Below are 288,358 nucleotides of genomic sequence, written 5' to 3' on the forward strand. Positions count from 1 at the left end.
CGTCCTTGGTGACTTGTCAATCAAAGCACTGCATTGCAAATACAAACTACGTTGAGTGCATTACAATGGTATTATCCACGGAAGTGCTTAAAAGGTCACTTAAGCTCCGCCCCCAAAATATGTTTTGGAGGTCAAGCCTTTCACACGCAAAATTCGTACCGTAATTTGGGTGAAACGTAACTGGAATTCACCTCCGGAGTAGATTGAATTCGTGATTGTGACTAGCGGTCGTGAATCTAATCATGTTCTCGTTTGGTTTCACACGTGCTAAAAATTAGTCATTAGCCTAACTTTTCACTGGAATCATTCAAATTACGATTTTTTTTTACCGTGTGAAAGGGCGATTAGTTTATTTTTCTAATGGCGAATGGATCACCTACAATTTACCCCAATAAAGATAAAACGAATAATTCCATGATCTAGCATCACTCTTAAGCGCCAATTGCATCTGTGTTGTATATTGTTCTGATATATCAAGGAGATATCACTTATCTCCTTGGATATATCCAGGCATTACTTCTTATGTTCTACCGTGTTCATGGTGTTGGTAAAAAAAAAATGACACCTCACAAATCTATGTCATATGTCATGATACCATATTCATGTGGTATGTCTCCACGCTTAGATAATCAGTAGGTATTTTTGCAGTGATGTAAAATTTGATTTGCGCCTAAGTCAGACATGACTGTAACCAATGAATCCAGATGTCAATTGTGTCATATTCCCACAAGGATTGCATTAAAATCCAATACAAAATACCTTTTCAATAATTAACATTAGATAGGATTGACATTAGAATTGTTTAACAAACACGATTTGGAAAAATGATTACAAACTTATGTAGGATCATTGGCATCTGGATTCATTCGTTGCAGCCATGCCTTACTTTGGCGCAAATGGAACTTTACATCACAGTAAAGAAAAAAATCTCCTGATTATCCAAGTGTGAAGACATACCACATAAATATGGTTTCAAATTATTTGGGAGAAGATACTCCTATAATTATGTGTTCGTGGTGTTTTTTTTAAATTGGGGATTTGTGAGGTGTCAAGTTGTTATTTTTGTACTCACTCGGTATAATGACAATTCTTCTATTTCATTGAGAGGTCTTAAATATATTCATACAAACACTTTTTTTAGACTTGAAGTTTGTTTTTCCTAATGTATGGTGACATCCTATTTTAGATTACACATCAAAAGAGTCAATGTACATGTAGTTTTTAAAGTTGTTCTTCTAGCACACATTTTCAAAATATATTTTCTTTTCACGATATTGTCAATAATATTATAATACTTTCCCACACTCTAAAAACAAATCATTCAAAATTACTAGTTAATATGGTTAGCTGAATGCCACTTTTATTCTTATCATATTTGACTATTTTCTAGTCGTATTTTACTAGAACAGAGTTATTTCTGACTAGAATATATGTCAGAATTGTGACTATCAGTGATTGCCATTTCTGTTGCATCCAGCTGACTACTGGTCTATTCAATTCGACTGATTTTGTTTTAAGAGTGTAGTGATAAAGATGCCAAGATTTTGAAACAAAAACAACAGGAATAACTTTCTTTTGAACGTTTTTTTTTATTACTGGCCATCATAAAAGAACATGAACGAATATAGCTATGATTTTATATAATAACAGGTCTATAGATTTGTTTATGCTTAGTCCAACCTCCGCACCATACATACCATAAGAGTTTTCTCGCTTGAAAAACACGTGCAAACTATTTAGGTACTTTGACCATGTCATCTGGTTTGTACCGTTTCTTTATTGTCCGTTTTCTTCGACATGCATCTTGGTTTTCAAACATCACATATCTTTCTGGCGCGAAAAACCTCTGATAAAGTGGAACCGCTGTACACACCAAAGCGCAGAGGGCGTATATCCCGATACTGGAAAAGATGGCAGAGTTGTATGAACCAGTACGGTCTATGCTCTGACCTAGAGGAAAAAAATAGGTAATAAATATATGGATTGAAATGAGTGAATGAATTATTAAATCAGGATGAAAACTGAAAAGTAAAGATGATGCAATTCCAGAAAGTTTTAAATTATTATGTTTTATTAACCGTCGGATTAAATCGCCTCTATTCATTCTTCAAGAATAGGGAACGCCAGGTTATTTTGAACTGGGACGGGTCTCCGGCAGGTAAGTTTAATCGTGTTACGTGAAACTGTCTAGTATTTTCAAAATGTTGGTATGAAAATGGAATAAGAGTCTTAAATCTTGAATCTTATATGGCTTGCTCCTCCGAGATTCTTGTAATTTATGTTCTCGGTTTTGCTTTCTTTCGTTCATTTTTTTCTTTCATTTTCTTATTCTCCACCTAATCTCACAAACCAATCCGATTACATACCAAACAAGGAACCCAGCATGTATCCAAATCCTTGTGTAACCATGACAACAGTCCATGTTTGAACCAAATCTTCTGGTTTGAAAATCTGGTTACAGATTGAGTAAGCTAGCGCATCGGCCACCATCATCACTACCATTCCGATCGCTAAAAGAGTTTCAAAATAAATATTCAGTTAATTTCATAGATAGGCCTACATTTTATTTTATATTTTGTCATACAGAATGATTGGGGCTAAAATATCTAAATCTTAAAGAAATATCTCAATGAGCGTTATATCAATTTCTATTTAATGCGCCTAACGCGCGGCTGTTGTTCAAAATGGCAGCTCGGTCTATATAAAGCCAGATTATTAATGCTATTTGTATTATCTGGCAAAAACTAAACTCCTCAAAAAAAGTTTGTAAATCTGACTTTGATCTGTTATCCCTCATCGGTTTTAGTGAATATTAATGTTGATTGATACCAATGAATAGATCATTTAATTCTCTTTAAAATGATACACTATATGATATGATTATGGTTCACATGGAGGTACAGTGCCTTGAAATGTGGGGCAAGGTCAAAATTCAAAAGTTGCACAATGACACTATTGAAAGTCACTGTTTTTTTTCCGTGGTAATGAGTGATCAGCGGTTTCTTTTGTTTTCACATGCACCTTAACATCAACATTAACATGGAATCAAACACACCTCTGCACAAGCAAACACATAAACAAACAAACAAACAAACATGCATGGGTATTTCAAAACACGAGTCAAACCATGTTAAAACCATCACTGCATAAACCAAAACAAAACATCAAAAATGAAACAGGAGCTTGATTTGAATGGAGTTTCATCTTTATTGACACAGACAAAATAATCATGTTCTTTATTGACCCTTCATGACCATTTCTGCTCGTTTTGAAGCTTTTCTCCAATAATATCCAAGTCCTTTGGAAGCGCATAGAGACATTATTCATAATGTGATATGCGCTATACAAGAACTGTATATTATTATTATTATTATTTTCAACTTAGACCTCATCCAACACTTTTGAATCCTGCTCTTTTCGTGATGGCATGATCATAAAAAGCATGGTATCTTTTAAAGAGAATTAAATGATCTTATGAATGATATTAAATATGCGTTGTGTAAAATTGGGACTACGGAGAAATTTATGGCCAAACTCAGATTTCAAAACTTTTTTTGAGGGGTTTACATAAAGTCAGCTGATTTTTATTTTTCTATTAAATTAAGATTAGAGTCTAGTAATTATATCACTATCATATCTTTGTTCAATGGTAATTGAAATGCAAGATGGGCCTAAAAAACGGGATTCTGAGGATTCAAGCCCACCTCCAGACTTGTGCAAGTAAACGGTGCACTGTAAAAACTGTGGTGTTAAAACTGACACCAGTTGGTGCTAATAGAGGAACACACCCTGAGTAAGGTGTTAAAATTATACACCCTAGAGATTGAATATAACACCAAAGAGTGTCAATGTAACACCAAGTGGCGTAACTACGGGGGGCACGTGCCCCCCCCCCCCATCGGCTGGCAAAAAAACGAGGGGAAAGGAGAAAAGAGAGAGAAAGAAAAACGCAGTGGGAGAAGAATAAATTATTGTATATTTACTATGATATATTATATCACAATATACACATTATATTTCCTCGCAATTCGAGTTTTTATTATTCTATGTAGTGAAATATGCTTTTTTTCACGAGTAGGCCTACTTAAAGTGATTGCCCCTTTTAAGGTCTGAATATAAAACATTTCCAGTCCGTACTTACGTTCGCATTAGTGGATTGGTGATATAAATTTGCTCTTTATGAACTCTAAAAACAGTCTTTATAATGCCATTTTTTGTCTGAATATCAAGTTTTCAGCTCGCGCTTCGCGCTCGCATTATTTGTGTAGTGATATACATATGGTCTTTATGAATTCCTACAAAACAAGCCTTAGAATGCCCCTATTCTGGTCTGAAATTCAACAATTTTCAGCTCGCACTTCGCGCTCATAATATTTGATTAGTGAGATAGCCTACGGATTATGTTCATGATTACAATGAATGCAAAAAGTGCTTCATGTGTAAGGTGTAATTCTAAAAAAAATCAGCAAGTGCTTGGCGCTCACATTAGATGACCATTGTGAGATATGTATGCTCTTCATGAATTCCTAAAAAAACTGTCTTTAAAATGTTTTTGTTTAAGGTCAATACATACAAAAATTTCAGCTCGTGCTCACATTGTTTGTTTAGTGAGATAGGTAGGCTCCTACGTATTATGATTACAAAATTTTGTTTATAATGCCCCTTTTTTTTAGATCTGAATATCAAAAATTTTCAGCTCGCGCTTCGCGCTCAAGTTATTTCAATTCCGCTTAATGCAATTTCCCCTTAATACATATCTGCTTAATGCCACAGTCCTTAGAATGTCTCTATGAGGTCAGTATATTTGGAATTGAGCGCGCAAAGCGCGCTCAAAAATTATCACTCAAAAATCTTGCTGGTGCCCCCCCCCCCCAATGCCGGAACCCACTGTACGCCACTGGTAACACCGGTGTGAAATAACTGGTGTGGTCCTCTATGTTCTATTAAAGCCCATTTTTCCTCTATCGAAATCTAAAGAAGATATTAAACAAGTAAACCCTAGATTTAAGCTATTCAAAAAGGATGTTGGTGTTGTATAGGAGCTGTATTCTATATTTTATTAGCTCTAAGTATACGCGGGTTCTTCCAACACAGAACAAGAACAGATGAAGAGGTAGTTGTTGCTGGTTTGCTTGGCAGGGCAAAATTTATTCTTCATTTCCTCTCTAGGCTTTCTTTGCACAAGGTACTAGATTTCAATACATATTCAAATTAACTTGGAGGATGACAATAACAGAAGTGACGCATCATCATGAATAAGAACCAATCACACATAAGGAGTCTTACAACATAGATATTCATGATTCAGTCAACCAAGAGAGAGGAGGGGAGTCATTAACATAGCTGAGAGGACCAAGAGATAAAGAAATTTGATAACAAAAGGAATGATCAAGTGTGGGGTGCAAGGGATGAAGGATGGATGAGGATAACAAAGGAGATGGGGATTAGTTTTTAGTGATTAAATGTATGTTTATTATGTGATTATTATATTAGGTATTTTTATTTGTATTCTAAAATTATTTTTTAAGTATAAAGATATGGTTTCAGTGAAGAGCTTTAAATTCACCGGTTAACACCACAGTTTTTGCTGTGTGGACAAAAAACGTTAAAGAATGACCTTTTAACTGTAACATTTGTATGTTCAGCCTATCCCCCACGCAAACACAGGCCTAGCTAAACTTTTTTATGTTCCACGCCCCTGGGCAATAATGATAATAAGGACCCCAAAAATAGAGAGTTTTAATTGGTATGGATGTTATTGTTATTCACCGTAATCTTCATCATCACTGATCATCATGACCACGTACCGTGGCACGATCATTTCTTGCCACAAAATATCCCCTTATGTTGACTAGAGCGCAAATTAAGAATAAAGCCGAAATTATATTCGATAATAATATTCAACCTACCAACTGCGAGGCAGATTAACAAGGCGACTGATCTGACTACCAGCAGACAGCCCATGACAACCATGCCGACCGCACAGGCGAAGTTATAGATGAAGATCTTGGGGAAGGGCAGACGATCAGCTACAACAGCCAACACAATTTTACCAGCCAATTCGGAGATCCCAAACGTTGTGACCACCCATGGGACCACGTTACGTTCGAAACCTCTCGATATAAGGAAATCTCCCTTGAAAGAAAAAAAAGGAAATGAGAATTATATATATATATACATACGTTGAACTAAATTTGTAATTGGAATTTAGTAATTAATGAACTACAATTCAATCGGCCGTTTGATGCAGGTTCACCACAACACTGGTATCTCCGGGGGTATCTCTAACCGTGCCATGTCCATCATGAACACCTTCGTCAATGATGTCTTTGAGCGTATTGCCGGTGATGCTGAACGAACATCTTGCCCAGAACAAAAAGTCCACCATCGGCAGCCATGAGGTCTTGACCACTATATCCGTCTCCTAGCTCCTCCCTGGTGAAATGGCCAAGTACGCCGTCTCTATTGATGGCATCAAGGCCGTTGCCGAATACACCACAAAATACCTATCCAAGCCAGCATTTTGGGGCACAATCAATTTCGATATTTCTGCTCAAATGAATAATGCATCCAAAACATTTTCATATACCATTGCAAAATGATTCGATCATCAGTATACTATGATGCAGTTTACAGGGGGCACATGGATGGTTGCATGAAAGATGAATACGTTGCAAACACGAGCAAATTAAAACAAGAGTGTCGCTAAGGCGAGCACAAAATACGCCCGTCTGTAACGCGGAAAATAGAGTTATTGGTCGAGCAAGAAAAGTGGAAGGTGGCGACTTCACCTTTGACCTTATGGCCTCAAAGTCAACAGAAATGCTAGGATCTATGCTATAGTATCATACCCACCAAAGTATATGAGCCAGATTAAGTTAAACCGAAGTTATCGCGTTTACAAGGACTGCAGAAGGGTAAAATTAAAATATGTCACTGTGGCCTTGACCTTTGACCTTTTGACCTCAAAATCATTAGGCTTCTTGGGATTTATGCTAGTATCCTACACATCAAATTATATGAGCCTAGGTTAAGTCAAACTGAAGTTATCGCGTTTACAAGGGAAAGTTAACGGACGGTCAGACGAACAGACACCGAGCGTGATACCATAATACGTCCCGTCCTAGGACGGGCGTATAAAAACAACTCTAATTTGTTCCCTCCTACCCCCTCCCCTCATGAAAATGTTGTGTGTCGTGGGTGAACGACGACTTAACTAGGTGAATGTTCAAAGAATTTCGGGCTATGTATTTTAGGCGAAGTTTGCTGCTTGTGCGGTAATATATAGCGGGGAAAAATCAATTTCCTATCAAACTTTGAAGAAAACAAGGCAAACGCCAAGCGTTGTCTCGCCTGCATATTGCAGTCACGAAGAGACTGCATGTCAAAACTACATGTATGCTATATGACTTAGATGGACCTCTGTTACGAGTTTGGCGATCCAACCTCGATGCTATAGAAAGTTATTGTGTGTACAACACAGCAGTGCCAGTCATGGAAAGTTCATTGACCTTTGACCTTAATCAAATTCAACTCACATTCGAACTTGACCTGCACCTTCAGGAGATGGACCTCTTGTTTGAATTTGGCAATCCTACCTCGAAGATATAAAAAGTTATTGTGTGTACAACACAGCACAGTGCCAGTCAAGGAAAGTTCATTGACCTTTGACCTTAATCAAATTCAACTCACATTTGAACTTGACCTGCACCTTCAAAAGATGGACCTCTTGTATGAATTTGGCAATCCTAACTCGAAGATATAGAAAGTTATTGTGTGTACAGCACAACACAGTGCCAGTCATGGAAAGTTCATTGACCTTTGACCTTTGACCTTATTCAAATTCGACTCATATTCAAACTTGACCTGTGCCTTCAGGAGATGGACCTCTGGTATGAATTTGGTGATCCCACCTCGAAGATATAGAAAGTGATTATGTGTACAACACAGCACATTGCCAGTCATGGAAAGTTCATTGACCTTTGACCTTATTCAAATTCGACTCATATTCGAACTTGACCTGTGCCTTCAGGAGATGGACCTCTGGTATGACTTTGGTGATCCCACCTCGAAGCTATAGAAAGTTATTGGGTGTACAACACAATTGTTGACGACGACGACGACGACGCCGACACCGGAAATAGTGATACCTATGTCTCGCTCCGCTACGCAGGCGAGACAAAAATCAAATAAAAAGTCAAATCAGCCAGCAAATTCCCGTTTCCTGGTTAGGTGGCATATTGAACCATATCCCCTAAGAATAATCCGTCATGTAACCCGTGAATACAATCGTGAAAATGTAGAATATTTCTCACCATATTGATATAATAGAATGTGTTCATCATTGGAAGACCTGTGATGCAGATGCAGATGAGCCAGAGATCAGGATAGAATAGTGCTCTGTATCTTTGGAAAAACCCTTGTTCTTTTTCCACTTCCAAATTCTTCGGCTGCACCACACGCGAAGGTGCGTATTCTTTTCCTTGTTTGACACACTGGATGTCAGAGACAGAAATGGTGTGACGCTGAATGTTCGTTGAAATGCTGATGGTTGTAAATGACGTGACATCATCTTCGGCTATAGTATCAATTGACAACACTACCGGTTGGACGACTGTTACATTCTTAAGATCTTTTACTTGTGGTGTTAATTGTTGATTAGGTTGTCCTCTCTCTATGTTCGTCACTAAATCAGGAGCGACTGGGGAAAGTGGTCCCAGTTGTTTCAGACCAACTTTGTCATCTTCTGAAAGGTCAGTACGAAGTCCTTGCTCTTTTCTTAACACTTGACCCTTATCCTTATTGTCCATCAGTTCTTCCGCCAGAACCACATCAGCTGAGTCTTTCTCCATGTTGTTCTGGATATCTGACTGATGTCCATTGCCACTGATTTGTCCACGCCCATTTATCTCTTCCATGGAAAACCCTACATTGTCATAGGCTGTCACACATGCGATAGATCTACCTTGCTCAAGAATTCTTTCCTTGTTGTTCAACTGTTCCTGAACATCTCCTGGGTTCCCAGTGACCATGCCCGGACTTAAGTTGTTGGACTTGTCAAAGGTTATTCCCTTCTCCTCGGTTCCACATTCTAAGATCTTTTTATCTTGATTAACATCCCGTTTGTCTGCTGTGCATTTATTTTTATGTGGTTTGGGACGTGAAAACGTCATCGTAGCTGGAAGTGCAATGAGTAGCATCAAAGCTCCAAGGAAACGGAACATGTTCCGCCAACCCCAGTTCTCGATCAACGTGTATGTCAGAGGGCCGAGAGCAAGCATACCTGTATAGTATTAAAACAGACACAGAGAGAAAATCATTTCTTGATTGAATGATCAGGGAGTTATCGGCACTTAAATATGCTAATAATTTAGGTGAGAATAAATTAGTGATGAGATTGATATGACTCTGATTGTCAAACGGAGACCATTCTGTGGTGAATGATAAGATTTTAGACATTTTTGTTTTCTCTTTTTTTTTCGTTTTCCCAACACCATCTTCCTTTGATTCTATCAAGAATCGTGGAAGCATGAAGCGATTAATAAGAAATTCTCTCTAACAGCTCTTGTCAGCTGCTGAAATCATGGCGACATAATCAGCCGAGTAAAAAAAATGTGAGTAAAGATAATTGACAAAACATTTCAGTTAAGTGATATACACACCCTTGTGGATATCACTATTCTAATTGACAACAAATTAGCTTGGGTGAATCAAATCAATGATGTATCTAAGAGAGGAAACGAAAGAATGTATTTTCACCAGAAGCTACTATTAAAGCTTTACAGTTGATAGAAAGATGAGGGCGCCCTGATAAATGGAAGCGTAGGACGTATAGTGTAAGGAGCTGCAATAAATATTGTTTTAAATTGGTCTAAATTACCATTTTTGGACTTTGAATTCTACTACCACTGTTGGATTACACCATGTTTGGATTTAAGCGGCTGAGATCGGCTAATTCGGAGGATAACACTGAAATAGACATATCTCTCGACGAAGCCCCTCCCAACATACAAGGAAAAGCTGAGACTCGTTCAGAGGTACGTTCAGATAACATTGAATCGATGCTACATGATATTCTAAACAAAGTCTCTGTGCTTGAAAATGTGAGCAAGAAAGTCGATATGATAAATGACAAAATCACTAATATTGAAGGGTTTCTGATTTAGAGAACGGTACCGGATTTCTAGAGTCGGAAGTTGAAGAAATTAAGATAGAAATTGATAGAATCAACACAATTAAAGCAGATTACGGCTATGTAAATGAGATGAGAAAAAGCGTTGTTGATTTGGTGAATAGAAGTAAACAAAACAATGTAATCCTTCATGGCATACCAGAGGGTGAGGAGAATTCCACGTCACAGGACTGTGCAAAATACGCCCGTCATTTTTTTGCATCTCATTTGCATATGGAAAATGTCGAAGTAGAACGCGCCCACCGTACACCACGCATATCCCGTCCTCAGTCAAGCGACCAGCGCAATCCTCGACCAAGGCCCATTCATGTTAAACTACTACGCTTCACTGATCGCGAGGCAATCTTGAAGAAGAGCCCAGCGCTTAAAGATGTTCGTATTCATGGCGCAAGAATCGGAATAAGCGACGATGTTCATCCAGACACGAGGAAGGATCACCAACGACTGATGGCAAAGGTCAAAGAACTACGGAATGGAAATAAGTTCGCGTTCATCCCCAACTCGGTCCCGAGAGTAATAAAATACAAAGAAGGACCTAAAGATGCACCCGGACCACTCAAAACAATCCGACTCTCAGATCTCAAGAACGCCAAAGATGATGAAGTATTCTAACTGGCTAAATTAACAAAATATTGAGACCTTGGAGACAAATCTGACAGCATTAAGTTTACTTCATAAATGTTATTATAAATTTTAAGCAAAAATGATATGATCCGGCGGACGTAAACTAATTTTTTTCTTTTTGTTTACAAATAATCTTTATTTGAAGTTAAACAAAAATAATAATGCAAAAAGTGAATCCTCTTTTTTCACTGTTTACATTCTCATGGTAAGCGTGGTAATATTAGGCCTATACTATGCGTTACAAAGAATGCTCCTTTTACACTCCGTTTTGATGATGGACAGATCAATCAGGAAGGATTTGACGAATCCTCTTTTCAAAATTTTTTTCTTAATATTTTTGAGTAATGTACATATGTTAATATCTTATTTTAGCTTTTATTTCTTTTTATACCTATACATGCTTAATATACTGCTTCATCAAGTTCTAAAATATACAATGTGTACAATTGAAGATACAATGAGACTTATATATTATGATGATGGAAGAGACAAGTCTTGATATAAAGCTATATTCTTTGAATGTTAGAGGTCTCAGAGACAAAGTAAAAAGAAGATGTATGTTTGATTGGTTAAGAAATACACAATATGATATCTTTATTTTACAAGAAACTCATAGTACCGCCGAAGTTGAAAGATATTGGTCAAGTGAGTGGGGATCCAAATGTTATTTTTCACATGGAAAATCGTCCAGTGCAGGTGTCTGTGCTCTATTTAAACCAAATGCTGATTTTAAAGTTTGTTCAATACAAAAAGATGACGCAGGACGGATCCTTCTTTTGAATATTACATATGGTAAAACTACTTTTTCAGTTGTGAATATATACGGTCCAAATAATGATAATAACAATATTTTTATTACTTTACATGAAATGGTAAGAGATTATGCATTTGAACCTTTGATTATTGGAGGTGATTGGAATCTAGTTCAAAACCCACATTTAGATAGAAATCCAACCTCAAAACAATATCACCCTAAATCATTTGATTGCATCGAAACTTTAAAACGTGATTACGATCTAATTGATATATGGCGAGACATGAATCCGTGTAAGATTCAGTACACATGGCAGTCTAATTTTTCTCAAAGCAGAATAGATTTTTTTCTAATATCCAGCTCATTGAGAGACTTTATTGATGAATGTGATATGAAATATGGTTATCGGAGCGATCATTCGGCAATCAGTATCAAAATAAATAGATTGGTTCCAAGGAGAGGGCCTGGATTTTGGAAATTAAATAACTCACTGCTTATGAATGAAAGTATAAAAGACGACATAAGAACAACAATAACAACATTTTTAGAGGAAAATGACATATCTGATGTTACAAAAACATGGGAATTTTTTAAATATCATATTAAACAAAAAGTAATCACAATTTCCAAATATGACAAAAATGAAAGAAAACAGAAAATAGAAAAAAAGACAAAAAACATTGATTTTTTTAGACGATTATTACAGCAAGATCCAAATAATGAAGAACTAAAAGAACGTATGAAATGTGAGGAAGCTGATTTGATAAATCTTCATGAAAGTTACATTAAAGGAGTAATGGTCCGCACCAGAGCATTATGGGTTGCGGAAGGTGAAAAGAATACTAAATATTTTTTTAACTTAGAAAAAAGAAACTTTAACAAAAAACTTATAACAAAACTTTTTGTTGATGGAAACCTGATAACGGAGCAAAAAGATATCCTTGAGGAAGAAAAAACATTCTATGAAAATTTATACAAGTCAAATGACACTGCTTTAAGTAACAATGAATTTTGGGACAAAGAACTGAACTTGCCTATTTTAGAAGAAGACTTAGCTATGGTTTGTGAAGGCGCTATTACAGAAATTGAATGCTTTGAAGCTCTGATGTCAACGCCAAACGATAAGACCCCTGGGTCAGATGGACTTTCTGCTAACTTTTACAAATGCTATTGGAATGAGCTTAAGGGTATTTTATGTAAACTGTTTAACAAATGCTATAGCGATGGTGAACTTTGCTCTTCTATGAGACGAGGCATTATAACTTTGATCCCTAAGTCTGGGAAGGACACAACACAATTAAAAAATTGGCGACCCCTTTCTCTTTTAAATACTGACTACAAAATTTTAGCAAAAATAATAGCAAACAGACTAAAAAAAGTATTACCCTCGATAATTTCAGCAGACCAAACAGGATTTATGAAAGGGAGATATATAGGAGAAAATATTCGTTTATTATTAGATATGTTGGAATATTGTAAGGAAAATAAACGACCTGGATTAGCTTTTTCAATTGATTTTGAAAAAGCCTTTGACTCCATCGAATGGAACTTTTTATTTAAATGCCTCGAAAAATTTGGGTTTAAACAAGACTGTGTAAGATGGATTCGAACCTTATATAATAATATTGAAAGCTGTGTTCTTAATAATGGATATTCTTCCCCGGTTTTTTATATCGAGAGAGGGGTAAGGCAGGGGTGCCCACTCTCCCCATATCTTTTTCTAATAGGGGCCGAAATTTTAGGGGCATTGATAAGACAATCTAAAGAGATACAAGGGATTCAGGTTGGACATAAAGAAATACGATGAAGCCAATACGCAGATGATACAATCATATACTTATCAGCTACGGAGAAGAATCTTGAAAATTGTTGTTCTATCCTAACTCATTTTGGAAATATATCAGGTTTAAACATAAACATAGAAAAGAGTAACGTAATACGGCTAGATAGTGCTAAAAATAATAATTTCAAAGAAAGTAAAGTTAAATGGGTAAAAGACGCATTCTCTTACTTAGGAATAAAAATACCTGTTTCTGATGAATTGGACATATACCATTTAAATTTTGATGATAAAATACAACAGGCTGACAATCTACTGAAAGTATGGAATATGAGAACGTTATCATTAGCTGGGAAGATAACTGTCATCAAATCTCTAATAATTCCAAAATTTGTATATTTATTTAGCATTATTCGAAATCCACCAAAACATTTTTTTGATTCTCTCCAAAGTAAACTTTTTCGATTTATTTGGAGTAATAAGAAAGATCGTATAAAAAGAAAAATATTGTATAACGATATAGGTGATGGTGGTTTGAAAATGATTCATACAGAAACTTTTTGTCAGGCACTGAAAATAGCTTGGGTCAAAAGAATTTTAGACAAAGAAAACGAAGGTAACTGGAAGATGTTATTTTATATAAATATGAATAAGATAGGCGGTGATTATATTTTACAATGTAACTTTACAGGTAAAGATTTGGATAAACGCTTGAATAATTTTTGGAAAGATGTTTTAACTTCATGGTCTCATTACAGATACTTCAACCCGGTTAAATATAAAGATATTTTTAATCAATCATTGTGGAATAATTCTTATATTAAAATAGACGGTAAAACTATATTTTTTGAACAATGGTTTGAAGCAGGTATTTTATATGTAAAAGATATTATAAAGAACAATGGACTATTTAAAACTTTTCATGAACTTCAAGACGACCTCAATATGCCTAAAAGATGTTATTTGGAATATTTTTCATTGATTTCTTGTTTTAGAAAAGAATGGAAAAATACTTTAAGATCAAGTGTTACAAATGATGAATCCGACGATGTAAATAGTTTAAAGAGATTTATAAGTTATAAGAAGGTAACTAAATCCTGCTATTTAACGCTTATAAAAAAACATTGTTTAGATATATCAGATACCAACCAGTGTGAAAAATGGTCGAATGATTTAAATGTAGATCTAAGTCTTCTGATCCAATGGCAAAATAGATTTTTGACTACTAACTGGGTTACTTTGGATTCAAAAATCAGAATGTTCCAGTATAAGTTTATTCACCGTCGTATATCAACTAATGAGTATTTATTTAAGATAGGTGTGAAGAATTCACCATTGTGTAATTTTTGTAAAACTGAACCACAAACGTTGATACACTTATTCTGTTTATGCCCTATTGTTTCTAAGTTTTGGACGGAGGTAAATACTTGGTTGAATTTCCACAATATAAGTTATCACAAATTTTCAAATATTGACATATGTTTTGGTGTTCCAAGTAAGTTTCAACATCTCTCAAACACAATAATTTTATTTGCAAAATACTTCATTTTCAGAACAAAATGTCAAGAAGGACAACTTTCGTTAGCTATATTCATAAATGAGTTGAAATTTGTTGAAAATGTTGAAAAGTTTATTGCTTTCAAAAAGGGCAAGGAGATGCTACATTATAAAAAATGGAGACCTTTTACTAATTTTGAACCAAGTTGAGACTTGCTTGTATTTGTTATGTATTTTACACTTTATCTTCATTACGATGAATATTGATGTATCTTGATGTATCTTGTTGTACACGATGAATATTGTACATATATTTTGTTTTATTGAAGCAATAAAGATTCAAAAAAGAAAAAAAGTTGATAGAAAGATCATGAATATGTTCTATAAATCAGTAATTGAAAGCGTGATGATTTTGGGGGTGCTCTGTGTGGTATAAAAGTACTAGACTCCAAGATAAGAGGAAGCTAACAAGAATAGTGAAACAAGCAGATAAAATCCTGAAGTTAGAATTTGACCTGGACCTGATCTGTGAAGAAATAACACTAAATAAGGGAATTGAAATATCTAAATATAAATTACATCCTCTAAATATTCATTATGCTATGTTAAGAAGTGGAAAACAATAGCGGTCTGTTAAGGCAAATACCACCCGATATCTTAATTCGTTTTTGCTCACTTCTGTCCGTCCCTTGTACTCAATGGCTTGAGTAGATTTTTTTCAGTCTCTACCTCTTTCTTTCTTTCTTCTCTCTCTTCCTTTCCATTTTTAATCTATCTCTCCCTCTCTTACCCTCTTTCCTATTTGATTATGATCCATGTAAGAAAGTATATATGAATGCATTAACCATCCATAAGAAGTACTCACCTGAAATGTAAAAAAAAACCAACATAAACAAGTTTGATAACCTTGTTGAAATAGGAGAAATTAGTCAACGAATTTGCAAATCAAATTTAATCATAATCTAAACCATATGTGGCAGGAACTCATTGAAACGTTTTTAATTTGTTGTCTTTATTATATTTTTGCACGGCATGTTAACAAGACGAATTTCCATTTATGGACAATAAAAAGTATACTTATACATGTTACGTTGGCCTGTACATAATATAACGAGCACACTTCAATCAATAAAATAATTGTGTCAATGATATATGTCTCTGCCTGAATGCTTTTTTTTCTAGTAGTTTTAGTTTATATTTAGCAAAATCAATTACAAATCTTGAATTCGTTTCGGTAAGTATAGGGTATATTGCTTCTGGATACGAATATAAGAGATTGTCAAGTGCACAATAATCTTACCTGTACTTGACCCAACCAATGAGATAAGAGTAGCCCGTGAACAGTGCTTCCTTGGGAAATATTGAAGCAAGAGGTCCATCGAAGACAGAGAACAAAATCCAGCACCCAAGCCGAAGACTGCGCTGTATGTGAAGTAAATGAGCCTGAAGTCCGTGATGAATGACGTAACGAAACTGGATGTACAAGTTAGAAGGACCCCCACAATAGCCACCGGTCGATTCTCGAATCGCTTGATGAGTGGAGTGACGATCACCCCTGCACTGGTACCCAAGCCGATCGGAATAGAGCCTGCCCATGCTGTGGAAGAATTCGTCGAAAGATTTCGATTGAGGGAGGACAAATATCTATTTATGATACGTTACTGTTATGGTGTTCAGATAAACCGTATTCGAGCTTATTCCGCCGGATTCCGCCGGATTCGAGATGATTTTCGAAAATTCATTCTGGACAGATTAATAATAGATAAATAAAACAAAATTTATTAGATTCATAAGGTTACAAAAGATTCAGTTCTGGACGCAGGATCTTCTGATCCGATTATGTCTAGCTCCTGGTGATTAACAGTGACGTCTAAAGAATCGACGCGGTCCGGGGGAGGAACCTTATAGACAAATTTAAATTCTGCATTACGCCACCAAAAATCAATCCTAGCTCTTTTTTAAATTGTAATTACATCCTCAGACCCTATACAAGCTTAGGAAGACTCTTCCATTAGTTGCAGATTCTCAATGTAAAAAAGTTCGTACGTGTATTCTTATAAGCTCTGATCTTAAAAAGCTTGTGTGCATGACCTCTTGTACTGGCGAGAGAATTAAGTTGCAAACATGGGATAACATCAGGGACATATTTGCGAAAGGTCTCTATCATGTCACTCCTATAGGCAAATTAAGCTTCTTCAGTCTCAGGATATGAGAGCCCTTTCAAAGATGGAATATAGCAAGTAGTTCGTCTCTGCACATTCTCAAATGCATCAATATGCTTTACCTTGTATGGATTCCACCCAGCATGCCCATACTCTAGATGAGGCCGAAGGAAAGCCTTAAAAAGTCTCTTAAACATATCTTCATCCAAAAACACAAATTTGCTACCCTTGCTACCCTTTTTGCTTTTTGCTACCCTTTTTGCTATTGACTCAATATTTTGTATGTGGGTATCAAAAGAAAGTCCTCCATCTAGATCTATGCCCAGGTCCTTCCTCGTATTAATATGATCTAGATTATATATAACATCCCCTTCTTTAAATGATATGACCTGGGAGGGCAATTTGACACCTTGTTAACAGGACCAAAAGTCAAAACTTTACCCTTCTCAGGATGTAAGTTCAAATGCCACTTATCAGACCAACACTGTATTACATGAAGATTGTCTTGTAACTGAGAAGAATCACGATCACAAGTAATCTCACTAAGAATCTTAGAGTCATCTGCAAAAAAGTACACATCACTCGTAACACAGTCAGGTAAATCGTTCACATACATGACAAAGAGAATGGGACCCAAAAAACTCCCTTGAGGGATCCCACTGGTTACTGATGCCCAGGATGAAGCACAACCATACCTGCTGTGAACGTCCTGCCAAAAAACTTTGGACCCAGCTAAGGGCACAATCACCGATGCCATGACTCTTAAAGATAAATTCCAGTTCTGGTAACGATCTCAAAATGACTTTTTACAGAATCTAATATAATGACCACCCAAGTGTCTGTTTGTATAAATAAAAAATATGTGCCAAAGGATTCTGGAAGAAATTGTGTAATTGCTGAGAAATAAGCAAAATAAGCGCGGATTCGGTCACTTCCGTCGATCTCTTTATTCCAGCAATATATACACTGTCCCACGTGTGCCTATCTGTGTTGGCGATTTTCAGTGTGATCGTATTTCAGCTTAGATTTTATGATTTCACAAAGTTCAGTTTATGTAACTGTACCAGATCTAGATCCACGATGATATAGTCTTACTTAACCTTGGTTTTACAGACTTTCTCACGAAATTAGTGTTTTACTGCATGCAACTACTATCATTTAGCTTTAACCTTGTTTATCAACCGCATGTGCGGAACCTGGTCAAAAGCTTTCATAAAGTCCATATAAATTACATCTACCTGACAATTTGAGTCAGACACCTCAGTAATGATCGTGTCCAACATAGTAAAGAGAAGTGGACCTCCCAGGAATGAAGCCATATTGTTTAGGACTAAACAAATCATTGCACTTCAAGTGGTCAATAATTTCATCTTGGAGTAAACACTCAAGTACTTTACAAAGAATACAAGTTAGATTAATATGCCGGTAGTTATTAGGCAAAGTTTTGTCACCTCGTCAAGTTCACACAAGAAAAATGTTGATTTGAATAAATAGAGAAAAAATCAAACTAGCAGAATGCTGAAAATTTCATAAAAATTGTATGTAAAATAAGATAATTATGACATTTAAAAGTTTTGTTCAGTTCAAAACAGTGATATGCACAATTCATTGACGTGCAATTGAGACAGTCTACGATGTCACTCACTTTTTTGTTTTTTATTGTTTGAATTATACAATATTTCATTTTTTACAGATTTGACATTAAGGACCAACTTGACTGAACCATGTAGTATTCAACAATGCCAATTCCACATGTTCAGGGAGGAATTAATCGTCGTTTCACTTGATAATTAATGAGAAGAAAATTAGAATATTTCATATTTCATGTAAGGAAATACAAAAGAAATAGTGAGTGGATGACGTCATCAGTCTCCTCATTTGCATACCGACCAGCAAGTGCGTATAAATATTTTGCGAAATTTTGAAATGTCATAACTTTCTTATTTTACATCCGATTTTGATGAAATTTTCAGTGTTGTACTTGCTGGGTTTTTCTCTTTTGATTCAAATCAACTTTTTGTTTGGGTAGACTTTTCCTTTAAAGACAGCTGAAATATGGGCATTCTTCCATACTGGGAGAAGAACACCCGTTCTAATTGATGTGTTATAAATAATGCTCAAATGCTTAGCTAATGAAGAAGCTACAGATTTAAGAGCACAATTAGCCATAGAAATCATCTGGGTACGGAGACTTCGAAATATCTAACCGAAGCAAATTTTATAGAACCATATCCTCATTAATCTCCATGGTATCAAGCATCGAAGTGACCACACGGTCAGACGTAGTAGGAGCATCTACCACCCGCCCGTTCATTCGTAAAAACACTTGAGAAATACTTTAAAGGACAAGTCCACCCAAACAAAAAGTTGATTTGAATAAAAAGAGAAAATTCCAACAAGCATAACACGAAAAATTTCATCAAAATCGGATCTAAAATAAGAAAGTTATGACATTTTGAAATTTCGCTTAATGGAAAGAAACCCAGTTATATGCACATCCTTGTCGGTATGCATATGAGGTGGCTGATGACATCATCCACTCACTATTTCTTTTTTATTTTATTAGATGAAATGTGAAATATTCTAATTTTCTCCTCACTGTAATGTGAAAAGAGTTTTATTCCTCCCTTGATATGTGGAATTACCATTGTTTTACTTGTGGCTCAGTCAAGTTGGTCCTCATTGTCAAAATTTGTAAAAATAGAAATATTGTATAATTCAAACGAAAAAAAAAATAGTGAGTGACGGACATCATCGACTATCTGATTTGCATGTCACTGAGTGGTGCATATAACTATTTTGTGAAAAATAAGCGAAATTTCAAATTATCATAACTTTCCTATTTTACATCTGATTTTGATGAAATTTTCAGCGTTATGCTTGTCGGGTTTTTCTCTATTCATCGTTCATTCAAGTCAACATTTCCCCCTAGATCTACCACCGCAGTTGGTGCAGAATAGCTACCATAAGGCATTGAGAAGATGGATCGTGGTCACGGTTAGTCTTGGCAGACCTCATATTAGTGTTGAATAAAACAAAATATTCACAGGATCATTTCTAAATAATTGAAAGAAGATTGAATAACTCACAGAATTTGATCTCTGAGCTAGGTAAAATAAAAACATAAAAGGATTGCAAAGGTTAATGTGGATTGAGAAATAACAAGCAAAATGGTACGTGCACCTCCCCCTATATATGCAATAAAAAGTATGTGTGGGAGACAACACATGGTGTATGGGGTAGATTCTATTTTTCGAAATCGTTCCCCCTTTTTTATTTTATTTTCTTGGTGGTACACCCCACGGTCGCGAAATTATTTCTCGAACCGCAGTACCGGCCCCAATATGTACACATTTAATTGTGGTCGTTTTTCAACTTACCGTTTACGTTGCCACGGATGAATCAGCACCCTAAGAATTACCGGTACCCTAACATAGGTTAGAATTTTCAGCCTAAGGCTTAGCCTATGTCTAAATGCCATTTATGACAAGACAAAATGCTAGGCTATGTTAGGGCTAGCCTAAGCTAATGCATTAACTCTTTCTCAAATCTAGACCTGTAATGACGATTAATGCCATGGTTAAATGGCTTAGAACTGATTAATTGCCAACTTTACGTTAAATTACGTTATACCATAATTAGCTTGGTAGACTTGGTTTAAAGTCCGTATACATGGTATATAGAACTTATAGTCCTTGTTGCTTGAATAAAATGAAATCTGCTACTGGTCAAATTAAATGGAAAGAGCGAAATGTAGGTTCTAACTTTGCACAACGCAGCTCAATTAGAGCTATGTAACCGTAAACATGTCGGTAGCATAAAGTTCTAAAAATAAATAAATGAAGTGAAACATAATGTTTGTCTGTCCCTTGCTTATGATAAATAGAACTTTGAGATAAAAAAAATGAGCAAAGTGATTTGTTAGAGGGGGGTAGTTTTGATAGTAATAACAAAACGATCATAACAGTAGGCTTCTATAAACGCACCGTCTAAGTATAAGTATGCAAATATATGCTATTCAAAAATAGCTATTTAATAATAATAATGTAGTCATCAATTCTGTTAAAGTGATTGGTTAACATTGGTTTGACTTCAACAAAATCTGAGCTAGGTCACACTTGTCACGGTGTCTGCGATTTGTTACAAAAATGAAGCCCAGGAAAAATTGCGTTCGAAAATAATTATTTAGTGCTTCAAAAATTGAAATATAAAGTGACCGAAAACACCATCTTAATTTCATCCCATACACTTATGTGTACTATTTAGGCGTCTATAAGACACCTATTTACAAAATCGGGGTTTGCCTTGTAGTTTTAGCTTTTCATTCTCAATAATGGTCGTTTTCAGGGTTTATTAGTTCTAATACATGCACTTGTACACATGTTTCATCTTGGTTTGAGAATTTTTTAAATCGGCTGCTCACAAAGTTAAACAATACCTTTAAGTCATAAATTTTATGAAATTGTAACACTCGAAATATTATATAGATGAAGTGTGGTAGCGGGGTTATTGTTCAGTGTTACAAGATATGATGAGACAAATCAATACTCTGTCACACAATGATACAGTTCATCAGTAGCTTTATTCCAAAGATGAACATTGATCAAAGACGAAGATATAAAATATATATATATACAGTTGTACAAAATATAGCTTGTTATAAGACGGCTGTTATAATATCCGGTACTCCCCAACAAAGGCCATATGGTAGCCCCTAAAAAGGGATGGCGAGGGAGACCAAGCACACGATGTCCTCTCGTCAAGAGACGGAGAAGAGAAGTCCTTTCTTAATTATTTTGGGGGTACAACTCTTAGCTTTGCACCATTAGGGGGAGGAGTTAAACAATGTATCGACTAATCGAAAAGGAAGGGTGGAGCATAACAAAAATGAAAGTTTATTTGCACCTGAAGTCATGGAGCTATTATCTGGGAAGGAGGTTGGATGGAGGATAAACGATACCTCGTTATCGCCTTTTAGGAGGAACAGTAACCACAATGCAGGGATAAGGCTACCACATCAATCTGTGCAAACAGGTGATGGGTGTGTGGTCAAGGAGTTGTGTCAATGGACAAAAGAGCATTGAGCTTACTTTCGACCGATTTACTATCTGGAGTTTGTGAGTTTACACAAACATCCAAGCATGTTTAAAAGTATTATCAGTTTTACAAAAATATGAAATGCAGAGTGTTATATTCGACCCATCTTTCTAAAAGAAACGTCCTCGTTTCTAAACAAATTGATAATTATATATGGAGGACAGTATTATAGGTAGGATCAAAATGAATATGACGGAAAATACAAAAGGGACAAAAATGGGGGCTGGTATACTATCAAAATGTCAAAAGGAATACACCACTTCAGCATAATAAGTGCAATCATTTAAACATAAACAGGAATATAATTAAAGTCAATGTATAGTTTTGATATGATGAAAGAGAAACAAAATCTTGTATCATTGTCTGTGCACTAGTGAATAGGGAAATGCATCTTTAAAAAAATTGACCATGGTTTGCAATTTAGCAACACATATGTCATCATAACACTTATGTTGGTAGGTCTGACCAGGGAATTCTCACTAAACGAGTCCTTGGCTTGACAGTGGTTAAGCACTGGAATTCAAAGCATTTAGTGCAGTATATTTTGGAAAGTGGGATAAAAAAATAAATACCAAGAATCTATCATTATCAACCAAAACTATATTTTGACTGTACAGAATTTCATTTATCAGGCAGAAACTACTTATGAGTGGTCTAAAAAAATACAACCCAATGTGGATTGAACTGCAAATTGACTGTGCATGTTAGAAATAACAATGATCAGATATCATGTAATGTGAAATAAAGAAATGCAATGAAAGTATATTGTATATCAACGAATATCTATCCATAAACCTACATGTAAACAATGAAAAAAATAAACTGACAACTTACAGAAAATAGCTAATGGCATAAATGCTAACCTAAAAAAAAAATCAGAAGACACAAAACATATTTACATTATGTACATTCTCGGTGAAATTGATGATGGCATGAAATGTGATCAGCCATGAACATGAAAGAGGTATCATCATTGTTCTGTGCAAATATACCAAATGAATCCAGTATTCGGAAACCATGTAAATACACAATAAATTGTGTGAGCTATGTTCGAAATCTGAATGTGAATCGTGGTATGCTACATTAACAGTATGAAACGATAAACACACAAAACTAAATCATATGCTTATGTGATAACGATATTTATGATAGTATAAGTAATTATAAGGGTAAATAAAACAGGCAAATGCATCACTTAATCGATATAACTAAATAATCATTACTGAACAGGAACACAAATCTATAATACAATGAAATAACCAAACATCAACTTTAATATGAAAATGAAGCTGCACTAGTTACGAAAATGTCTGTGAAATTCGAGGATTGTATCATTGTATGATTGAAAAGAAAATGTGCCCAAATTTATAATGTAGTATCCTATAATCCAAATACAGGTCATACACAAGGTTTGTGAACAGAGTGAAATTTGCATTGATCAGGAGGGACCTAGTGGCATTTCACCAAAACAAATGAAAATTCAGGAAGATTGATTTCATTGAATATATACCATATGAAATGGAAGAATATAATTCGCAGTTTAAGACAGTATGACGAAACAACAAATTGAACAGCAAAACGTGATGAAATCTTGCTGTGAATTATGAAATAAAAGAATAATTATCAAGGCATTAAGATGGTGGCCAGTCATCCAAATTACCATGACCATAATCATCGCTCTAATGTTGTTAAAACTGCATAGATTTAAACGAATTTGTTTTCAAAAATAGGTAATACAGGGGTACACGTAAATGCAACATAAAACTAAACTAACTAGGAAAAATAAATCGTGCAGAATAATTCGTGGTCCAAATCAATTCATTTCCATTATCCAGAAGTACCAATCATTTTGCAATCAACAACATGGGATAAGAGGGGGGCCAGGACCATGGGGGAGTATGACGGGAGGAAACCCATGGTGGAGAGCAGAGGAGGGGAGTAGGTCAGGGGAATTGACAGAAGCGAGATAACAAAGAGCATGAAAGATAGAACTTGCTCGTGGCAAGGAGCTGGGAGTACCATGTAGGGATTTAGATTCATGGAGATTAGTCAAGGTGTTCCTAACAAATTTATCCAATGATTGTATGGGTAGATTGGATGGACAATTAATCTTGGGAGAGACAGTAACCGGATCAAGGTCTTGACACAAGCCTTGGTCAAGTTCAGTCTGAGATGGAGCCAAAGGTGAAGATCGAATACCAGGATCGGGTGGTGGAAGAGGTGGAGGCAGGGGAGGAGGTGGAGGTTGAGGAGAAAGAGGTGAAAGTGCAGATGGAGGGGGTGTAATGGGTGCACACTGAGTGTTAGGGAGGACCTCATCGAAATGACATGGATCAGGGGGTTGAGAGAGAAGGGATGTTTGAGAGGAGTCAGTATCAGAACGGTACAAGAATGAGGTGTCTTCAGGGGTTGGAGATGGATCAGGGGGAGACTCCACACAAGAAGGAGACGGGACGGGGTAAGAAGGATAACATTCGGATCGAGTCGACACAGGAGCGGGAGGAGGAGAGTCAGAGAGAAGGTGAGATGGAGAAAGAGGAGCAGGGGATGATAATGAGGGGGGAGGTGGGTTCAATATTCTGAGGGCAAGAGACATTGCGATGGCCATAATAAGCTTCATGATACACATCATATGGATATGAAGCAGACATAAATGAAGGATAGGGTGAAACGGTTGGTGTACTGGGGCTAGTTCTGGAAACCGGGGGTCCGCAATCTCTGAAATAGAAAGTTGGTATGTCCTCAATAGGATCATAACGATCTACTTCAGCGCGGGACAAAAAGGGAATCCTAACAGAGTCAATGAAAAGGCATTGGGAAATGTTATCTGTGACAACATCATACTCATCTTCCAATCGAGAAATAAAATCTGCGCCTATGATGATGTTGGGCTTAAGATCATCTACAGCATGTAATGTACAGGATATATAATCCAGGTTCAAGCCTAAACTAAGGGGGGTAGTTACAGTCCATTCTGCGTAAGTAGGCTGAGGATTGGAGCGACAAGGGGGACATGGGTAGTACGAGGGCTCACCTTCCTCCAAATCTTCGAGACATGGTAATGCATCTAAAAGACCAGTGCTAATAAGGGAGCATGGGGAGGACGGGTCTAATGAAGCTGGGACAGGAGCTTGGTTTTTATCAATGAAATATATGCGGACATGTGGGACAGAGGGAAAAGATGAAGGGTAATAATCAAAATCAAATTTTAACTTCCGATCCATTCATAACAAACCAACTCTAAATTGAAGGTAGAATATTAAAGAACATCAAACAAAATGAATATGCGCCCAACATAGATATCTAAGAAAGAATTATCAAAAACCGACAAAGAAAATATATTTAAGGAGGAAAATGAATAAATGCATTCAAAATACAAGGGTGATGGCCTAAAAAAGTGTGGAAAATAAATACATATTTAGTATAGATACTATGAATGAGCTCCAGTCCATTTGTTTTGTATATTGCAAATATTAATCGGCCAGTATAACCATGAAGACTTTGAGGTGGCTTCTATAACGGGAATTAAAGTTCAGTCCGGCAGATAGCAAGAACAAGGGGAAAGTAAAGCCTAAAATGTGAAGAATAAAGGAGGTTTAAACTTAGCGCTCCGAAACTGCAGCAACCCGGCGATGAAGAATGCAATCGGATTGGTAAGCTCTGATGGAATTACGATGACGATGATGACGAAAACAATAGTGATGATGACGACGATGATGGCAATGATGACATCGATGACAGAATTGTTGAGGCCAGAGGCATGCAAAGAAGACGACAGCGAAGTTGAAATTGTTGACGACGGCGATGATAATGAGGAAAACAATGATGAAAACGATGATGGAGAGTCAACGAAGATTGTAAGGGCGTTCAGTCCAGCACTTGAGTGGTGATGGAATCCGGGGGTTGAATGGTAGAGGAGGCTAACGGCTCAAGATGAGAAGAATTAAAGAATATGTTGGTATAGAGCGAGGAGATGATACACCCGTAGAACGCGTCTCCAAGAAGTCTCACCCCAATGAAAGAAGACTTATAGTTAATGCCAATGGTAAAACTAATAGTAAAAACAGCAAAGCGTTCAAATCAGCAACAAAAGCAAACAGCAGGAGCAATATACCTCCAATCACGAAGCAACACAGTTACTGGAGAACCACAGCAAGACAGAAATATAATGAATCGAAGCTCCAAGTATAAGTTTAATTCCAGAAGATGATAAACAGTCGCAGATCGATATATCCGAAGCGGTCAAAGATGGCTTCCAGTTTAACCGCTGCCACCAAATGTAACACTCAAAATATTATATAGATGAAGTGTGGTAGCGGGGTTATTGTTCAGTGTTACAAGATATGATGAGACAAATCAATACTCTGTCACACAATGATACAGTTCATCAGTAGCTTTATTCCAAAGATGAACATTGATCAAAGACGAAGATATAAAATATATATATATACAGTTGTACAAAATATAGCTTGTTATAAGACGGCTGTTATAATATCCGGTACTCCCCAACAAAGGCCATATGGTAGCCCCTAAAAAGGGATGGCGAGGGAGACCAAGCACACGATGTCCTCTCGTCAAGAGACGGAGAAGAGAAGTCCTTTCTTAATTATTTTGGGGGTACAACTCTTAGCTTTGCACCATTAGGGTGAGGAGTTAAACAATGTATCGACTAATCGAAAAGGAAGGGTGGAGCATAACAAAAATGAAAGTTTATTTGCACCTGAAGTCATGGAGCTATTATCTGGGAAGGAGGTTGAATGGAGGATAAACGATACCTCGTTATCGCCTTTTAGGAGGAACAGTAACCACAATGCAGGGATAAGGCTACCACATCAATCTGTGCAAACAGGTGATGGGTGTGTGGTCATTTGCTCTAAACAAAAGGAGTTGTGTCAATGGACAAAAGAGCATTGAGCTTACTTTCGACCGATTTACTATCTGGAGTTTGTGAGTTTACACAAACATCCAAGCATGTTTAAAAGTATTATCAGTTTTACAAAAATATGAAATGCAGAGTGTTATAAAATGCTCAGGAAAACCCTTATACTCACAGGTAGCTGTTGAACTGGTAGAAAATTCTTCTTGGAGAGTAACGAAAGTAATGCTGAAGCAATACATGATTCCAAAGACAAAGAAATGCATGACAAACGCAGCGCCAGTCACAACCCACCCCCAGCTACGAGGAAGTTTCGACTTCATCGATTTCAAGCCCGCCATCCTGCGATGTCAAGAGAAAAAATAAAGAGTAGACGAAGAAGTCGAGAAAGGAGTCAGCAATGACACGAAGGTAGGCAGATCGTCTATGCTAGGTCATTAAATTGACAACTGTAAAGCGATACATGTGTAGTTTTATCCGATCAAAACGCGGAAATTTACTTTCCCACCTTAGACCTCAAGTTGCGTGAAGAAGGACCAAACTGCCTTCTGCGCCATAACACATGCATACCTCCGGTCGTAATACATGTATAGGTTTGACCAATCAGATTACGAGAAACTATACGCAATATACCGCTATGCATCCGACCAGTACATGTACATGTGTAGTTTTGACCAATCAGATTATAAGAACCTATGCATGTTTGCCTTTATTCCAACCAACATCCCCTTTTAAACGACCCCTATAATGATATGTTGATATCGCACGATCAAGTATAACTGTCTACATTCCATGCAGATCCTCCTGAGTGACAACGGCTTAACATAGTTATCCTGATGGTTTTTTTAGCAGCGAGCTTTAACAGCACCGAGTAGGGTCGGTCATGAGGGGCGAAGGGGGGGGGGGCGGGTTTGGTGATAGACCGCCTCTTATATTTTTTCAAGTGACAAACAATTAGAAACGTAAAGAGGGGAAAGGGGGGGGGGGGGTGTTAGGAAAATGCGAAACAAAACTATAGATTGAAACAAGAGTAAGAAAAAACATTTATGAAATACTTTTGTGACTCATCGTAGTCCCCACCCCCCCCCCCCCCTATGACCACGAATTAATTTTAATACAAGAGGTATATAGCAGTAGTATAGCAGTGAAGGGTGGCTCTAACGTCGACTTCTATAGGTGGGCGTAATTTCATGCGAGGGGCTTCGCATCTTAGCGAGAAAATTACTTGTGACGGGTTCACGGGACGGGTTTCATGTCGACCTCCACTAAGTTGGGCGTTGGTTATTTTCCTTCGAGGGGGCGTACTAGCCGCGCGTGCAAGACTATATTCGCCAGCCACCTATGGTTGGAGTTGTAGTCGGTCCATGGTACTGGCGTAAATCCCGGGAGGGATGGGGGGATATATCCCCTCACTTTTCGAGGAGGGGGGATGGCCTGTACAAACATCCCCCCCCCCCCCCACTTTTTACGAGAGAAATGAAAAAAAAATCACAAAAGATAATTGTTTTATTGGTGAAAATTCTTCCTAAAATACCGCTTAACAAATAAAATAATATTATTAAATCATAAATGCAAATAAAGAGCCAGTTCACCATTTCCAAACGAAATACTTATGTCCTTATTATAACATTGAAGAGAAACCCTAGTTTCTTCCAATTCATCAATGTTGGGGTCTTTGGGAAGGGATTAAGATGGAATGTCAAAAAAATTTGAATGTAATCTCCAATAAACCATCATGGGGTAAAAAAGATAATATTGAGGGGTATTTGCCGTATGGACATACAGTGGCGTAACTACGGGGGGGGGGGGCATGGGGGGCACGTGCCCCCCCCCCATCGGCTGACCCCCCCAAAAAAAAACAGGGAAAAGGAGAAAAGGAAGAGAAACGTAGTGGGAAAGAAGAAAATATTATTCATTATAATGTTATATTATATTATAATTATGTTATGTTACATTACATAAGAAACATTTTTATCATAACTTTATGAAACATTATTTGCCCAGGGCCTACGTCTTCATTGTTCCTGGTGCTCGCATTGTCTGTTTAACGAGATATATAATCCTGTTGTACTAAAACAATCCGTTTTCAAGTCAATATAAACCAAATATATTTCCTAGCACTTGAGTTATCATTGTTTTATGTCGTGACATATGCTTCTTTTTCATGACTCAAAAAGTGATTGCCCCATGTCAAGGTCTTCGTATATATGAAACATTTCCTGTCTGTGATTACGTTCGCATTAGTGGATTGGTGAGATATGTCTGCTCTTCATGAATTCTTAAAATCTGTCATTAAAATGTCCCTTCTTCTGATCTGAATATCAAAAATTTCGCGCTCGCATGAATGAAATACGTATGGTCCTAGTTAATTCTTACAAAGAAACCTTAGAATGCCCCACTTCAGGTCTGAATTATCTAAATTTTCAGCTCGCGCTTCGCGCTCGCAATATTTGATTAGTGAGATGCGTATGATAATCATGATTGCAATGACTACAAAAAGTGTTTCACGTGTTCAGATGTAATTCTAATAAAATCAGCAAGCGCTTGACACTCGCATTAGATGACTATGGTGAGATATGCATACTTTTAATGGATTCCTAAAATATATTCCTTAAAATCTCGCTGTTTGGGGTCAAAATATACGAACTTAAAATTTCAGCTCGCGCTTCGCGCTCGCATTGTTTAGCGAGACAGGTATATATCATGATTACACAAATTTGATTGTAATGTCCCTTTTTATGTGTAAATATATAAAAAAATTCAGCTCGCGCTTCGCGCTCGCATTATTTGATCAGTGAGATACATATCCGTTTAATGACATTGTCCTTAAAATATAACTATATAACTGGCAACTGAGCGCGCTTACTCAGTGATTCAAAAATATGTACTGGTGCCCCCCCCCCCCAATGCTGTGACCCACGATACGCCACTGTGGACATATCAATGACAATTCCTTGTATATCTAAAAACATGATTGCAAAAAAAATGCCAAAATATTTCAGTCATCCCCCCCACCCATCACGGATTTACGCCAGTGGTCCATGGTATATAGCACTGGATAGATTCTTCGCTATAACCTTCAAAATGAAGATTTATATTATATGCGGAGGAACGTAGCGACCAAGCAAGGTTATTTGTAAATTTAAAATGAAAATCTCATTATTGTGGCGCACTAAACACACTTTGAATGGATTTTGGAGCTCGCAGACAAGCCCAGACAAGACGTAGCATTTTTATTGTATGTAGAACTTTTGCTACGTGCGGTTCTACGAACGGGGTATGGATTTACCCCTAGTATGGGTGACGCGCGTGCTCTCTACTGCCAAATTACATCGCACTTGCACGCACTTACAGCTTGCGAGTGAGCAAGGACAACGCACATGAGCAGTACGTGTGTATATCCTCCAGAAGAATGGCACGGAGATCGTACGTTGTGAGCACGTACACCTCACTCACGTGCGTTGACCCGGGGAGGGGGGGGGGGGGGGTACTCATGAAATAAGGCATACGGGGATGTGCCGCTGGAATGGGTCGCTTTTTTGGAAGAAATCCCTAAACATGGGGTATGGTTTTTATGCTGGAAAATCCCTATAAACATTTTTAGATACTGGCCTTAAAACATGGGTCCATATTCTCCTCCAATTTTGGGTGATAACCATTTTTTTTTGCTTGTCATATTTCAATAAATCCCCTATAATGGGTAACTTTTAGCAAAAATGTCCCATAAATATGGGTATGGGTTTTGAACCTTCAGCTGCACCCCCGTCTAATCTAAGTACCCCCCTCCCCCCCCCCCGGGGGGGAGGGGCGTTGACGTACTTCCTCCCTACTCTTGCCATTCTCTCCTCACCATTGGGGGAAGTAGAGGTTCGAGGTTCGAGCCCCGGCCACGTCTTTCGGAAAGTAACGTTAAAGATCGGTCCCAGTCGTATATCATATCGTCTAGCTGTAAAAAATCACACATATTACTACTACTACTACTACTACTACTACTACTACTACTAGAACTAATAATAATAACAATAATAATAATAATACACATGACGGTTGCAATACGATACAACCTAGAAATTTATCTTTCGTTTTCTTGGTTTCACGTATACGTGTTTCAAATTCGGTTTAAGTGCAAAAATTTACCTCCAGCCTAATTTTCAAACCAGAGCATTTTTGACGTATAACTAATTTTGGTGTTAGGCTTACACCGTATAGATGTTTAAACACAGTTGTGCTCAAAAGTTAGTGAACCACACCACAATTAAGATGCACTGTTCCATGCTGAGTGTTGAATTTAGACAACAACACTACAATGTTCAGAGCCTGGAGAAACAATCTATTGAATGTAGTATATTATCACCTGACTTTACTATTAAAATCTAAAAACATGACTCCACTTTAACTATGTTCATTTTCTTGTGATGTTCACTTTTTTTAACACCACTGTAACACCAGTCTAGTCAGCGTTTAAAATATATGTTTAATTCTAAAATGTTGTTAGAGCTGGGGGCTGGTGTTAGCCGGAATCAGTGATGCTAAAGCTTTATTATCATGGTCATAACCCGGTCATAACCTATCTCGGAATATTATAAGAAATAATGAAATACATTTAGATAGACCTTCCCCTTACCCGAGGGTCTTGCTATTTGATAGATTATGCTTTGCTGCATAAACAAATATCACTGACGAAAATTGATCTGCGTCCAGCGTTCTATCATCAACCATGCTATACAAAACAAGAAGCGGAAGAGTAATGAAAAGGTGGGGGAAGGCCGGGAAGGGGGGAAATATGAAAAATGGGCCGTCAAAAATAGAGGTGATGCAACTTTATGTATTCAAGAAGAAAAAATGTCAGCTTTATATCGTGTTGCCCCCATCAAAGAGACACCGCCCCTGTCTATAAACGTGAATATAGTAGCCTAAAAGCCATTGCGACACTGAGGCAGGGGAAAGAGTCTGGGTGGAATTCTTGAGGGTAGGGTGTCCACCTTTTTCAGATGTTTTAATTGATTTCATCAACAGAAAATTAACAAAACACAAATTACGTTTTCCAACAATAATCATCTCTAAGAAAAACGTGTACCAGTTATATGATACAAATATTCATCAATAAAATCCATTATAAAATGAAAAACTCCCAACCCAATTTCCGAGAATAGAGTATTTATGAGGGGAATTTTTCTTCGCACTTATTGAGTATAACCCTCCCTTACAACTATAAAACAATTAACAACATAATTATATAGAAAAATAAAATACAAATTAGGCAAGTGAAAGTTTGTCATATCGTGTATGATAAGCACACACGCAACCCCCCCCCCCCACACACACACATACCCCGCACACCCGCACAAACTCGTGCATTTCTGGCATCAAAAAATTCATATCACTTTCTTTATTTGTCATGTTCTTTTTTTTTTACTTTCATTTTAAATATATCTGTCTCGTACAGACTATATATCTGTCATTTCAACTATCACTATTTTTATAGTCGCTAGTTTGTACCTCAGTCCACCCGCAGACTCACTCCCTTCTTTACCCAATATATGCCGTCGGTGTTTATTTGCCAGAGGTCAGTAAAATCTATACAAACCTGGACTGGCCTATATAAATTTTGGCAATCAATATCCGGACGTAATGTCTTAATTATGCGTAAAGGGAAAGATTAAACCACCATCGGTCCCTACCTCAACATCTTAAGGTCATCCTGTTTATAATAATAATAGTTATTATTGCTCTCATTTGCAGCACTTGAAGCATTTTTTAGACGTCTCCTTGGCTCCACAATAATGCAATAACACAAATGACCCTTGATTTAGGAGGGTAAAGGTATTAGTAAAAACCTTTTCCAAGGTTGGACTAGGTGAACATTTTTCAAAATACCTGCATGCTCCAACACAATGGTTTAGGTATACCTTTCTTTTCATGAGAGGGGAAAGCTGCTTCAATAATCTATCACATTTAGAAGAGCTATTCATATATTTACGACCTCGCACTCTGGTATACTGAGTCCCTTTTGTGATGCATTAAAACAATAAATTACATCATCGATGCGTGCGTTTTTCTCTTTCTCTCAAACCTACCTCAGTATTATCAATGATAATAATATTCTTTAATAATAATGATGATGATAACGATGATAATAATAATAATAGCAATAATGATTATAATAACGATAATAATAACAATTAATGGTAATAGTTATAATTGTAATGAAAAGAAGAAGGAGAAGAAATCGTGTTTTTTCACAAAGCGATAAGGCACCGAATTGAAAATGGTGTTGAACCTACAACACGGTACATGTAAGACATGTAGTAAAGGCACAATTGTATACCTATGCGTGTAAGAGAATGTAGCGACCAAGCAACAAAATTTGCTGTTATCTTTTATCATTTTGAACCATCACACGGCACTGGAGTGAAAGGCCTATTTAACCAGTGAAAAAAAGTAGCATTTGAACCCACGACTCATCTTAAACATATTAAAGGCACAATATGGCAGGACAATTATGACACTCCTAGTGAAATGCCCTTTTTTATATTTCCATCAGTATTGCTTTCCGAACCCCGAAAGCAGTAAAAAAAAAAAAAAAAAAACATTTTTTACTTTCTTAACATAAATCACTTCCGATGTGTAATAAAATGCAAATTATAACGTTCAACTTGTTGAGATATTGACCTACTAACGAAGGGTTCACTTCCAAAAAAGAGCTCGCCTCTGAAATAATAGCTTCATCATTTCCATCTTTACAAATAATTAACTTCCGATAAGGAATATAAAGTAAGTAATCACTCTTTTTTTTATCTTGGGATTTAGATGATATGATGTCTTATCAATTCATCGGCAATATCATCACCATATGTGTATAAACGTTTGCACTGGTTGTAGCAGGTCCCCCCAAAAAATTGCATGTAGTGTTATTTTATCAGAAATTTCGAGAAATATATTTTACGCAAGAAATATAACCATGATCACAACACAATTTTACTAGGCATACCCACACACACACACACCCTCTCTCTTTCTGTTTTCTCACCCTCTCACTCTCCTTCACTAACTCTCTAATACACGTATATACCATCTCTTGGTATTTGACCTCACAGCTCAAACACGCACACACACAATCTCTGTATTTTCACTCACTCACACACCCACACACTATTTCTGTATTGTCACTCTCACACACTCACTTTCTCTTTGTCATTCACTCGTTCGCACACTATACACTTTCTGTATTCTCACTCACACACTCATTTTCTCTTTATTGTCATTCACTTGCTCGCACACTCACACACTTTCTCTCTGCACTTTCACTCACACGCACTCTCTGTATTCTCATTACACACTCGCACACACACCATCGCTGTATTTTCGCTTTATACTCGACACACTTTCTCTGTATTTTCACTCACTTTCTCTTCGTCATAAACTCGCTTGCACACTCACACACTTTCTCTCTGCATTCTCACTCACACGCACTCTCTCTCTCTGTATGTTCAATCACTCACACACTTTATGTATTCTCATTCACGCACAATCCCTGTATTTTCACTCACACACACACCCCACACACACTTTATCTCTGTATCGTCACTCATACACACTCAAGTTTTCTTCATTGTCATTCACTTGCTTGCACACTCACACTTTCTCTCTGCATTCTCACTCACCCACACTCTCTCTGTATTTTTATTCACAATATCTGTATTTTCACTCACACACACTGTATCTCTGTATTGTCATTCAGACACAATCACTTTCTCTTCATTGTCATTCACTCGCTCGCACACACACCCACACACTTTCTCTCTGCATTTTCACTCACACGCACTCTCTGTATTCTCATTCACACAGACACACACACAATCGCTGTATTTTCGCTTTATACTCAACACTTTCTCTGTATTTTCACTTACTTTCTCTTTGTCATTAACTCGCTTGCACAGTCACACACTTTCTCTCTGCATTCTCACTCACACGCACTCTCTCTCTCTCTGTATGTTCAATCACTCACACACTTTATGTATTCTCATTCACGCACTCACACACGCACAATCCCTGTATTTTCACTCACACACACACACTTTATCTCTGTATCGTCACTCACACACACTCAAGTTTTCTTCATTGTCATTCACTTGCTTGCACACTAACACTTTCTCTCTGCATTCTCACTCACCCACACTCTCTTTGTATTTTTATTCACAATCTCTGTATTTTCACTCACATACACTGTATCTCTGTATTGTCATTCAGACACAATCACTTTCTCTTCATTGTCATTCACTCGCTCGCACACACACCCACACACTTTCTCTCTGCATTTTCACTGACACGCACTCTCTGCATTCTCATTCACACACACACACACACACAATCGCTATATTTTTGCTTTATACTCAACACTTTCTCTGTATTCTCACTTACTTTCTTTTTGTCATTAACTCGCTTGCACACTCACACACTTTCTCTCTGCATTCTCACTCACACGCACTCTCTCTCTGTATTCTCATTCACACACACACACAATTGCGGTATTTTCGCTTTATACTCAGCACACTTTCTCTGTATTCTCACTCACTTTCTCTGTCATTCACTTGCTCACACACTCACACACTTTCTCTCTGCATTCTCACTCACACGCACTCTCTCTCTGTATTCTCATTCACGCACTCATAATCCCTGTATTTTCACTCAACACACACCCCACACACACTTTATCTCTGTATCGTCACTCACACACACTCAATTTTTCTTCATTGTGATTCACTTGCTTGCACACTCACACTTTCTCTCTGCATTCTCACTCACCCGCACTCTCTCTGTATTTTCATTCACACACTCACAATCTCTGTATTTTCACTCACACACACTTTATCTCTGTATTGTCATTCAGACACAATCACTTTCTTTTCATTGTCATTCACTCGCTCGCACACACACCCCACACACTTTCTCTCTGCATTTTCACTCACACGCACTCTCTGTATTCTCATTCACACACACACGCACACATCCTATCGCTGTATTTTTGCTTTATACTCGACACACTTTCTCTGTATTCTCACTCTCTTTCTCTTTGTCATTCACTTGCTCACACACTCACACACTTTCTGCATTCTCACTCACACGCACTCTCTCTCTTTGTATTCTCATTCACGCACTCACAATCTCTGTATTTTCACTCACTCACCCACACACTTTTTGTATTCTCATTCACGCACTCACAATCCCTTTATTTTCACTCACACACACCCCACACACACTTTATCTCTGTATCGTCACTCACACACACTCAATTTTTCTTCATTGTCATTCACACTCACACTTTCTCTCTGCATTCTCACTCACCCACACTCTCTCTGTATTTTCATTCACAATCTCTGTATTTTCACTCACACACACTTTATCTCTGTATTGTCATTCAGACACAATCTTTTTCTCTTCATCGTCATTCACTCGCTCGCACACACACTTTCTCTGTATTCTATCACTTTCTCTTTGTCATTCACTTGGTCGCACACTCACACACACTCAAACACGCACAGACACAATCTATGTATTATCACTCACACACATACCCGGCCTCGGTATTGTAACTCTCACACACGCACATTCTCTTTTCTGTCTGCATTCTCACTCACACTGTCTGTATTCTCTCACACATCTTCTGTGTATTTCCTTCTCTTTCTCCTTCAGTTTCACTCTTCCTCTCTCTCTTTCTTTCTGCCAACAAACACAAAACGTATACAGAACATATGACAAGGAAAATCATAATTTTTTTTATCTCATTTACTGGGAACGTGCAGACAGAGTAACCTTTCTCCTTAGAATAAACGCACATGATTTTTTTTTCAAACAGCTGTTTCACACGATTTCCTGTTTACCATATTTTTTTCCCTTTCATTATACCTCAAGAATGAAATACTCTATACAGTCACGTCAGGAAACAAAAAAAGAGAGAAAACAACGTACGAAATACCTCCCTCTTTGTAGGAAGAACTCAAAATATCACAACCATTTTTTTTTCTTGTTGAAGTGGAATTTACATAATTTTCACAAAATGCAGACTCGTACAAGTGTACTAAATAGCTTTTATAAATACACTTCTTTTCATGTTGTGCAGTTGAAATGCAGTTTCATTTCTTTTCATATACTACCTAAATCCTAAAGAGCTGTCTACTAGTTATTTTCATCTAATCCACGCATGTCTTTAAATGGACATTTTCACAGCTACCTGTCTATTTTTGTCTGAAGTGCATTTTCTAGTCTATTGATTATCATCTGCACTGCAATACATTTGATCTATATATATATTTACCATTATCACAGAAATAAGAGGATAAATTACCCAGTCTTCGAAGAAACAATCATATAGCATATCATAAAATTTTGCTCCTAACTAGTAAAGTAAATCAGTATTGTATTTCATTCCTATGCCATTACATTATTACATGACTACAGTAAACACTCTTTAATAAACATCTATATATTGTGATTACTATTCAATATTTCATTGAAGCTGGATAAATTCAAAATTTATACTCAATAAATTGTTTTTAGCTAAAGGAAAATCAAAATACGTCTTTCAGAATCCTTATCCAAATTTTGCACTTTCAATAATATTATATCACATGGTAAAATGTAATGGCATTATACACTGGGGCAAACCATACAAGTACTGCACAAAATATGACAAGACTCTATATGGTATTACATAATGGCTTTAATAGTATGGGCATGCACAGCATTATAACATCTGCCAAGTAAATAAGAATGTAAGTTTTCAATTCCTTTTTTTTTACCAACTAACAAATATTCATATTTCATTATCATCATAAAGCCATATACAGCATTTCTTCTCTAGAAACAGATTGATTGAAATTTCACACAAAAATCACAGATTTATCTATGCACATTACACTGAACCTCGGGCAAGAGTCTACTGAATATCAAGTTTACCTCCAGATATCTTCTTCATGAGTGAATATTGAAATCACAGATACTAAAGCAAACAGCAATTAACATACACCCAGAAATAGTTGGATTTCATTCGGAGATGTCAGAGTATCAATTAATTAGTCAAAACTAACACCCAAGGCAAGCCAATTGCTACAACTTGTACAAAACGGGAAACATGATTGCCTCACAGTTGGCACGAAAGAATACCGACGAAAAGAAAAATCTAAAGAAAGTCATAAATCTATATTCAAATAAAACAAGCTAGATTTCTTTTTACGATCAATTTTTATACAGACAAAACAAGAAATATTCTCTGAAATACCATTATCCGACATGAAGCAATAGACCATTCCCTTACTCCCAGAAACACTTCAAGTTTCAAAATTAAATATTTTTTATTCCGAACCCCCACACCTCCAACAAAATACCAATCTCCCTCCATAATTTTGTTTGTATCCATGTAAAAAACTGTAAACAGCAGTCAACTTTTGTGAAATTCTGCCGTTTATTCTTGCTTGCATTTTATGTCAAGCTACAAACACACAAGACTACTTTATGACATGGCCACACACACAATCACTTTGTCTATTATTAAACATGTACAATAATTACAAGATAATCATAGTCAAGTCAGAGGTCAAAGTTCACATAAGTTCATTGACCTCATCTTTGCACTAGCCCTACATCACAAGTACCTACATATGAGCATAGCATTTGCTTCTTAACCATGGTAACTACCTTCTCAAAGTTACATAACAGGAGTAATGATTCACCATTCAGAATTAATTAAAGTTTATCAAATACAGAAGATAGGTAATGTTTAGATATACAATAACTATCTTAAAATTTTATACAAGACAATATCAAGGAAAGTTTTGTTTAATTTCATGATAATTTCTAAATTCACACTCGGAGCAATGAGAATTTCATAAAAATTCAATTTGCCACAATCATACATGTCGTATAATTGAACTTCAGTCTGACAATAATGTGTCATATTAATTATGTAAAACCATGCTATGATCTTTTGCATTTATCCAACATGTGAGCCCATCAAGCTCCAGGAGCATATGAAATGACTTCACAAAACCACCACATATACACAAAAAGAAAAGTTCTAAATTTCAGATTCCTCGCCTTCATGTGTTTCTTCTGAAACAACAACTGTCATGGTACTTTCGCCCTCTATTGATTGATCCTTGAGGAGTCCGTCTACGATCTGCTGGAGGTCTTCTCGTAGTTCACTGTTCTCTTTGACAACGCCATCCTCTTCAATGTTGGTTTCAACCTCTTCTTGCTGGTCAACCTCCTCTCCATCTCTCATGAATGTCTTGCGTGTCACTTTCTTGTGTACAGTTATTCTGGAGATTGGAAAAGAGGAGAGTAATTTTAAATATCAATGGTGACAGTAAAGAACCTTGATGCACACCCACCTCCACCTCAAACTCCTCAGACAACTAAGATCCTACGCTAACTCAATAAAATGGTATTACTGCTCTGACCATTGCCTCTGGTATACCTTCTCCAAATCTAAGAAACATTGACTCAACAATGGGGAGTCTCACTATTCCAGTCTACTGATCAAGTATGTCAACATAGTCTAGTGACCCTGTCGACTACAGATAAAAACCTTTTAGCTCATACTTGATGCTAACGTCCACAGGAAGTCGGGCTAGCAAAAAGTTGACTCAGTTTAACATTGTCCTCAATTTGAGCTGCGAAAATCACTAATTCTTGCAACACTTGAATTTTGAAATAAAAGCTTATGATATCCTGAAAATTTCTACCAACTGCTTCATAAATTTATGAAAATACCCCAAGAAATGCTATGAAAATCATGAGAAGAACCTTACCTCCTGACATCATCATCATCCCCAAAGGCTCCCTCAGGATAATCTGATGGGTCGATCTCTACAGGAATCATCTGAACAGTTCGCTTCTTGATCCGTCTCTTGATCACCTTACGGATCGTACCATCATCAAGGGTCTCTTCGTATTCCTCGATCTCCTCCTCAACGTCCTCATCGCCATCGACTGAAAGGAATGTTATTCAAAATTAAACTTTGAAAAAGGAGGATGTTGTTGTGGGTGCCTATAATAGAAGTAGAACCCTGTTTCTGGAATGCATGTGAGGCACATCATTAAACTCACTTCTTTCAAAATCATGTGGCTTAGAACCCTTCCCTACTTGGGTTATAAGATTGACCTACTCCTACCTCTTAGGACACACATCATCAAGCTCTCCTACCATCAAATGTTGGTTACTGAGTCTTTTAAAAACAGTTTATGTTTTTCCTATAATGAATAGCCCAGCCTTGGAAGAGTATGATTTCAAGATCTAGAGACCAAATGCCCATTTTCCTCTCCTTAGCATTTTTTTTTAAAGGACGGTATGGCTCATCCCAAAACTTTCTTAGATACTGACTAACAAGACAAGGTTGACCAAAACTTACCAGGTATTTCCATTTCTGGTGGGAACTCAATATTTGGTTCAGTCTCTACCACTCCCAAGGGTTCTGCAAATAACAAAATTATAACTAATGATATATTGATTGATATACCAGTATATACTATATCCCCAGCTACAAGGCAATAGCCATATTATAAACCCTGGATTACTAGATTCTCTTATCCCATTCTTAGTACATGGATCACCGGAGAAAGGAAACTTTTAAGCTCGGAAGTTAGAAGTACCGATAATTGTATAGGTAGATTTTGTTCAATCTGCATAATCAGAAAAGAAATGAAAAAGCAAGTATGCTGCAAAATAGACTTATTTAGTCAAAAACATTATTTGACTCAATTGTTTACGATTCGATTAACTAAATCTAATTATCGTTCAACATTCATGCCTTGATCTTTATGACAGCTATTGTATGTATTTAAACTGAATTATGTTTATTTGTAACACCTTATCATGACTCCTTGCTATGTTGTCATTTAGAATTAAATTTGTTCAAACTAAAATCAAGTCTTTGACTAATTTTTTGTGTACCGATACTCTTTTAAAAGAAATAGTTCCTTTCGTCTAAATATTAAATGTAAACATTCTTCAAAGAATTCAGTACTTCTGATGACTCGTATAATTATTCATGAGTCTGATAAGCAGTAAAATAGGGCTTATTTTATGTAAGGTATCGCCTTATATCATTTGCTCTCAAAGTCTTATCTAATCCATTCTCAATAGTCCTAAATGGTTTTGTCTTTATCAAATCCTATGAGAGCTGATAAGCTACAACTAAAATCACCCTCATGCTTTGCACATATTAAATAAACTGCCAGCTACATCACCACCATCATGGTTTATGAATTAATGCAAAATGTTTATATATTCATTCATGAAATATCCCAGAAAGATTTATTAAAAAAAACATGAATAAAATAATGGCATGAATCATAAAACGTGCAGGTAGTTTTCGCAGTCTTCCCATACATATACAGACAACACCCTCAACAGAGATATATGTATTATTTCACATAATGAAAGATGAAATAAATATTTTTTAAAGAAATAAAATTGATTTGAACAAAACAAAAATTGCTGCAAATGAATAGAGTTACATAAAGATGGAAAGAAAAAAAAAATAGCAATGGTTAATGATAAACTGTAGGCTGCTTGTGCATATCTGTGGATTCAAAATGCAATATTAATATTGTGGGGTAGAAATATGCAGACAACATATCACAGATGATGCAATATTAATACAATAGAATGGAACAAAGGGTTTTTGTGTAATTAAAACTAAAAATGAATAGGATTGCCAAGCTTAAAACCAAAAATATGTTAGCCATAATAAAGAATAATTCTATTGCACTCCCAATTGAAGAGAGAGCCTAATCTTCAAACTGATATAAACATCAAGCTGCCTTAATTCATTCATTAATATACTTAATTATTCACACTCTGTGCAAATTTCTATTCAGCCCCACAAAAATTAATTGCTTTTATCTTTGTACTTGGTTAAATTTGACCAATTATATTCTGACTCGTAAAAAAATTGTGAATTTTCAGGGGAATTAGCATGATTACTGTAATTTGGCTTTATAATAGAGAACTGCATCTTGTGACACTATGCAGGTCTAGAGCTCGACAGTCACACTCAGACTAGGAAACTTTCTGGTTAATAAACAGAAAAACAAAATTCTGGCAGAAATATTCACAACTGCATTTTATTGATCATGGCAGCACACACGTTATACAAAAAATTGATGTAGGTAAAAAAGAAAAATACTATTCATTTACTTCTGCAAGAGTAATAGTAGCGATGATGATATATATATTTTTTTCATTTGATTACATTTGATACAGAACGGCATTAGGCAGTGTAAAAAGTATTTCAATGATGTGTGCTTAAATGGAGAATGCATTGTATTTTTCACAAGATACATGAAATGTGATGCTTTACAATTATTAACATAAATGGAGCTCACCTATATGGTCTTTTTAAGTAAAGCCGTGAATGCGAAATAATGGCACTATCCTGCATTATTTGCCTTAAATTAGCTCTTCAAAAAACTAAATTCTGTCTGATTTATTATGATATGACTGGCACGATTCAATTAAATCTTTTTGTCCTTTGCTTTAGCTCAACTATGAACTAAACTTCACTGCTACAAATTTATGAAGGGCTCCCTCTGTTAATCCATTCACATCCACATCTACATACATCCAATACATGCAATGCACCGCAAAAATGGGGAACACACTCTCAGACCACACACATTACAGTAACTACAGCCAAATGCCTGATTAACATTCCAAAATGTTCTTTTCTAAATTACATATTTACATTTTTTTTCGAAATCTGGAACACAAAAAAAAACTTTACCTTAATCTCTAACTTACTCTTGTCCTAGAAATTGCAGAGGTAAATTGGGGGTTCTGTTTGGTCAAAGTTACCTATAAATCTAAATATATTTCAGGGATGCTAAAAATCTACAAAAACATTCTTCATTATTAAGCTAAGGGGAAACTGTCCCCTACTCCATTTTTTATGCTAATGTGAACCCTAGACTCAGTGGTAGAGCGCCCGCCTCATGAACGGGAGGTCGTGGGTTCGATCCTTGGCCGAGTCATACCAAAGACTTATAAAAATGGGACCTTCTGCCTTCTTGCTAGGCGCTAAGCATTTAAATTGGAGAAGGGTAATAATAACATTATGTTATACAGGGCCTGCTGGTAGAGCAGTTTCCTAACTGAAGTGGCTACCCTGGGTAAATAAAACATTATTATTATTATTATTATATAATCTTTTTATATTGTTACTGATTACCCCATTGGTGTATAATGTCAAACCCCAAATGTAGTCTGGGTATACTTAAACAAAATTCAGTGTATATAACATCTTTATATCATACATGAACCGATGATTTATTTTAGCAGCAATGTGATCAGCAGTTAGTATTTACACATTTTTTAATGTAATTTATATCCCATTTTTATCAAGGAAACCTGTATACCAGCATCTCACATAAATTTTCCCACCACCTTTAATGAATGATTTTTGGGGTGGTTTTTTTTAAAGGATATTTGTGTTTATAATACATCATCATGAACATAATAAAACCTTCCTTCCATTGCAATTTGGACTTCTATTTCTTGTGTATATGTGTAGGTAAATACATTTTATGAAATATTTTGATTTATTAAAATGATATGTTTTGTTGTTGACCCAACTCTCATTCTTTACCTGCTTATTGACAAGACTATTACACCCGAATTAACAAAGGTAATATGGAAAACCATCGGTTAAACCCATGGTTTATGCAGATTTCCTGTGTAAATTATGCTTAATTTACCACACATATTATACTGATGCACACTTTTCTTGCAGTGCGCCATGGTTAAATACACTATTTCATTCATGAGCCCACTGTTTTGAAGAGTTGACTCATTAATTGTGAATTAATGAGTAATTAAGCGTAATTTATACAGGAAATCTGTATAAACCATGGATTAACACAATGGTTTTCAAAACCACCTTTGTGAATTCTGGCCTATTTGACCATGGAGAAACAATCATATTTCCACACAGGTGCACAAACAGGCATAATGAGGGTGCTACTGTTCAAAATGAGTGCAGAAGTGGGATGAATAAGCAGAGGAAAGGATGTCAAAAAGTCAATTTTTTAAACCCTCAAGATCAGTCTACAGGCAGCATGGCACACCAATAACCTTTGCTTTCTTTCTCTCTCTCTTTCTTTGTCTATCTTTTTAAATTATGGAAAATGGAATTCTGAAATCATGTTTCAAGGTGCAAGAATGTTCCCAAACACACACAAAAAAATGGTAATCTAATTTTTCCATGAATATCTAGTTTGCAGAGGAGCAAATGATTATTTGAAACTGGTAGGAATGTACACATTAAATAAAATTCAGAACTCCAAACCACCTACAGAATCCAAAGCCCCAGATCCAAGCACAAGCATTATCATCAAATAGAAGGGGCTCCTACGAAGCTTGCCAGGACATTAAACCCTACCTGATTTGACAATGTGCACCTGTAATGGTTGCCAGGGCATTAACACAAACTTTATGATAGTACGACACTACCCTCCCTTCCCCCTGCTCTGGATTTCGTACAATCTTGCCAAACAAATAAAATTGCAGCCTTGTCAATTCCCATTGCTTATTTCTACCCACCATCTGGAAGGAAAGAAAACTGTCCCTCCAGGAAATCTGTGATTTCTGGCGTTTTGGGCTCGCGCTCCTCATCTAAAAGAAGGGAAAGAGAGAAGAATGTGATAAACTCCTGAAAAACAGACTCTACTTTCAAACTAAAACAGAGATAGAGGTTGAACAGAAGAATAAAAAAAGTTAGGTATTGAGAGAGTAAGAGCAGAGACCGGTCAAACCGGATATAGCCGGATTGTACACAATACTTTGGAAGGACCCACAATTGTGCATGTATACAAACATTATGGACCATGACAAGGTACTATGTCTAACCAAACTGGATCTGATTTTTTTTCTACACTAGGTTCCGTGATATAATGTAATGATTAAATTGATTTTCTTCTTTTGTATGGATCATCTTCGGTTAATTAAACCAATCACCAGCAAACATTCATCAATCACTAACTATAATCAGCCAGTCAACCACTCAATCTACCTCTCACGTAGATAAGATACATATAAATGTATCAATAAACTAATTTAAAATCAACTCCTATTAAATGAAGTTAATTCAACAATTCCTACAAGAATATATTATCATTTATTATATATTTATTGAAAGAAAAAAACCTTGTTCAATTTCATCATCAAAAGATTCTTTTAAATACCGAACTGCTCAAAGATCTCTAAGAAATGATGATAGTAAACCTAAGCAGCATTCTACTCTGATGAAAGGCTTTTTTTTTGCAGAGGCAAGAAACTTTGATTTTGTCATACATAGCGGCAGAATCTGCATAACACGAATCATGATACAAATAATTATTAATGTTGTGCATTCATTTACGCAACTTTGGAATATTTATTTTTTCGAGACTGACGCGTGCAATGCCATTTTTTAAGCATAAAAAGTGTGATTTTTTCACCTCCAGCTTCTGCCACACTAGCTCCGCCCACTTCTGGCTCCTCCTCCTCCTCCATTTCCTTCTGGAGCTGATTGGCTGCAGCCAGGAGATCAGTGTCGTCCGGCATAAGGTCAACATGAGGAGTGGTCGGACTGGCTGGAGTAGATGCTACATTTCCCAAGGGTCAATTATAAAAATTATAGCATTACTAAACTTGGTTTAAAAAAAAAGGTTTCATCTCAAAGTGTATCCAGGAAACACGTAACACAGAAATTTCTATACACAAGTCACGGGGTTGCCAGTTACATTTGATGAGAACTTCTGATGCCATGATAATCATCTATCATAAACTATTTGCTCATTTCCAACAGCCTTCAAGGTATCTGAAGAAAAGGTTCTAAATCTTCACTAGCAGTTGATTCAAACAGAGAGACTGATATCACTTATAGATGGATCTGAAAGTTAAAAAGTATGGAACTGACAGAAAAGATGAATGTAGTTCTGATGACATCTGTGACTGATCTCAAACACACATCCTCTTGCTTACCAGAAAAGGAGCCCGTTTTAGAGTGATTCACATTTAAATGCAACTAAAAAAATCAAGCACAAGTCCCTAAAATGCGTGTGCGCTGTAATCTTAGTAATTACGGCTGCCAAACTACAGCTGGGGTAATAATATCCAAGTCCTTTGGATGCGCATAGCGACATTATTCATATTTGTGATATGCGCTATACAAGAACTGTGTATTATTATTATTAATATGCATGTTTCATTGGTTGAAAATCATGTTGTGTTTGATTGCAACTCTTTCTGCAACAGACCCCAGGAGAGCATTCATCAACATTTGTCGACAAGTTGTCAGATGAGACAACTTTCCTTGATGTTGATTGGTTGAGAAGCACAGATATATCTGACTACTACTATGGTAATAAGGTAAAACAAGCTTTCTTGGATATAACATCTGACAAGTCCTTTCACGTTACTATCCCCTGGAAGGGAGAAAGACAAAGTATATGAGCATTTGAAGAATCTTGGAGTCAAGGGTTTAAACTTACGAGATACTTCCTCGGGCTCAGATGATCTTGGTGCTTGGCCCTCTTCCGTTGGTTGTTGATAGGCCTTGGTGAAGTCCATGTTCAGAAGATCTTCCATCTCCTTTTCTTCTTCCGGTGTCATTTCATCAAGAGTTTTAAGGTTGGTTTCCACGGCGGGTGGGGCCGATTCCGTGGCGCTCATGTCTTCCTGGACGACGGCTTGGTCCGAGGGAGCGGCTGGTGACTCCTGGTCATCTTCCGGTAAGTCTGACCAAATTGAAAAAAATTAAAAGACACAGGTTCAGGTCATTAACTATATTTGTTGGTTAATTAGATAGTTGCATTATCAAACAAGACAGATTGCTATAATGAAAGATTTTAACACAGGCTTCACAGTTCACTATGTATCTAAATTTAGATTGGGCACCTGTTTGGGCCTGAAAAGGACCATCAAAACTTATTATTTTGGCAAGTTTTCACTTGCCATTTTCAGGAGAAGACGTCACCCCTTTCCAGGAGATGTATATCTAGAAACTTAAAGCTTTGTTGGTCCCTTTCAGGACCAAATATATGCCCAAGAAAGATACATGGTCAAATGATAAGCCTCATTAATATGTTCTTTCCCATTGAAACCTTAAGAAGTTATTATGAAAAGTGTAACCGGGAAAGCAGAGTGGAACCATTGTCAAGTATATGCAAATAAGAATTTCAATCATATCCTTAATATTCTTCGTGACAAAAACCATGCTTGAAGTGTTGACCCATAAATACATGTGTGCAAGTACGTTTGAAGGTGCACATGGCTTTCCATCCCATCCAGGGGACAGGGGGAAAAGTCCTTGAAAGCAATGAATTTCAAAGGGAAATTCAACATACCATTGATGGCAAAGTCATTTAAAGCTTGAGCAAAGTCTTCTAGTTCCTCTGGTGTGAATGCAGGCTTCTCCTCCTTTTCCCCTAAAACCATAGGTGCATCCAGTTGCTCATCGACCAATGGCTGTGGAGAAAAGATATGAAATAGCCAATCATGAAGCTTGTTTCATTCTAGATCAACATTCATGAAGTTCATTTTATCATCAATGTGATTTGATAACAATTTCATCGAAATCATAGTATTAAATTAACTTTTACATAAATGATAAACAAACTTATAATTTTAACGAAAAAACAACTCTCTTTTCCAATAGACATATTAAATTATAAGTTTGCAATACAATATTTAAGGCCTATTCTTCAGCCAAGAAGTAAACGTAGGCTCATTTATGTGACAGATCAAAATAGAATATATGCAAACCAATTTTATTATATAGAAGGGGAGGATTGATATATGTTCATATATAAATATTATATACTTCATGGATATTTTTATATGATTATATGGGCCTTTAAACATAAAATTTTGTGCATAATTGGTTTGCTTCAGTATATCAAGATATTTATTTTTAAATATGTCATATATGTGCCCAAATAATTGATTCTTTCAAACAAAAGGAAATAAAATTCAAACTTATCTGAATTCATTAAAGAAAATGGGCTAAACAACACAAATATCATTTATCAAAAGAAAAAAAAACAGCAAAACAGATCCACACTCGTGCACAAACAGCTGCAGGGGAGTAGAACATGACGGGGATATAACATATATGGTGTCTTACAATACCGGTGAATCAAACTGAAAATAAAAATAAATTCATCACCTAAATAATCAACATTCAACACTTTATTATGAGGATAACACCCTTTATAGCACATCATGTAACACACTCCTAATGAAACAACCAATCAACATTTATTTAAACATTTAACAACCGCAACATCTCCATTAACTTATTGAATGAACTCATTTAATCATCATTCAAAAGTCTTTCAACTCCATTAATTCAACACACGCCTCCATCTCATGACTAAACACAGAAACACTCCGATAACACCTCACAAAGCACACTCAGGATCTATCAAATTCATTAATTTACTGTATATATGTTTTTTCATTGAGCTTTGAAAAAAAAATCTTTGGGGATACACCATTTTGCAAAGGTTTGTGGGATTGGGACTTTTGAAATATGAGATGGAAGTGAATAGAAAAAAGGGAGAGTTCAACAGAAACACTTTAAAGTTCAGAACGAGAAACACTTTAAAGTTAAAAATGATAGTTGAGTAGAAGTAGAAATATAGAAAATTTACACAGATGTGAGTGAGAAAGACAGAATGAAGGAAATTTGAAAAAAAAAACAGACTCTAGGGGGTGCCAGAACATGCTGGTAGGAGCACAAGATGGAGAGGTTTGGAAATGAAACGGACGGTGCAGCAGCCCAGTCAAACGCAACAAGTTGGAAGGAAGAACCGAGTCTACGTACACGCTGAGAAAAAAAATCACAGAAAGAAAGAATGAGAATAATGAATACTAGTGGATGAAATATGAGATGGATTCTTGATTTGATTGAAGAATGCATGATGAATCAGCAGCAAACCTAAAATGATGATTAATGACCAGAATGGAAGGTGAAATGAGAAGCATACAATAAAATCATTTATGAAGGGAATACTTTTTTTCAAAACAAAAAATGGTAAATTTGATGAGGACGACAACTAGGGAACCTGCAAAGGTAATCACATTCTTTACTGCATTAAAAAAGGACATGAGGATGATGATAATTGAATCTAATAAAATAAGATGTCTGGGGGTGTTTCACAAAGCTGTCCGAGAGTTATACAAGACCAGTTGGTGACCAGTCTACTTATGAACAGTTTTATGAAATGACCCCCATCACTAAACCTTAGCAAACAGCTTTAATTATGGTACTTGAAGCTTTTTATAACACATTTTCTCTCTCTTTCTTACAAACACTTTATTTCTCACTCTTGCTATCTCTTTCTCTCTTACTCTCTCTCACTCCCCAACTCCACTCCTTCATTTTCATTCACGAACTATAGCCAATTTATAATCTCTAGTTTCAAAGTTATTTTTCTTGTTATGAGTTCAAATCTGTAATACAAATGGATAGCGAATGTCCAATTGAACTCATAACAAAAATATAATGTAGAGGGTTTTGAGAGAGAGGGAAGGAAGGAAAAAGAAGAATTGGATGAAAGAGGAAGTGAATGAAAGAGAAATAGATGGTTACAGTGAGGGTTTTCTACTTCAGACTCAAAACAAAGCAATGAAAATAAAAGACATGGGTTGGCAACGGAGAGACAGACAAGGAGAGAAAGTGAGATGGGGCAGAGATAGGAAGAAAAAAGAAAAGGGGGAAAGAGACAGACAGAAATGATGAGGAAAAAGTATATATTTCAAACTTTTTAATGACATAGAAATGATGGAGGTGGGGTGATAAAGATAGCTAGGAAGGAAAAAATTAAAATGTAAGGACATTTCCATCTCAAAAACTGATGGGATATACAATAACGATAAAAATGAATCAACTGATGAATATTTGATATACATTATGAAATCACAACTCTTTTTATAAATATTGGCTGCTACATTACACTAGCATGCCACTGAACATTATATATATATATATATTTTCTATAATTGATTACATGCAGCAGAAAATAGAATATATTATTTAAGAGATAAAATAACAAAAAAGAAAAGAAAAGAATATAAGAGGAATAGCTATGCAGTCATCTGATCCAAACGCTACCTCTGTAATCTGGGGAGTGGACTCTTCCATTTCCTAAATGGGGGTGAGACAATGGGTGGAAACATAATAAAATTTATTTTAAAATGTGTACTAACACATGAACAGAGGGGGGGGGGGGTGAATCAAATCAAACATTGAAACAAGCACTATGGAAAGTTTTTTTTTTTTTGGTTTGATTAACACTACCATACTAAGTGCATGATGCCTTTTGAAACATCATGGCTTCAGAGCACATGCATATTGGTTTGTTTGTTTTTTCTTTCCGAATATGTCGGTTACTGAATTGTCATTTTTTTAAGAACCACACCACCAGTATTGGGAGTGAATACAGGTTGTAGTGTCACAACTCTTCAGTAGTAGTACGGTGATGGTAAATAAAGACCCTCATTAGCATTTAATGTCTACATTGATTATTTATGTGGTTCTTTGGCAAACATTTTAAGAATTACTGCTTCATAGATAAGCCATGAGGAATTAGGAGAAATTTGCAGAAGTTCATTTCTAGGGAGGTACATGTATAGGCACGGTTTATTAATATGGAAAAAATCACAATTTTTTGTCTCTGATGGTATACTAGTAGTCATATGAGGAGTCTATTGCATTATTCAGTATCATAAAAAAAATGAAATAGAATTCATAGTCAATACAGAGGCATTGGCGAAATCTAGCATGAAAACTACTCCTTCACTCATTGCTCAAAAGGAGATATTTGAAATGTTTACTGTACAAGACAACTGTTTACAAGAAGACTAAATGCGCTCTCAAACCATGATGTTGTGCCAGGTGACTGGAACAAACCATTTTATGTAGGAATGATAAGCAATTTGAACATCAATAAACAAATCATTCTAGCAGCAAAGGAATTTCAGGAATATTGAAGACTTTGCCCAAGGATTTTTTTAAAACGAAATATGTGGGGGAGGGGTTTTAATAGGAAAAGCAGTATAAATTCAATTTTTCTCTCTCAATTCTATTGTCTTTCATTTATAAATTTTATGGTTTAGTTGTTGTATTTTTTACTAAAATGAGTAGAAAATGATATCTAAATATCAGAATACTTACAGTCATTTCATAAATCAAATATAAATGAAGATTGTAAATTTCTCGCATTAAAAAGTGCACAAGAGTCATTGGTACATCAATACATATGCTCTATGAAAGAATTTTTCTTATGACATAATTTCAGATAAATATCTGGATTATTTCAGTTCAGATATAGGCAAGAGGTGAAAAATGTCGTGAATCAATATCTACATACAATCGGTTATCATCAACCAAAAATGGTTTGGGGTTTTCTTTTACATGCGAGGGATGTGAAAGCACACATTTATGGGAACGGCATGCGATCAATCAACATACAAATCATGAATATGGGGGGGAATTATGCATGCTGAAACTATTGTATTCATTCAATTTGCAAAATTTTCAAAATCAACAACATTTATCAAGAAATATGAGTCGACAATTTGTGTGAAATCATGAATTTGAGGGAGTGTTTTTTAAAAGAATGGCAGGAAAAGTTTTGGAACACAAAACAGACTGATTTTGAAATACATGCCGTTTTGCATTTTCAAGAGTGACTTTTCAAATTCAAAGGTATTACACAGCTTATGCATTCTGTTTGTATGCATATGATATAGCAAATATGAAATGATCACCAATTTGTGAAGGAAAGATTTTGAAAATTTTCCATGAAAAAGCACAATCTCTGGATCCTTAAAAATAAATTTCAAAGACATATATTGAATGGAAATAATGTGATTAATCATGGACAGATACTTTTGAAGTGAATTTGAACAAAAGAAAAGTTAATAACCTCAAAACGGGACAATTACAATAACAATTGTTAGTCACAAAACAAAAGAAATAACATATAAAACAGAAATAAGTTGCTTTGAATTAATTTATTATCTATAATCAGATTACACAATGAAATCATATCTCATTAACATGCATTGAAATAATAATGGCTTTATGCTTGGAATAAAGGAAACATAAATAGCAAATGTCAAATTAAAATTTAACAAAGCAAATAAAAATAAAAATAAACTCTAAGAAAATAGAATCACATTGTCTGGATGTTTACTTACAATTAATATAATTATGGATTCTATCTTAATAAATCAAATAATAATTATTAAATGTTAACTTTATTTTTCTGTTACTTCTGACAGAAATTTCAGCTACGATTATTATACCAATCAAGATTTTATCCTGGAAAAAAAATTAATTGAATTCAAATAAATTGCAAGTTTCAGATTTATTTTCAACTCCCTATCTTTTCAAGTGTACACAGAAAATGAAACAAATACTGAATTTGAATAAATCTAAACTTTTTTTTCTGACAGGATAGAAGTCTTCTTATGATTGTTCATATTCTACAAATGATATGAAAACTATCTGCAATATTGTATTGATTTTAAGGGATGTTAATGCAAGATATATTTAGATATACAGTGCGTATCAAAAAAAAGTTTACACTTAGAAAAAATCCTGTAAAATTATATATTTGTAATATCCTGAAGATTTTTCCACATTTTAACATTGGTACAGATCCATTTAAGCAAATGACGATGTAACTGTCGAAAATATTTCCGCTTGAGTGAACACTACTTACTTTTGAAAAGTTAGTGAAAAATGATTTGCGCAGAACTTTGAAATAGTTATGCGAATAAAAGTAGACCTTAATCATGAAGAACACGTTGAATTTAGCTAGCAAAATTGATTTGAAGATATCTTTTACCTTTTAACTTGTTTCTTGCCCAAAACACTTCAAAGAGTGCATTGCGCCCCACCCCACTCCCCCACACACCGAGGCCATCGCGACGATATTTGCTTTACACTGAGCTGTGATTTACATGAAATGGCTAAGGCTTGATTTTCATTTTTTTTATCATTGTCAAAGCTTGGAAAAAGTGTGGAGAAACAAGTATTAAATGAAATGTAAACCCACTTTAAATGATAAAAACTTATTGAAAAAATGCTGGAGAGGTCTGATATAAAATTTTGTTCAGATGTCCTCAGATCCAGCTGGCACAAAAAGGGTAAAGATTGTGCTTACTAAGTGTTGAACTTTCAATTTGGGTGGCATAATTGTTACAAAATGCTTGAATGTATCCATTTATTACAATTGACAAAAAGTGCAATGGGAAAGGAAGTGAGATATGTTTCGCAGGGTAGTTTGATTTCGCCCTTTCCCCTTGACACGGCATGAAAACGAGCGTTTCTGCGCAAACAGATTTCTGCAAGCTTTACAAAAATGGACAGTGCTCACTCAAGTGTAACATTCTGTCATAACTTTTACTTTCATTGGATAGATGAGACCCAAACCCAAGATTATATGTGCAAAAATTACCCACATGTTGTATATTTTTTTAATTCCCAGGGCTTTTTCAAAGTGTTAACTTTTTTTTGATACGCACTGTATATCAATATGTGCATAAGTATTACAAGTAGCATGGATTTTACCACTAAACATGTTTCCAAGGGAAAAATATAAACCTTTTAAGTTGGTTATAACCCCCAAAGATAATAAATATGAAACTCTGATATAATATCACTTCAATCGTCTTTTAAAAAAATCAAAAAGAAAAATAAATTGATTGAAAAGAAATGAAAATTTGACTCAAAATATAATAAAGCAATAAGAGCTACAATACCTAATATCTGCAATATAAAGATAAACTTGATAATTTTCTTTTGAAAATATATGTTCCAAAATTTACTCCATCATTATATGGCAGACATTTAACTCCCATTATTTCCAACTTAGAATTACCTATAACACTGAATTTTATGTGAAAATATATAGATTTGAATTTCGATTAATATCTTAATTTTCTTCATTTGACTTATCAAGGCACATTTCAGTAAATAGTAAGAAAATAATGGAATTATTTAATAGCCATTCCTATTAAGACAAACCCCATTCATAATTGCATCTTTAATAAGAAGAATTTCTTAATAATGAATAAAATGTAGAAATATCTGAATTTTTCAAAAATGTTATCATGGTTTATTACTATTCTTTTTAAATATTTATGCTTAAAATATTCATTGGAAAACAACAAGTATTCCGTAATACCATTTAATATCCAACTCTTTAATCCTTAATTTTCATTTAAAAAATAAATATCTTTCATAACACTCTTATTGCACTTTATTTATCATCAGCTGCAACATAAATAAAATGCTTTGTTATATTTTTTTTAATTATTTTATTTTTCTGTATAATTCAGTCAATTCAGTTGACTTACTTCCAGGTTATATATTATTTGCCTTTACCATGTATATATGTGTTCTTTATGAAAGAAATAATTGAAATTGAAGTTGGAAAAAAATATATATTTAACAGCTTCCTCACAAATATGAATAAGAATTTGTTTAGTTTTTAATTGCATTTCATAATTTTTTCTGAAAGACTTATGATTTGAAAGACAAAATTAGTAAATAGTAAATAACACATATAGCAACATAGATATTAAATTAATTTTAGCAATCAAATTGCAATTTTAACCTTCGAAAGGTGAAAGTATATTTTCATATGTAACTTACTTCTTTTATATGCTTTGCTTTATGCACAAACAAATAAGCGATTATAAAATTAAAGATAATGCATGGCATAGGATGAAATCATATTGTCTTTGCTGTATAAATTATGTAAAAAGCATGCAGTCAACAAGATTAACAGGTTAGACAGTAAGTGCTCAGGATGCAATCCTCAAAGAAAAATAAGTAAGGCAACAATCAACAAACCAAGACAGACGACAAAGGCCTTTAAATCAAAATTTGACAACCAAATGATTAGGTTTGAACCAAGACTATTGTCATGCAAGGTGTGAGAAGGAATGCGGTGGGAAGTGTTCAGAGAGTCTGGACTTAATACCTCTCTTGATCTCAGGTGAGTCTGGTCTGGACCGGCATGGAACTCAGAAACAGATCTGGTCTGTAGGATAGCCTGTCCACTTTGAACGGCCGCTCCAGGAAAGCTGACCTCTCTGCGGAATGTGGTGCGGGTGACATGGACGGATTTCTTGACCACGCCACCGTCTTCTTGTTTGGTCTCATATTCCTCATGAGTGACAACATGGTCGGACTGATCATCAACAGATCCTTGAGGAGATTTTGGAGGTTCTTCCGAACCTTCTGATTTGGGAGATGTTGGAATGGGTATTTGACCCTTGTATGGCTTTGTAGGACTGTCTACTTCATCCCCAACAGCACCCTCATCAAGTTTTTCAGTCTCTGGTTCTGGAGCTGGTGAGCTCTCTAGGACACTCACATCTATGGGAGGCAGCTGTGCCTCAACCTCTGAAACAGGCTCAGGAGGTCTTGGGCTCACAATAGAATCTGCCCGATCTTCTTCAGCTACATCAAAAGTTTCATTGTCAGGGACAGACTGCTCTTCGGAGTGTACTAAAAACTCCACATGGGATTCTTGGACCACTGTTTCGCTATGTGGCACATCTCCAAGAGATTGATCTTGATGTGAAAGACTTGCACTGACCTCCTGTTGTAGAGTGAAATCTGAATATTGCTGAGAGGAAATGTCCTCTCCTTCCGGCAGTTCTACATCTTGTGGAGAGTCAATAATTTCTGGTTCAGGCTCTTCCAACTCATAATCATACTCTTGTTGCTGAGGAACACCTATCAAGCTTGGATCATAGTAATCAGATTCAGTTGGGCCATCTAAAAGTGGTGCTTCTTGTTGCTCCTCCTCCTGCTGAACTTGATGGTCCAAAACATCATCTACAACAAACTGAGAAGATTCAGATGTTGACTGTGTAACATCCATGGTTTCAAAGCAGAAACCTTGATTGTCAGTGGGTTCAGTAGAGCCCTCATGTGTGGATGATTCTGGAGTGTCAGGAAGTTCCTGGATTTCAGGGGTGAGTAGAGAATCTGGAGAAGGGGGCTGTGGTTGGATGATCAACTCCTCAGGATACTCTGCAGGATGTATCATACCTTCCAGCAAAGGACCACCACTTGTAATAACTCTGGTTTCTGTCACAACATGCCTTGTGTATACTGTCTGTCCATCTTCTGTTTCATCAGTGTAGGTTTCTTCCTTGTGGGTCTCTCTGGTTCTCACAGTAGCATCCCCAACTTGCGTTTCTACCCACTGCTCATGTGTACTGGTCTCTGATACTGGAGTGTCAACAAGATATTGCTGTTCAGTGGCTACAAGAGCTGCACCTTCTTTAGAATCTCCTGTACTTACATCCATCTCTTCAGTGTATCTGGGAGTCTCTCCCTCTCCCGCTTCCTGAGTCACATCAAGTGGAGCCATCGGTTCATCAACTTGATAGGACTGCTGACTCATCTCAACATGTGCATAGCTGGTTGCATATTCACCAGTGATGTCAAGAATGTCTGGAGTACTTCTTCCATCTTCACGTAATGTGTCCAGCTCTTGTTCAACAGGAGCCATTTCTCCACCATCTGGTTTCTGTTCTTCTTTCGGTTCAGATTCAAGGTACACTTCACCTTGAATGATCATTGACTCTTCAATTGTCTTGTAAGAGGTTGTAATGTCAGCTTCTTCTTCTTTGTATTCTGGCCTTCGTTCAGATTTATCCTCTACATGGGGAATATCTGATGGTTGAATATCATAATCCACTGGAACACTCTCGGCCAATTGCTGGTCTTCTTTGCTGAAAGTTGTCTCATCCACCTGTTCTTCCATGTAACTGATACTGTCTGTCTTTGTATCTAGATCTTCATCATCTACACCAAGTTGCTCTTCAAAGATTTCATCTTCTCCAAGGATGATCTCACTTTCTTCTGTTGGTGGATCGGGTTCAATTAGATAACCATGGTCTCTTGCTCGCCTCTCTGCCAGAACATCATCATCCTGAACAATCTCATCAGACTGCAAATCTAACTTGATCTCTGGAATCATATCTGAGTCATCTGATTGGTCTTCATCAATTGAGATATCATGTTCAGTCATGTCAGGTTCTTCACCCAAGTGTGTCTCATCTTCTGGTTCACTTGCATCAACCTTGATATCTTCTACAAACCTTACTTCCCTTGTAGTTACAATACTTCTTGTTTCCTCAGTTGTTGTTTCATGAGAAAAACTTCCATTTTCACGAATTTGGCCTTGCTGGTCTTCCTGCAGTTCTTCAATATCTTCTGATGTCATACCCTCATCACGTGGTGACAAATCTTCCCTTTCTGCATTAGTTGGTTGAGTTTGCTCTTCTTCTGGAGTATGTTGTTCTTCTCCAGACATCTCTTCCAAATATTTCTCAGTGACTGGTAGAGTACTCACTATCTCAGTGTGAGTTGATGTCACAGTGGTTTGATGTACAGTTTCACATACAGTACCTTTGACCTCTTCTTTAGGTGGTTCTGACTCATCTGTAACAGCAGGACTCTCTTCAACAATGTTGTGTATTTCTTGGTGTAAAACAGTTTCCTTGAAGGTGGAAGTCACAACCTTCTCCCCTATTCGCTCTTCAGTAATTGATATTTCACTAACCTGGTCTTGTGGGGTTGCTTCAGTGAAAGGTTCAGAGTCTCTTGCTTCCACACTTACTTCAGGTTCATCTCTAAGGGGTTCTTGTACTATTATTTCCCTATCATCTGGAACTTTGACAAGTTTTTCTTCGTCAACTTTGGTTTGGTCCATAATGGGTTTAGTGTGAAAGTTTATCTCTGAGTGGACTGCAGTTACACCAATTTCCTCAATGTTTTCATGAATTATGTCTCTCTTTTCTTCATTCTGAGGCTTTGCATCATGTTCTAAATGCACAGGTGCATCTCCTGGAAGAAGGTGTATTTCCTCCTGCAAGACTGTGTGACTGAACTCTGTAGTGCTTGATTTTTCTCCAATACGCTCTTCTGAGATTATCTCTTCATGAGACTCTGTAGTGACAGCACTCGATTCTACTTGTTCATTTGAAATGAGAACTTGTTGCGTCCTTTCTTCATAGATGTATGTTGTCTGTGAAGGAGCAATATCTGTTCTCTCCATTTCATCACCTTCTGGTTCTTCCTGGATATCTTCAAGGAAATCATCATCTCCATCAACATTTTCTCGCTCAGAAGGCATCACCTCCATAGATGTTGAAATATCTTCTTCATCATATTCAGGAGCACCAAGGAATTCTAAATTCTGTGTTGTAAATTCGTCCTCTCTGTGTAATGTCATATCTTGACCCGACTCTGAATCCTCTACAGTTGGCTCTTCGACTGGCACTTTGGGTACATCCTCTTGAACATTGTAAGTAGCATCTTGGATGTGCTCAGAGGTGACAGTTTGTGCTTGCTCCTCTTTGGTTTCATCCTCAAAAGTTACTTCCTCTTTCTCTATAACCTGAGTTGTCTCTTTGACTACAACCTCTTCTGTCCTTTTCTCAATGAATGTTGCACAGATTGATTGGTCATATTCTTTAGGAACATCTTTAGGAGCATTCTCAGGAGTATCATGGATGTGTTCTGAGGTGACAGTTGGTGTCTGGTCTGCCTGAGATTCATCTTCAAAGGCCACTTGCTCTTTCTCAATTACTTGAACTGTCTCCTTGACTACAACCTCTTCTGTCTTTTGCTCAATGAATGTTGTCCTGATTGATTGCTCCTCTTCTTTAGGAATATCCTCAGAAGTATCACTGATGTGTTCTGAGGTGACAGTTGGTGTCTGGTCTTCCCGAGGTTCATCTTCAAAGATGACTTGCTCTTTCTCAATTACTTGAACTGTCTCCTTGACTACAACATTTTCTGTCTTCTGCTCAGTGATTGGTTGGTCGTTTTCTTTAGGAACATCCTCAGGAGTATCTTGAAAGGTTTCTGATATGGGTGTTGGTGATTGTTCTTCTTCAGGTTCATCTTTAAAGACCACTTGTTCTTTCTTGATTACTTGAACTGTCTCTTTGATTACAACCTCTTCTGTTTTTTGTTCAATGTGTGGTTGGTCATCTCCTTTAGGAACATCCTCAGGAGGAGCTTGGATGGGCTCTGAAGTGAGTGTTGGTGCTTGCTCTTTTTGGGGTTCATCTTCAAAGACCACTTGTTCTTTCTCTATAACTTGAACTGTATCTTTGACTACAACCTCTTCTGTCTTTTGCTTAATGAGTGGTTGGTCGTCTTCTTTAGGAGCATCCTCAGAAGCAGCTTGGATGGTCTCTGAGGTGAATGTTGCTGGTTGCTCTTTTTGGGGTTCATCTTCAAAGACCACTTTCTCTTTCTCTATAACCTGAGTTGTCTCTTTGACTACAACCTCTTCTGTCCTTTTCTCAATGAATGTTGCACAGATTGATTGGTCATATTCTTTAGGAACATCTTTAGGAGCATTCTCAGGAGTATCATGGATGTGTTCTGAGGTGACAGTTGGTGTCTGGTCTGCCTGAGATTCATCTTCAAAGGCCACTTGCTCTTTCTCAATTACTTGAACTGTCTCCTTGACTACAACCTCTTCTGTCTTTTGCTCAATGAATGTTGTCCTGATTGATTGCTCCTCGTCTTCATGAACATCTTCAGGGGTATCATGGATGTGTTCTGAGGAGACAGTTGGTGTCTGGTCTGCTTGAGGTTCATCTTCAAAGATCACTTGCTCTTTCTCAATTACTTGAACTGTCTCTTTGACTACAACCTCTTCTGTCTTCTGTTCAATGAATGTTGTCCCAATTGGTTGCTCCTCTTCTTCAGGAACATCTTCAGGGGTATCATGGATGTTTTCTGATGTGACAGTTGGTGTTTGGTCTGCTTGAGGTTCATCTTCAAAGACCACTTGCTCTTTCTCAATTACTTGAACTGTCTCTTTTACTACAACCTCTTCTGTCTTTTGCTCAATGAATGTTGTCCTGATTGATTGCTCCTCTTCTTTAGGAATATCCTCAAGAGTATCACGGATGTGTTCTGAGATGACAGTTGGTGTCTGGTCTCCCTGAGGTTCATCTTCAAAGATGACTTGCTCTTTCTCAATTACTTGAACTGTCTCCTTAACTACAACATCTTCTGTCTTCTGCTCAGAGATTGGTTGGTCGTTTTCTTTAGGAACATCCTCAGGAGTATCTTGAAAGGGTTTTGATGTGGGTGTTGGTGATTGTTCTTCTTCAGGTTCATCTCCAAAGACCACTTGTTCTTTCTTGATTACTTGAACTGTCTCTTTGATTACAACCTCTTCTGTTTTTTGTTCAATGTGTGGTTGGTCATCTCCTTTAGGAACATCCTCAGGAGCTTGGATGGGCTCTGAGGCAAGTGTTGGTGCTTGCTCTTTTTGGGGTTCATCTTCAAAGACCACTTGTTCTTTCTCTATAACTTGAACTGTCTCTTTGACTACAACCTCTTCCGTCTTTTGCTCAATGTGTGGTTGGTCATCTCCTTTAGGAACATCCTCAGGAGGAGCTTGGATGGGCTCTGAGGCAAGTGTTGGTGCTTGCTCTTCTTGAGGTTCATCTTCAAAGACCACTTGCTCTTTCTCGATTACTTGAACTGTCTCTTTGACTACAACTTCTGTCTTTTGGTCAAGGAGTGGTTCGTCATTCTCTTTAGGAACATCCTCAGGAGTATCTTTGATGGGCTCTGATGCGAGTATTGGCGCTTGCTCTTCTTGAGGCTCATCAAAGACTACTTGCTCTTTCTCTTTAACTTGAATTGTCTCTTTGACAACTTCATTAGGCTCTTTTTCTAAGACTGTTGTACTCTCTTGCGAGTCCTCAAATGGTGAAACTTCTTTCAAGTTATCTGAATCAACACTCGGTTTTTTGTTTTCTTCATCTACCAGTTCTGTTCGAGACTGTTCTTGGATAATAGCAGAATCAACAACATTTGAAACATATTCTCTTACTTGTTCTCCAGGAATTTCTCCTGATTCCTCTTTATCTTCCAAGGCAGTTGGTCTACTGAAGATACCACCATCTACTTCCTGTTCTTCACGTCCTCGAATTTCTGTGGTAGTAACTACAGTAGTGACTGTCTCCTGATAATGAGTAACAGTCTCATTTTCTCTTTTTGGTGAATGAGAAGCTTCTTCTACTTCTTCTTTAACTTCCTCAACTTTATCCATCTCAATCACAGGTTCATCAGAAAGTTCTTTTGTTGCCATTGCCTTACTTTCTTCTTTAACAGTCTCATCATCTTCCTTTTCAGCTGCCAGTATTTCAGTTGGTTTATCAAAGCCTTGGAGATTCTTGGTTTGCATAGGATATTCTGGCTGTTCAGCAACAGACTCTGATACTTCTGGTTCCAGTGCGATATGCCTCTCTTCCTTAATTTCTACAACATTGACTGTCTTCTCTTCAACCTTAGTTGTCTCTCTTACATCTGTCACTTCCTTCTGTTGCTCATATTCATAAACCTCCTTTTGCTCAGCATCTGGACTAGGAACTGGCTCAGGAGACTGAACTAAACGTTCAAGAGGACCAGCTTGGTATTCTCCTTGGATGTTAACATCTTGGGAAACTCTAGAATCATGAACCATTACAATATCATTAACCTCCTGGTCTTCCATAGCCGGTTCTTCACATGGCTGTCCTGTTTCAGTTGGTTTTTCAGATTCTTTGACTTCACTTTTTACATCATATTCAACAACTACTTCTCTGTTCTCTACCCTTTCCTTCTCAACCTCTTTCACAGGAATGTCCTGAACAACCTGAGCCTCAGTCTGTTCAACTGCTCCAGACTCTTGTAATCTTTCTACATCTTTGACCTTTGATTCAAATGTCTCAACTGGTTCTAGTTCTTTTGATTTGGGTGGCATTTCATGATCAAGCACTTCTTCTTTATATTCCTTTGATTCCTTTGGCGGCTTTTCCGGAAAGTCTTCCTTGATTTCCATCTTGGTAATTTCCCCGGTGATGATCTTCTGCTCTATGGTTCTCACTGTTGTTACCGTCTACAGAGAGAATGAGGTGAGGTTTACATGCAAACTGTGCATCATTACCTACTTTGGGATTTGACCAATATAGAATTTGTACTCAAAAGCATATATATGTCAATATGTGCCAACATTTCTTCTATCGTTAGTACTACCCATTCTGCAATATCATAGCTTTCCCATCGGGCACAAGCATTTTTGTTGTAAAATGAACAATGACTACAGGTACATTTGATAACTTACAAGAGAGGTCATAGTTGCAATCCACTTACTCTTCTTACATGAACAAGCATGTTTTCATTTCACAAAAAATGGTCACTGATATTGGAAAAGATACATGTTTATGAAGTTCAAGCATAAATCATAATATAATAGACATTCACCACATCATTACAAATCTATGTTAATATTTGGAAATACCTTTGTACCCCAAGCAACATTTTTTTTTTTGAGAAACCTATTGCCAATAATCAAAAACTCTAATGCCACATCATGATCAACCATATTTCAAGATCTTTGGTCCCAAGCTTAACATTTCACATTTTTACTAAATCATATACACATAATCCTCTTCCTTACCTCTGATCGAGTAGTCTCCACCCTGGTTTTTTCTTGATGCTCTGTTGGTTTCCCAGGCTCCTGTGGTGTTAATCACATTAAGTCACTTCACTATCAACTGACAAACAGCCTGGGTAGCAAGTCTAAGCCCTCCAGCCAGATATGAACAAGCCACAGACAGAGTGGACAGCCCTGGCTCAAGGCGGCAGGCAAGGCCAGCATGCACAGTGCGAGCTCATGTGCAGATGCATGTTAAGCATGTGCAAAGAATGAAAGTAGCGGCTACACATGATGCATTAGAGGCGTGCATATTCTGTAGTTATTACATAAAGAGCTTCTATGCAAAGGTAGGACATCTACGATGGGGGTTTTAAGATTTCAAGGATTGTTCTAGTGGACCTATTCTACAGGAGAGCCTTCCTGTCTGCTACACTTTGAAAGCCATTCAGCTAGAATGCATGCAACAGCCAATGGGGGTTTATTCAATGAAAGAACATAAACAGTCACAGAGAAAACATAAAATGTAGACTAGAAGACAAAAAATATGAAGGACACTGAGACATCCTGATGGATGAGAAATGCTTTCACATAATTATGATCTCTTTTTCATTCATTGCATCTCTCTTTTTTGAACAACCCAGCACGATCACCAAGAAATGAAACTACTTGGGACTTCACCACGAAATGGTTGCCCACTCACAACATACATTTGCACACAATTGGCATAGTCAGACAACACATCCATACGACAAAGAGACAGAACAAACACAAAAAATGATGGTATTAGATGGAGAAAAATGCTGGATTACGGGCTGCACGTTAGTATGGAATTTTCAAAAATAATAAAATGGCGGCATTTGCAAGAACTGCACATCTTCCGGAGTGGCCAGAGAGACATAGAAGGATGGAACAACCGCTAGATGGTACATGGAAATCAAACTGATTAAAATGACATTGCATGGTAAAGCTTGTTATGTTATTAAGTACTGTGCATAGAATCGTTTTGCTTCCTTCATAGGAGGGTTTCAAGGGAGATGAATAGAGAGGATGCCTGGCTAAACTGAACGAGCATGACTGTTAACGTCTTTTGCATGAAGTGGATATATATCTCATTCTAGTACTGGAAGGAGGGGAAAGAGGGGGGCCTTGGTCGTTTTGGACCATTCAGGATGTTGCAGGAGAGCAAAGCATTGTGGGTAAATAGATGATAATTTGGTAACTAGTGCATGCTCGGATTACAGGCAGAGTTCCTTTCAGAATGACATAATGGTATGGGCATTCACATTGTTGGGTTTTTTTTTTTCAGAATAGTTTGCATAGTTTGATACCAGGCTGGAGCACAGCAACATATATTTTCTAGTCACTTTTTTTCAAGAAATCTTTGGTGGGTGATGTGGTGAAACTTGGAGCATATTTTGTTTCCTTTCCTTTTTCTTTGCTGTGATCCTGATTTTATGTTAAATGGCTGCAGAGGCTTAGACTTGATGTTAATACAACACATGGTTTGCAATAATACACTAGTCAAAACATGAAATTAGTCACATTTTCATTTCAAATCTGTTAGTGCTTGCATTTCTTTCCCAAAACGTTATCAAGTAATTTTCACATTAAAACAATTAGGATATTATCATTGAGTTTGATGATAATTTCATAAAGATCTTCAAGCTTATTTAGTCAAATGCTACAAAATGATATGAAAGATCCCCATACTTTTTTTCTTTTTTGTTGAGAACAGGAAAACACTTTGGGAGGAAATGACTTGCATGCACTGAACAAGATGCAGCGACTAACTCTATGCCAACAAAGCTTATCATTATCAATTAAATGTTTATCATATTCACATAAATAGAATACAATTAGGCAGGGCGGAGAGTTCCTCCAACCTTGTTTATGTAATCACAATATTTACACACTGTAGTACTATGGCAATCCCTTATTTGCCAACAGCTTCCAACAAGATTGAGCAGTCGAACGTCATTAGTGATTGCAAAGACATAATACATTTTTTCCTTTTACAAGCCACATAAAATTCAGTGGTATACAAGTTCAATTACACTTAACACTGTTACTACTACTAGTTCTGTTACCACTATCACTACAACTAGTACTGCCACTTGGATACATTTTTATGACAAGGTGTGCAAGTATAGAAATGGGACTTTCTGAGGAAGGGTACGAGGGGAGGGGAAATTTTGCTGATTTTATTTTCATAAATCCTTTTAAAAGATAAGCAGAGTTGCAAAGTAGCATGAGAGATTTCTCCAGACAGAAGAATGCCCACTTCTCTACCTAATGAATTACAGCAACATTATATCCAAAATAATGTAGAACAGTATAATACTGTCTGTTTCCTGCACATGATCAGTAATCTAAATTCACTAAAAAAAAAAAATTCTCACAGTAAAATGCTTCCAACAGAGTCCATCTAAAAGTGCTTATTTCAGGGGACTTGGGACCAAGTAACACAAAGATTAGCAACTGATAATGCGGTTGATTTGTAGAATTGATTGCACCTAAAGATTAAGTGAATCGATCTTAACATTCAGCTCAACAATCATTCGCAAAGTATTGTGTTACAGGGCAAGTCAACAAGAACATGTGCATGGGAGTGGGTCCCTGTCCCCAAAGCAATTTTGGTGTAATTCCTAAACATCTAGCACATCATTCAGCCTCTAACAGCGTATTGAAGTATTAAACCTACATATGTTCACAGTCAAAAGAACTCCAGTAAGGGAGTTAACAACATTTTAGACATAAACAGAAGATATTAAGCTGACATCGATGGGTTATAAGGGTGGTCATAGGGGAAGGGTGGGCCCGAGGAGGAATCTAACAATATGTCCGACTTACCCCAAGGTCAGTTGGTCGAGCTGAATCACGGACATCCTATAGGAGAGACAAATACAATACAAACAACAAAAGAGAGGGATAGAGAGGGGAAGAGAGAGAGAGATAGGTATATCAGGTATGGAATGCAATCACCTTCATTTACAAGGCAGAATTACGGAAATCTCCATGATAGAACATCTAGACCAGGCCAAAGAGATAAGTTGAGACAGTATTTCTGACATCCGGAGCCAATCACAGCAATTAGTTGCATTTAACACAACTCCAAAAGTCGAGCGCAATTTGACATATGATCAGTCAAAGGAATGCAATGGGGAATTATTTTCCCTTCTTTCTATTTTTATTAATCAGAGATTTTCATCGCAACTTTTTACAGTAATTGGCCGTGGAACACAAATAACAAACCCCTTTTGCAGAAAATGGGCAGTTTGATTCTAACATTTAAGACTTGTAAACAAATATTCATATAGGAAATATGCAGTACAAATTATGCATTGCTGCTGCAAAATGCAATCTATATTCACTATTTTGAAATAAATCTCATGCCCCTTCTATCATTCTAAAGAATTTGAGGGGTTTTTTAATATTGTTTTTAAATATTTTTAGTAATCCAAAAAATGTATTTGTGTGCCTGTGTTTTGTCACACTTTAAAGTGGCTATATATTGTTAGAAATCCCAAGAGTTAAGAAACCTTATCGATATCAAGTTAGCTCAAGCTTCTGGAAGCATTTTCCTCCAAGCTTTTAAATCTTAAATCAGTCTTAAAAGCCTATACAGGTAAACAAATGTACAGTCATATCAATGTCATTATCATGCAGGAATAATAGTTTATAGAGCCATCAAACATTCTAGAATATATAAAAGAGATAATCATTCTCATGCATTAACTATGCAGGACACTTCAAAGAGTTGGGGGTAACGCTAATCATGCTAAGTCAAGCAAGGGAGTGTGAGTGTGTGCTCTCTAAATATTATCATAATAAATAATTTATAATATTCAAACCTTATATTAATCATAAAAAGTATAATAGATATACCTTAAATCATATTTTTTTAAATGCTATATAATAGTAAAATCAAACTTTAAATCTAGGTATATACAGCTATTGGCCAAATAATAAGTTAGAAAGAAATTCAAGATTATCCAATGCTTGTATAAATATTATCTGCAGGCTGCATAATCAGAATGTAATAAACTGCTATTGTATATCATTACCATTTACCAATAAAGAAAAGCAACAGAATATGTTTTTCGCACAAAGTTAGGATTATACTGCAACTGTATATCATTACCATTAAAAAAACAATGAAATATGTTTTTTTTGCATAAAGTTAGGATTAACTGATTCAAAATGTAGGTTGATGTTAATACTGTAGTTATATAAAGCATACGTTAAAAATGGTTAGTACTGTTTGCTATATGTATTAGTTTAAACTCATATAAACTTTATTGAAAAAAATAAAACTGATAATAAAAATATTGATAAATAAACAAAAAATAATATTTTTGAGGATTACAATTCCTATAAAGCTTTCCAAAAGAAAAAAAAAACAGTTAAAAATCACGCTAAGAGAAACCACACAACGTAACAGTGCATACGGGATAGCAGTGTGTGTGTGGGTATGAAGAGTAAAATTAGCAAATAAATTCACCGGTTCATCTTACATTTAGAATGGACAAAGCAAGTTTCTGCAGTTGATGAGGGAAAATGATAAAAGGTAGATGAGGCAATGACTAAAGGTAAATGCCATATATGAAATGAAAGAAAGAATACCAACATGCTTCATTTTTACTTTGTCAAAGGTGTTGCTACATAGGAAGATGGATCCCATTGATATTTGCCCAACAAACCAATTTTATCTTCCCCAACTATTAAAAAACTTTTATCCTGAAACCCTGAATGTATAAAAATTGATATTCTTTCACAGAATAGTTGCTCAGAAAGTCATTGAAAGGAAAATGAGACAGCTTTAAGTCCTATGTAATAAAGGTAACATTGTTTCTACTTGATTAATTGTTATCAAAATAAGTCAAAGGTGGGGCCCCGTTTAAAAAAAAACTTGTTATAACAAATTTGCTGTTACAGTTTTAAGCCACTGAAATTGTGTAATTTGATTGGCTGATAGTAAACTTTGTTATAGAAATTGCGCACGTGTTATTATAACAAGTCTTTATGAAACAGGACATTGATTCAAGAGCAGACACATAACATGATAAATACAGGGGTAACAGGGGTACAGGTGGGACAAACAGAGTCACAAACTAACTACTTTTTGGTCGTCCAACAAAGATGATTACATGGATTCATTTGGATTTTGTTATTGATTGGTTGAAAAATCTGGGTCATTGGGAGCATGGGAGCATGGGAGCATGGACCTAGTATGTCCATGTTGGGAGCAACCATTTTCCATGGGGAGGGGAGTCATAAAACATTAAGAAATAAATCCAGAAAAAGAGATAAAAGAGAATATGTAGAGGTGTAATGAGATTGTTGACAATCATTTAAGGGTGAACAGAAGATTTTGGACAGCTCAAAATCAACAAATCAAGTCACTGTGGAAGGTGAAAGTACAAAATATTCAGAATCCTATATTTCCCACTCCCAACTACCATAGTACTACACAAGTCATCGGGAACAAGTTAAAGCACACACAACACTGAAACGCATAATGAAAAAGAACTATCAGATTTGAGCGTACCTGAGCAAACTGCTCTGTTGCCAAGGGAACCTCGTCCTCTAGGAGACGCGGGGACCCAGACTCGGAAACGGTCACTTCCGAAGTGGACACGCTATAACCTGTAACACCTGGTTCTGACCTTTGGGTTTCGGTCTTGGACATGATAATTTTGTGTTCCATTGTGATTTGCTGCACCGTGGATTCTCCAGGATGTCCCATCTTGAACTCCTCAAGAGGGCTTTGATGGAAGGTCTGTTGTCCGGGTGAGGTATCTCCTTCCCATGCCTGAGCTCCCATCGAGGTATGTCTGAGGTCAGTCAGGTCTGGGCCTGGGATGTTGGCTGTGCCATCAAGAGGCTCTGGGTCTCCCAACAGATCGGGGTTGATCCCATGAACATCACTTGTAGAAACGGCAGCGAAGGATGGTTCTTCAATCGGCTCTGACCCTGTCAAGGGTTCTGGCTCCATGTCAGCATACGGATTAATACCCTCCACCTGCTGTTCTGACTGGGATTGGATCTGGGGTTCCTCGATGACAACATCACCGATTGGATCTGGCTCCATGTCCCTGTATGGGTTAATGCTTTCTTGCTGCTGCTCACCACTTGCTTCAATCTCTGGCTCTTGGACAATGTTCTTAGCATGGGCAATGTAAAGATTCTCATCGGAGCTCATGCGATCAGGCGTCGGTGCCTCATCAACTTCGATCCTAACTTGCGACATCTTGGATTCCAAACGAACCCCTTCTAGTTCATCTGTCTCTACAGCCCCTTCAGAGGAAATAGAATCAACCTGGACCCTAATCTGTTCTGCAGCTCCTTCAAGAGTCTTATCAGCACTACCTACAAAGACCGCGGTTTCTGCTGAGGATTCAGAACCTGATTCAACAGGGTGGTTGGAACTTTTGGAAGTGACCGTTACGCGAGTCTGCGTGACCGTTACACTTTTTGAGGAGGACGGACCCGCAGAAGCCATGTCCACGTTTGACTTCTAAGGGGAGGAAAAGGGGACAAGAAATATGATTTCTCTGTAATATCACTGATCAAAATAATCCTGGAGTTGATTAGTTCTTCCTCAATTTGTTTAGCAGTTTGTCTTTGGATTGAGATACATGTATCTCACAAACATTAATCAAATTTATTACAGACTTTTCTGTACTATTATAACCTATCACGTTCTTCTGGCGAAAACTAATTCCAAGGTCCTGATGTTCTGATTATTAAAGAATCCCTTTTTTTACATTCCAAATTACATCACTGACTAATATTCACTTATACAGCAAGAGGTACATAAACTGGTGTTTTCCAGAGAATTTTAAGAATGGGAAAGAAAAGGGCTCATCTGGCATGTTTAGAAGGGGAAATAAACACTTCAGAATGGCAATTCAAAACAAGGGGAGATAAGACAGACTTAGAACACGAGTCTTAACGTTCAGAAGTGAAATATACGGGCAAATATTTGGTGCAGGGGAATTAAAAACCTTTGGAGTCATTCAAAAAAGTTGATCAAGGAATGGCATGCCTTCTGTACTATCATACCCATACCATGCAGTCTTTCATATCAGTTGATACACATGAGGCATTCGTTGCCATGGCAAGACTATGATAAAATTTATATTATTTCATGATGCCATCATGTAGAAATACATCAAAACTACCAATAAATTATATGCTGATTATAACATAATTCAAACATTGGTACAAGATTACATATCGTCGTAAACAAGAGAACTTATTACTTTATCTATGTAAAGTTAAAATCTAAAGAGGCATGTCGCACTTTTGTTGCTTTTAAATACGTATGAGAGCAATTGGATTACATTCAAATTAATTTATAAGAAGAAAGTGATAGGAGTATTAGAGATAGTAAATACATGCTGCAAGCTTCCATTTGAATTAAAAGTTCTTGTTACAAGGTTGGTTACGTTATGAAGGAAGTGATGTTGTTATACGCATTAAAATGATGGATAAATATTACCAAGATAAATATAAACTTGATTTAAAAATCTAAACCGTTCAGATTATTGTTGTTCTAATTCCAAATAAATAAACTTTGCAGAACATTTTAAGCTTAAATATAACAGTTTAAGTCATACTTTGAATTCGGATCAAGATATGAAGTAATCAGATTCGCAAAATGCATCTTATCTTTCTTTACAAACTAAAGAGATCTTTCCCTGTTTCACATTTTAATATTAAAATGTATCATACCACAATGCTGGGTAAAAAAAATCTATGCAAGTCACAAAACTGCATCTATTCTTATTAATTAAAATCATGTTGCTTGTAACCTTTCTATATTCTTTATCTTTTGATTTTGTTGGGGACAAGAAGAATTGGTTTGTGATCAAACTCAAGAGAATCTTTATGGTTAGTTCGGTGGTAAAAGGTTAGTGTGCCTCAAAAAATACCTCAAAATCAAATTTTAAAGAAAAAAATTAAATGTGAGCCAAAAAATAAGTGACTATAAAGCTCTGCAAATACAATACCTGTGGTCCAGTTGGAGAGGGAGAATCCTCCTAAGGAAAAAAAGGAAAAGGGGAAAGAAAGAATAAATTATCCATCACAAGTAGACAATTGAACATTGTACACATAGATGGACGACCCAAGGTTGCTTTGTTCACTTTGGTAGGAGTAGTTATTTGTACAGTTTCTCTTGTCTAAGTGGGCAATAGATATAAAGGCATACATCACTCCTGACCAATCAAGTTGAAGCATTTTAGTAGCTTATAACATCGGCATGGAACTTAAAATCGATAATGAGTTTATGGAATGGTACCCGGCTCTGCAGGGGGAAGAGAGTTGGTTTCTGAATTTCAGAAATTATCATGGCAAGAGTTCATGGCCATTAATACAAAATGACTGTAATCAAATAATTCTACATGTCATGTAGCACATGGGTGGTCCATTAGAAGATTTGACCTCACAGTATATCAAAGACGTTGAAAAAATAAATATGACCCCCCCCCCCCGACTTCCCACAATCCTCTACATACAAGGATAAAGCAAAAAATCACTTTATACATGGGTCAACAATAGATTAAGATAAATTTGATAATTACATATTACCTTCTTTTTTTTACGAGTGATTACATGATATTCAGTTTTGCAAAATAGAAAAAAAGGGTCAACCGCATGAAGTCAGAAGAATACTTCCAGAATCAATTAACCACATGTTCATGTATTTTATAAGAAAAGGACAGCTGGAAAACTCACACAAACTTTAAACGAGCTCTCATGCTGAGGCTATGAATGAAACAAGGCCAGGGGTCCGTTGCAGAAAGAGTTGCGTTTAAAAGCAAGCCAAAATATCAATCACACGTCCCAAATGAGCGCTGTTGATTGGTTGAAAATCAAGTTGCGTGTGACATTTAGAGTTGCGATTGATTGCAACTCTTTCTGCAATGCCTGGGCCCCAGGCCAATTTACACAAAGCTAACTATTGATCGATCATACAGTTGCTTTCTAAAATTGATTGCATATAATAATTGATGCAATCAATCATAGAAATTAGGAATACAATCAATTTCAAGCTTTGTATTACAGGGGAAGATTAATATATGATGCGATATGATAGTGGAGTAAAAGACATGCAGGTATCCATGCAAGAAATAGCCTGCAAAGAGCCACACTGCAATCCTTAACAAACATGTCTATGGTTCCATTAGGAACAGGCCATAGATAGGCTACTTTATACCTAAAACATATAGGCCTACTTTTTTACATAAAGTCATACAGTTAGAATGTTTGATTGATGTCAAATACTGAAAGAACATAGTGGATACTGTTTTGACGGGCAAACACAGAAGTAGATGGACATCAGATTAAATGTAAAAGATCTAAGCTGTTACCAGTGTTTCCTTCGGGCAATTTTTATGTATCTATTCACATTTCAGTAGGATTATCATAATGTACTACTTTTTTTTAACTCATAAAAAAATTACTGTTTTGTATTGTATGAATATGAAATGTGCTTCACAAAAATTTGGAACATTAAACACCCTGGCACTTTGTACTGTATTTGTCGCTCTGCCAGAGAATTCAAAGGGTTATGCATCTGGGTCGAGAATGGCAAAAACAGATACATGCTTTGTAAATGCATGGCCAGAGGATATTCATTATAAGTGGAACCCTGAACTCTACGATGAAGATTCGTATGAATGAAATGCAATACTAGACATCATTTCACAGAAGAAACGTTGACCATTTACCTATGCCTAAACATGGTGATGGGATAGAGATGTAGTATCTAATGGAATCTAATGATGATGGCAAACCTAACATGCAGGAAGAATGTATGTTTGGTATGTGAAAAGGGAGAGGTGAAAGACCTTCAAAATACTAAGTAATACTTCCAGGGAGCACTTACAGAGGAGCACCTCACAAAAGACATCTGACATTTTTCAATATCTGTCTTAATCTTGATAAGCTCAGCCCAGGTTAAATCAAATTTTCATTTTTCCTCAAAGATCGTTGGCATGTCCCTTCAAAATATCCAGCTAAATGGGAGTTCCAAAGCTAGTGTTTTTCTTAAATACTCCTAATTTTTCTGATCTATTGATGACCTAGCATTGAATAGCACAATGATAAAAATGAAGTATAACGAAGGAATATTTCATAACCATATGGATATTTAAGGGGTAATATGATTTTTATTTAATACTTCTTTTTCAACTGACGCCATCATATTAAAAGCGTAAGGGTCGATGAGGACAACCTGAGGAAGTGGCGCTCAATGATTACCTCTTTCGTTTCTTCCAGCGTTCCAAACGAGGGTTCAAAGTGCAGCTCTCTTCTCTCTTCTTCATGTTTCTCAAGTATCTCTTCTTTGATCTCCTAACGATGAGGGAGGGAGGAGGAGGAGGAGGAGAAACACAATAAAATAAATCTTCTCATGCATGTAAACAGAGCCAAGGCATGGCAGAATCAACATGACAAAAAAAAAGGTATGTGCAAGTTATTACAGCTTAATGCCAAACAACAGTGTCAGGAAAGTTCACACAGGGGAAAAAAACCAACCCGAGGTCAGATTGGTGTATTTTACAGAGAGGGAAAAGGAATGAATAAATGTAGGTCACATCATCAATTTAATATCACATGATAAATACATCACATGATCACAGAAAGAATTATGAAATATTAAAATGATTATCTCTATGCATAGTGCGAAGAAACATCACAAGAAAGAAAAATGATAATAAAATTGAATTCTACTTCAAATGAAAGGATGAATCAGGGCAAATGAAGTTTTAAATCATAGAGGATATGATGACACAGATATTATGTTTGAATTATTTAGAACTTGTCATTATTTTACTCTTTCCCAAATAAAATCATGGACTGGCATATTTTAACAGGTTTTTTGTGTGTCTCATCTGTGCTTTTTGGAAGCCAATTTGATATTGACACTACATATTCTCCGACGGTTTCAATGCACAGTTTTTGGTTTCAAAGGCAAATGGCAAAATGTCTCTGAGCAATTATCTGAGTAGGCCTCAAAGACTAATCATGTAATATTTTATAACTAAATCAAGTCCTGAAGAAATAAAATGGAAAATCAATGTGGTAGAAAGATATGATTTAAAGTTTAATATGTAAGGATTAATTCCCCCCCCCCCTAAAAAAAATTGACATTCGTTCTTGACTTGATGAAAATCCCCCTCCCCACCTGCCTTTATAAAAAATATTTTTAGATGGCATCTTGAGTATAGGTTCCACGACATGTGTTATCATACTTATATAAATGCAATTGTATAATTGTATTATAAGAATAAACAAATAAAAAAGATTAAATCAGTATGATGTAAACTGTTAAAGAATTCAAACATTGAAAGGCCTTCCTTAGACTATGATTAATGAAGAAATCAAGTTTCAAAACAGGAAAAAAAATAAATAAAAGTAATTGATGACACTGCAAACTTGAAAAAGGAAAATTGAAAAAGAAAAGTAACTGACCAGGCATAAAATGATGCATAAGAAAGAATAGAAATGATAGGGGTTATATAATTATATATTTTTTATTGAAAGAAAGTGCAGAAATAAACCTTTACCTCATAGAATTCGGCTACAGCTGCTGATTCTTGCACATCCTGTTAGCAAAAAAATGAATAAATCTTGAAATGCTGCTTTCAACATGCAGTTTATTCAAATGATGGATATAGATTCCTTACTATGAAAGAGAGGTTCTTTTAATTATCTGTAATTTGACATGCTATAAAGAATTTTTTTTTGTTCAGATAGTTTATTATCAGACTTTTTGTAAAAACATCTTTTATCAGCCCACTAAGTGCTAGGTCCAAGATCATTTAAGCTAGTGCCCCTTGAAAATGTGAAATATACTGACACCAACTCGTGTGGTATTGTTTAAATATGAAGATATTTTTCTTTTTTGATTTATTAACAAACAGCGGTCTGCTATGACATCAACTTTTTGAAGTCAGTTTCAAAAGGTTTCATCTCTAGTTATACATGTATACTCTTATCAACATCAGAAAAATACAAATGACGGATGTTTTGTTCGAAACATAATATCTATATGAAATTAAGAAGAGCACTATTATTACACAAATTAAAGAGATCTATTGAGAGGAACAATTGGGGAACATATTACACTAATACACAAATTAATCATGCAAGAAGGTATAAACAACCATGCACACACAAAATGAATATTCTTTAAAAAAAAACATAATTAGGCTGCATCGATGTTGAGCATGATTTTGGCAAAATTTGATATTATTTTGAAATACATTGAAAAACGGATGTGCAATATTGCAAAGAGGAAACTTCAATAGTAAGGTATACTGCAGGTGAATAATTATAATTGTCATTATCTTGGAAGATTAAAAAAATTTAATACGTGATAAAACAATTGGCTAGTATTCAGCATGCATTTGTTTACTACAGTAATATTGTACAAGAAGGAATAAAAACAAAACATTTAGCCTGCAGTTTGATCAAACAACGTAGGATCGTGTAGCCAGAAACTAGGAAAATTTGTTTTCACTAAAATTTTAAAGTTTTCATGCCAAAATGGAAATGGAAATTTATGAATAATCAATCAGCCAACTAGGCCTAAAATGGCTAAGCAATAATAAAAAGATTTTTTTCAGAAGAAAGACATTTGTTTTATTTTGGCAATGAAATCGGATGAATTAGCTCTTAATATCTTCCTGTAATATCCAATAGATGCCATTACAAAGACCTTTGAAAAATCCCTTATTAGATCATGATGACGCAACCATTACCAAGGCACAGTAGCTGCTAACCAAGATTGCAAATATATTTGCGCTAATATTCTTTAAGGTTAGAAATACTTATGTTCCCAACAATATTTCCTGTATACTATTGACGATTTGTATTTTAAGACAAGGACACAAACTCAAGAGACAACGTGACTATTTTCAGAAAATTGGGAAATTGGCCAATCTGCAAATGGGTTGGAAAGTATCCATAAGTTGATTTTCAAAAGTCTTTGTAATTCTGACATCAACTAATTAGAACTAACATGATCGTAGAGTTGATTTTCTTTTTAATCATAAATACTACTAAAGAGGACACAAAATAGTACACTCACCACTTTCTAATAACTGGGACGACAGCTAGGCACATTTAAGGTTTGATATTTCTGGAACACGAACTTTGAACTATGAACTTTTTTCTTTCCTTAGCTGAGCAGTGCAGGCAGGTCACACACACCATGCATAAATAACAATAAGACCAGTTCAATCCAGCCTGGACTGATATGAACTGGTGTGGACTGGTTTAAACTGGGTTCAACTGGAGCATACAGCTTCACACTTGAACAGACAATATCAACATGCCCAGGTTGTGCTGGCGAAAGTTAAATTGATCATAACAAAATTTTGACAACTTTTTATTTGAACTGGGTCAGAGCCATTCCAATAGTAAAACATTGAGGAATATTAATTCATTGAATTATGAATATGATGAGGGGTAATCATAATTTTTCAGTCTAAAGGTTGTCTAGATATTATATGACACAAATTAATGAATTACATATAAACATGTTGTTATATCTTTTTAAAATGGTTAGTATTTTTTGATGGATTAGTTTTACTACATGATTTCAAATGTGAATAATATTGTTTCCCTTCCTGGGTAATAAATGTTGGAAATTGCTGGCCAAAAAAAGAAAAAAGGAAAAATTTAAATTTCAGCAAAACAAGAAGAAGACGCAGAAGAAGATACTGCACAATTTGCTGTAGATTAAAGAGAGATCTTGAAACACAGAAACAAAGGCATTGGAATAATAATGCATTTGCATAATTCAAAATTGAAATGCGTAACATCAACTGTATGTGCAAGAGAGAAAGAAATTTACAAAAGCAACTTGGATATTTGAATGAAGGAACAGATTGAAGTAAGATGGAAGTGGGGACAAGGATTCCAAACAGAGTCAACACATTGCTCACAAAGAACTTAATTTCAATCAATCGACTGCAACATGCATTCTCCTATTAACAATCAACCAACCAATGACAAAAGCTCATGAAAAATATTGATCAGCAAAAAAATGGGTGTGGCCACATATGTTAATTGGGATTTGGGATCATGAATATGCATGTACCTCGGAGGAACTGGCCTCGATAGCTTCTTCTTTCAACTCCTGAGCGGAGGGAGTTTTTGGAAAGAAGGAAAGAAATAAAAGGAAGAGAAAAGAAAATTCTAATACAATGGAATAAACAAAACTGCGACTTGTAACGTGTCATAATAAATTTTTCCCATGATGGAAAATTAAAAAACTGTCTTCTTTATAAAAAAAAGAAAGAATGTAATTTCCTAAACATTTTCTAAACCCCCTAAATAAATTCAGGATCCGATGAGTTGGTTTATCACAAAATCGTCTGGAATAATAAATAAGAATAAAAATAAAATTGATTCAGAGAAATTTTCAAGATTTAAAGTTAGCCCAGGCAAATTCTTTTAATCATTATTTTACTTAACAAAACACAAAGTCTAGCTACAAGAAGTTTGGACAAGGATTTTATCCTTTAGAAAAGGTTTTGTCCATGATTTTAAAAAAAAATCTTTGTTTCAAATGGAATGGAGAAGTACCTTGATTAATCTATCTGTAACTTCTTGACGAGCTTGCTCCTATGTGAGTCAGATGAGAGAGCATTGGAAAGGAGGCAAAGAAATTGTATCAGTCTTTTGTTGGGGAAATGAGGGAATTACATATTAAATTGAAATACATCAGAGGTGTTTTTTTTATTGAAAAATATGAATATCAATACACTCTGAGGAATATAACTTTTGAACACTTAAAGATCAAGATATTTTGTTCAGGAAATCACCTGTATGTATTTCTTCATTATTTTTTTTTTTGTGTGTGTGTGTTACATGTACTCCTAACTTTGCTAGACAGCCAATTTGAGGAATAATGAAATAATCAAAATGTAAAAATTAAAACGGATAAAATGAAATAATTGTTGAAATTATCACAAGAATGAACACATATTTCTCAGTGCACATCCCTACATAAATACCGCCTACTTATTTGATTTCTATCATTTAGATATTGGTTTGAAAACTTCATCAAAGAGGCCTATATTTTTATTACAGTCTTTTGAGGAAATACTTCTAAAATTGGGGAATCAGTGAATTTTATAAAATTGTTTTGGGGTAATTTATTACTTTGCATAAAGTTACATAGTCAATAATGTAAATCTTATGGACTTGTTGAATACCTCTAATGTACTTTGAAGAATATCAGGTGTTTGTTGCCCCTGTGTTACCATGGAAATGAAGCATTAAGGTTTGTAGAAAGGAGAATAAACAAAAAAGAAGAGGAAGAGAGAAGAGAAAATAATAATGTGTTAAGGATGCCGCTGTAATTGACATTGAAATTCAGTTTCTTTAACTTTACACATACACCCACTGTACACAAAAAAAAATATGTGGAGCTAATGTACAAAATATATAATACAATCCAAAAAATATGACACATAGTTTAATTTTTGACCTTGATGCGCAGGAATTACACATTCTACAGGTGCAACACAGACTGTTGGAGTTAATATGCCATAGTTTCACCTGATTTTTGTATTCAATTCTAATTCAACACGCAAAAGTATATTATAAATTTTCCCAACGCCTGGAAAATAACAGTACACATTTCCAATCTCGATCATTCTGTGCCATAAATGGTAAAGTCTCATTTCTCAAAAATCCACAATCCTAACACAAATCAAACTCTCACGTTAAGCATTAATAAAAACAGGCAGGCCTTTTCTTTTACTTTTTTTTTCCTTTGGAGAGGGAGTGGGGGTGTCTTCTTTTTCATGCAAGCATAACTGTGAAAAAATCTCAGTGCATGTTTTGTAATCAATATTTAGTCAATCAATGACACAAAGAATTGACATCTCTTGGATAGTCAAATTAGTTGGAAATCGCATCACTCTTCAATTCAAATAATTTCACTTTAATTCATATGTGTGACATAACCTGGTGTGTACCTTAATATGATATATTCCTAAAACGTGAAGAGAATGAAAACTACTGCTCTGCTAAAGCCTGGGTAATCAGTGCTGCGTTTATCAGTTTCTTCATTCAAAATTTCCTATTAAAAATTTACTTTGAATCACATAAATAACAATGATTTAGTTTCAATTTCAAACTTTTTATAATTTTTTTCACAGAATAAAATGTGAGAAAACAATATCCTTTAAATCATCATATTCAGCAGTTTATGTTCATATGAACAAAAAGAAAATTAATGATAAAATTAGACATATGAATACATATGTCATAAGACAAAACTATTCAAAGTTTTAGTGATATATATTTCTATTCCATTTGTACTCCTTCCCAATTCTGGAAAAAAGGGGGCCTAGAAAGCATCTATTCTTCTTCAAAATACAATAATCTTCTTTATATGTCTGGGATCTTGAAATGACCTAACAATCCTGAAAGTCAGAGACTGATATTTATAATTAATTTATATTTAATTTAATTAATGAAATTAATATTCAATGGTATTACCATTATCTCCTTGGTGATCTATATATTAAATCTATTGTTAATTCACTGTGAGTTAAACAGTTAAATTTGCAGATAAGTTTAAGCAGAGGGGGAGAGAAAGAGAGACGAAGGGAAAGAAAAATAGGAGTAAAGAAACAATGAATCAAAGAAAGAACGATAAATTGGAAGAAAAAAAAGAAAAAAGAAAGCTAGATATATTTAAAGAAGGAGACACAGAGAAAGAGTGAGATGAAGAAAAAAGGGTGAAATAAATAAAAGAAACTATACTAAAGGTATGAGGCACACCTTCACTTCCAAATGAAGTATACAACAATGATTTTTAAAAATGGAAAAGGAGATGAAATTGGGCGATACTATCTTTTTTTTCTTCTTCTGATAAAGCATATTCAAACACACTGTGGCCACTACAAACATCGATCCGGAAACATATCCATCTGCCCACCATTACATTGCCAACAAACGTATATAAAAGACTCCGCCAACCACACCGAGCAAGCAGAACTTCCACGGAGGTCAAAGGTCAGAGGGGTCATAGCTCAGGTGTTAATAGTGTAGGAAGGATATTACACTGATCATCTGATAAACATGCATACCTTGAATGCATGACTGTAGGCAGTGTTTAATTCCCCTTGATCCTTTAACACAGTGCAGCATGTAGGAATGAACCAACGAACGGTGCGAAGCGCAGTTTGGGATTCCATTTTTTTTTTTTAATGTAAAAACGGAGCATCGTTCAGAATCACATCAAATTTCAATTAGTGGGGTTAGTTAAAAAATGAATAAATGAAAACATAAATAATGAAATGAATGAATAAAAGTCTTTAAAACTTAAATAAATTTGTAATAAAGATTATAAAAGCAAGCTAATATTCTAAATAAGCATAGGGCTTGTTTGAAAGATGCAGGGATTGGAGATTTCGCTAAAATGAAACAGATGGAAAGGGTTATGGAAAATATAGTGAAATAAAGATTCATGCAAAGTCTAATTATGGATGGAACAAAAAGCGAAGAAGGCAAATAATCAAACAGTGAGAAATCATAAGCCAAGGGAATATGAGCTGACATGAATTTTCTTCATCAATGTGTAAACTTTAGCAGGTGATGCGAGGCCGTGTGCTCCAAATACTGCAAAAAATGGTTGGATTATTCAGAGCTAAAGAGCTTTGTACACCTATCTGCATTCTAGGGTGCTTCATTTAAAAAAAAAACATGCATAACTCTCAAAAGGCAAAGGTGAAATAAATAACACAATGCGTCACTTGAAACAGTTTAGACAAAAATATGGATGAGGAAAAAAAAAAGGGGGGGGGGAAGCAGTATCCGTTTTAAACAACAAGTGGAATGCCTCTGGCCATCTCACCTGCATCACGCGATTCAATATAGCAGCAGTGCTGATTTTGAAAACTACTATAACTCGCACAAGATGTTCAGTGATACTTGGTTACTCTTATTTCCACGTTTTATGAACTAGACCAATACACTTATAGAGATATGATGGCAATTCAACAAATACCCCCAACGTGGCCAAAGTTCTTTGACCTTACATGACCTTTGACCTTGATCATGTGACCTGAAACTCGCACAGGATGTTCAGTGATACTTGATTACTATTATGTCCAAGTTTTATGAACTAGACCAACACACTTTCAAATTTATGGCTGTAATTCAACAAATACCCCAATTTGGCCAAAGTTCATTGACCCTAAATGACCTTTGACCTTGATCATGTGACCTGAAACTTGCACAGGATGTTCAGTAATACTTGATTACTATTATGTCCAAGTTTCATGAATCAGATCCATAAACTTTCAAAGTTATGATGGTAATTCAACAGATACCCCCAATTCGGCCAAAGTTCATTGACCCTAAATGACCTTTGACCTTGGTCATGTGATGTGAAACTCATGCAGGATGTTCAGTGATACTTGATTAACCTTATGTATAAGTTTCATGAACTAGGTCCATATATTTTCTAAGTTATGATGACATTTCAAAAACTTAACCTTAGGTTAAGATTTTGATGTTGATTCCCCCAACATGGTCTAAGTTCATTGACCCTAAATGACCTTTGACCTTGGTCATGTGACATGAAACTCAGGCAGGATGTTCAGTAATACTTGATTAACCTTATGGCCAAGTTTCATGAACTAGGTCCATATACTTTCTAAGTTATGCTGTCATTTCAAAAACTTAACCTCAGGTTAAGATTTGGTGTTGACGCCGCCGCCGCCGTCGCCGCCGCCGTCGGAAAAGCGGCGCCTATAGTCTCACTCTGCTATGCAGGTGAGACAAAAATGCATGCTACAGTGTCTTAGATGGTGAAACACAAAGCAAAATTGTCAATTGAACTATTCAAGCGTGGTTGTGGTGCCATGCTTCTTCAGGGCCTGTAGAGATCTTCTGGCTGAAAGTGAGAGATTCATAATCCCCTTTACATCGCTGTGGAGTAAGTTTTCAGTTAGAAAATATTGGGTGATAGCAGGACACAGATAGCTATGGGTGGGACTGAAGGAGCAAACTTAAAATTAAAAAATAAATAATAATCAAGAATAAATAAACAATACTTAAGGACAAAATAATGTACACCTTGGAAGCTCAGGTGTACTAACTTCAGAAGAAAAAACAGTGGCATATGGATAAAAATAATATGATGAAGCCATGATTTTCTTCTACGTTTTCAGATGAATACAAATAAACAAACTTGAGTTTGAGAATGAGAGATTGACGGAATGAATGGTACAAAGAAGGAGCAGTGAAGTAGGTGGAGCAGGATCTTTTGAGGGAATATTTCATTTCTTTTTCAAAGGAACAATACTTATTTCAAGTTTTTATTCATGTTCAGCATTCTCATTTATTCCCATATATTACTCTCATAACTCAGAAATTATACACACTGGATCACACCTCTCCTTGTTGTTTCACACACATCAACACCATTAAAATAAATTCATATCCCTCAAAAAAAAAATGTCTCGACATAGAAGACTGAACAGCTAAGTACACTCTCACCCTGATCAAAATAATTGAATAAAAAATTAATGTGTGATAGCAGAAGGCCGAAGAGAATTACATTTGCCTAAGAAGTGTAAACTCATCTTCTTCCATGGTGCAGCATTAATATGGGAGCTTTCTTTTCTTTGTTTTTTCGGGATGGCATTACAAAAACAGCCGACTGACAAACACATTCACAATCCTAATGCAACTCTTAAACATCTCAGATCAAACTCTTTTACTCTCTCTCTTGCTTTCCTCGTTTTCTTTCCTCTTTTAGAAATCAATTGAAATAATCAAAAACAGCAAAATACCAACAAATAAGCACTCAAAAGAAAACATCAGCAATGAAACAAACAAAAAGACAACAGGATACAAACAGACAAAACATGACGGGTCAATACAAAGAAAACACACACACTCAACAACTCATCGGACTCCACATGAATATTCATCACAGATATGCAAATTTTATGGAAATTACCCCAGAGAACTCTAGCGTGATGTCTGCTTGACCTTGAGGTGAGAAGGCATCAAGGTCGTTTCCTAGGCGATCTGGAAAACAAAGAAGCAGGACCAAAAAAATTTACTAACTGCATTCAGAGGATGTCAAATTGAAATTTGGACAATGGAAAATGATAATTGCTATCATTTTCTATAAATTCACAAGAGTATAATTTGGAACGAATATGAACAGGGGTATAGGAGAAATAAAAGAAAATAGCTTGTAAAAAATATCTTCAGCAGCACGTGAAACATTACTTATCTTTTCAAGAGAAGGGATGGCTCCTCTGCATGACCGGTTTTAAGTCAATAAATGATAATAGTGCTATTCTCAGTGGCAATCAGACACGATTAGATTTCAACCAATCAGAAAGGCGTATTTAAGATTAACCATCAATTGTTGAAGCTGCATTCAAATGGAAGTCTTTCGGCCAAAGGAGAGATTTCAAAGGCACTCACCTGATTGGTCGAGAGCCATCTGAATGTCTCTCATCATATCTGAATCGTCATCTGGTTGGGCTGAAACATCTAGACTAACATATTTGCCTAGGCAACGGTCGATGATGTCTCCCCTACCGATACTCCTGAGTGCTTCTTCTAGTTTCTCACCTGAGAGAAACAATTGAAATTAATCGAAATTTTATTATGGAAATAAGGGCTTGTGTATATTCGGGACAATATCAATCGATATAAAAGACATTTAAATCATTGATTTTTTGCTTGCAGACATAAGGGCAAACAAATATACATTAGTCTTCATACAGGTCACTACGCTCATCTACTTTCCTCAGAGTAGTACTGATAAAGGTCATTGTTGTCTAGGTTCAAATGGGTACCGGGAATTCTTGAAATGCTTGTGTGCCACAGGATGGCCCGTCAGGCTAAAGCCAGGGTCATATTGACAACAGCCCCTTGAGCATTCTGCAAAGTGGGTTCATGCTCTATATAAGTTGGTTTGTTCCCTTGTGGGGAATTTAGGTATAGTGGTTACGACTCTCATCTTTCAATCAGAGGGAACAGCTTCATTTATTATTGTAACATATGCTACCCCCTACCAGTTATGTGTTATGTACTCGACCCAGGTGAGGTGAATGGGTACCCGGCAGAATTATTTCCTTGAATGCACTAAGCGCTGGAAACGGCTGTCTTGAGCTGAAGCCAGGGAAATAATAATAGTGGGCCTGGGAATAGATTATTTCTAGCTGTCTTCGGGAAATTTCAGATGGTCATTATCGAAATAAAGAATAGTAAGAAAATTTGGAGGCTTCATCCAAACGTACTTGTTGCATCTTTGCCTTCTTGCTCCGCCCAATTGTGGAGCATAACAAAGGCCTGTTCTGGTCTGTCGTCATTCTCCCTCTCAATGGCCTTGAGTTCTCTCTCGTTAAGACCTAACTCACGGCCAAGGTCCTGCCATTGATCTCCTACCTGGTTGGCTACGTCCCACAACCTGATTTCGGCTCTCTGGTGGGCGCTCTTCGGACCTGCAGGTACAAACATAACACGACAGCAAGTGAGTTCGGTACTTCCTAAACATTTCAAAATTAGAGTTCAGTGGACGGCCAGGGTGTATTAAAGTTTCAACCATTGTTTCCTTGCCATTCTGCAAACAACCATGGGTGCTGGGCCCTGTTACCATGGTAACTGGCATAATGACATAGTTACAATAGTTATAACTCTTTATGAAATAGATCCTTGTACTTTTTTGCTGGCGCAAGTTTTGAAACTGGAGTGATTCAAACTGCTTAACCCACTGCGTGGCCCAGTCTTACAAAGAGTTACGATTAATCCAATTAATCGTAACTCTATGGATATCCATCAGTGTCATTTTTTCTACAGGAAATCTGCAAATGTCCTTTGTAAACAAAGGCGAACACACCAAATTGTCAAGAAAACTATGAATTTATGAATATACATCATACCTAGAAAACATATTGAACTAAAATGCATTTTAGATGTAGGCGTTGCTGGCTTTCCATAGTTGAGGTTGATCAGATCAATCACAACTCTTTGTAACACGTGGCCCAAGTGTTACCTTCACAACTCCTATTGGAATTGAATAATTTGGTAGTCAAAACAGATTAAACCATTGCCTACTGGAACTGGATGTACACTTACAAAGCCTATAGAAATGGAATAATTGGGTAGTCAAGGGGTTAACTCACTCATTGAGGGGTCTTGGAGGAATGTGTACTTCTTGCGTAGTTTGATTGATGCGAAGTTGATATTGCTTGGAACTCCATCTTGTTCCTAGATAAAACAAAGAAAATCAAGGAATAAAAGAATTAATACTGACAATACACTGCCTTTAAATGTGCAAACAGAAAAAAAAATCAACCCCTTAACCGGTTGCGTACTGAAACTGGGTAGTCCCTGTCCAAAGCCTATGGGAATTACAGAATTCAGTAGGCAATGGTGTTAAATATGTGTGGTCTGCAATTTGCTCTCAGGGAAATTGCTCCCTTATTTATGGTGCAGTCACATTTCCCCTACGGCGGCGGTACGGCAAGATGAAAACAGCCTTTTTAACATTTTTTGTACTGGTCAGCTACATATAGGTGGTTTTAATATTCATGAATAAAATGGCTGTTTTCGACTCGCCCTAGGGGGGCATGTGACTGCGTCATTACTCTGAAGGCGAAGGGTAAAAGAGATTGGGGTATGGGCTTTTTCTTTCTGATCGGGCGATTTTAAGTTTGGTGCTGACCTTCTGGTGTTGGTGCTAAATCAATGTTTACATTAGCACAGCACCAAACTTGAAATCAAGCTGTTCCAGATGGGTGCTTCATATCATAAAGCTGTTCGTAAGTTAAGAGTGACTTTAAGAATGACTGGTGATCCTTTCTTGTGGTAAATGATATTCACCATTTGATGTTCATGGTGATTATTAAGCGCGAAAAAAAGGATCACCAGTCGTCTTAAAGTCACTCTTAACTTACGAACAGCTTTATGAAATGGCCCCCTGGGATGAATCTCACTCAATGATGTGATCTGGATCATTTTCATAAAATAAGGTGTTGGAAGTGTGGGAAGACGATCACATTGTGCTTCCAACACCAACATTACACCACATCCCCAAATCAACAAATGTGATAGCCATGAGGGATTGTGTTGGGTTTGAGGTAAAGGTGAATTATATTTTGGCTGCCTTAATGTGCAGATTTTAAAATTAGAGCCATTTTCATTGGAGCAATTATCATGGAATTGTCTTTGAATAAAAAGTGAATGTACATGTCAGTACTGCACCCCGAGCCTAGATGTATTTTACTATTGCATTCATTTTCTCATTGTTTTACATCATCGTGTTTAGAAGAAAAAAAAATCTCCAATTCCCTATTTAAAACACATTGATACTACTTTATATCTTGCATACAATACAACATAATCAAACAAAAAAATAAATATCAACTCTAAATAAATGACTACTATAATAGAAAGGACAAAACACCATTGTTCTAACAAAGACAACGAAAGTTAAAACAGATGCAATTAAAAACAAATTGTACAGGGTTGACTTAAAAAAAAATATCCAGTCACAATTGAGTTGGCGATATTCAAGTCATTACAATAATACAAATATTTATATTTTGTTTCCATCTTTAAAAAAAAGTGGAAAAGTTCACTTTAAAGTTTTAAATCATTACTATGGTTTCTCTCTTAACTATATAAAGATATTCTTTACAGGTTGGTGTAAAAATTATATATTGCTATCATTGAGCATTGAGCATGAAATGAAGAACATTTTTTATCTACAAACGGGAAATGGACACAACATGCAAAGTTGACACACATGCCATTGCCACCATTCCAAATAATTTAGGATAAAATCATTCAACTACCCCAGGATAATAAAAAAAAAAGAAAATATAATCCAATAAACCGTAAATCAATGTAGAAACCAAATTAACACATGCAAGAACATGTTACAAATTAATACTATTGTTACATCTACATCAAACAAATATATACAAAGTAAACATTTTCTTCAAATTCATCGACATAAGAGCATATCTACAATTAGAACCATCTATTTGTAGACTTCTAGAAATAATGAGCATTTCATTCAGACAGAAGCAACAATAGGAATATATACCACTTACTAATTTCTTTACATATACATTTATAAATAAGAATATATACATGTATTTAACAGGTTTACACTTAAATACCTGTTATTGTAAATGTTACGAAGAAATTTCCATCATGGTAATGAATGAAGTAAAATCAGAAAAAGGAAAAATAAGTAAATTAGATTCATGAATACTACATGAATATTCACATTATATCCATAAAGCATCATAGAATATAATCAATCAAGGAATATATTTATCACAACTATACATTTGAATCTCTGACTCTTATCTTTTAAAATATAATTATCAACAATTCCAGATGAACATAAAAAATGGAAAAATCACTCTAAATGGTTTATTCAGCGTATACATATCAACTGACCAACACAATTGCCTAATTTTTCAGGGTTACTATCTGTGTTATAACAATGAAATTAGCTGTAATCAACACATTCATATAATTCAATACGAAGAACGATTAAATTAGTCTCTGTGATTTAAAGTACATGTAGTGTACAGGGGGCTCTTTAAATACCCAGACCGGAACCAAAACTGAAACTGACAAATCAGGAATTTATAAACTACTTAACACAGAAATTCAAGCTTTATGCATTTTCGCCGCTTAGCAGCAGAGTATTTTGCATAAGAACAGCTCTAATTATTGGGCTTCTAAAATAGGATCTTTTGTACGTGATTTCACCCGCCTCAAAACCGTGACGTCATGTTGTGTTAGAAGCGTGGTGATTCCCTAGAGTTGTACACTGAAAAACTGTGTGATTTTCCGCTTTTGAGATTTCGCATTTTATTTTTTTCACTTCTATCACGTAGAGATATCATAAATATCGTTTCCAGCAAGCTTGAATTGATGAAATTTACAGCTTTTAACTACTTTTATCATATTTTATTTCCCGCTTATATGGCACAGCTTTCCAATTCTACCTGCATTCAGATTATGTGTAACAGCTTTTCCTGACATAGCAATTTAGGCCCAATAAGAGCCAAACAAAGAAATCATCAAAAAAATATAATGAAGAGATGTAGGTTTCCATCCATTTGAGCACTGAATAATTGTCATTGTCAGTTTTTCTGCAAATTGAAAAAAAAAAATGAATTCAAAATCTGAAAAGCAGAAAAATTACCCTTTTTTGTGTACAAACCTATGGAATCACAATGCTTCGAACAAAGCATGATGTCACAGTCTTTACGCCAGTGAAAAGCATTGGGAAGCCTTTGGTCCAAATCCCCCGCAAAATTTTATTTTTCTTAAGCAAAATACTCAGCTGTCAAGCTTTGAATATGCATAAAACTTACACTGTTACACTATGTAGCTTATATATTTCCCACTTGTCAAAGTCACTTTTTGCTTTGGTCTTGGTTTTTAACGAGAACTGTTTTCAGAGAAAAATATCACAATCATCAAAAAAAGCTTTGAGTTTCTAATACTACTAAAACTAATTAATCTTCAACTTCACAAAATCATTTTTTTTTTCAAGCATACTTCCCCAGTTGGGTAAAACTTTGATACAACTCTATTGATTTCTTCATACTTCATAACATGTCATTCTTCAAAGTTTATAGGTATAAAAAATAAGATCAATTAACCCTTCATTATAAGAGAAATCTGATATAAAAAAGAATGATAATAATTAACACTAAGAGGTATTATTTTCTATACATGTACCTTGCTTCCATCCTGGTATTCTTCGATACTCGTGAGTGAATACAACTCTTTCTGTTAGAGGAAAGCAAGTTGCAGATTTGGCAATGAAAACAAAAAATGTTGCATTTAAAATAGTAAAATAAGAGCAAATAAACCTTCAACTGAAAGCTTTCCAGTAAGCTTGCACCTATCAAATTTGAAATTAATATACCTGTAGTTGTAATCTAAAATATGCTTTCCAAGTTTACAATACTAAGCAATTTAAAAACTACTTGATTTTTTCATAAAATAGGCTGCATATAAATTACTCCTCTCCCTTTCTCCCAAAAGACATTCATATCTACCGCTGATAACTCTCCTTCCAAATCTGAAACATATTCCTTGCTTTGATACTAACAGTTGATTTGAGCCTAATCAAACAATTTGGGGCCATTTTTGATGACCTATGGAAGATCTTATTTACATATCACTTTAAATTACTTCATAAAGTATGCAAAACCAGAAATTAGTAGTCTTTCAATCCCAAATTAACCGTGCAAACATGCCCATACTCATTTAACTCCAAACACTGTTGTTATTGTTGCATTAATAAAACATCCAAATCATTTTAACAAATCATTTCAAATAATCTCAATATGGCAAGTAAAATCAACTGAAAGCATGCCAAAAGGTCAAAGGTCGTCGTCAAGATACCTTTGTGAACATCTTTTGCTCTTTCTGCTGAGCCGAGCCGGACAAATAAAAGGAAAGATATGAGGAAACAAAAAATAAGGAATAAAAATATGGAGTGACATTCATTGTTCATAAAACTCCAAATAACAATGTCTCATGATGAACTAATTATCTGAACTAAATTGATACAGGCATGCATATTAGGACAAGATCAAGACTTTAAACACAAACTTATTTACTGATATCACATTTTTGTCAAATGCCCGGGTGATCAATAATGAAAACATAATGTAAAACTACGCATCATAACAACCTTTGGCATTGCAATTACGCTGCAATTTAGCTTGCAGGTCCTTAATATTTTCCTAGAATTTTTACACCCGGGTGGGGAGTAGTAATTCAGGATAAATGCCTGGCCAAGGTTCAAACACCCAACCATGCCATTGAAAGTTGCAAGAATGTACACCATTGTACTTTCTCAGTAAGAATGTGACAGAGTTCTCATAATTCTCTTCAAGACAAGCAAGGAAAGCAGGGCCCCGTCTTACAAAGAGTTACGATTGATCCAATCAATCTCAACTGTATGGAAATCCATCCATACCATAATTTTCTGCAGAAAATTTGCACGATTTCCTTAGTAAATAAAGAGAATCACACTGAAGCTTCAAAAGAAAGATGAATGTATGAATATACATCATACCTAAAAAATGACTTTTTTGCTTTATGTTTGTTTATAATCAGTCATATGTTATCTTTATATGTTGGGGACAAGCCCTTGATAGGCCCCGGGCCTTTGTTTGTCCCTCCACTTTTTAATATTCTGTTAATGTTCCATACTTTGTTTATCCGATTGTTTTTGTACCAAGTAAGTCTATGTATTGTATTATTCATTGTTCTTTGAATCACTTTGTACAATTTTGATGTAATTTTTATTGAATTGTGGAAATAAAATGAATTGAATTGAAATTGAAAATATTTGAACAAATTTGCATTTTAGATATTGACATTGCTGGCCATACATAGTTGTAAATGATTGGATCATTTGCAACTCTTTGTAAGACAGGGTCCAATTTTTTATATGAAATTTCAGAGAGTTTATGACAATTGTTGTGATCTAATTGTCCTAATACCAATATCACAAAACATCAATTTGAAGGTTTTGGTCTAAAGACGTTGCCTGAAAACAATGATCAAATCTTCATTTGTTCTTCAAGTTTACTTCTTACACATGGGGAATCCATATGGGCCACTGGATAATTGCAGTTTTCATTACTTTGAATCACCCTGGCACTTTTTGCGAGTAAACAACTAAAATTAATCACACTGCAAAAATTCAACATATAACTGGTGGGGGTAGCACATTTTACAACTAAATGAAGCATCACGAATGTGCTGAGGGTGTAAATGAACATTTAATCCCCTTAGGAACTTTGTCCTGATAATTTTTATTTAATACTTATTAATTAATCAAGAAGGACTGTACATTTACAAATACCGGTACTTAAATATGCAAAAATCACAAAGTTTTAGTGATTTTTTTCAAAAAAAAATTCTTTTACACAAATTTGTTCTACGAGTTTTTTTTTTTTGGCAAGTCAATTATGCTACTTTCATTATATTGGTTGGAATAACATTTTGTACAGGTTTGATGCAAATCTTTTGTTGTACAAGTACAATGGTATTCATTGTGAAATTTAGACTGAGATTATTTCAAATGGCAGCCAAATACTTTTTTCCTTCCATAAGGCAGTAAATACATATAAGACAGGTGTTGCTACAAGACAAAAAAAAAACAATAAATGAACAATGAAATTTCAACTTCACTCATGAAATCTACAAAAAAAAATAAAAAAATAAAGGGAAATAAATCAAACAATACAAATGGAACTATATATCTACTAATGGCCAAACAATGGTCCTTTGCCTCTTGGATAATGTTGCTAAATAAAATGGCCAAAGATTGTAAGATGGTAGGGTTTAAAACGGGGAGGGTGCTATTGGATAGGGTGCCTCCAGTTTTCAATTTTGTTTTACCTGGGTGGTGTATTGTTCTCGCTGTGAAATGGAATTACAAGATATAATATAGAAAGCATGATGGAAACTTTACAAAACTGCACAATTTTATCAATACATGGGACTACATTTAATCAAGGATATATGTAATATCACTTTTGAAGATGGCCTATCCTACACATGTAAAGCTTTAGGAAACATTATTACAAGAGTACATGTATGTGCAAGAACAACTGAAAACCCAGAGCAGTTTATTTCATTTCTGTAATGATCATTTGTACTCTATTCTCTTGAATATTTCAAAATATTTTCTACTCCTCAAATTGCATATGACCATGAAATTACAAAATCATAACCCCAGAATCCGAGTCCTGCTTAGGTTAAGTGCTTTATTTTGTTATTCTATCGCAGCATATCTAATAAAAACAAAGTATCTGAACTGATATGGAAGGGTGCAATAAATAATCATACTTGTAAATTGGTATTATTAAACTGGTATTATCTGTCAGTTTTCTTTCCAAAGTTCTGAGCTAGCCCCATGAGTATCTTTGGATGGTGACAATGATGTTCCATCTTTGGATGTTGTGAACTCTATAAATCCACACCATCATTATTACCATTATAACTGAATGAACATAGATCTAAATTCTGTTAAGAGTTGAAAATGAAACTCTTGCTAATTTGAGGAAGTAAATCAGATTCATTTCGATTATAAAATCTCTAAACTGCTATGAGTCTACAACAAAATAAAGTGAAAAATAGAATTAATACAGATGTATTTAGTGAGTAATACAAACTAAAACATGTAAGACTCATACCAAATACACAATGGTGTGTCAGATGTCATAAATTGTTAAACAAATATATATCTTTAAATTACATGTACGATTCATCATATACATGTATTAGAACCAAACATGGCTTAAAGGGGAAGATTACCCTGAAATCAAGTTGGTTTAAAAAAAAAGCATATTGATGAAGATTTGTCAAAATTCCAGCATAGAATAAAAGACTTATGGATTTTGTGTAGTCACATGTTTGCAGTTACCAATATGATATGTACATTCTTAGCTCTTAGTGCGCCTTGAGCACTCTACAGAGTTAATTTGGCACTTTATTAGTTACATTATTATTTTTACTAAATAGGTTCATTATTGCGGAATGAAATAATCGCTAAAGGGTATTCATTTGTCTCGCAATCTACTATGGTCAACAAGGAAATTCGTGATCTTTCTCGCAAAAAGTGTTCACTAGCTTTCTAGGAAATTCGTGATCACTCTCGCAAAAAGTGTTCAATAGCTTACAAGTTTAGATAGACTATCGTATCAGAAAATTTTTGTCACTTGATAAAGAGTTGCAGCGGCACTCGAAAGCTCGTGAACTTGTAAGCTAGTGAACACTTTTTGCGAGAGTGATCACAAATTTCCTTGTTGACCATAGTAGATTGCGAGATAAATGAATACCCTCTAGCGATTATTATTATTATTAGTTACATTATTATTATTATCAAATATTATTATTATTATTATCATTACTAATATTATTATATGCAATATCCATATATTAATGGTTCATAATGACTTATAAACCATTTTCACATCTAGACATGAAAAACATTGACATATATGTAACTTGTCAATTGAGATATAAACTACAAGGGTGAAGTCATTCCAATTTTTAGAGAGAATGATATGTTATGTGTTTCATAGCACATAGCATATGAGATAGCTGCTCTTATTTGATATCACAAGTTATATTATAACTTCAATCATCCATAACTCAGTTCTTTCATGGATATTTGCCAAACCTTCGCCGATGTGTTTTCCTTTGATTACAACCAACACGATGTTTGGGTAAATTTACAATTCGATTGACAACATTTTATTCAACTTTATACATCACTATCTCATAATAAATCTGTATACAATTAAAAGGAGAATGAAAAAAAAAACATAACTCTTTACAATCAATCTACATAGCGAATTGGGGATTTGTTTTATTCTATACTTGAAATTTCAGTAATTCAATACCTCAATCCTACATGTACATTATTATTTATACCAATGAAGTTTTTTTTTTTAATCTTTAATATACTCGCATTTTGAATTCAAACTACTGAAAATCTTCCCAAAAAAATCTGATGTTCATGTCATTGATTAATTTTTCATATATTTTTTTTTATTATTTTTTTTCTCGGGGGGGGGGGGGGGGGGGGTTGAAATTTTCTTAAAGAGTGCTTTAATAAAAAATTCCATGACTTCCAGCAAAGATACATCATGCAGTTTTATTTTTTAATCATATTTGTTTTTAATATTTTTTTAAGTTCCCCCTTGTTCATGAGGATACCGTAATCACGGTAATGCAATCAAAAGTCCGAGTCAATTCAGGGTGTTTTTGCTTTTCTCGAGTCTATGGACACTATCAATTTGCTAGTTAACAATTTCAAATTGTACTTGTTCAAAATGAATATCACAACATGCATTCAAACATTCATTCATACCTCTCCCTTTTCCATCTTGTACTCCTGATGGTGAAAAATAAGTTGATAAAAAATATAAAAATATGTATGAAATTATTAAGATACAAGCCATAGTACTTTGTATAATAGAGAAGGCATGCTGTCATTTAAATAATATGAAATGTGCACAAAGATATAAAGCTTTTCTTTATCATGATTCCATACATTGCTATTTCTATAGTTCTACTAGTTATTATACATGTAGTTCCATACATTGCTATTTCTCATTGCATAAAAAACATTGGTTTACAATAATTCCAGTATAGTTTGACGTAAATCCTATCCAATTACTACTGATTAAATAGCTTAAAAGATCATACCACCAGAACTGCAGGTTAAAAAAAAATCATTGCATGCATTAATACTTTAACTTCATTTAAGTTCAACACTGATACCAAAGCACAAAATATTCAACAGGGCTCCATTTCATAAAGATCGTTATCAACAAATTGATATTCAACGACAATTAAAGTGATTTGATTGGCTAAGAAGTTAAGTCAACATTCATTGTCTGAAATCATGCTTGTGATCTGTTATGGAATAGGGCCCTGATTTTAAATCTGTGCTTAATTATCCCAAATTAGTTTTTAAACATTATCACATTTGTTGATGAAAAAGGCCATTAAAACAGAGGTATATCAAATGAATTGGCAAACGAAATTACCGATTAAAAAAATATGCAAAAACAAATAGGATATAGCACACATGTTCATCAAGCAACAGCTACATTTGGTGCAAACATATATTTGACTAGCTATCATCTCGATCTACGCCCGTGAAGTAAAAAATAAACCATGCTCCTCAAGATGACCCCTGCATTCCCATGGCGATGACCTTGCATGCGATGTCCACAGCTATCCCATATGTCGCTTCATAACAAACACCCCTATTTCTAATTAAAAAATTGCCAATTATAGCACAGCGGATTTGCAGATATCATGCTCAACACCGATGGACCCTCCAAGATGATAAAAGTTAACTTTTAATGTAAGTTAGTGATATCTAAATATCTTTCCAAACCAGATAAACATTTCGAGAATATTTCACTTTAATTAACCAATTGGAGACTGAGCCGGCATATAAATATATAAATATATATGGGCTGGAATCTATGGAAAACATTCAGTCTCTAGTGGGTTAAAAAGTTATCTGCATGCATAGAGCCTACAACCACTCTTCAGGATCAATAAAATGTGAAACCCTTGAATGGTGTCCCATTTTCAAACCACTACACCAATACAAAAACTGAAATAATCATGCAAAGAATAGTACTCAACCAGTCTGCATGGTATAAATATATTGAACTCATACAAATATGTTCATGATAACTTTATTTGTGAGATACCTCGAGTTTGTGAGGAAATAATCAAGACCCAAAATCACTAGGACAGGACACTAATATTTTTTCTCAAAAAATTTCAGAGTGGAGTTATAGCAGGGCAATTACTTGTAGATGTTTTTTTATTTCTCGACAAAAGTCAGTTTATTTCTGAGGTCTGAAGAACTTGAGTACCATGCAAACTGGAAACACGCGAGCAAACAAAGCTACGATAAAACTCAAAATACTACCAAAATAAAAGAAAGAAATAATAATAGTAATAATCAACCATCAAACTAAATGATACCACAACCAAATCATTGCAAATATCTAACATCCACAATACCTCATCTTCGCTTGATGATTCACTCTCGGATTCGCTTTCGCTAGCTTTTTTCACCTTTTAGAGGTAACATTGGCATCAGAGGAAAAAACAAATAGTATGAAACAGTTGAAACTAAGTTGAAAATGTATTTAAACTGGTTAAAACAAAGTTGCTGAAAGGTCCTAAAAGAGTTTAGGAACTCAGTTCCTACCAGGTATGAATGTGATGTATGTGGATGGAGAGTGGCAAATAAATAAATACCATGTTTTTATTCAATACAATATGGAAAAACAACTTTAAGTCAATACCATCTTAGAGATGTCGAGATAAACAGCAATGAAAAATGAATGTTATGAAATATGTGGTGGAAAAAATGTGGGGTTCACAAAATTTTAAACATATTTGAACCATTACCAATCTTTTGAAAACTATTAAGAAGAACTGTCTGAAAAGAAAAACATTTCAAACATGGTATAGATATTATAATCAATTATATTTTATGTCTTTGGGCAATTAGAAGAGACCATTAAAGGGAACAAAGGAAAAACAAATCTAACATGAAAGTTGCTACTGGAATTTGTTCAACTGATTTTCCTTGTTTCTTTTTAATATTTTCTTGCATTTAAATCTTGCAAATCAAGTTTTATAAAGGAATTAAAGAATGAACAAAAACTGCAGAATACAAAGAAAAGGTTAAGGATCAATCCTGAAACGTTTCACTAAGCTATCTCATGAAGTGACATCACTTGTCTTACAAGAAGAGAAAGAAGTCAAACTTTAGCTATGATTTGGGGCATCTCCTTACCTTGACATACGATGGCATCGTGACGTTGAGGTTGCAAGCGGCCTTCTGGGGCGGAAGGCCTCTTGGCACCTTGGGCTCACGCATGAAAGACAGTCGACCACATCGTTCGGACGACTGGTCGCGTACCCTGACGAAGAACGGTAGCCTGTTCTCATGGAAGGCGGTGAAGGCGAGGTTAAGTTGGTCACCAGACTTCTGTACAGGAACGAGGTTTCCTGCCATCTCGATGTAGACTGGTCTACTTTCTAGTACCTAGAGGACGAGAGATGCAATTTGTGGAGCCATTGATGAGGGAATGATCACCATAAAGGCAAATGACATCCAGAGATTTTCATGGGGTTTCTTATCTTCATCATTAAGGCTTGGTCCCACTGCACTTACAGATGCAGAGAGGATGTAAAACGGAAAAGAAACTTTTCATCCGTTGTGAAACGTTACGTATCCGTTGTGTACTCTTTGCATACGTGTTTCATACGCTCTATATCCATCGAGCATCCACTGTGATTTCGTTGTTCGCCCATTTTGTTCATTGTCTGGAGCGGATGATAACGGATGGAGCCACCACAAAATTTGCTTGTCCGCTGTATCCATTATGAATACGTTTTGTGTCCGTCGGCCAGTGGGACCAAGCCTTAAGGAAATTCATTACAAAACTAATTCTTTCATATCATTGTCAATCATACAACCCAATTCAAAATATACAGAGTGGGCTACCATTCATCATCATTCAACAGTATGACACTTCTCTCCTAAGTACTACATGTATACACAAGTACAACGCTAAAAATCAGTCAGTCAGTCGCTCTGTCGTACAAAGTTTTAAACCCATTTTTGTTCCCATAAAACAAGGGTTGGCGGATTCACCTCAAATTAGCGGCAATCGCCCTTACTCCCTCCCTCCACTTTGCAGGATTCCGTGCATCCTCCATCCTCAACCCATCCCTGCTATTCTCCTCCTCGGCTTGCTTTTTCCACATCTTCATTGGTATACCCTTCTCGAACTCACCACCTCTAACTCCAAAGCCCTTTTAATAACATGCCCATACCATCGCATACTACGAACATTCTCTCAGACTCCTCACCTCGACAAATTTACTCCTTGCTACTTCCTTGAAGTTCTCTTGTTGCTCAAGGGATTTTTCGCTCTTGTCGTCCGTCACGCAGAAGACGCGCACCCTCCCTTCAATGGGGTCGTGCGTCTTGGCGTAGACGACAAACTTGGCCATGAAGGGAACTGCCTTGAGCTCTTGGTAGAGTTCTCTTGCAAAGTTACTCGCCTGGTCGATCTCTTTACAGTCCATTAGCCAAAATCTGCAGAGGGAATGGAATATATTATCGAGAGCCTTGATGATGTGGTATAAGGTTTTGTCTAAAAACAGGGTCTTGTGTATCAGTGTACAAATAAATACAAAGACCAAACAACACCAATACAAGTTTAAGTTTATACTCTTTTCCCATTACAAAAATGAGAAAAATTACAGGAATAGAATCAAACAAGAACATGACAATAGTGTATTTCAATAAATGGCTTGAGGCTGCTTTCTCTAAAAAGGTGTAGTTTAATTATTATGATTTTACATGTAATATCTATTCACATAACTGGATCAAAGCACAAACAAAATTAAAAGAAGATGAATATGATCAGTTGTGAATCAATATGATCATAATATATTCCAACTAAGAGCCAAATACATATACCCTGGCTTTAGCACGGCTAGCACGGCTTCAAAGATCAGAGTTGGTCAAGCATTCAAGGAATTCCTTCCTACCAGTACCCATTTATAACACCCGGTTGAAGAGTGGCAAATTTAGATAAATGCCTTGCCAAATGACACGAGTTCTGCGGTGGGATTTGATCCCCAGACCCTGAGGTGTAAGGCCTGAGGCCATCTTACAAAGAGTTGCGATTGATCCGATCAATCGCAACTATGGAAAGCCGGCCACGTCAACATCTTAAATACATGTTTGTTCAAAATATTTTATATGAATGACCATAATTCACATATTCATTGTTTTCTTGACAATATAGTATGCTTCTCTTCGTCTTCAAAGGACAATGAGCAGATTTCCTAGAGAAAAAATTATGGCATTAACGGATTTCCATAAATTTGAGATTGATCGGATCAGTCGTAACTCTTTGTAAGACGGGGCCCAGGGGCCCGTTGCAGAAAGAGTTGCAATCAATCGCAACTCTAAAAATCTTGCGCAACTTGATTTTCAACCAATCAACAGCGCGCATTTGGGACTTGCGATTGATTTTTTGGCTTGCGTTTAAACACAACTCTTTCTGCAACGGGCTCCAGGTCATTTTATAAAGAACTGGATCACTCTTACCTTGCTGAGACTGTGGTTGTGAAGGAGACGCAGTCGTTAACGAAGGTCAGAGGAGTTGTACCGGTGATGTCTTCCCATTGCGCTGGTGCAGTGCCACCTAAAGGAGACACGGTTAATCATAATTGATGAGTGTATATACATTCATCTGAACACTATCTTTGCTTTGAAACACATAGGAATGTGAAAAGTTGATCCATAACTTTTGAAATATAGATCATGCTCAATAATAATAATAATATGCAACATTAATATGTGCTTAATACAAATGGTTCTAAGCGCTGCATACTATTACCCTAGCTTAGCACGACTACCCTGATCGGGCGCATCGAGCATTCAAGGAATTCCTTCCTACCGGGTACCCATTTACTACACCTGGGTGAAGAGTGGCAAATGTAGATAAACGCCTTGCCAATACATGGAGGTAATTTTCTAACTACTAAATAAATTATTTAAAAAAACATATCTATTTCTTCAAACATGCATTATTTATTTGGCACTTATCTTAATCACAACTAGCCAAACTCTGATCATTCATCTAAACAATACAATGCTTCAGTATGCAAATAATTAAGCTACAAAAACACATGTGTTCGGACATACCTGTAATACTACAGAGAAGCCTAAGAGTAGGGAAATCCCCTCCATACCCATTGATAACCCCTTGGTTGTATGCCGTGGGTACGGGGATGGTTACCGTGATGGGCTTGTGGAATTTCCGGCGTCGTGGCTCGATGGTGACGATGGGGCTGACCATGACACGGTTTCCTAAGACCTTCTTGACGACATCGTTTCCAACTGGTTGAGCCTGGAGGGGGGAAAGTATGAAACATTAGACAAATGGATAGATCAAAAGCTTGTATAGTGTAAAAGTATTTTTCTTTGCCTTCATCTGTGTAAATCAAAAGATTTAAAATACTATCGTTGTTCAAATAACACATGAGATAAGTATGACACAAAATTAAAAATATACTTAGCAATCATACAACAAATACTGTAACTATAAACATGAAACTCCATTGACAAAGTTCTGACATAATTTCACCTATCTAAGATTTGTTAGTTATGCTAAAACATACACATGCTGATCATCATCATCACCATCATCATCATCATCACCATCATCATCATCATCACCATCATCATCATCATCATCATCATCATCATCTCCACCATCATCATCATCATCACCATTTTTCATACACCCCAAGGGGTCATCATCATCATTTTTTATACAACCCCCTCCCCCCACACACACCCAAGCACACTCACAGACTGAATATATGTAATATACATGTGAACTCATTCTCCAATGGGTTACAAATGGCTGTACAAAGAATACTCCACCAAAAGAAAATTATTGGCCACTCTGGAAATCTATCCACTGGGTGATTTCAAGTCTGGTGTTGGCATTGGTGTTAGTGTGGGAATTTGGATTGCTTCCCCTAGCTCCAAAACCTATTCTGAGTTTGTAAAACTGATCCAGATCACATTATTGACACCTCAACAACTAGTGAGTGACTTTTCAGGACCATCTTCATTGTATGTTTGGTGTTATACTTGTGTGAAAAATGACCTAATACCAACACCAAAAGCTCAACACTGAAGTTGAAATCACCCAGTGACGGCACTAGCTTGTGACGTTAAATTACAGTTTAATAAGCCTATCTTGCTCATTTTAAACACGATATGTTAGAAATCTCAATTTTTTATTCTCTCACCTGCAGTCCCACTTTAATCTTTTTGGTGAGGGTTCCTTCTGGGAACACTGCCTGGACCTGTGGAACGACCGTTGAGTTCAACATGCCTCCTGATGGACCAATCGTATTGGTCTCCTGGCGTACCCTTGAGATGATTGCAAAGTATTGTGGGAAATCCTTGGTCAAGATACGGCACATGCGGCGGTCCGTCTGGCCCTTGGACTGATCATTGTCTAGGGAGAGAAGTTAATATAACCTTTATATAGGCATAATCACTCTCAGATATGTACTCAGATAACTATGAAACTGATTTCTACCTCATTTTCAAAAGTTTTTTAATTAGTAGAAGACGAAAGAAATAACGGGTTGAATTTAGGATAAAGCATTAATGGAAAGGATGGCCAAATAACACTATTTTACATGCATCTTGTTTTTTTTTCTCCAAATGTTTCAAATATCATAAATCATTATCATTACTATGCCATAAAACAAAAATCTAATGTCTCAACATATTGTTCAAAATATATTAATGACATTTAGTATTTGGATAAATAAGTATATCCCACATTGAAATAGATAAAATTGATATTCTTTTTTATTAAAACTATCAGTGATAACATATATACTATACATGTAGACTGAAAATCACTTAAATGTGAAAACACAAAAAAACTCATGAAGAGGTAAAAGGTTAAAGGTCATTACCCTCCACATCATATCCCTCCATTGATTTTTGGATTTCCTCGTCCGAAGCATCCAAGGAATGCTCCTTCCACGTCTCCCCAGTCTCACTGCGAAGGATCACGATCTCACGCTCATTGCCGCGAAGTGAGGCAAAGTGCGGCACCTCGATCAAAACTGGCCTGTTATCATGGAGAAAAGCAGCATATAATGTTAATATAATTACACAGGGATGATTATATTGGATATAGCCTATGTTTGTAATGTTATTGTATCGGTGTGTACATTTTTTTCCTTTTTTCTTAGTTACCTTATGCTTATTCCTTTTCTATAAACATGCAACCCATTAATAGATTATCCTTTCCTTTTTTTTTCTTACTGTTTTCATGTAGAATAATGGCAAAATTATCATGGGGATGTGATGCAAACTCCCAAGTTGAAGACATATTTAACACAATTTGTCATGATAATAATAGATTATCTTATCTTAACCCACTTTCATCACTGCTTTAATAATGCAAAAATTCTGCCGTTGATTGGTGAATAATCTATTTAAATTATTGATGACATTAGTAGACTCCAACCAAATAAAAGTATAAGTAGTAATCTTCACAAACTAAGAATTACATCTAGGTTTAAACCCATTAAGAGCTCTTAATTTGAAACCATTGTATGCACTGATCCATAGAACTCTTCTAACAGTTTTTTCTATCTCAGTCATCTACTTATAAATGTGATTTATCTCCGACTAGTGGAAAGCAGTGCAAATGTTTCTTCTGTTTGTGAAGTTAAGTGATATCAGGAAGTGCAGCTAATGCATTTTTGTTTTTAGAGATATAAAATGTGTCAGGATTTGAAATGGTATTTACATGATAACATTGATCCTATACTAACACATGGGTCACACTTCCACTGATTTTTCCAGTCTAAAAAAAAAAATGTGAGGTTACTCTAGAAATTTAACCTTCGGTATTAACTCTTTACCATTAATTACTTCTAACGCTTTGTATCAAACCATTACACACTACTATCATGTTCTGTAAATATGACAGTTTATATCTTGACAACTCCTTGGGAAAGATTTTTACAATCTTTGCAATCGTTCGATGATGAAGGATAAAATCAAAGAGCACTTCAAGACCATGCCTTAATGAGTATGATATAAAAACAAACAAACTGAAGTATGAGAGTATGGTTTTAGAACTCAAAAGAAAGAATTATTCAATGCTGTATCACTTGCACACCATGCTTCTGGAAGAAATCTTTGTGATTAAATACAATTATTTTGACTAAACTAGGGATAGGACTGGAAATCAAGTCAATCAAATCCCCACTTTGGGTTATTTTCCTGGCAATTTGTTGTTACCATTCCGATAACCTGAAAAATTTGGAGCAATAGATACTGGAAACATTAACTGGCAAACATTCATAACATAATTTGGATTTCCAAGTATTAGTTATAGAGTATAATATAATTATATACATGTAAATATGAAGGGGTATTAATTAGGGTACATATAAGAAAGAGTAATATAGACAGAGGGAAAACACGCAAAAGTAAATATGAGATAAACAATATCTTGTGTTTGTTTTCTTTTGAAATTTACTTTTTAAGCTTAGGTAAAAGACAGGTGACTATGATTACGACAAGTGTTGAAGTAACACAAAGCAACATGAACTCTGAAAAGTCATCATTCAAATATGTTAGATCTATGGGAAGTTCTTGATAAATAAAGTTGACAAAGGAAGATGGAAATGAGTGATTCGATGTTCTTCATATCAATGAGAGGTTGGCAGGCGCATATATTACAACTATTTAGATTACTTCAAAAAGTTAATCAATGAACAACATGGCTTTGTCAATAATAACAGCATTTCATTTATCTTATCTTTAAAATGTTTAATAGTTAAGATGCATTCTAACATACAGGTACTTGGAGTTATGCATTGCTTATCATAATATTGATATTAATGAATCATAATGATTAAATCTCTAATTAATTACAACAAAAGGGAAAGTTTCACCTTTCCAGAAAAATATTTATTATATAAAAAGCTGTACCTATGTCCTATCTGATAAGATGTATGAAAACTCTGTCTGGGAGGGGGGTTCGATCCACATGCAATTTCTTTGGAAAATTATCCAAACTATATGCAAGCAACTTTTAACTCTCTCCATAAAAAATGACAACTTTAATACAAAAACCATGTATCTGTTTATCTTTTTGAAGATGAAAAGAATACCTGACATAGCCAATTTAAACTAGACCATTTTAATGAAATACCAAGAACCATTTAATAATCATTAATTATTCTACAATATCAGAAAGAATTGAGACGGAATTCAAACCCAATAAGCACTGTTGGATATTATCAAATATAACCAATAACATGGTGACCCACAGGGATGTGTTGTGGGACCTATACTATGTGAATCTTAGAATAGTAGTGAAGGGTTCCCTTTCTGGGGGAAACTTGTGGACTATTCTTGTGCACTTAGACATGTGATCATATACATGTAAAAAACCATGCTGCACGGCAAAACCATGCACAATCGTTTGAAGAAAAATGAAAATAAAAACAGCCTCATGAATATTCACGATTTGTGTCTCTTTTTCTTTTGTCAATGATCAGGATCATGCTGACCATTACTTGCTGATAACATGCAGTGAAAATGTGCATCACAAGACAAAACAGTTTACTCTCATTCACACATACCGCAAAAACTTTTCACTCGGCGGCCCCATTTCAATGATTCGGCTACAGAGGGCTTCGCCGTCGTTAAGGGGAGGGTAGGTCACGCTCTTATTTCCAAGACCCCTGAGGTCAAAGGTCAACGATCCAAGGGAGAGGTCAAATAATTGTTGAATGAAACCATGATATAAACCAAACAGGGATGGATGATGAAGATGATTGGAAGATAAGGAGGTCATCGTCATGGAGATGGAATGAGGAAATGGAAGAGGAGGATGGGTGGATGTCGCCAAGGAGAGGAGCGAAATGATTAAATCAAAGGAATAAGAAACAAAATCCATGAGGAAAGATTTGGAGGGAAAAGAGACAAAGACAATTGTGACGTTAGAAACACAAAGTGATGACAAACTGCATTAATGTAACAAAACAATGTTAATACACACCAAACGGTAACGAACATAATCAGAATAAAATGCTTAGTTTTGTTAAAAAGCTTCAAAATTTGTCAATGTTAAATGCAATAAATTGTCTACTTTGTTGAAAAGATGCAAGGCTAAATTGCAATGTAAGAATCAGCATTGGTTTCTAAATTTCTTAAAGAAGTAAATGAAGTATTAAATGATTAATTTCTTATCTTCAAGCATTCATTCAATTGAATTCATTGCTATTTCAATGACTACTTTAGGTGAGTAAAAACAAAATTAATGTTTGTTTTTTTCATTTACAATTTGAAAGAAATTCTAATGTGTCAATATGACAAACATAAACAAAACATTGAGTGACATGATAAACGCAACATGAAATTAAGAACATACTGAAATGAAGCAGAAGCTCTGTATTATCAAGTGTGAAAATTATCAAAAGAATTAAATAAATGAGCATTTTTTAACATATCATTGACATGATGAGGACAAGCAAGTGAATAACATGTTTAAAGCAACAATGGTGATGATCAATACATGTATGGGCAACAGGGCTATATTTATTAAACACAATTACCAGAAATTATATTTAAAAAATATATATTTTTTTCAAAATCATGAGAAACTGGTATCAAATAAAAAAAAAAAACAGTCATTGTCTATAAATGAAACTGGAGGATTCGCTAAAACATTTTTTTTTTTAAAGAATAAAACCTGCAATTTTAAACTGATAACTGAATCAAATATATGTTATCAAACATCATGAAATGGACCATTTTTTATTATAAGAGGTTCACTCTTTATAAATCAATGTTTCCTTCTTTTGTTTTCATATTTTTAGTAGACGGTAGGGGCACCTTGATTTGCATGTGCTGTAGGAGTACTTGTCACACACTGATGTAAAGATTTCAATAATTGACCATTCAAATATAGCTCTCAAAAAGTGGAAGTGTTAGCAACAATTAATTGTATTGTATGAATTACAAAAGCAACATGTAGATGGATACAGTGTACAAATGAATTGCTACAAGAAGTATTTTGACTAACAATAAATATGAACAGAACAGGGTTCCAAGGTACCCAAAGATTTGAATAATGCATCACCAACGATGGAAAACAAAACCAAACAATATAATCGGGACCTTAGAAATTAAGTTACATCAAAATGTGTTTGAAGGACTTTTCTTCTGTATTTTTGGGGGTTTGGGAATAATTTTTTTGTTATTCATTCAATGTTTTGATGTTAAAATTTGCAGCATAAAAAAAATTTAAATACAAAATAATCATGATGGTGATTACTTTCAACAGTGTTAGTTTGTGAATGACACACCGCAAAATGGACGACAAAAAATAAAACGATGCCGCACAACACTTATGTTATGTATTTGGTTAAGTCGGCAACACAATAGTCCTACCCTAAGAACTGGGTGTTGGCTGGCCCAACCTCGAGAACTCGGCTTGCGAGGGATTCGTTCTCCATAAGGGGTGGCTGGGTGGTGAGCTTGGTGCGCTTGATGAGGCGGCAGGTGACCCGTGTGGGACCGGAGGCGCGCTGTGGGGGTACCACGACACGGAGGCCGGGTAGACGACAGCTACGCATGGTACCACCACGGGCATCCACTATGAAGCTGATCAAGAAACTGTTGGTAAAAAGAAAAAGAGACAAAAATGCCAAAAAAATGAGAGAAGATAGAGGTCAAATATATGAACAAAGATATAGCGACGAGAAACAGACACACCAACTGGAGAAGACAGAATGACAATTAAAAATGATAACAAATAACTCTAGTTGTGAGTTTGTCTAATTATCATGTATACTAATTCACAAACCATCATCTGCAAAGATATCAAGATGGTTTTCATCTATTGAATGACCCTGTTCTTCATTTATTTCTATTCAAATTTCATTTTCAACTTTAATTCATCTCTATAGCATGATATTTACCACAAACTCAAGACCATAAAAAAATTCCTTACACAAAATTTACAATACTCCACATATACAAATGGAGATAAAGTTTAGCTAAGTGGACAAAGCATCTTTATCTTGAGGGGAGGTAGAACTTGTTTCTACAAAGTTGCATTACAAACAGAAAATTGCTGAATAACGTAGTAATCGATATGTTGATAGTGGTGGTGGAGATCTTTGTTTTGTTTTTGTGGTTTTTTTAATCTCTAAGCATAAACTCTCACCCTGCAAAGAATGGCATCTGGTTGATCGGTGCATTGTCTAGCGTGACGGACACCGGCCGGCCGTTGGGTCCAAATGCCTTGCCAGGGATGAGGCGGCCATTATCATCGACGTAAGGATCTCCAATGTTGTATGTCTTTCCATTGAGGGTGATGACGGGACCGGTTGAGAGGCGGTTAGGGGTGGAGCTTAGAAGGGGCGGAGCCGACTCCACAGTGCTCTATGGAAAGATGTGATGAAAGACATCCCTCATTCAATCAAATTCTAATAAATTTATTTTTATTTATATATTTTTTTAAATTTACTTTCATGTATTTTAAATACAGGCCTCTGCCAAATGATTCTGATAGAAAATAAGTACTAGCCGAGAAATGAGCAAGATAAAGCATGACATTTCTTTGCTTATTGACGGGTCTTTTTCCAAGCAATAACAATACACATTCCCATACACTGCCATCTATGTTGTTCTTCGATGTGCTCACTATTGATTAGGTTTGCATAAATTTACGAGATATTGAGCTTCGATATGCTTGACTTCTCATGAAGTTATTGCTTGCTATGACTACTTGAGTTTAACTCTAAAATGTAGGTAATCATTTAAAGTCAATATTTTCAAATTAAACACACAATAAAATGGCCAGTTAAATAGTTTGCAAAAAAAATATTCCACACCTGGGGTGTTGGATTTCTTGAATTAGCTCAACTTCCAATCCATAAATTAGAGGAACCAAACAGGAAAGAGAACAATTTGTGAGTCATACCTGGGTAGTAGCTGTGATCATCTCTCCCTCGATGAGGCTCTCATCTGGGCGTCCAAGGGGTGCATTGTAGTCCCTGTTGAGGGTGCTATTCCTGGAATCCATGGTGCTGTAACCGGTCGGGCTGTAGGCGGGGCGACCCTTGTCGTTCCCATAGTGACCAGACAGGGATTCATGACCGGTGTAGTAGTTCATGATCTGTTAGGGTGGGTGGGTGGGTGGGGTATTAGAGTTGATTGAATAGGTGGTCAATAGAATGTTTTCCTAATACATTAAAGTAGGCCTGTCTATTAACTGATTCAAGTGTGTACAGCATGACAGAGCATTCCTATCACCTGTTCGCAATTAATAAACTACAATAGCGCGATAAAATACTTGGAATCCATTTGCATTCTTTATTTGTTGCTATGTCTTGCAAATCTCTGGTTTCAGGTTATGAGAACCTTTGTTTAGAATGTATGCATACAATTTGAACATGTTATCTTAACAGGTCTATTGTTTGGATTGTTACGTCAAGCATGTTTATTATTGCCTGAGATACACCTGACATATCATGAATGATGATTAACAATACCTGGATTCCAGTTAGTCTGTAGCCACATACCCTTGGGTTTCATATAGTGCATAATACAGAGTCTGAACTAAAAGACTACATTTACTCATGTACAGTGAATGGTATTAGACAGAGATTTGTCATCATGGGATATTTCTTTATATCAACTTGCTAATAGTTTCCCCCCATCTCTTACTGGTTCTCCCCGCATCCAATCCTCCTCCCAAGATCGGCGGTGGTCATTGACGACGGAATCATCGCCCATGGTTCTGATCTCCTGTGGGGTTAGTAGAGACTGGTCACCTGTCATGGATACGTCATCCCCTGTAATACCATATATACATTGCATACATTGATTAATCATGAAAATCTGGTTACCAGTCTATTTAGAGATTGAATAGGGTTCCTGTAATACACACACGTATACATTGAACACACTGATTAATCATGGAAAACTAGTTACTAATCTGTTTATGAGATTGGAGAGATTTTCATACATACACTTGGATATGTACTTCACTATATTAAAGGGATACTCCGGGCTGAAAATATGTTCAATCTAACTAAATAGAGTAAAATTCACAGAGCACAGTGCTGAAAATTTGATCAAAATCGGATAACAAATAACAAGCTTTTTAATTTTAAAGATTTGCATTATTATATGACGTCATATCCCCACTTGTTCTTTTGTATTTTATTATATGAAATTAGGTTAATTCAAAAATTTTCTACAAAGAACTAAAACAATTGGATTGGCAACTGATTAAGAGCATTCGTTATTTATTGCTGTAACTTATTTCACCAAAATGGATACACATCATTTACACATGTATGAAAAAATGAAACAATTATGATTTCATGTAATAAACACAAGAAAAAGGAAAATGGGGATATGGGGATATGACATCATCAGCCCACCTAATGAATATTCATGATGATGTGCATATAACTGTTTTCACAATATATTGATAAACTTTAAAATTCAATAACTATGTTCTTTGTTATCTGATTTTGATCAAATTTTCAGCATTTTTCTCTGTGAATTTTACTATATTTATCTAGATATAAATTTTTATCTTTTATTTATCTAGATATAAATAAGTGACATGTCTATATTGATCACCTGCTCATTAAGACCACATTAATAGTTTCAGTTGAACATGGTTTTATTTGGAGTATGCCTATCAGGAAACCTACACATAAAGACCCCTTCTCTGGCTGCCAAGCAGTCTTTCTACACAGGTTTCAGGTTATAAAAAAACACATCACCAGAACAAAATCTTGTGTACCAGTTATTCCATTTTTTTATAAGATTTCCAATGCCTGTTTTATCCTATAACTATTTCAAAGGATATTTTGTAATAATGGTAATTTGATGCTAAAATTCCAGATCTTGATTTTTTTTTTATTCAAATGATGTGTCTTTTACAGTGAAAATGCTCATTAAATGTTTCAATGCAAATGCATGATCCTATTTGTGTGGACTTAATACCACTTCAGCATGTTTATATTTTGTGTGACTATATTTAATTATGAATTTCTTGAATGAATACAAAATGCAATTCCCTCTTTTACAAGAAGAGTTGAGTTAGTTTGTTAAGTCAATGCATCACCATGCGTTTGTATGATTCATTAATCAAGCATTAATCACATGCAATGAGATAATTGCCTATTTTTTATAATAAGAGTATTTTGAGGTATGCATGAATTTTTTCATTCAATCATATATATTTCTTTAATGGTAATATAACTTTGAAAATTAAACAAATAAACCAATTAATGAATTTACGCATATCACGTGACTGGTCATGTGATATGATCACATGTTAAACTTGCACATTGTCACAACCTCTCAGTGCCCGACTTTTTTTTTGACCTCATCTTTTTCTCATCCATTTTTCTGCTTTCTGTATCTTTGCCATGTGCATTAAAACATTCATGACTCTTCTAGATGGTACTACGTTCTAATACATATATGCTTTATAGGAGAAAAGATGTGATTTAAATTACATATCTATTTATAACTCATGAATGAAAAGGTCTTATCACAAGACCACAAGATTGATGCACATTCAGGTGTCCCTAAAATAACAAATACGAAAACTAAATATCGGAAAATGTAAGTGAAAATGGATAACTAGAATTCTATACTAGATTTCCACAAGTAAAGGGTGCAAATATTGGGGGGGGGGGGTCCTAGCTAATAGAGATCATATGGATGTGTTACTACTTCTAAAACAATGTATAAAAAAATAGTCCTACTCCGTATCTATGGGAGTTATTTGTGTGTAATACACAGGTAAAGAATTTTAATTCAAATAGCTTCAATCAACATTTTCTGCTAATTCTGTTTAAAAGTATCTCCAACAAGAATGAACTATCAATAATTGGTATGCTTTGAATATCACCCCCACTGCCGAAATGCTTTTTAAAATGCCAGATGAATGCTTGGGCAACTGGATATCCTCCCAAAATAATTTAATAAAGAAATGTTTTTTTCTTCAAATAAACAAATAAATCCACATACTATCAATGTTACAATGTACTAATGAGGAATGGACACTGATGAATGAGTGAGAACTAAATTCTAGATGGAAAATCATAGCAATGACGATAACTAAGCAGCCCAATCTGAGCCCCTACAGACATGAATAATATATTTTAAATCTAAAACTATCATACACATCAAGAAATGATTATAGAAATTCATGGATCTTCATATTTTCCTTCAGTATATTAAAACTACAGTATATAAATCGTAACAGATAACTTGTCAATTTTTTTTCATACAAACTCATATCTCAGTACGCCTTAATACCAACATTCGTACAAATATACGGACATGTATGCGCAATGGAAAGGGGGAGGGTTTCTTTTTTTAAGTTTGACCAATTAAAATCAACCTCATTGGGGTTTTTTTTAGAAACAATGGAGAGTGTATGTGAGTACCTATATCTGGGAATCAGATTCTTACATGTATATCAAATTAGATTCCTTACTTAACCTACATCACAATCGTACAAAGTTCACAACAATAACACACTTTATCTATCTACAATGTACTATATGTTACACGTCATATATAAGTGAATAATATTTAATATCTTTCTTAGAACTTGTTTGGGTTTTTTCTTTATAATTAAAAAGAATCATTCTCAGAATTGATATACTATTCTGGAAATGTTGAACAAATTAGGTTACAAGTATTTCAACATTTGTTGATAGTCTTGATAGTGTTGGTAACATAATTTATCATGAATGGTGGGATAAAATACTGAAATAATGGCTAAAACTAATAAATGGGGAGTAAAATAATAAAACATAAATACACATTTTAAAACTGGAGACAAACTTAAAATATCCACTGCAAATTCGGTAACTTACATCCAACTAAAAGTTTATTGAGAGGCAGTGAATATAAAATTTAAAAAATAAAATAACCAGAAGAAAAAAAGTAGGTTAGTACACATGTAGCATATAAAATGTGTTAGAAAATACATGCACATACACAATAGATGTGAGATCAGTCAGAGAGTACATCTAAATAAGAAAATTAATATAGAATATAAGAAGTACAAATAAAAAGCTTGGGTATTTACGTTTAAAAATTAAACCAAATATCTTGTGAACTTCATCATCAGGCAACTACTTTTGTCTCTGTTTTGTTCTTTTTTTTATTTAGACATTTGTGTATGTGTCAGTTACATAATCAATACCTGTTTTTTTTACAAAAACAAAAAAATGTTCACAAAATTCTATTCTCATTCATTCCTCCATTGTGTGCTATTAACAAGACTTTATGTAACCAATACTACACAAATCAAAAAAGAAAAGCTAATTTTGTTTTAGTTCATTGTTAGTCTCAGATGCATCACTAACAATACATTTGTAGAACCAGTAAACATCTACAAAACTAAAAACATATGAACATATTTCAGAAAAATACAAGATACATGACAAAGCACCATTGTTAGTAACAAGTCAACAAGTCAAGATAAGTGTTTACATGCCCCCAAACTTATTGAATTCACATTATTTCAAACCCAAAACCCTCTTGGTTTAATGACCATGGTCCATAAATATGCAGTGAATGAATATATAGGTATGTTCTCATCATTAAATTTTTAAAAAGTATTAAAATATCATTAACCCCTTGACTTCCAGTACCAAGTGGTATGTATCCAAATCCTATGGAAATTCTATAATTTGGTAGTGAACTGGTTAAATCAATAAAATTGTCATGCTTATATATGCGAATATACGGCAGATGACTTCAAATTTGTATGAAGAAAGTGAATAATGTGAGGAATATGTGTGCAAGGCCAGCATGTAAATAACATTTATATGAAAATGAAATGGTTGCAATGAGATTCGGTGATGATACAGGAGAAATTAAAAATAAATTAAAAAAACAGCCAGAGTAAAATATAAAATGAAATAAATGAGAAGCCATGAAACCATACAACAAATGGAGCATACAGATAAAAAGTCAGCATATAAAGACACAGTTTCCAGTTTTAATATACTTGCCAAACTTGCCCAAAACAGTATATTGTCAATCTATTTCCTCTTGATATATCAAGAATAGTTACCCAATAGTCTCAAATCAACACTACTCAATATTATCAAAACATGTTTATTTCTATATAAAGATGAAGGCAATCTATCAGTTGTTCAATTCAAAGTTACACGAAGGGCACATTGGTTGTTGTGTATTGTAGGATTGTATCTTCGATATTTGTCTTCAAAAAGTTATCGGCTTATTTTTTCATTACCGTTTTTTTTATGTAGACAGATGTTTCAGCTGTATTTTGAAGGAAAAAAATTCATTAACAAGATTTGAGTTGAAGACTTTGTTGATATATACTCTTTGATGTACCAAGGCCAAGTATCTCTTAGCCTTCAAAACGTCCCTTCCCCAAACATTTTAAAGATGGCCAGTGTTGCAGTGAGAATTGCAAACAAACTCTAAAAATTAAACGCAACTTTATTGAAGCGTATATGTGATATTTGCGATTGATTTCTTGAGTTGCCCTTATTAAACACGACTCTTTTTGCAATACAACCCTAGAAGCCAAATAGCCTGCAGGGCAAGCTGGGCAAGTAAAATAAAGAGGAAATTGCATCCATGACTTGCAGACACGTTCCAAGACCGATGCAACAATAAAGCATTTCAACCTACCGGTACTTTCTATACACAGGAGAGAAGTGTGGAGATGGCACACATATTACCGCAGAAATGAGGGGGGGGGGGCCAAAAGACAAAGCATGATCGTCAAAATAATCTCTGCAAGAGGCATACTCAGACTTTTTCTTTTTAATTCACTCAGTATTCTATGGGATTGAACGACTAATACACATCAATTTGTGGGTATTCAAAACAACTAGCAGTGTTGCCACATGGGTAGGGGGGGTTCCAATAATCTAGCTCTTGGATCTAATAAATCTATCTAATTCTTTGCTTCAATTTTATGTTTAATGACCAAATAATATCTGGGCATAAAGCAAGAGTTGATTCACTAAAGAAATCATAATTTGTTTTAATTTCTTACAAAAATCTTTTAAGGATTTTTACATCTGAATTGCAAGCAGCAATCGGTAAAGTTAAACATGCATTTCCGTTTCAAATTGGCAACACTACTAGGGTTGCATGATTGCAGACAAGAAAACAAATTGAATTTTAAAACTCATTATTTAAATCAAATGAATCTTAAAGGAACTCTTTTTTAAAATCATTTGACGAATGACATTCTACACAAGCATGAATTTCCTACATATCCATGCATGGTATTGATAAAGCTAAAGAATACAAACACCTGAATTATAAATATGTGTGTACATCAATATTTTTATTTAAAAACTCTAAAGACAGCTTCACGAATGAAATATTGAAAGCAAAGAAAATTCAAAAAGTAAGCAGATGATAGAATATTCTGGATAATGTATTCATGAATTTAAAACTAAAATAGTGTCTAAATCTATCCAAAAAATAAGAAATACAAAGAATTAAAATCTAGAAAATCAAAAGCACCTTATATTATATATTATAAATATTGAGTTTGATGACATATGTTTGATTTCAAGTCTACATCATGTCTATGCATGTATTTAAATATATTGTTAGTATGCGAATCTACAAATAAATACCTCATAATAGCAAAAACTTTAAAATAATCTTGATTAATCAGTTTTATGCTGCAATTTTATTTTCTTTTAGATTCTCTCTATAATTGGAATTATACATTTCATAATATATCCTCAATTTACAGGTAAAATATAATCTAGAAAAACCAAAGCAAAAAATAAATTCATAAAATTTGTTTGTACTATTTTGTTCTTTAATCACAAATAGCGTCCTCCCTTATTAATGAAATATAAGCATTTCATTGTTTATAAAAAAATAATTTATAGGGGTATTTTATGTATTAAAATCAACTTTACATCCAAACTTTAAGACATATTTTACATTTATAATGAGACAGTCTTTGTATTAAAAAATATGTCTAACATGGAAACAGTCTGATCCAATGTAAATATCTTTTCTTATTTAAATTGAGTGAGATGTTTGGTGATGCAAATGATATGCAAAACACTCCAAACCAAAGATGTAAGAAAATAAATGCAGCTGATATGGAATTACATTAAATGCTTTGCACTTCTAAACACTTTTGAGCTACAAAGCAAATCAATAATGACTTTCTATCAAAATGAATTTTCCCAGATTTTTCTAAAATCATTTGCAGGCTAATATGTATATTGCAGTGCTGAACTAAGAAATAGAATCACATCTTTTTCAAGAATTCATAAACTGCTTGCACAACCAATAGAAACATGTGCTATAGAATTTACATATGTTTCTATGGGATCTGTGTGAACCTAGACCTCTGACGATCTGGTGAAAGAGGGCATTTACATTTGAAGGAATCATCTCATTTCTATTTCAGGAGACAGGAGGGGTAAGGGAGGGAGAAGGGGTAAGAGTAAGAGGGGGGGGGGGTAAAGAGGATATGGGAGAGGGGTAAGGGACAGAGGTTAAGCAGAAGGGGTAAGGGAAAGGGGTACAGGAAGAGAAGAGAGGGGTGAGGGGAGAGGTAACTGAGAGGGGTAAGGAATGGGAGCAATAGAGAAAGGTAAGAGAGAAGGGGGTACGAGAGGAGGGGATAGGGAGAGGGGTAAGGAAGCGAGGTAAAGCAGAAGGGGTCAGGGAAAGGGGTACGGGAAGAGAGAGAGGGGTGAGGGGAGAGGTAACAGAGGGGTAAGGAATGGGGGCAATGGAGAAAGGTAAGAGAGGAGGGGGTGAAGGAGGAGGGGAGAGGGAGCGGGGTTAGCATGACGGGTAACGTTCTTACCTTCATCTTCGGTATCAGACATGAAAGTAACCTGCATAGTCTCTGGAACTTGAACCTTCAATTTCTCTTCGGTCGGCTGTAGAGAAATAAATGTCATTATCGAAACTGAAGTGCTTTCTTCAAATCCTTCGTCAACTTCATAGACCATCAGGAATATAATGCAAACTTTTCTTCTTTGCAGTAGGTCCCCTTTTAACAAATATAAGCAACTGATCATACATCGTACAGTTGATATTAAGATGACTAGTCCATTACCTGCAACTGCATATCACACACATCATTATACATATAAACCCTGTGATCAATGGCTAAACTTTTTGCGCCAGGGCACTGTTCCTACAGAAATAAATTTATCCTTGTGTTTTTGGCTTTTTATGACATGAAACATGATTTCCATGACTTTTATGAATCATGTTAAAAATCCAACAAATGGGGAACTTCAAATTTTCACAGATGGTGAAGGAATCAAACTTACAGAGATCACAGTGCTTGTTTCCGTGGTAACGATGGAGAGTGTATTGACAACCGAGATGTAACCAAACCTCTTGGCAATTCCTAAAGCCGTGTAGCCGTTCTAAAAATAAAACAAGAGAAAAAGAATACTGCTATTAAAAATGGAAATGCAAGAGTGTTAGCATTAGTGTAATGAAATACATGGGAGTATGTCTTCTTTTGCCCAAGTTAACAAAACGTTATGTGTGTAGTTTCAGTATCTTCTGAATTTAATTCATAATCACCTTTATTTCGTACAACGTTCATCTCTTTTCTTTCTAAATGAAGACCATTATCACGATTCTTGAACCCACCTGAAAGTTCCTTGGGAAGTGGGGGGAGGGGGGTATTCACAAAGAGTTACATCAGACCAAAGGTCATGCCAATGAAACACATGATATTCAATATTTTATACTCTCACTGATGAACTGAATTATAAAGACATGAAGATTACCTTCTTGTCAAGAGAATATTACTGTACAAGTAATGGGAAAGCATGTCATTGACATTCCAGTAATGTAACCAAACTCAAATTAGCTGTTTTATCAGGTTCCACTTAATGTTGTAGGATGTTGATGAGATAGAACATTATCAAACAGGTAAAAAAGGACAAACAGACAAAAAGACAGACAGACAGACATACAAACAGACAAGCAAACTCACATTAGCTGTTTCATTAGGCTCCACTCAATGTTGTAGGATGTTGATGACATTATCAAACAGTAAAAAAGGACAGAAATACAAACAGACATACAAAACAGACAAACAAACTCACATTAGCTGTTTCATTAGGCTCCACTCAATGTTGCAGGATGTTGATGACATTATCAAACAGTAAAAAAGGACAGACATACAAACAGACATACAAAACAGACAAACAAACTCACATTAGCTGTTTCATTAGGTTCAGCCTTATGTTGTAGGAGAATGTTGATGATAGCAACATGACCTTGCTGTGCACCTTGATGTAATGGAGTCAAACCATGCTGCAATCAAGATAAAATGAAATCAAGTTAAACCCATTAACTACTGAACAATCTTGAAGTCTTCATTAATCTGTATTCGCCCCTCAAATTGGCAACAATTGATAATCATTCAACCCACTTTCAAAGTCTCAATATAGAATATGGATATAACAAGATTCAAAATGAAGGAAAATAGCAAGATACTATAAGTTGCCAATTGGCACTTGAATAATATTAGTGATTTTGTTGCTTTCATTGTATTGCTATTGAGGAGAGGATCAAGGTCTTTATTCTAAAATGGCATGACATATTGCACTGAAAATGTTTTTTTTTTCTTTCCTAATCATATAAACTATGTGTGACTGCAAACATTCCAGATGAAATTAAACTGCAAATATGTTTGCAATTCATTGGTCAAGCCTTACACATGGGTAAGATGACAAAAATGAAAGAGGTAGAGAATGAAAACTTTTCTGGGGAAACTGAAAGTTGAAATTAATCTTTCAATGATATTTTTCCATTCCTGGGACACACGAACAAGTCTGAACTTTGGCTTTGTAATGTAAGCTTAGCAAATTCTTGGTACATTCGAAACCAAATTTTCTACATTCTTATCTCACTTCATGACCTGCCAAAGCTGTGATAATATGAGAAAATTACAAGTTTACAAATGAAATAGAAAACAAAGCCAAATCATTTCAGGAAGGTGCAACTTTTATATTTCATGGAATTCTCGCTACCCCAAATAGCGCTTTCGCCGAGATCCGGGAAAAATCCTTGTAACGCGCATAGCATTATGGGATAGCTTTTCGGTATTACAACTTCCTGTTCGGAAGTCCAATGCACTGTTTTGCAATTCAGATCAACAGTGCCGCCATCCACAACAACACAACGTTGCTTTCGCTCGGAAAGTTCGTGATCACAACCCTCACTTTCACGATACAGTTTAACGGCCTTTACTGCTAAAGTCACTAATTCTGCCCGACGCTTTCCATTGCACGGTATTCCTCTGTCAGTTAAGATTTGTTTAAGTTCCGAAACTTATTTTTTATCCATTTTGTGGTCGACGAAAAATTGAACGGAATGAATGCTGTAGTGTATATAATTAGCGTCTAGTCGAATACGATCGTGATGTCAGGTCGATCGCTAAATGCAAAATTTTAAGATATTCATTTTTCGTTTTATTTTTTTATAACCAAATAAAAACATGAATAAAAATTATTTTCACGTGAAATATATTTTGTATTTTTATTTATAATTCAAATGGAATCAAAACTGACCAAATTAAATAAAAAGTATAATCTGTACATATTACGCTGATTGGCGTCGATTTCAGCGTGGTGGAAAACTCAGTATCGCGAACCTCGCGCGAGCATGACTCTGAACCGGAAGTGGTGATGACGACCCGACGGAGTGAAAATTATCTCGTCTCGCGCATTATGAGATTTTTGTTCCTATTTGGGGTAGCGAGAATTACACAATGCAAATACAAGAAACCGATCATGAAAAACCATGAAAAGCATGATCCATTCCTAGCAATTTGTAAAATACAATGAACGTAAATCACAATCTTCAACTGACCTTAGTCTTAGCCTGGACAGCCGAACCATGCTCCAACAGATAGGTGACGGTCTTCAGGTTGCCATAGTGACAAGCAACATGGAGTGGGGTGTAGCCGGCCTTGGTCTGAGGGTCAATCTGGGAGCCGTTGTCAAGGAGCATAGCGACGGCTTCCAACTGGTCTTCTTGTGCAGCAAGATGGAGAGGGGTCAGTCCGTTCTGGAAGAAAGAATTATCAAAGGTTATGTAACCTGTGGGATTTCATGCTATTCTATACATAATTGCCGAGGGAACTTGAGTTTGAAACGAAGAAAAATTCACTAAAAATTTGATGTATTCTGAATTAGGGACCAAGATGGACCACAACAAACTCCAGCAAGTCCAGCACTGATAAATGTCATATTCTTCAAGTTTTTAAAGTATGGATATGTGGGGCTACAGAATCCTAATTTTATTTTGAAGATAAATCAGTAGAGGTGCCAGAATACTGTGATGAGTCAAAGGTTAGGAGTGGCCAGCCATTGCATGCAAACAATGACACTCCATCCCCAACTCTTTGTCTGAACAAGAGTTTTCAGCATCAAAAGCACCACAATAACACAAGCGATGAGAACTCAGAATTGCAGAACAGCTACGAAGCTCTGCCCTACATACCTTGGATACGACGTGTTTCAGCACCACTATAAAACAACACAAAGCGATGAGAACTCAAAAGCTGCAGAACAGCAACGGAGCTCTGCCCTACATACCTTGGATACGATGTGTTTCAGCACCACTATAAAACAACACAAAGCGATGAGAACTCAAAAGCTGCAGAACAGCTACGGAGCTCTGCCCTACATACCTTGGATACGATGTGTTTCAGCACCACTATAAAACAACACAAAGCGATGAGAACTCAAAAGCTGCAGGACAGCTACAGAGCTCTCTCCTACATACCTTGGATATGATGTGTTTCAGCACCACTATAAAATAACACAAAGCGGTGAGAACTCAGAACTGCTGGGGCCTGTTTCATAAAGGACTTACAACTGTTGTATCTTTGCCATAATGGCAAATACCATGGTAGCAGGGCTCAGCAGCCAATCAGAATCAAGGTGACCATGGTAGTTGCCATAATGGTAGTTACAACAGTTGTAAGTCCTTAATGAAACGGGCCCCAGAACATCTACGGAGCTCTGTCCTACATACCTTAGACATGATGTTTGGCTTGGCACCTCGCTCCAGGAGCAGAGCAAGCATCTCAGTATGACCCTCTTGAGCTGCAAGGTGGATAGGACTGATGCCTTGCTTGGTCATGGCATTGGAATCGGCACCGTACTCCAGGAGTGTGGTGGCGACGTCCATCTGGTTCTTCTTCGCAGCGATGTGGAGAGGAGTGAATCCATTCTATATGGCGAGAGGGAGAATTGAGCTTGATAATAATGGTCTTTTAGGGACATTATTCCACTTTCTTGTGGCTCTATATCTTGTCTAAACCAGAATGATGTTTCAATAAGCTGTTTTTTATATTTACAATTCAATTTATTCATTAGGTAAAAAATCACATGAGTAGATATACATTGTAAAATGTGAGGATCAAACACCCTAGGAATGCCAGAGGCTTTTGATAAGTAATGTATGACTGATGACCCGCTCTTGTGTGAAAAATCTAATTCTCAATCATTTCTCTTCTAATCACCTCACGTTGAAGTCCAATCTTCATAGATTTTTTGGAAACTCTAATAAGAAGCATCTGAATTTAAAGCTTATATGTCAGAATTTCATTGGGATATAGGATATGCACTTTTCCTGAATGTACAGTGGATAGGAAATAATTCCATCATGCATGGTAACAAAAGACTAGGTTGCGTGGGGAAAGGTAAGTGCTTAAGGGGCTAGATCAGTGATGGCTTCCAAGGCTTCTTGATTCAGGTAGTCTCCTTTCAGGGATTTTTTGCAAGTGATACTTTGAATCATAGTAATGAGTAGCCATTCGATAAGATGATATAGGTAAGTATGCCGCTGTGTAGTACCACTAAATAAACTTCTACAGAAAGATTAGAGTACGAAGTCAGGTAAAAAAAATATTTTTCATTTTGGGAAATACTTGGGAGTGGAAGAAAGTAGTAATTTCTTGGGGAAATTTCAAGAGAGTTGGCAGGTCTTTCTTACCTTAGCAGTCTTGTGTGGAGAGGCACCCTGGTCCAAAAGCAGCATAGCAACCTTAACATTGTCATAGTGAGCAGCAATGTGTAGAGGAGTCAAACCATTCTATTAAAAAAAAGAAGAAATATAACCATAAAGTCATTTAAACATTCACATCCATATTTTCATAGTATAGTAGATCAATGCCAATGTTCCACATATTAAACACTGATGTGCCCTCCTTCCTTTAAAAACAAAAGTAGCTTGATACACAGCATTTATATATGAGAAGGATAACATTAGCATGTACTGTTATGTATGGACCGCTGGTAGAACAATTACATTAATAAAGTGACGAGCCTGGGTACATAAAACAGTATTGTCATCACTGATTGTAATTCTGGTATATCAACTGATTTTGACGAATGACCAACAACTCACCTGAGCAGTAGCATCAGGACTAGCATAGCGACTGAGGAGAAGCTGAGCGACATCATAACGGCCGTACTTAGCAGCTACATGAAGAGGAGTGAAGTCTTTCTGCAAGGGGGGGGGGGCATTAATACAACAATTAATACAATAATATGGGGGCATCTTGGTCTAGTGGTAAAAACTCCTGTCTTTCTATCTGAGGGACGTGGGTTTGATTCCTTGTCATTGCGTGTTTTTCATTGTCAAGAAATTTACCAACATCGTGCTGCACTCAACCCAGGTGAGGTAAATGGGTACCGGTAGGAAGTAATTCCTCAAGAAGCTGTAGACTAGCTTAGCAGGGGTAATATAGCAGCGCCTTGAGCACCTAACAAGGTCGATACGTGTGCCATATAAATCCTATATCATTATTTTTATAATAAACAATGTATGCATATTCACCACTGGCATATTTTCATATCAAAATGTATTTGGGAAAGAAAAGAACAAAGTGTAATATTAAGATAGCGAGTTAAAAAAAATTGGAGTGTTCAGGAGGTCAAATACTGGTATATTGGTATTGCTTATCCAATGGTGTGAATAGAATATTCATGAATACAATCTTTCAACATTTAAGATTCTTTGTTTAGTTTTTAAAGCTCAGCATGGCTTATCTCCATCATACTTGTCAAATTTACGAAATGATTATAACCCACCCCGTAACCTTCGATCAAGCAAACAAGTACTCCTTCAAATTCTTAATACCCACACCAGCTTTTATGGTAGCAGATCATTTGCTGTAGCTGGACCAACCCTTTGGAACAAATTACCCCTACATATCAGACAGGCATCCACTTATTCAACTTTCAAGTCCTTGCTCAAAACCCATCTTTTTCTAAACTCATAACTAGGTGAAGTATAGGTAATTATTTTATTGGTAATAATTGTAAGTTTAAATATTAAGTAATTCTGTAATTCACAAGTCAATTTTCTTTGTTTGTATTATATGTATTTTGTTTCCTTTATTGTAAAGCGAGTAGAAGAACTTTCAGTTTATTATGCGCTATATAAGAGAAGTATTATTATTATTTTTATGGTAAAGTACAAGTTGTTTTAGTTATTGATACCAAGCCTTATGAAACGGAGTAGTGGGAAGCATTTCATGAAACAAATAATCAGTGATTGTCACCAACTATAGTTATAAGCTACTGAAATTCTCGCATCTGATTGGCTCAGAGCAAATTTGTCAATTAAAATCGCTAACAATGAAACGCTCCAATGAAGATTTACCTTGGTTGTCATAGAGAGTGTGGCGCCGTTATCCAACAACACCCTAGCAACGTCTTCCTTGCCTTCGCGAGCAGCGATGTGCAGAGCAGTGTAGAGATCCCGGGTCTGGGCATCGGGAGACGCCCCGTTGTCGAGCAGCAACTTGACGATCTCCGCGTTGCCCAGGCGAGCAGCGATGTGGAGTGGGGTCTGGTTCTCATGGGCACGGGCGTCAACCTTTGCCCCGTTGCTTAGCAACACACGGATGACCTCAATCTGGTTGGCTCGGGCGGCCAAGTGGAGAGGAGTCTCGCCACGCTATGATACAAGGAGATTAACATTTAGCATGGGAACAATAACATTTGAACAATTAATCAAGCTCACTCCTTTTCTAATTTAAATTGTTTTTCAAAAGAAACATTATAAAAATTAAAAAGAATTGTCTTCATAAAAAGGAAGACTGAAATTGACATCTGTTTGATTGTTATACTTAGTATATTCCTCTTTCATGAGTATCTCTAAATATTAATATTCAACTGTGATTTCATTTCACATAAATGATAAAAATGTATATTTGTAACAAGGCATTGATTTGGTAAAATTTATCAACCCTATACAGTTTTATCAGATAGCATAATCGTTGTTGCTACTGCTTTTAATAAAGAACAGTATAAAATGAAAAATCCATTAAAATAAACAACCCTTTCTCAAAAAGATTGACCAAGACAAACTATTTGGCCGAGTATCAAAACCTACCACATTGGTCTCGTCAACACCTCCGCCGTTTTTGATGAGGTACATCACGATGTTGATATTGCCCATGAATGCGGCAACATGCAGAGGAGTAAGGCCAGACTGTTGGGATGCAAACAAACAAACATACCAAACATGGAAATGGGTAGGTGGGACTGGACTAAAGATGAGAGAGGTACAAATATAATTATGTAATATATGTCAATGATGAACTCTGCTGTCCAGGATGCTGGTTCCAATCAATCTATCCTTTCATTTCAATTTCCAAAATTATTTTTCCAAATTTCTAATTTTCATTTTTAATTTTGGCAATTTACTTTTTAATATCAATTTCTAATCTCTTAGTTGTTTTTTTTAAATCCAATTTTCACTTATTCATTTTTTTCTATAGATTTTAGCATGTTGCTTGAAATCATTACAGTTACATCTCACTGATTGAATTTTTTCAATTTATTTATTTATTACTTTTACTTTGTTTGGGACCAGTAACCATGACAACAAATCGGCATGACATCAATGCTAACGCACTTTATATACCGGTCTAAGAATGTATTAGTTCATCTGATTGATATCAAAGCAGATGTAAACTACACATGGATTTGTCCATTCTTCGAAAAGGGGAGTATATATATATCATCCTAATGATGGGATATGAATCTCAACAATTCCATATACAAATGAAGAAGTACATGTTTATAAAATGCAAGTAACACTTTTGGGGTCACACTATTAGAGATCAAGATTTAAATATATATGTTAGTCTCAACTATTGCACATTATTTGAATATTCTAGTGATCTAATACACAGGATTCTGGATCAGTTGAGGTAATAGAATATGAAGGAATTTCTTAGGAATCTACTTCAATCAAATGAGCAGATTCTAAAGCAAAAATCACTCTGTAAATAAGCCAAAGAATTATCTGACTGTGATCATAGAACCATGCAACTTGGACAAGAAGAATATTAACCTGAAAGTACTACTCCCAAATAGTTACGGTATTATCGGTAAATACTAGACTAAAAACTTTGAATAGCCATTTGTAGAAATTGAATATTGCTCCTCCATCTAAAAAAAAAAAGGTAAAGTACTGAATAGTATTGAAAACCCACCCCAAAATGAAACTTTATCAACATGCCAAGATAAGCATGAGAGTCCCACAATTAGGGGCTCTTGCCAATCCCCTAAAATCTCCTTCCCAATCCTGCACCACAGCATATCCCCCATGTACATGATACACAACAATCTATTGCCAAGCAGTGAACTCCTTATCTAACATCTCACACATTGCTGGCCTTTGTGCTTAATTCACTCTTTTTTTAAGTACGGAGATACATGTATATGGGAGGGTGTCCACCCCAGAAAAATGTTAATTTGAATAAATAGAGAAATATCAAACTAATAAAACGCTCAAAATTTCATCAAAATTGGATGTAAAATAAGAAAGTTATGACAATTGTTTTTTGCTTATTTTCACAAAACAGTGATATGCACAACTCAAATGAGGAAGTCGATGATGTCCCTCACTCACTATTTCTTTTGTTTTTTATTGTTTGAATTATACAATATTTCATTTTTTATAGATTTGACAATAAGGACCAACTTGAATGCATCACATAGTATTAAACAATGCTCATTCCATATGTTAAGGGAGGAATTAATTGTTGTTTCACTTGAAAATGAGGAGAAAATAGAATATTCCCTATTTCATATTATAAAATACAAAAGAAATAATGAGTGGATGACATCATCAGTTTCCTCATTTGCATACCCACTAGGATGTGCATATAACTGTTTTGTGAAATAAAGCAAAACTTTAAAATGTCATAACTTTCTTATTTTACATCCGATTTTGATGAAATTTTCAGTGTTTTGCTTGTTGGATTTTTCTCTTTTTATTCAAATCAACTTTTTGTTGGGGTGGACTTTTCCTTTAATGAAAAGCATGCTATAGACCTACCTCGGTGATGGCCTGTACAGACGCACCATACTTCAGCAGAAGTTCAATGACCTTGACTCTGTTCTTCTTGCAAGCAATATGAAGGGGAGTGAATCCATTCTACAAAGAAACATAGGAAGCACGCAGCTTTTATTTAACATCCAGAAATCTGCTTCTGCTCCTCAAATTGGCAACCCACATTAATGTTCTCATGATTTTCAGACTTATATAACGATTTAACAATGTAACAAATATAACAATGGATATGGCATCAGTCAAAATGTATAACAGCTCAAACTCAACAAAAAGTTGCCAATTTGCATATTTAATAGTGATTTTATTGTTTTCATCATGATGCCAATTTGGAGTGTATAATGATTAAGTCTTTAATTCAGGAATGGCAACATATAGTGCAAACAATATGAAGGGGTATGAATCCATTCTACTCAGGGAATAAAGAAATTCTAAATTAAACAATGCAAAGAAATTGTTTTTGTTTGTGTGCATCCTTCAAATTTTTTGGAGAAAGTATAACTGGCAGATTGGCCAAGATGATGTGACTTACCAGAGCTCTGGCCGATGGGTTGGCCTTGCGATCAAGCAGCAGTTTGGCTACCTTGTGATGACCACAATGAGCAGCAACATGAAGAGGGGTCAAGTAATCCTGAATGGTCAATCAAAAACATAAAGGTAAAAAATTACAATTGAACTAAAGGTAATGATCCTCACTTTAGAGTCAGCTTTTTTATATCTTACGCCATTGTATTAAATCAGCGCGTAAATTATGGGAAGCTGAAGATATTAATATTTCATTTATTCTTATGATCACTTTATTCTCTCTCATAATTAAAAGATAAATACCAGTTGTGATAACGATCTCAAAATAAGCTTGAACAAAATCCAATGAAACTACTACCAAAGTGTTTGCATGAATAAATAAAAAATATGTGCCAAATAGCTCTGGAAGGAAATGCGTAATTGTCTGGCATTTTTCCAAACAATATTAATACGCTGTCCCACATATGCTTTTTTGTGTTAGTGATCATCAGAATTACCGGTTTACAGCTAAAGATTTCATAATTTCACAAAGCTAAGTTTATTTCAATGTACCAGATTTAGATCTACATATATGATAATATTGTGGCAATTTAACCTTGATTTTAAAGACTTTCTCATGAAATAATTGTTCGCTGCAACTTCTTTCTATTACCTATTATAAAGTCAGCACATAAATTATGGGAAGCTGAAATCAACATTTTATTTATTCTTATGATTATTTTATTCTCTCTCGTGATTTAATGATGAAGTAAACTATTTTGGTATCATTCCAAAATATTTCTGCTGTCTTGCTTGATCCATATTCTTTTTTTTTTAAAGAGTATTTTGGACTGTCACATTGGACATTTGGAAAGTTGGACTTTCCTGTTGTAATTACTCACAAAGAAAAAAAACACGATAGGAATGTGAACTTACGACGGTGACATCATCAACAGGGGCGTGGTGGTAGAGAAGGAGTCTCGCACTGTCCACATGATCTCCTTGGGCTGCCATGTGAAGTGGGGCAAGTCCATTCTGTAAAGTAGGGGAAATAAAGGGTTATGAAAAATCAAAATGATAATTAAAACAGCAACAACCAGGAAAAGAAAACTTAGAAATAGTGACCGTAACAATTTAGATCAATCTTGACTACCATCATGAGATTGATCTTTATTTTGATTTAAATCGATTGCAGTACTGTATGAGATGGGCCTGGTGTTATGGGGCCATGGTAAATAAATATACATGCCTTGCCAAAGTATGTCAGTGCTATGTTAGGGACTGAGCACATAATTGAAATTTGCATGGATGCCTAAAGAGGCTTAGCTGAGATGCAACTTTTAAGGTATATCCACACTTTCATCAAATCCGATGTAAAACAATTGTTAGTATGATGCGTTACATTAATAAAATAAAATCTTAATTTGACTTAGAAATAAACTTTATACTGATAAAACCCCCATTCCATGGAGGGCAAGACCTCTGAAAGATCATGAAACTTGCTTGATCTTTCAGAGGTATTTCAATCAACTTTCAACAATCTCTGAGGTCTTTCATAATTCCTTATTGATCTTTCAAGGATCTTCGTGGTCTCTGTGATCTCCAAAACTTTTTGAAACAGTTCAAAACAGTCTTTCAGGAAAATGGTATTTGATGGTATTTCAGCAGTCTTTCAGCGGTCTCTTAATAAACTTTCAAAGTTCTTATTAGTCTTTCCAAGATCTTTTGAGAGTCTCTCAAGATTTATGAGGAGATCACTGAAAGACTCATGAGAGATCATTAAAAGATCATTGAAAAACCAGGAAAAGTCCATGGAAAGAATTATGAAAGATCACTTGTTGCATAAAAGTTCTCTGAAAGAGCATTAAAAGATCTATATAAGACATCTCACCTTTGTCTTGGCTGAGATTGGTGCTCCTCTCTCAAGCAGCTGATCAACACACTGCTCATGTCCACTGCGTGCTGAGCAATGAAGTGGTGTCAAGCCATCCTGTATAGAGAATGCATCACCAGTCGACATGCAAGTTAAAAAGTCCTATGCCTCCAACAAATGAAAAATGGCTCTGGAGAATGGCTCTACACTTACAAAAATCATTAAAAATGGGAGTTTAGCTGGATTGATGGATTCAAAATAATTTTCAGATACTGATCACAACTATTTATTAAAATTATTTATTAAACTCATTGTGTATTCCATTTCAGGGCAGGTTATTTCAAAACTTTATTATTTCATATATCAAGCACTTTCTACTGTTCTTTGAAATATATTGATTCAGTATTATCAATTCAACAACAACTTCAATGTTATTTCCTCAGCAAATTTTCAATGAAACTGAGCTTGGTAAACATGATACAATGACCTGACATCTTGTGGTTTAGTTGATCAGTAAATGTACATATAAATTGAATAGTTAATTGATATATCAATTAAATGAATTTTGGAAGGTAACTTACCCTGGTCTTAGCGTCAATACACGCCCCTCGGTCAAGGAGGGTGTTGACCATATTGACACGCCCCCACTTGGCTGCAACATGGAGGGGTTTTATATGGTTCTAGGAAAGAGAGAAATATGAAAAAACAATGGCTTTATCATTTCATGATGAATGAATCATTTTAGGGTGGTGGTGATGATGATGGTATTGGTGGTGATGATGATGGTGGTAGTGGTGGTGGTAGTGATGGTACTGGTGGTGATGGTGACGGTGGTGGTGGTGGTGATTGTGGTGGTGGTGATGGTGGTGGTGGTGATGGTGGTGATGGTAGTGGTGGTGGTGATGGTGGTGATGGTAGTGATGGTGGTTGTTGGAGTTGGTGGTGGTGGTGGTGATGATGGTGATGAAGGTGGTGGTGGTAGTGGTGGTGACAGTGATGGTGACAGTGATGGCGATGATGACGGTGATGTGGTGATAGTGATCAAACTTGACAGCATGGATCAATTACATTCAATTTCATAAAATACAAAGCAATTATATACATTAAAATGTGGCTGGGGAATTATTGTAAAGCTTATGACTTGCAGAATTGTGATTTTCCTTGTCAAAAACAAAGGTGATATCTTCAATTAGCCCCATATCATTTAGAGCTTCCTAGAAAAACAAATAGCCTCAAAACAACAAAAAATCAAACTTGAATCCAAACACCCATTTTTTTTTAAACATCTGAATGATTGTAAATCTCACCCTTGCATTATAATCCACTGAAGCTCCTTTCTGAAGAAGAAGTGTAGCTACGTTGACATGACCATAGTGAGCGGCAATATGCAGTGGAGTGAATTGACTCTGTCAAAGAAAAAAAACAAAAATCATTCATTTAATCATGAAATCACAAGAATTATTTTACCAAACTGAAGAATGCGATAAACAAATATGACTATAGTATGATGATTATTTATATCACTTTAATCTTTTTTCTTGAAATGAATTGTCATTTTAACTTTTAGCCTACCACTGCTGATGATTTTTCTTTAATGTTCCTTCCAATTCAATTTGTTTATCATTTTTTTCTTACCCAAAATAAAGTAACCCCCTCCACACACACACCAACCCTTCTCGCTCCTTCCAACCCCCAAAATGGCCAGTACAGCCATGGTGTAATGTTATTAATCAACAGAATTCTACAACCATCCCAATTATTTCCACATTTCTTGGATGAACATATGCTTTGTTTCTGCCCCCCCCCCCCCCAAAAAAAAAAAAAACATTATCATTTGATGACAGCATAGTTTTTTCTACGTAATGCTGACTGAAGCCTGAAAAGAATATACTCTATTTTTTCTTTCCTTGTTAATTATCACATTCATTATCATTATCATTTGTTTGGCGTCACCTGTGCCTAGGCGGAAAAGCGAACTGAATCACTGTGACCCGCAGGTCTTTTCTCCCGATATAACTGATTGGGGGAGCGCAGGTGGACCACTACACCGAGATTTCCCCCTACTCTTATACGAATAGTGCAGTGGGTTCTTAACGTGCAAAGGTGGTGACTCTCCTCTACACGGGGCCTCCATTTTACGTCCTATCCGAGGGACGAAGTGTTTTCCACTGTAACATAGCTTGCATCTATGGAACAGGGGAAAGACGTTTACACACAAAGCACTGGCTTCAGTCATCTGCCCGGGATGGACTCAAACCCACGATCTTTGGTTCAACAGGCAGACGCTTTAATACCGACTGAGCCAACTTCGCTCTCTCATTCATTTGTTGTATTCATTCCAAGAGCATGTTGTATAGAATGACTAATGATCCCACCCCTCCCACAAATAAGGTAAATAAATAATACCTTGGATGGAACGTCTGGATTGTGTCCATTTTGTAAAAGCAGTGAAGCGGCCTTAGTATCGTCCTTACGGGCAGCGATGTGAAGGGCAGGAAGCCGAGTCTTACCCGCACGATCGTTCTCCAGCAGGACAGCAACGACCTTGTCATGACCTTGCTGAAGGGCAACCGCCAGCGGTGTAAACCCATCCTAATAAAAGAAAGATATGAGGTTTTCCCATATTAAGGCAAAGCAATAAATGGTCTTAATTATTTATCATAGGTTGAGCAAACCACAAAATACATACTGATAAGAAACTAAATTTTTCAATTCAAATACATCTTTTAACTCAGCTAGAATAAAGAAGATCTTTATGTAAATGAAAGGGATGTACTGAAATTGAATTTGCTTCTTTTCTCCTAAGATAAAATGAGCGAAATTCTTGTAATTAAAATAATTGTTATCAAGAAATCAATAACTTATTTCAGAGTTTTAAAATGATGAATCAAAAGAATCATTTCCATTTGTGGTCATTTCTTTCCGTTAAAAAAACCCACCATGATGTCATTATGGATTTATGGATATTAAAACCTGTCATCAATTTATTTGGAAAAAAAAATCAAAACAAACAGAGACCTGCATATTTCAAATGCACTTAATCAATGAATGCAATTAATACAAATTCTATAACGCTGGTAAAAATTTTCCCTTGCTTACCATGCACCTTTTCAGTGTAATAATGCCAAAACATTCTTTAATCATAATTCATAACAAAATGTTAATAATAACTAGGAAAGCTCTAAAATTTGACATGCGAGATATTAATAGACTACTCATTTAATAATAAATCATCTCTACTGAGACCAAAATTCATCTTCCAATTTAAATCATTCAATTCATTTTTTTCAAAAGGGACTTTGGATTATCATGATGAAACGATGGAACTGTTACACGATAATATCACTTTAACCCGAGGGAGACTGAGCGGCATGAATGCGGGAAGGTGTCTAAGGAAGACACATTCATTTTCCAATGAGTTTAAGCTTGCACACGGGTTCAAACGGCGTGTTTCTACAGAGAATCATTAAACGGTATTACCAGCGTAAGTATCCTGAATTCCGGAAAACTTCCCTGTAGAAACAGACGTGATGTGGTTTATTGATAAACCGCATCACGCAAAATACGGTTTCTCATAACCACCTCTGGGAGGTAGTTATTGCCGTGTTCCGCGATGCGGAATGTGAGTTCATCGGATTATTCGCTCTGGAGAAACAGGTTGGTTTAAGGGCGATATGGTTTTATGATTCCGGAAAAAATAGCTGTTATTAACAATTCTCTGTATAAACACGCCAAAAGTCATCAACTTAGATTCGCTTTGAAGTGCTTCAGGTATATTATCGTGTCCCAGTCCACCAAATCAACAGAATAATCTAAAAGGTCCCGAAAATAATGTCTGCATGCACTGATCACATACATGTATGATTCTATTCACAGCAATCCTAAGATCATATCCTGTTGTCAGTGTTAGTTAACATGCATGATGATGATGTGACGATGTTAACCCATTGCCTACTGGATCCTGTAATTCCCATATGCTTATTAGGAGAGTCCAAACAGTTCCAGTACACAATGGGTTAGGTGTACAAACTAGAATTGTTAGAAACTCGTGAAATTCATGCAGTTCACTGGAAAAAAAAATCATTCAAATGACAGTCAATATCAACAGGCATTCATGCTGTAAATCAATCAATGAACATGTGGCATTCCATACAGTGTTGATGGCATTCCATAGTATTTGCAGCATCGTCCCACTATTTTTCCAAATGATTTTGCTACTTTATTAATTACTGGTCTTTTTCTTAATTTTTGTTTAATATTCACATGATTTTCATGTTTCCTGTAATTTATCAACAAAACATTTTGCATAAATTTAAATCTTTTAAGTTAGCACTTAAATATCGGTAATGTTTCATTTAGATTAGCTATCAAAAGTAAAATCAAATTTTCTAAGTTAAATATCCTGATGCACTGCAATTGGAAAAAATAGCAGGGTGGATGCTGTATGCATTCTAGCATTGCCAATTTACTAAGCTGCCGGCACACGGTTTATAAATACTGATTTCACCTGTATACCTTTGCATCATAGTCAAAATGAACGGTCTTAGGCATGTCCTGATGTGTAATAAGTTAGAGAGTTCATTCCATACATCGAGGGAAAAAAATATGTGGCAGGGCATACGGTATTAAATGCCCTTAAAACAAGACCCCCCCCCCCCTTCCCCATTTTGGCTGATCTTCATCTTCAAATGTGAATGTGAACATTAAAAAAAATGAAAATAAGAAAAAGTATGACCAAGTTGTCTCAACGTGGTAAATGCAACATCCCTTCGGATTGAATAGAGGGATAACCAGATTACATTAAAAGTAAATAAATAAATGGGTTTTTTAACTAAATCACCATGACAATTCCGGGGGAAAAATATCCCATTCCAATTGAATTTATTGGTCATAGGATAAAATGAATTTCAAATGTTTTGATCTGATCGTCACCCCAGGCTGAAGAGCAGCCATCAAAAAGGCACATTTTAATTTTAATGAATCGCCAGGAAGGAATTTTGATTGAAATGAAAATAACTCACGAAGATTGTAAATCTAAATGTACAAATAATGTAAACAGGATGAATAAGACGCCAGTTCATGTATCACAATGCATGCCAAAAATGCATTTAAAGTGAAAAATTGAATATTTACAATTTAATATTTTAGAATTTTTAAAATTCATCTTGCAGAATGCTATATTTAAGTTTATGACCAATATAATTCTTCAAATCCTGAAATATTACTTCGAAAACCTGTATTACATGTTCTATTTAAAAAAAAAACAGAATTGTATTTTATGACAAATTTCTTGTCTGAATTGTTACTTGACATTTTTAATGGTCTATAATTCAGGATTATATGTGAGCTTGTAACATTGTACTGAAAAGAATGTTCAAATTTCTCTTCATTTGGATGAACCCTCTCCCCCCCCCCACCTCTACCGTATTATCTATTTCATATAGAGAAAGCATTGATTGCCCTCAATTACATTTCATATTCCTCTTTAATATTCCTAGAAGAATGTTAACCATGTTCTCTAATAAGGGATCACGTACATGAAATTAATATTTCATATGAATCAAAAGAGAAATCATGAAATTCTTGTTTTTCTTGATTAGCTAAATATTTGAGCTCCCAGTTAATGAAAAAACCTACATAAAACAACATTGACAAAAAACAGAAAACTCCAAAACAAACTTTGGTATGAAAACGAAATTGAACACAAAATAACGTAAAAGATGAGATTACAAACAACCAAAACGTGCTATACGCCATCGATAACACACAAAACATGTGGATACAAAACAACTGAAAACATTTAAAGACAAAATGAAAAAGTGAAAGAAATGAGTGATTGATGAGTGAACATGCATGGTTAAAGTGCGGACGAGATTTAAGATCTATGATTAAAATAGAAAAGTTAAGATTAAGTTAGAATAGTGGAATTGCAGGGCAGAATGTAAGAAAAGCATTATGCTGAAGCAAAATTTCATGTAGTGGTCATGATTTGATTAGTCCCCCCCCCCCTCCCCCATAGGAAAAGGGTTGGTAATATCTCATTAGTTTTAACATTCTAAGATGTCTTCAAGTTCTCTGAATTATAACTATTCTATATGCTGATTATCTTGTGACTTTAATATAGTTACCCATAACCTGACCCAAAGCTATTGCCAAGAGATAAATTGTAATTGTATTAAGTTTCTCACTACCATATTATTATGAATACAAAACAAACCTACATATTCAAAGTTAAAATGTTAGAATTTAAAAACCAAACTCACTACTCAAAAGACATCATTTGAAAATTTGTTGCACAGTGGTACAAAAAGCAACGATTTCTTCCTCATGACCTGTTTTCCACGTGTTCAAAATGATATATTTTTAATGTGCTTCCTGGTTACTTTTTAACAAGTGTTTTGTAATGTAAAATAAAAAGTTGGTAAAAAGTGATCAAAAGTTTTTCTCCTTCATGACAGTGTTTCTTCCTAAATGTCGATGGAATCTTTATCCGATCCTCAAATTGGCTCTGTTCTATTCACAAATGAAAAATCACTGATATGCAACTTCAGCTCTGAATCACAGGAATCATGCGAGGCAGGCAAGTCACAAAGTCACCTTCTCACGACAACGCACAACACTATCATAGGAAAAAGAAAATTCTATCAAACTACATGAATCCTCTCCTTGATAGAGAGAAAATGTGAGGAGAAAATAAAGAAATAAACAAACGAAATAAACAATTAATATACAACTACCACAAACAGATGATGCAGACTCATATACTAAAAGACTAATGAGACTCAGCTGACAAAGCCCATCCTATTAGTGCATCAGTTGGTGCCGAAAGAGAAACATAATAAAGACACTTGGAACCAAACAAAATGGCGGTCTCACCTCCGATTTGTTCGGATACTGGGGTCGTGAGTGTTGCAAGAGCGTTTCCACGACAATATCGTGACCCTGCTGGGTCGCGACATCTAGCGGCAAAAAGCCGTCCTACACTCACCATGCAATTGCAATCGAAAAAAAGGGTACAAAAAAGACGTGGAAAAAATTGACAAAATATGGATATTTAGTGAGTTTAAGCTTGTGACCTTTGAGAAAACATTAATATTAAGTTCACACGCATTCGATCATTCATTCACATGTAGAGGCTTTTCAAAATCTGTCCATTCCGATGAGGAGAAATTAGCAGAATTATTTCAGCCATGCATATCTCAGCAAAAAGAGATTGTTACATAGCATCGAATGCAGACAAATTCACACACATTAAATCACTGCTTGGTGAGAAACAAAAGCAAAAATCAATATCTTGAAGTAAAATTTTACTACCCTGCCCCCCCCCCTTTCATTCATAACCTGTCTTAAAGAAATATATATATTAAAAATGTAAATGAACTTAAAGAACATATATTCTGTTTATTTCAATTCATAATCAGAAAGAAGCTTTTCTGGAGTCAAATCTATTACAAAGAGATTTTAGGTGATGTATGACGAAATGGTGAAGGATGAAAAAAGATTACTACAATTCCAATAGCCATTCTTATGGTTCTTCTTACTATAAGAGTATCAAAGTTGGTTCTTTTTCTATTTTTTTCTAAATTACTGCTGAAAAAAATGTTACTATATATCAGGCATGATGAAATTCAATTTTTTTTATTTAAAGCTATTTTATATTAGGCCTACATAAAAAGTTTGTGACAGAGATTGGGTGATTGAGAATATTACACTATTCACAGGAAGAAAACTATTTCATAAGTAAACCATTTTTGACAATCTACTCCCTAAAAGAAACGAAAAGAGACAGTTTTACATTCTCACTGAAAAATAAAAACAAACTTCGCTTGTTTTGTTTATGAATGTGTTTTTGTTCTCATTTAAAAAAATATATAAGTCTGTTGATAAATTTCTATTAAATAGCCTATAAATAAATAGAAGAATAATCTTCTTGTATCTATATATACATGTATCTTATTGCCAATGCCCCCCCCCCCTACAAAAATTCACCATGTGTTATTTTCACCATACTTATAATGTCACTTTTAACTGCCAATTTGAATCTGATATTCAGTAGTGATTTGTAATGCTGGAACACACGGGATAGTGTTTGGGATATCAGGGTTCATCAATTAAATAGTATTGGAATTTTGTAAATAATTCTGGGGGGAAGAAGAAAATAACTTTACGAACAACAACATCACAACTGACTCTCCACAATAATTTTACATAAATTTTTACTAAAATTTCCATGGAAACCACCTCTTTAACATATAACAATTTGCATCATCATATTGTCCATACTGTCTTTGAATTCCTAACATCAAACCATCAAAAACTGAACAAATGATATACCTACTTCAAGCTAGAAATCATCAGAATACCATGTTTGTGATTGTACGGTTATTTTGGAATGATAGATCATTAATGCATGACAGTTTTACAAACTAACACAAAATTTAATTCAAGCATTCTTTAATGAGAACAAATTCATTTCCTGAAGCAGTCAAAGCGTGTATGCCATGTAATTTCTTGAAATTTATTCCTTTGGTGATAAATTTCCCTAAATGGATCAAATGTAACAGTGAAATGTCCAAGGCCTAGAACACAAGAAGACAATCACACATTGACACCTTTACACATGAAACAATATTGTAAGAACGCAAATCCTCATGAACAAATACCCTACATTGACATGAACAAACGGATAAAAATAAACTATGATGAAGTGGTCAGTATAATAGACCAGACTGATTTGACTCTAATCTTTCTCAAACTATCAAGACACCTTCCCTGATTTTGACATTACACCTTCATATATTTGATAAACAATTACCATGAAATTTTAAAATATCATGATATATTTTTGTCTTATTTGATTTTATGAGTCTTGACTGAAGTGCAATAAATATAAAGATCTAATCCTAATGAAAAACAGCACTTCATAACAAATGGTGCTCTTTTTTCTTATAATTCTAAAAGAGACAGCTCGAATACATAAAGTCTGACAAAATTGGATAACATCTCTTGATAGGAATCTCTTCTCTCTTTTCTATTTTATTCCTTCCTTGATATTGCAATGAATGACAATTTACTAAAAGGGTGAAACTTTCAAAAGTTCTTGCCCTTGGCCTTCCTCATAAGCTAACTCATAATCTTAAAGATCTTTGCACAGCATCTGTTAAGTGCTAAAAGGTGTCTAGCCATACACCCAGGAATGGAGCAACAACCTTCTGCTCCCAAACATGCAAGATCTTTTCATGTTCAAAAGATTTTTTCGGTAGGAATCCTACGCAAGCCTCAAGCTCCATCATAATCAGTGATTAGCCCTGCCAGACACTCCCTAATCAAGCTGGTTGCAAATTATTTTTTTTTCAGCACAAAGAGGAAAGGGACTTAACATTAGAGGACAGAGATCATATGGGCTTCATACAGCTGCACGAACTCTGTATTGATACACCTACTCAAAAGCACGGAATCAATGTAGATGCTCATATTTAAGACAATGATTTCAGCAATTTAAAATAAATACATGTTCACCAAAACAATACTATATACTTTCATTTTTTCTCTCAAATGATAACAAAATAAATGTTGTGCAATGATAGTGTATTACTTTATGTGAATATTTCTTTGGAAATCAGGGGGGCTTAATTTACTCAGAAAGAATTGGTGAGAAAAGAGCTTTCAAATAGCGATGTGATCATGCAGAGATTCAAAATATGAGAGAGGGGGATACTCATAAAAGAGCAAGCTAAATTTGACTGCTTTGATAAGAGAAGGGTGCAGGTGAAGAAATTGGAATGATGATCCGGCAAAAGAATTGCTTAATTGCAAAAAATAAAAATCTTGACGTCATGAAAAGGAGGCAAGCACATTTGAAAATAGATTTTGAAAAGCCTCTAAGAAAAGACTGAAGGTGATACGATGACAGATGTATGGTTTTAACAAAATTAAATGATTTTTTCTGACAATAAGAAAGAAGAGATGTATCAACAGAATAATTTAATTTTTCTTCATAGTCAATTTCATTGTTTTCAGGACTTACAAAACAGGAAACAGTCAGATGATATGATTTTTAGAACACACATACAAAAAGGCAGTTTTACAAACTGTTTTGTCAAAGTAACTTCAATGAATAACAGCTAATTGAGACTATACTGCAGATCTCCTGTTACAGGCTTAATTTCAAATTTGATGCTTTCTTAATTATGCTGTTATGGTTATTAGGGGGGTTCCCTTTATACAACTGAGGGGGTAATCCCCTCTTGTAATGTATGTAGATTAAATGGGCTTGGTTCAATATTCAGCAAATACAAAAAACACATACCCTCACACACACATACATGTACACATGGCACATAACATAATACATACACCATAAACATTTAAATAGTTAAATTGAATTGTAAGTGCATAAAGACAGGGGCAAAATATTTTACTTTCATTTCATCACACGATAAGTTTAATTCCTTTTCTTTGTTTTAAATTGAGCTTTCTCATCTTTTTAATTTGCTTCATTATTCATCAATTGCAAGGATATTGATATAAAGGGGTGGAGTGATAACTTGTGCATTTAGAAATGAATATTACATATAATACTTTAATCACTAATTGTAATATCTACAAGTATATATATATATATACATTTTTTAGTTAAAAGTGTAATATATACAGGTATATGATTAAAAGATAATAAAGAATAAATATTTGATATAATTTCAGAAAATGCAGAAACCTAATATTAAGATAATCTACAATTATGAATTGCATAATTGCATATGATATATAAAATGTATGTAACACATAAAATCAGTGAATAAGTTTATTGAGTTTATCTATTATGAATTTTATATCAGAATGCAATAAAATAAAATATGGATACAATAACATGAAATGTGCAGTAGTTTAGTCTATGTAATATTCCAGATCTACTCTCATATAATACTTTTACAAAATAAAAAAAACTATGTATACATCACTTTATAATCAAATATTAAAAAAGGTAGCTGCTGATTCTGAAAATTGAAGATTAATGAGTTAGTTCCAATCCATGTTTAATTGGAGAAAGCATGGAAGCAAATACCAATGAGTGTTATGAGCAAGTCATTTCATGAGCAATTAATAAAGCATTAAAACAACTTAGCAAGATTCGTGTGTCAAAAGTTGCTCTGGTTAAAACCAATGTTAGTAATGAGATGAGGGCCCGTGATTAATAAAGCTGGATAGAAACCAAGAAAGGTTCATTCCAAATCTTTCTGGGGGGGGGGGGGTTGAATTCTTTTCTTTCAACCAGAACACTTTGTTGTTGTTGTTGTTATTGCATGCATAATCTCTTTGTTTTCTCTCTTGAAAACAAGGAAATAAAAAAAATATCCCTTAAAACCTCTAAGAATTTCACCAAGCTTTTAAAAGGAGAATGAAACCTTTGAAACTAATCAAATTATACATAATAGAAAATAAAATGTGACATTACAAGTCTTGGTTACATGGTCAAAGAGAGGATCTCCATAGCATTAGCATTCTCTGCATTCAAATGCCCATAACCTTCTCATTGTTTGTTCCATTTCTATAAAAATTTTGTTGATCTATTTGTTTGATTTCTTTGTTTTTATAATAGCTATCTTGTTCCAAAGGTTTTATTCTCCTTTAATTCTGAGCACCATTTTTCCTTAATAAGAGCCCTCATCCCAGTTTTGAATTTGAAAGATGCAGTTAAAGAATTGCAGGCTTCTGATTGGTTGCTTACCTCTGTTGCAAGGTTCTGATTGGCTCCATTAGCCAGGAGGAATTTGACGACTTTAACATGGTTCTCCTGGGCGGCCATATACAGAGGGGTGAAGCCATTCTGAAAATTAAAATTTGACAAATAAAACATTATCCTGAATATAAGTCAGTTTTCATAATATCCTAAAACATGGAAAGGGAAATTGTAATACGAATTTTCACTTTCATGTTATTACTTATTCCATATTCATAGGCTTTGCAAGTATGAAATACAAAGACCGTTATGGACTTTCATAAATCATCTTCCAAAATGGCATATCAGGGTTTAGAATTTCCCATTTGGGTGTTGGGTGTTTTGGGATACCTCTCAGTCTGAATGCATGTCTCAAAGAGAGTGTATCTTGTTTCTCATCTCGATCTCAGATGCTGTCTTAGCATCGATCTTTGTCTCAAAGGGACATGTCTCTTGTCTCTAGTGGGAGGCCGAGACATTGGCAAGACACTGAAATCACATTGTTTTTACTTTGATCGGTCAGTTTTGGATGCCTTGAGGTCCAAGACAGTGATTGTGTGTCTTGTTTCTCAATTCAGTCTCACACTCATGTCTTGGTCTAACTCTTTGTCTCAGAGGGACATGTCTCTTGTCACTAGTAGGAGGCTGAGATATTGGCAAGACACTGTTTGATGAGTTAATCAAATTGCTTTACTTTGATCGGTCAGTTTTGGATGCCTGAAGTTCTGAGACAGTGATTTTAGCATCTTGTGTCTCAATTCAGTCTCACACTCTTATGTCTTGGTCTAACTCTTTGTCTCAGAGGGACATGTCTCTTGTCTCTTGTGGGAGGCTGAGATATTGGCAAGACACTGTTTGATGAGTTAATCACGTTGCTTTACTCTGATCGGTCAGTTTTGGATGCCTGAAGTTCTGAGACAGTGATTGTGTGTCTTGTTTCTCAATTCAGTCTCACACTCATGTCTTGGTCTAACTCTTTGTCTCAAAGGGAAATGTCTCTTGTCTCTTGTGGGAGGCTGAGATATTGGCAAGACACTGTTTGATGAGTTAATCAAACTGCTTTACTTTGATCGGTCAGTTTTTTATGCCTTAAGTTCTGAGACAGTGATTTTAGCATCTTGTGTTTCAATTCAGTCTCACACTCTTATGTCTTGGTCTAACTCTTTGTCTCAGAGGGACATGTCTCTTGTCTCTTGTGGGAGGCTGAGATATTGACAAGACACTGTTTGATGAGTTAATCACGTTGCTTTAGCTTGATCTGTCAGTTTTGGATGCCTGAAGTTCTGAGACAGTGATTGTGTGTCTTGTTTCTCAATTCAGTCTCACACTCATGTCTTGGTCTAACTCTTTGTCTCAGAGGGAAATTTTTCTTGTCTCTAGTGGGTGGCTGAGACATTGGCAAGACACTGTTTGATGAGTTAATCACATTGCTTTACTTTGATCGGTCAGTTTTGGATGCCTTAAGTTCTGAGACAGTGATTGTGTGTCTTGTTTCTCAGTTCAGTCTCACACTCATGTCTTGGTCTAACTCTTTGTCTCAAGGGGAAATGTCTCTTGTCTATAGTAGGAGACCGAGACACTAAAAAGGAGCTCAATAATGATGAGTTGATCACATTGCTTTACTTTGATCTGTCAGTTTGGGATGCCTTGAGACGTGTCTTGACAATCATTGTGTTTCTAGGGGTATCATCTTGCTCTCAGTTGTTTCTTGACACAAGACAGTGTCTCACTCTCATTCCCTGTCTTGGGGTTCATTGTCTAAGTCTTGGACTCACCCATCGTCCAAATCAAACAATACTCTCAGAAAGAAAAATATTATTAAAGTTGGCTAATATAATTATGAACCTAATAACTATTGGTTGAAAGAAAATTGCATGCAAAACGTTGGAGATTTTCCCTCACAAACAGTTCTTCATATGTTATCAAACCTGGTACATGTAGGTTGGTTAAACATTTCTGAGAGTGAAGTATAATGAGGCAAATCACCAAGAATTCATTTAAACCCGATGGATCGTGGCAAATCATGAGGATCAATTTCTGTTCGAAGGTAACTAAAGCTTGGCTGGGAGTTGAATCTTCAACCCTTGTATGAAGTTTAAATGTGTATAAAGTCACTAAAGCATAACAAAAATCTTCACAAAGGTGTTCATCTACATGTACGTTGACTTGAATCCCTTTCTTCTTAAATCGTAATAATATGCAACACTTAGATTCACTTGTATAAAGCATTATATAAATATTGCATAATATTAATATCATTATCATAGTTGTTATCATCATCATTACCATACAATGAAAATACATGAATAATATAAACACTTAAATTGGTCGACAGAGGTGCATCAACTGACTTTGTTCAAACTTTCATCCAACATCGTTCAGCACAGCTGGTAAATAAAAACATAGACTGATATTTGATTCCCAATAGGGATAATGTCGATCTAATCGTGTCCTACATGCATGCCTTGAGTGGGTATCCTTTTGCAGCAGAAATTGATCTGTTTGTAATCTGATATTTGTTACCTTGTGTGTACATATTTTGTCCTCATTAACATAAACAAATAATTACAATGATTTAAGACTCTTTATTTTAAATCAATCCTAATTCCAACCAAGGAAGATAATATTCTATGATTTTGATAATGAATTCTTTGGTATTTTGTTTTCAGTGCATTGAAGTAATCATTTCACTTAATCTGGCGTATGCAAGGAGAAATTTAACATTCTAAATGTGGTTCGTGCTCGAATCATTCAATTTATTTTCCAATTTATTTTTTTAAACACTACTCCCCTTTTCTTATAGCCTGATGTAACTAGATTGAAGGTATTTCATTTATTTTACAAAGATGTTGGAAAAAAATAATAAAATAAATATCTGGAATATACTGGTGTTACTGGATATACTGAAATTTTATAATGAAGCGACCATTACACAAATTAACTAAATCGTTTAAACACCAAAAGCTAGTGTATGGGTGCGCTGCAAGCAAGCTTATAACTAATGTGTATAATTCATAAACAGCTTTATTACTGACATGACTACAAATATTCCACTTTTATCACAAGTTCACTAGAATCACAAGTTTTTACAATTACCAAGATCTATAAATGTTGCAAAAATAACTTTATATTTAAATTCTTTCAAAATTGATTTGATACATAATAATTCCATGTTATATGATGAATTTTACTATTTACAATAGTTTGTTTCATTTCTGATTTTTATTTCTTTTTACTTCAAAGATTTTCAAACCATGTTTTTTTTCTTTTCATTAGAAGTACCATGAAGAATATTAAGAGAATGGTAAAATGTAAATGTCCAATTCCTAAAAAAGTGAGACTTCTATCAAATTGTTCATTTTAAGACACTTCTTTGAAATATTTTTCGTAAGTATGCAAACTGATGATTCGGGACAATGTCTAAGTGTTAATGAAGATTTAAAATTTCATAATTCACAATGAGTGTTGTGTCAACTCAAGGCATTTTATTCTTCTTTCTTTTTTTTTGTAAATAAGAACACAGATGATTCAGGAACATGTCAGTGCTTAGTGTGTAATAGCTTGATGATAGTAGATTAATTAGTAGATTGAGTTTGTTGGCGCACTAAGCTTTCGGACATTTTTTTCCCTAATAATAATATCCCATGTTTGTTTCTGTGCTGGATGAAAGTGCAAGTAGCTGTCACGATGACAAAAGTCGTTGACGACACCTCTCTCACCAGTTTCTTTACCTGCGACTGGACATTCACGTTGGCGTTGAACTCAACCAGGACGCGGACGATGTCCTCCTGTCCGGCGAGAGAAGCGATGTGGAGGGCGGTGTTTCCTTTCTGTACGGTAAGAAAATATGAAGGTTTAAACTTGAACTGCTGTCAATGCGGAATATATTGCAGTCACGTTTATTCTCGCCAATTTACAAGCAAAAACATAGTGATTACAATTTCACTTCTCTATAATGGGTGGGTAAAACAGCACAATATGTGGAAAAATAGCTTCATGTAAAATCAAAACCAGAATTGTGAATGTAACAGATGAAGATGATAGAAAAATAAATCATGCAAATTTGGATCCCACATAATATTGAAATAAAGTTGTAAGGAATCGTAATCGTTTGACAATTAGGAGAAGCCCGACTACATAGCTTTTTTTTTTAAATCTAAAGTCTAATATGATTTATCAGCTCGACAATAATATAACAACTTTCTTTGAAATGAATGAAAACATCCCTCTATACTGCTACACCTACATGTACAGGTACACCAGGCAATATGGAGTGATAATGAAAACACATTCATTTGGAATTGAAAAGCTGTGTGGTAATTTATCAGGAAGAAAAGTTTATTCCTTCAAACAAAAAAATTTTTTTTTTAATGTTTCTGTGTGGCATTACAATGTTTCAGAATACTTGAAAGACTATTTCTTTGGTAAAAGTATTTTTAAATATTTTTTACTGCATTTTAATGTAACCATGATTTTAAATGACTATCCTACATGTTTTATAGGATACAACCAATTGAATCTCTTATTTAACGTTGAATTCTTATTATGGCAGATGAAAAGACTTGTAATATTTAGGACTAAGATGGATATATTTATTACAACTTTCAAACACGGCATGCATAGGCCTATTCTTCTAATAAATCAGATAATATGGAGGCGTTTGAGATAAATGAAATGTATGATTTATGGGTATGATAGATTTAATCTGATAATGCAAATGAAGAGTGGAAATAGTACTTACAACATGCATTTATAGGTTTCTTTTAAATCAATGACAAACACATGATGGTGGGGGGAATTGAATGGGAGCTCAGGGCGATTTCACCCTGTAACGCTCAAAAAGTCCTTAAAAACTCTGGGAGAAGCCCTCAGCTAATGTTGCTTACTTAGGCAAAAAGTTGTGGGGAAAAAAATGGGGGGGGGGGCTTACATGATACTTTCCTATAAATTAAAAAAAAATCATATTTATAATGTAGAAATATCAATGGGTACAAAATAGTGATGTATACTGAATTGATATTTTCTTTTTTGTCGGATAAAAATATGATTGAAGCTATGACAGTATGAGAGAAATGCAAATAACCTTCTCTGTTAAATGTGAAAAAAATCCTTTCAAGTGAGAGTCAAACAATACAAAATATTTGAAAGATATTATTACAAGGTTACACTGTAAAATTTATTAAAATACTCTGTACAAACTGCAGTGAAAAAGAAAACAAAACTACTAGGGGTTGTAAGAGGATTGTAGTTGAAGTTTGTATATAACACCCAAAGTGTCAATGCAGCACCAATGAGTGTTGAAAACAACACCATGAACTTTAACACTGGTGTAAATGTATGGTACAGTCCTCTCACAACACTGGCTGTGAAGTTTTTGCACCAAATAGATTATATATATGTAAAAAAAAAATTGTTTAAAGAAGAAGGGAAGGGTATTATGAAAAACAAAATTGTAGAGCAAAGAGAAAGAAGATGGGGTTTAAAATGGAAAAAACAATCTTGTGGGCTTTTTATGGAAAAGAAAAAAAACTGAGGCAATGGATTTTATCTGTATTACTGAGCAAATACAAGATTAAAAATGATTTCATCATTTGATCAATGATTTCTAAAGTACCCAAACTTGTTTTGTTTTTTAATAATGCTTTTAATAATATCTTAAAATTTTGAATATGATGGCAAGCAAAATGGTTTGTTTCTTGAAAAAAAAAGTATATTTCATGTTATTCAAAGTAGCACAAGTCTTTTCTCATACTTCTGTGATGACTAGCAAATGATTTTTATTTTCATGATTTGTTCTCTTGCTCAAATGGGCAGCCAAATTTTCAAAAGTATTCTAAATTGGTACAAATCTTTTTACTTTGAGTTTCACTGGTTGTTCTTTCGAAGGTATCTGAACCGTCGCTACGAGGTTCTATCAAAAGGAAAAATTGAAATATTTCATAATATATTATAATAATCAAACTTGAGGAACATATCAATCAATTTATACTTATTAATAACTTGGGGATCAGAAAAACTCCCACATTTAGATAAAAGGGTAATCATGCAGGTTCTGCTGGTAGAATGGTTTAAAACCTGCAGTGACTAACCTTGCAAGTTGGTGTTCTTACTATTGTCATTTTATTATTTGATACTGCTTAAACATATCATTTCCAGAAAATGAAAATAGACCTTCCAAAACATACTGATATAAAATTCAAAACATCTCCAAATTATATATTATTGCAAGTCTCCACTATAAAAAAAAATGGCAATTCCCACATGCATCTTTCCTTGCAATATCATAATTAAATTTAGAGAATATATTTCACATAGGATTTGTTACTAATTTCATGTGAAGCATACAAATCTAAACTTGCCTGGAATAAAATTTTGACAAGCGACAAAAATAGAACAAGCGCACACCTCCCGTCACTTCCTGCACCCTAAAATAGCCTCATAAATCAATTCCTTGCAATCTCTAAATCCCTAGACAAATCCTTAGATTGGCAACCCCCAACGAAGCATCACCTACGAGTTGTAATACTAATTTCCCTTCAGCATGCAACATGATTTCACAAATACAAATTGTGATGTAAACAAATATGCATATATCTATATTTTCCTTTGCAAATGGCTAAAGGTGGATAGAAGGGTATTGAAAAAGAAAAGGTCCCCAGATATTTTGTATTTTTTCTCTCTAATAAGACTTCAAGTTAAAATCACCACGAAATTACACAAATCACAATTTCATACCTATATGTGAGCATAATTAATTGGGATGTGTTGTATCGTTTACCTTCATCGCTGAAATAATTAGATGTTGAACATTTGAATGTCCATAATATTCTCAGAAAACTGACAAATACATTGCACAACCTATACTCTTGAAAGAGAAAGATTAACAAAGTAGCATAAATTTTTTTTTTTTTTTATTTGTTTCAAATTAAAACATTGAACAATAACATGGTTTCTGGTAGATTAAATAGAACGAACTCTGTAACGAACGTCAGTACGATACAATCATGGCGATGAAGATCTGTTCAGCATAAGTTGAAAGTCTGTTTCCTGACCTAGAATTCAACCCTTGTTATCTTGGCCTGGACCAGACCAATATCTACCCCCCCCCCCCTCCTGCTATGCCCTCCCTTTCATTGACATCTTAGAATTATCATGTGATTCTGGCTAAGGCAACTAATCGTTTCCTTTCTCGGTTGGAGAGTGACAATCACGCACCTCTGACAACAGGCGAGTTTGGAGTTCACCCCTTCCTGTGCCTCTTACTTTAAGGCCAAGATGAAATGAATATTTGAAATTGGTTTATAAAACATCTTTGTTCAACTAATTCTCATCAACAGATTCTGAGATTTTTATGAACCCTCCCTCCCCTCCCCCATCTCTTAATAAATGTCCAAAGGGGACTGGGCTTCAAAAACGGGTCTTGCAAATGTATCTTATCTGAAGCTTGAATACTTAGAAAAGTCATAATTTGTGTGTTACCACTTCTGTTAAATTAATGTCCAGATTGTAGAACTTACTTCGCATTCTATCATGTCACGTTTATTTTTTTTTCTCAGATTTATCAGACTATATTCTGACTTTGTATAGAAGAAATCAAGAAAAGATATTCTAGACAATTCCATTTTGTGTATTTCAGGACACCCTTATAAAAAAGTGTCAAACTCCATGAACACAAAATCTCAATTGCAATCTTGTCTGAAATATTCCCTTTGAAAACATATCATTTCTAAAGTTCTTGTATTAATGAAATAACTTCCATTTCCCATTTTGACATGTCGTGTAAAATATTTTCATCATTCACTACCAGAATGGTGATTGCAATTTTAAGAGGGGAATTTATATTTTCAGCTGATTTGGAATTCAAAAGAATATTATGAGAGCCTTGCATCCTGTGGAAGTATCAACCATGGGTAAATTATGAATATGAACATGCTATTTCTAATACCCTGATCCTAGCTCAGCCATCAACATGGACGATGTTTCGAACATGATTAATTCCAGAGTATGAACATATTCTTTTCCAAGAGAATGCTAAAATAACATTTTCTGCTACTTCCGATACAGTTATATGAAAACACAAACCAAGTGTCTGCAATATGGGATACTATCATTTCCATCTTGGGGGAGTATGGTTCTAATTCTCTCTGAAATACACTAAAATAATCCTGTTAGAATGAAATTATTAATGAATGTGAACAAGCTCTTAGTTCTCAATTACAAGTTACATTACCTTAGTGGCTGCGTCCACATCTGCGCCTCTCTTGAGCAGTTCTGTGACAATGTTCAGGTGCCCCTCTTTGGAACTGAGATGAAGAGCGTTCAGGCCATTCTAAAGAGAAGAAAGAAAACAATGGATGGTAAATGTTAAATGTAATTAAACCAAAGCAAATGAGTTTGCCGTAAAAATTAGGAATTTTTCACCCAAAAAAAATCATGAATCATGGTAAATTGCCATCATATCATTGCACACTGACCACCAATTCCTATATTTCAATGCGCAACGGGTTAACATATTCGTATATCAAAATCACTGTTTCTTAATTTGAATATTTCAAAAGTGGAAAAAGTGAGAGAGATTAGGCAATGGTTAACACATTCATGCGTCAAAATCACTATTTTGTTTTAGAAAAATATTTCAAAAGAGGAAAAAGTTATAGTAAGAGATATCAGAAAAAAATTAACATCTTAACTAGCTATTTTGCTTAAATGAATTGTTGCACACATAATGTCTTGAAGACGATAAGAACTATTGATAAGAAAATGCAGAAACGTTAACATCATAACTTGTTCTTTTGCTTAAATGAATTGAATTGTTGCACACAATATTTCCTCGAGACGATAAGAAACATTGATGTGAAATTGCAGAAGTTAAATTTATCCCAGAATTTAATTGAATTTGTGGATGCGGGTCTAAAACTCTGCAAGATCCCCTGCAAAGCCCAGGAAATGTTGGATAACTCTCTGGACATGACCTTCTACCAAGTCAGGACGCCTACGCTCTAACTTGGCTTTTTAACGCATTATCACTGTTCAGGTTACCATGGCAATGAGACCGATAACACTGGTTAAAAAGTGCAAGTGTTCCCATTTCTGGCCAACTTTCAAAATTTGCCTCCATGTATCTTACACAAAAAACAAACAATACATGAATGTTCATATTTTCAACAGAATTTAAGAATTCTTTAAATTGTATTCTTTATTTTTTTCAATACGTAATTAGTACTAATATCACAAAGAGTATTATATCCATGCACTTGTAATAATATATTTACATATTAAAATGAAAGTATCAAATCAAATTATTTGTTTATTTTTACTCTCATCTTTATACTTATTTTGTTGAGACAAAACCAAGAGATAGGACTTATCATGACAGTGAAAATTTACCTCTTTAAAGCAGATAAAATCAACTCCTAAAAGTTGCTACCACATACATTTAATTCATTAGAAATGCACATAAAATGAAGTCTAAGGTTTGTAGTCGTAAACAGACAGAAATAGACAAAAAGCAGTACATCTGTAATTCACATAAAACCAACTCCTACAAGTTGCTCCAGCATAGTGGTAGCATATGAATTTCATTCATTAGTAATGTACATGGAATGAAGTCTTATGCAGACAGATGCACCACTATCTAGGCACAGCAGATCGCCTTACGTCCTCAAAGTCTCCTTCAATATTGTTAGAAGCGCTGAGAGACGGGGAAGATTCACAAAGCTAATTAAAGATACTGATGTACAAATAAGACGACCGGGGAGGAATACTATTAGTTATATTTGCAAGGAAGGAAAGGAAAGGGGGTATAAGACATATTAAGACTTTAAGGAGAAAGAGAACTGAGGAGGAGGACAATGAATTACTATAAACTAATGACAATTTTTACATTGGCTGAAATGAAATAGGAGCTAAATAAAGAAAAAAACAATGTGAACAGATAGATAGAAAGATAAAATGGATAGCAGGATAGAATAATAATAATAATTATTATATTTATTATTATTATCATCATTATCATTATTATTATTATTATTATCATAAAGATATTAATAATAATGTCAATAGTAATAATAGAATGAATGAATGAATAAACAAACAAATAAATAAAAACAAAAATATGAATATGTGATTTAACAAATTTATAAATATCAATTTAAAAGCTAATAAATAATAACCACAAATATGACTAATCATATTTTCATAAAAATGGGGGAAAATATGAAAAATATGAAAAATATTTATGCAAAAGGAAAGTTGGATTAGTAGTGCCCTTGACGTTACGGTCAACTCTTGACCACATAGTGTTTCATGATCTGTCATTTCCTTCGTTCACAATATATCTCCTTGAGGGATTTATCTTTTACGAATACAGAAATCTTTTAGGTTTATATTTAAATAAATTCAATTAATGCTTTATAGTCAAACAGAAGCATGAGCATTTACACCGAGCGTTGGTATATTAAAATATAGCAAGGTGATAATATATCAAAAATCTTAGTAGATATTCTTCAAATTATCATTTTTTTATTATTATAGATGAAATTTCATGTTGTTTTTAATTGTGACTCTTGATTAACATATGATCAAATCCAATACATGTGATAACTGTTTTTGCTCTCTTAAAAAGTAAGAAGGGTGAAAATAATAATAATAACAATTTTATATACCGCAAAATCGCAAAATTGCCTCTAAGCGGTTAAGAGAAAGGAAAATGAAGTATAAAGGAAATAGAAATAGAAATACTTTGCACAACAAAATGTATCAAAACTAATATACAATTTACAACTTTCTCAACAAATCATAAATAAAGAGATACCATCAAATGGGCCAATAAACATATGATATGATCAATTATCTTAAAATTGCCAAATTTTCAACTATTTATTTAACTCCATGGCCCTTTTCCATCCATTCAGCCTATAATAAGTTTCTAGAGTGTGATTAAAAGTATATGAAATCATTTGACATTTAATTATTAATTTCATACCACAGTATAGTGTCTATGAATCCATGACCTTACTTAGTAGTTTTAATGATTGAAAAAAAAATTGAATTAAGTTGAGGCAAATACCAGATTAAAAAGGCAAAAAATAAATGAAAATAATTTGTAATTCAATATTTTCAAGGTAGGTATGGACAAAAATATACTAATTAAATCCATATCAGCCCATCCAAGAACACCTAATGCAGCCTACGCATTTGAATGTTGATGTTTCTAGGCATAGCTGGGCCCCCACAAATAAACATGAATGTAATGAATACCGCCTTCAGTATAGAGATTACACTAAATGACTAAACATTTGAAATTCACAACAAGCAGCAATCATTATGTCCTAATAATATTCACCTCGCGTTGAGGCACTCACATGCATAAGCTAAATATTGCCACCCTAACAAGTATGATCTGTTCAAAGATGAATAAACCTTCAGCCACTTCCACAATAAATGTTGAATCTAATATTTTTATTACAATATTCATTATGTAAAATTGATACATACTTAGCATCAATCATGAAACTATATGATAACTGTATCAGCCTTCAGGGAAGAGAAAGAGAAAGAAATAGAGGGGAGAGACTGACGGATTAACAGATTAATTAGCAAACATACTAGCAGATGAATAAATAGAAAGAATAGATAACTAAACAGATGAAAAGTGAAAAGGAAGACAGATGTAGAGAGGCAAAGAGAGTAGATAAGATGGATAGATGGACAGGTTGATAGATAAATTTGATAACTAGATAGATGGATGGATAGACAGACAGACAGACAGACAGACAGACAGACAGACAGACAGACAGACAGACAGACAGACAGACAGACAGACAGACAGACAGACAGACAGACAGATAGATAGATAGATAGATAGATAGATAGATAGATAGATAGATAGATAGATAGATAGATAGATAGATAGATAGATAGATAGATAGATAGATAGATAGATGGACAGAAAGGATAGACTAACAAGATAACATCAAGAGAAAAAGACAGACTGTCAAGTTCAGACTTTTCTAATGATTTTTTTTCCCATTCTCTTATAAACTGACATGTCCTAATGGTTAAACAAACATAAATGACAATACTTGGGACTGGTGAGCCCTCAGCCCTACGAGATTAAGAATATTGTCTGCTAACGAGAGTGAGACAACCACTATTCCTTCCTTTATAACTTCTAATGAATTAATGGATACTCATGGCCATAACTGTCACTTACTATGCATCGTTATTGTTTAAAGTTTATATGAGGCTTATTTTACAGGTCTGCAAATTTTAAACTGCCCCAGCTTGCATGGCGTTGATAAAAAATATCTCAAACAGAAACAAGTTGATAAATTTGTCTCAACTAATGCATGAAAATAAAACTTGTGAACTTATAATTCTATATTTGTATAAAGCGCTATATTGCATATTATTAATATGAACAGTTGTCTATACAGTAGGACTTGTACTTAAATTTTCTGCAAAAATCTCAAAATCAATTTTTTTTTCACGAAAATTGACCAATAGCATGGTTCTGATGAACGCCAACGACAAAAACCTTACAGTCGTTATTTCAACAGTTCAAACAAGTGTTTAATTATCAATATTTAAATCTAAATAAATTATGCATGGTTGTTTAAACTCTTAAACTATTAAACTACAGTAAGGTTCATATAGTTAACAAAGTTGCATAAGACTTGCAAGACTGTAGATTATACTGTTCTTCACATAAATTTCATTCTTAAAATTGGAAAAACCTAGATTCATTTGAGGAACAACATAACCTTTTCCTTTAAAATGCTCATCATTTTCTACCAGAAAATCACCATTAGTAAAAGCATCTATGCCATGGCCACAAAGCAACTTGATGCAATCTGAATAATTAACCCGACAGATGTCCTTAATGCATGTATATGTTGCTAATGAGAACTTAATCATATGATTACATCAACTAGAACTCTAAAACCCCACCTAGCCCTATTCACATTGATATTTAATATGGAATATCACTGTGAGCATACAAGGAGCAGAGATTTAAATGTTGCATACATACTACAGCACTACACTATGTTCATACTATACAATATGTTATCGATACAATGATTATAATGTGAAGATTCAAAGATATAGTTTCTTAGACTTGTCAAGCCACTGAGTTTGCATCAGTTGTCAAGTTTGAGTTATATTTCAATTTTATCATTTTCGAGCTAAGGGCATTTATTTCACACACAAAATTTTGAATCAAATTATTTCTCATTGTGATTTTTTTTTATATCTTTATGCTGTACTTTTACAAGTTTGTAAGAATCAAATGACAGGTTTAATGTAAGTGAAACCCCATTACACTAAACACTTTGGCAAGTTACTGGATCTGAAGCACCAGAAGCACTTGTATACAGTACACAGTATACTGTGCATGGTAGCATACAGAATCTAAGCTTGTGTAGAAGCTGTTTAATTCTTCAAGTTTGCTGGAGATAGTTTGCTTACCATGGAAATGACATGTTTGCCACAGTCTTCATGAATTTTGAATGAGTTTGAGGAGGGCATCAAAATACCAAACAGACATTTTGAAAAGCTGAAGGTACAACACCAAAAGCTTAAAATACAAAGAGTTGAAACATAACAGAATGATGATGGTGGTTGTGATGATGATTTATTACCAATCTACTAAGAAAGCATTAATGTGCTTTTTAGCAAGCAGTCAGAAGACCATAGGGTTGTAATCCTATCAGAGGGACATGGTAATGATAGAAATGCCTTACTGATGGAAACAAGCGCATCCCGAATTGAGAATCAGATTGGGTCACTTGATTGTGAGACCAACGTTCTGAGTGGTGACTTTCTTTTGAAGCTATGTCTCGATCTACTTTAGATTACCGACATTACAGGGATTTTTTGCAATCATTACATATGTTAAATATAGAAGTAGAGATTGGAGATTCTCTACTCAGTATTAGCCTAGCAATTCTTCCCACTTCAACTTACAATAACTTACAATACATATAGTATTCCTCATTTGTACATCTCTTGGTGAACACTTCAAAGGAATTTATTCTATGTTTAACTTGTGCTTAAATTTCAGTATTTCCAACCGTACAAGGGCAGTCCCCAGCAGTGTTTTATCTGAGTTATTCATAAAAATTATATTGCAAGGTAAAAACATGTAACGGCAAAGGAGGTCCTGGCAGATAATTTTTTTTAGGACAGGGGTGGGGGAATAAACTTGATGCAATTCTACAATTTGCCTGCCTCTAACCACTATAACTGCATACATTATTTGGTTTTTCTAGATCGGCAATAAATGCACACGCTTTTTGCAAAGAGTTGAGCTGATCGCCAGCTAGCCCATCAAATCCCATGAATTTTTAAGGAATATCACCGCACCTCATCGTAACAGCCGTCCACGATGCCTTTGAGTAAGCACGAGAAGATCTCATCCAGGATACGCTGCTCTTCCGTCTGTCGCTCCCCCTGGTTGCGATAGATGGAGTACAGCTCGGTGCGTGTCGTCGGGAAGCTGCACGGCCGACCGTTCTTCATCTTCTGCAAAGGGTTCTTGGGCTGACGGTGAAGCAGGCTATTAGCCCGCGAGATCTCCAGTGACGTCATCTTATTCATGGCTGTCGGTTCCTCGTTGCTAACGATGTCGACAGAATTTGTAGGTTTATTACTGATGGCAACACCAGCAGTGCTCTCTGATTTGCTATTTATACTACGAGTGGTGTTTGTCAGTTTCTTCTCGCAAGTGTCAGCAACACTGGCAGTATTTGTTGGTTGCACGTTTATGTTAACGATACTCGTGATATTGTTAACCCTGCGTTGCACAGAGCAGTATAATTCCCGGGTAAAGTATTCCAGCACGGTAACGAAAAAGCAAAGAAAAATCACAGCAGCAGATAAGAAGGTAGCAAGCTTCGTGAGCATCAGACTTGATCTCACACGATCCAAGTGAAAATTAGTGTGCTTTTGTTTTCTCTATGCCCGATACAATGCTTTGCATCCATTAACCAGACACTCAGAATCCCATCCCACACACTATTACAGCAGCTTAGGTAGTATTCCAGAATATGTAATCCTTAGTAAGGCACAGTGAAGGAAGAGCGGTGTGGTATTTCCAACTGTCATTAGGAAAATCCAGATACTCAAAAGGCACAACTTATTTGAGACAAGATAGAAAGACACTCAGGCCATCATCATGTCTTGTCTATACATTTTTTATAATGTTAATTATGAGATTCATAGAAACCGTCTCTCTTTCAGATTGTGTTTGTCACCAACTCTTCGAGGGAAACGAGAATGATTTATTTTCTGATTGCTGCTTTCCTTCTAAAATTGATTTCAGTTGTATTCAGGGTAGCTTTCCTCAGCTGTCCTGAATGGATGAGGTGCTAGGCTATGATTCTGAGCAGATCCTGCTCAGTTTCTCCAGTCAAAACTGTTGTCAGCAGCGGTTTAGGGAAAAACAAATGGCACTGACCTGGCCTAATGAGATTGAGAAAGCCAAAGAACAAAGAATTCAATGATGCTACAAGGATGAGTCTTAGACATCAAACTGCATTGGTTGATATGAAAATATGTATGCAAAATCCATTCCAAAGTCTTGATTAACACAATACAAATGAAGAAGAAATATATAGCAGTAAGTTGATCTAGAAGTCTCAGACAAAGACTAGCTGAGTCGGCAATGTTGGTATGCATATACTATTCTAAAGCTGAATAACGCTTCTGTGTCGGAAGTTGTATTTATGGATCCAGATCTAGCGAATCAATCACGATAACGCCGCAACAGATTTTGAGCTGAAAGCCGGACCCGAGTGAAGAATACATGCACAGACTGACAACAAAGTGCAGAAAGCAAATGTAAATGATGCGGGTATTATATCCAAGATGAAAATCGGCATCAGCGGCCACACAGCTGAAGCTATGTAAAGTCGCTCTTGGCAAAATATTGGCTTGTTCAAATACCGAGTGAGGATTTGCAAGGGCTCTTCGCTCAAGCCTCCTGGAATGAAAGGTGTCGAAGGAGAATAGTCAGCAATGTCTTAGATTCGATGCACTTTAGTCCTTCCAGTCTGTATAAAAACTGATTACCTTCCTCAAGTGATGATCACCCGTTCATCCATTTGTCCCGACTGACTTTTGATATGCCACGTGACGAGGGGTCGGGCATTCGCCTAAGCTACAGGACTTGCGGAATGTGTGTTGTCCCGATCGCCTGCACAACAAAAACTGGTTTGACTTTTCGTCTTGCCTCCCGAGCAGGATCATGCACCCGCTGCCCACATATACCCCTTCCTGTAGAGACGCACTTGATGATGCATTGTGGGTAATAAGCCATTTCCCCCTTCCCCCACAAACTGAATCATAACGATTCTGTTCCTATGCAAAACTCCTAACACTGCAACATAAGCGGCATGTCCTGGGCTTCAGATGACCTTTTCTCACAAAGCTCATGTATGATCTACACCTAACATCGAACATACCCATTCCGCAGTATGTACCACCAACACCACCGTTGGATGGAAGATGATGATGGTCAAGTTATTGATCGCGAGGCTGAAACACTAACGAGTTTGGGCAATTAAACGTCAAGCCGGAGAGCTGAGCAAATAGTCGTGATGATTAGCATATATGCATATGGACTCACCATTAAACACTCCTGAATTATAAAAATGACAACAGTTTTCACGGTGGTTACATTAGTCACCTGGTTCCCAGGTCATAACCAGCTCCATTTTGGAGCTTGCATGTACAGGAGTGATTTACTTTAAAGGGAATAATCAATTAAATGCATAGTATTCAAACCCTATAGAATATAATACATCCAGTTCAATGTCAAAAGGTTCTAGTTATGCTTTCCTTATTGATCACATTATTCTGAATGTACTCAAAGTCGTCAAATTCTATCAATTTATGCAATTTTTCATTACCTAGACTTTTTAATTTCTAATTTACTAAAATAAAGTTGTCAAATATCTGAATCTGCAATGCTATTGTAAACGATTCTCTTGACTCAAATATCTATTTTTCTTGGTCCCATGTACGGGGGGGGGGGGGGGGAGAGATAGTATCTGTAAATCAAAATGTTAATGTTAAAATGTTAATTATTACCCCAGCTACAGCTGGGGTAATAATATCAACATCCTTTGGAAGTGCATAGAGACATTATTCATAATTGTGATATGCGCTATACAAGAACTGTGTATTATTATTATTATTTAATAACCTTGTTTTAGTGTATTTGAAAAATAACCTCTGCTATACTTGTTTTTTAATTTCCATTCCCCTTCCAAACTTCCACCCTTCCTTACTCATTCTTTCTTCATCTTTCTCAACCGGTACTTCCTCTCTTTCTTGTGCCCTTTCTCTATCTATTCCACTGTTCTCTGTTTTAGCTCTTTTCTTCCATCCTTCTCTCTTTCTCTCCTTCTCTAAACCCACTCTTTTTCTTTTATTTATTTTTGTACAATCTGTAATCCTTTGAGCCATTCAATATCTAGGCCTATACATCCCTGAATTTAAACCATGGACTTCCAATGATTAGGGGGATGGACCAAGGAAATGCTGAATTTACCTCTTAGGTCAATAAGCCTCCTTTTATCAAAGACAACAGTTGGCTTTCCTTTGTCATCATCATAGGATTAACACTTTGTATAGAGAGGTGTTAAGATATTTAGGATCAGGCAACCTTTTGTAAAGAAAGTCATAAATTCATAAACAATGAATGAGACAAGTATTTGAAACATAAGTTAGCCATGTTTGCTACACTTCTACTTGTCATGAAAGTATGATAGAATTCAGGAATTCTATTGTTTTAAATATGTCATGCATGGTGTATTCATTAACACAAATTATGAAGATTTTTTTCTTTTTCTTCCTCTTCTTTTTCTTCCTCTTCTTTCTTCCTCTTTTTTATTTTTCCCCCTTTCATCTCTCCCACCATCATATCAATTTTACATCGATATTGTCCCATTCCATCTTCCAGTACCCACATGTGTTGGTCCAGAAGAAAAGTCTCATTACTTAAATTATGACCTGCTGACATAGAAGTCCTAAATGAGTCATTTAATACACACTGACCATGGGTCAAATGTCTCAGATTTTAATTTGCGATCATGAATGAAGGAGGAAGTACTGATAAATTACATCAATCACACTGCACATCCCTCCTATAACTACATTTTTAAAGAGATTATCCTGTAATAATAAACTCATTAATAGGCATTATTTCATTACTTGGACTTTAATCATATTTTTTAAATGATAAAAAGTGATGTTTTCAATCTTTCAAAATAATTTTTTTGCACTACACTCATTCTAAAAATCATCTTTTACTGCAAATTTCCATCATAATTATATAAAATATTCTTCATAATATTCTTAAACCTAAAATTAGATCATATCACAATTCAATAATTTCCAACAGAACTCAAACAATCTGATATGACTAAATTGGGTCACTTACTAAATTTTCAATTACGACAACAGCGGACATCGAAATATCATGTTTTTAGCAGAAAACACATATTGGGGTCAAAATCGAGTTCCTGTGAGTCATAATTAGCACCTTGACATATCACAACCAAACGAGGGCAGGCTAGTTAAAGATAATGGACCGAGTAACAGAAAACAATTAACGGACCGGCGTCTTTCATCCTAACTTGTATTTGCATACTAACTGAAATCAATACACATTGACTGACACGACTACAGCCAAAAATCAATATGATATGGAGAGGAAACTGATGGAGAAAGAGAGGAAGGAGAAGATGAAAAGGAGGGGGGGAAGAGAAAAGAAAAATAAAAAAAAACAGTGATCAGACTCCAGCTAAATTTTATTCTGAGGAAAAATGATGATAAAGAAGAGGTAGAAATAAGAGGAAGAACAGTAGCACAAAAAAGGTTAAAAACGAAGGAAGAAAGTAAAAAAAATAACAAATATGACAACAGGTAAAGAACTTTTGGAGGGGACAAATGACGGTGAAGAAAATATAGAAGAAAGATTAATAAGTTTAATGTTTTGAAATTTGTGAAGAATTATAGCTTTCTAATTTTAAATCATAAATAAAATCTTTCTTTCAACTCTCTTGCATAACTACATGTATGCAAATAAATGTATGGTGTCTCCTTAAAACTTGGTCCCACTGCACTTACGGATGCAGAGAGGATGTAAAACGGAAAAGAATCTTGCCATCCGTTGGAAAAAGTTATGCATCCGTTGTATACTCTTTGCATACGTGTTTCATACGCTCTATATCCATTGAGCATCCATCCACTGTGATTTCATTGTTCGCCCATGGAAGCGGATGAAAATGGATGGAGCCACCCCAAAATTTTGCTTGTCCGCTGTATCCGTTATGAATACGTTTTGTGTCCGTTGGCCAGTGGGACCAGGCCTGAACGTTCAGGAAAATAACCAAAGCACTTGACAATTCAAATCAAGCGTAATATCATCTCTGATTGGAGTGGTTTAGAGACAAAAGGAAGTATCTTTTGAACAAATGGCATACTAGAAATGTTGTCTCCTCATGTACGAGACCAGGGGGCCGTTTCATAAAGCTGTCCGTAAGTTAAGAGCGACTTTAAGAACGACTGGTGATCCGTTATTGTGGTAAATGGTATATTCATTGGCGATGGTTACGCGCGTAAGAAAGGTTCACCAGTCGTTCTTAAAGTCGCTCTTAACTTACGAACAGCTTTATGAAACACCCACCAGACATTAGTCAGTATGCATTACATGGTTTTTCACAAAACAACACATTTTATGCATCATCTTAATCTCCACTCTAGAGCTAGAGATGAGTCGTGGTTAGGACTCCATTCAGACTCCTTAAAATAATTGAGAAAAAAAAAATAGGAATAGAAAAAGTGAAAGTACAGCTTTAAATCTTGGGAATCCAGTTCCCCAAAATGCATTTAAATTGAAAAGTTCAATATTACTTCTCTGCCTTATTGTATATAACCACATTCTCACAAAAGTAATAAAAACTTTATATTCAAGGAATTGGGAATCTGTAGTAAATACCCACTGCTACACCTGGGTAGAGAGGGGAGAGTTTACTTCTAGGCCCCTCCTTGTGATAAAAAGTGTGTGTTTACACTTAACAATGAAACGTGTGATCAATTTCTCTCTAAATCTGACTTTTAAACTGAACATTGTTTTGATAGGAAATCAAACTTTTGATCTCATCTGACCTACAAATCAAACAGTCTATAAAATGGGTAATAACTTTTTACAAAATGATGGTGTCAGGTGCGGTGTAACATGGATGAATACATTTGTATTTACAATTAATTGTTATTTTTTGTACATGGGTTGGTATAGACATTAAGTTAGGCTTAATTAATTGAATGAATCCGTCATGTTACATCATCTCAAAAATTATCTCTGGCGGAAATGGTACTTTCTTCAACAGTCACTTTATTTAGTGTGTTTGTCCCTTCAATTCACACCCCTCAAAACATATTAAAAATAAAAGTGCAACATAAATAAATCCATGTCTAAATGGACTACAGGAACATGACAGTAGTAGCGTTGCTAAGGACTGAGCGACTTGTCGTCAAAGGATGAGTATTTCGCTTTGTCACGATTTAGTAACATGACCCTAGTGGCTTTTGTCTCATAGTGATAATGAGTAGATTGTTGACGAGGATGCAACAGACTTTAATTTCAAACTTCTATGGAGAAGCACTAAACTATTGGGTTGATGGTGATAAGAGCTTGTACACTCAAAATATTTGGTTTAAAAGATGCATTTCAAGTTGATTTTAAACATTTGATTTTAACAAATTCATTTTGTAGAATATTTTTCATCACACCGCTGATGGTAATTATTTGGAGATTCTCTTGCCGAAGCCTCCTTTGAAATTTGTCAATAACCGGTAAGTTTTATGAATATTTACTTTTAGGAATCTGGAATGCCTAAATGCTTTTAATTTGCCATTCATTCTAAAGTAGTTTTTTTTACTCTTTTAACATCAACTTTTGGTTTTAATTCTTTTTTTCAATCTTTCAGAGACTGTTACCTTTTTCCAAAACTATGTTACAAACCTTAAAATATTTTTGTCTAACAAGAAACTTCTCTGTAACCATCACAATTTATTTCTTAATGTTGGGAGCAATTTCTAATATGCTTTTCACACTGCACTTTTTCCCTTAACCCCAGGAAATTGGTGGGGCTAAGGGGGGGTCTTAGCCCCACCAATTTCCCGGGGTAAAGCTTAGCCCACTTTGTTTTCACACTACGTTTTAGCAAAGTGGGCTAGCACAATAAATAGTACGGTACTATCTGGCCCTGCAAAAAAGCAGGGTTAGCCGGCTTATTGTGGTGCTAGCACCACAATTGCGGTGCTAAGAGATGCAGTATGAAACGAAACAGGGCTAAGGAAAAGTGGGGCTAAGCATTAGCCAATCACAGAAGTCGAAATTGCATGTTAATCGCGCTCTGTATGGTAAAATCATTAATATTCATGAGATGTGTGATTGCCCGGGGTTAAGGCGTTAACCCCGGCTAAGCTAATAGTATGGGGTTAAGAAAGACAGTGTGACTCGAAAAAAAGATAGTATGGGGTTAAGGATAGTCCGGGGTTAAGGATAGTATGGGGCTAAGGAAATGCAGTGTGAAAAGCATATAAGTTTCACGAAAATTTATCAACTCTCTCTTTCAGCAACTGTTTATTTTTCAACTTTTATTTACTACTTTTGTTGTTTTTCAGGACTTAATTCTGATAAAAACATTGCTTTGTTTATTAAGGATGGTAAATCACTTTGCTCTGAAGATCCTACCCATGTCTTATTTAACTGAAAGACGCTACAAATCTTATTCTGAACTTCGAGGTTGCCCTAAGGAAGTCCTCGAGGTTGCCCTAAGGAAGTCCTTATTAAACTTTTGAACCTGAACATTCTTAACAAACAAAAATGCTTTACACTGGATAAACTAGTAATGAATATGTACAGGTATACTTGGTAAAAGTGTCCTTATATATAATGTAATCCACATATCAACATAAAGTCTTATTTTCATGACTAATCGATGCATATGATTGTATTTGAAGCTCAACATACCAATGTAACAAATCTTTAAATATACCCCCCAAAAAATTGGATCTAGTCTTCACCAAAACTGTATGATTTGAGAATCAATTTAAACAAAAACTGACATCTAACAACCTTTTCAATTTGTTATGCAAGTGGGAAAATAATGAACCAATTCACCAGAAAATAGACACGCAAAGTGACCGTTCCCTGCCTACTCTTTTGAAAAATAACAATGTTTCCACCCCTCACATCCTTTCAACGGCTCTTTAGGGATGCAGCGTTTAACTCAAGCAGGAAGTGTATAATCCTAAATAGTTAAAGAACAAGGGAAAATACCAATTGTCGCTTGTTAGTTCCAATCCTCGTCCCTTGACGAAAAAATGTGTAAATTCTCAAAATGTTGGTCCTACTCAGGAAGAGAGAATAATAGAGAGCGTTACCTGTTTTGTTTTGTTTTCAGTTTCTTTGGGGGAAGGGTTGTTGGGGTGGGTTAGTTTTCAAGTGAATATCTATCAGTGAACTCGATACATTTGGCTGATATTTACCTTATTTACTTAAATAAACATCTGATGTGTTTTCTTCAATGAAATTCAATTTTGTAATTTTGTCCTCTGTAGCATTTAGATCGAAACATATATTTTAAAAAATAAGTATTTTGAACTCTTTGTGCAAAACAATAGTTTTATTTTATCATCAAACATCCTGGTTGCTTGCTTACAAGCATTCATGCTTTCTTAGCAATCGGGTAAAAAAAAATCACTATCATACACATGGATCTAGGTATATCAGATGGTTTGAGGAAAATAACAATATTGTGTGCCTTTCTTTATTCAATTGGCACATAAAAGTATCTCTCACATGGAATTTGGAAAAATATATTGACCATTTAACTTAAGTATGTTTTACTTGCAATTTCATTGATATAGAGATTGCATATTTTGAATAAATATATCACTACAAGGTGGTTACTCTAACTTATTTGAATAGCTTGCTTGAATTGATTGAAATATATATCACTTTCAAACTTTTTTTTCCAAATAATCAATTCTTTTTACCATTATCTATCAAACATTCAAACCTGTCTAATGATACCTAGATATCAATAAAAAAAATACTCTTAAAAGCTGACAGAACCCCAATAACCCAATAAAAGGGAACATCAATTACAGGGACTCGGTTTTATAATTTTAAGGGGAGCAATAAAAAGCTCTCCTAGAACTTTTAAGGAGAGCGGTAGAGGAGCACTTCAAAAAGCTCTTCTTCAACATACAAGGGGAGCTTTTTGCCCAATTAACAAAATGGATGGAGGAAATGTATGTACTATAAAATTACAATCAACAACCAAAGGAAGTATTTATAATTGTTTTACAATGTATTGTAATTAGATTGTGTGTTGTAAAACCTGTTTTAGTTAGGTTTTGACTTTGGCTAAAAGTTAAGTCACTGACAATTTTTTTTTTTTTTTCGGGGGCTCCATTTTAATTTTTTTGTCAAATTTCGGGGGCTCTTTTTAAATGCTACTTTTTTGTATTTTGAGGAATACCTGTTCACTTATTAAGGAATTATTACTTTTTGTTTAATATTGTATGATTTTTAAAGTTATTTATCATGTTTAGAATCTTGGATGTGGGTGTGTGTGGATGGGTGGGTGTGTGTGTGTGGGTGTGTGCGTGTGTGTGTGACTGTGAGTTGGACTTGGATATAAATGAATTCAATATCTAATTTCTACTCCATTCATTCCAGTACAATACCCTAGTCAGCCATGTACATGTAATAAAGGCCCACTTACCCTAACTTTTCCTGAAGTTCTTTGAAAACGCAGATCTCCATGAAAATTTAATTTCTCTATGGGGGAGTCTAAATTTGGTGAGAATGTATTCATTAAGAACTTAAATATACATGACAATGAAGAAATCATCAAACTTTATTGGCAGTTTTGAATAATATTCCTGAAATGTAAACTCTGTCTGAAACAGAAAATCACCATCATTGAGGCCTTTACTGAGCGAATTGTCCCCCAGAGCTCTGGCAGAGAGACAGAGCTCCAACTGGCTAGCTAGTTAAAGCGCCAATGCGTGAGCCTGCCGCCGTCCTTGTAAAAAAGATGGAGCTTTGTTTGATGATTTATTGTCTGATATAATACCTCATCCCCTAGAAAAAGAAAACAAATGATTTTTTAGTTATAATTGATAAATTAGATATCTTATTTTGGAAGTTAATAAGCCGTTTTGAAAAGCAAAGCCGAATGACAACTCACCAATGCTAGGTTTATTACTAGACTCTGGGATTTATTTCCTGTGTAATTCGAATTATTTTATCACAGAATTGTGATATCTGTAGGGGAAACATGTGCATTCGAAATGGCACACGGTGGTAGTCATAATGGACCCCTATACATGCAACTCTTTCCCGACCGTTGCGTTGATTTTTTTTTCCATACCTGTCACCATGTGTATGGAAATACGTGGTACAGAAAAAATAACGCAACTTCGGAATTTGAAACTGCGCTACTCGCTACTTTTAAGGCTTATTCGTGATTTTGAGTGTGGATTTTGGATGGTTTTTAAATGGTAAGCGGAGCTCGAGCATATGGCACTAGTGGGCCGTTGAGTTGTTATCACTCGGCAATAATATCGGGGGCGACATTCAGATTTTATCTCGCCCCCGAAAGCATGATTTTGGGTGATTTCGAGGGCGACTTTAGGCATTTTCGCGCAGGTCAGCTATCGCGAGGCGCGCTATTAATCGCGCTACCAAAAATGGATTAAGGCGCGCATGTAGCGCGCGATCGCTCTCGCGCACCTTAAAATCGAGTCCCTGCAATTACCTGTGTTACATAATGCTATATATAATCACAAGTACTTGACATCTTTCAAACACACAGAGGAGAGCGTTGCCATTTACCGCTGAAGAGCCATAAAGGGGCAGGGCAACAAATGTTGGGCATGAAGCACTGACCATCATTTCACCAACAGATGGCGCTATCACACTCTGCCCTGTGCATCATTGAGTGATATCTCATTTCATTCTAATGATGAGTCAGTTCTGGTTTCATCAAGATAATAATCTGCCTAGTCTCCTCCAATGATACAAGCTACTAACGTGCATGTGAGGGGCAACGCCCACCTCGACTTAGTAATACACAAGATTTCAATGCAACGAGGGCCCAGCCTTGCAAAGAGTTACGATTGATGCGAGCAACCTTAAGTATATGGAAATCCATCTCGTGTTTTTTAAGAGTTACGATTGAGTTACGATTGATCTAATCAATTGTAACTCTATGGAAATCCATCATGGTCACAATTTTTTCTACGGGAAACTTAATACAAAATGTCATTTGTAAGAAAAGGGGAATACTCAAAAGTGTCAAGAAAACAATGAATATACATCATATCTAGAAAATATTTTGAACAAACATACATTTTAGATGCTTACGTTGTTGGCCTTCCATAGTTCTGGTTGATCAGATCAATCATAACTCTTTGTAAGACGAGGTTTAGGTGTTTATTATATTATTCTGGGACACTTTATTAACATTAAAAAAATAATAATAAGTAATAAGTAAAAACAAAAGTTTTACGGAAAAACACAATTATGAATACATGTACTGTTACCAAAAGAAAGTGTTATAGTCAGTTTCAATTTTAGCCATTTAAAAAAAGCTTCATTTCAGGAATATAATTGCATGCAAATTTTTACTTTGACAGCCTGAATAAATTCCTTATAATCTTTCAACAACAATAATAGTTCTTAGGATTTAGCTGTGTCAAATTTTCAATGTGACAATTCTAATAAAGACATGTGTTTTGAAGCCTTGGATACAGCATTGTAAACTTAAGAATTTAAAATCCAATTTTAGGAGAACAGTAGCAATGATAAATCCAATTTGTCAAGGGCAATTTGGGCGATAAATCCACTTTGACATGTTTGAGGAAGACAAGCTATACACAGGATAAGCCTTTAACAAGATTCACCAATAAGTACACATTCTCAGCATTTTGAATGTTTGAATAGCTCTCAATGTCACTTTCTCTCGCTGAAATATTATTTGGGTGAATATGTCATTTACATGCTCATCTACCCCTTAATAATCTATATTCCCTTTTTTATTATCTACCTCAATGTGTTTTGAAATAACTTTAAAGGTCAAGTCCACCTCAGAAAAATGTTTGAATCAATAGAGAAAAATCAGATAAGCACAATGCTAAAAATTTCATCAAAATCGAATGTAAAATAAGAAAGTTATGACATTTCAAAGTTTCGCTTATTTTTAACAAAATAGTTATATGAACGAGCCAGTTACATCCAAATTAGAGAGTCGATGATGTCACTCACTCACTATTTCTTTTGTTTTTTATTGTTTGAATAATACAATATTTCAATTTTTACGAATTTGACGATTAGGACCTCATTGCCTGAACCACAAAATGTTAAAATAATGGAATTCTACGTGTTCAGGGAGGAATGAAACTTCATTTCACATGACAATGACGAGAAAATCAAAATATTTCATATTTCATATAATAAAATACAAAAGAAATAGTGAGTGAGTGATGTCATCGGTTCCCTCATTTGCATACCGACCGGGATGCGCATATAACTGTTTTGTGAAATGAAGCGAAACTTTAAAATGTCATAACTTTCTTATTTTACATCCGATTTTGATGAAATTTTCAGTGTTATGCTCGTTGAATTTTTCTCTTTTTATTCAAATCAAGTTTTTGTTGGGGTGGACTTGTCCTTTAAATCTACTCCATGAGGTGACTTACATATGGATCACTGTCACCTTTTCCAAGGCCAATTTTGATTTCATAATGCAGCCCTTTGACAAACACGCTGTGAGAAACTTGGAAATATGTTCTAATATTAGGTTTTGGGCATTGTGCACAAGGCCAGAAGCAGAGACCAAGACCAAGGCTGAGGCGAGACTGTCCAAGGCCAAGACCAAGGACAAGGATTTCAAGATTTCAGACTTCCAAGACCACATGATTGCCCTCAAGGCCGCTTTGAGTAGCTTGACACTGGTAGGTAGAGGTGCATGTTTCTAGTTGGTAATACCTCGGTCACATTTGCTCTACGGCGAGTCGAAAACAGCCGTTTTATTCATTTTTATTCAAACCACCTATGTATAGCTGGTACAAAAACTGTTAAAACGGCTGTTTTCGACTCGCCATACGGCCGCCGTAGAGTAAATGTGACCGAGGTATTAAAGAAATGAAACTAAGCCAAAGGCAACATAAAATAAATCATGAAGTGAATGTGTATAAGACTTACTGCATTGCTTGTGTTGATGTCAGTACTACCCTGCAGATAATCCAGTACTTTGTCCAGGTTGCCACCTCGAGCAGCCCTCAAGAAACTTGCATTGCCATCGGTCTAGGTGACAGGAAGAGAACATCATCACATATAAATCAATAATGAACTCTAACCAAGATCAATGTTATCCTACAGACAAAAAGTGTTGTACATCTCTTTAAAAAAAAAAACCGTGGGGGCCATACACATACAATAACGTTAATATCCTATGCTTTTTACCCAAATTCTGTCCAATTTTTTTCAATACAAAAGATTATTTCATGAAAAGATGTCGGCGTTGATTAAACTGTCAGCTATGACAATTTCAGTGAAATACTCCATTTTGATTGGCTGAGAGGCACCGGTCTGTTGCTGTTGATATAGAAACTGTCAAATAATGACGGCTTGTCTTGTCAGGGATGACAAACATCACAAAATTGTACCTATTAAAAGATATCATGAAATTTGTTATCAATACAAATGCTGGAAATCTCATCAAACATGTACGGCACCTGGGAGTGAAGCACAGGGCCCCGTCTTACAAAGAATTACGATTGATCCAATCAATCGCAACTATGAAATGCATGTTTGTTCAATAAAATTATAATTATGAATGCATATCCATCCATAGATTCATTGATTTCTTGACAATTTGGGGTGTTCTCCTTTGTTTACAAAGGACTTTTTGCAAATTTCCTGTAGAAAAAATTATGACACTGATAGATTTCAATAGAGTTACAATTGATCGGATCAGTCGTATTTCTTTGTAAGACGGGGCCCAGGTCTGGTAGGTGTTTCATAAAGCTGTTCGTAAGTAACAGAGGACTTTATGAACGACTGGTAACCCTTTCTTGTGGTAAAATGTTACCAGATTTTCATAAATGTTGATTTAGCTTCTAAGAGAGGGTCACAAGTCGTTTTTAAATTCGCTCGTAACTTATGAACAGCTTTATGAAACACCCACCTAGATTTTGTAAAGAATAGTCTGGTGGTGCTATTTCAGCAGATTAGATGCCACAATTTCAATAGTTTATAACAAAAGCTTGTAACCTGCCAATGAGAATGACAGTCATTCTATGTTCATCGTCTGGGGAAGAGGGGGTCTTGACAGGTTGGGGTTTTCTTAAGGTTATATTTGGGGGGGGGAGGTTTCTCAGCCGATTAGATGCCCCTGTTTCAATAGCTTATAACAGCAGCTTGTAACGACCCTGCTGATGATACTTACAAGCATTCTATGTTCATCGTCTGGGGAGGAAGGGGACTGTACAGGTTGGTTCTTTTCAGGCTTGTCTGGTTTCTTGGGGGGTTTCTCGGCCGGCTGCTCTGCAGGGCCATTCTCCTTTCCTGCACCCTCATTCACTTCCTTCTGCAAAGAAAAATAGACAAGAGAAATATCTTTAAATATGTAAAAGTAAATCAGAAACCTACAATTATTTCTATATATATGAAGGCAATAAATCAGGAGGGAAAATTATTTCTCTCAATGGAATAAAAGTAAGGTTGTTTCTGTTTGGAAGGCTTTTTTCTCTAATTTGCAAGTTGCAAAGACGACTCTACTTATTTTTTTTTAATTTTAATAATTGGGATAGGTTTATTTAACTTTCTCCAATGCATGTTGCACTAATACATACCATGAAGAAGAAAATCTGCTTATTAATTACAAACAACAAATTCCCTTTTTTTCTGACATCCCCTATTTTTCTTCCTCTCCCCTTTTTTCTCTTTCTCTCTGACCATCCCATCTCCTTTTCTCTTCTTCCCCTATCCCCCTCCCTCTCACTCTCTCCTTCCCTCTTTCCTCCTCTGTCCCTCTCCCCCTCTTTCTCTTTCTCTCTCTCCTTTCCATCTACTCTTCTCTTTTTCTTCTTCCCCTATCCTCCCTCCCCTCTCCCTCTCACTCTCTCCTTCCCTCTTTCCTCCTCTGTCTATCTCTCCCCCTCTCACTGCACAGGAAGTCTGCACCTGTTTTTGCACTTGAATGTTACTGAACTTCATTGATTTGTGAGCATGGCTTAGAACCCAAAACAAGTATAGCTTCACATCATCGAGGCATTTAAGGGAGCTGGCTGAAAGGCAACCGTCCAGAAAATTGATTTACCAGCAAGATGTTTCCAGGAAATGATCGCAAGATAAAAACTTAGTAGTCTTAATCATTAGATTATGATGAGACTCATTTTGTGTGGTCAAAAGATTTTATTAATGACCATTTCTTGAATTAATATATTGCAAGACGCAATGCTTTTAAAGAGTGTCGTTGACGTTCTTTGAAATGTTTGCCCACCACCCTCCCTTCCCACCCCCCAAAAAATGGATTTGCTTCTCTACTATATCCAAGGCACTTCAAAAGTAAAATCAAATGATAAAAATGAATAATTTCAAACTCTAACTTGATAATTTACACACCAGCAATCAGGTGAAGATATGAAACTAGTGTGAACCACAAGCATCTTTTACACTACTACACTATTTCACATTCTAAGGCCTGTTCACACAATGCATGCCCTTTATCACTTCGTTTTAACTTCTTCAACATGTGAATGGGAAATAAGCACCATAAAGGAACATTGACATACCTAACATTGCTTCACACTATTAAAGTATACATGCACATAATGGTCCGTATTCTGAGTTCAGGTTTAACTTAAGACTATGGTCTAACTATGTGCTAAAATTATGGAAAGCCAAAAATGTCAAAATTGTGTTTACATTGCATGTTTCTTATGATTACTGTGCTCTTTTTATCCTGTGAATGGTGAAAAAAGCCATCTTATTTATCCTTCCAAAACAGTTAAGAATGATTTGAGAACAGAAATGAGCTGATACATTGAAATTATACTGTTACAGATTTATCCATAGTTAAACCACAACTTAGTTTAAACCAGAATTTAAATTGAACCCAACTTCAGAATACAGGCAGATGTGTAATACAGGTTACACATAAAGTGTATCAGTTTAAATTTGTCACATCTTACAGGGCTAAATGAGTGAGCTTCAAGAGAAACAAAAAGTACGCAGAAAGTACATCTGGGTATATTTCATGAAAGTTAAGATGATCTTTGAAAGTTTCCATGGTGGAGAGAATAATGGAGGTTTTTACAGTAAACACCATGTAGAGGACTACATACATGGTGTTTACCGTAAAATGACAAGTTACCATTACCATAGTAACAATAAACACCTGCGCTGCTCAACCAATCAAAACAAAGGAAGGCTATCAGATCTATCAAATGGTCAGATGAAAAATATTGATGGAATACCTTCCTGAAATCCTACCAATCGCAAAATGCAAATCTTCATCAACGCACACTAGGAAATGACGAATGTCATTATATCTCCTCTACTCTGTAAGAGAATCACTCATTTACAACAGCTCATCATGACATTAAAGAGAAACTCCTAGGGAAATTTCACAAACATGATGCTTTTCACGACACATCTGTCTCTTCCGGCAACCAATTCAAACCGGATTCTATTTCGGTCCACCATTATGGAATGATGTCTTTTAATTCTCGCATGAATGCAAAGCAGAGCACATCATTGCTATTCTCCAAGCACCCCAAAGGACTGTACTTTTCATCTCTTAATTCAGTTACAGCTTCTCAATCTTCTTGTCAACCATCTCAAAGTACACTATGGCTCTTATTCTTCACTATCATTGCTTGTCTTTAAAAATGAAGCATGTAACAAAACTTAAATTTCCTATAAAAGGGTAAACTATCGAAAATGCATACCTCATCTTTTAGAAAAATATTTCAATCACCAGCCTAAAATCTTACTTAATAGATCAGAGATTTAAATTTACAAACCACACATACATTTCAGTGTAAGAAATGATTAATGCATTTCCAAATTCTCAACATAATGCTTATTATACTTCAATAGAGAGACAATTCATTTTTATCCCAGATTACCCAACCCCATCAATCAAACTTTCATAATCTCTGTTTCATCCGGCAAACAGCTCTGAGGACCGAGCAAAATTAGTTAGCTATTGTTTTCCATTACATATCATTATTCAAAAGAATTCAATCCACATCCATTCTTACTACCGGTATATGCATATTAGCCCATCTCAGAGATTTGATGTCATGTTTGCCAAGCATGACTTGGACATCCATGAAAAGTGTTGAGAAAAGTTTTGTTTGTGAAATGCAGCCCCATACTTAGAAAGATGGCATGACCAGGTGAAATTTATCAATGCGCAATTCAAATATCAAAATCACTGTTATGAAATCACTATTCTTCGGAGCTACTTTGAAATATGACACCAATATCTAAAGCAAATGAATTGGCTTTAAAGGTGGGTATCAATACACAGGCTAATACCATCCTTGATAGAGAATATCTCACAAAATATTACTGTCAATAACATACACATATGCAATGTATCTTTTGAAAATGCAAAGGAAATATTGGATGAAAAGGTGATTGGACTTTTATTCTAATGAATTTAAAAAAAATATTTTTTTCTGGCAATTGTACTTTTTTACAGTATGTTGAGAGTGTAGCCATTCAGATCTACAAATCTAAGCTAAATAATCTATATATATTTTTCAATTCAATTCAATTTATATATTCGGTAAAAATCACATGAGAAGATATATATATATGCCGAAGCAGACTATTTCTATTTTTACTCAGGTACTTTTTACTGCTAAACTTCGACTGTTGGCGGTGAGGCCCTTTTCAGATTTTCCTGTTTTGGAGCCGGAGATTCGCCATTGTCATCTTGCAGTCATGGCAACTCGTCTTTAGATGCGTCTTTTACAGTGCGCTTCCTCCATCTTCAGCGCATTGATTTCTTTGAAAGGTGAGTTTCACAATCCGTATGCCCATGAACAGATATGTTTTTCACGACCGTTTCAGAAACGGATTTTGAATTCTCTTTTTTGTCACATCATCATCATGGGCACTGACGAAGAGTGTGACTTTACCTTTCATTTTTGAGAGCTATGCTCCTTTTAAAATCTATGATTTTATTTCTACGGCATTTTCTAAACCATTTGAGATTATATATATATATATTGTTGATATTATTACTATTAAAGTACAGTATTAAATATCAGCACACGGCTGAAAAGCAAGCTGCGATCATAGACTAGCAAATACTGAAGATGCTCCACCAATGTCTTTGACACATGCCAGATCCGTCAAAATTTATTCAGGTAAAAACCACACAAATGCAACGTATACACCACAAGCTATTCCCTATCACTTGCAGAATACAAGAGATGGTATGCTCAAGTGAAAATACCGCAAATACCACTACACATATTTCCACTCTATATTAAATCCTCTCAGTCCTCTTCTCTGTTTCGAACAAGAATCTATCGTCATCAGAATGGTCTTGTCTATTGAAACTGCGATGCCTGGAAGTGTTACTTTAGTTTGCAAGCCTGGAATTTCGAGTCACATCACATGAACTGCAATATTATACAAAACACTTCTACATGCATGAGAATATTACATGCATTAATTACAAGACCAAGACAACTCAAGAATAGGAACATTCCAGAAAACAAAATTAGGTGCCAAAGCAATCCAGTAATCCTCCCCACCATGTTCCCATAGACTGACTAAACCTGGGTAGATAATGGCAAATGTACATAAACACCTAATCAAAGGATGCAAGTGTTGCATTTGGATTTGAACCCTGAACATAATGGTTTAACATCAAGAAACTTATCCACTGAACGGCAACTAAAGCTGCATTACAAATGCGGGAAATCTAAAGACGATCGACAAATAATCAGCTTTGTATTTACGACACTGAACAGTGCACCGCTGATCGTGTTTGTATTCTGTAACTGAGTTTTCAATCATGATTCATGTTGGCATTTAAATTTTGAAAATCGACATTGAACACACCCTAAGAACCGTATAAGAGGAGAAGCTATACAAAGCCTTCGCCCCATATTCCACTGAAAATACTGCAAGATGTGTTGTACACCAAGAACTTGAAAAGAACGTGGGTTTGACTGGATTAGTCTCACCCTACACCCCACCTGGGTAGAATAGAGATTTAAAAAGGGTGATTGGGTCATGATCAAAGAGATTAACTTGATCTATCATTCAAATCTCCTGCTGAGTGCAAGACAGGAGTAAAGCCTATGATAAAAGGCACTTCATACAAGAGTAATTTGTTTTTAAAAAAATAAGAAAAAAAATTATTCCAGCAATGCTTGTGACTGTTGACCACAGAAGCTACTTTCCTTTGAACAATTCAAATATTGGTCCAGGTGGATGTTTTATAATGCTGTTCATACAGTTACGCAAATCTTTACGAATGACTTGGATATGTTCTTAGGCTCTTGGTCATCTACATAGGGATAAATTATGTACAAGAAATGGTGACCAGTCGTGCGCAAAATCATTCATAACGTACAAATAACTTTATGAAACATCTACCTGATATGTTTCCATAGATGAGTCTCTCAGCTCAGAAAGATGCTATGGACAGAGCAGTTGGTCAAGCCATGGACCTACAAGAGATCACTGATCTCTAGTCTAGAGTCCTGGCTAAGGCTCTCGTGTGAAAACACTCTGTCCTGGCTGCACATATCAGATGTCAGTCGCATCTGGGTCTCAATCATTACCAATAAGGGATGCAATTGATCCATGCTTATCAACATGTCAATACAAAATTTCATTGTGTATATGAGTCTAGCCACAGAAAGAAAAATGCTTCATCCACGAAAATCAGGAGACATTATGTTATGTGCCACTTCATGTAAAAAGGAATTACACTGTATCATGGGTAATTACAAAAGCGATCTATTCAAAAGTTAACCTGTTTTGTCACGTCTTAATTCAGTTGTTGTTGTTTTTTTCAAGTTTTATAGTAGTTTGTTTTCAAATATGCCAACATGTAACAGTTTTAAGTCTGAACATTTGACTTTGATAAGTAGTCATCATTAATGGAATTCAAAGGTCAGGCAAGGCATCAATTTGGTAAAACAATAAGGCTTGGCTGGCAATTTAGCAACATACCAGGTACATGATATCATAGTCTTTAAACAGAGCTAGGAAAGGAAACAGAGCTAGGAAAGGAAATGGAACTAGGAAATGAATACATAATATGAATTCATGTTGCAGTTTAATAAGAAGAAAGAAGGAGCAGAAAGGTCAACCATGCAAAAAAAGCAAAAAGCAAATAATTCTGAAGCTGATTACGAGAAATGTCAGACATACTGCTCCAGGATACTCGGGTATTGAGACAAGAATTACACACTGATGGAATCTTAATGAGAGTCATGAACGCAGACTCATCACATAAGGTATGGTATAACCATCATGCAGCCAGGCCTTGGCAATATTGCTTGTTGGGTAATGAAGATCTAAGGAGCTGGAGGGGAGCGAGGGGTGGGCTGAGAGGTGAGTGAGAGGAGCAAATGGGGTGTCAAGCTGGTAGCGGGTGCAGACAGGGCAAAACATGGCGGAGGGAGTAGGCCTATATGAGATAATTCAAAATTTATTTAATAATAGGGGCAAAGAAAGGTGAGCTGGAGGAGCAAAGGGAGTAGCAAGCTGGCAAAAGAGGGTGCAAAGGGGGTAGGGCAGGGTGGAGTGAGGTAGGAGAAAAAGGTGCTGCATGCTGAGAAAGAAGGTTGGAGTCTTGAAGATAGGGCAAGCAATGGTAGAGAGAGAGGTGTAGATGGTTTTAAAAAAAGGTACAATTGGGGCAGAGATTAAGAGGCAAGAGAGCTTAGGAGGAGTGAGGGGTGGGTGCTTTTCACACTGCATTTCCTTAACCCCATACTATCCTTAACCCCGGACTATCCTTAACCCCATACTATCTTTTTTTCGATTCACACTGTCTTTCTTAACCCCATACTATCTGCTCAGCCGGGGATAATGCCTTAACCCCGGACTATCTCTCAGCTCATGAATATTGATGATTTTACCATACAGAGCGTGATTAACGTGCAATTCGACTTCCGTGATTGGCTTATGCTTAGCCCCACTTTCCTTAGCCCTGTTTCGTTTTCACACTGCATCTAGCACCACAATAAGCCGGCTAACCCTGCTTTTTTGCAGGGCCAGATAGTACCGTACTATTTACCGTGCTAGCCCACTTTGCTAAAAACGTAGTGTGAAAACGAAGAGGGCTAAGCTTAACCCCGGGAAATTGGTGGGACTAAGACCCCCCCTTAGCCCCACCAATTTCCCGGGGTTAAGGAAAAAAAGTGCAGTGTGAAAAGCATATAAGAGCCAAGGGGTGTCAACCTGGCAAAAGGGAGTGCCAAAAGGAGATACGATAGGGCCGTCTGCACCATCCCGAGTTTTCAAATTAGCGCGCTATTTCTGATCCGGCAAATTATCCCGATCTGGAAAATCTCGAGATAGTTGGCGGTGCAGACGCAATTATCGCGCTAGTTCGTAGGATTAATCTCGAGATTGCAATCCCAAGTCAACTCGGGTTTATTTGCAAAATAGCGCGCTATTTTACGAATTATCCCGCTAATTCGTCGGTGCAGACGCACTCGAGATTGGACTCGGGGTAATTTATTCATGACGTCAGTCCATAATGCAATTCGCGTTCCACTTCCGCCTTGGTCAAAACATAAACACGTGCGGAAGTCAACTTTATACATGCGAATAGCGTTCATAAGCAACGATGGTGTCCCACCAGTGAATGGATTTTGGGAGAGACCAGACCAAAGGGGGAGGCGCTCATCGACGATGGTCATATTCAATAACAACACTGACAGCAGTGTTGTCTTCCTTCGCAAAATGTGAGCAAATAGCATTTCTTTCCTCCTTCTCTCCCCCTCTCTCTCTCTGTCGTTGCCTCCTACTCCGCCATCATATTTAACGAAGAATACATCACTTCTTCACTCGCTGAGCTGAGAGGATTGTTGCATAACACCGGTTGAATTCGGCGAAAGTGCTAGTGAAAGGAGTACATTGCTTGCATATCGCGGGAAGTTATTCAAAAGCGCGGGCCGTTGAAACTCCAAGATCCGAAAGTGCGCATGCTCGTAATATCGGGCTTGTTGCCTCGCTCGAGCAGGAATCGCTCTTCGTGGGATGGTGCAGACGGGGTTTCTTGAATCTCGAGATTAATCGCGAAGAGGGCTGATCGGGCTAAAATCTCGAGATTGAGCAAACTCGGGATGGTGCAGCACCGCCTATTGTGGTGAGTGAAGGAGAGGCATAGGAGATGATTCAAAATAGAGACAACAGATGAAAGCAGGAGAGCTAGGAAGTGAGAGGTTGGCTCTAGGAGCTAAGGGATGACAAAATAGGAAGAAGGGGTGCAAGTCAGGCAAGACAATGGTGGTGATGGGTGAAGGAGTGGATACAAAAAAGGTAATATAAGGACTAGAATTGTAACAGAGGAACTAGTATAAGGAGAAAATTAATGAAAGATGAACTATAGGAGATATGGGAGTATCAAGCTAGGAAGAATGGATGCAAATCTTTAGACAGGGGAACACTATTAAAAATAATTTGAACAACGCAGTTTACCATGTGAATCGCACAGTAGTTGTTTAAACAGTTTAAACAAGTGTTTAAAAATCTTAAACCATGCTTAAATTATTAATAATTAAATATTTGAATTTAAACTTTGTTGTTTAAGATTTTAAACACTTGTTTAAAATGTTTAAACAACTAACTGTGTGATTCACATAGTAAACAGCGTTGTTTAAATTATTTTTAAACAGTGAAGGCAAGTAGGTTTAGCAGACTCTTTTCATCACAAAGCAACCCACCGATACAGACACAGACAGGCAGCATCTTTGCCAAGACACTCTATGGTTTCAGATGTCTATGCCATGGGCAAGTGCGAAACAAAATCTTCCAATTCAATTGTTTTCATTTTATAGGGGCGGTCTTAATTTAGAAGCTCAGCTGACACGATGCGTGTTATTTGTACAACTTAGATGACAGTTCGTGCTCTGGAGATGGATGGGTGAAAATAAAGGAATGGTATGCTTAAGCCTTTTATAGGAGCTCCTCTTCTTTAAAGATGTGACAAGCTGGTATTTTCTTTCACAAATAGGGAATTGTTCAAGAACAAAATTAGTTAGAATAGGTTGTTATATAATCATTAAATAACCCACACACACACACACACTTCCATCTAAATAAAACCTAAAATAAAAATGTTGCGTTTTTTTTTCCTTGGTCTTAGGGAAAATCTTATTGATCAGCAATACACGAAAATGACCTCACTCCAATTTCAAGATGTCATGAAGTGTAACATAATCCAAAAAAGCAAAGACATTATCAGATTATACAGGTCAATAATTTTGTTGTTAATGACATGATCTGCACATGATAATTGCACAAAGACTTGTCATTTTAAGAATTGTACACTTGTCATGGTATGGATGTACAATGCATAAAAAACAAAGTAGCAAATGAATTCAGCCAGATTTGTGTTTTTTCTACAGCTACAAATTCAAAAAGTCTTTCTAAAAATGAAGGAAAAGCATTTGAGTGACCTGCACTAATCTACAGGGAAATTACCATGCACTGACCATGAGTTTATGCTCCAATTTCTCACACCCAGTAATCTCCCCATAAAGTAACCCTCCCATAAATCAATAAAATTATGACTGAAGTGGTGTTCCACAATGTAGAAAATTTGTCAAGCCATTAGACTACAAGCAATATACACCACTCCTATAAATGTACCTTGGTCAAATTGGTGTTAGGAGATATATGGTCCATAACTTGGAAGGATTGTCCCCCTGAACTTGATACTTTCTATAATGCCAACAATATAAAGTTCATGTCAGAGTAGTAGGTCCATGGCAAAACAAACACTGACTTGCTGACCTGTAATAATGTCATCTCATTCTCCTTCAAATCTTAAAATCAGCCTATGACTAAATCCAAGTATAAGGGTTTACCTGACCAAACTAATGTCTGATCAACCATGTAGGTGAAATGGATCAACTGATGCAGAACATAGACTACAGATATTATTCTTGTTATTGTCCATGTGTCAACTTGTTCTAAGATTATATAATTTAAAGAAGATTTGTATAAGAGTAATAAAAGTAAGCCTACACTATTCATCACTTCATGGTTCATTTAGGAAATTTTGTTTCCCTGATCTGTTGGTATTCATCAATAATTCATCAAGAAGTCATTCCCCTGTCCTGATAGCTGTCAATCTTGACTTGGTATCCTGGAGGATATCAAGAGCAATGTCTTGAGGACACTCAACCAAGGACAGTATTCACCACAGCTTACTCTTGACCTAGGAGCCTGTGGTGTGAGTTTGTCTACACCCCCCCCCCCCCTTCAACTCTGATACACCTGTCACTTGGCACATTCCACAGAATGACCATTCAACCACAAACATGGTCTTCTTATTCAGACTCCATTAAAGGTTAAAGAAAGAGGTTGCAGCAAACAATTCATGAGAAAGTCTTTTAAATCATGTCACCATATTATTACATCTAGATCTGGTACGTTAATGCAAACTTGTTCTTGTGAAATCATGGAATCTTAGCTCAAAACCGATAACTCTGATGATCACAACACAGAAAAGCATATTTGGGACAGTGTATTAATATTGATTGGGAAAATACCCAACAGTTTATGAAATTCTGTGCTTATTTTGCTAATTTCTCAGCAAATTACTCATTTTTTCCAGAGCCATTTGGCACATATTTTTCATTTATACAAACAAACACTTGGGTGGTAATTTTATTGGATGCTGTTCAAACTCATTTTGAGATCGTTACCACAACTGGTATTTATTTTTAACATTAATAACAAGAAAGTGTGTAAAAACAAATGAACCTATTCACATTGTATATGCAGATACACTGAACAGCAAATGAGCTGTTTTAGGAGAGTGAAAAATTGTTTTTTGGTAAAATTGACAAATAAGCAGAGGAGAATGCACAGAGGAAACAAACTGCAAAGATGTGATTTTCATCAAAATCATTCTTGATTCTTGAAATTGAAAGACAAAATAAAAGTTTTCAGGAAATCACTTTATAATCAATCAAGATCTCTTTATCAATAAAACATTCCCACAAGATTGATGAATATCACCCAATACTGAGAAAAAAACAAATTAATGATAAACATTTACGAGAAGCAATGCAAACATGCCACAGAAATCTGAATTTCTCGGATTTTCATGGAAATACCGAATGTGCAAGGCCTGTATAGGGTCTGAAACCTAAGCTACTAATATCTTATGTAATTATCAGTGGATTAGTCTGGGCATTTCAAATACAGGATAAGAGAACACAATAGTAGCTTGACCTCAAGTTAAGGTCATCGTTCATTGATAGAAGCCATTGATAGCTAATTTAGGTTCCATGGGCTTATCACACAAAGTCAATAAAACACATGAAAAGATACAGCATCTCTACATCTGTATGAGACATGGTTAGTAATGGCATGGACAAGTTTAACAGATAGGTATCATAAAATCTTTCTCAAATGAATCAAATAAGTTATAATCTTACCATGAAAATCTCAATGCAAGACAAAGGCTATATTGTAATGCAGTGCATTGAGATTTATGCAGAGATAATCCTACTGATATTGATAATAATAATATGTCCATTTATATTGCGCTGTTACTATGTGCCTATACTCAACTGCGCTTTGATACGTTGTATCATTTAATTACCCCGGCCGTAGCTGAGCCGCCATATCGGTGCTAAAGCGTCAAGGAATAAATCCTACTGGGTACCCATTTACCTCATCTGGGTTGAGTGCAGCACAATGTGGGTAAATTTCTTGCTGAAGGAAAGCCCACCATGGCTGGGATTCATACCCACGTCCCTCTGATTGAAAGACGAGAGTCGTAACCACTAGACCACGGCGCCCCCACAATTATTGAAAAAGGAGGAAAGCCTGTAAACTTGATGAAGTTAAATTATGAATGACCTGCACTATTCATGCCCTTTATATTTTGGAGATAAACAGGCATAGTTTGCATATAAATTACCAATATACTGTTATTTAGAGTGGGTGAATAACATCATTCATATTGGCATTTGTTACTTTGCTATATATGTTATTATTTGATTCCTAATGAATTGTACTGTGTTTTATAAAAAGAAATGTGAAATAAATGAATAGATTCAAATTTCACAATTGCGTCGGCCTATAAATGGCCTACAGTAAATTAAGGCATTGGCAGAATACATTTCCACAGATTGACTTCAATCCCATTCTATATAAACACTCAATCGTTAATATTTTGTAATAATGTATTCTCAGAATCATCAATTAGTTAAAGCTTTCCATTCTTAAAGTCAATAGACGACAGCAAAGGGTAATTTTGCTTTAAAAGCTGTACACTGTTTTCTCATTCATTCTAGTATTATTCGGGGGACGGTTGAATGGTCCCATTAATAAGACAAACCGTTTCCATCAGCTCATACCTGCCTAAAGACAACCCCTTCCAATTTGTCAAACTCTTTCTAACGATCAATTATGAATTGACCCAAAAAGCAACCATCCATTAATCTCTCGGAAATTGCCACAGAAAAGTAGCACTGATAGTGGTAATGGTTGGGCCTACATGACAACTCCCATCCTAGAAATTAAATGATTGAATGAGTACACACGATCATCAATATAAAGCCATAAGGATGCAGTATTCCATTCTGCAGCAGTTAAGACAAGATGAAATGCATTATTCCGTGGTGCATTTGCTTTTTTTGTGCATTTCATAGTAATTTGAAATTAACATTGGTATGAGGAGTGCACAAACATAGCAAGCTTTCATTAGAAAATTAGTATTCTGGTAGGGCGGATTCCTGTAGTGAGCTCAAATGTTGTACAGTGCATGCAGGCATACAGATAACAATCTAAAAATGAATTTGAAATGTCTCCTGATAGGGCTCTAATAAGGTAAACATGTGTATGCATCTCATTTCAATAAACGCCACATTCATGCATTGTAATGGGCGTAATGACTTGGGTCACATGGTGGTACACACATCAAGTTAAAAAAAGTCTGGCTCTCTTCACTCTCACGAAGCTTTTAGTTTTAATCAACAAATTGGTTGTTTAAAATATTCATGTGCCAACTGTTGGTTGAAAAAAAATCAAACTTCATTTTGCATGCAATTTTGGCTTGACCATCCATTCATATCTTTCTTATTTAACTTTACTTGGATTAAAAAATGTGCAACATTCACATTAAATTGGGGAAGGAGTTTTTAACCAACCCAAAGTTGGTTAAAAAATGTGCAACATTCAATTCATTAGATTGACAAAGGAGTTTCCAAAAGAAATCCCTTCAGCACATTATACAGCATTAATCAACCATTCTTTGATAAAAACAAGCTTTGCAAGACAGAAGTTTGAAATCTAAAGCACCCTCACCATGGCCACAAGGAACCCCAATCTGTCAACATAACAAATGTTCTCTTGGTCTTTAGACCATAACAAAGTTATATCATATTTTTTGAATTAAAAGTCGAACCTACATCCTTCTTCATCACAACATTACACCACAGTCATACCAACGAAACTGACTCCAGGGTTCCGTAACACAAAGGTTAGCGATTAATCATATGCATGATTTTCACGATTAATTGTACACTGTAGTCAAGGTAATCAAACGTAGAAAAATGGTCTGCGATCATTGCTAAGCTTTGTGTTACGGGCCACCAGGACACCGTTGCATGAAAGTAACTATTTTAGTAGCTTTGCCATTCAATGGTAACTACCATGGTAATAATGAAAAGCAGCCAATCAGAATCAAGGATTTCAGGGAAGTTACCAATGGATGGCAAAGTTACGGTAATTAATAGTACCGTAACTTTTATGCAACGGGGCCCAGACCGAACAAAAAGCTATGATGTCATTTCAAATGGCAGATCATCGGTCGCTTTGGATCCAGCTTCCTCAGTATGACCGGGGCATAGGAAACATTCTCCTACGTTTAGGCAACAACAATGGTATATCATATTTTCTGGGACAGACTGGTAGTCATACCTCCATTCTCCATCATAACACCAGCCCCCATCTGAGTCTCTGACCCACTTCCAATAATTACCTTTGATCTCTACAACATAATACTGACAACCGGATACATGCATACATCGTTTTAAAGGAAAGAGGAACCCTTGGAAGAAATAATACTAAGCAAGGAGTCTGACCTTGAAGCTCCACTAATCAAAAAACATATTTTGATATTTTTTTTACCAGCAAACCAGAAATAATCTTTAATAGTTAATTATATGCAGGAATGCAGGAAGACCACAGAACAAGAAAAAATCCACCAAACTTGGAATGGGCAGACGATGCTCGCCCATGCAGAACAGAAGTAACTGGCATTCAATTGTGGAGGCCTTCTGTAATGCCAAGTGCAAAGAGGATTAAACTACAAAATATGCAGGAATATCTTCCTAAAATTAATCTTATTAATCTAATATTGTTGTCCTAGCCCAACCATAAGACCCAAGTATAGACCTCTATCTACATGCTTTAACTTCATCTCATCTCGTCTCATGAGAGCATAGCTTCTGAAATGATGCCGGTTAGCAGGTGGTAAGAGAAATATAGGTTGCCATGGAAACCAGACTCGCCATAAATAAAACATAACCCAGCATGAAAAAGTGGAATTCGATATCACCCTTAGGAAAACAGGTGTGCTTAATTGCAATGATTCTGATGTTAAGAGGTATACATTTGACATGTGGAACAAGGGACGTCTTATAATATTCCATACATTTTGCGTTACTAAACTATACATTATGATGTGTGCATGGCTGCAAACTGAGACTAAACTCAACACACTTTAATAAGAAATCTAATTTCTCTAACCCACAATTAAATAATGTGTTATATTTCATATGTGGACCTTTATCACAATTTCATTCATCAAATGAACCAAAAAGGATTTGCTTTTGAAATTAACCAAATGTTGAATATAACATGACATCATACACATTCGTAATTTAAGATGCAATTCAGAATGCAAAAAAATGAATATTTTGCACTGCTCAGGTAGCATGCAAAAAATTTCCATAAAAATAATTAATTTCAGACACGTGTAAGTGTATTACTTGAAATAAGCATTTTAATTTCAACCAAAAATCAAAAGCACGAGTTAAAAAAACAAATCAAAACAAAATAATGCAACATTTACCCACTTCAAAATAATTGCAGGAAATCTAAATTGAATTAGCTCATATTACTTTGCATTGGGTTAATGCCCTTTGGAATCTCGGCCTAAATAAAGAAAAATATACGTCATGCAAACCAGGTTTTGTAACATATAAGTCATAACAGTGTATTATATTTCATCCAATTTTACACAAATACACTGTATTATGGCAATACCAAGCAATTATTTTCCAGTACTGTGGGACTATGAGAAATGCTTACCAGATTCTGTACTTTTCGGATTTTGAACTTTGTGGTCTAATTCTCCTATTTCGATTCCAGACGTAATCCAGTATTTTTAGGCAGTTGTTTTGTCTGGACTCTAATGCTCGGTGGGAGATCGAGGACCTGGGAGTGTGTTCAAACAGGCATGCTCATTTATGCTTCCATCTCTGATGTTCCTTTTAACATTTTACCAATTATGAGGGCCTTACTGGGTAAGTTTCGTTTTCATCCTTTAAAAGTTTAAATCAATTATAAAATTGTATAATTATCAGAATTTCTATTCATTAGGCCTACATATCATCCAAAGAAAATGAGAAAAGTGCTCACAAAGTGCACATAAGAGTTAATATAATTTTTCGTTCCCACTGACAGTAGGTTGAATGTGCAAAGTAATGTTTGGTCTCATCACATGGCCTTCCAACATTTTGTGTGCGTGTGAACATTATATAGAATAGTTTTGTGCGACATCCACCTGCGTTTAACGTCGCTAATTGTGACTCAATATATCGCCCAATGGAGATGGAGGATAGAGAGAGAAAATGAAAATGGGAGATTGAGCCTTTGAAGGATAAAGAAACAAAAGAGATGGAAAAAGGAATATGAATGGATCAGTCCATGATGAAACAGCTTTCGACAGAGTAAGAACAGAGTACGAAAGAGATAAAATATGAAGAAAATTACTTTAAAAAGGGAAATATTAAACATAAGCAGAATACGGATAATTCTCAAGAAAAATTTGAATATTATAATGTGACTTATCTAAGAGCATAAGAACAGAAAATGAGAGACCAAACAGTGAAAAGAATGGAAAAATACAAAAACAGCCATTAGAAGGAAAATCGAATGGTGGAAAAAAAAGAATAAGTGAAAGAGAGAGATCAAGATTATGAGAGAGAAGAGAGATCGATGAAGGGAAAAAAAGAAAATGAGCGAGTAGAGAAAGACTTGGTAGAGAATATGAATATCAATGTCGGCCACCTGGTAGCTATACAAGCACATCATATTTCACGGTGAATGCATCGCTTGGTTAAAATCAAAGCAACTCTCAAGATTCAATTATGATCCATAAGCGCAAGGCAAGATATAATGGCCCTACTTTACTAACCTCATGACTGAGGCCAGCATAGAAAAAGAGGATAATAAGAAAGTTGTATAAATGTTTATGAGTGCATTTGATGGCTTCAGCATTACACGATCAGGCAATTAATAAAAGTTATTGCATGCAAAGCCAATATTTTTACCCAATGCACTCAGAGCCATGCATTATTTTATTTGTGTAAAATTCTACAATTCTGGGAATATAAGGCCAAATCACTTTCATCCACAAGCAGGGATATAAGTCCATTGTCTGTCTTGCTTTCTAATATGTTTTCATTTTTTGGAGAAATTTATTTTTTTCTATTATTCATACTTAATTGACCATTTCTTAATTTCAAATTTTACCCATTGTTGATTGAAGTGTGCTAGCATAGACTATGTACAAGGATCATCCTAGTCTGCTGTGCAAACCCTTTTGTACTGAAGGCCCTCTCGCTGAATTGAAACAGCAAGTTTTGTATGTGCTAGTCTTTGCGTGGAGACACACTTGTTGATCACAGTTTCAATCAGGGTCTGTGCCTGCAGACTAGGATCATCCGGTCCCAGTAGGTAATTGACTTATATTCATGTTTCTATTAGACTACTATTTCTTATTCATTACATTAACCTTTATGAATTGTAGGAGGGGTCAAAAAATGAATCATAGGAAAGAAAAGAGAGCCTTCAATATTCACGATAGCAGGAGAGACAAACAATACAAAAAAATCTAGCATCTCTAGACTTAAAGAACAAATTCCTTCAAGAGTGAGGAAGAACATATGAATATGAATTTGGTATTTCATCTATAAACAAAACAGGTGGCCAGAGATGGTCTCAAGACCATACCATAAGCTCCATTTACACTACAAAAAAATAATGCACGTCCCGATATAGCCCAAAAATATGAGTTTTGTATAATAGCTTACTCTCATATTTTAGGGCTGTATATAATTTTGATGGATAATTTTCCTTAATCAGTTGACTATTGAATTATGCGCACTCACCAAATCTGAACATCTCTGGTTCTTTCTTTTCCCCTTAGGTTTATTCCAGATACAAATGCATAAAAATAAGAATATAAGATTCAAATGTGTAAATGGGTCTATATTTTCAAGTTTTGGTGAAAATATTTTCATCTGTATACTGTTTCATGTTTACCAGAAAAACAACATAGGTGGTGTCACACCCCCAAAACATGTGGTACAACATTTCAGATAGCTGAGGAATGTTCTCAAATATCAAACTTCTTTTCTTAACATCATGCATCTTTCTTCAGGCTTGTTAAAAATCAAATTGTTGAGGGACAGCTGCAAATCTTTCTCCATCCTTCATAGTAGTTAAAGGACAAGTCCACCCCAACAAAATGCTGATTTGAATAAAAAGATAAAAATCCAACAAGCATAACACTGAAAATTTCATCGAAATCGGATGTAAATTGAGAAAGTTACGACACTTTAAAGTTTCGCTTAATTTCACAAAATAGTTATATGTTCATCCTGGTTGGTATGCAAATGAGGAGACTGATGATGTCATCCACTCAATATATCTTTTGCATTTTATTATATGAACTATGAAGTATTCTAATGTTCTCCTCATTGTCAAGTAATACAACGATTAATTCCTCCCTGAACATATGGAATTAGCACTGTTTAATACTATATGGTTCAGTCAAGTTGGTCCTTATTGTCAAATCTGTAAAAAATGAAATATTGTATAATTCAAACAATAAAAAACAAAAGAAAAAGTGAGTGATGGACATCATCGACTGATTAATTTGCATGGCACTGAGTTGTGCATATCACTGTTTTGAGAAAAATAAGAGAAATTTAAAATGCTATAACTTTCTTATTTTACATCTGATTTTGATGAAATTTTCAGCATTATGCTAGTTTGATTTTTCTCTATCTATTCAAATCAACACTTTTCTGGGGTGGACTTGACCTTTAACATCTCTCTTTCAAATGTGTTGTGATCATCAGATCACACCCTCAATCCCTGCTTGTCATATTTTGTGTATACTAAAGACTCCACAGAAATATGGTTTTACAGTAGGCCTATTTAATAATTCATTTGATTTCAGTTTGTTCAATATTTCAGCTTTACATACGATGCCTTATCCCTTCCATCCTTATAACAATGAGCATGTGCCCCCCCCCCCCCTTTGCTATCCCTGGTAAAAATCATCACTTTCCCTTTTTATTTCCCCCCCCCTCATTATTTTTCTATCTTTCCACCCCGCCCCCGCTTCCACTTTCTCGACTGTTTACATTTGAGCTTTTGAGTCTTTATTTGGCAGTGAGGTCGAAACATATTACCCATGTTACAGAATGGGGTCATATTGTATATGGGGGTGAATTGGGTCAGAAACTTTGTGGTTTAGGGCAACAAGCTCGCATTCCAATCAGTTTACTCAAAACTTTCTCTTTTCAAGTTGGCAGTGTTTTTTCTTTTTCTCCCATTTTCAGGTACTGTGGCTCTAAAAAGATTATCAATAAATCGTTCTACAATTTTTTTCCGATCTATCCAGCATTTTTTCCTGAAACTTTCATGCCAATATCAATCTGTTCTTTCTGTTTTTATATTTTTATTCAAAAAGCACATTCTACACCAGTTCATCATGTGCAGAATTTTAATTCTAATTATACGAACACCACTTTCCATTAAAAAAATGAAATCAAAATTAGCATTCATCCATAAAGAATGAAAAACAATGAAAATCTAAGCACTGAAACAGACAACTACGCCCATATGATAAGAAAGGAAATTTAAGGAAATATTGAATAGTTAATTCCCATACATCAGTTGTTAAATAAATGTGCTATAATTTTTTTGAATAATGTGAATGGGCCTGTTGTCTCAGCCCACTTTCAGTTATAATAACCCAAGGGTATGATTATCAACTTGACTGTATTGCCATAGTGTCTGCTATTGGATGAAAGAAACCATTGATACTTAACAGATAGAATGTGAAAGGAAACTATTCTTTAACAAAAATTAGTCCTTTCCACCCTTCCTAACCCCTCCCTCTCCCCATACCATCTCTTCTTTCTTTCTTTTTCTCTCTCCCTCCCCCCCCCCTCTCTCTCTCCCTCATAATCATTCTCTCACCGGTTTCAAATTTGAACCCTTGTAAACATTCGGTCTCTAAATAAATTGGGAATAAAAAAATATATATGTCTACCAGCCACTTATCAGCAAAAGGCCATGGAAAAAATTGAATAATTTCTCATTTATAAAAAAAAATGCAGCCCTATGGTAAACTTCCTGATTTCAAAATATAAATTGATTTATTGTTTCATATAAATAAAAGGAAAATCAAAAAATAAAATGTCCTCCAGAATCAACACTCTGGGTGAAAACTACCTGTATCTTTACAATTCAATCAATGTGAGTCTCTTCTTCTATAAACCACCAAATCAATGACAGTGGTTTTTTAGAACTCTTTAGATTAAGTGGTGGCATGCTGCATGAATTGCAAGAGAATTCCAGTGCTCTTGATCAAATAACGGCAACTCTGCTGTTTTCTTTCGATAGTCAATGCCACAGCTACAACTACTGCATATAACATGTTTACAAGTTGAAGATATACAATGTCAGGTGTCGTATTCGGCTTTGTTAAACTTCAAATATAGGGGCCTATATATATACAGTTAACCTCATTTCTGGATACAGGTCTGTGTCTTCGGTGAAAATCAAAAGAGAAGGAATTTTCACAGAAACACACACTTCACATCACTGTGACACAATATCTCCAACACCTCTCCTATTTATTTGATTTCTCTTAACCCCCCCCCCCCCTCCCCCCATCAAATGAAGAAAAAAAATCAGAAATTTTAATTATCCATCTCAAACTGACCACTATACCAGTTATACTTCGCACCCTTCCACCAGCTTCATCACACGTCCCCTCCACCCCCACCGCCACACATCCTCTGACGTAAACACTCCGTCTGTCGGTGGCAAAGCATAGTTTATTCAATCATCAGAAGTAAACTCGCGGCCGCCAAATAGGAAGAGGCTTGCAGGGAATTTGCACCTCAGACGGATAGCACCGGTTTGATGACATTTTCCAACGCGTACCTTGGCAAAAAGTTTGTTGGCATTTGGATATGAATACAAGGGAGGAAACTGTAATACATGTATCCAAATACACCACTGTATATGTCTAAGTCCGAAACCAAATAAGGGATTGCTCAGAAAGGAAAGTGTGACGAATCCATCAAAAAAAACATCGAATAAATGGTGATTCTACATAAGTAGATGCACATGCTGTGTGCTAACCTATAATGAATCACACACAATTCAAGTGATGATGCAGAACTCATATCTGCTCTCTATATCCTTTGGCAAGAAATATATCTAAATTTGCCACCCCCTACCCAGGTGTAGCAAATGGCAACCTGCATGAATGTACAACATTCTGTTATCAACTTTTTAGATAAAGAAAAATACAAGTCCCTATATGATATGTTACAACACATGCATTTGTAAATTCATTGTGATCAATACTATTGACATTGAAATAATATTTCCTCCTGTTATTGTGTTCTGAAAGATGATACAAATAAAAACGCATTTCACAATAAAATGTATAAGTAATAAGAATAAGTATTTACTGTATAAGTATAATATCATATGTGTAAAAGCTATGACTTCCATCAAAATGAAAAGGGGCAATACAAATGCTTGACTTCTCTCTTTTCAATGTATTTTCGAGATAAAAATAGAACCATAAAAGGTGTATTTGCTTGGTCAATATGACAAGGCTGTGATATAATGACAGGCCGGGGCAATGTCTATGTATATTGGACACCCTCTGCTAACTTATGGAGACCTTTCTTACAAGGATTAAAAACAGGTATTCAGAATATAATTTTTTAAGTTAGGTAGAATCTTTTCTTATCTTTCTTCTCCTTAGATCTCCTTCTCCTTCTTCTTCATGTTCTCTTCATTTTTTTATATCCAATGCCTCCGCCTTTATTTATCATCCTCCCATCTCGAATTTCCCTCTCTCTCTCCTTTTCATCCTTCCAAATTAACCTTCTACCCTTTCCAACTCCCAGACACAAAAATGACAACAATAAACCCCCATGAAAGCACGAAAGACTGGAAGAAACCCCATCTCTGGAAGAAGATCGCCCACTCTAACATCTGAGAGCAATTTGTCTACTTATCAAAAACAAGGTACGTGTCTGGTCCACAGTGGATGTCATAGCCTCTATATCTGCCCATCTCTTAAATCCAGTCTCAGTATACCAACCATGCAATATTACAGCGCAATGTCAAGTGCCAAGTGAAGGAAATCGGAAAATGAAATTGACATTTTATTGTCAAGTTTCCTCGTCAGAGCTAAATTGCTTTGGAATCGCAAAGAGCAATATGAACATGTCAGAGATCGTCGAGATCTTTTTGCGGATCAATCCAGGCTTGGTGTTAGTGTCTGTTTCAAAACAAGATGGGCGTTAAGACTACAAAAAAATCATACAATAGCGTCTCTCTAGCTCTAAGCATACAATATCTGATTGCTATCTGACGTTTCATTCATTCCAATGCATCATTTATTTTCTCCACATCAAATTATCTCAGGCTTCTTTCTTTGACTGCCCTTCAAAATTCCTTTTCAATTATTTTCATCATTCTACCAGCAATTTTTCCCTCTCATTCTCATTAACATCCAACAAAAACAGACCTTCAAAATGAAATTGCATGGTTATAAATGATGCAGCATCGACATAATTTTTTTTAATAAACTTTAAAAAAAAAGGAAGGTCTAGCCTGTTACATACAGCCTGTAGGCTGTGTTTAATTATGTAGGTTTGTTTATTTTTAAAATGTTTAATTCAGACATGGTTACATTCAATCAATTTCATTTAAGTGATGAAAAATAAAACATAAAACGAAAATGTGGATTTTTAAAGGAAACACTGTAGAAGCACTGACCATTCAAAATTCATCAAATAAAATTCACTTTCAAGGATAACATTTAAGGGGAAATCATCTATAAATTGTACTCAACTCCAGAAAAACATTATCTTTAATTATTTTTAAGGGCCTAGAATAAACATCTACACCCATCGAGAATGAATATTTGGAATCTACAACTGAAAAATAAAAAAGGAATTATTCCTGAAGTCTTTCAACTTCACAACAAAACGTAAAATCACTTCCAAGGGCAGCATAAAGAAACTTTGGGTAGAGAGAAAAATACCTGATAATCTTTCAGCCTACAAGGTTATGAATTTCATGTTCAAATTTTTCTCCCTCTCTTTTTTCACACCCCAGCACTCGACCCCTCGCGTCACCTTTCTTCTATGATGACGGCGTTTCGTATTTATTGCACAAGCTGCCCCCAGATGATGTAATGGGAGAGGTGATGGGGTGCACAAAATGAAACGGATGTTGTTCAATTTTTTGCGGCAATCTCAAAACTGTCTCCATCCCCTTTGGGATTTCAAAGAAGTGCATGCTTTTGAGAAGAGAGAAAGGCTAACAATTGTTAAAGTGCATCTTTCAGAAGCGTGAAGGCAATGTAAGCTGAAAACTGGGCCAATGGCTGGATTGCATCCCTGATTTATATCATTTACTCTTTCACTCCCTATAATCCATCTTCTTTTATTTGAGTGAATATACAACAAACATGTGGCAGCCATATTGGATTTATCCATTTCATCTTTCTTTTTTTCTCTCTCTCTCTTTTCTTTGGGGGGGGGGGCACTGGAAGAATATAGCAGACATCAGAAACTAACATGTGTACAGAGCAGGCAAGGTTCATTAGCGCCTCTCAAGGAGCCCAATTTTAATTGCATTCTAAAATCAGCAGGACAGAAATAACATATCACCAGTTTTAAAGGGAGGGCGCAAGCCACTTGTCAAAAATATGAAAGCATTTTCTATCTCAATATAGTTTTGTCAACTTTAGAGAAAATATCTTTCTTTAACATGGAATTTTATAAAAAAATTGTAAATTTTACCCTTCAGAGAATACAACATAATCATATTCAAAAGCTTTATTCAAATCTATCAAAATGATGTTACGAGGTATGCCAGATTTGGTAGTGAGGTGATTTGTAAATGCAATGAGGGATATTTTTCAAAATTATTTTGTCTATTAGAAAAATGGATACCTTGATTTCAAAATCCAAAAGGGTAGGGTGGAGGTAACACATTTACTGATCAAATCAAAGAAAGGTTCCCGTAGCTGCACACTCAATGAAAAAAAAATGTAATGCAGAGAAGAAAAAATTTGATAATTCTTATCAAAACATCTTTCATTTTTGTTTCTTTGCAGCCTTGACGGTCTCCCATAGAGTTATGAAATATTCATCGCTTACTGCATGCCCATACAATCAGTATTTGCATGGTATATCAAAAGAAAGCAACATTAGAGAGTTGTTATATATGCATGAAATGTCGCAGTTCCCATACAAAGCAAGGTCCAATGCCAAATTTCAATGCATCTAAATGTCAGCAATAAAAGTGTTCAAAACTTAATATACATTTTCAAAGATGAATTTCAATGAATAGCTAATGCGAGCAATAGAAGTTTTCACGTTCATTTTTAAAGACGAATTTTAATACATCTAATGCAAGCAGTAAAAAGGTATGTACACATATTTTCAAAGACGATTGATCTTCAAAATGACATCTGAATAGTACGAAAGCATATTTTACTGGAGCCTTATTTTTCTATTCATTGACCAATGAGGTTGGAATAACTACAAACTTCAATATGCCAGATTGAAAATCTTTATTTGAAATTATTTACATTTATAGCAACATTTACTGACTGATATATAATTACATTTTTTAATTTCAATTTAAAATTCTTTAATTGTAAAAATATAATACAACAAAAGAGTTTGAGAACCCTTCGAAGCCAGGGCTTGTTTATTAGGAGGGCCAAAACATTATACCATTACAGCAATGCTGTAATTCGCATGTAAAAACTTCAATCCATAATTCATAATGACATAGATTCAATAAATTCAAGTAAAATTATGATAGCATTCAGAAAAACTACTAAGAATGTTGGTTTTTTTAGAGCTAGAATTCATCATCTCTTGCCGCTGGCTCAAAAGGTAACCTTACTTCAGGCTGCTAGTCCATTAAACTGCAAATTCCACCTTGGTCATTTTTCACAATTTTAGGCCAACTTCTTTTTTCCTTAAAAATGAATGAATATTATATATCAATGACAAACTCTGAAATCTCCCAAGTGTAACTTGAAACAATTTATGTAAGTTTTCATTCATAACATGTTCTGTGTTCCAACATGCCCCTAATTTATATATCGATTTCTAAGAATTCATCTACAAGGATCTATAAGTAGCTGAACCTGCAAGACTTTAATGATTTGTCACTAAATTTGTGAGATAAGGGTTCAAAGGACCATTTTTAAAGAAAAATAAAAATATTACCAAGTGAGGTGCAAAAGTGCAAAATGAAATTTAATATTTATTCATCACCAATATCTACGAGGATTAATGCGAGTCGTCCGTCTGAGCATAAAACTGATGAATACTTTCTCAGATATTTTGCTTTTAAGGCAGTCAATAAGTGATAGGTCTGATACATTATCAATGAAATAAATGTTCAAATTTGAAGTTCAAGTAAACTGTGCTCCATTGACTCCTGTTCGTAAATGGGATTATTCGTGTGAACACATTATACTCGGAAATGGTGGAGAATTTGATGAAGTAATCAAATGCATGGGTACATATATAGCCGAGTAATCTTCCATTTGAATTTGCATCACTACACAAACACTCTTTTTATGCTAGCCATTCACTTATTCAAACTTCACTGCACTGCATAATTTGACAGGCTAATTTCCTCTCCCAGTTTCCACATCTTTCCTCTCTTTTTTTTTTACCATGCAGGCAAATGGCTGTACTCAAAATTGTGATTTTTCTATAGAACAGATGCTTCAGTAAGTTGTAAGTGCATATTGAGGTATTTCTCTCAGAATCAGGATTTGTAGAAAATTTCAACATTTCTACTATTACCGTGTTTGGCTATCCTGCAATAAATGGCTTAATTCTATGAATCAACGATTTTGGCTTTGAATCCTGGGGAAAGTAACTTACTCCCTGTAAACATTAACTCATGTACTTTCCCAAATATACACACAAGGACAGCTTGTGTCTTTCTTGCTCTGAAGTGCCAGTAGCATGACAATACAGGAGGTGATGTCTCTAGTCAAATGTCAAACAATACATAATGCATGGCATGTCTTGGATCTTGATCATCATGTTGGTTAATCAACTAGCATCGGCTTTCATTAGCCGTCCATGGTTAATTACGCATTTTCTTCATCAAGTCTCCCCTTTCTCTAGTTTTAAAGCCCTAAATGAGGCCGATAGACTGAGTTTGGTACATGTGTGTACATATTAAATGTGTTAAGAGTTCAGGTTACAAAAGGCTGTCATATTTTCATTCACACAGCAACATCTAAAGGATTAATTCCATAATGGGAATATAGATAAAAGGGAATAGGGAATAGTGCATATTAAAACTGGACACCTCTTCAATATTTTCCGCCTGAAAGTAAACACTCCTTACAAAGTCTTTGCATGTCTCTTCATGTTCCTTGACAAGTTTCATGTTAAAATGTTGCAGGTGTAACATACTCTTATGGGTGTATGAACAAAACACAGACAGATTTCTTGTGGTGTATGTATTTGGTCTCAATCTGTATGCAAGGTAAAATGCGACTTCCATTTTTCCTTATGTGACAGTGAATACCTGTATACATTTCAGATAGTTCAGATTTTTGTGAAAACAGTATTTGTAGTTCGATTACGTAGAAATCAACAACCTTGAGAAAATGAAAGAAATAGTCACCTTTGAAATGAGACTAGCCAGACGAACCCACGGATAATTGATCGAGGGGACTCTTAGCAAAACAGAGACTCGCTAAATATTTGACAAGAGCTAGCTAACTTTAAAACCATCTCACGTCCACGCAAATACCCGGGCATGGCCGATCATACATTAGGAACGTCTGGCATGAGATGAATTACATCTTTCATGATCGTAGCATGAAATGTATTTGACACATTATGACATGAAAATGATGCAAATACAGGTTATTTTGGGGTAAGCCTATATATACAGAGGACCAGCCGACGTGGGTGTGTCCATGACACAAGTTTCAAATGACTTACATGTAATTATGGACTCTTCATGAATTTTATAAGGAAACATTTCTGATGGAATATCAAATCCAAAATAGAGTTTTATCTGAGAGAATTTGGTTTGAAAATTTTTCAGCAGCTACACACCTTAATAAACTCAACAATTTAATTTGAATATTGGACCTAACCTTCCTCGCTTCTCTTAAAGTAATGAAATCATACAAGGACTAAATACTATTGTTCAGCTGAGCAATACAATTTATATGGAGAGTTATAATGTAGTAGCATTACAACTCTTCAAGTAAAATATAATTGATTTCTTTTTGCATGTTCATCCACCCCCCCCCCCTCGCAAACCAAGAACATACAAATTGCACCTTCCTCCCCCCTCCACTTCTTTCACATGAAATTCAACATTTGAATTGTAGGCAATACTTCATGGAAAAGAGTACATTGACTTTAATACTAGTTACTACATAACCATGTAACAGAAGATGTAGAATGTAGTGCAATGTGTAAAGAAAACATTATTGTTTACTTTTCGATTGTCTCAACATCCTCCAATAATACTTATCTATTAAAAACCAATTGTTCAAAGATTTCCAGGTCAGGCAGATAGCAATGACATTCTATTTATTTTTTTCTTTAATAGTGCAATCAATTAATATACATGTACCAGTATACAGTCTTCACAAATCCCTTGATTATCATTGACCTTTTTGAAAGACAAAAATATTGCACCATCTAAAAATTTTGAATTTCCTCACATGAAAAACCCATGAAAATTGGGAAATTGATTTTTCAATGAACAGGTATATTTGGAATCTTTCGCACTCATTACTTTAGCGGCACTTTCAAAAGAAGCACAATTTGGGACTACACGATATTCTGTGTCAAGGTCAGTTTCTGCTGTGAAAACATGTTTCAAAGAGCATCTTTTGTGGGTGTATTCATTGTTGCTCTCACAATCAACTTCTGTAAGAATCAAAAAGTAGATCCAGGGGTTCGTAACACAAAGCTTAACAATGGTCGTAGAACATTTTTCTACAATTGATCCATTGACTACAATGTACAATCAATCGTGAAAATCAAGCATATGATTAATCGCTAACCTTTGTGTTACGGGACCCAGGTCTGCCTGTTACCACAGCCACCAGGCAATATCTTTCTTTGAAGAAGAAGGGGGGGGGATGACTGAAATGTATTCAAAACTTGACTGCACAAGTGTCAATCTACTGTCAAATTTGACAGGCGTTACTACTGGAAATAATTCAATTGTACAAAGTTTGCACAATATTTCACCACATTACAAAACCACAAAAATCATAAAAAGTGGGAAAATACAGGAAATCCATTTGTTTATTTGACAAATTTAACATCAAGCAGGGGGTGACTGGGTGGTGATAGAAATTTGGCAGATCCTATACTTTTTATTTCTCCTCAATTCACACAGCTAAATATAACAATATGCATGAAGGAGGGAGGAGACCAGCAAAAGTTTTGTGAATAAACAATTTTGAAAAAAAAATCATTCCCAATATCTAAAAATTATTTCTTTAGATATAAAACATAAACAAAATAAGATAACTTCCACCAAGAACAGGAGCTTATACCTATATCTAAAATATGGAACAGTAAAAACAATATACATTCTTGATTAAACGGCACAGAGGGACATTGGACCTTTGCGCTTCAGAATAGGCCACTAACATTTTTGTGGCCCCCATCACAAGCCTTTTTTGTTGTTAAATTTTATCTATATTAGGAATATTTGAAGAGTGACTTAGTTTGGTTAATCCTATCATAGCCGTCTTCAAAATAAATACACAGGATATGAAATAAGATAATGATAATAATAATGATTTGATGGTGACTTTAAAGAGCCAACATTACTCTGTAGATTGTTAGAATTTTGTAAATTGAAAGATACTGAGCAAGACTCAAGAAAGATAGTGTTTGATGTATCTGATGAGAATCACCATCAAAAAGTTGATTTAACATTCAAATTGTTCATTGACAGTAATATTTCAAATAAAAAATAAACAAATCAGAAGTTACATTGACAATGATGTCCATTAAGATAAGACTGTAGTGCAAATTTCTTTTTGAATTGATGGATTATTGCAACTACATGTGCTCAGAATGCTATGCTTCATTAACTTAATGTATTATTGATAGACAGAAAGAGCAAGGATTTATTTCTCTACATTAATGCTTTTCATCTAGTGACATTATATTTCATTTTTACCTCGTATTCATCCTCTTCCACAGCGATTCTCACTCGCTTCTCGTTGGAAACCACCACGCTCATCTTGACATAAATCCCTTTCTAAAATCCAATTTCAAAATCCACCAAGATCCTACACCATATAAGATGATCCAATGTATAATCCAGGGGATTAGAAGGACTAATCCAAAGGTGTTAGCAAGATAATCCAATCCAATGTGATGGTATTTTCTCCCAGGAGTAACAGGTCGAGGGCGTGAGATTCCTCAGGAAATTATATACAGGTATGCCTCTTGGATGTAAGGTTTGAGTTAGTCCTTTTTACAACCAAGATGCTCCAACAGCATATGGGTCCAAATGATAGGTGTGGGATGTATTATCCAGCGAGTATTAATCCAGATATAGGGACTGGTTACATGAAGATGGGGTTGGTTGGATAATCCATGGTTGAGATTTAATCCAACTACTGAAGGTTTTGTCGGGATGGATGTCCGTGGACGACGTCCAGCGTAAGATGCAGCATGAATTCCACACTGGTGTTGGGTTGAGGCAGCAAGAGAACTCAGACTCAAGCCAAAGGCGTGTCTACCAAAACACACACAAACAGGGTGCACACATGGTATTATGTGTACACATTGCACATGTAGGCATACACACACAGCTCTTCTCTCCCTCTCTCTCCCGCTCTCTCTCCCTCTCTCTTTCTATTATGCTACAAGATAAGTCAAAAACGCTGTATGGGGTGCTGAATACATGTCTGCTAGCTTCAATCCAAACACGCACAGCGTGGGATGGGTTTGGCTTGCTGGAGTAAGCAAGCAATAGCCAGATGGACTTTGGCGCTGGATAAAAGTCTTCTAGCTCGGTTTTATTGCTCATGTTTTCGCATGTCTTGGTAACACATGTGTGAGACATGAGAGTGGATAGAGAGGGGTGGGGTATGGTGAAATAGTGGATAAGATTTAACTAAATTTTAAAAATATCTAAAAATGCTGGGAAATGGAAGAAATTAAGGGCAACATCCGGTTAAACTAGGTGGTATTAGCATAAGGGTGGAGGTTTTAAGATGAGGTGGGTATGGCCTTGATTCTTGAGTATTGCAGAAATTCTATTTCTTTATTTACAATAATTTTGAAATGCATGTATGGCTCAACTCATTAGACTTGTGACTTAAGATACATTTCATTATTCAATATAGCCATTTTCTAAAATTTTGCTCTCAACGGGATAAATCAAATAGGGCTGATACTAGGCCTACATCCACATAGCGCTGAATACCCTTACAACATGTTTATAACTGAAGAGGACATCTGGACCGGCGACTTGATGGAAAGAAATATGGGTTTATTGCCAAATGGGTGATTGGGGGGATGGTTGGGCAGGAGACACTATGACATGAATACTAAATTGAATCCCCACAGTGAAGACCTACAAATGTACATTGGTCGATGGATATATTCCATTTTGTCATTGCGAGTGCCTTCATGTACATGTGTACATGCGTATCCTCTCCATCTTAATTTCTGCGCTGCATAATTGTAAGTACGATTCCACACCAGATTCTATGAATTTGAAAGACAATTCTAAAGATTTAGACATTAACTATTCAGAGTTGATGCCTACCATAGTTTTAAATGGTTGTCATGATCTATTTTAATAGACCTCTAAAACTGTATATTTTTTTATTAATGGCCTCACATATGATTGCATGCTAACTAAAAGAAATCCCCCTTCCACCGTTAAGACAGATAATCTTACTTAAGCGTGATTACTGAATATTTGATGCTTCGTCAATAGAGGATATGTTCTGATCAATTTTATTTGAGAATTTGTGATCTGCCATGTAAGCTCTTTTAAAGCCTATTAAGTTTTGGTAATTCCCCAAACTATGTTGTAAAGTAAATCTATACAAATTCATGAATGTGTCCGTCCTAACACTGTTATGGTGTAGATGACATGAAATAAAAACGTATTGAGAATGTATTTTGCAATTTTATCAGAAAAATGTTTTGAATGGGCACCAAATCAGAATTAAGATAACTTTAGGCCTACTTATTTTTCCCCCTATAAAATCATCATTTCCGCATGGAATAGGCTGCAAATTTCAGGATAGAAGCTTTGCTCAGAGCTTTCTGATACACAAACACCAATTTCTTAAAGTGCTTAAGAAATAAAAAAAAAACACTACCAAGCGAAGGGTCAAAATTGTAAAATTCAAATTTTCACATAGAATCAACAGATGAGAAAAAATTATAAGTCATTACACTTTAAATGTTAAAATACTAATCCAATATAATTCATATCATTGAACCTTTACCAAAACTTAAGACAGGCTTTAATCAAGTTTTTGTGAGCTACTGGATATGAGAAAGCAATCTAAATTTATTATCAAGTGTAATGTGACAAGACAAATAAAAAAAACAAGCAAATATTTATCAGCACATACTTGCTACTGATATGACTCTTTTAACGAAATGGTACATTTGCATTTGCAATGCATGTAATGTTAAATATTCACCCACACATTCACTTATGTACACACTTCGAACATAACCAAACATACAGCCAAGCCCTGGACTGAACATATTTACTCATCTTCTTTCCCTTCATCAAACAAACCCTATAATTGGCCAACCAGGCATGAAGTCCTCCAAACCTACATGGAAGGTCCTCTCTGATTGGTTGATCAATAAACGTATGACTCATTCGTGGGAGCTCTTTACCAAGGCTGTTCTTCATGCAGGCAAAACATGCCAAAAGTGTCTGCATTCTCAAAAGAAATCTTTATTTTTTTTAATTCGATTTCAAGGTTTTGAGAATTATCATTGAGGCCGGGATAAAAATCACAAATGAAGCCAGTCTTCCCAACAGAAACAATCATATGTTATGGTGAAATAAAGGTACCATGAATTTATTACCCCTGAAGAAATTGGTAATTCAATAATCCCTCTTCTATACTAAGGAAATTTAAGCCTCAAAATGATTGGGCTATTTTCTTTAAATGTTTTCATTTCTTTTTAATCTCATCCAGTCTTAGTATATATGAGAACTACAAATAACAACCATTGACACTGTAGTCTCATTTCTTATCTCCTAAAATACTAAGTGCCCCTAAAACACGGTGATGACATTAAATGATAAAGAATCCGCAATGAATAAATATCAATACTACATAATGATATCGTCGCATACATTTGATGAATAAAACAAATTCAACATTATCAACAAATCCCAAACCATTCAAAGTACTCTAGGTGTGCATCACCCTTTGTGTGAGAAATATATTCTACATCATTACATTTCATCATATTGTAGAAAACCATGAATTTAAAACTGAACTATCAGAAATATTGCTGGAAAAACAACAACACAAACTCATTTTCTTCAGACTGTCTAATAACGAAATAACCATCTGTAACAAGACATAGCTCTAAAAAGACTACAAAATCCATTAAACGCCCACATTTCTGGCTTGGTTCGTCAAAAATTAAGAGCATAAATCTTACAAACTGTAATCAAGACCATCTCAAGAAATTGCAAAATTCAAAGCAATAAATTTCCCCTTCCTTTATCTATCAGTAGATGTTTCTTCTCTGCATCCGCTTTTTCCTCTTCCCTTTTCGATTCTTTCGACCAAGCTGTCTTGTAAATGATACCCCGTCAAGCATCAAAGTATCTGATATGAATGCCTGCTGTTCAGATTAATGAATGCTAGACATTCCAGACGGATGCTTCCATGGTTTATTTCAAGTTCATTTCATTATTACATCAAATTCTGGACATACCAGAGACAGGATATGAAATAATTTTCATTTTTTAGGGGCTATCTTTTCTTTCCACATTGGGACAATTAAAGAATTTTGGAGGCGATATCTTTCATTTTAAGGGCTACTTTTTAGGGGTAACAAGCAATCACTAGTATGCAGTCAAAGCAATTATTATCTTGCCTTAGTTAGAATATTGATTTTCGAAATAATCTCGAATAATGTCGGGGCAACTCTAGAAGGAATTGTAGCCCCAAAGCATGCATTTTGGGGGAATTTTAGTGGCGCTTTTCTCCATGATAAGTTCATTGCAATTGTGTTAAAATAATTCATTTCAAAACAGCGTTTATACACCTATTTACCTATTATTTGCTCAGAACCCAAAAGGATAGTGCAATATTAATCAATACAAGGAGAGTTTTGCTACGCAGCATCCATAAAGCCCTTTAATGATTATTTCTGTCTGATTTTAGCTGCTCAAGTGATCTTGCCAAAACACACCCTACGGCAACAAAACAAAAATAGCTTAATGAACTATACAGGTAGACACCCTGAACATGAACCATTTCACCAGCTTGGCTCAGCTTATTAGTGCCAAAAAGACATAAGCTCTGTATACAGGCATGTGAGCTAATGACCATCTGGCTCTCACAAACCTTGAGGTGAAATTTTATGGCAAATCCATCACTGTCTCTGTGTTTGAGTGGATTATCGGTTTACAAACAGGTGATTAAATACAGACTAATTAATCATCGCTGCTCGTTTTCAGCTCGCTTGTGTACAATAGCACAGCACTATTGTAGTATGTCATACATGTGGTGTGCATTATAACAGTTGTGGTAACAATGTCAAAATGAGTTCGAACAGAATCCAATGAAGTTACATCCAAAGTGTTGTATGTATAAATAAAGAATATGTGCCAAATGCTTTGGAAGAAAATGCATAATTGCTGAGAAATGAGCAAATAAGCACGAAATTCCATCAAATGTCAGGTATTTTTCAAAGCAACGTTAATACACTGTCCCACATATGTCTTTTTATGTTAGTTATCATCATAATTATCAGTTTTCAGCTAAGATTTCATGATTTTACAAAGATAAGTTGACACTAATGTACCAGATCTACATGTAGATGATTCATAATATTTTGACAATTAACCTTGATTTAAAAGACTTTCTCATGAAATAATTGTTTGCTGCAACTACTGTCTTTTACCTTTAAGTATAAGGTCAACGATTTTCACAGACAAATCTGTTCTGGACCAATCAGATGCAAGGATTTCAGTAGCTTATAACAAAGTCAGTGAAATTTTTCTTTATGAAATGCTCCCCTGAATTCACATTCCTTTAAATAAGTGCAATGATTTTCTAATGACCAATCATAAAATATATTTCATTTTCAATATATTCATATTTCTTGAATAATTAAGACCCTTTTAAATTCACCTTCCAGCGAGTTGATTGCATCAAGAACAATTCTACAGCTTATAACTGGTCACAGATTTCCCAACAACTCATTTTCAGATAAATTTGACTTCGGTTTTTTTTCTTAAATTTTGATTGAGGAAGAAATGAGACAAAATTACAAGCTATTTGATTTCGGTGTTTTAATTAATATTTTTAATGGTTGTGTAGGCCTAATCCCAGTCATTGAATTGGCTCAACAACCAATCCACTACACTATGATAATCACATTCTGATGATGCTCGTATGATATTAACGATTACTCGATTAGCACCTATCAAGCAACAGACCTTTGACCTTTTTCCGAGCAAACATTTCAGGACAGCAAACAAAGAGTATTCATTGACTCAGACAATAGTTGAAAAGTCAACATTCAAAGTCAATACTAGTATAAAGTCCAAGTCTGCATTATGAATGGGTTGGGTAACTTATTACTATTATTATTCTCCCAATATGTTACATTATCATAATCAGAAGTAACATCTGTCTAATTACATCTTCTGCTGTAATGGCACGGAATGGGGGCACTTCTTTGTGTTTCGGCTCAAAACACATGCAAAACATAGCTCTGTTTTCAAGAATATTGAAGCCCTAATTCTAATTCACATTGTTAACTATTTCATTATAAAGAGATGCAATACTACATTCAAAACACGGAATTGTAGCAAAATAATTAGAGAATTCTTTTCTTCCCCGTATATATCAATTCTTTTGAGAAATGAAATTGGAATCGATGTGTAAGTCATTTAGATGTTTAAAACCATAAAACAAACAAAAAATACTAGTTCTAGGTAACGTAAAAACCTATGCATGGGTCATGTAGGGTCATCTCACATTTCAGGGATGTGGGGGAGGAGTTCTTTCAAGTTCATGAGAATAATAAAAATGTTTTACATGTTTGTATGGTGAGTGGGATACATGAGTTTGTGCAAGATGTTGGGCTGGGTATATTGCACTGGTGCGAAATGATGCGTGAATGAGCGATTTATTGGCTGCGTGGGAGTATGGGGTCCCATTAGTATGGTGACAACTTGCCAATAGATAGGATGGGATAAGAGGGAAGATGACCCCCATTCACACTGGAGGAATAAACAGAATCCTTTAGTTCATTAAATTTTATTGTCAATGAGATAAAATAATAATGTCATTGATTTTCGTTTCCAGCAAATTGGCTAGATGTAATCTCAAAGATCTAATTTTTTTTTTTTTTTTTTAAACAATACATAGTTCTTTGGCCCACACATGGCTTAAAAACAAAGTCCACACGCAAGGTATTATAAAATAAATTTTGTGTGAAAGGGTTTATGAAACTGCCAATGTCTTTCAAGAAGGAGCTCCTCGTCTAGCCATGAAATGATTACTGTCTACAGAATAAATTATATGATGAGTTCATTATACATCTCTGCCAATCGCTATAAGGTCATTGACAAAGTAAAAAAGTAAAAGAGATGCTGCACATCTTGCTACGAACCAGTTTACACAACCAAATACTTAAATCCTCAGCCCTACTTTCATTGTCCTTTTAAAATGTTTGATACGCCCACTAAAAACCACAATAAACTATGAATGAATAATGTTTTAAATTATGATTTACAGCCTTCTTGATGAAATGCTGCATTTTATTAGATTTCACTTCTTTAGCTGCATTTCCACATTAGTTTACACTTCACTTGTGACAAGCAAGAAATAGCCATCTCATCACTGAGCCACCATATGGTAGGGTAACAGTTAATTCATAGTTAAAGGCCCGAATTCACAAAGGTGGTTTTTAAAACCATCGGTTGAACCCATGGTTTATGAAGATTTCTTGCATAAATTACGCTTATTTAATGCATATATTAAAAATTTCTAATGCTGATGCACGCTTCATTCACAGAGAGCCAAATTGACACCTGCTGCCATTGTTATCCATGCTATTTTATTCATGAAACCACTGTTTTGAATTAACGAGTCCACTCTTCAAACAGTGGACTCATGAATAAAGTAAAGTACTTGACCATGGCAATAGGTGTCAATTTGGCACACTGTGACAGAAGCACGCATCAGCATTGGACATGTTTTTAATATATGCAGTATTCAAGCTTAATTTATACTGGAAAATATGCATAAACCATGGGTTCAACCGATGGTTTTAAAAACTGCCTCTGGGCCAAAGAGTCTCTCAAAGTATGGTAAATTTCTCTAAAAATGGTGAAAGAACACACTTCAGGAAGGTGTTCAATCACACCGTTTCTCCTTTATTTCCAAGCCCAGCCACTGCGAAGCACGGATCGGAGAGTCTGACACAGGAAGTAAAGGTCAACTTGGAGTGTACCTTTGACCTAGAAGGGCCTTGTTCAATGTTTGCATTTCAAAAGACATTAATTTTTACAATCAACCAAAAATGCTTGAATGAAACTACGCAACCTATAGTTTTTAACTGAACATATGTGAATTACCATGATGCTTGGGTAAAGATGTGTTGAACACAGTCTGGGTCACCATTACTTTCTTGGGTATGTAGTGGCAAATCAAAATAAATGCCTTGCTAGGATAATTTAATTGTAGGAAAGCAAGACATTAAAAAAATCATCATCTATATGGAGTCAGAAAGGCGTAATGGTAATTCTAAATAGAATGGACGTGTTATTGTCCATTTTTGCTCCAAACGAGTGATACTTGAACAAATTCAATGACTTTCTTTCTTTTCCTTACCTACAGATTAAAATGTCAAAGATCCAGGCAGAAGATTTCAGTCAATATGCAAGAGAGAAAGGGAGAAAGAAACAAAGAACGCTTGGTTAGCATCATGACTAACACTGATCATGTATCAATGATTCATCAGATATTCTCTCTGCAATGGTAGGTGTATGTTTAAAGGAGAAGTTCACCCTGATGAAAAGTTTGTTAGAAAAAAAATCCAGAAACAATACTAACAAAAATAAATAAAGTTTGAGAAAAATCCATATTAAACAGTTGAGAAATTTATTAGAATTTTAAGTTTTTGATTTGTGGTGTCGAAAATGAGCAGCTGACCCATATATTATGTAATATAGAATGCATGAATTTCAAGTTACTAATGGTTCATGATTATTAAAATATTTTCTTCTTCAGGAGTGGGAGTGAAATGATTTATCCATTGATATCCTGAAGGGACAATAAAAAACATTTACAAATTTTTTTAGAAAATGACATTTCATTGATTTTTTGTTTAATTCACGACACCTGGAAAGCTGCTGGCATATGTCACAAATTAAAAAAATAAACTTCTTAATAACTTTTAATATTTGATGGATTTCCTCAAATCTTCAGAAATATTTTTGTAATTATTTTTTAATGTTATTTTTACAATAAACTTGTAGAACTTCGCCTGTAAGACCTTATTTCCCCTGCAAAAGGAATCCATTCATTCTTGAGAGGACCATACTCTCGGATTTTAAAATACACCATAGAATTTGACCGAATAGTGTTTAAATAAACACAATATGTTATGATGACAAGAATGGGTCTTGAACTAACACCATGAATTTAGCACTGACAAATATGTGGTGTAGTTCTTTGCACTCTTGGTACAAATGTTCTTGAAACAGTCAATTCTTTAAATCAAACAGCCATATATACATCTAATGATGATATGAAAACATTCTTCATCTTAGTGATTAATTCAACAATAGCAAATGAATTCCTTTTCCAAATTATCAAATCATAATTCACAGCTGGCTTATGACGAGTGTTATAGCCATAGCATGGAATGCAACCACTTAAAAACACCTTCAATAAATATTCACCTTGAAGCATTATCTAATTGCAATATCAAAACCTGTATGGAACTTGATGAAGTACTCCAATCTCTTATTACCATGCACAGGTAGCTCATATGAAGGCCTTAGTGCAAGAAGGTATCAAATCAATCTTTGTTGTTTTGAGTAAAATGGATTTGTTTTACCATGTTTAGTACACTGCCCTACAATGTTTGTTCCTCGACAATTTTTTGTTTGTTTGTTTGTTAATGTCCTGGGCCCGTATTCCATAAACAAGATAAGCTTTTTGCTTAAGTCTTAGCAATTTGTCTTAGCATTTTGCTTGTCTAAGAAATCTTCCCTAAGGATATTCTATAAACTTTAAGACATTTGTCTCAAGTCAGACGATATGGCTAAGCCAAAGTCTCAAAGTCAAATGCTATGACCTTCTAAACTGCTGCAGGGGTGACTGCAACAAAATAGCAAAAATGTCATTGAAGTTGTTTTTTCTTAACAAGTTTGATTTTATTGAAACTAATTACAACTATTGTAGTAAAAGAAGAGCATTCATCACCCATATATGGTAAGAATTCTTTATTCAGAGTATTCTATATTTTGTTAATTACCAAAACATTTCAATCCCAAACCGAGTGACTTGCACAGTTTTTTATGTATCAGTCCCATTCATTACTTTTCATGTATTGTTTGTCAAAATCTAAATGGGATAGGGTAGATTCCTCTCGACATCTTTATTCTACTTCAGTTGAAGTAGACCTAGGGTCTAAGGGAAAACATTTGTAACTTTTGAGACTAGTCTTGGGTCTAACATTAGGCCTAGATCTAGCCTAGGCCCAAGATCTACAACTAATATCCGTCTGTTTGGAGGAGAATTGAACATTGTTTTTACTTTTTACTTTCCTGAAGGCTGAAGCAAAACGTAACTTTGTTAGTCTAGTGCCGTAGTGGAGCAACTGAGACTGAAGCTACATACTAGGCCTAGATCTAACGATAGACCTATATTAGTATTGGTCTAGGCCTAGAACATGCAGGACTTAGCCTGGCTTAGCCTTAAGACAGGGATAGATCTATCTAGATCTACATGTAGGTCTAGAATAGATCTGACTTAGACCAAAAGCTTCAGTCTCCGACTGTATTTTGGTTGTTCCGCTATTTTAGTATTACGAGTACGACACTAAACAGTCTAACGTTACGTTGGCCTAGTCTCACCAATGTGATATGACAGTAAATGTCAGAAACTTTTAAATAAATCCCCAGAAACGACGGTTATTCCTGTCAACAGTGCTAGATATATCGCTATGCATTGCTTGCCAACTATGCCTAAAGTTAGATCTAGTCCTAGTAGTAGTCTAGACATCTATCTAGATCTACTCCTGCTTTAGGTCCATCTGTTTGTTTGGAGTTTTTATTTTATACATTTTGAGGACTTGTTTAGATCTAGGTTTCCAGGACTAGAAAACAGGCCTAAACCTAGACCAACCCTGGCAACAGCTCAGTCTAGACTAGGGCCTAGATTTATATAAGAATTTAGATCTAGGGCCTAGGCGGCCTAGCCTGTGCTTTCTTCTATTCATTCTAGATTTTATTTCTAGCCTATCCGGTAGCCCTAACGTTAGGACTGGCTGATCTAGTCTACTGTTTGATCTAGAAATCTCTAACCTAGGCCTAGATCTAGACTAAATGACTTACTCACTTAGACTAAAAGTTAGACCCTATCTAGATCTAGAACTATACCAATCTAGGTGTACATAGGGTCATAGTAATAGGTGTAGATCTAGAGACTTGTAGACTCTATCTCAATGTAGATTCTAGATCTAAAAATAGTAAATGTAGGCTAGATCTAGTCTAGTTCTACTCATCTAACGTTAGGCCTGAGAAAGGAAGTAGGCTAGGGATCTAGCATTGGGTTATTTCTAGGACTAAAGAATCTTGATCTAGGCTTAGATCTAAACTAGGGGCTGTAGTTCGAAATCTTGAGGTCTAGCCCCCCCCCCAAAAAAAAAAAAAAAAAAAAAAAAAAAAAAAAAACTAGAACTAAGCCCTCAGCTACATGTAGTTCTCTATGTAGCCAAAACAAAAGTTAGCATTGACCATTGTCTTAATCTTTTTTGGCGTATACATGTAGTTATCATACAAACACATATTTTGATGAATGAGAAAATGTGTCTTGCAGATTATTTTAGCTCAAAACCTACATTTCATGGACATATAGGCCAATGTCATAAAATGAAGAAGTAGTTCAATACACATCATGCTGTTTACACATTTATTGATCTGATATGCTGTTACCATGGCAACAAATTTTCAAATATATGTCTTGCAGATCTACACCTCAAAATCAATGTGTGAGCCAACTTTTATAAGAATTGGTAAAACTAATAAAGGGATTCAAACCACAAGATTTTCACCTAATTTCTTTATATAATATGTTGTTACCATAGCAACACGAATTCTGATACAGGCAAAAGTATATCTTAGACATCTTCAACTCAAGACTATTGTGTGCGCCAACATTTTAGGAGAATTGACCAGTTGAAAACTGATAAAGTAATTCAAATTACAAGATTTTCATCTAGTTTTTGTTATTTTATTTGTTGCCATGGCAACGCAATTTTTTATAAAGGCATAAAATATACTTTGCACATCTTCACATCAAGACTAACGTTTGTGCCACATTTCATGAGAATTGATTAAAAACTGAAGAAGTCGTTGGAACTGCAAGATTTTTACATAATTTTTGCCCTAATATACCGTTACCATGGCAACACAATTTCCGACACATGCGAAAATGTGTCTTGCACATCTTTACCTCAAGACTTATGTCTGTGGCAAACATCATGAGAAGTGGTTGAAATATTGTAAACTTGTTAAAACCACAAAATTTTCACCTAATTTTCGTTATTTAATATATTGTTACCATGGCAACGCAATTTTTGTATATAGGCATAAAATATGTTTTGCACATCTTCACATCAAGACTAATGTTTGTGCCACATTTCATGAGAATTGGTTAAAAACTGAGGAAGTAGTTGGAATAGCAAGATTTATACATAATTTTTGCCATAATATACTGTTACCATGGCAACACAATTTCCGACACATGCAAAATTGTGTCTTGCACATCTTTACCTCAAGACTTATGTCTGTGGCAAACATCATGAGAAGTGGTTGAAATATTGTAAACTTGTTAAAACCACAAAATTTTCACCTAATTTTCGTTATTTAATATATTGTTACCATGGCAACGCAATTTTTGTATATAGGCATAAAATATGTTTTGCACATCTTCACATCAAGACTAATGTTTGTGCCACATTTCATGAGAATTGGTTAAAAACTGAGGAAGTAGTTGGAATAGCAAGATTTATACATAATTTTTGCCATAATATACTGTTACCATGGCAACACAATTTCCGACACATGCAAAATTGTGTCTTGCACATCTTTACCTCAAGACTTATGTCTGTGGCAAACATCATGAGAAGTGGTTGAAATATTGTAAACTTGTTAAAACCACAAAATTTTCACCTAATTTTCGTTATTTAATATATTGTTACCATGGCAACGCAATTTTTGTATATAGGCATAAAATATGTTTTGCACATCTTCACATCAAGACTAATGTTTGTGCCACATTTCATGAGAATTGGTTAAAAACTGAGGAAGTAGTTGGAATAGCAAGATTTATACATAATTTTTGCCATAATATACTGTTACCATGGCAACACAATTTCCGACACATGCAAAATTGTGTCTTGCACATCTTTTCCTCAAATCCAATGTGTGAGCCAACTTTCATGAGAATTGGTAGAAAACCGATGAAGTAATTTAAATTTTAAATTTTGGCCATAATATACTGTTACCATGGCAACACAATTTCTGAAAAAGCAAAAAAAAAATTCTTACACCTCCTTACCTTAAGACCAATATGTGTTCCAAATTTCATGAAAATCGGTTAAAAACTGAGGAAGTAGCTCGAAATGCAATATAGGTATAAATTCTAAAAAAAAAATTGGCCATGATTTGTTGGATTTAAACGTTGTCTTAAAGCAATTAAGACAACTCACAACTGTCTTAAAGTTAGGGCAAAATTCTTAGCCATGTAGAATTTATGAAATACAGACTCTGCATATTTAAGAAAAGTTACTTAGCCATTCATCCTAAATCTGTCTTAGTCGCGCAAAAATTCTTAGCCAAATTCTTAGACAAAATTCTTAGCCAATTCTTTATGGAATACGCGTTTTGGCTAAGAACTTTGTCTTAGACAGAAAACTAAGACAAAATGCTTAGATTTTTGACTTAAGCATGCTTATCTCGTTTATGGAATACGGGCCCAGATTCTTAATTGATCACTATTAAAGCTCTCTCCCCTGGAAAGAACAGTGTCAGTGTGTTCACATGGTTTATTTTCAATACGTCTAATGCCAATTAGTCCAATTACCGACACGTCTACTATTATTTAGTCTACCATCAGTTCGTCCACTATCCACATGGTCTAACTGCCATTTCGTCTACTCATCATTTGGTCTAATAATCAGTTGGTCCAATAGCCATTTCATCCATATACCATTTGGTCTAATTGGAAGTGCTAATTGGGCAAAATGAATGAAAAGAAATTGGGTATTAGACCAACTGGTTATGAGACAAACTGGTCATAGAAGAACCAGTGATTAGATGAAGGGCCATTAGACCATATGGTTATTGGACCACATGAGTTGGCAATAGACAAATCGGCAGTGTATTGTTCACAGTCATAGTGCAGTCTATGAAGATGCAATTTACACTGTTAAAATGCTCGAATTTAACAGTGTGGAGACAATTCCACACTGTGACATCTCGACAGTGTGTGTGTGTTCAGTGTGTTCACATACCCTGTATCAATGACTCAATTCTCATCAAAAGTGGATTTAATGCCATTAACAACTCAGTTTAAATACATCCAATAGACAAAAGGTCATTTGCACTATCTCTATAAGGTTTTTCTGAGGCAGAGGCTACCAAGGTAAGGTATGAGCGACGCTCAGGAGTAGATTACTGACAATCATGCACCGATGCTCTGGCAGCCTCTAGAGGTGGTTTCACCATCACCTTTATACTTGCGGCAGGAAGGGAGCCACCTTTCATTTAACCGCCAAAGCAGTCTATGCTGTAATGCTTGCGCATAATGAGCTATTCGAGTGCCACAGATACGGGAAAAGTTCGCTACACTATGTAACCAATCTATCTATCTGTTTTGATGTGTTACATTTTGCGCCATTCTAGTATTCTAAATTTTACATTTTTAAGCCAAAAATAATAATAATAAATAAAAACTGAACGCATCCTTAAACTGTAGATGTAGTGCGTATGTAGAAACAAATTTTGGGCAAATCACTCTGGAATACATAATGGGAGATTTACATTTGTGAATTTCCTTGTAAAACAATAGAATTTTGTCAGTTTTTTTTATACAGAATCTGTTATTTCCTGAATGGAAATCTATGCTACTCTGACACTGTTTAAAAGCTATACTCAAGAAAAACAAGCATACATTGAATGAAAAAGATTGTCTTTCAAAATAGATCTGGATCTATTGTGTATATTATGTAAACATCCTTGCTTTGTGAAATCATGAATCTAAGCTGAAAAAAAAATTATCATACTTTAAATCACAAACACAGACTGTACACTGTTATAAATAATTTAAACAGCGCTGTTTACTATGTGAATCGCACAGTAGTTCTTTAAACAGTTTAAACAAGTGTTTAAAATCTTAAACAGCCATGCTTGAATTATTGTTAATTAAATATTTGAATTTAAACTTTGTTGTGCGATTCACATAGTAAACAGCGATGTTTGAATTATTTTTAACACTGTATTATTATGGTTCTTGTTACACAGCAGGAATTTCATGCTTATTTTAATAATTTCTCATCCATTCTATATTTTCTCTTGGAATCATTTGGCACATACTTTTCATTTATACAAAAACACTTGGTCATTTGATTGACTGGTCATATTATTGGACTATTCAAACTCATTTTGAGACCACAACCACAATTGGCTTGATGCTGATGAGTGCATACCAGTAATTACAAAGTTATATAATGTTTTTATTCATTGAATCCTTTACAACAGGGCAGTCAAAGACATGGTCATCTAATGATTAATTTATTTAATTTATTCAAGAAAGTAACAATCATAATTCATGACTTAACCTTTTTGATAATTAAAAGATAATTGCATTGGTTTCATGAGAGATAATTGCAAGCAAACTAAAGCTTAATCCCATTCTAAGTTTTGATATCAATATCATTTCTGAACATTGACATTTTACAGTATATCCCATTAAAGAATGTGTTATGGAAGGCCATAAAGGCAATAGTTACTTTATAATCAATAGTTTCATTACAGACACATTTCGTGTTCATTAGTAATGAGTATACTGTATGGAACAACCGTATAAATGCAAGACTGCAAGCACCAATAGACACAATTTTCTGCCTGCGTGCAGACCGTGTCTAAAAGCTCTTATGACAAGAGTGCAACCCCTTCTTCGGCCTCTGAATGAATTATAGCCCAATCCACAGGGAGCGAAGATAAGGTATTAGTCTCTGGACAATGATTCCCTGTGGATGCGATGAAGCAGGGTGAAAGTAAAGACTGATTGCGAAACTTATTAGAGAAAGCATCAATCTAATTAGCAGTGTTGGATGCATGGAGGAAATTTAACAGGGCAACAGAGATCTTTTGAAAAAATGAAAAAGGGCAGAGAAGGGGAGGAAGAAAGAGAGAGGCAGAGAGAGATGGAGAGTAAGAGACAGAGATGAAGAAAGAGAACAGGCAGGGAGATCTAGATGGAAATACTGCAAGAGAAAATCATGAAATACATGTAGAAGAGAGGAACACCAAGAGATGAAATTAGGGGGGAAAACGGAAAAGCAGAGGATACAGATATATTTACACTTCAAAAACATACAGGGTGGAAATGGAGGAAAGGGTGGAAAGGGGCTGACAAGGGAAAGCATTTCCCACCTTCCATCCCCCCCCCCCCTTTTATTAAAAAAACTGTCACTTCTTGTCCCTTCTAAGGGGTGATGTACCCATGTCAGGCCTTTCATTCTCTTAGTGAAGTAAATAATCACAAATCTATAAATGAGGCAAAATGATATAAGAAAGAGAAGGGAAAGGATGAGTGAGACAGAAACAGAGAGAGAAAGACAGAAAGACACACAGAGAGAGAGACAGACATAGAGAGACGGGGGGGGGGGAGAGGAGAAAAGGTGGTAATTTAATGTGATAAATCCTAATGACATAAACTGCATGCATATAGGTTGTGCAGTTCCAAGAATCGCTATCCTTAAATGCAGAGACCGAACAGGATGTAAACATGACGCATCCTCTATGCTGTTGTTTCATAACAATAAACTGAAATGTTTGCACACTACAAATTCCTAGAAGGATTTGTATTAAAATCTACAGTACATGATGATAATAGTATTAATAACATATTCTTTTCAGACATGTGATGATGTGAAGAGTAAAATACAAAGTATCTAATGTAGTTTGTATGTGTATTATTATTGCTACCATTATTACTTTTATTTTTTTTTATAATTGTTACCATTGATTTATTGTGATTATGTTTGTGATTGTAAACCCCATGTAATGAAACAGATGATTAACAAAAATGAATAATCTTTATAATAAGTTTCGCATTACATACATGGAAAATGATCAAATTTCAAACTATTTACAGTGGTGCCCAAAGGTTACTGAACCCCACCAGAAATTGAACATATTTATATGTTCAATTTCTGCCATGTTTTATATATTTAATTGTGAAGTCAGGTGATAACGTGTTACATTCAGTAAAGTTTGTTTCTCTGGGATTGCCAAACATTGTAGTGTTGCTCCATGAAGAGAAGCAATCTTATTGGAAAGAGTAAAATGAGAGGAACAATTTAAAAAAAAGTTTCATCAAAATCGGTTATGAAATAAGCAAGTTATGGACGTTTAAAGAGTCTTGTACTTTCTATGGGGATCCTCAAATTGGCAAACGTGCTTCAAAATGGCTGATTTTGTGGACAACTCTCCATTTGTTTTGTAATCAAATTTTCAGATTTTCCTCATTATCTTTCAAATCGCATCTTGCCTCCTTCTGAGCACAACATATGTCATGGGAAAATGTAATTTACACCACATATGTCAAGGTCAGGAGGAGATGATGTGAAATATGTAAAATAAAGGGGAAATCTGACAATTTTGATGAAACTTTTTTTAAATAGTTCCTCTCATTTTACTCTTTCCAAAAAGATTGCTTCTCTTCTTGGGTTTTGGTTTCCTTTAAGCATGAAGAGAGAAGATATTGATCTTTATTGTCTGGTTTAAACATTTTTAGGCTTTTCTTAGGATACTTGTAATGAACCACTTCAACCAACACAACATGAGATACACTATACACAGAAGGAATTCATATTCACAAAATAAAACATTCATAGAGTTCATGTAAGAGAAGCTTCATAAAATCTTTATGAGTACTTTACATGACACGTATGTCTCTTGAGACAGTGGAATCTTGACAACCATTGCTGCGGCTCCTCTAGTAGAACCACGGGCATGACATGGTGCCCTCATAATGACGTCATGTTGATGCCACCATCGTTAGACCGTAAGAGCATACGGGACACAGCGACAGCAACAAACTTGATGTATCAAGTGCAAGGCCGTTTCCGCAAATGAGTAATCCCCATAATTGTCTCTCACACAGATGGCATCTTTAGGGCATATTCATTCCATCTTAATTTGTCTGGATGTCTTGATTATTTATTGGGGAGTTGACACTTTTATTGTTCATTTTCAGGGACAGTGCCACAAAATATATGATCATTATTTACATCTAATGTACATGTACATCTGGTGACAAAAGGATTTCAAAACGATGACTTTTACAATTGACTATACATGTATATCTTTTGTGTTTCAGGATCAGAACTAAAATACCATGTTGATAAACCCCTATTAAAGAAGATTGTTTCTCTTTAGGTTAAATAGATACTGCCATCCCATGACAGAAGGATGCAACTCTGATTTTTTTTTTTTTTTTTGACTTTTTTCTTAATTTGAGATATTTTCTTGTATACTTTACATGATGCTAAATGAATTGGAGTCAATTACATGTAACTCCCAATTTCTGAAATATAGACGTTTCAAAAGCAAGGAGCTCTCTGCATATCCGCAATAAATGATGCGTTTTACACATTTACTCAAAAACTCATTCCACTGAGTTGCTTCCTTTTTCCATGGGACAGCAGTAATAAAACACACTTAGCCTTTCCCTGATCAGTTCAAGGAATCACTTCAAAAAACATACCATGATCAAATATCTTCAAATGTTAAAATAATATTTCATAGAGAACCGAGGAATAAAAAACATAGTTCCACTATCCTTTTTGTAAGATTGGAATACAATATGATTCTCATAATTAATATACTTCTTGAGAAAGAACCTTATCACTATCATTCCGATCATACTGTGCCACTTTCCTTTGTAAGATATGATTCTTGTACATAATATAATACCTGAGATAGAACCTTTATAATTACCATTTCGATCATTATTTGTTTGGGTTGGTGTCACCTATGCCAACGCTTTAGAACTTTTATTACCAATTTCCAATATCATTCAGCAATGCCCTCTCACTTTTATATCCAACCACATGGTCTGATGGCTACTGTTATTATTACAACATATACAATCTGATTGAAAGACATGTTTACATTCACAGTGTTGAATTTCTCATACTCTATTCCTTCATCTCTCATTAGCTTTCCAATTTCGTACAGACTACCATAGCTTGGCTGGGCTTCAGCGTTAGATAACACAGGCATATATCTCTCGAAAGAGGCACGCTAAGAAGATTGAGGGGCTTGGGCGCTGCTACCCATTTGCGATGGATGAACAGCGCTTTCTCCCTCGAAGCGTTATTTCGTAGCTTCAGCCGAGCGTTAACTTCCGAGCATCGGGTATGAGATTCCGGTCTCTTCAGCTTGCCTGCACAAAAGGGCATGGGTATATTTAGATTGCAATCCCTATCCACAGACAATTATAATGCAGCCAGCATTACAGGGTGCCTCAAGATATGCTTATCACTAATCGGAAGGATGGATGTTCCATAATAGAGTATAAAGAGATTATCCATAGCAAAGTTATATTTTTACTGCTAGGCACAAAAGAGCATGGATACATTACATGTAGATGGCAGTCCATATAGACAGAAAATTATCATATAGCAAGGGGGAACAGTGTGGCTCAAGAAATTTGTATCATATATCAGAAGGATGGGATGTTATAATATTCTCTTTATAAAAGGGCAGGGGTAAGCACAATGTCCCCTTACAGCTTTGTTCAGTTATTTCAATCATACATGGCCATGCATTTATTATCCGTGAAATCAAATATCTGCTTACACTCCACAATCTAAAATGTACGTTCCTTTTAATATTTCTGTACTGTTCGAGAGATCAGCATCTTACAAGCCTCGCTTCTTAGCTGGTCTCTTTTTTCATTTATTTTCATTTTTAAGCATACATACTCGTACAACTATTAATGTTCTTTTAAATGGTTTGATTTATCTACGATGTTTGTTGTATATTGTTTGTCAATACCAATTTGCAAGCGTAAGTGTTTTTTAATGATTGATTTGTATTGATTTTGTATTTACGCTTTTTCATTTGTATTACACAAAAAAAATGGATATACAAATGAAATAAATCAATAGATTCAATTCAATTCAATGAAGCAATCTATACAGAGTGCCTCAAGAAATATTTATCGAACGTGGTAAAGTGTACATTATTTACTGCCAAGTTATATTTTACTGGTCTGTACACCATGATGTGGCCAATGTTACAGTGTGGCTCAAGATTTAAACTGCGTAAGGTTAGCCCCTCCGGTGTCACCAAACATTTGAATGATTCTCCAAAATAAACTTGCATGAAATAAAGATTGAATTTCTAAATAGGCTTCATAAAGAAAAGAGAGAAAACAGCATGTGTTGCTTATGAAATAACATTCAAATTATTCTAGGAGGTGGTGCACCAGCCCGAGTTTGCTCAATCTCGAGATTTTAGCCCGATCGGCCCTCTTCGTGATTCAAGAAACCCTGTCTTGGTCTGATGCTGTGAATAAATAATCCAGAGTGCGTCTGCAGTTGGATAATTCGTAACATAGCGCGCTATTTTGCAAATAATCTCAAGTAGACTTGGGATTGCAATTTCAAGATTAAATCCAGTGAACTAGCGCGATAATTGTGTCTCCATTACAAATAATCTCGAGATTGTTCAGATCAGGATAATTTGCCGGAACAGAAATAGCGCGCTAATTTGAAAACTCGGGGCTCTTCTGTGTTTGCTAAAGAAGAATGTAAAACTTTAATCCGATAAAGGGCTCAAATTATCCAAGGCTAACAAGGCTATGGACTCACCCCCCCCCCCCTCGTTGGATATTATTGTGCACTTGATTTTTTGTTTATTTGTGCTGTAATACAAAAAAGGGCCCTCTAGAAAGTGACCTTGCCATAAAAACATCAGAAATTTACTCACACATTAGTCTCATTTGTACATTTGTAATGTATACATGGTTTTGTTATGCATATAACTGGAGTGGGGGGTTAAACCATTAACTGTCATGACATTTTATGGATTATTTCTGACTTTGATAAAATTTTCAGTCACACGGTTGTGTGATTTTCTGTATTCATTCAAATAAACTTTTTTTGGGGTGCAGAGTGAATCACTATTTCTAATGGAAAGTCTCTATGAAACGATATTACAAATATACTTACAAAAGCATTAACCCCCCCCCCCTCGAAATGTATTCTTTTTTTTAAATACAAATAAATCTGATAAAAAAATCTTTATTCAGATTCAAATCTTAACAAAATAAAACTGTTTTCATGACACACTGTATAAAACCCAGGGCACCCCAATAAGCATTGAAAAATAATACATCCCATAGAGCTTTCATAGATGGAAAGACCCTCGCTCAGGCAACATCAGCATAATACACTGACACTGTCCCTATCTGAACAAAAGATGGGGTGATTCCTTTATCTTATCTTGGCAGCATCAACAAATTTGGAGCCTCATCCACCATTCCAAGAGGAGTTCAGTGCAAATGTACACAAGCAAATGGTACATGTTTTCTGAGATATTGTACCAGTTGGTTAAGATAACAGTATGTACCTTTTTAATACTTACAACCTAAATGAATAATGATATTATCAGGCACTCTAGAATTCAATGTTATTCCTCTATTAATGTACATGATGAGTATAAACATACACATTCACTGAACAACTGTCAGTGAGCCTATTCAGGATGTTCACAGGATAATAAACCGTATCTTATTTCACTGTGTATCTACATATAATCATTTTAAAAAATAACAGTTAATCTTAGCTCCAATGGGGATAAAAATACTTATTTCCATGTGTATGTGCCCATATTTCTGTATTTTTTAATTTTGAATTTCTCCCTATAGACTGCTATGCGTAAGGCTACATTCACATCTACCCAAGATATCAAACGCTTTAAAAAAAATCAAAAATATCTCGGTCTTATTTTGCCTTCATTCCATTTTTTTCAGTTTGGCTACTGATTGATCATTGACTGGGTGATCTTGGCCTCTCAATCAATTAATTCTCTGCCGGCTGATGAGAATCATATGACTCACTAGAATACCATTACCTCATACAATGGATAATTAATTAATTGGGTGAGTTACGACAGAAATCCTCTGGATTGGTTGGTCAATTCACTAATGATTTCTTCCTTAAATTGGCAACAATGTTCATTTAAAATTTCAATCAATTAAATCCAGATTATTACTAAATAAATGTGCTATGGGTTCTATGAATGGAATATTCATGAGAAAATTGATTAAAGGAACCCTCTGGTTGGTGAGTTGATTAATAACTTCTTGCTCAAATTGGCAATGCAAATTGGCAAATTGGCAATTCACCACAAAGTTCAATAAGTTGCCCCTGATTAATTCATAATGTGTGTTCTATGAATTGGAGAGTCATAATTAATTGATGATTACTTCAGTGGATAATTTATGACAGTACTCCTCTAGTCTGTAAATTGATTGATAATTTCTTTTTTAAATTGGCAACACTACTCATTTCCAAATTTCAATCATTTAATCCAGATTAACTCCCAATGGTGCATTATGAATTGCTATTCATGATCGCGACCCCTCATTAGATAATTCAATTGAACAGGGAAGCCTATATAGGTCTATTAAAATGATATACCCATTCAGCTCTGAATTGAGGTCAATCTTTTTATCTAAATTATAAGTCAACAGTATTATGAATAAGTGAAGGTTGCTCTAATGAATACCAATGATGACAATATTAGAAAATTATCATAGCAAAACTGATAAATTTATTTAAATTCCAGGCCATATAAAGGCTTCATAATATTTTTGTATAAAATACTCAATTGAAATATCAACCAATCACAGGAGATTCTCAAGGTTTGAATAATTGTTCTCAACAAGTTTTCAGATTGTGATAGGCAGTTTCTAGTAAAACACATGGCTTTTTCGCCCTAAAAATTGAGAATTTCATGAAAGACTTGTACATATAGACAATTTTCCATACTGTTTTTCATACAGCAGATAACAACAGTTAAACAGGAATCATGTACTATTACATCCTCCCGAAGTGAAGATGGCATCATTATAACTTGGGCTCTACTTGACAATGACAGCCATTATTTTTTACTTCATTTATCGGTTTATAAAGACCAACCAGTAGCACTGACTGAAACTCAACTACCAGCAGATTACTGAGTATTCATGTTTCATGAAACTCATTATTAAAACAAATGTACAATAAGCCAATCATATACCACTATTTCGATAGGGTAAAAAATATCATCGTAGGTTCGTTTACCATACAAAAATGGGGCTCAGAATAGTCAGGACATGAAAACTACTATTACTGTTACGACTCCAAATACAACTCTGGCCATTAGTCTAATGTGAAATGGTCTTAATGGTCGCCTACTCAAAGCAGCAGATTTATCAATACTGGAGATCGAAATACCATTGTGATGTCTACATATGATTATCTACCTGCATTAAAACAATAGGCAGGTACATTGATTTTCATAAGTGATACACAGGGTCAATGATTACAAGAGTGCTTGATCATTGACACTAATTATTTTTAGACTTACCAGCATGATTGAATTTTGCAGTTTACACAGGCACATGTCAATGTACCTATTACATAATGGTACAAACTAAGTGGTCTGTTTGTCGTAGTATGATTTTTGGAGCAACAGCAAACTGGAATATCTTAAAGGGGAATGAAACCTTTGGAAAAAGTAGGCTTCTGTCGAAACAGAAAAATCAAAGAATAAGAATAAAGAAAGTTTGAGAAAAATCGGACAAATAATAAGAAAGTTATGAGCATTTCAATATTGCGATCACTAATGCTATGGAGATCCTCCCATTGGCAATGCAACAAGGATGTGTGATGTCACTTGTGAACAACTCTCCCCATTACTTTAGTATATATTTCACTTAAACTGCCTCTTTTATCACATCTATAAGTAGATCATGTATTCTTTTTATAGGAGGGCATGTAAAACAGATTTTTAAAGAATACATCATGGATAAAGAGTTTGTATCACCATAATAAAAAGCAAAAAAGGGACATTTTGGTGGTATTTTATAGTCCTTCAAAGAGAAAGTTGTTCACACGTGACATCACACATCTTTGTCGCATTGCCAATGGGAGGATCTCCATGGCATGAGTGATTGCAATATTCAAATGCTTGTAACTTTCTCATTATGTGTCTGATATTTTTCAAACTTTCGTTGACCTGTCTCTTTGATTTTTCTGTTTTCACACAAGCTATCTTGTTCCAAAGGTTTGATTCTCCTTTAAGTGGTCTCTTTGTCGTAGTATGATTTTAGGAGCAACAGCAAACTGGAATATCTTAAAGTTTTCAGATAATAATTTACTTTTAAGTCACATTGTGAATGTCTAATTCCCTCTCTAATCTCCACCTCAAATTATGATTCTCCCCAGAACATTTTGAAGGATCTCTTTCACTCCCTGCTCCATATCTGATTAAAATTTTTCAAGTTGGAGCAAAAGTAAGAAATTGAATTTGAACAGAATACAACAAAATGAATGACCACCAAAGTCTTTGAATGCATGAAGAAAAGATAATCATGTCACAAAAAAACTGCCTTAGAAAACTAGTAATTGCTGAGAAATACACAAGAATGGTATTCAGCCATGTAATAATAATAATAATCATAGTCAGTTCTTGTATAGCGCATAACACATTATGAATAATGTCTCTATGCGCTTCCAAAGGACTTGGATATTATTCCAAAGGTCTTTTCCAGAGGAAGGATGCTATATGTTCCCACGTATGTTTATCTGTGTTGGCGATTTTTAGCACAATCAGTGTTTCTGTTCGGATTCCATTATTTATTGTTTTGTTTACAGATAAATATTGAAAACTATTAATAGATCTGTATCTATGATTATCTGACTGGTAATAATTACCTATGATTTTTTTAATTATTGCTAAGTGCTATTTCTCTTTTAAAACCCAAGGTCATGAAATTTGACTTTAAAATCACTCACCTGTTGATGTCAAATCACGAGAGAGAATGAACATCCAGGAAATAGCAATAAAAGAAAAAGAGAAAAATTAATAATTAATAATGTATTGACCATAGAATTAACAGAATATAAGTATAGTTGTGATGTGACATTGTTTTTCTAGTCAATTTCAACATACAAACCTCATGAATGGTACCTGTACCACTTGTATTTCCCTTTTGCACGACTTCACACTCTCCAAAAGATACATCTTATATTCCCTTGCCACAGTGACTCATCAACACTCTAAAAAACGAAGAGCTAATTTAGCTCTTAAAGAGCGTCTATAGTGACTGCACTTCTGCTGATTTGTCTAGTTCAAATTTCAACCAGAAAAATCAGCACTCCTAAGTGCAGTCACTATACATGCTCTTTAAGAGCTAAATTAGCTCTTCATTTTTTAGAGTGAAGCTTTCATCATGAACATGCATTCTCTTCACAGATAATACCTCCCTGATCCACTTTCACAAATTATGTGAAAGAAAAAATCACGTCAAATTGCATAAAGAAAAAATCTAAAGTGGAACCTACAAATTGATTTTTTTTACAGTTCCTAACTAAAGGGTTCAAAATTCAAATTTCGCTCTTGTGTGAAAGTACAATGCCTGGTTATACTTAACCTGGCCACAAATAGAAGCCTGACACAAAATAGTACATACAATGAAGGTCATTCTTTTATTGAAAATGATTCACGGAGAGCGTTGAGACTTTATATTTTTTGCAAAATTAACAGATACATGAAGTCCAATACTATCCGCTTATTGTAACTCATACATTTTCATTTGATGTAATAATTCAAAGTCAATCCTCCCACAGACCTTTTCAAACATTAAACACACTGTAAATGGGTATTGAAATAAAACCATGAATTCAACACTTATGTCAATGTCATCTGACAACACCAAATTGGTGTACAGTAGTTAACACTACTGCTTTTACAGCGCATAGAACAAGATGAATTTCAATACAAAAATGTAATATAATTTTGTTCTCATAAAACAATCACAAAAATATATGTTTATGAAAGCCCATCTTCATTCCCACCCAATTCTAGAGAAGTAAAACAATGCAATAAATAAACAAACATCCATCTCCTTCTGTGTGGACGACACGGGAAACAAAAGCTTGGAATGAAGGGGCTATTGGGAGCCCTTGATATTCAGTGAGGCCGCAGTGGCACCTGGCAACGCATCACAGCGCCATGAATAAATTCATTCGCTGACTGAGCCTCTATACATAATGAGTGCCACGATGAGCTTCCAACGCAAGAGATGGCAGCATTCCACTGTCCGTAAATAGATAGTGTTGCATGAACATGGATGTAAAACTCTGTAAAATGAAATCACCACCAAATCCTGAAAGTTTTTTTTTCTACAGCTTCAAAGAAATCAAGAAGTACATCTAAAAGTTTCATCAAGTCTCACTTTATTGAGGCAGTATAGTATTGATAAAAAAAACAACCTATTATTATAACACAACCGTTAATTTAAAAAAAAATACATAAGCTTTACATGTAGATGTAGGGAGCAATTGGATTGTCATCAACAATTTTAGTCTGTTCACTCAGCTTAAACATAGTTATACCTCGGTCACAATTGCTCTACGGCGGCCGTACGGCGAGTCGAAAAGAGCCGCTTTAACATTTTTTTGTACCAGCTACATATAGGTGGTTTTGAATTAAAATTAATAAAACGGCTGTTTTCGACTCGCCGTACGGCCGCCATAGAACAAATGTGACCAAGGTATTAAATGGTTTATTTCCTGGTGGATGCATTTAGCATCTTTAAAAATTACTGAATATCTGGTTTGGATTCTTCAAAATCTATTAAACTGCTGAAAGGTTATCCTCAAAATCCCCCATCAATTTTCTTACATCCATTCTTTCTCATCCTTTTAGTGTGAATGATTAAACTCAAGTCCAGAAACAGGTGCACTTGTCACGCATCAAGGGGAACTACATTCTCATTAATGATTGCGCAATCTACATCAAGAGACAAACATTAATAATAAAAGGGGTTTTCCCCTTCGATCTCCAGGCATGGTGACATTTCTTGTTATTCACGAATTCTTCTAAAGGTTTTTTTTTCAGATAATCTATGGTGTATTAAGACTTCAGGAAATGACAACTAAATCATCTTGCTTCAATACAAGGGTCAACCATCTCCCTTATGCAATGGCTTAAAGATAAATACCAGTTGTGGTAACAATCTCAAAATGCGTTCGAACAGAATCAAATGAAATTATTATCAAAGTATTTGTATGTATAAATAAAAAATGTGTGCCAAATAGCTCTGGAAGAAAATGCATAATTGCTGAGAAATGAGCAAAATAAGCACGGGTTCCATCAAATGATGATGTGAAAGTGGTTCATCGTGAAGAAGGATTGAGTAGAAGAAATAACCAGTTGTCTCACGATGTATCAAACGTTGTAGGAAATTGGTTATTTCTTCTACTCATTCCATCAAATGTTGATAATTTATCGATGCAATATTAATACACTGTTCCACATATGCTTTTCTGTGTTAGTGATCATCAGAAATATTGATTTTGAGCTAAGATTTCATGATTTACAAAGATGAGCCTACATTACTGTACCAGATCTAGAATAATATTTTGACAATTAACATTGATTTAATAACAAACTTTCTCATGAAATAATCCTTTGCAACAACTACTGTCTTTTACCTTTAAGTAATATGAATCTATACACCTTTCTCCTTGATATTGAAGAGCTTTTACGTGAAGTGATTCTCAACCACTTTACACGCTTATGACTCATTCCCAGGCTGGTAGAGGGGAACGAAAGGATACCCCAACAAAACTTGACCTGACAATTTACATAAAAGTTCTGTTAACCAGTCGACTACTGAATTCTATAATAGTCTTGGTACAGGCCTACAGGGAATACATGGTTCCAGAAGTCAAAGAGTTAAGTAATTTTATTCAGTGGATGAATATGTAACAAACAGAGCAAGGATAAAATATTTCCCAATCATTACATTCATCTTTTATCTATTTTTGAGAAGAGTTGGAATGTTTGATTTTCAAGTTTGGAATGATTATCAGGGAAAGGTCAACAAACTTCTGGTTCTTGAGAAATTATTCAGACTATTTCAAAAATAAAATCATAAAAAGGCTGGATATATATTCAGAAATTTAGCAAGTCAAGTCCCTGTGATATGCTCTTTCGTGTTTAATTTTCAAGTTTGGAATGACTATCATAAAAAGGTCAACAAATTTCTTGCTCTGAAAAGTCTAAATATATATGAAAATGAAATCATATATAGAGCAGGATAAAACCATATTATTCAGGAAGTGGTCGAGTCCTTGAAACCTGCTCATCCATCTCAACTCGGTTCCAAAAGCTTTTTTTTTAATCTCATAAAAGTTAATTGCTTTGCTGTCCTGACTTAATTGCTGCATCTTATATTTGGCCTGGCCAGATGCCTCTCATAATCACCGTTATCAAACTTACAGATGAATATGGTGTTATATCCCATGCATATTTCATACCGCAAAGTCATTACATTTTACTCATTTCCTTCACAACAATGAATTTGAAAGATTATTTTTCAGTTATATTATCTTTTCATTCACTTTGTACATTAACATGAATGTCAGGAAAGGGAAATTTTCTCAATTAGGTCACAAAAGTTGCGATAAATTTAAAAGCACTGCAAAATATTCAACAATATTATATACATACAATATTCCTGCCAATGCAAGACTGTTTACATCCACAGCCAATTTGAATTAAAGGCAAACAACATTCTTAATCAAATTAGCATCCATGTCTTTTCTTACTTCTCTGAAGATTAAAACAGGAGAATTGGTGGAAGAAAACATGAGATGCAGACCTAATATGCTTGATAAACTTGCCGTATTAGATGGCCTACTTCGATATTTCCCAAATTGTTGACATTTGCCTACTGTCAGTGGTAATAATCTTATTTCCTCTGGGAAATGGAAAGGAAGTGGAGTGAAAAATGAATTGCAGTCTCAACTCTCAATTAAGAGACAGAAAGATAGAGGTTAAGAGTGGCTCTCAGATACGGCATTGAGGTTTGCTGTTTCAGCATGGATGTAAAATTGAGGTATTTCTATATTCACTGTATAGTAAAATGAAGCTGCATATATTGCATTTCAACATATGACACTATAGACTAAACTTTATTATGCTTTCTCCTAATTTTTATTCCTATTGCATGTAGTTTTCCTTATCAATTGTTCTGTAGAAAATAAATATTTTGCAATTTTTCATTCACACACACAGAAATTACTGCATGACACATTGTCTTATAGATTCAACTGTCATCATACCCCCTCCCTTTCTCGCTGAAAGGTGTTGCCGCATTTTACTCCACCTGATTCCTAAAGACCATACGGTAATCTTCCTTGCCATTGGTTAATTGCCACCATCAAATGTGAGATCCATCTACAAAGTCTTTGGGCCAACAGAGCATTAAACCATGAAATATCACACACATGACTATGAGAGGTGTGAAATTACTCCGTGAATCAACTCTATCGAGATGAAAGTAGCGACCAAATTTCCGTCATCACTGCATCACAACTACAGCAGTTTGAATTTGCAATAAAGTCTAATTAATCCCTAAAACGAAACAGCATGTGATTGGCTGATATGTATGTAAGATCAATAACATACTATATGAAACTGTTTCCATATCACAGTTGATAGTAAAAAGTAATGTCCATATAATGACACTATCAGAAATTTTGGGGGGTTTTATGTAAAATTCTATACAATTTCAATCATTGAAAGAATAATGTGAGAGAAAGGCAATCAAATCAAATTAAAGAATAGCGAGATGATTACAACATGAAGTCGTAAACGTTTAAATTGTTCTTATTATTCAATTTAAAAAGTGGAATTGAATTTGTAAGCTATTTTAATCAAACTTAGGTTCCAAGTATTGTGATTGCCATATAGCATTACAATATACAGACCTCTCTTTTAAAAATTACATGAATTATTAAATCCTTTTTCTCAGTCAGTTTTGTGAATTTTATGTGCAATCGACTTTATGAAAGTACTAATTACAACTTCATTGCAAAAGTATCAAACGCAAAATTCATATCTTGCCATTTACATGGACGTTTCAGTGACTAAGGACTATAAGGGCTCAAGTGAAAGTTTGTGCATAACAGCCTTCTAACACTAACAAAACATTATTTTCATGTCTAGCCATGTACGAGAATGATTAAAATTATGAATAACGATTTTCATTTTCAACCCTACCATTGATCAAGCAATACAAATAGAAAATTCCCCATTCATTTCATGAATAATAAATGCTTAGGCACAATGAGGCAGATGAATTAGATGAAGTTGGATCCATTGAGATTCGGGTGTCATGACAATAAACCATTCTCGCCAACGAAGGCCAATATTGATATGGAAATATGGATTTTTAGTTAAACATATGGAACCGCATTGTCATCGGGAAATGGATTTGACGATGGAGTAGTTTTATAAGACAGCATTATTTCTTGAATACACACAGACTTGGAGAGTTAATTAACATTCATGTCCCACTGCAAATATTTGCAAAGCGCTCACAAGATCTTTTAGTTCTTTTATTAATCTGGATTATGCGGCATAAGTTTATTATAGATATTCTTATCACATGAACATCGGGATGACCATTGTCCAGCATGATAATGGTCAACATAATGAAAGTTTTCAGCACTGGCAATTCTAGTGAAATCCTTGCTTTGATTGGCTAAATAGTACAGGTCTGTCACTGTTACTATGGTAACTCTCAGAGCCAATAATTTAGTCAGTGCTGGTAACTTTCATGAAACCTTTCTTTGATTTTGATTAGCTAAACACAGGTGTCTGATTATAGCGAATTTGTCAGATAAAACAATTGAAAAATACTTTGTGAAATGATTGCCCAGACCTGTTCTCCAACATCTGTTGTTTCACCCATATTACTTACACTATGTAAAATAATTGAGTTTGTTCAACGTTTAAGTTCTTCCAGGCATATCTTTCAAGTATGCATAACATGGATAAAAACTAGAATATTCCTGATGGTTTATAATTAAAGCCCTATAGTATCCTATACATCACTGTATCACTTTGGCAAACAATAGTCATGGGTGGCTATAGCAAGATTTATGTGACTATAAACTCAATAGTCAAGAGGCCAATATTGATAATCAATTCATACACCAAGGTACCCCAAGTAATGGTAGGGTTATCAATCTCATTGAGGAAAGGAGAAATAATTGTTTTGTCCAATGCAGTAATTGGGGGGGGGGATTAAATAGAGACTACCATACATATTTTCCCTTGAAATCATTGACAAAATTACGTGATTATCATAGAATTTGTGTTAAGACCATCCGTTTCTAGAAAGCAATGAGTAGTCAAGTGATTGAGCCTTATACATACACACCAAATATCATGGATTTATATAAATCAAAATCAGCTTCGAATAATGACTAATCGAATATTAGATTTAGATTTTAATACATCTTGTGGATTTAAAAATGAAGCTAAGGGATTTCAATTTACATCTTTTGAGATTTAACAGCTAATCCTTAAGATTAAAAATGAATATGTCTTAACAAATATTTTCATATCTACCTTAGATATCAATTGAGAAAATTAAGAATATTACTCTCCTCTCAAATTTTAAAAATGAGTGAAATATCATACATCTGAGGGGTGATTTTTTTCTTCAAAACAATGAATATTGAGTGATCCGTTTTTATAGTGACCTCAGCGATCACAAAGAGATACCCAAGGGATCATTAAGGTCACTCTTAATAGGTGGATGAATATTCACTCCAGGTGGGTGTTTCATATAAAGCTATCTGTGAAGTTACGCACAACTTTACCCACAACTGGAACATGTTCTTAGTTCATAAATCAATTATACAGGGATATCATGGAGCACAAGGATCACCAGTCGTGCGTAGTCATTTGTAGCTTTATGAAACACCCACCAGCTCAAAATTTTGCACCTTTACATCTTGAAAAGTTTTCACTTTGAATAATAAAGCAAAGATGAAAATTTCATGTAGAGAAAATCCACATAGAATGCACTTTTCTGCATTCCATTTTTTATCATTGCTACATTTCTCTTATGGAGGCCTTGGAAGTTAGTGAAAGATTTCACAACAACAAAAAAAAGCTTAACACCCAGAGGCACTATAGCCTTTTGTTCATGCCTCACTAATTGAAATGCGCAAACATGAAACTAAGTTATTACATAACCTGAATATATTTTGAGGAAATACATGGTAAGTCTGCTCCTATTCTTAACATTGCCTCCGAATCAATTAAATTTGATGTCATATGCAAAAATGTACTTCCATGTGAATTGTGTTCAATTCTACATGAAAGACGCCACACTCAATATAACACGATCTCAGGTATGTAAAATGTCTCGCAAAGAGCAAAATCATGGTGATTCCTAAAAAGATGAGTGATTTTATTGATTTAGGATTTTTATTTTAAAAGGGTCTTATATGTAAAACTAAGGTGTGGGGCATCTTTGGCAATCTTCTCCTTAAGGTACTCAACAAATCCTTCCCGTTTTACTCAAAAACCGAAGAGGCAAAGTGTCTGAAATTTATCTCTATGCTCCAGAGGGATCACACCTTCAATAACAAGATTGATTCAAATTGTCAGACTACTCTTCCGCACTGAATGTCAATCCCATCACTTTATACTCCTAAAGCATTAAAGTATTGCTGACGGGGAAACGGTCTTAACTTCAATGAAAATCTTTGTGGTTTTCATGGTGGAGGAGAGATGCTTGAGATACTTATATAAACCGTTATAAACAAAAGTAGATGTCATATTTCATTTCTTCATGATTTGTAAGAAGTTTGTAACACTGAATTGATAAAAGCATTATTAAGACTGCTGAGAGTTGGTTAAGATGGGATGTATTTATAATACAATGGGTTAATGAAAAGCTTAAAACCTAAAGGGAAATATTGGTGTCTTATTCGATTCCATGGCCCTGAAAGATGCTTGATGAAATGTATAAATTTTATCCAACCATTAACAGAAAAAAGACATATTTTACTAGAACAAAGTATATGAAGCTTTCAACAGAACTTATAATAAGACAGAAGGCAGAAGACAAAAAAAAATTTTTGTAAAATAATATTTGACTATATCGCACAGATAAGCTTTCCAGACAGCCTGAATTCATACCCAAACTACACATTCCGTTAATTGGGATTCACTTCCAATGCGTAAAACAGGAGCTAATTATGCATTCATTCTGGGCAGGAAACACAGGAAAGAGGAAGGGGAGGGTGAATGGAACCCATGCATCAAAATGGAAGTATAACGGCACGGGTCAGTCTCGCGTAACGTGCCAGAACTCGTTAGGATCACTCTTCGTTGGTAATTACCAGGAGCGTGCCTAGCGACCTTGTGCAACTGATAGGGGTGTTACATGTAGGTAAAGAGTGTACCAAGGGAATGGGAGCACTGTGGGTGTAGAAGTAGAAGACATTAATAGGTAATGGTGGACTGTTTGCTTGGAGGTAGGAAGTTGATGGGAGCAGGTGGAAGACTGACACACAAATTGCATTTCTGTAGAATGAGATGCTGAGTTGATATGGGACTCAATTGACAATCTGTGACAATGTAGAAATTAAAAAAACTTTCAAGTTAGCAGATCAACGAGACTCTTGCAAGTAAGTTACATGAGCTTATTCAAATCCATTACTTCTACAACAACATTTATGAGCAAAATTATTTATGTTAGGTCGGAATTAATGTGAGTTTCACACGATTCAATGGCATGTAGGCCTACACAGACCTTTCCATGGACACTGTAGAAAAAAAAAAAAAGCGTAACTTTGCACCTCTCTAGTCTATCTGGTCTGAACACAAAGGCGCTACATTGCACATCTTAAATGTGCTCTCAGTGCGGCATTTTCTATAAAAAATTGTCTCTTTTTTACTAGATTCTTAAAGCACTTAAGCAATCTCTATTGATTAAAATGTAAATCTTCCAACGAACAATGGGGACTACCAATCCCTCTAAATTGGTAGCACGAATGTGGGGCAGAATAAAGACATCTTTAATAGAGAAGTCGAGACAATATACAGAACAGCGGAGATGATGGATTGGCGTGACATTTTAAAACACCCCCAGGCCACGAGCGCCAAATGGGGCAAAATGATAGACCTGGGCACTTGATTAAACTCACTGAGGATTGGGATCAGAACAATTTCAGATGATGGCAGTAGAAATTTTAACATTTGACATTTTAAGAAAAATGATCCAGGCCATGGGATGCTCCATCTGTTTTTTTTATTTTTTTCACTGAATGGCTGCATTACTTCTTGTATTGATCTTGTTGGATTGGCAGTCAAAAATGTACACATTACAGGATGTTGATTTTCCAAATAATAAATTTACGCTAATGTGGTTTGAAAAAATAAAAAACATTAACAATCACACTACAACGTTCGAAAGCTCCACCCATCAAAATTGTGAATTATTACAATATTGCTGTGTATTCACTTATTTCCAAACAATAGTTTAATCCATTATTCCTGATAAATTTTTAATCTTTTATGACCTGCCAGTGTTTTAATGACACTGTAAGCCATCAACGTTTCCATGACAATGAGAATACATGTATTTAGAAGCGTCTATTAATTTTCATGTCACTCCAATACATCAGGGAAAATAGTTGTTCTACATCAATCTATTTCAATATACATAACCTACAAACTCAAATGAATTTTCATGTAGAATGCAATCCATAACTGTCATCTTCAACATGCTGGAATCGATTCAGAATTTCACACTTCAACTGGAACACTTTCAGTCGCAATTGCTTGAGACATTTTGATGACAAATTTCTTATCCTTTTTTTCCTGTCGCATGGAGAATCAGTGCAGGCATGCTCTCAAGCTGTTAGATGGAGTACACCACACCAAAGTTATTTTCAACACCCCATTTGCGGGTAATGACTATCCCAGAACATACTAGTGTTTCCATCTGTGGGGGTGTCCACACTACAGCATAAAAACGCGTAGAGAATGGTGTTGAGGTCATTCCAGGCAGCGGTTGGTATGGAATATGTAAGATGTACAAGCCAGTATATTCATTGTTTTTATATACTGCAAACACACTGGTGTTATGACTACACCATCATACACCAAGTATTTTTACACCAGTGTTACACATTGGGGTTATTATAACACATTCTACTTCTTCTTTTGACACTTTTTGGTGTCATGTTCAAACTTCATGGTGTTTTTATAACCCAAGGTTGGGATCCTCTCTTAACACCACTGGTGTTATTCTTAACACAATACTTTCAACAGTGTAATCTTTCAGCATATTGATGAGTTGCTAGTATTACTTTTATGATACTGGCTTTATTTTTCATGTGCAGTAAAAGCTATAGAGCGAAATGAAATTTCAGCAAACTAAGATAAGCAAAATAACCCTAATTAAACCTTGGCCAAAATTCTAGCTTATGGGTATGCTATTCTATTGATTGGTATCTTCTCTGGACTTCACATAAAATGGAGTTAAGAATTGCATTTGCATATATACTGCTCATTTTATGATCTCTTTTTAATTCATTTTATAATTTATACAAACTACTTCTAGGTATTTTCACAACTGAAAAAAATATAACCCTCTCAATTCAGAAATCGTGGCCTTAATATATCATTTCTGAAATGGTCACTTAGAATTTCACCAAAAAGAACTTGACATGTAATTTTCAGTGGCCACAGTTAAGAATATTTTAATTCTATCAAGATTATAGTATGGGATATCCAAGCGAAGACAAATCATATTTATAATTGTCAAGAAACATTTTAAAACATTCAAGACATTTTTTTCTAAATTTGAACATTCTGAAAATAAGTTGTGTTCATTGGAACATTGTAAGTTCATAAGTGTAAACACCGCGAGTCGTCCTTCTGCTTCAGCCTCCGTCTTACATTCCTATGAAGGCTCTGGAGCAAGTACATGCTATAAACAATGTATCATGTCTCTTTTCATGGCTTGACGCATCGCTGAGTTTTACTATGTGCTTCCATCAAATTGGTCGTCATGTGCTTCACATGGATACTTGCTGTAAAACACTTCAATGACTCCTACCAATCTGATTATTTGCCGTTTTCAATTAAACCAAACTGTCTGTGGCACAGTAATTTATGAAGGAAAATGCAAATCATGATTCTTTGTGCAACAATGGAGCCTTCCTAATAACCATTTTCTAAATTCAATTAACTCCATGACAACCCTCATAATGATATACTGTGTACACTGAAAACCTGCCTGTATCAATGGAGAGACTTGCGTGGAGGTTTGTGACGAGTTTCATACAATGAATTCCCATTAAAGTACATAATAGTGTTAAGAATAACATGAGTGGATATTCTGTATCCACCAAAGTCAATCCATTATACCAACAGAGAATCTAAATTCATTCCATGTGTTAATCTACATAAGATGTAAACCCATTACACTTTTCAGCATGTACTGGTTGTAATTACTTTTTGTTATTTGGTTGTTGTTTTTTTAAGTACTGTGGGCTAGTTGTTATATTTTCAAAGAGAAAATGGACCAACTTGTCTTCATTCTGGGGTAGGCTTTACTACTAACATATATCTTATCTGTAACATAATGATCTACTCCTGATATTAACCTATCACTTTGGGAAATATACATGTGTAGTAGAATAATTTGAGGTAATAATTTGTCATCACCTATGCCTCAGGTGCCAGACTCATGATCTATTAAATTTTGACTAGTATGATCAAATATAAATTATTTCTACAGTCTCCCTCCAAACCCCTAATCCCCCTCCCCCAAAAAAAGTAAATTCAATTCAATTCAATTAAAAAACCTTGATTTAAAAACACAAGCCCATGTACATACCAATATAGAGCGCAATACCAATAATGTACATTGACCTCATGACTTTGATCAGCATTTTAGAAATCGAAGAAATTTACTTGTGAATTGTTCAGTGACCTCATATTGATGTATACCCTTCGGCTAAAATTTCTTTTACATTTCATACAAATTGGGAAAATACAAGTAAAAACTAAAACTGTAAAGCACTTTGAGATCGTTCTGATGTATCAAGCGCTTTACAAAAACTGAATACTATTATCCCCATGGATTTCAAGGAAGGATTGGAAATTGTAAATACCTGATAAACATTCCTTCTACAAAATTTTGAATGATATACAATTTAAAAAAATCATCCAATCAACCCAATGCAATGAGAGATCTAATTAGTATTTCTCTATTAAAGGTTAAATAATGTGAAGGGTCTGTAGAAACAATGGTACAGCATTTGCACACAGCCAAGTAGTAAGATTGGTATGCCTAGAAAACATCAGCAAGGCCTATCTGATCTGTGGGGAACTAGAAACAAAACGATGCAATGACAATAACCTGATGGCACAAAGCCAAGAGAAAGATTGATTTTCGAGAACCAAATAAAGCACAAGCGACACAAGTCATGTATCGATATCTACAGGTGCATTATGGATAAGAATGGCTGACACATTCAACACAGGTGCCCCATTTTGGGGGTAAAAACCAGAAAACAGGTATCAAGAACAAGAGATGAGAGAAGGTTTGTTTCTTTACCTCGACCATGTCGCTGCTGAAGTGTGATTATCCTCAAGTATTAAACCAGTGGAGTGGAAATATCCAGATTTAAGCGATCAAACCGGCGATGTCGTTACTTGGATGTAGATGTCGAAAGAGAAAGGGTAAATGTCCTTGTCGAGCTCTTTTAACATTCATTACATCTCGGTAGAAAGTAAGCGTTTTTCCTGGTTTGTGGGTATGCCACGCATGGACTGCCTTTTATCCTGTGTTCTCTCAATCCCTCTCTATCTTATCAGTCTATCACTACTTTAAGTCCGTTTGAATAGCTGCCTGGTACATCCAACAGCCGACACACCCTTGCGCGAGCTCAAAATCCTCCGTCTCGTGTTGCATTCTCGGTAAAGCAAGCATGGGATTTTAACTGTGGCGATGCATGCGGAGGGTTGGGGTCCGTCCACGTAGGTCTTGTGTGTGACATGCATGTGTGTGGGAGTGTACGCCATGATCAGCTATGCAACGCAGTGCCATGCTGTGTGTGTATGGAACTCTTTGGAATACCCATAGGGATGCAGGGAGGATGCATGCATTCTGCGCTGTGTATATCTTATCTCTTATCTCCCCCCACCACACACACCAATACACATGCATGGGACTGGTGATAAGGTATGGTGTATTTGACAAGGGGACGCTGAATGAGCTTGCTTGCTCCATTGCTCTCATAAGAAATGAGAGGCAAGAGTGCTGGAGAGGAAAAGGGGGATCAAAAATAAAGATGCAATGCCACTCTGAATAAATACTCCTGGCGTCCTTTTGCTCAAACCTGACAGTAATTCAGGTGGAATTAGGACAGTACGGCTGCGGATGAACTTAAATTTGAGGCATGGTGCTTTATTATGGTCCACCCAACCAAATGCAGATGGAGTATACATCCCTCTTACTGAGTAAAGCTAAATCACTTTGAATAACACTATCAATACAAACTGTTGAGTATTATAGCATTTCTCCCATTTTCATATGCACTCTCTATGTCATAATATGCAGTGTGATGACCTTTCTTTTTACAGCTAATAAGAGGCCTACCTCTCTAATTTTTTATGATTTCAACGGAATTAACATTTTGACAATACTGTAAGTAATATTTCCCTTCACATTTATGAAGTAATTTTTTCCTTCACCTTTATGAAAAACGACTCACTGTACTCTATAGCATCGGCATTCAGCACTATATGAATTTATTTGGTATTTTTTATAGAAGTAAACAGTATTATTGCAGGAGCCTAACAATTTATGAAAATCTTATGATTTATTCATATATACATGTACCAAGAAAGACATTTAATATACCTTGAGTAATCAACACAGACATGATTCCCTATTATACACAATAGATAACACTGTGCAAAATATACAGTTTCCATTTTAGTTTTCATTTTAATTAAAAAACAGAGAGAGGCAGGTTGGGTAAAAAAGACCTTCATATCTCCAATACTAAAATAAAACATTATTGACTCATAGTATGGTACTTTAATATGTAACAAATATACATTAAAGAATGCTGTAGTTGAATGTTATTCAAGGAAGGTGGATACAGGAACAAAGAGGGATAATTCTCAAATGAAAATCTGTTCAGGCCATGAACTTAAGAAATGGGACACACATCTAAATAGGACCTTTCAGCCAGTTTCTACCATAAATTGGAAGATGTTGTAACCATTTTACAAAGGGTCCCAAGAGGCAAAATGCTAAAAAAATGCTTAAAAAAACATATTCAAACTAGATGATTGACTGTAATACAATCTTAATCACATCCAGACTCACTGGATTCCTTAGACATTGTATTACTGTGGTATCAGAATTTAAATCTCATTCAAACTCATTAGTTTCATAGCCACATAAAAGTTTGTTTTTTGTTCCTTGAAAATCCTCCTAGGGGACTTTATGCTACTGTGTGTATTCCCCACATGTAGGCCTACATATGATTTTGAATTACTTTGACCTATATTGGTTTCTTCATCAATGGTTATTAAAACTTGTTGTTGTTGCAAAATGTTTTATGATCTGAATGCAACAATATAGGGGTGAAGTGATCAATACGTCTGCCAGATGTTATCAATATATACCATCCGTATCAGTCTCTTTTTTCACGTAAGAAAAAATAGCACGTTGTTTAAGCATGTCACTCTAACAACAAGTTGTTTAAACTTTTTTGTAATTATTTTAACTCTTAAAACAACTTGTTTAAAAAGTTTAAACAGTTGTTTTAAAAGTTTTAACAGGAGTTGTTAGAGTGACAGGCTTAAACAACGTGCTTGAAATTTTAAACAGCGTTTTTACAGTGTAATTAGAATTACATTAATTGCATTTCCTGGTTATTCTTACGCACAGAACGGGAACCACAACATGAAATCAAATGGATTCTGTGCATATATTTTTGTATTTATTCTTGCATATCACTTCTTGTCAATGCAGATAATGTGTGTAGAATAAAATTACTATGTATGTGAAAAGAAATACCATCTATTTCTGTAAAATCTATGAACAATTTACTATGGCCTTTAAGTTTTCAATTGATAAAGTTTTTGATATACATGTATGCCATTGATTGATTTTCCCTTTTTACAATAATACATCACAGAAGAACTATATTCTCCAGAGGGAATTTCTTGTTTTCTCTGTGAAATCCAATAAAAGTTTGATTAAAGATCTTCATCAAGACCATAGAAAGAAAATTTTGAGAAAGGGGTCAGAGTGAAAATTGTAAGCCTACATGTACACTAAAAACAATTTCATTTTTAAAGGGTTTCATGGTGGAGAGAATAATAAAAATGTTTGCGGTGAACACCATGTATGTAGTCCTGATGACGACCAGAACACGCCGGTCGAACCGTCGATAACAGTTCTTTTCAGGGCTACCAAACCATCAAGAAAGATTTATACTAACAGTCCTTTTTAGGACTACATACATGATGTTTACCGCAAAAACTTCCATTAAAAACAATCTATTTTAATTTCAACAGGCCCTAACTTTATATCAGATGGGCACTTAAAAGAATACAAAAATTTAAATGAAGACAAATTAACCAATTTTCCCTAAGAATGTGAATTCAGCCTTCAAATTGTATTCTTCTTAGAATTATAAGTATTCTCATGTACTTGATTCATTTGCTTGATTGAATGGATATATATGGTTGAATGGACGTACATTCAATCAAATAGTCCAATATATCCAGTGACATTTGTTTGGAAATGAGACTTCCAGGAACGGGAAAATCAATAACTTTAATCAGACTGGGTAAATAATTGAGAAACAGGGAGATGAAATGGAATCTCTCTTTATAATCAGGCATAGAACTTACCTTTTTATATTTTTTAATAGGCTAAATATTCATCTAAGGGTATATATTAAAGTTATAATATATTTCACAAATAGGCATTGTTTTGTTATAATTTCTCTAATCTGTTAAATAAAAAAAATTAACAATGAGCATATGCATGAGTTTCTAAACTTCAAACATTTCTTTTTATCTCGATATTATCCTTCTAGAGAGCAGTATAGGGGTTCAAAAGATTTGAATGGACATATTTGTAAATGTAATACCATTCCTGCAGCTTTGCTTTATTTTTATCATACTCATTCAACTTTCAAATTTACTGATAACCTTTAAAAAAAATCAATACAGTGTGTCCTGTAACACAAAGGTTATCGATAAATCATACACTTGATTTTAAAAATCAATTACACATTGTGGTCAACGCAATCAATCGTTTAAAAAAATTGTTCAATGAAGGTTGCTAAGCTTTGTGTTGGTCTTAAACATGTTCGTAATAGTGAGTTTCTCTACTTCAATGATATTAATGAAGAAAAAAAAACATGTTAAGACACTGGAAAAACAAAGACCACTGCAGGGGAAAAATACACAGGGTCTGGGGGCAATTTAGCCCCCAAAATGCTCAAGAGCTGTGGAAACTAAATAGGGAGCCATGGAAATCCCCATTCATCTCAATGTTAAAGCTCATCCTATGTCATGAAAAGTAGCCCCCGAAAATAAAAATAGTAATTTTAGGCCTGGACCACTGTATCCAGATACATGACCTACAGGTACATGTACCATACATCCTATGACATGCATGATACATGTATGTATATTGTATAATGTCTACACATCAACATGGTGGCCACTTAAGGATTTAATAAAATTACAAAGCACTCTAAATCATCCTCAGTTTAGCTTTCGGGAATCCCAGCCACATATCAACGACACTCTCCCCCACAGTATATAACGTGCCAGGGACGAAAGCCAGAAATGCCTCACCCAACAGTCAACGAAAACGCATTTCGATAATTCCCCCCACTTGGCCGCTCAGCGTAGCGTTTCACATGCAGGTGGGCCCCTGTACATAAATAACCCTTAAGGACAGGCAAGGCCATTCAACGATAGATTTGTGTTTCCTGTTGCAAAGAGGGGGGTTATGTGAGCTGCAGATGAATGAGTCTTCCACAGACGTAAAGGTGTCGGAAATTGATGGTTGACATTAAATGATATGAAGCCTTCTACAATACATGTGAGCACCTGCTTGTTTGAATGTTTTTTGTCATGTTAAACTCATACTTTAATAAAACAAGGATTTCACTGTACATACAAGATTACATACAACAGGTGTTCTATGGAACAACCATCTATTTCTAATCAAACGTTCTCAAAATACAACAGAATATTGCAGGATGCTTTAATACCACCTCATTAACTTATTCTGTACAAGATGCTTACACTGCATGTAAGGATATTGGACAGACCGTATTCAGTCTATTCAGAGATGAAAAATATGGAATATTAAGTATTTTTGAAGCCCCTCATTCTTCAACGGTAAGTTTATGTACACAGACTAGCTATCTTGCATGTACTTTATGGGGTTGTCTTGTCACTTATTCATTCATTAACAAAAATCAACCTTGACTCATTCATTAAATTGCAATGAAGGGTAGAGTGATCACAGAATAATGAAATCCTCTCACACTTGCTATATGCACAGGCTCAGTCTATGCTCATATTGAATTATGTTTCATTTACATTACTTGACAAACTTATATCATATAGTTATTATATTTACATTTATGTTTATATGCACAGATGCAAAAGGGTAATTTTGCACATTCAACGAATACATGGAATTTCAGGATTATATAATTGGATTCTAGCAAGCATGTTACATGAACATGTACTAACGTAATCAAACTCAATGACAAACCCCAATTACATTTAAATTGCAAATTTCTTTCACAGCAAAGCATTATCCAGTTGCAAACTGCCATTTTTCCATACCATTTTCTGTCATAAAAAATAATAGATTTTGTCAACTTTTATGGGGAAAAAACTCAATCCCTTTCCAATAAGTAATGAAATCATTAATTTTTCAATAGAATTTTAGTAATGCCCCCCCCCCCCCATTCATACTTTTCATATTTGAGTAGATTGTTATGAAGTCTCATTATCATATACCCTCTATTTGGAACATGCAGTTAAGAAAACCTGTTCTTAAAGACCATCTACTACATGTTTGAAGACCATTCATAATGCCTCTCTTGTGTTGCTTTCATGTTACCCAGATAATGCTACATTAACATTATTTCACATATTAAACATATACCTCAGATATAAGACGAATTCAAAGTCGGTGTTTTCACATCAGCAGTAGATTACATTTTACGAAAAGAAGTGTTTGTTGCAAAATTATAAAAACTAGAATGATTGGCTCACTTTAATGAGGCTTTTCGTCTTCTTATTAATAGAGACTTCTATAATGAGCTTATTCATGAAAAATGTTGTTATGTACATGTACTTGCATACACAAGAAAGCGTACTGGTTAATACGTCCTTATGCACTTTAATAGAGACTTCCATAATGAGCTTATTCATGAAAAATGTTGTTATGTACATGTACTTGCATACACAAGAAAACACACTGGTTAATACGCCCTTATGCACCATCACATCATGTGGGTTTGAAAGACCATGTTACAAGAACATGGTTTCCCCAAGAAAAAGATTCAGTATATGACATCTATTTCAGTGACTTTCTCTATATTCCATTCATTAAAGCAATCTGGAATAAAAGCTCTTTCTTTAACTTCAATAAATCTCCAGAGACTCCCCCACAGTGATCTATTTGGCTTAACAACCCACTCGGTAGATTATCCATAAATGTCAAATGAATATTTCTTTTTTTTTTTCTTACCCCATAGACTACTGTGGGTGCGTCGTGGTCTAGTGGTTCTGACTCTCGCCCTTGAAATAGAGGATCATGGATTTGAATCCTAGCCATGACGTGTTTTCCTTCAGCAAGAATTATTTATCCACGCTGTGCTGCACTCGACCCATGTGAGGTGAATGGGTATCCGGCAGGAGTAATTCCTTGCATGCACTGAGCGCCCCCGTGATGGTAGCTCAAGCTAAAGCCGAGGTAATAATAGCAGCGCTTTGTATCCTCAGGCAAAAAGCGCTTTATAAATCCAGCTATTATTATTATTACTGACTTCTCTCAATCTCATAATATCCTTGCAGGGACCAAATTGTTAGTGTTACAATAAAAGATTTATTAAAAAAAACAATGATATACAGTGCGTCCCACAATAAGAAGGAAACCCCTCTTCAGAGACAGATTTCACGATTATTAAATATGTGTTTACTATAAATTTGATATTCATGGTAAGAGTGGAATCTCATCTTTGATATGAGACCAACATCTTAGCAAATTGTTCACTAATAGCAGATTACAAACAATACATATTGAGGCATGTCAAAAGTGATTTGCGCAGAACCTCACGTGTGCATCTGAATCCACTCTCATTTCAGGGATCAGTGAGAGAAACTCAAAGGGGAATGAAACCTTCGGAACAGGTGGGCTTCTGTCGAAACAGAAAAATCAAAGAATAAGAACAAAGAAAGTTTGAGAAAAATTGGACAAATAATGAGAAAGTTATGAGCATTTGAATATTGCAATCACTAATGCTATGGAGATCTTCCCATTGGCAATGCGACAAGGATGTGTGATGTCACATGTGAACTTTCCCTTTGATGGACTATGAAATACCCCCAAAATGTCTCTTTTTGCTTTTTCTTATGGTGATACAAACTCTTTATCCATGATGTATTCTTTTGAAATCTGTATTACATGCCCTCCTATAGAAAGAACACATAATCTACCGATATATGTGATAAAAGAGGCAGTTTAAGTGAAATATATACTAAAGTAATTGGGAGAGTTGTTCACAAGTGAGATCACACATATTTGTCGCATTGCCAATGTGAGGATCTCCATAGAATTAGTGATCGCAATATTCATATGCTCATAACTTTCTCATTATTTGTCCGATTTTTCTCAAACTTTCGTTGATCTGTTTCTTTGATTTTTCTGCTTTCTAACAAGCTATTCTGTTCCAAAGGTTTCATTCTCCTTTAACAAACAATACAAAAGAAATGCTAATGAGCCAATCGTCGAATAAGCATGGTCGTTGTATCACTATCAATCTTGTTCAACTTTTCTGCACAACCTGATTTTGACATTGAAATTTCAAACTCATCTTGTTCATTAATGCATGAAGTGTTCGTCTCATGTTAGGTATCAAAATATAGAGAAATAATTGAATTATACATGTTATATGATGATGTAAATGACATATCATAATTCATTTTTCTTTGAAGAATAAAGACATGTTAATCCCCGTTTCCTTTTTTCTGGGACGCACTGTATATCTGAAAACTGAGGAAGCAAAATGGCACTAGCATCATTATTATTGTTTTTTATTCCAAGTTAACATAAATGGTAAAAAAAAAGAATTATCATTAATTAAGACTTGAATTATAGCAACATCAATTATTTATCTTCATTTGTTTCATTTAATTAATACTGCTTCAATGGGAAAAAGAAAATTTAAAATGAAAAATCATCCGGAGAAAATAGTCTTATTCTTATGTAATACCTTATTCTGGGGAAATCAAACTTATCTCTCAGCGTTTTGCAATCTTTGGTATTTTTCAAGCAGTAACTGATTTAAAGGATTGAATATCCATCCGATTATCTGAAGACAAAAAAGCACTGGTAATAACCTACCTTTATAAAATATTTTAAAATTCATATTTTGTTCCAATGCATGAGTGCCTGATCGTGCATATTCTGTATGTAAGTCTTGTTTCCATCAGTGTACGAAGACACTGCCTGTTTTCCTAAATCTAAAATTCAATACTGTAAAATAGACATCTACGGCCAGCTAAAAATGAAAACATGACTTGCTGCTACTTTGTTTTCCTTTCATTTACGTCATACATCCAGTTTTGCGTGATCGTGACACTATTTTAGGCAACGCACTAATAAAAGTAACTTTCACTGAATTGCAGGTTTGAAAAAAATAAACTCCCAACAGATAAACATGATACCCAAAATAGTCTCCAAAGCCGTAATGCATAAATTGGGCATTCATGTGTAATCATTTAAGAAGTTAGAATGCTATGAATTTGGTGAAGGAGAAAATGAGGATTATATCAGTCTCAGTTTAACTTGCTACTTCACTGAAGCTTAAAGTATATTTCGCTGAAGGGTAAAATCTAACACTCCGTAATTGTTTCTTATTAATAACACATCTTTTATCCTATTATTTTATTCTACAAGGAGATAAAAGTTATTGGTAAGAGAAAAAGGTAAACTAAAATTTCTTTCCTGCAATATTTCCTTTCCAATAAAACCTATTTAATATTATTGAGCTTTAGGAATTTTATTTCTTAAAGCTCATAAAATCAAACCTCTAAGGGATATATGTTTCACAAATTGACAACTTTGCTTTGTTGAATAAAGCAAATAATTGACTTATTTTGAATTTTAAGTAAGAAATGCAAACAAAGTCAGTTATTTACTTGCAGGGACTAAAAATGTAAAATGTGAACAAAGCCACTTTTTTACTTGTTGTGACTTAAAGTGTAAAATGTGAACAAAGCCACTTATTGACCTTCTGTGAGTTTAAGAGAAAAAAATCAAACAAACATACATGTATGGCTTGATGAGATTTTCAGTGAAAAATGTAAATCAAACTACAATACTGACTTGTTGAGATTTAAAGTGAGAAATAATAAATAACATCTCTATGCGCTTCCAAAGGACTTTGATATTATTACCCCCGCTGTAGCTCAAGCAGCTAGTTTCCAGCGCTCGGCATTTCAAGGAATAAATTCCTGCCAGGTACCCCCCAAAAAATTGATATTTAGCAACTAATCAACATGTTGGGATGTTTAGTGAAAACTATAAACAAAGCTACATGTACTTTATTGACTTGTTAGGATTCAAAGTGAGAAATGTGAACAAAGTAAATAACTGCCTTGCTAGGATTCATAGTGAGAAATGTGAACAAAGCCAATTATTACTCAAGGAGGGGCTTCCTCTCTCAAAATATTAAACCCTTGATTTGCAAATGAAGCTCATCCTCTGCTACCCGGGACCATTCTTGGCAGGGCACGCTTATTAACAGATGGCGCCAAAAAATTGAGATTGCCATGGCAACAGGGGTGATGCGATCATTTGAGGCTTACAGGCAACACATTAAGAGGAGATCAGGTTGAATATGAAAGAAAGAGGAGAGAGGGCAAACAAGAGACAGATATCGTAAGAGCTGGATTGCTGGAGGATAGGGAAACCGTCATTAGAACCTAGATGGAGTTGGAATCGGAAAAGAATTATTTATATTAGCACCCAGAGAGCCTCAGATTCTAAAATCAACATATAATTGTGTTTTTCCTCTCAATGTAGGTATACCAAACACAACATGAAGTGAGACTGAAGTGAGGTTATTTCCTCAAAAGATGCTACGTGTATCTTTCACTGACAACATATTTTGCAGAGCATCTTCAAAAGCCCGTTTCAAGTTTTGCTAAATACCCCCCCCCCCATAAAAAATGGCCTATTACAATCCCAATTATCTACCAGAGGATATGAGGGTGTCAAATGTGTATGTCCTCAACAGTTCTGTGGAGAATTTGCAAACAAAATTTTGTGATTTTACATGAGAATCTAATTTTGTAAAATGCCCGATGGACATAACAATATCTATGTTTTATTTTATTCTTTTGAATATAAAAATATACATATATATATATATATATATATATATATATATATAAAACCACTTCTCAAATATTTTATCTTTAATAACATGTGAATAAAGCATGTTATACTCACTATACCGTTAGTTGTATTCATACACTGTAGTTGTGATTTTTTTTTCTCAGTATAATTTATAAGAACTTGTCAAAGTAAGCCCATAACACCCCTATCTTGATAATCAAATCGTTCTTCCAAATGGACCAATGAATAAAAAAAAACTCACTTATTTCCCCCTTTCTTTCCACTTCCCAGAACGTCACCATTAACAACTAACTATAGGTGTGCCCATCTGAATCAAGATATATAGGAAAGATAAATCTGAAATTTTGATGGAATGCTCCAAGTCCAGCTGAAATGAAATGTTAAAAAACTCACCTAATTATTTCCCTTTCTTTTCATTTCTCAGAAAACCACCATTAAAGGTAAATGCTAGTTTTGGTAACGATATCAAAATGAGTTCGTACAGAATCCAATGAAATGACCACCAAAGTGTCTGTTTGTATAAATAAAACGCATGTGCCAAAGGATTCTGGAAGAAATTGTGTAATTGCTGAGAAATCAGCAAATAAGCACAGGATTCGGGTAGAGCGTCGGGCCCGACGCTCAAAGCAATAATTATACACTGTCCCACATGCGCTTATCTGTGTTGGGGAAGTTCAGTCTGAACATTTTTCAGCGTAGATTTCAAGATTTCACAAAGTTCAGTTTATGTAACTGTACCAGATCTAGATCCTCGATGATATACTGACAATTAAGCCTGGTTTTACAGACTTTCTCATGAAATCAGTGTTTACTGCAACTACTGGAATTTCTCTTTAATAACTCACTATATAGGAGTGTCCATTTGAATTGAGATATAGGAAAGATACATTTGAAATTCTGAATTATTGACTGCACCAAGTCCCCCTCAGGATATTATCCAAGCGCATGGTGTATCCAGTCAGAGTGACAAGGGTGGATGCTATTGAATTATACACAATTTGACATTTAAACCATTCTATTGGTTTTCTTTATTCGACTCGAATCTATCTTCCTCTCCCTTCATCACTACCTACCCACCCCCCCCCCTTCTCTCTCTCTCTCTCTCTCTCTCTCTCTCTCTCTCTCTCTCTGTCCAAAATAATTACTTATTGGTGCTCCATCTTGTGCTAACTGAGAATAATTAATCTATCCATATAAACTGTAAAATACATAATTTGCTTACTCTTCATATACATGTATTTTGGATTCATCACTAATTACATTCTTTACAATTTATTTTCTAATCAAAGCCATCTTGGGCATAATAAAAACATGACATCAGAATAACATTGAATAATCATTGTCTGTTTTATGCTATACAATTATTAATTTGTATTTAAGTAGTGACATACAAATTTTATTCAGCAACTAAAAGTGTGCTGTGAACCGCAAAAACATTGAATTCCTTTTAAATCCTTTTGATAAAATTCAAATCTTTTATCCTAAATACAAATCTACAAGATTAAATCTAAATACTTTACCACTGGCTAATATTCTCAGCCACTCTGGATATATTTTACATCATGTTAGAATACTAGAATATATGACAAATCTTCAAATTTTACAATTGATAAAATATTACAATTTGGTTGTGAAGGGGGGAGCGATCCACCATCTTTCCTCACGAATGATGTTCTCTTTGATTAAAAATTCCATTAATCATTGATTTCCCTGGGCAGCAAATCTGTGTAAGTTGATATGATAAGCGCTGAATCTGACGCTGGGTGATGGACTCGTACAGGGACCGCCACACAAACAATATTATTCAGCACGAATATGGATGTATTTTTGTCCTTCTCTGGGGAGAAACGTGACTCACATGAACTGAGAGAGTGGTATACATGCAGTATGTGATCTTGTATATAATGTACATGTACATACTGTTAACATTAGTTATGTTTCAGACAGTTACAGTTTACTAAAGATTGCTTTAATACTTAAAGCCAAGTTTCATAAAAACGTGTTTCGATGGAAAGTGGTGATATGATTAGTTGCTTGTACTTTAGAATGTAGCACAATCTATCAATCACCATAATTTTCACAAGAGTATGTCAGTGATCAGAAACCATTCTTTAAATAAACTTGTGTAATTTGAAGGCTATTTTGGATGATTAAAATTATGCAATTTAAATAAAGTTTTACGTACTACAATGGTACAATATCATGTTAAGACTGAATATTGCATAATATTATAGATATTCAAAAGTATAATTCAAACAATTAACTTTAAAAGGCGTCATCAATTTTGGCCTCTTTGGCCACTTCATGAAAACAGTTACAATATAAATCTAATGAATATTCTTCTCTAAAATTTCTACCAAACATGATCCAAAATGCTAATCTCCTTTTAATACCTTCATTGAAAATTCTGAGCCTATCCTTGCATCTTTGACATTATAAAATCCAGAAGAAACTGCAACAGGAATCAGACGAGTTGCCATGACAACCATTCCTTGGGTTAACATCCTCCCGAACTCTCCTCCCACATACCTCCACCTCCACTCCAAATCTCCTTCAAATCTACTTGGAGTAGAAACTGAGCCAAGGCAAAACAATATCAAAATGGGCCAAGATCCGATTAAGCCATTTGAAAATGAGATAGGAAATTTACTTCATTTTTTTTTCTTGGATGTATTTATAGACATCACTCGCCTGATGTGGCTTTATGTCTTTCATCTGCATCAATTGGTAATGTCTTAAATTGGAAATCATTTATTCTCTCTTGTTCTTTCGCTCCCTTTCTCTCTTTTTATTTGACTCTCTTTCTTTCATTCCTCTGTATTCCTATCTTTCCTTTTTATTTCTGACTCTATTTCTCTTTCTCACACACACATCCCTCCCTCACTCCCTCAGACCTAAAATCTTGGTCTATAAAACCTATTTTAGTCACTTTTTTTTTTTTTTTTTTTCAATATGTTTTTATTAAGGATTTCATTCAAATGAATTACATAAACGGCAGATAAATACAAAACAAAATACAAATCTTCATTTCATATCAACAAGGATATGCAAAAAAGTACATATATATTTACCAAGAACTGAAGCAAATAAGGACGGAATGAAACTCCTTAAAATTATACTTTTATATCTGAAAAAAAAAAAAAAACTCAACTGAGTCCCCAACCCTCTATGTATTTCAATAATAATTAATGTTAAATGGCTATATAAATGATTTGCAGAGAACAGAAATCAACCTAAATGTATTATCATTGCATCCCATTTTAAATCAAGCTTCAACATAACTTTACATAATTATACACACATACACACACCCTCCCTAACACCCATACACACATGCACATACCACGCATACGTAAACAAACATAATATATACAAATCTGCATAATGAACGTTTAACATTTTGGCGCAATAGGATACAGAAAGAAAAAAAAAACCTGCAAATCATATTGATACAAGAGAAGGGGAAATTGAAAAGAACTAGTAAAAAGAAAAAAAAAAAAAAAAAAAACATCAACATACACACCAGGATTCACACTCGCACCACACTAGACACATCCCACCTGTTCACATTCAAATCCCTTTTCACCTTCAGTTCATCCCATTTCTGCAAATGTAAACTTAACTTGCCTGACTTCGTTGCCAGGCGTCTTTCTTCTTCTATACAACCCGTTATATATATCTCATCAAATGCTCTTTTGTATATATTGCTCCATGTAAAAGCATAAACTGAAATTCCCTTTGTTTTCTTATAAGAGTTGTACTCCTGATATATTCAAATAATTTACAAATTTCTACATCAGTAAAATCAAAATCACTGTGACCATCCTTAAGTGTTAACTTGTATAGCTCTTGTAGCTTAGTAATAAAAAAGTTATAAATTGTTTTTGATTTAATTACTTCAAAAGCTGTTTCCTGTTTTCCAATATTCATACTTATCCCAAAGTCTACCAAATCAATTTTTTTAAACTTTATTAAACTATTAAAATTTTTCCAGCTTGCTGGTATAACGTGCACAATATCTATTATTTGGAGAAGTTGATTTGCGGTAATACCGAGATTTTGAAAAAAAGTCACAGGCTTCAAGTGGCCATTATCAAAGATTTGATCAACGCTAAATATTCCTTTATTAAAAAGATCATTGTCAAAAATTGTTTTACCTTTTATACAAATATGTTGATTATTGAATATAATAGGGTTAACCTCCTCTTCAGAATAACGAAATCTCCTTAAGTCTTGCCAAGCCTTCATCATTTCTGAATAAAATGGGGGCATTTTTATATTTAATTTTGAAGTGTCAAAGTCACATAGAAACACCCCCCCCCCACACACACACACACACACACACTCTCTCTCTCTCTCTTTCAAATTAAATCAAATTACTTTTTTTAACCATCTTAAAGAACCAGATTTAACATCACCCATTAAATTCAACAACTTAAATTTCAAACTAAAATTAATAACCTATTTATTCCAGTAGTATGCAGAGCAACTGGGAAGCTCTCGCAGCACAATTTAGAAATAGTTTGTGTGCTATATAAATACATATTAATAATGATAATAATAATAATTTATTATTATTATTATTATTATTATTATTATTATTATTATTATTATTATTATTAATACTATTATTATTATTATCACTATTAGTATTATTATGTTGATAGCAGCCAACATTTGTAGTTCAGGCACAATCATTATTAAGACAAAGAAAGTGATAAGAAAATAACAATTCATTTGAGACTCTTCACAAACCTACATTACGAATCAAATTCTTCTACTGACCTACCCACATCATTACATGTATGAAATAGAATAAACATGATTGAATAATGAAATGGTAAATAGACTGTCCTATCTTAATATTCATGTAACTTCTATACACTGCAGGTACTGATCTAAGACTACGACTAAAACCCATGTCTATTTATTCAATCTCTAAGCACATGACTCATGGCAATACGAGCACCTCACAAAGACGAATCGGCCTAAGAAACCTGTAAGAAGACGTGCCATCCAACAGTTTTCAGGAGAGAGTTCTCGGCTAGCAAGGCAATCACCCTGGGGCAAGGATGGGCGAATATGACCCCGGTGGTTGCATTCAATGCAGCCGTAATTAGCATCTTCAAAGAGAGCCTGCACTGGTTATGTATGGGTGGGACTGGAGAATTAGTCATAGCTGGCTGGAGCACAAAAGGATCATTTCTGATGGGTGATTGTGGGAAATTTGAGGACGATTTGATGATTTATGGCTGGGAGGAGATAAATATCAGTGCATAAGAGATGGCTGCACTTCCAGACGATGGTATCGGGCAAACTGTTGATGAGGAAAGCCATTTTATTTCCTTCTGTATGAATAATAGAGATAATGTAAGCAGTCTGGATATCAACAAATGAGTCACCATCAAGCATATGTCTCGGCTGAATCGTTACCTTGATGTTTACACACAATAGTCAATACAGTCAAGAAAAAGAGAGGTTATCTAGAACAATGAGATAATTTACAAACATCCCGTTCAAGGAACACCTGCAAGAAGGAAATGAAAAATAGTATGTAGACTGTCACAATGCAAACATTTAGTAACATACTTCACTGTATATTGTTTAATACACCTATTCTAAGAAAAGTACAGTAATATTTTCAATCAAAGAAGCCAATTCTTCAACATCTACTATAGATCTCACGCTATCCATTCTGTTTCTCTTTGTTTTAATTCTGTTTGAAAGGTCATTGTATGCTTTTATCTCCTAGCCTGCATGTCACCCCCCCCCCCTCTCCCACCTCCTCTGACACAAAAGAAGTACTTCACTGCATTTATATTATGAATTATCTCAATATCTCAGTCCTACATCCTACTCCTTCGCATAATTATGCACCATTCTCTACCCATACTCCTACATGCCCCTTTTCCCTCTCGCTGCCTCCTATGTCCCCCCCCCCCCCCCCCGCCGCTCTTCTTCTTTCACTTCTCCAATGTGCTACAAACATACTCTACACATTCCATGGCCCCAGAGAATTCATGAATAGAGGCTTACCTCAGCAAATGCTCTGTGATCTGCACTATTTCTTAGAGGGGGAATAAAAGAATGTCTCTAAAGCTTGGCTCTTATCATCCATCGATCCATTAACAGAATTTAAAGTTAATTGACCTAACACTTGTTTTGCTCTCTATGGAATTACATACACAGTTGTTGGGGTTTATCTTAAACTGATACAAACACAGAGGATGCCACTATACTGGCCTACGGTAACATACCATTCACAACTTAAAAACCACAAAGGGCAGAAATAGAAGAAACAGAACGAAAAGGGCCAAAGAGTAAATACATTTTCCATCCTTTTTGAAAAATAATTATTGCTTCTCAGCCCTTGAAAGGTGCAACTTACCCCCTTTGATCCTTTAACTTTTTTAGGGAGTTCCTATTGATTTTAAATTGAAATAATAAGCTGAAAAGGAATGTCAATAGCAATAACCTTTACAGCATCACTTATTTACAGAAAAATATCTAACGTGTCTTGCTAAACATCAATCTTTGACTAAGCCAGCCCTTATAAAAGTACATGTATATTAATGAGATAACCCGATCTATTGTGTGATTAGGGAAAGCAAATTATTCACTTACTGTACATGACACAACACAGATACAAATTTTGAGATGAATGGTATAATAAATGAGGATTTGTAAAAATAGCTTCCATTCAAGTTTGGATAATTTTAACAATCCATGTATACATCCTTTGCAATTCTACAGCAAACACAAAGTGCTTTGGCCCCGCTAAATTTCTTCAATCGTTTGGGGCAGGGTTCAATTGGCAAATCACTCGATTGAACAGAAATAAATTGCAATGTTTTGATTTCATGTTGTTGTACTCATGAACCTGCTACTGAATGTCTCGGTAGATCTTCATCAAACACAAGGGCTCTGACATGTTTGCTATGCCAAAGCACTGGATCTCACAACGGATAGTGATGGAAAGAAGTTTTAAGGGTAGAAATTGCCACCTAATGCAGTACATATCTCTGAACATCAAATTCACAAACTGTACATGTACAGTAGATCTATCATCTATAGATGGTTCCCAGTTGTTTACCGAATCCATTTTGTAACAAAAATCTCTAATACCTGCCTAAACTCTGAAAATATAAGCAAGCAAAATTGTTTTTGAATACTGGTACTCCATGGATTCAGAATTCATTAAGCTGTTAAAAGATACATTATATTTAATAAGGATGTAGGTGGAAAATAATTCTTACACTCAAATTTAACCTTAAAAACTGGTTTATTGCCTTGGTAACTGGAGATTTTCCTGAAATTGAACACTTACTCCTACTAGTAACAGTCTAAAGATATATATATATCATACATTAGAGAACTGATGACCTTTTTAATTCAATCCCATGGTTGCCAGAGAAGTATGAATATCCCATCCGATAATGAGAGGCATTAATACAATCTTATCAAAAATATGAAACGATACCAATATTCAGGGGGGGGGGGCAGAAGTAAAATAAACGATGACCTTTCCTCTTTTTTTTTTGCTTGTAAAACTTTTCTGGGACAAAATGTCCTTCAATTTTACTGATGACCTTTTTTCTTTGCTTGTTAAAGTTTTCAAAAACAAACATCAACCAATTTTTGCTCATGACCCTCTCTTATAAGTTCTCACGCAAATTCGCACCCCACTTAAGTCCAGCTCTGGATGCGGGCCTGATATTTATCATGATATTTATCACTGTACACACGGACAGGTTATTAAATGTATGCTATGAAGATGAAGGCAGCTATTTTAAGTAGAATCTGTCAACTACTGAGACAAGACTGTAGAGGCATTTTGTAATATGGAGTATAGAATTAAAACATTATTCCAATAGCTTTTAATAGATTTATAAAGCAGAAGTGACAATCCTTATTTTCGTGAAGACATTTCAAATATTTCTAAAGGTTACAATCTGTTTTATTAGTAAGTCCTGCTTGGTTCGCCAACACCCAACACATGAGAACAACTCATGTTAGTTCTTGAATAATCCACTCAATAATCACAATCTTTATGACTCATCCCTCACCAAATTGGCAATCAGAGACTCTATCCCTGAAATAAAACAGCTTCTATTCTGCCTTGAACATGTGTGCTTCGATACTAAATGCCTTGACAGATAACCTAATTTAGCGCCAAAAACATTCGTCTGCACCTCATATAGACAAACCGCGAACATGAAATGGGATATGTTTTGAAAAACAACTGAGACGCCGAGGCATTATGGGATTGATCTCCCGAAGATTGGATGAATAATGGCGGATCAAGCATAGATTCACAAAGATAATAGCCTCTTCCAATATTCGCAGATGATATTCTGAGACAGTGATAGTTTTAATGCTCAATCCCTCATTTGTAAATAATAGAGTTTCTACCACAGGTCTTCTTTATACAGAAGTCATTTCTTTCTCACACCATGAGCATCTCTGGACTGTGGGTTTTTCTTTCACTTGTGCTTAATCTATTTTTTCTCTTTCGGATTAGGTTAGACTGCAGTTTTTCCTATGTATTATGAAAAGAATTTGACAGCTCACCTTACAAAAATTATTTCTATTTTGATTTTCTTTAACTATCCTTCTGAATACTGAATCTGAAAATTGAACCTGCCTTAATGAAACAATAAGTTCTCCAATTAAATCATTCACTTAAAAAAAAATTTGGTATTAAAGACAACACCAATTGGTAATGTGAGATTGTTGCATCAAGTTAATGTTAAATATACACCACCAACTAAAAGTACACCATGGAGTTTGAATATAACACCAACTACATGTAGCAGTGTTAAAAACACACTATGGAGTTTGAACACCAACTCGCAGGTGTTAAAAATATACCATGAAGTTTGAATATAACACCAACTAGCAGGTATTTAAAATACTCCATGAAGTTTGAAATATAACACCAACTGGTGTTCATATAACAGATATAATGTGTTATAATAATAACATTAATGGGTGCTGAATCAATACCATGAATTCAATATCGGTGTACAAACTTTGGGTAGTCCTCTCACTCATAACACTGACATGGTGTAGTTTTAACACCACTATTTTTGCAGTGTTCTTGGTGTGACTAACGCCTGAAATCCTTAGAATGAATGGATATCAGATCAGAATCAAGGCAGTGACGAGCTAATGAGTCCCACATCTGACGTTACCCAATTTAAAAACAATTACTGAAAATTGCCCAGTAATGAGTTTTTCAAGACACCTTACTCCTCCCTTAACTCATCATCATGCAGTGCATTAAGAGTTCCCAATTTTTCTATCCCTTTCTGTGATTAGTTTATATTATGAAATATTGAATAATGAGAAATAATTTCAATTATCCTTATCATCATGTAAACAAACATTAAAGAAGTATCCTTCTAATCTTGTCTGAAAGCTTGGAACTTTTGCCTAAAAGTTCAAAAATTCAATATCTTTCAAGATTTAGTATAAAGGTACAAATATTTCTCCTTTATCATGTGTATTCCTAATAAAAATCTCAAAACCAAAATGTATTTACCTGAAACTTTTTTCAACTTCTCTTAACCTTTTTATGTTGTTGTTGTTGTTAGACTTTTTAGACTGAATTCAACAAAAACATCTGTATAGAAATTCAAGAATAAACTGTACAATCACAAAAAAACACAAGTATATTCGGTTTTCCATTGTCCTTATATATTAAATAACTATACTTTTAATCTTGTCTGAAAGCTTTGAACTTTTGGCTTGGCTAATAGTTCAAACATTCAAAATCATTCAAGATTTTGTATAAAAGGTACAAATATTACTCCTTTATTCCAAATCAAAATATAAATTTTACCTGAAACTTTTTAAAGAATTTTATTAATGCTTCTAGACTGAATTCAACAACATAAATACAAATTCGTAAATAGAATTTTTCAACAAGCATTTAATTGATTTTATTTATAAATGCAGTATGAAATTTCTAAACATTCATTCTTGACATGATTTTTATAAGTGCTGAGTGGATTCGAAGTTTATCTTTTGTTTCTCACAGGTACATGTGCACGTATGCTTTAAAAAAAACATGCAGAATTGCAAGAAATTACAAGGTTTCAAGTCGACTCATGTTTACTTCCCTTCTCAGGTGGAGTATTTTGAGAGACTTGATATCAAACTCATACAGTGTTTCATGTTAAGTGTGTAAGCTAATCTATAGTGCAGCCCTATACATGATATTTGATGTGGTGTCAGGATGTAGACCTTAAGTCCCATGCAAAGCATTTTGTGTAATGGTCAAAATGATCTTCAGCCCGATTCATGACATATTATGTGGTGTTAAAGTGTAGTCCTATACATGACATTTCTTGTTATGATGAAAGATGATATGTAATGCAACACATAGCATTTCATTTTGTAAGCATATGAAGAGGTACACTTACGTCTGAAACTTTTATTCTGTTAATTACGCATCAACATCATCTGGGATCCCATTGATTACATTCTGAAGCTGATATGAATAGTCATCATTGTAAAGCCACAATAAATATTCTTTTTGATAAATTCAAGAATTTATGAGAGATAAAATTTGTGGATGTTTCATGAAAAAATGTTTTCTTAATATTTAAGCCATTTATTGTGTTTCATATAAATTGCTGCACGAAAAAAAAAATCTTTGAATCTGACTGGTTTTTAAAAATCCTCATATTCAGCATATGGCTTTCAAATTCATGACTAAAATAGACAAATTCACAAACATTCTGTATCATTAACAAGAAAAAATCATGGTGGGTTACCTTGCCTAACCATTAAAGATGTAAACTAGCAACTGAAAAAATGATACTCAGTCCCATACCTGCTTTTTTGTGTGTTATCAAATCATCCTACGTCCACTGCGGTTTCCTCAGAGAATAAGACTAATTGCCTATCAAATTAAATGTCAACCATGATGAAAGAGAAAATAAAAACCATGTAAAGAACTTCTCCCTTTAGATATCAGTTACAGGCTTCTTGAATAACAATAATTTAAAAGCATGACACAAAATAATGAAAGGATATCAAAGTTACTGTCCATGTCCCAGTGCTCCTCTGTTGGTAAAATTACAGCAATTTGCCAAAACAAATCAAATATCCTTTAAAATGCTAATCAATACACTCCTACACCTGACAGGGAAAAAGAATTTTCCAAAATCGAATGCAAGTCATCTCCTTTAAAAAGCATTTAGACAGAATAGTTTCTATCAAAAGGAGGTTTTTGCTCCAAGCATTTCATCATGAAGAACACCATCTTCTATGCTGTAAATTAAACACAGAAGTCTGTATGAATATGAACCTAGGCTCAAGCAGTATACTCTACCATTTTCACAAGAATAATTTCTACCCGAAATTGAAAAGCAAAACATGCAGTAAGGTTCATAATAAGTTCAGAAAAATTTCTAAGAGAAAGTGGACTCCATTATTTCTGTTAACCTTTATGACCTTGTTACATGAGTAAAACCTAAGGCGCGTATTGCAACCTCTTTACGAATTATCTTGCTCGGCCTGATGGGAAGGGTTAATGCCAAAGTCAAGAACGTATATCCTACTACGAGATGGAGATAGAAGAGTGTTTCCATGGTGACCATTATATTCTGCATCACACCCATTTGAGCAATTTCTAATTTGATTTTAGAAACCAGGTATTAATGTATCTAGCCCGACAATGGTGATTTAATCAAGTAAGAAGGCACAAAAACATTTTATAGATATTACAAGATGAAGAATGACATATCACCATGGCAACGATTACCTTGCGCTTCATCCTAACACGAGCAAACTTTGACCTGATCTTCAGCATGCGCACCGTGGAATCGTGATCGACAAGCCCGTGGAGAAGCCCTTGTCATCAAGAGGTGAGAAAAGGTTGCTTGAAGCAGGGGCAGGCGGCAACAAATAGCTACAGTCGTCTAAGTTTCCTAAAACAATACAGCTGATAAGTGGGTAGACACCGATGATTGTCTGAAGATGGCAATGGTGATCAACATTGAAAGATTTCAATCAAAGTCACATCAATCCGATTTAGAAACAGATGGTTGGGAGTAAACGAAGCGGATGTTCCTCAAATACACCTCAAGTACAGTTGAGGTTCAGGAGCTTCAATAAACGTTGATGAGGAGGAGAGAGAAGACTGGGTGGGAACACTTAGAAATTGGTTAAAGCCTTGCTTGATCTATTCAACAGCACTCTGTAAACAACGGAGGTTGGAAAGTCGAGATGGGGATGGTCGGATGGGAGGACATGGGAATGAACATCGCTGTATAACAATCTGGCCTGGATACGGCAGAGAATACATCTCAAGGATGTTTGCTCGTCAGATTTCCATCGCAATAGAGACCCTCACCCCCCCCCCCCCCATCCTCCCATCTTCTTTATTAATCTCCCTTGCTTTACTTACATCATCATCACTTCATGTAAGAACATAGATTTCTCACCCCTCACCTTGCTTCCTGTCTCTCCCATCCACCCCCCCCCCCCTCACCAACCCAACCCTCCCCCAGATCCTCCCATCCTCCTATACTTATGAGTATCCATCTTCTTTCCTAATCTCTTCCTAGCCTTGCTTTCAAATTCTTCATGAGGTCCCAGCTATCGCTTACCCTTCGGCACTCCAATCAATTTCTCTACTGCTCTTCAAATCCAGACTCATCTTGATTAACCTTTTCATGACTTTTTCCTGTATAGTTCTGTTTTATTTGTTAACATTCTATCTCTTTCCCCCCTTTCCCCCTTTCCTTTCGCCTGTTCCACCTCCTCTCCGCTTCGTCTTCTCCTTCTCTTCTTTCCTATACCTCCTCTTCCTCCTCCTCCTCCTCTCCTCTTCATCTTCTTCCTCCTCTTCCTCCTCCTTCTCCTCTTCCTCCTCCTCCTCTCCTCTTCTTCTTCTTCCTCCTCCTCCTCTTCTTCTTCTTCCTCCTCCTCCTCCTCCTCCTCTCCTCTTCTTCTTCCTCATCCTCCTCCTCTCTCTTCTTCCTCCTCCTCTTCCTCCTCCTTCTCCTCTTCCTCCGCCTTTCTTCTTCTTCCTCATTCTCATCCTCCTCCTCTGCCTCCTCTTCCTCCTCTCCTCTTCTTCTTCCTCATCCTCCCCCCTACTCCTCCCCCCTCCTCCTCCTCCACCTGCTCCTCCTCCTCCTCAATCTCTTCCATCTCCTCATCCTTCTTTCTCTCCTCTTCATCATATTCATCAACACACTGCTGGTCAAGTTTTTCTTTCCTTTCATCGCCTGCCTATCAGGACTATCCTACAAACAGGATATCAATATGCTCAACTTTCAGGGATTCTGCTAACATGCATCTCTTTCTCAACCCTCGTCCACTTCTTAACTTTCCTTACCCCCCCCCCCCCCCTCCCCTCCTAAATCACTGATTATTAACAACTGGAGGTGCAACACTGCCCTAACTGGTCTCACATCTGTTCACCATTCCTCCTTCTTTTCTATCCTCCTCCTCTGCCTTCTCCTCCTCCGGTTTTAATTTCCCTAGGACCGCATCTTCCTCTGGGGTTCTCCGACTCTCATCCAGATGAAGAAATGCTCATGGACATTAGAGATGGGATTTATGGATTGGATTTTTCATTAAAGCTGGCGGTGTGGCATGAAAGAGGGGAAAAATAAACATTGGTCTGACATAACCAACAACTGCCATGGACACCAGATGAGGAAGCCAGCAGACCAATGCTTAACTTAATCTTAAGTTTAATAACAACAAAAAAAGATTAAAACAAATTTTGTTATAATTCCATAAATTATGTTTTTCAAATCCTGTTCTGCTGTTGTATGAAATGCTATACAAAATCACTTCCAAGGTGACTATCTTGATAGCATATAAATAATATATGATTATAAAGATGACATAAAATCTCAATTATCAACCAGTTGTGAAACCTGATTAATTATAATGTATCTGTGAACTTCTCCTCAAACTTTTAAAAACAAAGGTCTCGCTATAAGATCGATATTTCTTCGGGTTCTTTTGTTTTTCCTTTACACCTTTTCAGTAAAGTAAAGAGTAAAGGAGAGATGGGTGATAATGTTCATTCATGTGGTAATCTTGTTTGAAGTGTCTGGCATACTCATTAGCAGAGATGGCTACTAAAGAAGGAGAGTAAACAAACGTGATTTGCAATGGATGGGACTAATGTTGGGCATGGGCTGCATCACAGTGCATGAATTACCGCAACCCCTTCCAGTTTACACAATCGCATGTTAAACCTTCATTTACGAATCTATAAATAAAAGAGGAAGATCGTGCTTGATGGCGCAGAATTCAGTCCAGGTTTCTGGAATAATTTCACCCATGATTATACTGCTGACGGAGTGTGGTTGTCCCATACATCATTCGTTAAAAGCCAGGAGGGTGGAAACTCGAAGTAGAATAAGATGAAGAAATGCTCTTTGTTCCTAAATAGGCTATGAATCTTACCAGGTTCAATCTCATTATCTTTTATTCTCGCTCTTTGTATTATCATTATTATTATTATTATTATTATTGTGTGATATTTGAATTATTCATTGTTTCTTATTTTCTTTGCAAACATGTTACTTTCACTGTCGTCAAAGCTCTTATCAATATCCTCACGTCACTATTTTCATTTCTTTCCATCAGTTTTTTTTTATTACCATCTTGTTTGGGTTTACTCTCCCTTTGGCTCCTTTCTCCAGTTAATTTTCCTTCCTTGCTCCCTCTCTCCTTCCCTCATTCTCTCTCCTCTCTATCCCAATCCCCCCCCCCCCCCTTTCCTGACTTCGCTCCCTGTATGAAGTACCCTTAATTGCATTTGTAAAGTTTTTCTTTGAAAAAACAAACAAGCTAGTTCTTCAACATCTACTATAGATATCCAATGTATATATGTTCTGGTTCTTTGTGGTCACTGTGTTTGCCACATCAGTATTATTTTTCTATGCCTACCTGCTCCTCCCTCCCAGCATCCCCCCCCCCACACCCTCTACCCTGGCAGCCACTAATTTTTTTTTTTTTTTTCAATTTCAATAACATGTTCCTTTCTGAAATCCAGAATTCAAAGGCAAATGTTTTGCATTACGTTTTCCCATCTGCTCCAAAAACAATAAATACAACAATTTAAATGATAAAAAAGGGGTTTCATTATCAATATCCATACTGCTTTCAATCATTGCACTCACTTCCAACAATAAAGGTGTCTGATTGTTTTGAATTTCGAATTGCAACTTGCATGCTAGTCCCATCCCTCCTCCGCATCATAGACTGCTAAAAACAGAATTAGTTTCCACTCAACTTAATCAACTATGCTCTAATTAAAAACCAGTTGCCAATAGTGAAGGATCCTTTGATATGCTTACAATCCATTAACAGTATATTAAAAATGCAAAGTTATGTGTCATGATTAAAGTGAACCCAATATGACAACCAAAATACATTCTGGATATTAATTCTCAATTTAATATTAATCAAACAAATGACTAATTATACAGCAAGTAACTAGACTGAATTTCTGTCCACAGTGAAAACATTCTAATCATGGAAATCTAATGAACTGGGGGTGTTTCACATGATTAAGTGTGACTTACAGTCAGACTTAAATTCCAAGATATAAATCACATCACCACATTATTGAGATCATGCCAAGAGGACACACACTGAACAGCGCTTACATAATTATCATGTGCATGTCTGCATTTAAGCCCAAATCTGAGACAAACTTTTTGTGAAACACCCCCGGTTGTTTGGGAATGGACAGTTTCCAATGTATTTACTCATTCATTTACCATTTTTACATTTGCTTATTATTATTCTTTTATCCCATTCATTTACAGTATTACAGTTACTTATTCATTCAAAATACTTTATAGGAGGTTGGCTCAATCAGTGGCTCTCTTTATATATATGTGATATTCTGCTTTTGAAAATATGCCCCAAGTCCAAAATGTGAAGAAAAAAAGACAGTATACTAGTTATCATGTACAATAAAAGTTTAATTAAACATGGCTTGGAGCAAATTTGGAGCCCCTTCAGTATCACCCTCCACTCAAAGTATGACACATCATATTATCTGCCACGTCTTTTTACAAAAACAAAAAAAAAGGAAATACTTAGCGAGTGCTGAAACAAGGTCTGCTCGGACAAATGAACGCCTTTATGGCACTCAGCCTATAAACCTGCTGACAACTGTATTCTGAAATTCTCATACGCTTTGTACAGCGTCAATGCGGTTCCAGTAGGCAATGGGTTAACGTCCCTGATGAATGTGTGACGTTTCTCACAAAATTCTACATTCTCCTCGCTTGCTTCTAAATAATGCAAACTAGCCCCAGGCGAGGAAGAATAAATTCAAGATAGAGGGGAAATAAATAACTCCCTCAATCTGCAAAATGGCTCATGATCTTTCCTGTTGGTGGTACGTACATGTACATGCAATTTGCATGCACTATGTGCTATGAAGCAATTTGCACATCTACACTGTTAAAGTAATTTAAACAACGCTGTTTACTATGTGAATCGCACAGCAGTTGTTTAAACATTTTGAACAAGTGTTTAAAATCTTAAAAAACAAAGTTTGAATTCAAATATTTAATTATCAATAATATAAGCATGGTTGTTTAAGATTTTAAACACTTGTTTCAACTGTTTATTAACTACTGTGCGATTCACATAGTAAAGAGCGCTGTTTAAATTATATATAATTGTATATTATGAACAATCATTTACCTTGCAATATATCTTATTCATGGATCATAAGCAAGAAAATTTTATTGTAATATAGCCTAAATCTAACTCCAATATCATATATTGGTGGAACAGAGACTGTTGGGTGTAGAAAAAATTATTTTAAATGAATATATTCTTACTCACCTGAATGAACAATACACAGCAACAAAGTCAGCAGAATATGCAAAAAAAAAGAAAGAGAGAAAAAAAGACATTGGTAAGATTGGATCACAATTATTAATCAAATCTCAAGATCTCAATCAGTAATATGTGCACTCAACTCAATTTACAGGCCTACCTACATTTTCAAGTGTCTATAAATGCTCTAGACTAAATGTGTTCCATTGTACTGATTCCAAATCATTTTAATTTCATTAAAGCAGTCATAATTAATTTATTAATTTTCAAAATTTTCATAAGATCTTGAACATACTTCATTTATTGCTGCATTTTTTCTATATGTGCCTGAATGTCTATATGTGCCTGAATGTCAAAATAGCACACAAAACCTTTGCTCATAACACATTGATTATGTTTACACAACATTGAAGAAAAGAAGTCAAAATATTGTGTAGGCGTGAACCTACCCTAAAAGTACAATACACCCAAGTGTACATGTTGGCCCACATACTAAATATAAGATAAAGAGTAAGCTGAAAATTAAACCAATGTAGTTTCTTTTTGTAGAATAAATATCGTGGTAGCCCACACATGAGACAAATCATAAGAGAGATTACAGAGGTCTCTTATTGCAGGTTTGAATGTCTATGTTTTATTGATATGTACAAACATTCTCTCTAATACATGGATACCACATACCACTTGAACCCATTTTATTACCCGGATCCGGGATGGAGAGAGGCAAATATACAGATTGTCTCCAAAAAAAAACTGGTGCCATTGCTCAACTCAAACAACAAACACACATGAAGTGTCTTGCTTATTTATTCACTCATTCATTCACTCACTCATTCCTCCATCCATTAATCAATTCAACTATTCATTCAATCATTTTCTTCTTTCATTATTCATCTATTCATTCATTTAGTATGCTATATTAAACACTTGCATCAACAGTCAGATTTGAATTTTGTACCTGGCTTGACTTTATTTTGAGCATGATTGAATCTTGACCACAATCGATCCAAGCTTCTTGTACTTTAAGTCTTCGCCTGTTTAGTCCTTGTGAAGCTAAAATGTTACATTCTCTCAAAACATATTTCCTTGAATAGATTTCATTATTTTTTTTAAATATATTTAATCAACGACATGTTCAAATTTTCAAACAGGCGCTTTTAAATGTACTTCACACTCCTGCTTTAAAAGTATGGAGAAAGGACAGTACACAGGCCACACAAAGGGGACATCTCACACCACATGGTACTCCTGTCTATTTACACAGATGGGGCCACATAGTGCATTGACTATCATGGTATCCTACATGTATATGCCACCCAATCCCTCCCCCTTTCCCCTACCCCTTTTCCTCCCCTCCCCTCCCCCCTCCCCTCCCCCTTTCCATCCCCTTCCCCTCCCCTTTCCCTTTCCCTTCCCCTCCCCTTTCCCTTTCCCTTCCCCTTTCCCTTCCGCTCCCCCTTTCCCTTCCCCTTCCCCTCCCCCTTACCCTTCCCTTCCCCTTCCCTTCCCCTCCCCCTTTCCCTTCCCCTTCCCTCCCCCTTTCCCTTCCCCTTCCCCTTCCCCTCCCCCTCCCCCTCCCCCTTCCCCTCCCCCTTCCCCTCCCCCTCCCCCTTCCCCTTCCCCTTCCCCTTCCCCTTCCCCTTCCCCTTCCCCTTCCCCTTCCCCTTCCCCTTCCCCTTCCCCTTCCCCTTCCCCTTCCCCTTCCCCTTCCCCTTCCCCTTCCCCTTCCCCTTCCCCTCCCCCTTCCCCTTTCCTTCCCCTTCCCCTTCCCATTCCCCTCCCCCTTTCCCCTTCCCCTCCTCCTTCCCCTTTCCCTTCCCCTCCTCCTTCCCCTTTCCCTTCCCCTCCTCCTTCCCCTTTCCCTTCCCCTTCCCCTCCCCCTTCCCTTCCCCCTTTCCCCTTCCCCTCCCCCTTTCCCCTTCCCCTTTTCCCTCCCCCTTTCCTTCCCCCTTCCCCTACCCTTTGATAGTAGGATGTAATGTAGGGGGGTGAAGAAACAATTGATTTGAACATTGCGACTAAAAACCTTCAAGTCTAACATTTTCATCCAACTCTAGAGGACTGTGTCACCATGGACCTATTACGGTGTCATTAAATTGGGGAGCGAGATGTCTCAGTCAGTAGAGCGTCTCTTTAACGAAAGATTGTGGGTTCAAGTACATCATGGGCTGATGAATGAAGCCTGCGTGCCTTCACTTTTTCATAGACACAGGCTATTTTACAGTCAATAAACTCCATCTCTCGGATAGGATGTAAAATCGAGGCCTTTGTACAGGAGAATCACCAACAAAATTGGAATGATTTGTTCTGAAAAGTAAATCTGAATTCATTTCACAACGCATTTAGGTGTTCAAGATGAATAAAACCCATAAAATTTCACATAATTTTTCATGACAGCAAGTTTCAAATTTTGTGATACAAGACAGATGCAGGATTCAAAGATCTATTTCTCCATTTACACAAAACTAGATCAGGACATGGACGGATACTGCCGTCTCTGTGGAGAAATATATTGAGAAATATCTTCACTATCAAATGACATCACTCCCACCCCCCTCATTGGTAGACAGCGTGCAGCTGCCTTCTCTCATTTAGAAACGTCCCATTCATGTTCATGGACAGTACGTATTCAGGGACGACGGGTAGCCAAGAGAGAAAAAAGCGCTGAATCTCACGCTGCCTGAACAAATTGAAAAGCACACGCCCTCGGTGTACGAGGAGAGTACATGCTCGGCATGTAGTCTAACCAGGGTCTATGCAGGCTTATAGGTTAAGGTCGTCTGGGGAAGTATTGATTAAAAATGCGGCATCACAATGCATTGCTATAGATGGAGGCTAGAATAATAATTGAGTGAAAAGAAATCCGGACTTCTTGCAAGGAAAACATCCATAAGCCCCAGGCCTAAAAACAATTTTGCAGTACAGAGTAATGGAAATTAAATTGTACTAGCATCGATTCAGTTCCATTGTATTGTGCCTAGGCTGTGATATCATTTTGATGAAAGGGGTTATCAAATGTGTGATTAATGAAAGATAAAGGTATTAAGATATTTTGTATGCCTACATTACAGCATATGATTTCACAAGCAAATTGAATGATGAAACAGAATTACCACTTCCCCTAATTCTGCTGCATTTTCATGTAATTTGGTGGTTTCACAATACAAGTGCGCCATCTATCGGTTGCAGCGGACAGGCCAATTTCTAACTTCGGGGTCAACATCACACGCAGGCACAGGCAGCGCACAGTGCTAGTGTACTGTAATGTGACTGTGGTGCTTCAAAACTGAAACCGTATGTTAAAAACGGAGGAAGAATTCATTGAACACGTAGGGACAATGATTTTCCACAATCGCAGAAAACGGACAGAATTCACGGAAACGGCCTTTTGAAACAGAAAGTGGCTTTTCAAACGGAAAAGGTATTTTCTTCAAAATGTACAGAACAGCAACAGAAATTACTCCAAATCTCAACAAAATACAAATACTAAATGGCCACAAAACACGATCTCACTTCACTACAATCATGACAATCCACACATCGTGACTGCACTCGAGTCCATCACTCGATCGTATGGAAAAAATTCAAAAGTGCAAGCTGAAATATAGCGACCAAAACAAGTACCAACTAAAGTAGAAGGCACCAACACACTAGTGCGCGCAACAGATGTCAATTTTTTCCCATGACGCATTGCAAATTTCAGCCTGTCCACTGCAACCGATAGGTGGCGCACCGTATCGTGAATCCACTGACTTGAAAAAAAAAATTAAAGTTCAGCAGATTGAGCTTCTTTATAACAAAATTCAATCATTTTTCAGTTGACATACACGACCACTAGTGTTTCTCGTATTAAAGGGAAAGTTCACATTGATGTACTTTATTTAAGAAAAGTTCATACTACTACTTATTACTACTGTAATTTATTGGGAAAAAAACACCCAAACACTGATGGAAAGAAACAGGTTATTAACCGTTTAATAGATTGAAAGTAGTATAGTATTTGGATTTTCAAATATTTGGATCAATGGGACATCACATGCAAGCGCCCTCCCTCCCCCCCCCCCCATTGGCCTTCCATCAATACATTGTGTCCAGTATAAGGTCACCTATAATCCCTTGCTAATCACATCCTCACCTATCACACCTAATTAATTGATCAGCTAACAGTTACATGTATACAGACAAGCTTGTTGATAAGATAATCCCATTTTGAAAGAATCCCCCAAAAGTGATTATATGGACAATGACCTTTCAATGCATGAGGACTACCCTCCACCATTTTATTATTGTTGTTGTTACTGTTGTTGTTGTGTTAAACAAAACATAAATCAATAGGTACATGTATCCTTACTTCTTATTTGAATCCCTTATCAACTCAAATCCAATTAATTGACCAGTTAACATTTTTGATAAGGTCATTATGTGTCAAGATAAAATAATTCCATCTTGATAAATTCCATCTTGATTTAAAAAAAAAACCTCTAAAGGAGATAAGAGGGCACTGACCTTTAGAAAATATATCATCAGACCCTATCTTCTGAACACTAAGCTATCAGTATACAGTGATGTTATACAAAAAAATAAAGTAAGGTCATCTTGACCATTCTGACAGAGGGAGCAAGATCACTTTTCACCATAAATCTAATCCCTCACATTATCATACCTGTTAATTGACCAGTTAACAGTTATACAGCTGTTCTAAGCTCATCAATGAGATAATAAGATAATCCCAACTTGACAGAACCCTCACCAAATTGGATTAAGAGGATTAAGAGGACAATGACCTTTCAATATATATATATATATATCAGGTCATACATTGACACCAGACTGGCAGAGTGCTAGTATTGTGAGTCTCTATTGTATGTACAAGGGGTGCCACTTGTGATACAATGAATCCACCAACAATACCTGATAATTCTATTAGGCCAATTAGATTACAGGTGAATGTGTGGAGGCAAGTAGGCTACCCTCATTGCCTTTACAATATGTAATCTTTAAACCAGGGAAAATATCCAGATAAGATTTTAATTTGGGTCCAACATGTATTTGCATTTTACAAGCTTTTCAGCATACGATATTTTGTACAACATGTAAACTTTAACTTTCTTCATGTGCTGTATGGGTATTCTCTGAGATATGTTCCATTCTAAACTGCTTTTTATCAAGGATATGTCATTAAAACTTAAATTAAATCAAAATTTAGCTTATTTATTTATTTATTTATTTATTCATGCATGTTCACAATATACAATGTAAAAGAATACACAGATAATGTATAAATATATGAAAACACAAGTAAATAATGAACATACAAAGGTGTTGCAACATAAGCTAAAAGTTTGATTGGTTTAAGCACCTTTAAACTGGTTTTGCATCCAAGAAAACAAAATAAAAATGTAAGAATAAGGAAGAGAGGAAAGAAAGAGAAGAATGTAAAAGTGATAGACTGCCGAGATATAACAATTAAGTTTCAAATTGTTATGAATATATGGTAGAGTAATTCAACAAAGTTAAATTCTTAATCTTCAGTTACGAATAAGAGAAAGAAAGAAGATTTAATTACTTACATGTATACGTTACTAGCAGTTTACACATTCTGTAATTTTGAAAGGAGATTGTGCTTTACAGCCAATTTAAAAGAATGTGAGGTTTTCAAATTTCGAATATTATGTGGAAGAGAATTCCAAACATCTGAACCACGGTGTCTGATTGATTTATGAGCTAATGCGGTGCGGGGATTAACCAAATGTATGTTCGGAACATAAATAAGGCAGTTTGCAAAAAATTTATATCTTCTACCTTCAAACACTTCAGCTTTACAAATAAGGGATTTGTATGGTCTCTGTAACCAGACCCAGTACATATGCGAACTGCTTTCTTTTCCAGGAGAAATATATTGGTAGTTGACACTTTTGATGTAGCCCAAAGAACATTGCAATATGAAATATGTGGCAGTACAAGAGTATTGTATATCATAAATAATATCCTATCATTAACAAATGTTTTTACCCTATATAATACACCAATATTTCTATAAATTTTGGTAACAATATGAGTGACATGATCACTCCAGTCTAGATTCTGATTAACATACACACCTAGAAACTGTGTACACTGCCTTTGTTCTATTTCAACTCCATCTACTTTAATGCTTATTTGTTTGTTACCAGTAGATTTCCTCCCCTGAAAATGAACAAAATTTGTTTTTCCTAAATTCAGGGATAATAGGTTACTCCTGAACCATAATGTCAGCTTCGGAAGTTCAGAATTCAGTTTGCGCTCTAGAACATTTACATTACGATGTGAAATGAAAACATTAGTATCATCTGCAAATAAAGTGTAATGCAAAGCAGCTGAAACATCCCAAATATCATTAATGTATATGAGAAATAGTAGTGGGCCTAGAATAGACCCCTGTGGGACACCACATGTTAGAGAAGAAACATCTGAGTCAGTACCCTTGTAATGAGAATATTGTCTTCTAAGAGATAAATAACTTGAAAACCATTGTTGTGCGACACCTCGTATTCCATAGTGGTCCAATTTACAAAGTAGAATCGAGTGATCAAGTGTATCAAAAGCTTTGCTGAGATCCATGAATACACCAACAACATGCTCGCGAGCTGCTAAGGCAATTAATAATAATAATAATAATAATAATATAGGGTATTTATATTGCGCACATATCCATCTTGTTAGGTGCTCAAGGCGCTCCTATATTACCCGGCTAAGCTAGGCGTTCATAGCGCACACAGCTTTTAAAGGAATTACTTCCTACCGGTACCCATTTACCTCACCTGGGTTGAGTGCAGCACATTGTGGATCAGTTTCTTGCTGAAGGAAATTACGCCATGGCTGGGATTCGAACCCACGACCCTCTGTTTCAGAGTCCGGAGACTAATCCACTGGGCCACAACGCTCCACGATTGAATTGAAACACGATCATAAAACTTCAATAGTGCAAGGTCAGTGGAATTGGATCGTCTATATCCATATTGTTCAGAATTCAAATACTTATGATCATCCATAAATTTATAAAGCCTGTTATAGACAATTCTCTCTAAAACTTTGGATAAACTGGGTAGTATTGAGATTGGTCTATAATTAGATACAGTCGCTGTATTGTCTTTTTTGTGAATTGGAACCACTTTGGCAAGTTTGAAACTAGAGGGAAATACTCCTGTTGACAAAGATAGGTTACAGATGTGTACCACTGGGGTTATAATTGAACCGATAATCTGCTTTAACAAGGACGTGCTTAATTCATCATAACCACAAGAGTAACTATTCTTAAAAGTACGCACTATATTCAGAATTTCAAGATAATCAGTTGGCTTAAAGAAGATGGAAGATTGTGACGAGTTATGCAGGTATTTCCTATAATTGGTATCATGTGTATCTATTGTCTTAGCTTGATTTGGACCAACATTTGCAAAATAGTTGTTAAAGGTATTCGCAATTGCATCTGCTGAGGTAAATTCCTGCTTGTAGACATCAAGAGCATAACTTCCGCAAGCAACTACGACAAGCTAACCCATCAGTAACAAAAAGATTCATGTTCAAGTAAAATTGTCAATCAACAATTCTGACTGGTTGATATTGATCGATCATTGCCATTTTACAATCAATTTCTAATCTTTATGTATAAACTGATTTTTCAGAGAAACATCAACCAGTATGGTGTGAACACCCCCTGTAATAGCCACATTCACAAAGGTGTTGAGAGACAGGTTGAGGGTATACCAGCACAGCTACCAGTACTTCCACACCATGCATCTTCTCGCCTTTCAATTACACTGATATGGGCGGGTATGTGTCATTTGATATTAAATGAAATGATTTGATCGGATCGAATGTCATTGATGTGATCGCCTATAAAGCAGTTCTCCACTGACAGGTGAAAATATTACCATTCAATATATTTTTGTTGGGGAAGTATAGGCCTCAAGGCTAAAACAGACCATATTCCAAGGTCACTTTCTTTTCTCTGGGCACATCCATGGTCATGATCTTCATGGCCTGTTGGATTGATTTTAGCACTGGAAATAAACTCAACAGACTAAACTTTAAATACTGAAGACCTATCACGAAGTTGAACTATACAGTGGTGCTCAAAAGTTAGTGAACCAGAAAATGAATACATTTGAAGTGTTCAAGTTCTGCTATGTTATACATATTTTATTGTGAAGTCAGATGATAAAATATTACATTCAATAAAGTGTATTTCTCCGGGCTTGCCGAATATTGTAGTGTTGTTGTCTACATTCAATACTGAGCAATAAGGAGTGCATTTTGTGGTAGGGTTCACTATTAAACTTTTGAGCACATGTTGTCTACATGTATAATCAAGGAAAGAGATATTCTAAAATATATATTGGGACTGAAACAAGTTACAAGTAGATTCCCTTGGAAGTATTTCACCTTTTGAAATGCAATATGAATGATTTGGAAGTATCAATGGTACGTAATACAGTCTACAAAGAAAGATCGGCAGGTGTCATGAGGGGAGGTATTTTCTACAAAAAATATTTTAAAGCAGATACGAACCAATAGCGCCATCTCGAGTCCTCAACTACTCATACCTGGCCAGTTTCCTGACCCATAATGCTAGTGTAGTCTAGTAATATACATGTAGACCCACTTGAATGATAACATGCTAAATAACTACTCAATTATACCGCAATATTTATGTTACCAAGTAGCAAAACAATTACTTTTCCTCTCAAAACATTTTAGTTTCTCTATACAAATACAATTATATGTCAATTTATTCTCTGTAGTATTAGTAGATAACTGAAAACGTATATTTTAAGACTATGTATTTATAACACACAGTTCACTCCCCCTTTAAAGGCAAGGACTGTGTTCCAATGAGGGAGGGGGCATTCGACTGAAGGTTACTGTCCTTAAGTTCTTTAAAAACACAGAGAAATCAAACAGTGGTTTTAATAGCCATCGCACAAACAACCACCACCCAACATGGAGAAACCGAATCTTTGACAGTCCTAATGACTGCCACTTTAAAATCTCTCAAATGACATCCCCGGTAAATCCAAATTCCCTAAAGTCTATTTTTACGTGAGCAGAGTCAGCTCCCTCTATGCAGGTTTTATGCTAAAAATACATGTTTACCAATAGCACTGTAACCGAACTGATTTCAAATGCAATATGACATTGTCATCCATCGTGCACCCTGTTCAACGGCAAAAAGGCATTATAAGCCTTATTATTTCGTTATAGAGCTAGTGCCCTTTTGTCTCTGAATAAATGAGTACATCTATGAAAGTGCTTTATGAAAGCATTCAGAGGACACAGCTCCATCAACTTCATACAATAAACTTCCTCTCTGTCCTCAATCAAGTTCTTTGCTCCTTCCTTTTTCCAATGCCTCCAGCAAAATTATAGAAATATAGTCCATAAACCAAGGACAACTACCTGAATGTGCATGTAGGATTGTGTTCCCAGAAATCTGACTTTATTTTTTTTTTTAGAAGAAATGTTCCGGAAAATGTTACAATATTTGGGTTTGTCTTCTCATGTTTTCATGGCTCCAAACAAAATCCAGGAAATGCATGTAATCTATAATACACGCAGATAAATCAACTTTGGACCCAGAAATCTGAAATCAGTGGGATCTTTTTTAATAGCGATTCAATCTTTTGGTCTAGTTTAAAATAGAATGATTACTTGCCCTAGAATGTTCATTTAGATTCTTTAAAGGGTCTGCCTCACTTTTTGTTTAAAAAAAAAACGTATGATTCTTGGCCTAAAAAATTATGAGTGAACAAAACATATATGACCTAACAAACTACCTGGATGTGCATGTAGGATTGTGTACCCAGAAAACTGACTTTATTTTTTTTTTTGAATAAATGTTTAACAATATGTGGGTCTTGGCTCCTCAAGTATTTCATGGCTCTAAACAAAATCCAAGAAATGCATGTAATCCATTGCACGTGGATAAATTAAAACTTTGGACCCAGAAATCACTGCAGTCTTTTTTTATAACGACTCAATCTTTTGTCTTGTTTAAAATAGAATAATCACTTATCCAAGAATGTTCATTTAGATTCTTTAAAAGTAATTGTAATTTTAAAGGGTCTACCTTACTTTTGGTTTTTTTAAAATGCATGATTCTTGGCCTAAAAAATGATGAGTGAACAAAACGTATATTACCTTTGACCTGGTCCGTCACTCTCACCTGCTTATCATCCCAGTGTTTATAAATTCCATATACAGCCTGGGAGATACATTATCTTACATCGGGGCTTCTTGATTAGTCAAGAGAAACATTAGCTTGACAAGAGAGGGCTTTCTTGAATGTCATCACAAGCATTTGCTCGCTTCATCACTTTTCAGCTACTTTATACCTCGACCGTTTCACACCAAACACACAGTCAGCTGACAGTCCATACATGTGTTTTTCAATTTAAACTCAGAATTTTGCAAATTTCATCACTTTCAGATAGAAGCGAAACCCTTTCACACTTCAAACACTGAATGAAAAGGGCAGATTTGAAGTCTAACATTACTTTCTCTTCAATTTATTACTGTAGCACCCGAACTGTAGCATCAGGATCGCTTCAAAGCAAAAGAAAACAAAGAAAAAAAAGCACAGCTCCTGGGACCATTCTTGGATATCACTGTGTTTGCTTACTTCATCTGCTTGGGTACTTAAAACCAGGACTGGTTCATATTCTTTTTTTTTTTACTTTTCTATATTTGTTTTCTATAAAAAGACACCATTTCTCAAAGTTCCGACTCTCTGACAGATACAGTATCTCCCTCTGTTGTTGACTTATAGAAAGGTAACACCATGACACGAATGAGGTTCATTCAATAATGGCATTATCTTGGTTTTCGTTAATTACTTGAAAAGCACATTCTAGGACATCCATGCCACGGTGTCATATGTAGGTCCTATTATGAAAGTTGCATTATGTGGTTCCATGTTGAATTCCACCAGCAAACATTATCCTTATCATAAATACTAAGAGCTATAATAGCAGTATAAACTTCTCATGTGAAGCTGACAAGAATATGAATTTCATTTTCATCATTATTTTCATCTACTGTACTTTATACTTTGAAAGAAAAGTTTGGGCAAAAAAGATGGGATTTAAAAATAATACAATTACAATCTAAAGCCTTTTCCAGAGGATACAGAGTGCAAATATATTGCATAAGAATCAATATACTCAATGAACTAGAGCTTATAACGGAGGAAGTTTGTTTGTGGTTGTTTTTTATTATTATTTTTACAATATAAAGGATCAACAACTCTGCAAAGATATTGATTGGATATCAGCCAATACTACAGACTTGTCTTGTAATCTAATCAGCCATTTATTCCTTGTGTCCTTGTCCCAATATTCAACACAGGGTTGTTTAGGTCCAAAAGGGCTTCATGGTTCAACTTTACAATCGGTGTTTGATTTTTTTTTCTTAACACATCCATGTACTACAGTATATGTTTCAAAATATCTAGTAAAGCCTCAAATTTGTGATCACAAACGCAGACGGGCATGTTTTAACAAGGGCTTTTGAGTTTAAGTTGCGTGGTTCGAGGAGGAAGGGATGGCCAAAGAAGAGGCCGTTCTCATTACGCTTTCTAAAACTAGTTTACTGGAAACCGATTCAGGAAACCAGTTTGGAAGATCGCTTCCAAGACCGCTTTGACCGTTCTCACTACACGTTAAACTAGTTTCCACTAAACTAGTTTCCAGTAAATTAGTTTTAGGAACGTAGTGAGAATGGTGTCGAAGACATGTAAAAGGCAAGTAGAGGACTGGAGGAGAGAAGGAGGGTTGGGTTGAGGATGGAGGATGCCCTGAAGTGAAGGGGAGGATAGGCTTAGGTGAATCCGAGGTAAATGCTGCCAACCCTGTTCAAAGGACAAAACCAGATTTAAAACTTCACTGCTATTACACCTACGATTGACATAAAGGGGAAGTTGTCAGAGACAAATTTCCTGGTTCCTCTTGGAATAGTGGTTATCTAATTATGGGGAAGGTTTCCAAATGAGAGAAAATATCAATCTCACTGTAATTTTCAGCACCTATCCATCCTATTTATCATCTGACTAATGGAACTGTAATAAAAGTTATCAATTAAACACAAATTTATAATTGGTATTAATCTATAATATCCCCAATGTGTATCAAGTAAACATTCTGCCTTCAGGAGCCATCAAAATTCTTTCTTATCTGAAAACCCAGTTTTCATATTTCTTTTCAATTATGGAGGGCATTAATACATCAATTCATTTCATGCTCTGTAAATTACAAATGCATACACTTAGTTCCCCAATCCCTCTGTTTGCTCATGTAATGATTGCTGAATAATAACTCCCAATAGGTGGTTTCAAACCGCCTCGATCACAAGAATCCCCGTTTAATTACGAGAACTTTTTTAGGCTGAAAAATATCCATTAATTATTCCTGCATTCACACCGCCCTGAAACATACCCTTCGGGATAAGTTCCTGAAGTTACGAGCATGCGCAGTATGGTCTGATAAGCAGCAAGGCGCGAAATTCAAAATCACTAGCCCAGCAGCAACCCATGCACGGCGCCGCACCCAACGACACGCTGGGCTAAAAGTTCCCGTAATTTGCTTTCAGACCGCCAAAATACCCACGACCTTGGAAAAATCCCCGCGAAAGTTCTCGTAATTTCGCCAAGTACCTACTATTTATCGGGTATTTTCTTTCGGGGATATTACGCGTAGTTTGCTTTCACACCGCCAAAATACCTGGTATTTTCTGATCGGGGTAAATTTCCCGATCAGAGAATACCTGGAACTGGCGAACTTCGAGGCGGTCTGAAACCACCTTATGATATAATTTGTTTTCAGGGATGGATATTGATCAAAAAACAATCCTCAAATTGGCAACTACAATCATTTTTCTTTATTTCCTCTTCCTCTTATTCATCCTCATTATTAGATAGATCTACGAATCCAATAGCAAAGGAAATAATCATCTATTTTGGGCATTGTGGCATGCACCTGTATTCTAAGCTATATGGGGAAGGTTCAAATTGATGCAGAGGTTTGAGGTTCAAGCCTTGTGTCACATGTCACGGATAGTGATGTTAAAGATCGGTCCTAAACATAAATGTTCATATCAGGGGCCCCGTCTTACAAACAATTGCGACTGATCCCACCACAACTATGGAAAGCCAGTAACGTCAACATCTAAAAAGCATGTTTGTTCAGAATATTTTCTAGATAATTATGATGTATATTGTACATTCATCATTTATGTGAGAATTCAGTGTGCTTTCCTTTGTTTATACAGGACATTGTGCAAATTTCCTGTAGAAAAAGTTATGACACTGATGGATTTCCATATATACATGTAGCTGATGTTGACCGGACCAATCGTAACTCTTTGTAAGACAGGGCCTAGATGGATACAAGTCTGTCAAAACTCTATTAAACACACACATTGACAGTACACTCTAAAAACACAAAATGTAAAAAACGTATGTGGAAAAGGGCCAGGGAGTGACAGCGTTTTCCACTCTTAAAGATGCTGTCACTCCTCTGCCATTTTAAAGAGAGATTTACCCATGTCCACCCTTTCAATTTTTTATTGTAAGGCTACTGATTTTATCCTGCACATTTAATCTATCAAGCAGCACTCAACTTCAATATCACTCGACATAGCCTCTTCAAAGGACATAAACATGCATGTTGGGGATTGACCCTTGTGGTATGTTAAACTGGCGCTCAGGACAGGGATGACGCGCCAGCGTATTAACCGAAGAGACATGTCTATTGGCATATTATGCAAATGAGAAGGAGGCCCTCTATCAGGTGTACGAGTGCAACTCAATCTTGGTTCTGATATTTTGAGATGGATCGATTCCAGCCCATGAGCAAAGGCATGAAGAGATTGTAAACAAACATATGATGTCCAGTGGAATATAGGCCTAGATTATTGCATGGGGGATATTACATGCATGTGGGATGTTACAGGGTTTCAGAGACTGAAGGGAGTGCCTCAGAATAGATAGATGGTATGATATAAATGCCTATTATTATTATCATCATCATCATCATCATCAATATCATCAACATCATTATCATCATCACCATCGTCATCTTCATTATCATCAACATTATCATTGTCATCATCATCATCATTGCCATCATCATTATCATTATCATCATCATTATCATCATCTTGAACATAATTATCATCATCACCATCATCATCATTGCTATCAGTATCATCATCATCATTATCATCCTCATCATCAAATCTCAGGTACATAATATGAAAATGAAGCAACAGTCTACATGTACTGCAATAAAGATAGTTTCAAAAACAGAAAGAAAAGGCAATCTATTCTTAAACCCGTTCACCTTGGCTCATTTCACCACTATGTGAATGCACTGTCCTGCACATTTATTTATAACACAATGCCTTAATTTATACAAAGCGCCACATTGCTGATGCAACATGCACTGATATTACATGTACATTGGCATGTCAAATTCAAGGCACACGTCTCTTGAATAAATTTGGTGACTCATCACACCCCTCCAATGGGCTAATAGATATCATCAATCCTACCCCCCCCCCCTTCCTCCCATTCCCTTCTTCTATGCAAATTAACTACATTGGAGAATCAGAGAATCGGAACAGATTGGAGGAGGTATAATGTGTACAATTTGCATTTAAGCACCTCTATCAGATAAGATTCATGAATGTAAGTTTTTTTTTCATTTTTATTACATATACATGTATAACCACATATATATTTTCCAATGAGGCACGAGTTCTTTTTAAAGCACCATATGTATTGAAGGTGTATGCATGACAAAGTTTGCATCCTGAAATTTGTATCAAATTATATGCTTGAAAGTGGTGTTGTACTCACAGAGCAATATAGATGCAAATTGATGAGACCCACCCCTTTTCATTTTAGATATCATCATTCATACATATTTGGTTTGTTTATTTGACATTGACTTCAACGTTTGAAAATGAACAATATTCACATTTTTACACAAACAATACAGACGCTTTATCTGCATTTGGTGCAATCAATTTCAAAGCATTGAGTACATGATAAAGTTCAGCTACAAGCTACATTGCAACCAATGACCTTCAGAGTGAAATCTTTGAATGTCAAAACCAGTAGCCCCTCCAGAAATAAACAGTGTACTTTTAAACCATTCTTTGATTTATGAAGGGATGAAAATCGGAGCTAAATAATTTATGACCCCTTTCACCTCCCATAAACAATAAAATCCCATGCTGTATATATGGTTGTGACAATATTCCATGGGATATTCCCACAATTTATGTCTTGAATAACATTTACTATTTTCAAATGTACATCTCCATGTTCTACAAGGCCTACATTTATGATGTATGATGTACAAGTGCATCTCAATACATATGAACAGCTAGATAACTTTCATTTTACTAGTACACAAAGATTTAAATCACAATTGATTTTTACTGCGATCAAGGTACAGATCCAGATTGATGCTGTTTAGTGTTGGGGGAGGTGTTGCCACAAAATAATTTGAGGGAGGAAATGATACACAAAATGGGATGGTGACCTTGTTTGACCTCAGTTTGCACCCCCAATCCGATTCTTTTGAGAACTACATAGGCCTACAACAGTATGGATGAATAGGCCTACAACAAGCCCAAACTATCCCATCTTTTTCTGAACTTTTGACTCCCACCTTTGGAGCAGTAAATATGACAAGAAATATTCACACTGGATTCTCGCAAAATAAAAGTTAGATAAAAGCCCCCTCCCCCTCCCCCTTCCCCTTCAAATAATAATTAAGGATTCCTGTGGCAATGCATGAAATATCGTTTATGGGGGTTGTTTTTTTTTTTTTTTTTTTTGGGGGGGGGGTTTTGCTTTATTATGATTACATTATTATAATGTATGTTGTCTTTTTACTAATAGTTACACATACACTTATGGCCCATCTGCGAACAGTAAAACGTAAAGCGCTTTACAAATGCAATTATATGTAGATGAGAGTATTCCACGTTATTTTGGTGAATGTCCTTCACTGATCATTTTATTCTATCTTGCTTGTTGACAGGCTGTTCCTTCTTTGTTTAATAAAAGATTGTATTTTAATTCCTACAGTGTTTGAACATATGGTATGAACAGGTCAATGTCTGAACTCACAACTATGCCATTTTGCTTTGAGTCTGAACAAGCCCAACAATACAAACTATGATGTGCGTGGATGGGTCATGGGGACTGAAATAGCTTGAGATCAATTTAGTACATTAAGCACAGCTAAAAGGTCATCGTACAAGGTCAAACTCAAAGATCACTTCAGATCTTCTTCTTGAGTTTTTTTCAAAGCACAGCACATTTTACTCCAACTCACAAATTACCGGGTCGGTATAGGCCTATATAGGCTTATAAAAGAAAATACATATTTCACAGATCATTTGTATTAGTGAAAGAGAACAAATCACTTGTGCCTTTTATTTTATATTCACAAAAATATTTACATACTTGGATAGAATACCCATCATCAATCACTTCAACAGAATCATGACATATCAACATTTCATGCAATGACTCTTCTTTTTTTTCTTTTATTCAATACATGTTCACGCACAAAATACAAAGTTAATACAATTACAATAGAAAATGTTCAGCCCTTGGCGAGTATGGTAGTTACTGCTGATGCAACAATATTTCTGGGGAAGAAGTATTCTGAATATTGCATACTAGTATGATTGATTCATGTACCTTTTTGTTATGATTATTTGCATTCTATATTTTGCAATTTTGCTACTTTAAACCCAAATAGAAATCCTTTTTTACATGTACACTGTACATACAAAAGACTGTACGGAGTCATTTCACAGTTTTCATTTGATTCTGTTTGAAGCGCAATGATTTGTGATTCTTGTTCGTGATTCTAGCATGAAAAATATAACTAAAATGCTAAATGCACCCTAGACCCATACGCACACATACAACTTTCAGACAAGAAAAAATTGGGGGTTTCAAGTTCGTTGTGTATCATAGCCTATATTGTAAATGACTCTATATTTATGTTCATAACATTGAACACTGAAAATCTTTTTTTGAATTAAACTTGATAAGAAGCAACATACCAACATCCATACATCATAAACAAATTAACAAATGTCAGTGGTACCACAATTGTATGTAATGTACCTTTATTCAACGTTAATCAAATTCATGTAAAAACATCTACATGTACCATGTTCTCTCTAGTGAGAACTGACACAGGACCTTTCATCAGACTGTACCTTGATCTTTGAACGTGATCTGAGCTCTGTGACACAAAGCTTAGCAATTGATCGTAAAACACATTTACACAATCTACTGTATAGACAACGATGTACAATCAATCACAAACATCAATTGTACGATCAGTCACTGAGTTTTGTGTTATCGGACCCTGATCTGCATTTTGCCCCTTTACAAAAGCCGCCAACAGTGACTGACAATTAAAATGAATAAAGGCAGTCTGGCTGAAATAAAACAGATCAAAGGGAGTGTAATGACATTGAATACGGAATGTGTTTCTTTAGGTGTGTACTGTGTAAATCTATAAAAGAATCATGAATGCACTAGGTGTATTCAAGTACAATTCTTTAATAATCTGAAAGTTGATCTAGACGAAGTAGACATGGCTGTATGTGAATCGAGCTATATCAATTTCAAATCATTAGGAACGCAGACAGCATAATTTATCAACCCAGATTCTTGACACAAAATAAACTATCGATTTCAAAGAAACCAATAAATGGTAAAATAACAAACTAATCATTTTTTTTCAAGCACACAGACAAATCTTTATACAACAGCCACACCAACGAAATTGACTCCAAACAGATTAAAGCTATTATGTTATTTCCAATGTTATATCATCCATCAGTTTGGAGTTGATTTCATTCGTGTGACTGTAGCACACAGTATGTATAGTAATATCATTTATGAGACCATAGATCCTCCCATATTTTCAAACTACCAGCACCAGAAAACGCTTCGCTGGTTTCACTTGACAGAGAAGAGGAAGCTTTTCACACCACTTGGGGAAGTCATTAATAGATGATAAATGAATGCAATTGGAAATCCTTTTAGAGTGGATTAGTTCCTGTAAACCAATCTCATGGCCCAGTTTCTATTCATTCAAACTTGGCCTAAAAATGTACTTGTATGTTGCGAATCGGTGAAGAAAAAACTTTGGTGCAGAGGGCGATATGCACCCGCCCCCCCCCCCCCCCCCCACCTTCCTCCATCTCCAAAATATCCCTGTAGGAAACTATAAGAGAGCTTGGGTAAATTGGTATTAGGTTTCATTTTAAAAAGTAATAGAAGTTAATACGGCCACCATATATATATATATATATATATATATGTACATGTATATACATATATATATATATAAGTACATGTTTACATATATATTTCTATTCAAAACAACACCCTGATTCCCATTGCTAAAGACTACCTACTCATACTGTACATGTAAACCAATGATGACACAGAGTGCACTTATTTATATTACAATTTCCATTAAATTATTTAAAGGCAGATTGCCGACCACTAAACCAGCATAAAAACACCTTTTAATGTATTAAAGCCTTCATTCTGTATCACTTATCTCACATCTTCCTCCTTTTGTAATTTGACATCCAAAAACAAAACTCTCTGGTTTGATTAAGAGCAATCATTTTATTGACTTAACACCTTTACAACAAACCTTAGGCAAACATCTGACTAAGGGCTTGAAAAGCAGAGGTTACATAACAACCCATGACATGTCTGGCCTGGCTGGAGTCTACTAATCAGTGCTAAACAAATGCTGAATTTCTTGAGTATATTTCGGTATCCAAGTTTCGTAGAGATGTAATGAAAGCAGGTTGGACAGGCAGCAATGCACATGTGAGCATATATGTAGGACTGCCTGTGCAGATCCAGAGTCAGACATTTACAGGGTGTGAATTTGTCCAAAAAGCTTGACAATAAAAAAAAAAGGTCACTCCATTTGATAGGGTGCGCAATTACGGCATTCTATGGGGTCCACCGTTATATTTTCAAATTTACAGGGTGCGCCCGCACCTTCCACCACCAGCCTGGATCCGTGCCTTCTCTACAATGTATGTTTATAATGTCTGAAACCTTCAATATCAGTCCACCCGAATAATTCAAGGTACTGGATTTATGCCTTAAAGGGATATGAATAAAATAATTACCATCTTTATTTTTTAAAGATAAATTCCAGTTGTGGGGACGATCTCAAAATGACTTTTTACAGAATTTAATATAATTATCACCAAAGTGTCTGTTTGTATGAATAAAAAATATGTGCCTAGGGATTCTGGAAGAAATTGTGTAATTGCTGAAAAAGCAAAATAAGCGCGGATTCTGTCACTTCCGTCAGGTCTTTATTCCAGCAATAATAATACACTGTCCCACGTGTGCCTATCTGTGTTGCCGATCTTCAGTGTGATCGTTTTTAGCTTAGATATCATGATTTCACAAAGTTCAGTTTATGTAACTGTACCAGATCTAGATCCACGATGACATAGTAATACTTAACCTTGGTTTTACAGACTTTCTCACGAAATCAGTATTTTACTGCAACTACTGTCATTTAGCTTTAAGCAATATTTTCAATACCATTGATTTTTCAAATTATTTTCAACTACACCCTACTTTTTTACTGAAAAGGGGATTAATGTTTAGGCTTTCCAATTTTTTAGGGGGTGGGGTGATGTATGGTACCAGTTGGCCACATACATGCAATGATTTTGTGGATTTTTTTCTTTTTAACTTCAGAATTCACACTCTAACAGTGGTAGCAATTTTATGTGTTTGTTTGGTGAACAGTCATTAAAATCTGAGAAACCCAAATCTGACAAATATTTTTTCACATGCAGAGAAAATGAGGTGGATCATTACATATAATATTTTAGATTTTATTATGCATGTTACCTTCTTCTAGACATTTTCTAATTCTTTTCCAGAACTTTGATAAATTTCCTCCAGTGCTCATTTGGTAGCATACAACTACATGATGACCTTCAATCTCTCTCAAATTTCCACAGTAAACTTGAATAAAATGATTTAGTATATTTGCACAACATCCTCCGCTCTGATTATTTTTATTACGATCTAGGCATACACTTCCTGTGGTACAAAAATACCAAAGCACCTATACTATGTGTACCTAATAAACGCTATTTTTCTTTTTTCTTCTTCGTTAAAGAATTCATCACAAGATTTCACAGTCATGGAATCAACATCTCAGTGAACAAGTATGAATTTACATACATGTACATGTATGTACAGTGTAGGAAACGCTGTTGAGGAGAAGATGGAAGAGGAGGAAATCAGCGATGACAATGAAAATGACAACAAAATATATGGATTTTAAATATAAAATCAAAACTTTCAAGTAATTTTGTAGTTGTTGTTTGTTTGTTTTTACAAAGTGTATATTAAAAGATCCATTGTAGTCATAACCCATACTAGAATGTATTTTCATTCTTGATATTGGAATAAATCCATGTATCTTTCACAGATATTATAACATACATGTAACAGCATTCAAAAAGCACCTATGATCAGACAAGTCTGTATTTATATTCAGTGAGGGACTCAACTATGCTACATGTAAGTACACAGCAGTGTTATCACTATCAGCATTCTCTCATAAATATGTAAACCTGCCCAGAGTAGTAAACAAAATATTTTTAGCGCTACCCACACCCACCCACACATGGCAGTGAATGTATGATTGCACACAGAGACACCAACGGATGTTTTAACAAGAAAGAGACTACAGCAGAGAGGTTACACGCGTGTAAAGTCCACCACATGCAATGATACTACATGTACAAGTTCTAAAAAAGGGGGCAAAATGCCCATATAGGCCTTATAAAAATTATAAATGATTATGATATTTCTTTTCCCCAAAATGGTATCAAGCATATAAACCAGTTTATGATCTTGTGTTTAGTCAAACTCATGTGGTGTCTATGCTATGGTAAAAGAGAAGAGAAATTTCCAATGCATATTTTCATCATTTTGATCCATTTTTTAATTAATTTCATTTAAATTTCATGTAAAAAATACAAAAAATCACAGAAATACATTTTGTGGGGGAGGGGGTAATTTTACCAACCAAAAGAAAGCAAATTTTACAGTCAAAGCCTGAATTTTGTATTAATTCTTAATGTCAAGTGTCTCCATATCAAGCCATCAACTTCTGTCAATATTTCCCTTTAATTCCTATCTCTAAATAAATGCATATTTGACAGAATGCAATGTAAACATGTGTAAAAAAGTGAATTGGAAACAACAAAAGGGTATCCACCCCCACACAGCGCACTTTGTTTCACATGGGTTGGTCCCTGCTAGATAATCCTATTCAGAACTTTGCGATCACTCTGAATAGAGTCTGGCACTTTACCATTCATAAAGACACAAAGTTCAAGGATCTTCTTTTCTCACATTTAAAGAAGACCTAGAACCTGGCCACACCATGCTTGTGCTGCTAACAGACCCAAAACCATTCAGAGGCAGTCATGTACATGTATGGTTTACAATTGTTACTGATATTGGCCAATCATCAAGTTTAAGATAGATCATCAAAGCTTTCCTGGACACCCCTATGATATAATATAATAACAAATAATAGCAGGCATTTACACAGCGCCATCTACCCGCATTATATACAATCTATTCTAAGGCGTGCTATTATAATTATTCCAGCGCTTGGTGCGTACCCATTCATCTCACCTGGGTTGAGTGCAACACAATGTGGGTAATTTACTTGCTGAAGGAAACACGACATGGTTGGGATTCAAACCGACAACCCTCTGATTAATAGAAAAGTGTCAGAACCACGACGACGAGACCATGCCCCATTTTCCACGACTTCACGTCCTGGGGCATTTTGCAGAAAGAGATGCAATCAAACACAAATCCAAAAAATCAAACACAACTAAATTTTCAACCATCCATTCGTGCACATTTTGGGCTTGCTTTTTAACAGGCTCAAGGTAGGGCAATTTTCACTTGAGAATTTGAGTATACCAGCAACCTTCGATAACAAAATTCCTTTAATAGTTGCTGTTATTTTGAAATTAGCAAGAATTTTCTTTTCAGGTATTACAAATGATTTTCTTTCACACTGGCAAAATACCGGGTGTTTAGGGATTTTGAGCAAGTCTGAAAGGACCTATTGTGTGCATGTGTATAATTATGTGCCCAACAAGGTCATTTTTAACGTGAGGTTAGCTGTACTAAAATGATTTATGAAATTATGATGGAACACCTGTATGTTAGGCCAAGTTATTACTGACTTTCCGCACTGCCACACAGAACACTTTTAAAAACATAGAAAATATATTGCCAAATACCATTCATGACAAAGAATAACCAAGAAGTCTTCGTCAAAAATTGGTGAATCAAAACAGCAGTTTCGTCCTGGACTCTAGACAAACAACATTATTTGTAATTTTTTGTCGGTTCCAAACTGAGGATGAACAACCGTTCCAGTTCACAAATTTTTGATCAAGACCTCCAAGCTGTTCATTGTTGTTTGACAGGCATTTTCAATACATTTACTGTGTTCTCGAATTTGTTCTGCGTTTTGCAGTGTGAAAGCTCTTTATTAAATGAGCTACATGCATTTATCCGATAAAAACATCCACTTTAATATTGCTCTGTAATAAAGCATTTTTTCATCTGGACCAGACTACTTTCCTTTGTTATATTTTTAATAAAAAAACATGAATAAATGAATAACAACGATGCATGATATTTCAACAAAGTGGTTTTATGTGCTTCAGCCTTCATGTAAAGGAGGCAAGATGAAGTTTGAAATATATTTCAAGAAGGTTCAATGTTTCAAGGTGAAATTTGGACACTACATTGTAATAGCAAATAAAGTTGTTGCACCCCAAAATATTACGATATAGATAAATAAAACATTTTTACACCAAAAATAGGAAATCATTTCGAATAAAGACTTGATGCAAACAAAGGGTATTTTAAATTGTATCTTGGTTTATAATAAGCATTTCCATGTTTCTGACACTTGTTAAATCCCTCTTGTAAATAGTTTTAAACCTGTGGTTAATAAGATTAGCATTGATAATCAGATGCTGAGGTTAAACACACCTTGTCTCTGATAAGGTTCTAATGTACTGATGACAACAGTCAACGAAAATGGAAATAGAACATCCGCTTCTTTAGTTTCTTACAAAGTTCAAGTACAGTTTTTTGGTAATTTAATAATGTGTCTATTCGCTATTCAACAAAGGTGATCATGTAACCCGGGACAGCAATTTTATGTCATGTAAACGCAATTAGAATCTGCAGGCCATGTTGCAAATGCTTGTTTATATTTTATCTGCCAGAATAGAAGGTTTCACTCCACAATCTGTGTCAAACTAACCAATTTTTTCTGTGTTTTCAAAGAAAGCCATAGAGGACCGCACTAGAGCTGTGCCCTTGACTTCACATTTGTGATCCATGGCCCAAGTTGAACTTGCTTTTTTTTTGTATAAACCTGATCATGATTACCCACTTTGCCACATTTGACTCTGCTTAAAGATTCAACACATGAGCCGAGTCCGGGGCCAAGTCGCTGTAATTGAGGCCTAGCTCTTTAATCGAGGCTCAAGAAGATCTTGTAAACTAGAGTAGAAGTCTTTATAAAACTGATTATATAGGATTCATGATTAGTTTGTCATTGCAGAGGATAACTCATGCGCCTGGATACTCACACTTTCATTACTGTACCACAGGAGAATGATGATCTCCTCAGCAAGTTCATACACTCACACTCCCTATGCAATTATATTACACATAAAATAAAAGCATGAAAATATGCATATAGCTACAATCTCACCCAAACATCGACCCACATTGGATGAGCAGGCAGGCAGCACCTACTTGAAACCCCCCCCCCCCCCCCCCATCCATTGCAACTATGGTATTTTACAGTATTAACAACAGTATAAAGTGCAATGTACATGTAACTACAGTATTACTGTAACAGTTTTGTGTACCAAAACTACAGTACGTTCGCTGTAAACCACAGTAGTGTACCATATACATGTACACATAAATTTGAATGTAACATAACTATGTACGGTATTAAGTTCACCGTGTACAGTATACCTGATTAAATTTAAGCCTTCTCCATAAATATTCAACCCAACTACATGCATATAAATTGTAGGTAAACTGCTCAAATAAATGTATGGATTATTATCATCCTGCGCAAGTTCAATGCAGTGTGAACAGACCCTAAATCTGTTATTAAAAAAGATCACTGCACTGTGTTGTGTTTTTCCTCCAGAGGTATGATGGGGAGATGCTACTTGGTTTATAATACTGTTAGTTACTTGTGACTAGCCAGGGTCTCAAAATTAAACCGGTTCATCACTCTGTGCATCGTTCTCTGTTCCTTTGACATTTTCGTGAGCTGAGATTACCCTGCTGAGAAAAACTCAGATGGACATGTAGTAGTCTGCAAACACAGACCCATGATTCAATACTTTAAAGGTCAAGTCCACCCCAGGAAAATGCTGACTTGAATAAATAGAGAAAAATCAAACTAGCATAGTGCTGAAAATTTCATCAAAATCGGATGTAAAATAAGAAAGTTATGACATTTTAAAGTTTCGCTTATTTTTCACAAAACAGTGATATGCACAACTAGGTGAGTCAGTAGATGATGTCTGACATCACTCACGATTCCTTTTGTTTTTTATTTGAATTATATACAATATTTCATTTCTTATAGATTTGACAATAAGGACCAATATGACTGAACCATATAGTATTAAACAATGCTAATTCCACATGTTCAGAGAGGAATTAATCGTTGTATCACTTGACAATGAGGAGAAAATTATTTTAAATATTTCATATTTCATATAATGAAATACAAAAGAAATAGTGAGTGGATGACGTCATAGTCTCCTCATTTGCATACCAGCCAGGATGTGCATATAACTGTTTTGTGAATTTAAGCGAAACTTTAAAATTTCATAACTTTCTTATTTTACATTCGATTTTGATGAAATTTTCAGTGTTATGCTTGTTGGATTTTTCTCTTTTTATTCAAATCAACTTTTTGTTGGGGTGGATTTGCCCTTTAAAAACCATTCCTGAAGTCTTGAGCAGAGCCCAAGACTGATTTTTTTTCAGAGTCAACTACATTTCATGTGAACCAGGGGCGGATCCAGAATTTTTCGAAAGGGAGGGCACATTTTCCCGAGGAAAAATTGGACAAGCAAAAAAGAAAAGGTCTTCACTTTCAAAAGGGGGCCCGGGCACACTTCTGTTTTAACGGTATTTTTACATTACAAATGTTAATTGTGCCTCTCAAAAGGGGGGGGGGGAACGGGCCGGCTGTGCCCCCCCCCCCCCCTGGATCCGCCAGTGATGTGAACTAGTGTCGTTTTGTACAGCTATTCTACCTCCATGAGTGCACCAATCAATTAGCCAGATACTGTAGGCCAAAGCCTTGTTAAAGTTCTGCACTATCATTTGCATGTGCTGTGCTTTCTTCTAGAATCACTCATCCCAGACATCAAGAGTTCTTCAAATTGTAAATTACGTAAAATACAATCATCAATCAACAACTTGTTACACACACAATTACTAGTACGTCAACCAAAGAAAAAATAGACAGTGGAACAAAAAGAGGGAAAAGAAAAGGAAAATGAAATAGAACAGAAACAATGAAGGAGAAAGAAAGAAAAGAAACTAACTCAAATATGAAAGAAGCTATTCATCCTTTCAAAGATAAAAAGCTATTTAAAAAAAAACAGTGGCAAAAATAGTCACTTCTTGACTGGTTGCCTGTCTAACCTAACAAGAAGGAGAAGAAAGAAGGTTCTGACATCTCAAACTTGGAGATGGATTTAAGTCCAGTACCCTTCAATAGAATCACTACTATCAATTCTACATTAATTGCATTATCATATTTTTACTGTAATTCTAAACCATATCATGTAAATGTAACATGATATAAAACCTGTTCCTTAATCCTTTGGATGTATATATTCATATTGATTTATTTTTGGGGTGTAGAGATATTGTAATCATTTTTTTTTCTCTCTTAACATTATTCAAGGTCAATTATCACTCAAATGTCATGACATGATCTAATAAAAAGATATACAGTGTGTCCCACAAAAAAGGAAACCCGTTTTCAGAGATAGATATCACAATTATTAAATATGTTTTTACTATAAATTTGATACTCATGGAAAGAGTGGAATTTCATCTCTAATTTGAAACTAACAGCTTAGCAAATCATTCACGCATGACAGATTACAAATAATAAATACTGAGGCATATCAGAAACGATTTGTGCAGAAAGTCACATGTGAATCTGAATCCGTTCTTATTTCAGGGATCATTAAGAGAATCTTTACAAAGAATACAAAAGAAATGCAAATGGGCCAATTGTCGAATAAGCACATTCGTCGTATCACGAACCAATCTTATACAATTTCTCTGTGCAACCTGGTTTTGACAATAAAGTTTTAAACTCGTTTTGCTCATTAATGCATGAAGTGTTCGTCACATTAGGTATCAAAATAAAGATGAATAACTGAATTATATGATTAGGTAAATTAGATATCATAATTCATTTGCCTTTGAAGAAAAGAGGCATGGAAATCCCTGTTTCCTTTTTTCTGGGACGCACTGTATATATTGTACCTCTCATATAACAAGACCCAATTGCTTTCTTTCAAAGCCTTGAAAATACAGTTTATCAAAATGCAATCAATCAAGGATCTTTTCTCTGGTGATCTAAAGACTACAATCGAAAGAGACACTTGTTTGTTTCACTTTCACACTTGCTGAAACTGTGTACCAAAACTCTCTGTGTAAGTGGAAATCCTCCTTCAAAATTCTCAAACATGAGTTGTTTCAATGTTCACTGTATTGTTTTTAGCCAGAAATGAGCAAATTTTCAAGAAAAACATTCTGTCCCCCAAAAGCCCTTCCAGTATGGGGGTCATACCTTTCTATTTTCTTATTTGACCTTCACCTTTAATAGAAATCTCTAAAACACTAGCTCTGAACAACCTTCTTAAATTTTTCACCCTTCATCTTGCATTCTCATTCCTATTTCTTCCTTTATTTACACGCAATACTATAAAAGTACAGTATAATTTGTATGCACTTCTAACTTTTTAGAATATGTAAAGAAATATAGACCCCATATGCTTCATATTTTGTCTTTATTGGATTTCACTCATCCAGTAATTAAATTAGTTATATTTATTTCACAACTTGTAAAATCAGCTTTGTAAACTCTTATGTTTTCTTCATCAAAGAATGCATATCAAGTAGATCACCATCATCGATTACCAACAATAACATCATCACAACCATCTCAATAATCATCATCATCACAAGGCACCCTCCACTACATGTACATGTACCACAATCATCACTATCATCACTATCACATCATCATCATCATCACCACCACCACCTTCATCATCAGCAGCATCGCCGTCAATCATCACTATTATTAACACCACCACCACCACCATCATAATCATTTCAATCTCCACCATCACTACACACAACATATTCACTGTCATTTATAATGGTCCTCGCCACCACCACCAGCACCACCACCATCTTCATCATCATCAATATCATCATGAATTAACCTTCATCAACTATTATTGTGAAATGGACTGGCCTATCCAACTCAATTGTTTGACATCAGATACTATTCTATAATTTGCAGCCTAATTTCAATCAATTCATGCAAGATTCAAGCTCCCATTCCAAACTAAGACGGTCTCCAAGATAAGATGGCAAGTGCCAAGATTGAAAATATTCATTCATGGAAATTTAAAAAAGTGAATTGTCCATCATTATCGTCAGCCATGGAGCCATGTATACCTGCAAATTCTAAACATACAGTGAGATGATGCATGTGGTTTTACTCGAAGGAAAAATCAATAAGCATTTGTATACAATGGTGCGCCAGGGCTACACAAACTTGATTCCAACGACCCAGCCCACGCAGGGGCGCGGGCTGGCCTGGCGTTGTTTACTTTACCGCTAGGGTCTATGTATCGTAAAGAGTCTGCTGCCAGCGATTCTGGAGCAGTTTCGTCAAAATCTTCCCGACCTTGTTTCATCATTCTTACCTGGTTAGCATTGGCGTCCATGATTCTCCTGTCCTTCACACTCAAAGATGGATGTCTGCTATGTGATGGTCGGGTTCTCGAAAAGAAGCAATATCGATTTGTCCGAATTTAGATGAATTTTCTGGACGCCGGAAGTGCAGGATGATGCTGGAGAAAATACAAAGTTGATCCCAGTGCCAATTTTAGGAGATCCCGCGCAGCATCGCTCCTCCTCGACCAGCGCTAGTCGTTGAATTTAGACCCTATTTATATATCACTTTTCTCTAAGTTATGACCTCGAACAAAATTATACATCAAATAAATGCACTTCCTCGTCATTTCATTAAATCTTTGAATTTCATATCTGACATTTTTTCCTTGAAATGCATTACGAAATGAAAAGTTAAGGCCCATATAATTATGTGAATGTATAGTCTACACAGGAACACTTCCCTGGTTTAAATTAGAGATGTTGAAAACAGACGGCGCTATACCAATATTTCGGACAGAGCCATTTCGCCGGATAAGCTTCTTTCGAATTTTTCTGCGGTTCCGTAAGGTGGTGTATAGTATTTAGATGGGGGGGATAAGAGGAGGAATTAAATAAGACGAGGAGGGTAATTGCAAAATATAAA

General features: G+C 35.4%; 2 protein-coding genes across 51 annotated transcripts; both read right to left on the minus strand.

Annotated features, from left to right (window-relative positions):
* Nucleotides 1-1,577: 1,577 nt before the first annotated feature.
* LOC129282183 (uncharacterized) lies at nucleotides 1,578-27,534 on the minus strand. The gene is made up of 6 exons (XM_054918108.2): nucleotides 27,158-27,534; nucleotides 16,148-16,444; nucleotides 8,316-9,283; nucleotides 5,910-6,135; nucleotides 2,367-2,510; nucleotides 1,578-1,950 (listed from the first exon to the last, which is right to left on the minus strand). The coding sequence occupies exons 1-6, from the start codon at nucleotides 27,321-27,323 to the stop codon at nucleotides 1,733-1,735; spliced, it is 2,019 nt and encodes a 672-aa protein (XP_054774083.2). The 5' UTR covers nucleotides 27,324-27,534; the 3' UTR covers nucleotides 1,578-1,732.
* Nucleotides 27,535-36,750: 9,216 nt separating this feature from the next.
* Nucleotides 36,751-154,468, minus strand: LOC129281864 (ankyrin-2-like). Of its 50 annotated transcripts, none has more exons than XM_064112817.1 (60): nucleotides 152,617-154,468; nucleotides 146,480-146,578; nucleotides 141,981-142,079; nucleotides 138,259-138,357; nucleotides 133,407-133,508; nucleotides 128,937-129,122; nucleotides 127,838-127,936; nucleotides 127,112-127,210; nucleotides 126,549-126,647; nucleotides 125,594-125,692; nucleotides 124,686-124,784; nucleotides 124,142-124,240; nucleotides 122,186-122,284; nucleotides 121,451-121,747; nucleotides 120,191-120,289; nucleotides 119,777-119,875; nucleotides 118,814-119,011; nucleotides 117,644-117,841; nucleotides 115,985-116,083; nucleotides 115,081-115,179; nucleotides 114,606-114,681; nucleotides 112,439-112,447; nucleotides 107,453-107,580; nucleotides 106,707-106,901; nucleotides 105,948-106,165; nucleotides 105,170-105,394; nucleotides 103,357-103,458; nucleotides 100,663-100,820; nucleotides 99,979-100,190; nucleotides 98,861-99,065; nucleotides 98,261-98,357; nucleotides 97,009-97,237; nucleotides 95,927-96,178; nucleotides 95,143-95,196; nucleotides 93,461-93,484; nucleotides 88,969-88,992; nucleotides 88,297-88,347; nucleotides 84,708-84,792; nucleotides 83,823-84,026; nucleotides 83,002-83,151; nucleotides 82,523-82,593; nucleotides 77,754-77,792; nucleotides 77,122-77,160; nucleotides 76,634-76,672; nucleotides 74,094-74,132; nucleotides 72,787-72,879; nucleotides 70,533-70,562; nucleotides 68,066-69,034; nucleotides 67,032-67,055; nucleotides 65,368-65,403; nucleotides 62,539-62,598; nucleotides 55,024-61,977; nucleotides 50,139-50,171; nucleotides 47,368-47,488; nucleotides 46,513-46,758; nucleotides 45,478-45,624; nucleotides 44,582-44,653; nucleotides 40,392-40,454; nucleotides 39,792-39,972; nucleotides 36,751-39,299 (listed from the first exon to the last, which is right to left on the minus strand). In XM_064112817.1, exons 1-60 carry the CDS (start codon nucleotides 153,154-153,156, stop codon nucleotides 39,056-39,058), a joined length of 15,105 nt encoding a protein of 5,034 aa, XP_063968887.1. In that variant the 5' UTR covers nucleotides 153,157-154,468; the 3' UTR covers nucleotides 36,751-39,055. The 50 variants fall into 50 exon arrangements, with proteins under 50 accessions (XP_063968887.1, XP_063968886.1, XP_063968888.1 ...); XM_064112816.1 differs by having other exon boundaries at nucleotides 88,969-88,995; XM_064112818.1 differs by lacking the exon at nucleotides 88,969-88,992 and adding an exon at nucleotides 90,982-91,002.
* Between the last annotated feature and the right edge of the window lie 133,890 nt (nucleotides 154,469-288,358).

The sequence above is a fragment of the Lytechinus pictus genome, chromosome 18, assembly GCF_037042905.1.
Source record: "Lytechinus pictus isolate F3 Inbred chromosome 18, Lp3.0, whole genome shotgun sequence".
In the NCBI taxonomy this organism is placed as follows: domain Eukaryota; kingdom Metazoa; phylum Echinodermata; class Echinoidea; order Temnopleuroida; family Toxopneustidae; genus Lytechinus; species Lytechinus pictus.

Bases quoted from the DNA above. Each gene is read 5' to 3' on its own strand.
- LOC129282183 (XM_054918108.2), bottom strand. From the start codon at position 27,323: ATGGCGGGCTTGAAATCGATGAAGTCGAAACTTCCTCGTAGCTGGGGG. The intron at 9,284-16,147 runs GTAAGATTATTG...AATACTATACAG, and splicing joins ATTGGTTGGGTCAAGTACAG to GTATGCTTGCTCTCGGCCCT. The intron at 6,136-8,315 runs GTGAGAAATATT...TTTTCTTTCAAG, and splicing joins CATTCTATTATATCAATATG to GGAGATTTCCTTATATCGAG.
- LOC129281864 (XM_064112816.1), bottom strand. From the start codon at position 153,156: ATGCTCACGAAGCTTGCTACCTTCTTATCTGCTGCTGTGATTTTTCTT. The intron at 103,459-105,169 runs GTAGGACTATTG...CTTTGACCTCAG, and splicing joins GCCAACACCCAGTTCTTAGG to GGGTCTTGGAAATAAGAGCG. The intron at 74,133-76,633 runs GTACATGCATAT...TTTTGCTAACAG, and splicing joins TCGAGGCCAGTTCCTCCGAG to GATGTGCAAGAATCAGCAGC.